Below are 282,727 nucleotides of genomic sequence, written 5' to 3' on the forward strand. Positions count from 1 at the left end.
ACCTGCCAGAGTTTGCCATGAGGCTTCACTTGCCAGAGAGAGGAGGGGGTTCATGTATGTGCCACCAGACCACTTCCCCTGCCCTGTGCCCACCCCCACCTCCTGTCCAGGGTCCCTTGAGCAGGAAAGGACCCTCCAGTGGCCTGCCTCGAGCCCTGGCCCCTCTCCCTGACAGCCACCCTGAGGCTCTTTGAGCTGCAGTGTCTTCTAGGACTCAACCAAATCCTTCAACTTTTAAAACATTGATTTTGGCTGTGCAGCATGTGGGATCTTAGTTTCCCAATCAGGAGTGGAATCCATACCCCCTGCCTTGTAAGCGTGGAATCTTAACCACTGGACCACGAGGGAAGTCCCCAAATCTTTCAACTTTGAGAAAACCAATGGGACAGAAGCTGGTCCTTGGAACAAAGCGAAGGTGAATTTTGAGGTTTCAGAGTCTACAGGAAGGCCAAAGTTAACCAGAAAGCTCCTAAACAGAAAGGGTGTCAGGACATGGACCCATGCCCACACAGGACCCCACACTCAGAGAGCCCCACTGTGCTCGGTTTAGTGTTCTGAGGTCAACGACTTGAAGTTCTTGGTACTTTTCTGAATCAGAGGCTCTGCAAATTCTGTCCCCAGTTTGGTGGAGGTTAGAAGCCCTTGGGGTCTCAGAGGGACACTGTTCCTGGAGCTCCAGGTGCAGAGGGGCTGGCTGTGTGCTCACAATATGGGAATTCCCTCCCTCAACTGTCTGGGGTGACTTGAAAGATCCCCAGGAGAGCTGGGGGTTGGGTCTAGGCCCCGGCATGTGCCCATGGGTACCTGAGCCCCTTCCTACCCCCGTGTGGTTACACAGGCAGAATGTCCCTCCTGCGGGAGGCCTTGTGTCCCCTCCGCATCCCCAACTTCCTGTCCTGGCTGAACCCCAAGACAGACAACCCAGATGCACAGAGGGAACGGGTGGTCTAAACCCAGGATGCTCCGTTATCAAACTGGTGGGGGAAAAAAGTTCACCAGCACTGAATGGTGTCCGTTTTCCCAATTGGCTGGGCTTCAGGGAATCACCTTTAAAGGACTACGGGGACAATACCAACAACTTCCTCATGGTGCCGTGAAGGACTCTAAGGTGAACAGCACACTAACAGCTAACAGGTAGCATGTCCACCAGCACCTCCTACCTCCCTGAGGTCCCCCTCACCCCAGCACTCAACACCGCCCACACACAGGATGGTGGGGGTCTTCGGTCTGTGCTTTTGGAGCCCTGGATGGGGAAAGCAAGGCATTCGCTGGGGAGGCGTGCTCCAGGGCCGGCTTGAATTCTACTGTGGGACTTGTGTGTGGCTTCCCAGAGCTCAGGGCTCGCAGCTCCACATCATCCCTACCTGTCCTACTCTGAGTGGGCTCCAGGCTGGGGGCAGAGGGCAAGGGGCCAGGGTTGCTGCCCCAGTGCCTCCCACTCTGCAGTGAAAACCACCCTCATGGCACAACTTGGTCCTTCCTATCACTAGACTCCAGGACACTAATCTCCAGTGATAGACTCCAATCACTAGGTTCTCCAGGACAACACTGTTGTCTATGGTTTTTTTTCTCTTCTGAAAATCCTTTCCAAATGAGCTAGGAAAGCATGGAGGTGAAACAAGACATAGAGATGAAGGGATGCAGGCATAGGCCCTCAGAGCCTTAACCTTGAACGGAACTGTGAAGACAGCCCCCACCCACTGGCCCCGGGCAGGAGGCCCCCACTTCAAACTCGGTCTCAACCTCTTAGCTCTGAATTCTGGAGTCAGGGAGGCTGTCCCGGGCACGACGTGGAGGTGGGGGCAGAGGGGCTGTGTTACAGCACACCCCCACTTACAGTGCCTCTCTGGCTTCTAAGTGGGCGTCAGAACTGCCGAAGCAGTCTGCCTTTCCCCCCACTTCTTTGGCTGCACCTCTAGGCATGTGGGATCTTAGTTCCCCCACCAGGGATCAAACCCATGGCCCCTGCAGTGGACTTGCAGCGTCCTAACCACTGACCAGCAGAGTGCCAGGAGTCCTCAAATCTGCTTTTTAAGACCCCTTGGGGAAGGGGATGCACACCAAGGTCTGCAATTGGCCAGGAAAGGCTGACACACAGACCCCTCCTCTTTGGGGCACAGTGATGCCGCAGGAGCTGCTGGAGGCCCCAGGACATCCCAGGGATACCCCTAGAGTCACCTCCAGCCAGAGCCCGGCCCCCTTCCCCAGGTGGTGCCGACCTGCCTCTACCATCCGGGAGGGACACGGGTTGGGTATTCCGAGGGAGCGCAATGCAGGACCATAAGACACACACACACACTCACAAAAGGAAACCCAATGACTTCAGAAGAGGCCCCGTAAGTGTTGGAGAAGTACATAAGGCTTTTAGCTGAGCCCACTGAGCGTGGGGGAGCCAGGGGTAGGGTCAGGTGGGGGCTGCTCTCTCTGCCCACCCCAGCGTTGCCCCTGGATTCAGAGCAGCTGTGGTGACTGCGGTACCTACTTGATTTGTTTTCCTTTCCACGAGGATCCTATGGACCCCATTTCACAGCTGGGGATGCTGAGGCTGGGGGAGGAGAGTCAAGGACTTGCCTACTGAGGACAGCGTGGAGTCAGGATGCGAACCTGAGACCCTGACCCTGAGACCCTGACACATCGTCCTGCCTCTAGGGGAGTCAGAACTCACCTGCCCTCCCCCGAGGGGATAAGTGTCAGAAGACATTCGGAATGGCCAGAGGCTCAGATGGATAGGCAATACTCAGGGACAAGACAGGGGGCTCACAAATCTTTGAGCCTGGAGAAGGGAGAGGTCTCTAGGTCTCCAAGGGGAGGGAGCTGATTCGTGTGGGGGGGGCGGGGGTGGGGGTGGGGGGGTGGCATCTAGGCAGAGTGGTGTGTGGCAAGGGAGCTGGGCACAGGATACATCCTAGAGTCATCCCTGGGGCTGGCTGTCCCGAGGGCTCCCTGCCTCCCCGAGCACAGAGCCTGGTGAGGGGCAGCCTCTGAACTAGGAAGCAGGGAGTCACCGGCAGCTATCACTGGCGCTTCACTCGGCGATGGCTGCTTTACAAGGCACACACCGTCACCCCACACCACCACGTCTCCACGATCCCACTTCATTTATTACCAAAATATCACAGAATTCCAGTCATAGTTAACATACAGAGATTAACACAAACCTGATACCTGCGGGAAGGACTATGTATTCGGACAATCGCGTTGTTTTGGAATCGTAAGGCCCCACACTGTGAGCACTCCGTACTCCAAAAATACACTCTGAGAGCTTTGAAAACTGAATTAAAATGTCTACACAGCTATGAACAATTGTTTAATAAAACTTTTTCATGTTTTCATTACATGTAAATATATCAATTTGGCATCTCTATAAAAACTCTGAAAATGGTGCAAAAGTTTCATTCTCTTTGAGAAAGCCATTGACAAAAAATATTCACACTTCACTAAAATTTTGAAAAATGGTCTTCTTTCAAAGTTTCTTTATTAATCTGAAGTCTTCTGGATTATCAAAATCTAGGTTTGCTTTTTCCTCCTAAAACACTAAAGAACATTTATTCACAAGGATAAAAAGGCAAACTGGGGGGATGGAAAACTGAGGAGGACATTTTTTTTCCCTGAAAATAAAAAAAAAGAAAGAAAAAAAAGAAAAAGAAAAGAAAAAAAAAAGCTAGTTACATAAGCAATCTCCAAAGAACACAATGGGATTCATTTTATTGTTGGCTTTTGGACAGCAGTGTCACACTTTATTGAAAACAAACCCATGTAAAAACAAAGTTAAAATGAAAAATGGTACCTGAAAAATAAATTATTTTATATAAAACAAACCAATAACTTAAAACATACTAATATACAAAAGGTCTACCCATCTACTGTACAACGTGGGAACCACTTGGGAAAGTGCCCCCCACCGGCCCAGAGCAAGTCACTATACACGGAACGTTACACAGTAAAGACGTGGCCCCGACCAACGGACAAGCCTTCTCTCCTGGCAGAAGTGAAACACAGTCCTCCCGGGTCGCTGCAGACCACCGGTCAGCCTAACTTCAGTCCTCACGGGGACTTACGAGGAGTTAAGTTATTTAACGACCAAGCAGAAAACTGACTCTTGTCACCAAAAGGTTGTGGGAAAATACAATCGTTAAGAAGTCAGAGGCAAACTCAAAAGGCGTGGAAATGTGACCCCTGCTGGGGGTCCTACCGCCGTTGCAAGAAAGCGTCAGTTCCCGCTGCCACTCAGCGGAGGGCTCTCAGGACTTGGGGTGAGGGCTGGGCCTGGGAATCTGATGAGCAGCAGGTGTTTCCTGAGGTGCTGCCTCAGGTCCCAGGAGGTACCGTGGGTCCTGGGAAGATGGGAGGGATTTCAGATGGAGGAGGGCTGGGGTGGGGGTCGTGGGGTGGGAAGAGGGGCCCTTGGTGGCTTGGTCTCATTCTCTGTGATCCAGCCCAGGACGGCTGTGGAAAGCACAGGGAAGTTGTGTCAGGCAGGGATGGATGCAAAATGGGACAGCCAGGGGGACATTAACTCTGATTTTCAAGGCCAACGGCAGACTGGGGTCAGTCCACGGCCCTAGTCTGGAGGCCAACTGGCTAAGTTATTGCCAATGGCTGTCTCAGGCTTCTCACGTCTGTCTGATCCAGCAGGGCTTCCCCACCACAGCTGCCAGCTCACAAGGACCGGCTCCCTACAGCAGCGAGGTTCAGAGCCTGGAAGGTGGGTTTCCAGCACTAACGCCAAGCGCAGACTCTCGGAGGTTAAGGCAGCTGCCCTTGGCGAGGGAAAGACTCACCTTGGGGGAACAAGGAAGGTGCCGCCGGCTGAGAAAGCCCAGCCTTTGGCTATTCTGGCAAGAGGGGGGGGGCAGTGGGGGAGGATGTCGCAGTCACGGGATGTGTGACCAGAGGCACAGCCAGCGCAGAAAACCACAGCTTGGCGTATGACATTGAAAAGCTGAAGAAAGGCAGAGCTGAGGGGTAAAGAGTGGATTATTTGACTGGAACCAGGTACACAGAGGTGCAGCTGCTGAGTGAACAACTAGGAGGGCCAGTCACACAGGCCAAGAGAATTCAGTCAGAGTCTCTTTGGTATTTATGTGCCAAACCAAAGTTTTCATAAATTAACATCATCTTATCCTCAATTCTTTTTCAGCAAAATTCTTAAAGAAAAGGAGAGCATTCGTTTCACAAGATACAAATATGACTGATCTAGGTTAAAAAAATTTTTTTTTAAACATGGTTTCTTTCAGATTGTGACTTGAAAAAAAAAAAATGAGGTCTTCCTTTTGCAAACAAGCTTAGCGATGTAATGAATTTTTCGGACACAGGGCCAGCATCTGGGACTTCCGTGGCAGTGACGATTACTTTTCGGAAGTAGAACGTGTCAAAGGCAGTATCCTCCTGCACGCTCGCAAATTAAAACTCCCAAAGAAACACATGAGGGTTTTTAGCCAGAAGGCTGTTCAGAGTGGGGACCGCGTAAAACGAGACATTTACTGAGATACTCTGGGCAACTCGCAGAGGTCCGTATGCGCTTCACGTTTCCATCTCATGTGTGCTACCATCAGGAAAACCAATGTGATCCCAATAAAACAGAGGGGACGAGGGGACGGGCTATGGTGCTGGCTGTGAGCCTGTCGCTCCGCAGTGCAGGCCTCTGACAGAGTTCTCGTAGGAGACTGCATGCCAGCGTGGGCTGGCAGGCTGTGTCAGCGAGGAGGCCTAAGGGCCACCCTGAGGACGGGGAGCCTCACCTGCTCTGAGAAGATGTTAGCCCGAGGCTGGCACCACCTGCATGGTATATTTTTCTAGGAGAGCATCCCAGGCCTGGGGTGTGGAGTGCTCTGGGGTACACACAGTGGGGACCCTCTTCATGTCAAGTCCGGGCAAATGGGCCTTGGATCCAGGAGGAGGCATGTAAGCTGGCTTGGACTTAGAATCTGGAAGATCCTACAGGAGGGAGGAGGCCCTCCGTGGCACTTGGCCAACTTGTGAGACAAGACCTCAAGGGATGAACTTGGCCCTTTGTGGGGTAAGAAGAGGGCTGCATGGTAAACTGGGGAGGCTCAGGTAAGCGGCTGGCAGTCCCTCAGTAAAGCATGAGGGAAGGGATGGGGGGACGGGCAGCCTCAAATGGTCGAGGGCGGGAGTGGGGTGGTGTTTCAGAACACTGACCCACTCTGCGGAAGGCTGTGCCTACAGCCCAGTGACTTCCACTTAAATAAATAAATAAATAAATAAAGCCGCAATTCCATGATATCGATAACTAAAAAACAGCCTATCGTTCACATGCTTTATTAGTCTCTCGTGTCAAGGTTAAAAACCGCTGGTACTAAATTATGGTGGTTTTGACTCTCTCATACACTGGTTATTTATAAAAAAAATCACATCACGCTCCTGAGGAGTTGCCCGGAGCCTGGGGCCCTGCCTGTTTACCTCTCAGGCCCTCTCTCGGACTCTCCCTGCCCACTCCCCGTTTGGGAAAAAACTCCACCTGTGCGGGCGCAATCCTAACATCACAGATCCGGAAATGCTTTGTCTTGAGGCAAGTATATTTGTTGCTTAAAATTTTACGAATCCTCCCTGAATGCTGGGCTGTCTGAACCTTACCTAGCCAAAAAGAAAGAAAAGGTAAAATAAAAAACAAAACAAAATTCGAGCAAAACAAAATCAAATTTAATGGTCTTAAATGCAAAAGTAAAAACAAACAAAAAACACAAAAAAGCAAAAGAAAATTAACAGAACAACCCAAAACGTCAAGGCAGTTATGAAGAGAACTTTGAGGGTTAATCTTTAAAACTACAAATCAAAGGGTGTTTTTTTGTTGTTGTTGTTTGTTTTTTTTGTTAATAGGTAACTGTCAGGAAGTAAGTACTTTTCTGTTGAGTGTTCACAGGAGAGCAAAGTTTCAAAACAAAACCCGACTAAAATAGAAAAAAGCCTAGCGCTCACGAGAAGGGATGCAAGAAATACAATGCTCAAATGTTTCTGTGTCGTTAAAAAATAGAGCTATCTGACGCATTGGAGCTGTGGTCAATGCGCTCGGAAACTGGAGCGAAGACAGGGGTCGACAGTATCCGCTGTTGTGGGGGCACTGTGCATGCAACGTGTGGACAGGAATTCGGGGTGTCGGAGGAGCAAGGCATCTTGAGGCGTGCCTGCAGCTGAGATCTGACTCTGGAATACACTGGAGTTCCCCTGAAACTCTTTGGTCCGTTCCCATTGGCGCCTGGGCGTAGGAGACCCCTCGTGTCCTCCGCAGGGCCTGGCCCGGCCCGGCGTGCGGTCCCCCTCCCGCCGGTGGCCCACGGCAGACTGGCCCGCTGCCACAGCCGGGGCCCCTCAGCTGAGTGAGCAGCAGGTGGCAATGGGACCTGCTTGGGAAAGCAATTTCCTGTCAACCGAAGCAGAAATCGCTTAAAATGTGGAAGCGGTTGAGAAAAACACGCACTCAGCATCTGTCTAACATCTTTAGGAACTAAAACTAAAACATCATTTCTGTTTGCTTGTTGGTTTCTATCCAGTTTGTGGAGACATTGAATGAAACGCGTGTTAGACAGTCTCGGAAGTTAAAGCATGCTTCAGTTTCACCACCATCCCGAGGGACTGGTTAGTCAATGCAGTCTATTTAGATTTCTGTTTAATATATATTTTAAAGGAAATAACTTAAGAAACTTAAAATTGGTCTAACATTGTGGGATTTCAAACATTTGAACATGTCGGCTGCATCCCAAGAGTATAAAAACCTTTTCACTTCTCATTTAGACTAAGACAAACACTTGTGAAAATTGGCGCAAAATGAGTTGTACACTAACAAAAAAGTTTCAACTTCTTCACTCTTAATTATCTATTCCGTACAAAAAAAAAAAAAGCGTAAGCGAGTTATTTGTGGGACTTGTTGGTTTTGAAGGAAACCTGTAAGATTTTGTCCCCCAGGCGGTAGCCGTTCAGACTTGCTATGGCCATGGCAGCTTCTTCATAGTTTGTCATGGTCACAAAGCCAAAGCCTTTGCACTTGTTGGTGTTGAAGTCGCGAATCACTTTCACATTGGTAACGGCGCCAAACGGGCCGAACATCTGCCAGAGGATCCCCTCATCGGCATCCTGGCCCAGGTTGTAGATGAAGATGCACCAGCCCGAAGAAGCGTTGCCCGGGACATTGACACCAGAAAGCCCACTCATGTGATCTACACCCATGGGGGAGAACCTAGCAAACAGAGAGCACAGCGTTCAGGTCAGGGTCAAGGTGGGCCCGCGCGTGGACACGTGGCCCATGGGGGCGCTTGGGCTGGCAGCCCCCCACCTCGGGCACCATCAGAGTTTTTCACTGAGCGGAAGTCAATACAGTGTCAGAGGGAGGGCACGGGCTCCTTGCTCCATAGGGAATGGGATCTGAGGAGACACTGGCTGCCCGGAGTGGGTCAGAGCCTCAACCCGCCTCCCCCATTGAGGGGGCCTGTAGTGGCCTCTGACCAGCTGTTCCCTCCACCCCTCCCACTCTGGGGAGGGGGGTCCTGTTTAGTCACACCTGTACTTCCCACATTTTAAAAGATGGGAACTTCTCTACATCCTCCTAGGTACTGTTACACTCCCAGCTCCCTCTAGGGAAACCCTTCCTTATCCTATACGTCTGTGTATGTATGTGTGTTTGCCTGGGGTGGGGGAGGGCTGAATCTTCTTGTTTCTCTGAATTTTGTACCCCCCACCTCGTCAGGACCCTCCCTCTCCAAGGGTTCACAGCCAAGCAGTGTCTGCATACAGCATACACCCATGAAGGCCACTGCAGCAGAGCACAGCTCTGGACAACCTTCCACTGCTGGCTCATAACACCCCAGAAGGGCCTGGGCTGTGGACTGCAAGTCCACCAAGCTTTACCAAAAATGTGAGACCACCCAGTTTCTAAAAAAAATTTTTGGCTGCACCCCATAGTATGTGGGACTTTAGTCCCCTGACCAGGGATCGAACCCATGGCCCCTGCCTTGGAAGGCAGTCTTAGCCACTGGACTTCCAGGGAAGCCCCTGGGGCCCCCTTTCTAAAGAAACACTTTTAGTCATATAAAAATAAGCCTACAAATCATGGCCGTGGCAGTAACGATGAAGGAAGATGACAAAATTGCTACTGAAGCCATGTGGCCCTTGAGATGTTTCAAAAACACAAAAGTTAACTGTCAGAGGACCAGTTGAGAAACCTTGAGCATGACACAGCATCTCTGAAGCCCCACAATGCAATTGGAAAAGTACTACCTGCTCCAAAACGCAATCAAGTTTGAGGTGTGGGTCTGACCCAGGGGTGAGCAGGGTGCCTTCGAGTGCCACTGAACAGATTCACTCCCTGGACAGACTCTGGAGAAGAGTGGCCAGCCCCCTGGGGTGCAGCCCACTGACAGAACGGTGACCACTGATGAAGAATCAAGGCGTGCCGTGGGCCGTGATTTTGAATTTGCGGGAATGACGTTAAACAGACACACCGGATGTCTGAGTTGGTTAAATGATTTGTTAGTGGTGAGACCACAGAATCACTGAAATGGGGGTGGGTAAGGGCCCCAGAGTGCCTGTGTAAGTTGCTTTTCAGTGAGAACTGGAAAGAGGTCTGAGTTTTAAACGAACCTCGTTTCCTCTAACTTTTGTAGGATGTGGACCCAAGTTATGATAGTGGTTCACTAAACCTTGACGTATCCGTTAAACTGAAAACGATCCAAGGCTGTTCAAAAAGACAGACTGCGCTGTCTTGTTGACAGTGTAGTTCATTCTCATTCACTCCCGAGTCTCCTGCTAGTGGTAGCTGACCATCTCAACTCTCGTGAACTGCCCCCGTTCTTACCTCTGATGGTACAGAGGTAGACTGACCCATCCGATCCTAGATCTGGGGGCCCTTCTGCAAACTCTCTCCTCTTCTGGGTCTTCCTCCCTCTTATTCTTACCTCCCCTCTTTGCTCTTTCCTTTTGTCTGTCCCTGGAGGTCATGGTCACTCTCCTGCCTGGCCCTTCCTGAATTCGTGTCTCCCTTTCTCTTCTCCCCCGAGCTCTCTGGTTTTCCAGAGTTCACAGGTAACTTCCTGAACTTGGCCATCTACACCCTCCACCAGATCCACAGTGACACTGATTGCGCTATCTGACTTTCAAACTGGATCAAGCTCACCTCTGTCCACTTCCCCAGCTGTGCCTTTAAACCTGAAAAGCCAACGAAGACAGGCCAGCTTGTGGGCCTCTCTGTTGTTCATGAGGTAGTAATACAGCTGATTTCAGAGTCCAAGTCACCAGCTCTACTCGTCTCTGCTCTACTACATCCTGGCGACTAGAACTGTTTTATGTGGAAAGGCTAAGGAAGGCGGGTAAACAGTCCACCTCTAGGACGGGGCTTTTCAACAGCAGAATTAGTAATATTTAGACACCAAATGACTCCACAAGGAGGTGGACAAGAAAGGTTTGCCCTTGGGCTGCTCATCAAAAGTCTAAAACCTGTTTAGAACTCTGGAAGGAGAGCAGCCTTCCAGTGAACTCAGGCTACACCTTCCTCCCCAGATACAGGATGCTCCTCCGTATTGCGGTCCGCTTGCCTGTCCTGAGGAACTGCAGGCTGCAGTGCCAGGCGCTGGGAGCTAGCTGGAGCTGTGCCACCTTTTTTACTCCCATTAGAGACATACTCAGATGGAAACACACGGCTCCACACAGATAGCCCTCTGAGGCGGGCAGGGGACACAGAGACAGGACACGATCAGCCCAGTGTGCAGCAGTTCCTGCAGCCCGGGAGTGCCTGCCCAGCAGGCTGCGAGCAGCTGGATGCGGCACGTGTGGCCGTGGCAGGAAGAGTGCACCCTCCTGACCCACCTGAATCTCTGCGCCTGGTGGTGGACGGGGCCTCCGAACCGTCTAGCTGGTGAGTGGTACAGCTGGGAGAGCAGCGCCACGTTTTTGTTCTGGTTGGGATTGGCTGCGAACTTCACTGTAATGGGCTCGGAGGAACCTGGGGGTTTATGACCATTGAAACTGGTAATTGCCTCTTCTGCCTCCGACCGTTTGTCAAACCGGATAAACGCAACCCCTCTGGACAAACCTTTTTAACAAACCAACAAAAATGGAGTTAGGGGGAAAAAAATGCAAGGAGCTTTAAAACTGAAAAGCAAAAGTCAAGTCAGTCAGCCTACTGTGGTTTAAACTGGATGCTTGGCTAATGAGAGAAACAAAAATTAAACCTAAATATGGAAACATGAACAAATTAAAACAAACAATGACTAATAAAAGATTAAGGTTTCAAACTTTCTTCTGAGTTGAAGAAACAATGAAGCCTCTGCGCAATAAGACACTTTGGCACAACATCCCGGAGAAATGCCCCAGACCTCTTTTTTAAAAGGAAGCCACGTTTTATCCTCTGTTACTGTGGAGGTCCGGGGCCCACCACAGTGCCGGTGCACGGCATGCTGAGGGGTGGGCGGACAGTTAGGAATTCTCCCTTGCCCCAGGGTGCTCCCTCCCGTGGCCTGCCGGCCATCCGGCCTCATACCCACGCCAGGCCTTCACAGGTCACCTTCCCAGCTTGGCCTGATCTAATCCATTTGCTCAGTGCCTGACTCAGCCTCCTGAGTCTCCGAAGGACGTGGAGTCTGAGTAACCCAGCTGCCCCCTGGTGGCTCTTTCCTGCCGCCAACACCTCACTCACCTCTTGGATATTCTAAGTTTTCTGGGAAAAGTCTGGCCTCACTTGACTCTGAGGGCCCTCAGCAGTGCTGACACCCACCCATAGGCTCCCTGCCTTGGGTATGTTCATCATTGCCTTCAGCTGCCTTGGGTCCCTGGACAGGGCCTCCTGAAGGCAAGCCCCCGATTCTGCTGCTGCCCCAGCCCTTGAAGGAACAAGAACATGGCTGCCTGAATCCCAGGCCCAACTGCTGAAGGCAGGGCCAGGTCAGCCTGGCATGAGGGTGAGACCTGAACAAACCAGGTGGGAGTGGGCTCAGTCACCTTCTACCCTCCTTCTGCCCACATTCTGGGCCTGGGAGGAATGACAGGGGCTGGTCCCTTGAAGAAATGGAGAAATGAGGTGGGGCTGGGGTGAAGCAATGTGGAGCCATGAAGAGAACCAGCTCTTTCTCCTGGGGTCAAGGGTGGAGGTCGCAGTGTGGAGGTGACAGCTGAGGGCGAGTGGGGGAGCACCCTGGAGAGGAGGTTGTGGCAGACAGCCCTACCCTGGACGTTCTCACTCTCCACGGCCAGTCACAGGCTGTCCTGAGGCCTTTACCAGGTGGTGAATGACAGTTATCAGAGCAGAAGAGCCCAGGGCCCTGGACTACCGGCTAAGTGAGTGTAAGGAACACCCCCAAGTTGGCTCCCATGTCCCACAGGGTCCCATCGATAGTCCCCAGGATGGGCCCAGGGTGGGGGCCAAGGAGGGGTGTGGGGGACTCAGGCATACCAGGCAGGGGCAGCAATGACAAGTTCTACTGCCAGAAGTGGTGTCCCCTTGGGGCCTACTAATAGAATCCCACGCTCTGTTCTGACTGGGAAGAGACATCGTGGGCCCCATGTAAACAAGCAGACGGAAGTCAGGGGCATTCAGGCAGGGGTTCTTCTGCCACAACTGTAACATACTGTGAATGCCAAGTCCTAAAGCACACACCCCAACTTTCCAACTGGGAAATGCTCCCTCCTGGGGGCGCCCCCAGCACAGCACCCTGGGAGGCCACACAGTGGCCCCTGGCAGTCTCAAGGCTGCCCCCACCATGGCTCCATGACTATGTAAGTATGAACTTTAAATGGACATAGCCAGAGATGCTCACTGAGTCAGTGAGACCAGATCCGGAGATTCACATGTGCCAGGCGCAGTCTAGAGACTGAGCCCATTTTAAAATTTTAGTTCAGAAGGAACACCTGAAAACAAGTACTTGGCATACACTCTTTATTTACTCTTTAACGACACGAACGATGGCTTAGACAGATGGGAACCCGAACGAGATCTAACTGCAGGCAAATCTCATTGGAAGCCGCGGCTGGCTGGCTCCCACAGAAAGCTGCCTGCAGGGGACAGTCTCACTCTATTTAGGAAGACCTTGCGATCAAGCAGAGAGAGTGTGTGTGTGCAAGTGTGGCTTCCTTGTCTGGTTTTGTAAAATGACTATCAAATGAAAACTGCCCAAGTGAAAGCAAGAAAACCCAAGTAAAAGAAAGTTACTTAAAGTGAGGGAATATAAACTCAATGCTTGGATGAATGTATACATTTTAAAGATGAGTTTTTATTTTTCCTCTAGAGTTTTTGGATTAAGAGCAGAGACCACTAAATGGCACCATCTCTAGATGAGCCAACTATAAAAGTCATTAATTACAATGTATAAAGAAGCAAAGAAAAAAAAAAACAACAAAAAAACACTTCTGTCAGCTCAGAAATTATGGTTTTTCTTTTTTTTTTTTCTTTTTTAATTAACCAGACCATCTGTTTTTTTCTTTTTAATTACTCAGGCCATTTTTTAAAAAAATTATGGGTTAAGGTTTTTTGAGCGCGTCTCTGTTTCTTTAAAACATACGTCACATGAAAGCAAACCTGACATGCAGACTTGCTCTGTGTCATTCGCGGCCTGGCTGCTGGGCTCCAGAGGGTCCCAACAGAGGAGCACTGAGCAGTGGCATCCTCCAGAGCAGAGAAGGGGAGCCCACAGGCCCACGGGCTTGCTTTCTACTCTCCAGCGTCACATTCCGGCCTAGGGGAGGGCTGTGGAGAGGAGGCCCTGGGGGCTCCTCACATCTCCTGCACCCTCTTCTTGCAAAGCTCCTAAAGACAGGCAGGGGTGTGGAGTGGGGGCCCACATATAAGTGGCAGAAGCTGGTGGGGAGGCCTGAGGGTCTCCCAAAATCTAGGAGACAGCAGCCTTGCAAAGGGAAAGAGGGCAGAATCTCCAGCAAACAGGTGAGTGAACTGCCTGTAGGAGTGACCGCCCTCAGGATGTTGGGGACAAAAGCTCCGTGGCCCAGGGGTGGGGGAGGTGCCCTCAAGGTGGGTGGACTCCAGAGTGGGAGCCGGGCCCTGCTCAGCAGTGCAGGGCTAGACCGAGATGAGCAGAGGCCAGCAGTCCACACAGGACTGGGGAAAGCAGGGCCACAGAAGTGGGATGCGGGCCACCATCACTGGCCGCTCCAGGTCCCCTGACACCCCACTCAGACGCTCCTGTGCAGGAGGGTAAACAGAGGCGCTGACCAGTCAGCAGGGTCACTTGATTGACTGGTACTTGAAGGTAAGGGAGGGGCCAAATGAGGGACCACAGGAACTAGCCTGGCGCAGGGGTTTATACCAAGCACATGGCATTGTCACCTCATGCCCATCCCCGGCCCAGAGCCAGGGGCAGAAAGGCCAGGTGGGTGGAGTCCATGTCCCTGTAGCAGAGCGGGTGTCAGTGCCAGACTGGGGGGTACCCAGATCTGCCAGCGACCTGCACCTGGGGACCACACTCCAGGAGCCTCTGCTCCTTCTCGGGGCCCTGGAGGACTCAAGCTGTCTGCCCCTCTCCAAGCTGGGCTCCAGCCCACACCCAGCTGAGACGGGACAAGGGAGAGTTGGGGACAAGGCTGCGGGCCCCAGAGCATGCAGCTCAGGGAGGATACGGGAAAACATGCACCCCCACTCTTGTCTGCCACGGGCTGGGACACCCCACCCACCTGCTCCGTGTCTGTTTTCAGCCTCCCAGGGGAGGTCACCTCGGAGCCACGGCTGCTGCAGCCCAACTACCAGTGTGCGCTGACTACCTCAGCTAAGGAGGTGGGGAATATGCTCAGTGCTGGAAGAACATGAAAAAACGACCAGTCAAGTCTATCAGTTTCACCGAGCTCTGGGAGCAGCGGTTTTACTTTCTAGCTGGTCAGCAAATTCCCACTCCTGCAGAAAACAGAGCCGAGGGGCCCAAACATCAGACGTCTCAAGCTCACTGCTTCCCTGACAGAGCCGAGTGTGTGGCTGGCCCGACCCAGGCCCAAGGCTGGTGGAGCAGATGGTCACCTTGAGGGGCGGCTTCTGGGCATGTGGTACTCAGTTCGGTGGGGCCTGAGTGCTGTGTGCAAAGCCCAGAGCCTGAGCTGCTTGTGTCCTGAGCTGAGCTGACCCAAGGGCGGGTAGTGAAGTGGCCAGGACAGCCTGAGAGAGGACATCATGCTGCATTCGAGCTCTGAATGTGCTACCGGGGTGGGGGTTATTGAGTGGTGGAGACTCAAGAATGACTCCTCAGAAACAGTCCCCTTGGAGCTCTGGGACAATGACAGGTGGGGACTCTGGACCTGGAAAAGAGACTGTACCACACCGCACCCTACTGCCTGCAGTAAGGAGGGCAATGTTTGAGTCCAGGCTGGGATGGGTGGTGCCTGTGGATAGTGCCAGGATCTCTTAGCGTTTTCACTGTAAAAGCCTGGCCGCCCCTCAACTTTCATGTTGGGGCAGCTTTTATGTCACGTAACACCCCGCCCCCCCCCTCCCCGCCCCCGCCAACCTTCCTGGCCTCATTAAACAAAAAAGCCAATGTCTTCTCACTGTGATTCTGTCCTCATGGCTGGAGTAACTAAAGACAGCCATCTGCCTTCCCAAGGAGACTCGAGCTCTACCCAGAGGAACGCACACTGCATCCCAGGCCAGGCACCGTACCTGTGGTCTGATCCACAAGGACTCGTGAGTTGATGATCCGCCCAAACCGAGAGAACATGTCCTCTACATCCTTCTGGGTCATGTTCCTCGGGAGCCCGCTGATGTACAAGTTGGCGTCTTTGATGACTTCAGAGCTTGGGCGCGCATATGACACCTTGAAAACAAAACCGCTTGCTAGCATTAGGGCAGGTGCATGGCCAAGGCATCCAGGGAGGGTGTTACACCTTCAGGTGAGGGAAAGTCAACCCTGTGGGAGGTCACCTGTGGCAGCCCGTGCTGGCAGCCCGCCTTGGGCCAGGCAGGGACCCTCATGTGCCATGATGATGCAGATGTCATTCCTATCTCATAGTCGAGAGTCTGGGGGTGCGTGGCTGGCATGGGGCAGGGCAGGGACCAAGCCCGGCTGCCCGTGCTCCTACCTTGGCCTCGGGCCTCTCTGGACAAGAAGCAGGGCTGGAAGGGGACTCTGTCCTACCTGGGAGGGGCCCAGAGGACGGCTGGGGAGAGAGCTGGGTGCTCTGGGAGTGTGACGCCCACCAGGCAGCAGGCCAGCTAGACATGGAGTCCAGATGGGGCCCCGTGGCTGGGGGAACACAGGTGAGTGCTCAACATTAAATGACCCTATGATTTTTGGGGCTTCTGTTTTGCAAAACTGAAGGAAGACTAATAGGAACTTTGCAGTAGTTTAGATAAAACGGTGTGTACGTCCGAGGCTGGGGGCAAGGAAATGTCTTTAGTGTTTCCCGTTTGGGGTGAGAGAAGGGTAGATCTTGTGGGCCACGGAGGGATGGGGCCAAGGCCAGACCTCTGTGGGCACGGAGTCCCTGGGACAAAGCCCTTCCACCTCTGGCTGAGCAGACAGGACTGTGTCACACCCCACACCTGAGGGAGTCAGGACCAAGTCAGGAGGCTGGGGGACAAAGGAGGTAGAAGCAGCAGAGAACCATGTGCTCTGGAAGGGGGAGCAGTTAGACCTGAGTAGAACTCCTCCCTGGGGGTCAAAAAACTGAGACCATACATAACACAGTAGCAGACACGACCTCTCAGGTGTCACTGGGCAGCACAAGGGCACAAACGATAGATGTGTTCCCACCACAACACTCAGGCCTGCCAGGAAGGGCAGGCGTGCAGGGCTACACACGGAGGCCACACCCCCACACACATCCCTTTGTTCACGCGCTCACTGACTCTCACACACTTGAGGCACATTTGGAATATTCCAGAAAAGGAGACGACAGGCACTGCCTTTGCCTGGAAAGCAAGACACAGGCCACAGGGAGAGAGAGAGGGTGAAAGGAGAAAATGGGGTGTGGTCAGAGCCCAGCTCCACCTGAGGGGAGAGTGGAACAGCAGTGACAACATCCCCTGGACGCGTCCCTGCGCTGCAGCCAGGCCTGAGGCACTTTGGGGACACTCTGGGGCAAGACCTGGGGCAGAAGCAGCACTGCCCTCAGAGAAAGAGGCCACCAGGTGGGCGTGGCCATGCGTCTCAACTTCAAGAAGAATATTGGCCACACTCTTATGTCTGCACCTTAACTTTCTGGGTCTACATCCCCCCACAGAACACCTCGCTCAAACTCCTGACAGAGGGAGTCACTCCAACTGTTTCGTGTCAGATTTCAGGCAGGATGGCTGAAGGCAGGAGCTGGGACTCAGGCTGTTCTGCGCTTTCCTGGGATTGGGCCAGGCGAGCAGGAAGTTGTCCCCCAGGATGTCCTGCCTGGCCCCTTGCAGATCCGCCTGGAACAGGCTGCATTTGGGGTCTGCCCTCGGCTTTTGGTGAAGGACGCTGTGGGAAAGAACATTCCCAGACCAGTGCCAGGGGAGTGCTGTGGTGGCCGGTGCTGGCCGTGGTTGCGATCACCTCTTAATAAAGCCCGGGGAGGAAATGCTTTCAGAGCCAAGTGCACTTCAGTCCCTTCCAGCCTTGGTGTCTCCAGGGACTCTGATGACTACTGCAGCTTCCTGTCCTCTCCAGCTACTGTCCAGATCAGAGTCAAATCAGAATCCAAGAAGACAGCAGCAGTGAGCCCGTCCACCCGTGGCAGACACGCCCGACTGGATCCGCGACACTGCCCAGAACCCTCTCTTAAGCTCCCGCACCACCTGCTCCCTTGCCTCTGGCAGGTCCACTGTCCTATTCTTGGGAAACCCTCCTGTGAGAGGTTTTTAAAGAACACAAGACTTCTGAATTACATCCTCCCACAAATTCCCGTTGGGAGTCCTGACCCCAGGACCTCGGAGTGTGACCTCATTAGAAACAGGATCGTGATAGATCCAATTCATGATGATGAGTTCAGAGCAGAGTAAGATGGCCCCAGATCAATGATGGGGGGTCCTTATAAAAAGGAGACATCTGGACACAGATATGCACACAGGGGGAACCCCGTGTGAAGACGAAGGCAGAGACTGGGGTGACACTTCTATAAGCTGAGAACCACTCAAGATCCAGTGACCACCAGGCACTGGGAGGGGCAGGGACCAGACCCTCTCACACAGCTCACGGCCCTCAGAGGGCACTCAGACTTCTGGCCCCTCGAGCTACCTGAGGATCTGGAAGATGCAGAGGTTCAACAAGGCAACCTTGTTCCAGGGGCTTCGGGTTGAGGGAGATGCTCTGGAGACTCTGGTGGGTGCCTGTCTCAGGCATGAGGGCCTCGCCAGGTCTGTGGGTGAGGGCTGGTGGGCACAGCACAGGAGGGGCTATTGCAGGAAGCCTGGCCAGGGTCCCTCGTGGAGTGGGAAGAGGGGGCATGTTCTACAGCAGGGCTGGGCACGGAGTGAAGATCAGGAAAACCCAAAGCTGGTCCAGGGGTGGATAGAGCCTGAAGACAGACACCTGGGGGTGGGGAGGGGTGAGACTGAGAAAAGGAAGGTGTGGTCAGCGATGGCAGGTTGAGAGGAAGGTGGGAGGGTCTGTCCGGGGAGGCCTGGAGGACTCGCCAACTTGTCCCAGGAACCCACCTCAGCCCCTGATTAGGGAATGACGCTTCTGACAGTCTGTCCAGGCTACCCCGTCGTGCTGCATGGCTCTCTCCCTTCCCTCAAGTCACCTCAAGTCATCAAGAAGACCCCCACAGGACACAGCACCCCCAACTGGTGACACCTACCTTGGCACACACCTGGTGTCATATTTATCATCTGTGTGCACCTGTGCACATGCAGATACTCAGCCTGCCCTACAAGGGCGTGGAAATGGTTTTGTTCACTGAGTGGCACACAGTGGGCAACTCCTAAATGTTGCCAGTGACTGCTGAGTGAGCTGGTAGGAGGACCGTAACTGCTGGGATGGGGCAGGAAGGGGAGCCTGAGGCCGGGGCAGATGGGCAGTGCTGCCACCGCTGCAACAATGACCAGGTCCAAGTGGGAAGGTGGCGCTGGCCCAATGCACACTCGGCAGGAGGACAGCAGTGCTGGGCCGGTAGAGGAGACTGGCAGGGAGGTCTTCATGTCAGGGGGCTGCTGTGAGCCAACACGCCAGGGACACCGGGGTCGGGGAGGGGCGGTCCCATGCAAGTCCTTTCCGGGGATCCTCCCTTTGCAGGTGGGGCTGAGGAGCCAGAGGAACAAGGGCTGGGACAGTCACCACCCGACACGGGTCTCACACAAGCCGACAGGAGATGCCCTGGAAGTGCCCAGGCTCTGAGGGGCAACTGTGCTAACGGTGCCAAGACAGTGATGGGGAGATAAAAGCTTGGGTCTTTCACTAAGGCCAGGGCTCAACACAAATCTCTGTGCAGCTCGGAACCAATGAGATGATGATTGCAGCTCTTTACCTTAATGGTTTTTGACTGGAGCCGCAGGCCATTCAGTGTGTTTATCGCTCTCTCTGCATCCTTGGCAGTCACGTAGTTCACAAAGCCGTATCCCAAGCTGTGTCCTGTGTGGAGAACATGTGCACATCAGTGAGCCACTGGGAGCCAGCCAGCCAGCGAGGGGTAGGGGAGAAAGGAGGGGAGAGAGAGACAGAGAGGATGGACAGGGCTGCACCTGGCTGGGCTCAAAAGGACAAGACCAGAGAGAAGGTGACCAAGGAAACACAAGAGCTAAAAGCCATGGCTTCTGGGAAGGAGGGGTTAGAGGTCAACAGTTAAGAGTCTGTACTGATGGTTTATTCGTGACACCACCTTGGCAAACTTGCACATTTTCTGCAAAGAACAAACCTATAAAATGTGACTTTTGTAATTGAGCATCCTGGGGAGCCCATCACCAAAGCAGGGCTGAGGATCTGTTCCACTGGTGCTGGCTGCTCTGTGCAGCCCCCAGTGGGGGGGACCTGGGATGGGGGGTATGGAGGACAGTCACGGCAGCAGACAGGACAGGCGGGTGGGGAGAACCCGCCGATGACCAGATGTCAGTGTCCAGGCTGTTTTCCGCCCCTGCTGTGCTGGAGTGGGAAGGTCTGCTGGGCTCTGGCGCCCCCCAGTGTCGGTTCCCTTCACTTTCCTGAACTGAAAGTCCAGCTGCAGGAGGAGGAAGTACAGGGGTAACCAGCGCTGAGGGCAGCCTGGCCACCAGAGTCCCCTTTGGCAGCACCTCCTACAGTGACAGCATCATCAGCCGATGCCCAGGGGCATCATAAGGCCAGTGCAAACCTCAGTTCTTCCCAAAGAAATCCAGGGTTACAGGCAGGGTATCCCACCCCTTCTCACGTAACCACTGGGAAGTGGTGGGGTGACCACCAACTGGATGCACAGGAGCGACCAGGCACGACAGGAGCTGTGGGCCTCTAGGAGACCCTGAGAGAAGCAATGGGTGACGGTCAGAGTGGGAGGAACCCGACGCCTTCCCTACAGAGGAGCAGGAGGAGGTCCCGGGAAGAGAACGGCCACCAAGCCCGCATCTTACCCCTCCCTGCGCCATGTCAGTGGGCACACCCCGTGCACCGGCCTCTGCTCTCAGCAGAGACAGTGGGTGAGCAGGAGAGACGACTGCTCTCCCCGAGTCCTGTACACACACACGTGCCCACTGGATGATTAAAACAGAAGGCGTGAGCCACCAGCAGGCAGAGATCTGCACAGCAGATGAGCTGGCTCTGCCCACTTCACCAGCTGAACCCAGGCTCATCTTGCCATTAATGAGACCTGCCATTAATGAGAGCCTAACCCACTGCCGTCACCTTGAAACAAACAACAATACTTTATGTTTTAGATTTAAAGAAAAATTACAAAGATGATGCAGCGTTCCCACATACTCCACACCCATGTTCCCTATTAGTAACATCTCATCCTAGGATGGTATATTTGTCACATTAGTGAATTGGTACCGATGTTCACATCTGAGCCAGACCGCCTGAATTTTCCCCTAATGTCCTTTTCTGTCCCAGGACACCATCCAGGGTTCCCCGTGACAATGAGCTGCCAATTATCCTTACACTCTTCTTGGCAGGGACAGTTTCTCACACCTTTCTTGTTTTTGATGACCTTGACAGCTGTGAGGACTGGTCCAGAAATTTTGTAGACTCTCCATCAGCTTGGGTTTGTCGGAAGATTTCCTGTGGTCAGACTGGGGTTATACTGGGCTTTTAGGAGGAAGGCCACAGAGTGAAGAGCCCTTCTCATGCCATCGTTCTGGGGTGTGTGCTGTCCACAGGGCTCATCCTGTTTGATGCTGGCCTTGACCCCGGTCTCACCAGTCTCTTTGTGTGCGGCCTGCACATTGTGAGTGCCCTGTGGAGTCACACCCTCCCCACTTCAGGGCAGAGAAGCTACACAAACTACTGGTGATTCTGCAAGGGCTACTTTCTCCTGCCCTGTCCGGGCCATCTTCTTCGCTGTTCTCTGTCATTTCATGTTCCTGCCCCTCCCACAAGGCCAATCCCAAGGCTGGGCCACCTGTGCCCATGGCTCCTGGCACTTCTGGTGCCAGGCCGTGTTCTCGTGCCTTCTGCTGCAACTGGTTCCTCCTGGCGTCTGGACAGGGCCCGCCCCCCACCCTCAGTTGCCGATTCCTCCCTGCCCTCCCACCTTGGCCGGCCGCACCAACACCAACTTGCCCTCAGGGTGTGCCCACAGAGTTTTAGGACACAGCTCCAGAAACCCTCAGTGGCCCTGGGCACTGCCAACCTGCCTGAGGTGCCACCTCCTCCAGAATGTGACTGCAACGCCAACTGACCCTCCCCAGGCTCCTCGTCCTCTGCTCACTCCATCAAGATGGTCCATAAGCCTCTACCTTTGCCCTTATCCCTATTATCCGAGCTTCCTGGGTGACCTCCTTGACCACCGTGTGGCCACAGCTAACAATGTCATCTAGGAAGTCACACACTTTTGACAATGGCCACTGGCTCCTTCCCCTGCTCCCCCTCCACTCTTCTCAACAAGCCAATGTGTACTCACTGAACACCCACTATGTGCTGGGCTGCGTGCCAGGCTGGCCAGGGGTTTAATGATCATCACCAAGGATAGCTCCTGCCATAATGAAATTCACATCCCACTGAGTAAGTCAGACAACAAATGAGCAAGAAACTAACAGACAAAGCTACACTCAGGTGCTACCAGGGTATCTCCATGGTGGAGTGAAAGGATGGACAGGACGGGTCCAGGGGAGACAGGTGGTCAGGAGTGTGTGTCCCTTGAGGAGGGGGTATGAGAAGCATACCCGCTCCCTGCGGTGGCTGGAGGCGAGTATTCTGGCAGAAGAGCAAGCACCAAGCTTCTGTGGCACAGACGACTCAGGAGTGCTCTAGGAAACAAAAGGCGGCCGGCGGCTAAACCCAATGAGTTAGGGGCCTGGCCTGGAGGCAGCTGCTGGGTGGAGCACGGCAGCAGCAGGGCTGAGGCCAGTGTAGAGACCACAGGAACCCATGAGCCACACCAGATGTGAGATGAGGACCCCAGCAGGCAGGGGTGAGCAGGAGGGAGAGCCACCAAGCGGACTTGCCAGTGGGCTGATGGGGAGGGAGCTCTGGCAGCAAAGGTCCCTAAAGCACCAGCACTCCCGGGCTGGGACTGGCTCTGTCCCCTAGTCTGCTCTCCTCTCTGTGGTGGGCACCTCTGTGCGCCGAGAGGGAGGTGGGTGAGGAATGAAGGGGAGCCTCTGGTTCTGCCCACTGGGTAAGGCTGGAGACTAAAGTGTCAACAGTGGTGAACGCCCACCTCCATGCATCCTTTCTTTCACCATAACCAACTGCTCTCAACTCCAGCCGCTTGTTAGAATCAGCAGGACGGCTGCTACAAACCATTACCGCCCAGGCCACATCCCGGACCAAGGAAATGACAGGGGGCTGGGGAGGCAGGAGCAGGGACAGCTTCAGCAGTTTGTAAAGCCCCTCAAGGACTCTACTGCCAAGCCCAGGTTGAGAACTCCCGCTGGCAGTGCCTGAAGGGAGTGGGCCAGTTATGCAGAAGAGCCAGACTGGAGGGGCTGTGCTCAGAGCAGGCAACTGGGGGAAGGCCCTCACTTCCCAAGTTACCATTTCTCTAACAGGGTCCGCCAGCCACCTGGGGAAACGATGCAGCTCCTTAGGGTGCTCCTCAGTCCAGAATCCAGGACGTGGGGTAGGGTGGGGATCCCCACTTCCAAGCTCCTTACAGATGACTTTCCGGTGACCTAGAGGTCACTGGAGTCAGTGCCATGAAGGCAGGTCAGTGGCTGCCCCTCACCCCCTTGAGGGGCGATGGGAGACCAACCCTGAACAAGGGGGCTGAGGTCTGGTGGGCGAGCAGGGGCACTCTGGGGTAAGCGTGGTCAGGGCGTGGATCCTGCACAGGTGCTGGGCTTCAGGCGGCTGAAGCCTGCCAGAGCCAGGGTGGAGTCTAGCGGAAAGGGGACAGGCAGGGGAGGAGGGCCAACAAACCCTGGGCCTGGTGGAGGCGCGTGGGAGGCCAGCTCCCCTCACTTGGGGTTCCAACTGCCCGGTACCAGCACTGCCCCCTCCGGAAAGGCTCAAACTCCCCAGCTGGCTGACTCGGTGGATCTGGGTGGGGCCTCGGACGTGTTTCTCCTGGTCCCCAGGCACCGCTAATGCTCAGGGGCTGGCCGAGAGCCACTGCCCTGGAGAAAGCAAGGCCGCCTCCATGCAGAGCGCTCAGATGCTGGGCTGGGCGACCCCTGGGCCAGGACCCTCCTGTTTCCAAATGTCTCCTCTCTTTTTAGACAAGGGTTAAGACTACAAGACGATTCCACGGCATCTCACCTTGCTTCTGCAGACCAGAGCAGCCAGACATCATGTTTTAACCCCTCAGTGTTCCTCATGCTGACCTGGGGTGCCCAGTTGAGGAAGGTGAGCACCCCATGGACAGGGCACTCCTTTGCAGCATGAGACTGGGGTGCAGTCGAGTCCTTTCTCTAAAGGCCCACGGGGGCTCAAGGGATGACATCACTGAGGGAGAGACTCTGTCTTGGGGGCGATGAGTGAATTAATTAGGCGATAAATAAGAAACAGCAAATGTCCCCAAAGGAAAGAAGATGGGCAAAGGACAAAAAGAGTTCTTACATAAAAGAGTATAAACAGCCAGAACGGATGAACTTCACAAGAAATGCAGACTGTCACCACACTCAGATGTCATTTTTCACTTAAGATGTGAGAAACCCTGCCCGGCATCAAGGATGCCAGGGCCAAGCAGAGGGCATGTGAACCGGAAAGCCCCTGGAGGGCCAGCTGGCAATACGGGTCAACAGCTTCTAGACAGTACCCGCTCTCCCCTCTGAGGGTTCACTTCTAGGAAGACTGCCTACAGAAATAACCGGTGAGCCAAGATTTGTGCCAGGGTATTAACCTCAGTGGGGCTTGTAGCTATAGAAAAGCAGTTACAACCTGTCATAAACTCAGAATAGCCTGTAACCACTGTGACCACAAGACAGCGTAAGTCCAGTGACAGGGAGAGATGTTCACAGATAGAGGAGGAAGAGACAGCTTGGGAGGTGCAAACCGATTTCTGTAAAAGCACATGACTGCTCACAACCATAAATATGTAAAGAAAAAGCTATGGACAGACACGAGCCAAAAAGCTAACAGTAGTGGGATTATGCGTAATTTAAACTTTTCTTCCTGCTTGTCTCATGTTAAACTCTTTTTCTGTAAGGACGGAGATGATTTCTATTGAGAAAAAAAGTGGTCAGCTGGACGGGTGTGGAAGTGTATCTTTGCGGAGGGAGCAGTACTGAAGTCACAGGAGTGTGGCAGGAGGGTGTGTCTGGGAGATGACAAGCAGTGGATCCCACTCAAGAGGAGGGTGAGTGTGGGCTGCAATGGCTAGGGGTGAGGGGTCTCAAGGAGGCTTGGAAACACAGGCTGGGGTGTGGGCTCTATCCTGACCAGAAGTGCAAGCCAATGAGACAGAAGCTGAGTCGGAAGGCTGAAGGCTGTGGACCAGTGACCAGTAACCAGTATGACACGGTCCAGGAGGGTGCAGACTGGTCATGGTGCCCCGCGGGCCACATGACATCTGCAGACGGGCTTAGATACCAGGACAGAGAGCAGGGCAGGCTGCACAGTAAGGCCAAGTAGTGACTGTGGATGGAACAAACAACAACAAAACAGGAGGGGCCCGGCTGGTCAGAAACACTCTGTATCTCGAGGCCAGCACACTGAACATCCCCACATCCAGCCACCATCTTGTCCCACCGCCTCCCACCCCCAGTGCCTGGCCCCCGGTTGGCACTCATAAGAGGCTTGCTGAATGAATGACTGCCCATGCCAATCTGCATTCTCCCCCAGCCCCAGGCCCGCTCAGTCATTCATTCACTCCACAAAAACTGATTATGTCACATCTGGGGATACCAGAGGGTCCATGCCTCTGAGAACCATAAGGACCTACTGGATGAGGAAGTTCCAACTTCAGTGCCTTGTGGAAACCCATGCTGGCTGATTGCCATGGGGACCCAGAGGAGCCTGTATCGTCAACTAGATCAGGCCAGGAAAGACATCCCAGAGCAAACGGGGCCCAGGTGAGTGACAGGACACGTTACTGTCACTGGGGTGCTAGAGATCCCACTGTCACAGTCAGGAGCATGGTCTGGAAGGAGCACGGAAGGCCAGCGGAGAGCCTAAAGCAGCAGGTCAGGCAGAAGATGATGTGGCCTGCTCTAAGGTGATGGCAGGAGGGACGGCGGAAAAGGGATGGAAACATTCAGGGACACAGGTCAAAGGTCATGCTTAGATTTCTGACTGGAGCCACTGAGTAGACAGTGGTGCCATCGGCTAAGATGGAAACCTGGGAAACAAGCGGTTGGCTTGTGGGAGACTCAAGGTCAGTCTGGGAAACACTGAGAGGCTGAAGGCCCTGGAGCTTGGAAGAATTTCTGGTTGCCAAGAGAGGTGGCACAGCTGCATGTCAGGCTAAGCTCAGGGGTGTATCCACTCACCCTAGTGTTGGCCTAGGAAGAAGAGGAGGCTAAGGAATAAGTCAAGGACTGCCTAGGTCAACGGCTGGGAAGAGCTGCAAGAGAGACAGAAAGTGGGATGGGTGCCTCAGAGGTAGGAGAAAGCCAAGCTCATGAATCTGAGGGAAGAGGAAGCTTCTTTCTGTAAGGAAGAGACAGAAGACATGGTTCCGTGAACAGCAGAGGGTGGATGTCAGCCAGAGGAGCTTCTCATCTGGGGGCTATTCTGCACTTCTGGGGACCTCTTTTGGTTTTCACGACTTAGAAGGCGCCCCCAGCACCTACAGGGCAGAGGCTAGGGAAGCAACCTACAGGATGGCCCTCCCTCAAGACTTACCCAGTTTCAAACGTCAAGTGGAGAAACCCTGAGCTACAGGGGGTCCGGGCATCGAGCAAGGACTCTTAAAGACAACAGAGACTGGAGCGTGTTTGAATGCTGGTGGCAGATCCTGGAAAGACCCAGAAAAGTAGGTACTTGCATAACTTGAGGTTCTTTGGATGCTGAGATGGGAAGGGATCTAGGACAGAGGTGAAATGGCTGTTACACGAGAGGAATCGGGGCCTGAGGGGAGAATATGTGCTGAAACGGCTCATGTAGGGCACGGAGATGTCCGTGTTGCAAGCTTGGCTGAGGTTTGACTGGACAAGGTGCCTGTCTGCCATGATGCAAGAGTCTTTTTGGGATGGGTACCTGAGCCAGGCTGGGAGAAAGCAGACTGAGAAAGGTAACCATGTCCAGGGCTTCACCAGAGGAATATAACAGAGGACAAGATGGAGTGAGAACCAGCCTTGAAGAAGTTATCACACACTGGTGCCAAGAGGAGAAAAGCGAATGAGGTAAGTTTTCCATAAAATTAAGTTCATTCAATTTAAAGAACTACTAGCAAGGACTGCGGTTTCCCAGGTGGCTTAGCAGTAAAGAATCTGCCAATGCAGGAGACTCAGATTCAGCCCCTGGGTCAGTAAGATCCCCTGAAGAAGGAAATGGCAACCCACTCAAGTTTTCTTGCCTGGAGAATCCCATGGACAGAGGGGCCTGGCGGGCTACAGTCCATGGGGTTACAGAGTCAACACGACTGAGAGACTAAACAACAGCAGCAGCAGGGACTTCCCTGGTCCAGGGGCTAAGACTCTGTGCTCCTAATGCAGTAAGCCCAGGTTCGATCCCTGGTCAGGGAACTAGATCCCACATGCTGCAACTAAGACCTGGAGCAACCAAATCATAAATAAATAAATATATATGCGTGTGTGTGTGTGTGTGTATATATATTTTTTAAATTTAAATAAAGAACTATAAGATGCGAGATGCAGAGCTGAAATGTCAACCCAGGCTCATCTACTCTACAACTCCCAATGCATTACACTCAAACTTGCCCAGAGAGCAGAAAATCTTTATTTCTGAACTGAAATAATTTCCAAATCATGCCTGTGCTGATTTCACTGGTTCTCAAAACCAGTTCTCTCTGGACTCATCTCACCAAATCTAGGTGTTCCTATTAACATAGCTCTAATGCCTTTGAAAAACGCCAACAAGCCAAGAGACAGAGGAGTCAGGAATATTGCCGGGACTGAAAATTTCCTTCTGCCAGAACACAAGAGGAGAAAGGCAAGACTCAGAAGCAGCGCAGAAGAACTTCAAAACCTCTCTGAACAAGGATTCTTATTAAGGATGGTCTTCTGGAACTGGAGACAGAGAGGAATTTCTGTCTGACATTCCAACACTGTTCAATTTTGTGTATTATCTAAAGCCCCTATTTTGAAGACATGTAATAAACTGCAGACTCTCAGAATTTGGAGGATCATTAAAGGACTCTGAGTTCAAAGTCCTCTCTCTGGGACTTCCCTACTGATCCAGTGGCTGAGACTCCGAGCTCCCAGTGCAGGGGCCCGGATTCAACCCCTGGTCAGGGAACTGAGAGCTCACATGCTGCAACTAAGACCCAGTGCAGCCAAATAAACAATCAAATAAAAACAAAACCTTGTTTTAAAAACAAAAAACCAAAATCCTCCCCTGACGAACTAACTCCCTGTACCGTGGTCAGCCAGCCTCTACGGGACTCGCCTTGGGGACAGGCATCTTAGAGTTACTGGCAAATGCTGAGAGTTGATGAAACAGGACAATGGGTACATGGGGTTCAATAGAATTACTCTAATGTAAACTTAAATCTTGGGTTGGCCAAAAAGTACAGGTTTTTCCATAAGATGCTACAGAGAAACCCGAATGAACTCTTTGGCCAACCCAATATAATATTTCCATAATAAATATGACTTTTGACTTGAAATTATTTTTCAGTGTAGGGAATCAAGATCTTACAAGCCAGGGTGGGAGCCAGAGCACTGCTGAGAGGACTGGCCATTCCTCAGAAGAGCTGGACAGAGATGAGGGGGAGGAGGGGGGAGGGGGAGGTAAAGGAGGGCTCCCCAAACGTACCTCCCTGGGAAGGAAAGAAAGCAAGTGCTTCACAGCCCCAGGTCTCTTCACATTTCTCTCTAGAACCCTTGCAACCTTGCTCTCAGAACAGAGGCCTCCTTACAGAGGGCCTTACCAGGTACTGGCCTTCTGCAAACCCTTAGGCAGTAGGTAGCATCGTGAGGAAGGCAGGTGCCACCACCCCACTTCGTGGATGGGGACACTGAGGCGCTGTGGGAGGGTGGAGCTTTGCGCCTGCCTGCCTGCCAAATCCACGGCCCACCCATGATCCTCTGCTCCCCTGCTCCAACCTCTGTGAGAGTTCAAGCTCAGTTTCAGATGTTCAAGTTGACAGCATGAGAACAGAGAGTCAGGGTGGCCCAAACCTAGCGAAGGGCTGCCCACAGGGGACTGACTCAGTGCTCTGCTGCAGGTCTGACCTTGAATGCACTGCCTGAGAAGATGGGCTGGGCCTGCCCCAGGCAGGACACTGGCTAGGGTCCCTCTGCAGCTGGAACCATGCCCCTTCCAGCTCTCACAGCATCCCTGTTTCTCCTTCCTGTCTCCTCATCTTCCCTCCCCTCCCACTGTCTTGTTTTGTACATATTCTCCATCTCAGGATGGATTTTTCCTCCTTTGGGAACCTACAGCCAATCTTACACCAGGAAGGGAGCAAAACAGAGTTGAGATAAAAATGAAACTTCCTGGCTAAGAAACAGGGCTTGGTGGGACTGCCCCAGATACCGCCCCCCCCCCCGCCCAACACACACAAAAATGGCTCTGTTTCTTTACCTGCCACTTTATCCCGAATAAGTTTTGCAGATTCCACTTCACCAATACTGCTGAACAGACTTCGTAGCTCATCCTGGGTCATGTTCTGAGGGAGGTAGTTGACGATCAGATTTGTTCTCCCGATGTCGTCCCTGCAGTCTTCGGCCATGTGGTCTTCATAACCATTAGACATTGTATTTTTTTAAAAAAATCTGCAGGGGGAGGAAAAAATGAAGTAAATTCCAAACGTTCCCACTGCAGGATATCAAAGCAATGCTCATGACTGTGTTTGCACTTAAGACATTTTTCTTTTCAATGCTACAAGTTCAACTTATGTCCACGCAAAAACCTGCATGTGGATGTTTATAGCAGCTTTATTCGTAACCGCCCCCAGACTGGAGGCAGCCAGGATGCCCTTCAGTGGGTGAATGGAGAAACACACGCCAGTCATCTGGTAACACACACACAGTGGAAAGTTCTTCAGTGCCAAGAAGACAGGAGCCAGGAAGCCACAGACATGGAGGAGCCTTACATGCACACTGCTGAATGAAAGCTTGAAAGGCTACATACTAGGGGGTCTCCAGTATGTGACATTGTGGCAAAGGCAAAACCAGAGAGACTGCAAGATCAGGAGTTTCAGGGAAAGGGGGACGAATAGGTAGGGCACAGGGGTTTTTAGGGTAGCGACGCTGTTCTCTGAGGGTATAATGGGGGATACACGTCATCATACATTTGACCAAACCCACAGAAGGTTTAAAGTGAAGAGTAAAGTCTAGGACTTCTCTGGTGGCACTGTGGATAAGAATCTGCCTGCTCATGCAGGGCACATGGGTTTGGTCCCTGGTCTAGGAAGATCCCACACGCCGTGGAGCAACTAAGTCTGTGCACCACAACTACTGAGCCCGTGCTCTGGAGCCCATGAGCTGCAACCACTGAAGCCCGTGGGCCCAGAGCCCATTCTCTGCAACAAGAGAAGACCCTGCAATGAGAAGCCCATGCACTGCAATGACGAGGAGCCCCTGCTCACTGCAACTAGAGAAAGTCCACATGTAGCGAGGAAGACCTAGCACAACCAAAAATAAACAAATAAAGAAGATTTTTTTTTTCTAAGAGAGAACTCTAAGGCAAACCCTGGGCTTTAGTTAGGTAACAACAAGGGTTCATCTATTACAACAAAATACCACACTAAGGCAAGATTTAGTAATAGGGGACTGAAACTGTGCCTGCGGAAGGGTATAGGGAAATTCACTCTGGACTCTCTTCACAATCTTTCTATGAACCTAAAACTGCTCTAAAAATAAAGTCTACTGAAACAAAACCAGAACTAGTCCAAGTTTAACCATTTGCACTTAATAAGAGGGCTTTAAAGAAGCAAGCCCACAAACAATTCCAGTACCACGATTGGAGCCTCTGGGAAAAGTGTTTGGGGCGTCTTGAGAACACTCTAAAGATCTTGGATTGCTTTGTCCGGTCTCCATGTGCACTACTGATGCAGCGGGACATGGAGGAGCCTGCAACGAGCGCCGGGGCAGTCTACCCAGACACCCTGTCTGTCCTCCGGCCAGCAGGCAGAGGGCCTCTGCACTGCTTTCCTCACAAGACAGAGTGACTGAGCTAGGAAAGAGGTTACGATTTCTCTACCAGTTAGGGGACCTTTGTCTCCAAAGCTGGCAGGCTCTGGAACACCTTAAGCTGCCTACAGAAATCCTGACTTTCAGCAACACCAGCAGGGCACAAAGATGGCTTCAGAGGAAAGTTGGCTCAAAACTGCTCTTCTGGAAGCACCACTCACTCGAGGTTTTGCTCACAGGCACTGCTGTGAAGTCCTGTGTCCTTGACTCTAAAGAAGCAGGCATCTCTATGGAGCTGAAAGTCATCACTGAGAAAAAGGCCCTGCTGCCCACTAGTCGGGAGGTCTCCAGGGCAGCCCAACCCTTTCTCCAGATTCTTACTGCCCAGTTCTGACTTTAGGCTTCAAAACCCAGTGCCCAGTGTCTAGAGCATTTCGCCTCCTCTAAAAATAGTCTTGCCAGCGGTTATATAAAAACCAGTACGCATCTCCTGCACAGGATTTCCCGCCTGCCCCATAACAACACGGAGAGAGGAATCAGGTCTGGTTCTGAATTTCCTGGGGGAGACATTCAGGTCTTCTCTACCTTCCAGCTCTCACTTGCTTCAGACTGTACACAACATGCAGAATCAGTCTTGTCTCCTAGTATTTCTTTTTTGAAAATGGTCTATGCTTCCTGCTCTTTAAAAAGCAGTTAGTTTAGCATCAAGAGTCATAAAAGAAAAGATTGGAAAGGGAGACTTCACAAGGTTAGAAACTCGTGGACGGCAAAGACATCACAGGCAAGCAGCAGGCTGACAGGGAGAAAGTGCCAGCTCCTTATTATCTCACTTAGAGCTGGGTTCTCACCCTGGGTGATTTTGCCCTGTCCTCCGTGGGACACTGGGCAGCATCTGGGGGCGCTGCTGGCCAACAGGATGGGAGAGCCTTGTGCCACTGGCACCCAGTGGTTAGAGGCCAGGGATGCTGCTAAACACTCCATAAGGCACAGGACAAGACAGCCCCCACAACCAGAAATTATCTAAAGTGTCAGTACTGCTGACACTGAGAAAAACTGATTCAAGGTATCTAGAAATCAATATGAAAAAAGCCAATGTATCACTAACAGAGAAATGGACCAAGGATATGAGCGGAAACTAATAGATGCTGGCAGTTAAACAGCCAATAAGGCAAGAAAAGAGGTTCAAGTTCACAAACAATGAAGAAAATGCAAAATAAAAGTAGATGCTACTTGGTGTCAGTCAGAGGGACTACAATCCAGGATGGATAAAACCCAGTGTAAGTAAGGAGAAGGCAATGGCACCCCACTCCAGTACTCTTGCCTGGAAAATCCCATGGACGGAGGAGCCTGGAAGACTGCAGTCCATGGGGTCGCTTAGGGTCAGACTCGACTGAGCAACTTCACTTTCACTTTTCACTTTCTTGCATTGCAGAAGGAAATGGCAACCCACTCCAGTGTTCTTGCCTGGAGAATCCCAGGGATGGGGGAGCCTGGTGGGCTGCCATCTCCGGGGTCGCACAGAGTCAGACACGACTGAAGTGACTTAGCAGTAAGTAAGGATAAGTGGAGAAAAAAACACACCCTTCCCCCACCTTTTTTTAAACACTCTTATATACCACCAATATGAGTGTGCAAAGTGCAACCTTTTGGAAAGACAACATGGCAGGCCTATCAAAATATTTAATGTGAACGCTACCCTCTGACTTAGAGCTGCAAGAAACTGCTCTACAGAAATAATCACACAAGTGCAGGGAAATATGTGCAAGGAACATGCTGACCCCAAGGCTGGTAAAACACTGGATATAATCTAAACATGTATTAGAGACTTCCCTGGAGGTCCAGTGGTTAAGACTCCGCAGGGGACCTAGGTTTGATCCCTGGTTAGGGAACTAAGATCCCACATGCCTCAAGGCCAAACAAAACATAAATATGTATTAATGGGAGATGGTTAAATAAATACCATTTTCAGTAAAAAGCATGGCATTAACAGGTTTGATCAGGAAAAACTCCACAAACCTGTTAAACTGTCTGTAGCCATGAGATTTTAAGATCACTGGAGAAGGAAATGGCAACCCACTCCAGTGTTCCTGCCTGAAGAATCCCAGGGATGGAGGGACCTGGTGGGCTGCTATCTACGGGGTCTCACAGTCGGACACGACTGAAGCAACTTAGCAGCAGCAGCAGCTCAGAAACAAACAAAAACACTGGCTGAAGCCTGAACCAAAGTACAAGCATTAACTAAAGAATTAAAATGCATGCTGAAGTTTGGTCAAAATGTGAGTCAAATCTTTTTCTTCCTCCTTCCCCCTTTTTCCCTCTATCTCCCTCTCCACTCTTGTTTTACTCTTCTGCCTTTTCTCTCACATGGATTTCACAGATAATAAACTGGGTAGTAATTACCAGAGTGGGCTGTCCTCAATGCCTGGCAAAAAATTTGCTTTCTAAATCAGTGGTTGGCAAACCATGGCCCATGGGCCAAATTTGTTCAGACCACAGCCTGTTTTTATAAATAAAGTTTTATTGGCACATAGCTACTCTCATTTGTTTATGTTCTGTCTATGGCTGTTTTTGCACTCCAGTGACAGAGCTGAGTAGCTGTGACAGGGACCATATGGTCCATAAAGCTGAAAATATTTACCATCTGGCTCTTTACAGAAAAAGTGTGCCGACCTCTGTTCTAAAATGTAAAAATAGAAAAATTTCTTGGAGAAAATCTTTGTGACACTGGGTGAAGCAAAGATTTCTTAGGTACCATGCACGAAGCCAGATCCATTTAAAAGAAAATTGATAAACTGGGTATCATCAAAATGGAAAACTTTTGCTCTTGCAAAAAAGACACTGCTAGGAAAATTATAATCCAGAAGATTATATTTGCAAATCATGTGTCTGAGAAAGGTCTTGTATCCAGAACTTTTTTTTTTTTTTTAAAGAAAAACCTCTGACACTTAACAGTAAGAAAACAACTCAATTTTTTAAATAGCAAACAATGTGAACAGATACCAAGCCAAAAAAGATATATGGATGGCAAACAAACACATGAAAAGATGCTCAACATTATCAGTTATCAGGAAAACACAAATTAAAACCACATCAAGGGAATTCCCTGGCAGTCCAGTGGTTAGGACTGCACACTTTCATTGCCAAGGGCCTAGGTTCAATCTTGGTCGGGAAACTAAGATCCCGCATGACCAAAAGACAGACAAACCACATCAAAACACTGTTACCCATCTAGGCCTATAGGAGGTCTAAAACAAAAATAAAAGCAAGAAAGCAAACAATGACAACAGACCATACTGAGCTCTGGTGAGGCAGTGGAGAAACTAGAACTCTCATGTATTGCTGGTAGCAATATAAAAATGTTAAAGCCGCTGTGGACAACAGCTTGGCAGCTTCTTATAATTAAACATAAACTTACCATATGACCCAGCAACCCTAGTCCTAGTACTCACACACAGAAAATAAAAACTTTTGTTTATATAAAACCTATGCAGTAATGTTAATAGCAGCTTTATTCATTTTTTTAAACATTCAGTTTTTATTTTTTATGTGTTTGTTTTTTCATAATCTTTTCCATTTTGGTTTATTATGGGATATGGAATATAGTTCCCTATGCTATACAGTAGGATTTTGTTGTTTACCCATCCTATATATATATGTTTGCATCTGCTATCCCTTCCCTCCCCCTTGGCAACCACAAGCATGTTCTCTGCGTCTGAGTCAGTTTCTATTTTGTTCACAGGTTAACTTGTGCCACACTTTAGATTCCACATATAAGTGACATCTCACATGGTATTTGTCTTTTTCTTTCTGAATTACTTCACTTAATGTGATAATCTCTAGGTCCATCCATGCTGCCACAAATGGCATTATTTCATTCTTTTTTATGCCTGAGTAGTATGCCATTGTGTATATGTACCACATCTTCTATGTCCATTCCCCTGTTTAAGGGCATTTAGGCTGTTTCCATGTCTTGCTATTGTGAATACTGCTGCTATGAACATAGGGGTGCATGTATCTTTTTGAGTTAGTTTTATTTGGATATATGCCCAGGAGGGGAATTGCTGGATCATACGGTAGCTCTATTTTTAGCTCTTCTGAGAAACTTTCATCCTGTTCCCCATAGTGACTGTGCCCATTTACATTCCCACCAGCAGTGGAAGAAGGTTCCTTTTTCTCCACACTTTCTCCAGCATTTATTATTTGTAGACTTTTTGATGATGGCTATTCTGACTGGTGTGAGGTGATACCTTGCTGTGGTTTTGTTTTGCATTTCTCTAATAGCAATGTTGAGCATCTTTTCATGTACTTATTGACCACCTGTCTTCTTTGGAGAAAAGTCTATTTAGGTCTCCTGCCCATTTTTTGATTGGGTTGTTTTTTTCCGAGTTGTATGAGCTATTTGTATATTTTGGAAAGTAAGCCCTTGTCAGTTGCATCATTTGCAAATTTTTTCTCCCGGGCTGTAGGCTGTCTTTTCATTTTGTTTATCGTTTCCTTTGCTGTGCAAAAGCTTGTAAGTCTGATTAGATTTCACTTGTTTATTTTTGCTTTTATTTCTATTGCCTGGGAGATTGACCTAAGAAAAAAATGGTATAATTTATGTCAAAGAATGCTTTATGTTTTCTTCTATGAGTTTTTATGGTGTCATGTCTTAATAAGTCTTTAATCCAGTATGAGTTTATTTCTGTGTAGGGTATGAAGGTGTGTAATAATGTCATTGATTTACATGCAGAGCACTCTTCTTCATAACTGCCAAAAACTGGAACAATCCAAAAGTCCCTTGAACCTCCAGTGGATAAACTACAGTACACCATACGATGGAACAGTATTCAGCAATTAAAAAGGTACTACTATTCACGCAATTCGTAAGACTCTCACATACATTTTGCTGAGTGACTGAAAACAGACTCAAAGGCTACTGCATGGTTCCATTCTGGAAAAGGCAAAAGCTTCTCCAGAGGTTACAGATAAATCAGTGGTTGCCAGGCGCAAGCAGTGGGGGAAGGGTTGACTTCACAAGGAGAACAATATTTTTGTTTCCCAGGTGATAAAATTTTCCAATATCATGATCATTCAGTTCAGTTCAGTTGCTCAGTTGTGTCCGACTCTTTGTGACCCCATGAATTGCAGCACGCCAGGCCTCCCTGTCCATCACCATCTCCTGGAGTTCACTCAAACTCAAGTCCATCGAGTTGGTGATGCCATCCAGCCATCTCATCCTCTGTCGTCCCCTTCTCCTCCTGCCTCCAATCCCTCCCAGCATCAGAGTCTTTTCCAATGAGTCAACTCTTTGCATGAGGTGGCCAAAGTACTGGAGTTTCAGCTTTAGCATCACTCCTTCCAAAGAACACCCAGGGCTGATCTCCTTTGGAATGGACTGGTTGGATCTCCTTGCAGTCCAGGGGACTCTCAAGAGTCTTCTCCAACACCACAGTTCAAAAGCATCAATTCTTCGGCACTCAGCTTTCTTCACAGTCCAACTCTCGCATCCATACATGACCACTGGAAAAACCATAGCCTTGACTAGACAGACCTTTGTTGGCAAAGTAATGTCTCTGCTTTTCAATATGCTATCTAGGTTGGTCATAACTTTTCTTTCAAGGAGTAAGCGTCTTTTAATTTCATGGCTGCAGTCACCACCTGCAGTGATTTTGGACTCCAAAAAAATAAAGTCTGACACTGTTTCCACTGTTTCCCCATCTATTTCCCGTGAAGTGATGGGACTAGATGCCATGATCTTTGTTTTCTGAATGTTGAGCTTTAAGCCAACGTTTTCACTCTCCTCTTTCACGGTGGTGGTCATATTCATTTGTAAAAATTCAACTCTACAACGAAAACTGAATTAAAAAATAAATTTTAGGGACTTTCCTGGTGGTCCAGTGGTTAAGATTCTGCCTGTTCACTGCAGGGGGCACTGGTTTAAGCCTTGGTCAGGGAATTCCCCATATGCCGTGCCATGGTGCGACCAAAAAAAAAAAAAAAAATTTTTTTTAAATTTTGTAAAGATTGAAAGCGTGAAGCTTCTGCATGACAGCCCTGTCCTTGGCATTGCTGCCTCCTCCTGACATACCCAGTCAAGGCTGAGCAGCCCCCTGTGGGCCCCATTCTTGGTCAACTGGCACCGCTGAAGAACTCAAACCCCAAGAGCAGTTTCTTGGTGCTTCGGTGCCACCCTGCAGTTCACGTCCCTTCCCCTGACCTTTCCAAATCTGCATAGCTGTCCCCGGAAGCACCAACCACAACCTGGTCTTGGTGTCTGCCTGACAATCGATGACTCCAGCCATCTCTCACTCGCCAGACCCTGCCTCCTGTTACTCAGCGTCCCTCCAAGTGGCAGTCCTGTAGACATCTCCAGGTTACCCCCCAGCCCCACCAAGCCAGCTCCCCCACTTCCCGCCCCCGCCGGTTCTCCCTGACAGTGGAGTCACCACCTGCTGAGGCTCAGAGGTTACACGACTTTGTCCAGGGGCAGTCATCACCCTGTTAATTAGTGGCAGGACCAACCCTCAAGTTGTTGCTGCAGAGCAGTCTTCCAAGGATAAAATGCCAGGCCTGCTACAACGGCCCCTGCTCGTCCCCCCTTCTCCCTTCACTTGACCGTCCCCAGCATGCTGCGGACCTTCATCTTTCTGTGCTTTTGTTTCAGCTGCTCTCTTGACAGGGACAGCCCTCCCTCTCCATCACCTCTTCATTTATCTTTAAAGAATCTCCCAGGATGCTCAGTTGCTCTTGTTCTCAGTGCCTGTACACTGCCGGTGTGAACCTTCATTGTTGCACAAATCACTCTGACTCATAATTATTTGCTTTTCACCCACATCAGTGAAAGTTTTGAGGGTCAAGTCTACATCACTGTTGCCAAGGGTCCCCAGGGGTATCTGGCAAACATACCAGGCACACACAGAAGAGGGGTACAGGCACACTGGGAATCATATGTATATGCATTATTTGATGTTAAAGAAGGGTGGCTAGAAATTGTATCGACAATCTATTTAATACATTTAGTATCTTACTTTATTATGGTCATCCTATCCCAGCCCAACCCATGCACCAAAGTCAGTTGCAGGGAGCAAAAGGAGAAACTTAGTGTAGCAAAGTGATCCCTGCTAATTTGGAAATGTTTCTGGTAACGGATCTGTGATGGAGAAGTCCCGTTGGGACGATCTCTGAGGGTTTTCAGCCCTACTGAGCTATTTTCAAAAGTTCTGGTCGTGTGACTTCAAAGATGTTGCTCACATCAGTAGTATACCTACTGTGTATATAAGGGAGAGATACCCTATGCATGTGAGTGTATGTGTGTGTGTATATAAATGATATAAAAGCATATGTAGGCGGTACATATGCAAAGCAGCAAGATCAGTTTCCACCAGGCACCTATGAGCATCTGTCTTGGTTTATAGTCACACAACAGGCTTTCTACTTGGGCTAGAACAAAACTAGAACAAGTCAAATATATCCTGGGGCTCAACCCTGACACCTCACACATCACACGACAGGGCCTGGACTCAATTATTTCTGCCGTCCTTTCCAGATGCAAAGTCCTGAGTTCTTCAAGGTGAAAGTCTTAGGAGTGTAAGGTCACCCAGGAAACGCTGTGGTGCCAGAGAAAAACACTGACAGCGCTACCTGACCCAATTACAACCACTACGCAAGGTAAGGGCTCACTGAGATCAACTCAGTTTCCTTCCTCGTCCCTTCCCACAGCCCACGGTGACGAAAGCTGTCCAATGGGGACAGCTAAGTCACAGCAAGGCCATGCCTGCCAGTCTGAGAAGCCCAGGAAAGAGGCAGAGTGGGTGCAGCTGGGTGTCCAGTCCAGCCAGAGCGCTCCATAGACCCCGAGGGCACTGGATCACACCCACAGCCCTGCTAGGAGTTCCAGTTGATCAAGGCCCCTCCAGGGCTCTCACATGAAACTGCAGAGCAACCTGGCCCAGGAGGAAAAACCCACGGGCTTTAACAGACCTGAGCTCCAACACTAACCTTACTGCTCATCAGCTGAACTGTCAGGGACGTCACTTCCTTTCCCGGAGCTTCCGTCTCCCTGTCTGCAAACTGAGGTGTCACCCCCTGCTTCAGCTCTCAGCACAGTTCCTGACACGTGGTGAGCGCCCACTAAGGACCACACTGACCCTTTCCACTTGGGGCCCTGGAAATGATCCGTACCTCTGAAGCCATTTCTAACGGGCCTGGGTTCCACGGAAGCCACGGTGCATTCCAGAGCCAGGGATCACAAGCACCCATGGGACACAGAAGAGATCCGTGGTAGTCCCTGGTCAGTCACGCATCAATTACACACATATCCTGAGACGAACTGGCGGGTCTCCTCATCTGTTCACCAGCAACATGAACCTCATTCAAGTCTCGTCCTCTCACTCTGACTTTACCAACAAAGTCAAGGTGAGCACGTGTCTCCCTGTGCTCCCCACCTCCAGGTGCAAGCATCCTCATGTCTCCTTCTGTTCTCACCCCCCTCTTCAAACCTTCCCCTCCCCCTGAATCACTTCATTTGGTGGCACCCATTTACACTTGTCCCCCAGGCCACCTCTCCCATCCCCCAAGCCTAAGTGAGCACCAGTTTCTGCTGGTTTTGCATCTGAGATGCCTCACTCTCCCTCCATCTCTCTGCCATTGTCCCTGTTCAGGTCACTGTCACCTTCTCGGCAGACTGACTCCTATCCAGTCTCCCTGCCACACGATTATTTCACACCAAGCATTGTTTGGCCTTCTCCCCCAGTTCACTCCCATTCCTCTGTCTCCTGATTTCTGTTTGTGGCGACATCAGTCTTGCCTTTGGGTTGCTCTGCGCTGTTTCCTCTCCTGTAAATCTTTCCTCTGGCATGACTGTCTCCCTGACAGGTGGCTGGATCCAGTCACCTCTGAGCTCCCTTCTTTCCCCCAGCACACACAGAGTGCAATCACATGCCAGCACAAGCAAGGCAGTGGGTGTAGAAGACAAAACAGCAGTCCCAGTCCTGACCCTCAGGCGAGTGCTGGGCCATCTCTGTCCTACCAAAGCCTCTTGACTGGTCTGTCTGTCCTTACTCTCAGGGCTTCCCCAGTGGCCCAGTGGCTGACTCCGCGCTTCCAATGCAGAAGGCGCAGGTTCAATCTCTGTCAGGGAACTAAATCCCAAATGCCACAACAAAAGAGTTCACAGGCCACAACTAAAGATCCTACATAACGCAAGTAAGACCTGGCACAGCCAAATAAACAAATAAATATCTGGGGGTAGGGGGGGAAAGGAATAAAAGAAAAGCGCTTTTCCAAACTCACTTCTTGACTGTGTCGAGAAGCCCTGTGCCACCTGATCCTGGCATACTTCTCTAGATTCATCTCCAAGCCCACCTTCTTGATCCTCTGCCTGCCCAAACCGGTCCCCTCAGCGTTCTGGACTTCTCTGCATTCACCTTTTCTCTTACTTAGGCTGCTGGCGGCACCTGGAAATTGCTGCCCAAGCCTCTCTGATGACAATGACCAGTTTGGATACCGCCTCCTTCATCAAGAACAAACCCCAAGTAACAAACAATAATTTCTTTCAAGGCTCTCCAGGCTGTCGCTACCCATGGCTTCCTCCTTTCATAACTTTAATTTCACACATCTATGTCTTTTTTCCCCAGCTCAGGTTGTCAATTCCTCGAGGAGGCAATTTCTTCCCCTCCTCCCTGTTTCCCACAATAATGAGCCAACAGTAAGGTTTTACATGTTCAGTCTATAAAACTGTGCTCACTGACTTGGCCAGTGCCCTCGAGTGAGGATGGACAGTGAACATATGAGCGAGTCCCATCGACACCTCCAGACAGGACGCTACCTTCTGCCACCTCCCCACTTTCGGTCTGTATATGCACAGAAGGTACACATATCCTACTCAAGTGATGTGCTATTTTGTCTATGTCTACATGCTAAACTGCTCCTTCTTTTGTCTTCTCTGTTTCTCTGAGTGACCGTTATCCACCTACTGGGCACTCAGGCAGGGCGCCGAATCATTTCCCAGTGTTTTCTCACATCCCACAGCTAAACACCCACTGAGCCCTGTGTCCTTTACCCCCTAACTGGGTCTCAAACCCACCCCCTACTTCCAGGCCACCATAGCCCTGGGTCATATTTTTGACCTTTCTGATTTACAGGAAAGTCATCACCTCCGAAGCAGTTTGCTGGCTTTCAGCAATATTCTCCTCCAGCTCTTTGTCTTGTGCGCAGACCTGACCCCTTCGCTTTGTGGAATGAAACTGTCAGACAGTTCCCCTCGGCCTGGTCTGCAGGACAACACCCTTTCCCTCTGCACACCAGCTATCAGAGTCCTCTTACCACCACTCACTTCACCTTTCTTGCCTCTGAACTACCAGATCCCGTGTGGGTCTCTGAACAAACCAAGACATCCCCACCTCCATGCCTTGGCTGGTGTGGTTCTTGCATCCTACCAAGCCCTTCCCCACAGTCTGGGCCTGGATAACCCCTCCCCTCCTGTTTCACCTCCTCCAGGACGGTGATTACCTTTGCCCACCAGGGCTAGGTTAACAGTTTCCTTTTCTGTGTTTCCACATCAGCAGGCACATAACCATAATTACCACGCTCAACAGAGTGGGCTGAAACAATCTGTGCATTCGCTGCAATCACCAGTGCCTCCCCAGAGCCTAGAACAGAGCCTGGGACTCAGAAGTCGAGGGCAGAGAGTCAGCTAAAGGAGGGAAGCAAAACTAACTTCCCTCCCACAGGCTGGTTTTCTCTTGCTCTTCCCCTGACTCAGTCTCAGGTCGGCCTTGCCGCTTAGCTACTGCCACCTAGGGGCGAAAGGAGGCGGCTGTACTTCTTTCACCATTCAGCACTGAACCTGATTCCATTGAATGAGATGCGGACAGGAGTGAGGAACTACTGGTGAGGGTAGAGAAAGAGCAGCAGTCTGGGGAGGCTTCATATAGTGAGTGAGCTTCAACCTGGGCCACACAGCATGAGGAGGAGATCTCCAGGTGGAGGAGACCGACATTCCAGAAAGTGGGGGCAACAGGCATGAGGGTCGGAGTTTGGGGCCTATGTGCAGGCGAAATCAGAAAGGAAGCGGGGGGGCGGGGAGGGGGGCAGTGGTTAGAATGTGCAAAGGATCCTCGACTTCAGCTTTTAAGCCACCTAAAAAGGTTTAAAAATTAATTTATTTTCCACCCAAACACTCTTGATTGGGAATAACATAATCAGACCTTGCTTGAGTGCGGAAAGGTGATAAGAGATGGGAGGCAGGGTGACACAAAAGCAGGGCCTTAGGAAGATGGTACTTTCATAAACCTCTCATTTTCCACTTGCTGCCCCATGACTTCACACTCAACACAGCCAATCCGAAACTCCGCCTCTTCAACATAAACCTTTTGAGATGTTCATATATCTTACTTTCTTCATGGGCCTTTAAGTCAAATATTTTTATAACAGATCGTAGCACAAAGCTCTGCACACAGAAAATGCTCAGTGATACATGAATGGAACGTCTCTCCAGGTCCCCCAAATGCTGGGATTATAAGAGTGGTAAAACTTGGCCGTTAAAGGTAAGAAATCTGAGTCAGAGTGCCTGAGTTCAAATCCTGCCATTAGCCACTTTCCCGTGTGAGACTGGTCTCACTAAGCGACCTACTGGGCTTCTTTGTTCCTAAAACGGAACTTACAACAGACAGTACCCACCTCAAGGGCTGGAGATCAATGTCCATCCGTGGATAGCACATAGTAAATCCTCACTAAATACGGTCAACTATTTATAACATTATATATTCAGTGTCTCCTCAGGCACAGGTCATGCAGAATGCTAAGGCTTCCCAAATCCTTAAATCTGCACAGCAACAGTCTCATCCATCCCATTCTACAGATAAGCAAACTAAGGCTCCCACAAGTAGAGTTTGTCCAACGTCTTGGGAACTCTGGATTTCAAGGAATCAGAAATAGGGCTAGGAGTGCTTCTAGTGGAAGATCATTCATTTAGTCCAGGAGTGGTTCTCACACATGTGAGTATATGTGTGGTACTTTCGGAAATCTCTAAAGATATTTTCGATCTTCACAAATGGGGGAAGAAGATGCTGCTGGCATCTAAGTGGGTAGATGCCAGGGACAGCCCCTCCTCCACCCAAACCCAGAATGATCAGACCCAAAATGTCAGTAGTGCCAAGGTTGAGAAACGCTTTTCGAGAGAATCCGCCTCCCCAACGTCCCACTTTTGGAGCCTTGGCTATTCAGATCGCTCATGAATACTCTGTGGGGGCTCTGTTCCTCCAGGGGCGGCACCTGCAGAAGTTCTTCTCCACCTGCCCTGCACACAGTGGGTATCAGAACCCATTTTTAATATGCCTAGCAGCAGAGGACGCCGGAAAAGGAAGAGCATCCATCCCCCATTGTTCAATTGCGTGCAGTTTGTGTTTTCAACACACACACATTTTACAAATCCAGACGTTCCACACCCCAGAAACTGTTTTGTGAGAAACGGTGTTCAAAAAATATTTTTCTTTCTTCCCCTAGGGCTCTCATACATACCGAAGGGTTTGTACACTTCTAAGAGGACCTCAGATCCACCGCGGTCCTCTGACAACCGCTACAAAAGATTGTGTAAGATTTCCCGGGGGAGCGAGCCCGCGGGCCGTGACCTCCGAGAGCTGAGGGCGCTCACTCCACTCCCTCGCCTCTGGCTCCGCTCTCTCGCCCCCGGATACCCGGCTTGCAAGGCTACCCGGGCCCGGCCGCGGAGCCCGGCCGCCAGGCGCGTGCCCACGCCGCGACCCCCTACCTCGGCCCTCGCGGCGGCCGAGGAATCCGGCCCGGGGCCTGTCGCTGGCGCCCACACCGGCCGGCCCCCGCCCGCTCGCCGAGGCCCGCGCGCGTCCCCTCCCGGCGCGGCGCGGCCTGGGCCTCGGCCGGTGCAGGCCCGCGAGCGCCCGCGGCCGGCCCAGGCGAGCTCAGGCCTGCCGCGGCCTACCCCGTCGGGCGCCGTCGAAGGCCCCCGCCTCACCTGGACGCGGGCGGGTGGGCCCGGGGCTGCTCCTGGGCAGGCGGGCGGCGGCGGCGCGGCGCTAACGGTTCCGCTCGGCCTCGGTAGCGCTGGCGGTAGCGGCGGCGACGGCGACGGCGGCGGCGGCTCCTCCTCAGCGCGCACGACCCGCTCCGGCCCGCGGCCCGGACACGCCCCCCCGGCGCGCGCGCCCATTGGCCGGCGTCCGCCACGGCGCGCTTCTCATTGGCCCGCGTTGCTGTCGCGGCGCCCCGGGGCGCGCGGCGGGGGCGGGACTTCCGGCTGGCGCCGCCTGCGAAGAGCTCGGCGGCAGGCAGAGACGCGCGGGTGGCCAGCGATGGCCGCGGAGAGGCCAGCTGTGGCCTGGCCCACGGAGGCCGACGGGAGGCGGCGGCCGAAGAGTCGCTCCCTTTGTCCTGGGCATGGTGTGTGTCTCGCGCCTGTTTATCCCGCCGCCTCCTCGGCCGCCGTCACCAATCTGCAAGGTAGGAACGGTCAGCGCGCCTGGGCTGCGGTGGCAATCGGGGTTCGAATCCCGGCCTCGACGTTTCCGCACTGCGTGCAGTTGGGTTGGGGTTACGTCACCTCGCCCGGACTCAGTTTCCTTATCTGCTGTAGTGAAGAGGCGGACCTAGGGACATGGTCAGTGTTCCATCTGTGTTGATTATTAGAGCTAACGGGTGCCCAGAGGCTCAGCCTAACGTCCGTTCATTAAAATTTAATTGACCGCCTACTATGTGCCGATCACTGTATCGGCAGCGAACAGGCGAAAATACCCGCCTCTATTTGGCTGACATTCTAGACTGATGCTGTCCATGAGAAATGTAGTGTTAGTCGCTCAGTCGTGTCTGACTCTGCGACCTCATGGGCTGTAACCCTCCAGTCTTTGCCCATGGGGATTCTCCAGGCAATAATCCTGGAGTGGGTTACCATTTCTTTCTTCAGGGGATCAAGCCTGTGTCTCCTGCACTGCACGCAGATTCTTTACCATCTGAGCCACTAGGGAAGCCCATGAGAAATGTAAGGCAACCACAAATGTTAGCCACATGCATAATTTAAAATTTCTAGTAGCCATGTTAAAAAAAAAAGAAAGAAACAGGTGATGTTAATTTTAATAACGTGTCTTCTTTAACCCAATTTATCTCCAAAATGCTGTTTCAGCCTGTAACTAATGTAAAAATGTATGAGATATTCTTACATTCTTTTTTTTTCCTTTTCTTTTCTCTACATGCCTTTGAAATTTTGTATGTCTTTTACACTCACAGCACATCTGAAGTTGGACTGGCTGTGTTTCAAGGGCTCAGGAGCCGTGGTTACCAACAGCTACAGCATTGAACCATGCAGTGCTAGATACGGAGTCAGGAAAGAAATTAAGTGGATTCCACAGCAAGTGGTAAGACCAAAAAGTAAATTGGGCATGGGGTATGTGGGGGTGGGGGTGGGGGTGGGGGTTGCAGTTTGAAAGAGGGCTGTTGGGAAGGTTGAGAAGGTAAGATTTGCAGAAGGACTCGAAGGAGTCAAGAATACTGAACAAACAATCGTGCTGTTTATTGTTTTGTGCTACTGCTAAGTCGCTTCAGTCGTGTCCGACTCTGTGCGACTGCAGAGACGGCAGTCCTCCAGGCTTCCCTGTCCCTGGGATTCTCCAGACAAGAATACTGAAGTGGGGTGCCATTGCCTTCTCCAATGCATGAAAGTGAAAAGTGAAAATGAAGTCGCTCAGTCATGTCCAACTCCTAGCGACCCCATGGACTGCAGCCTACCAGGCTCCTCTGTTCATGGGATTTTCCAGGCAAAAGTACAGGAGTGGGGTGCCATTGCCTTCTCCATTGTTTTATGCAGTGTTGTCCAATAGAACATTCTGTGCTCATGGGCATTTCTTTTTAATCAACACTGCCAAATTTAATAGCCACGAGCTCTATGTGGCTCTTGGGCACTTGACATGTAGCTGGTAGCACTAAAGAACCGAGCATTTAATGAACTTAATTTTTGTTGTTCAATTGCTAAGTCATGTCCGACTCTTTGCCACCCCCATGACTGCAGTATACCAGTCTCCCGTGTCCATCACTATCTCCTGGAGTTTGCTCAAACTCGTATCCATTGAGTCAGTGATGTTATCTAACCATCTCATCCTCTGCCACCCCCTTCTTCTTTTGCCTTTAATCTTTCCTAGCATCAGAGTCTTTTCCAGTGAAATCAGCTCTTTCCTAAAGTATTGGAGCTTCATGGATCATAGCTTTGTTGTGGTCAAGGGGCTTGTGTTAACGCAATAAAGCTTTGAGCTATGCTGTGCAGGGCCCCCGAAGATGGATGGGTCATCATGGAAATTTCTGACAAAACATGGTCCATTGGAGGAGGGAATGGCAAACCACCCCAGTTTCTTGCCACAAGAACTCCATTAAGTTAATTTTTACTTAATTTAAATTTTGTCATGTAGAGCTCATGGCTTCCATAGTGGATGGCATAGATTTCGTCGAATGGTGACAAGTGCAGTGCTCTGAATTAAGCTATACCTCATGCTGAATGCTTTATGTCGGTTCTACGGAGTGCTCACAATAGCAGTGTAAGAAGAGAGCTACAGTCATTGTCACCATGATGAATAGTGGAGTATTGTGATTGTTCACCTATGGTTTATCATTGCTGTCATTCGTGGACTTGACTTTTTAGAAGAATTTTAGATTCACGGAAATATTGCGCAGAAAGCAGAGTTACCATTTCACCCACACCCACTTTCCCGGACCCTACCGTCTTTCATTAGCAGGACACGTTTGTTACACTGAACGAACCAGGACCGATACATTCTTGTCAACCCTTCTTCATGTTTTGATTTCCTTTGTTTTTACCTAATGTCCTTTTTGTCATCCAGAATCTCATCTAGGATACCACGTTACACTGAGTTGTTTTCTCTCTCTAAAAAGAGATAATTGACATGACATTGCATTAGTTTTGGAGTATACAACATAATGATTTAATGCATGTGTATATTACATAATGACCACCACAATAAGGTGGTTAAAGATTAACATCCATCACCACACTTAGATTTCTTTTTTTCTCTTGTGATGAGAACTTTTAAGATCCAGTCTCTTAGTTGTCCTGTCTCTTTAGTCTCCAAAAAGCTTTGGCATGTTCTCCAACTTTCCTTGATTTGGATCATCTTAATTGTTCTGAGAGACCTGGTCAGATATTTGGTAGGATGCTCCTCTATTGGCATTTGTCTGGTATATTTCTTGTGGTAACCCTGGGATGATGGGTTTGAGGGAGGAAGACCAAAGAGTTAGTAAAGGCCATTTTCATCTTACCATGTCAAGGATACATACAACTGGGGACTTCCCTCGTGGTCCAGTGGTTAAGACACTGTGCCCCCAATTCAGGGGGCATGGGTTTGATCCCTGGTCAGGAAACTAAGATCCCACAGGCGGAGCAGTGAGGCCAAAATAAAAGAAAGTAAGAGAATTCTTTTTTTAAAAAAGGATATGTACTATCAACTTTATTTATGTGTGTTGATATTGGCCTTCATCACCTGGCTAACTTAGTATTTGTTAGGTTTTTCCACTGTAAAGTCACTTTTCCCTTTTTCCTTTGGAAGGAAGTCACTATATGCAGCCCACATAGAGAGTGGACATGTGTGTTCCCTTCCTTAAAGATGGATATCTACATAAATTACTTGGAATCCTTCTGCATGAAAGGCTTACCTCTTCTCCCCCCATTTATTAGTTTATCCAGTCATTTAATTAGATCAGTATAGCTTCCTGAATATTTATTTATACTCTGGATTATAAGCCAATACTACTTTATTTTGCTCAAATTGCTCCAGCATTGGCCACTGGTAGCCCTTTCAGTTGGCTCCTTTGTTTTGTTTTTAATTTATTTATTTTTGGCTGTATTGGGTCTTCATTGAGGGCTTTTCTCTAGTTACAGCGCACAGACTTCTCATTGCAGTGACTTCTCTTGTCCTGGAGCACAGGCTCTAGGGTGTGTGGGCTTCAGTACTTAGGGCTTAATAGTTGTGGCTCTAGAGGCTTAGCTGCTCCTTGGCATATGGGATCTTCCCAAACCAGGGATCCAACCCATGTCTCCTGCATTGGCAGCCAGATTATTTACCACTGGATCACCAGGGAAGCCCTCCTTTGGTTTTTGACACACTCCTATCAATGTGTTTTGTTTGGTGAGTTGTTTTTTTTTTTGCTTGTTTGTTTTTTCTGTAGGACTTCCTTACCTTCTAGCACTGCAAGATGCTGTAGGTTCTTCTCATGTGTATTTCCTGATCCCAGCCTTAGAAGCAGCCGTTTCTCCGAGTCTGGTTCCTCGGATTAGAGCATGGTATTAGAAACCAAGATCTGAACTCGAGGAGTGCTTGTTGCTACTGCAGTGCTGTTTCTTTTAGGTCATCAGTGCTTTGCAGTCGCCTGTAATTCAGCCGGTCTAGGCGCTCAGCCCTGGGGATACGTACAACAACGACCCGACATGCATCCGCCCTCACAGAGCTCAGAGTCAACCTGCGAGGACAGGCTTAGGAGGGGAGCTCTGACACTCCATCGCCGTGCAACCTTGGGCAAGTTGTTTAATTTCTCTGAACTTCAGCCTCCTATTCCACGAAGTGGGGGTGCTTTATGAGGGCACTGTGAGAATGAAATGAAATCACCCACTTTCAGAATCTGTGAAGTAGAACTTGGTAGCAAGTGCTTATTAATTGTAAGAAGAAATGACACAAATAATTTCAACCTGCAGAGGTCCAGAGTGCCAGCAAAGTGTGTAACAGGCAGACCTGACTTCGCCCAGGGGCAGCCAGGGGGGGCCTGCACAGTCATTAGGGTGAGTCACAGGCAAAGGGGAGCAGGACGGTTCAGGCAGCAGGAACAGCAAGCACAAAGGCCCTGAGGCCCATAGGAGCGTGGCACACTTAGGAAAGGCCAGTGACTCATGGGATTGAAAGGGGCATGACACACGGGGCTTGATTGGCCATGGCAAGTTGAGACCCTGTCCTAAGAGCAAGGGAGGTGACTTGTCCAGGTACACGTGTCTAGTAAGGACAGGGATTTGAGTCCAGCCTGCCTGATCTCAGAGATCTTTATTACCCTGATCTGATCTTGAGATAGAAATTCTTTGTTTTGTTTTTTAGTAAGAAGCATGGTTTTGGTTCTTAAGGGTCAGGGTTAGACTACACTCCAGCCACTAAAATTCCTGATTGTTCTTATTGTGCCTCGAAGCACATGCTCTCAGGGTCCATGTGATCAGGATGACTCCATTTGGGTTCCTGCTCGCAAGGACCTTGCTGCTGCAAGAAAGAAGAGGACATGCAGACACCAAGCCCAGGCAGTGTGACAAGGGCCAGGTCCAGAGCACCACCTTTCATGAGGGCAGCACTGGGCTGGAGGGCAGCAGGAGCCAGGGTCTGCCAGCCACAGGAGGGGGAGATGGGGCTTTCACACGTGGACCAGCCAGAGCACAGGTGCAGCTTTGCCTGTGAGGAGGGTTCACGGAGTAGTAGGTGTCTCAAGGAAAGAAGACGATAAGACGGGACTGGCAGGGTGTCTGTCTCTGGCTGTCAAGGACTCTAGAGAGTCAGGCAGAGAAGTTGGGATTTCATCCTGCGGACGAGAAGCCAGCTGACTGCAGCCTGATTCCACCCACACCTTTTTTTTTACACAGCCTGTGAGCTACAAATGATGTTTACATTTTTATTTTATTTATCTTATTTAATTTTTTGACTGCACCACAGGGCACATGGGATCTTAGTTCTCCAGTCAGGGAACCCGTGTCCCCTGCATTGGAAGCATGGGAGCATTTACATTTACAGCGTTTACATTTCTAAATGATTGGAAAAAAACCCAAAAGAATAGCATTTTGTGACATGGGAAAGTGCACCTTCAGCGTCCATCACGTTTACTGGTCCCACGCCCACTCCCGTCGTCTGTGTGTGGCCCACGGCCGCTTTCAGGTTGCAGGAGCAGACGCAGACTTGCTCAGATGGCGGGGGCCTGTACTTCTGCCGTCACTGGTCTGAAATTCTTAATCTTGTGAATGAAGGAGTCCCATATTTTTATCTTGCATTGAGCTCTGAAAATTGTGCAGTCTTAGCAACAGAGACCAGATGGCCCACAAAGCCTAAAAGATTTATTGCGGGGCCCTTTTCAGAAAAAGTAGGCTTGTCTTGCTGTGATGGGCAGAATAACAGCGGTCTCTGGGAACCTGTGAAGATGTCCCCTTACCTAGCAGAAGGGACTCTGCAGATGGGATTAAGTTGAGGATCTGGAGATGGGCAGGCAGTCGTGGATTATCTGTATGAGACCAACATCATCATAGATTCTTATCAGAGGGAGGCAGGAGGGGCAGAGAAGGAGATGTGAAAGTACAAAGAGAGGACAGTGATGCCATTGATGTCTTTGAGGTTGGAGGAGGTGGCCACGAGCCACGGAATGTGGACGGCCTCTAGTGGCCAGAAAATGGATTATCTCCTCCAACTTCCAGGACTGCAGCCCTGCCAGCACCTTGATCTAAGCCCAATAAGACTGAATTCAGACTTGTGACTGCCAGGACTGTCGAATAATAAATGTGCCTCGCTTTAAGCCACCAAGGTTGTAGTAACTCAATACAGCAGTCACAGGGCCCCAGTACTCCTGCCGTAGGCAATGGGCAGCTGAAAGAATCTTTCAGACAGAAAGATTTATTGTTTTTTTAAAATATATGTAGTTTTGATGTGGACCAGCTTTTTTAAAGTCTTTATTAAATTTGTTACAGTATTGCTTCTATTTTATGATTTGGTTTTCTGGCCACAAAGCATGTGGGATCTTAGCTCCCAGAGCAGGGATCAAACCTGTGCCTCCTGTAGTGGAAGTGTGGGGTTTTAACCACTGGACCACTGGAGAAGTCCCCAGCCAAAGAGCATTTTAAATGAGACACTTAATGTGATTCTTTGCTGATTTGTTAGAAGGAAGGGCCCCAGAGCCAGGCGTGGAATGCACACTTCAAAAGAGGGGGTGGGGACTGTGAAGACAGCCCCAGGGAGAGCTAACCAAGCAGGTGTATGACAGGATGTAGAGAGGAGGATTCCAAGTGTCTTAGAAGTGGGATCAGGACTTGGAGACAGTCAGGTGTGGGCAAGGCGGTAGCCCAGTTATTAGGCACAGCAGTGGGGAAGCCATGACACCTGGACCACTTTCAGGGCTCACAGTGTGGGTGGGGGCTATTTTGGGGACATAGAAGTGAGTTTAGGGACCTACCTGGTGGTCCAGTGGTTGAGATTCTGTGCTTCCAGTGCAGTGGGCACAGGTTTGATCCCCGGTTGTGGAACTAAGATCCCACTTGCCTCATAGCTCAGACAAAACAGAAGAGTAATAGGTTTTATTGTCAGGGGAGCCATTTACCAGTCAGCCCCCAAAGAGAGCTGAGGCATCGAAGCGGATCATCCATCCTGAGGATGGAAGTCGAGCAGCCTGGCTTCTGGAAGAAAGAATTTTCCAGCACTGGAGCTCTTTGGGGGCCAAACTTCAGTCTGATTTCATTATTAGTGCTGAGTCGGTGAGTGATGGAAAAAACCAGGAAGCTGTATCGACTTCTTTTTGGACGGTTGAGTTTGTTTTCAGTGGGCAACCCCATTGGAGTTCATGGCCCTGATTACTCCAGAGTTGGAGGAATGGGTAGCCAGGGGTTCCTTCTGGGCGTGGGTCCCCCATGCTTCCTGCTCGTATGCATTTCTGACCCAGGGAACCTGACCTGGAGCAGGCACAGAGCTTACACCCAGGAACTGCCGTGTGATAATCTCCCAAGCCTCTGTTTATTTGTAAAAGATGAGGGGCACCGCCACCTCGAGGACACACATTGAGCAGGGCAGCTGAGGCCCAGGACAACCACCCTGGCACAGGCCCACAAAGGAGATTCTATGCTCAATGCCTGGGAGAACAGGAAGGGAGGTGTCCCCTGCTCGTCCGAAAGGCAAGCTCCCCACACACCACGGCGCAAGATCACATGGGTCAGTGACCTGAGTGAGCTTGGCGAGTGCTGGTTCCCAGAATTCCCTTTCTAGATCTGACCATGCCCCTTCCACTGGGCATTCTTCCAGCAAGAGCAGTAGTGGCATTTTATCTCCCACTGTATCAAAGGTTAGAACAGGCCCTGTGACTCCAATTCCGAGGGTCACTATTGACAGTGATCACTTTCACTTTTCCTGTCACTTCACCCACCTCATTCCTGCCAGTGACCGGGAAGTAGCCACTGTGTCATTTTTTTTCATGTTTAAGATTTCTATTTTCCTTTAAATCCAGCTGTTATTTTTCATGCCATATGTGTTCTCCTTGACCTGTCTCTACGTGTTTTACATGTATGTGTTGGGCTTTTTCCAGTACTTCTTAAAAAAAAATTACACAGAAATTCAGTAGTTTCCAGTGTATCCACAAAGTTGCACAAACCTCACCGCCACCTCATTCCAGCACATTTTCATCACTCCAGAAAGGAACCCCAGGACATCCCTGGAGGTCCAGTGGCTAAGATGCCAAACTCCCAATGCAGTGGGCCTGGGGTTTGAGCCCTGGTCAGGTAACCAGATTTCCACATGCTGCAACTAAAGATCCTATATGCCACAACTAAGATCTGGTGCAGCCAAATAAATAAATAATTTTTTTAAAGGAACCCCCATGCCCTTTGGGGTTCCCTGGTGGCTCAGACGGTAAAGTATACCTGTAGTGTTTGGTCTCTGGGTCAGGAACATCCCCTGGAGTAGGAAATGGCAGCCCACTCCAGTATTCTTGCCTGGAGAATCCCATGGACAGAGAGTCTGGCGGGTGGGCTCCAGGCCGTGGGGTTGTAAAGAGTTGGACACAACTGAGCGACACAACTAACATCATTCATTCATGACCTTTTACAGTCCCTCCCCCAGCCCCTGGCAGCCACTAGTCCACTTTCTGACTCCATGAATTTGCCTGTTCTGATCACTTTATATGAATAGACTCATACAATATGTGGCCTTTTGTGTCTGAACATCATGTCTTCAAAGCTTGTTTCTGTTGTAGCATGATTTAGTACCTCATTCATTTTCAGGGCTGAATAATATTCCATGGTATGTAACTGGACCATGTGTTGATCCGTTCACCCATCGACGGACATTTTGGGGGCTGTTTCTTCACTAAAGCCTTGTGGCTTTAGTGAATCATGCTGCTGTGAACATTTATAGGCAAGTGTCTGATGGGATGTATGTTATTTCTCTTAGGTAGATATCTAGGACTAAAGTGGCTGGCTGACAAGGTAACTTTATGAGAAATCGCCAGACCATTTTCCTCAATCTTTGCTTTGTAAATGAGATGGAGACTTCATGCCTGTCAGTCATTGGCAGGTGCTCCGTTGGCTGTGACCATTCTCCAGCCCTGCTCCTCGTCCAGCATCCCATAGGAAGCAGCTAGGGCCCCTTGGGTTTGCCAAGGTGCCTCCCACCTGCCCCAATGTGCAGGGGCAAGGGTCCCAAGGGTGGGCCCATTATGGGCCTCTGCCCCACCGTGTAACTCCCACATTCCATATAGCAGGAAACCCTCAAACCATTCAGTTCCCCAGATGAAAAATTCAAAAGCACTGCCAGCGGCATCTCTGGGAGCCTTCCACATGGGCTAACCTCTGATCATGCAAGGTTAAGAGTGAGTTGTACCAGGGGAACAAGCCAGGTGTGTTATCAGCTATTAAAAGCTCATGCAAATCGACAAGAACTCAAGGAGCAAAGATCAGCAACAGTTCACCAGGGAAGAAAGAGTCGACAAACCTCAGAATGGCCCTTGGGTGAGAACTGGTTAAGGTGAAACCATTCCAGTGCTGCCAAGACCCGGACACTGGCTCCTCAGGGTGGTAGCTGGGGTTACCAGAAAATTACAAAACCTTCGGAAGCTACTTGCTTAGCATCTTACGAGTTTCATGGTCTGACCCTGTGGTTAAACCACCGACAAGTGTCCTGAGCCCCCAGTGGAAGGGCTGTTCTTACAGCCTTTAAAGAGTAAAAGGTTGGCAGTGATCTGAATGCCGAGTGTTGGCAGCTGGCTTGGGAACTGCTCTAGAAATGGACAGGAGGCCTGCGACCACGTGGAGTAAGAACGCCTCCTGAGCGTGGCCAAGCCTTGTGCGGAGGCAGTTTAATCCTCATCATAAGTCTCTGAGTTGGGTCCTGTTAGATGGACTGAGCAGAATGCAGATGAGAGCAGGGTGGGAGCTGGGGAGAAGGGAGGGGCTGGGGAGATGATTTGCATCGACCATTCTGGGGAAGGAGTACCCAGCTGGGGTGGGGGGTTGTGGGTTCACTGTGGCATCTTTGGGGTGTTACTTCTACTCTTCCAGGCAGGGTGCAGCGGCTTAAGATGCTTGAGCATGGAGAGGAGTGGGCATCCTCAGTGGTATGGTTAAAGTGAGGGCTTCAGGGACTTCCCTGGCGGTCCAGTGGTTAAGACTTTGTGCTTGCTATGCAGGGTACACGGGTTTGATCTTTGGTCCAGGAACTTGGATCCCACATGCCAAAAAAATTTTTTTTAATTAAAAAATAAAATTAAAAAATATTGGCACTTCTCTGGTGTCCAGTGGCTAAGACTCTGCTTACAATGCAGGGCCCAGGTTCAATCCTTAGTTAGGGAACTAGATTCCCACATGCCATGACCGAGTTCTCATGCTGCAACAAAGATCGGAGATCCCGCGTGCTGAAACTAAGGCCTGGTGTGGCCAAATAAATAAAACTAAATAAATACCGAAGTGATGGCTTCAGGCTCACACGGGAGAGGAAAGAAGCAGGGCCCATGCTCACCTTGCTCCAACCCCATCCCCAGGCACCCGGCGATGGGCTGCTGCCTCCCTTAAGGGCGCCCTGCGAGTATGAGTTCACTAGGGCTGCCACAACAAAGCACAGGCCAGGACTTAAGCAACAGACACTCACTTCCTCAGTCCTGCAGGCAGGAAGTCCAGGGTCAAGGTCGGCTTCACTCTGAGGCCTCTCTCCTTAGCTTGCAGATGGCCATCTTCTCCCCGCATCCTTAATGTGGCCTTCCCTCAGTGTCCCTGATTTCCCCACTATAAAAGGACACCAGTCAAACTGGGTTAGACTCATTTTTAACTCCAATTCCTCTTTAAAGGTCCTAAAGCCAAAGATTTAGGTAAAGGCTTCAACATACGGATTTTGGGGAGGATAGTTCAGCCTGGGGAGCATGTGATTCTGCCATACCCACCCTGGGTGTGGGCGGGAGCTCGGGTGGCCCTCATCACACACCGACACTGCCCAGTCTTCCACAGGTCATGGGAATTCTGGGGTCTGGGCTCCCCATTTTCTGGTGGATAGAGCAGACCTGGAACTCCAGTGGGAAGGTGGGGAGCTGGGCCTCAGGAGCTCAGCCTCAGAGGCTGGCCAGTGGGGCGGGGATGGGGAGGCTGGTCATCTCCCCAGACGAGCCCCCGCTTCCCCCCAGGAGTAGGGGTTTTCCTGGGCTCACCCCCAAGGAAGTCCCCCTGAACACATGTTTGCCTCCCCCTCCTCCACTTCTCCAAGCCGTTGTGCTGATGCACTGGGGCTTTCTTTACCCAGGTCCCCACAGCCCTCTCCCCCCACAACCCCTGGTCCTTTCCCGCAGAAGCGCAGTCACTAGGCCTGTTCCAGCACAGGGTCTGGTTAAGTGAAAGTGAGAGTCACTCAGCCATGTCCAGCTCTTTGCTACCCCATGGACTATACAGTCCATAGAATTCTCCAGGCCAGAATACTGGAGTGGGTAACCTTTCCCTTCTCCAAGGGATCTTCCCAACCCAGCGATCAAACCCAGGTCTCCCGCATTGCAGGTGGATTCTTTACCAGCTGAGCCACAAGCAGTCAGCAAACGCGAGCCCTGCCACCCCTCCCTCATCTCCAGCACCCAGTAGGTGTCAAAGTTCTGCTGACCTAGTGAACCAGCAGCCAACCTCTCTCTCGAGGGTCCACTGCAGTAAGACACCAGCCCAGGATTACCATATCTTGGCAGAGCCCACCGTGTCCCCATCCCCCCACCATTAGGCCACCCAAGCTGGGTCCTCTCCTCAGTGTGTGAGATGGGCACCCACTCCTGCCCTGACCCAAGGAGGACCTGTCAGACTCCAGGGGCCCGTAGTTGAGGGATGTCACCAACCTGAGCACAGTGGGGTGTGGGGGTGGCAATAAGGAGCTGGAGGGGACACCCCAGCCCCAACTCACCCCCCCTCCTGTCAAAAGCCCCATCACCTGTCCGCTGTCCCATGGGTGAACCGGCTCGTTCCCCACCCGGTGACCCATCCAGCGTCCTCAGCACACTGCCCACCTCCCTGCCCTTCCTGGTGTGGCAGGGACCAGAGGCCAGAGCAGATAGGGGCTGGGGTGGAGGGTGGGGAGTGAGGGGTGGGGAGGAAGCACTGCTCCCCAGCTGTGTGTCCCTCTCACCCCCAGGGCCTCACATTCCAGAGGTAGGAGTGTTCAACCCTCTCATGGGCTTCCAATCCAGGGCGGGCCAAGGGTCAGGAGGAACCAGAAACTGCTTTTTCCTAGAAAGGTGGGGCAGGGGTAGACAGGCCAAAGGTTACTGAATAGAAACCCTCCATCGGGAGAGAAGGGGAGAAGCTCTTCTGGGTCTGGATAGATAGGACCAGAAAGTGGCCACAGCAGGGCTCCTCCCTGACATTGGGGCCAGAGGATTCTTCCTGTTGGAGACAGGACCGGGCCTTGTAGGATCTGTAGCAGCATTTCTGCCTCCTCAGCTTCCCTCCCGCCGCCACAACTGTGACAATCTCTTCTCTCTCCAGACCTGGGCAGGTGGCCTCTCCACTGGCTTTCTATGCTCATGTTAAGAGCCCTCAGGTCACATCTGGGTCAGGTATTCAGGGAGCCTGCTGTTTTATGTGTCTGGTTCCCTCTGCCTGTTGTTCTCTCTTCCCCCACCCACCCTCCCTTCCTGCCACCTTCCAGAACTGAGCCTGATCTCGGGTGACCTCAGCCTGCAGCGGCTTGAAGCAGGATTTCAGTTCCCAGCCAGAGAATGAAGTCCGGCTGCAGCAGTGAGAGCACTGAATCCTAGCCACCAGACCACCAGGGACCAGGGGCCAGTGACCAAGCCCCTGGCCCGTCAGCTGTGCAGAAATGAGTTTTCACATAGAGACAGAAAGTAGTGAAACAAGTGAAGTGCTTATTAGGAGGAAAAAGGGATACGTGTGGATAGACACACGAGTGGGCTCGGAGAGACTCACGCCCTTGTGGTAATTTGAATCACTTTTATAGGGCATTCTCCTGGGTTTCCTCTGGCCAGCCATCTTGCTTTGTCTGGTTCTGAGCCCGTATTGGGTGATCTCAGTGTCCTCCCGTGTGTGCGTGCACATCTCTTAGCCAAGATGGATTCCAGCAAAGAGGCCTATGGGTAGGCTGACATCACTTACTACGAAGTGGTGCCCTCTCTCTTTTGACCATTTTGCGCATGCATAGTTGGGAAGGTCTCCTTGACTTTGAACAGAGGAATGTGTGGTCTTTTATTTGGACAGGGCCCACCTTCTCTCTTGCTTCTGCTATTCTGGAGTTTTAGTCCACAGAGGACAAACTCTGGCTGCTCAGCCTGGGGCCCATCCGTCTCTTGCCACAAGTCTGCACATCACTTCCCCTGAGGAGTGTTCCCTACCCTCCCTTAGGAGTTTGCCCCCCATGAGTGCTGTGGGAGGCAACAGAATTCCCTTCCCCCAGGATGTCATGTCCTGATGCCCAGAACCTAGGGATACATGGTACTGCACAGCAAGGGGACTCTGCAGGTTGATCAAGTTGAGGCTCTGGACATGAGAGGTGATCCTGGACTATCAGGATGGGCCAGCGTTAATCACAGGGATTCTTACGAAAGGGAGGCAGAAGGGTCCAGGTCAGAGAAGGAGATGTGATGACAGAAACAGAGGTCAGAGACAGGTTAAAAGAGGCCACACTGCTGGGTTTGAAGATGGAGGAAGGGTCCACAAGCCAAGGGATGCAGGTGACTGTGAGAAACTTGGAAAAGGTCTGGGAACTGATTCTCCATGAGAGCCTTCCAGAAGGAACTGCCCTGTCAACACCTTGATTCTAGGACTTCCACCCCGCTGTGACTTAGGAGAATACTGGGAGTCAAGGCTATGGTGGACCAGACCTTCTCAGGCTTAGAACACTGGGGTGGAGAAACAGACACAATGACCAGTTTTTCTCCACAAATTAAGAAAGGTATGCACATAAAGCCACCAAAGTCACAGTCTTTGCTTCTCGTAGCTGACTTTGACAGGCTTCCCATGTTCTCCAACATGTCCTTGGCCAATTCTTTTCCCTTTTCGCTAGGAGAAGACTTTTCTGATTTTTACAGCAAACCTCAAAGGGAAACGGTATGGACCTACCAGAAGCAGAAGATATTAAGAAGAGGTGGCAAGAATATACAGAAGAACTATACAAAAAAGATCTTAATGGCCCAGATAACCATGATGGTATGATCACACCTAGAGCCAGATATTCTGGAATGTGAAGTCAAGTGGGCCTTAGGAAGCATCACTATGAACAAAGCTAGTGGAGGTGATGGAATTCCAGTTGAGCTATTTCAAATCCTAAAAGATGATGCTACTAAAGTACTGCACTCAATATGTCAGCAAATTTGGAAAACTCAGCAGTGGCCACAGGACTGGAAAAGGTCAGTTTTCATTCCAATCCAAAGAAAGGCAATGCCAAAGAATGTTCAAACTACAGCACAATTGCACTCATCTCACATGCTAGCAAGTTCAGTTAGATCGCTCAGTTGTGTCTGACTCTTTGCAACCCCATGGACTGCAGTATGCCAGGCTTCCCTGTCCATCACCAACTCCAGGAGCTTACTCAAACTCATGTCCATTGAGTCTGTGATGCCATCCAACCATCTCATCCTCTGTTGTCCCCTTCTCCTCCTGCCTTCAATCTTATCCAGCATCAGGGTCTTTTCCAGTGAGTCAGTTCTTCGTATCAGGTGGCCAAAGGATTGGAGTTTCAGCTTCAGCATCAGTCCTTCCAATGACTATGCAGGGCTGATTTCCTTTAGGTTGGACTGGTTGGATCTCCTTGCTGTCCAAGGGACTTTCAAGAGTCTTCTCCAACACCACAGTTCAAAAGCATCAATTCTTCAGAGCTCAGCTTCCTTTATGGTCCAACTCTCACCTCCATACATGACTACTGGAGAAACTATATCTTTGACTAGATGGACCTTTGTTGGCAAAGTAATGTCTCTGCTTTTTAATGTGCTGTCTAGGTTGGTCATAACTTTTCTTCCAAGGAGCAAGCATCTTTTAATCTCATGGCTGCATTCACCATCTGCAGTGATTTTGGAGCCCAAAAAAATAAAGTCTGTCACTGTTTCCATTGTTTCCCCATCTATTTGCCATGAAGTGATGGGACCAGATGCCATGATCTTAGTTTTCTGAATGTTGAATTTTAAGCCGGCTTTTTCACTCTTTTCTTTCACTTTCATCAAGAAGCTCTTTAGTTCTTTTTTGATTTCTGCCTTAAGTGTGGTGTCATCTGCATATCTGAGATTATTGATATTTCTCCTGACAATCTTGATTACAGCTTGTGCCTCATCCAGTCCAGCATTTCTCATGATGTACTCTGCATATAAGTTAAATAAGCAGCGTGACAATATACAGCCTTGAGGTACTCCTTTCCTGAGTTGGAACCAATCTGTTGTTCCGTGTCCAGTTCTAACTGTTGCTTCTTGACCTGCATACAGATTTCTCAGGAGGCAGTTCAGGTGGTCTGGTCATCTCTTTAAGAATTTTCCACAGTTTGTTGTGATCCACACAGTCAAAGGCTTTGGCACAGTCAATAAAGCAGAAGTAGATACTTTTCTGGAACTTTCTCACTTTTTTGATGATCCATCAGATGTTGCTAGCAAAGTAATGTTCAAAATTCTCCAAGCCAGGCTTCAACAGTACATGAACCGAGAACTTCCAGATGTTCAAGCTGGATTTAGAAAAGGCAAAGGAAGTTGCCAACATCTGCTGGATCATAGAAAAAGCAAGAGTTCCAGAAAAACATCTACTTCTGCTTTATTGACTATGCCAAAGCCTTTGACTGTGTGGATCACAACAAACCGTGAAAAATTCTTAAAGAGATGGGAATACCAGACCACCTTACCTGCCTCCTGAGAAATCTGTATGCAGGTCAAGAAGCAATAGTTAGAACTGGACATGGAACAACAGACTGGTTCCAAATTGGGAAAGGAGTACTTCGAGGCTGTATATTGTCACACTGCTTATTTAACTTATATGCAGAGTACATCATGCAAAATGCTGGGCTGGATAAGGCACAAGCTGGAATCAAGATTGCCAGGAGAAATATCAATAACCTCACATATGCAGATGACACCACCCTTATGGCAGAAAGCAAAGAAGAACTAAAGAGCCTCTTGATGAAAGTGAAAGAGAGGAGTGAAAAAGCTGGCTTAAAACTCAACATTAAAAAAACGAAGATCATGGCATCTGATCCTATTACTTCATGGCAAATAGATGGGGAAAAAATGGAAACAGTGACAGACTATTTTCCTGGACTCCAAAATCACTGCAGATGGTAACTGCAGCCATGAAATTAAAAGACGCCCCTTGCAAGAAAAGCTATGACCAACCTAGGCAAGTATATTAACAAGCAGAGACAAAGGTCAAGGAGCCACTGTGTATTTTGCTGACAAAGGTCTGTCTAGTCAAAGCTATAGTTTTTTTCCAGTAGTCATGTATGGATATGAGAGTTGGACTATAAAGAAAGCTGAGCTCTGAAGAATTGATGCTTTTGAACTGAAGTGTTGGAGAAGACTCTTGAGAGTCCCTTGGACAGCAAGGAGGTCCAACCAGTCAATCTTAGAGGAAATCAGTCCTGAATAGTCACTGGAAGGACTGATGCTGAAGCTGAAACTCCAATCCTTTGGCCACCTGATTCGAAGAACTGACTCATTGGAAAAGACCCTGATGCTGGGAAAGATTGAAGGCAGGAGGAGAAGGGGAAAACGGGATGAGATGGTTGGATGGCATTAACTGTCTCAATGGACATGATTTTGAGTAAGCTCCAGGAGTTAGTGATGGACGGGAAGCCTGGTGTGCTGCAGTCTATGGGGTTGCAAAGAGTCTGAGATGACTGAGCGAGTGAACTTACTTACTTGAAAGGGAAAATGAGTCTTTAGTTGCAGAATTTCACAGCCAAACAGATATATGATCTTTAAGGCACCTGAAAGCCTTCTGTCAGCAGCTAGAATCCCAACATAGGGTTTGTGTGGCCTCAGCCCTCTCCAAGAGGGACCAGGGCCGAAAACTTGGGAAAACACTCTTGACACAGCAATGATGATCGACACAAAATGGGTTGTATCTCTGAAGCCAAAGGAGGTGACAGTCTTAGGGGAGGGGTGGCGAGGGGCCAAGGGTGAGGGGCCACTGTTAGGCTTCAGTGGGAGCCAGGGCAGGAGTCCAAGTGTGGGAGGTGATGGGGGACAGTGAGGCAGGAGAGTAGAGACACCAGAGAGACTTGAAGGCTGTCCTTGGCATTCCTCCACTGCCCAAAAGGAGTGGCTGTGAAGCAGGCAAGAGGGGATGACAGGTGATGAGAGGAGAGAGGTGATGAGCATACTCATCGTGGGTTTTATTTTCTGTGTTTTATAATGTTTTGACATCTGCCAGCCTTGCTGATCTGGGACAGACTGCCCTTACAGCAATCCTTAGAGATAGCAGGTAACGGAGCGAGCCTTTCCAATGCAGGGCAACCAATCCAGAGCTCAGACTCCAGGCAACTCTGTTGTCAGGCTCTCACACTCCTGGGACGCAAAATCCCCCTGCCCTAGTTCCCCCAGGGAGAGGTATTATACCAGCCAACCGGGGAGAGCCACTCCGCCCCTGGGGCCAGCCGAGAGTGTTCAAACTGGCCAGTCCCAAATCTCTTACCCTGCCTGGCCTGGCCTTCCCCAGGGAAGGCCCTGCTTTCTCCTTGCTCCTTCTGTTTCCCTACTGACTCTGGTGCTTCCCCAAGTTTCCCCGCATGGTGTGTTATGCCCCCTCCTCTTGGGATCTATGAGCAGCAAACTGTCTTCTCTATCACAATTTTTTTTATTTTAATTTTTTTCACTCACAATTTTTAAAAATATTAATCAGCTTTTGGTTGTGCTGGGTCTTTGATGCTATCACGGGCTTTCTTTGGTTGCAGCAAGCAGGGGCTTCTCATTGCTGTGGCTTCTCTTGTTGCACAGAGCATGGGCTCTAGGCACACGGGCTTCAGTAATTACCACTCACGGGCTCTAGAGCACAGGCTCAGTAGTTGTAGCACGTGGGCTTAGTTGCTTCTCAACATGTCAGATCTTCCCAGACTAGGGGTGGAACCTGTGTCCCCTACATTGGCAGGCAGATTCTTAACTACTGGACCACCAGGGAAGTCCCCATTATTGTGATTTCCGTGGGAAGGGTTGAGTGAGGCTGGGTAAGCAGGCTTAGGACTTGCTAGTGTGAATCATTTCAGCAGGCTCTGGGACTAGAGCCTGTCCCTAGTTGTCTATTGCCTGGCCCTGGGGCGACCCGGGCTGGAGAATAGTGACCCTGAGTGTGGGAGCCTGATAGAAGAGGGAGTTAGGGTATGGGCTCTGGACTGGCTGGTTTGCATATGAAAGGTGCCCTTGAAAGGAGGCCATTTACTATCTCTGGGAATCTGCTAGCCCTAGGAGGGGTAGTACCTTCAGAATCAGCAAGTCCCCAGCTGTCAAAACATCAGAATAAAAAAGACATGCTGGGAGCCTAGAGGTTTTTAAAGCAGTGAAATATTCAGTATAACACCATGATGATGGATAAACGTCCTTATACATTTTGTCCAGACATGTAGAATGTACAAGGGCTTCCCTGGTGGCGCTCATGGTAAAGAATCCACCTGCCAATGCAGGAGGTGCAGTTTTGTTCCCTTGGTCGGGAAGATCCCCTGGAGGAGGGCATGGCAACCCATTCTACTATTCTTGCCTGGGAAATCCCATGGGCAGAGGAGCCTGGTGGGCTGCAGTCATGAGACCGCAAAGAGTCGGGCACGACTGGAGTGACCGAGCACATGGAATGTACAACAGCAGGCGTGAACCCAAATGCAGACCCCGGACTTCGGATGATAGTGATTGGTCAGTGTAGGTTCATTGGCAGTAACGAACATGGCCCTGAGATGCAGGCTGTTGATAATGTGGGGCAGGGCATGGATGGGAAATCTCTGTACCTTCTCTCCAATTTTGCTGGGAAAATTAAACTGCCCTTAAAAAGTCAATAGAAAATGAAAGAAAAGAAACAGTGTAAAATTTTGAATTGACTGTGATCTGTGGCTGGAAATGCACTGTCCAGTAAGACAGACACCAGCCACATGTGGCTATTCAGCACTTACAGTGCACTGAAACTTTTCAATGAGCCATGTTTTGAACACTTCCTATGCAAAAAAGGGAAAATATCTCATAAATAATTTTTTTGATTGCATGTTGAAATGATATTATCTTGGCTTGTTGTTGTGTAGTCGCTGGTCATGTCTCTTTTGCAACCCCATGAACAGTAGCCCGCCCAGCTCCTTCCGTCCATGGGATTTCCCCAGGCAGGAATACTGCCATTTCCTCCTCCAGGGGATCTGTCCAACCCAGAGATCAAACCTGTGTCTCCTGCATTAGCAGGCAGATTGTTTACCACTGAGCCACCAGGGAAGCCCATTATCTTGGATGGATAGGGTTAAACAAAATACATTATTTAAAAAAAAGACATGCGTAATACAGTTCCCAAAAAGTACATGTGGAATGAAGGAGTCAGACCTCAACTTGGAATCTGGCTGCCACTTACTTGGCCAGGTAACAACCTCTCCAGACCTCAGATGATTGTTTTTTCCCCTGTCCAGTGGGGATAAATATTAATCCCATTGCATTTGCTGTCACCTCAAGTCATTCTCTTTAGAGGAGCCCAACCCATCCCCGGCATCTTCCTGCCACCTCCAGATTTGAAGTAGTGATGCTTGTCTCCAAGGATCTTGCTTCATAACTTGCTACCTGTCTGCTCTGCACTGCTTACCCAGGGCACCCAGCCTAGTGCCTGGCATACAGTAGGTGTTTGCCACCTGTTTGTTGAATGAATAACAAATGGCCTCAAACAGGTGCTTGATGAGGATCAGTGACATCGCCGTCCCCCTTCCTGGCTGGGAGACATCTGCTTGCTCACTCCAGTCACCCCTGGGAATGTGGCCGGTATGTAACAGGTACCCAGAGACCTATGTGGAAGGGCTGAGTGGAGCTCAGCATCCTCAAAGTAAAAATTGTTCGTTTGTGTCCAACTCTGCGACCCCATGGAATTCTCCAGGCCAGAATACTGGAGTGGGTAGCCTTTCCCTTCTCCTGGCGATCTTGATCGAACCCAGGTCCCCCACATTGCAGGCAGATTCTTTACCAGCTGAGCCACAAGGGAAGCCCAAGAGTACTGGAGTAGGTAGCCTATCCCTTCTCCAGCGGATCTTCCCTACCCAGGAATTGAACTGGGGTCTCCTGCATTGCAGGAAGTTTCTTTACCAACTGAGCTATCAGGGAAGCCCCAGCATCTTCAAAGAGGGACTCATACCCATATGGGACCCTCTCCTCAGGACCCACCGCCCTCCCTCCCCGCATCACCCTTGCCCCAGCTGCCCCAGCCCCCACATGTTCAGTAGGTGTAGGAGAAACACAAGGACTGAGGCCACAGCCAGTGGTGGTAGCCTGAGTACCCTGCCCAGGTCCCCTGGAACACAGAGGCAGCTGGTCGGTCTGGGGAGGGAAGCCCTTCAAATCTGACTTTTCAGGAGGCAGGCCAACCACATGGGGAACACAGTAAAATGGGTCACACAAGGAACTAAGTCCCTGAAAGTCAGGCCAGAGGCTTGCAAGCCATCCTTAAAAACAAAACAAACAAAAAAAAAATAGCACTTTTCCTTCCTTCCTCCAGTTGCCTGGCAACCACTGTACATCTGGACCAGAGTGAGAGGCAGCTGGGTACAACCGGAGCCCAGGCCTGGCAGACAGGATACCCGGGGTCTGGTGTGTGGAGTCAGGATGGTGGGGGGTGGGGTGGGGACGGCATCCCAGGGGCTTCTCTCAGAGGCCACCTGAACCAGGACCCGGAGGCACCAAAGGTTCAGGAGGCAGGCAGCATGGGGAGTTGGAGGTGGAGGTGTGGTGCAAAAGCAACTGCAGGAGGCCCTCCACCCAGGATCCTTCCTGATGAGCCCAGGCCTCTGCTCAGTGGCCTTCCCTCCATTAGGAGATGGCCCCCTTTCCTTCACAGTATTTAAGAAATAAAAGTTGGATTTTCCTGGCCAAAGAATAAAAAATAAAAAGGGTCTCTGAGACCCTCAGTCTCCTCTGTAAAATTGGTCAACTGTTAGGAGCACCTGGGAGGTCTTCCAGCAGAGAAATGAGTGAGCCGGGTACCCAGACCCCCGAGAGGAGCTCACTCCAAAGGCAGTGGTTGGTATTTCCCTTCACCCAGCCACCTGGCTGCCCCATTCTGCAGTCCGGCCATCCGAGAGGTGCACTGAGCTGTGCCCCTGCCCCCTACCGCTCACCCTGCACTGCATCCTGTCCTGCGGACCCTGGGGTGTGGTCAGTCCCTGAATTTGGCTCAGCTGCAGGCTGGCGGTGACTCACAACGGCCTCATGCTCAGAGCTGGGGACTGGGGAGCAGGAGGCGGCTTTGTCCTCTGCGCTGTGTTCACACATGCAGAGAAGAGGGTCCCCTCGCTGGGGACAGTTTACCCTAACCACCTCCGGGAGCTGCGGGAACATAGGCCTCCCCTTGCTCAGCTGAGCCCTGACCGTGGAGGTCTGGCCCCACAATCAGCAACTGCGATCCTCGAAACTCCAGGTCTCCACCCAGGGGCCTTAGTCCTGAAGCATCTTGTCCGCCGCTCAGACACTTGAGAGCAAAAACTCCTGCCTGCCCTGCGTGCTGGTTCCTCAGACCCCTTGCTCCCTTTTAAGGCTGCTGGTGGGACCAACTGTGAGCGGTGGGGAGGTGGGCTTGCTCACGGGGAACCTCCGCCCCTACTGAGTAACGCCACGTCTTGGCCGCTGCCCGCCGACCGGGCAGGCAGGGACGGTAGGCCTTAGCGGAGAGGCTGACCCCGGCCCGCCACGCCGCGTCCCCAAGCCCGCAGCCACGCGGAACCGCGTCCTGGACCAGCCTCACCTACTCCGGGAGAGGGAGCGGCCACGGCCACCGGCGCAGGACCGCTGGTCTCCGGGCCTCTGAGTCCGTAAGCACCGCCCTGGTCTCAGCCCCAGTCAGAAAGCCCCGCCTCGGCGCTCAGTGTGCAAATCAAGGCCCGGCACCTGCACCAAGCCCCACCCATTTAGCCACCCGACCGGGCCCAGGGAGTTGGTGAGGGGCCCCGCCAGGGTCTCCTGGTGGAGCTGGAGAGATGAGAAAGGGGTAGAGAGTGTCATAAATGCTCCGAACGGTCTATATAGTTAAGGAAGTCGACAATAAAAAGTTACAGACGATCAGCTGTGAGGTTTCTGCAGAGTCCCCTTCCCCACTACCTGCTCCTCCACCCCCACGGCCCCCACCCTCACCCCCCTGTTCCGGGTGGACCACGCTGACCCTGGAAAAAAAGAAACTCCTTCTAGGTGGGTGCCTGCTGGCGTGGTTTCCTGGAGTTCCCGCTTTTCTTCCAAAACCAGAACATTATTGTGGTCCTTATTCTCAAGATGATAATCGGGGAAATTCAAGTTGCATATATTGCACTGTTAAAGATTATAGAGAGAGAGAGAGAGAGAGAGGTCATTGTGGCTAATACATGAGTTAACCTCAATTTTATTATTATTTTTAGGCCATGGCACTCACCTTGAGGGGATCTGAGATTCCTCACCAAGGATCGAACCCCAGGTCCCCTGCATTGAGAGCTGGAGTCTTAACCACTGGACCACCAGGGAAGTCCCCCTGTTAACTTAAATTTGATGCTAACTAAAAAAGCCTGTTTGTGGCTTATCAACCTACATTGTACATCTGCTTTACTTAAAGAAGAGGATGCACTGACCAGAAGTCAAGGATGTCCATGTTCAAAATAAAGATTAAAGTCCTTGCTGGGATGCCAGTTCTGGTCCTCCTCTGATAATAAGACTTACTTCACAGGTGCCAAGGTCATACTGACTCGCCTCAAACGTGGTCTGTTCTGAGACCTTGAAGAAATGTCTCCCTGACTTGTTTGACATTCTTTGTTCTGACAAGACACAAAACTACGCTGAAAACCCTGCTTCTTTGGAGCAGTTTCACAGAGTAATCTGGAAAGCAGGCTTCTGGGCTAGCCCTCAGTCTGGCTCAAAACTCTTTTTTTGATTATCGTTTATTATTATTTTTTTGCATGAGACATTACCTATTGAAAGTGTACCATTCCATGCTGTTTACTATATTCACAGAGTCCCTCGACCACCACCACCATCTAATTTCAGAGCAAAAAGAAATCTGTACCATTCCTTTTAACCTCATCCCCATTCTCCCCTCCTCCCAGCCTATGGCGACAGCTGATTTTACTTTCTGTTTCTGTGGGTTTGCCTGTTCTCAAAAAACAGGGCTTTTCTGTGACACAATAAGTCACCCCACTGTATGGAAGAAGAGAAAAATGGGATAAAGTCAAGGCCCCACGGGCACAGGTGGCTGGGGAGTGGGGAGAAGAGATGAAGGCTCTCCCCTGCTCTAGGCAGCCTGAGTCCTGCCTGTGGGAAGCCAGGGTCCACCTTGAGATGCAGCAAGAAAGGAGCCAGGAGAATGAGGAGAAAAGGCCCTTCAGGGAGAAAGCCAGGGTGCTGGCTAAGGGGCCTGGAGGGGGAGAAGGTGAACCTTCAAGGGGGCTGGCTAAGGTCAAGGCTGGGTCTGTCCACCTGCATCCGTCCACCTCTCACCCTCATCCAAGCAAGTTAGTTGAAGGTATCATTTCCTGCCCAGTTCTTTGATTTGGATCCTTTTGCCCCTGGCCCCCAACTTCCGCCAAGTGCATCATGACATTGGAGAGAAGAGCTAGAAAAATGGAGAGAAGAGAGGAGGGTAAGGCTGGAGGGAGAAGCCAGGAGGTGAAGTGGGAGGGGAGGCAGGGAGGAGGAGGGAGGGCGGAGCGGCAGGGTGGGGTTCCATCTATAAAGGGTGAAGCCTGCTGGCCTGGCAGGCAGGAGAGCTCAGGTTCACTCCTGCAGGCGCCAGCCCCAGGGACACCATAGGCTTTGGTGAGTCCTCCCTGAGATCGGCAGCAGGTCCCTGCAGCACTTGTCCCCATCCCATGCCACCTGCCTCCCTTGCAGGGGGCCCTGGCTTGAGATGGGGGTGCTCCTGGTGCCTGCCGCTGTCCATGTTGGGTCCTCATCATCCACCCACCTGCTCTCCCCAGTTAATCCTCAAGGTAGGTGCCAGAAGGGGAGGACCAGCCTGCACTATGAATCCGTGGCTCCTGGTCTGCCTGGTGGCCTGCTTCGCAGTTGCCTGGGGTCCCACTGTCCACGCTCAAGGTACTGCCTCAGTTCATCCCTCCCTCCTCCTCTGGAGTCCCCTCTCCCCATCTTTCCTTTGCCTCCCACTATCAATGTGCTTCTCCCCTCCTCCAGAAACCTCCCCTGATCCCACCAGCACTGAATCCATTCTCTGATGGACAGCTCCCCCACCAGGCATGCAAAAACGCCCACCATTTGTGCAGCTCCTTGGAGGTGATGGTCCTCAGCCTCTCCTTCCAGAGCCCCTGGGTGCCTCCCCCACAGTCCATGACCCAAGGCATCCCTCCAAACTCCAGCCAGCCCAGGAACTATGGGGAACAGACGGCTCCATGGCTGCTTACCGCCTAGGACACATTGCAGTGACCTGAGCCTGCAAACGGAGTGTTGAGATCAGAGCCTGGGAGCCCAGTGAAAATGGGTCTCCATCTTGGCTTCCCCCACCCAGGCTACCTGTGTGGTCTGGCCTTTATGAACCCCATTTTTTTCATCTGCCAAGTGAGGTTCCAAATTCCCACTGCAGAGATGGGACATGAGGATCCAATTGGATACTCCTGGCCCAGTGCCTGGCAGCTACTATGATAACCATTACTGCTATTAACGGGGAATTCTTCTCCTCCTCTCCCGAGATTAGGCACTTGATATTGGGGACCAAAGTTCATTCCGGATGCCCCCCCCCACCCAGTGTCCCTCAGCTCTGCCACTGTTTTCTCCATCCCTGTGGGCCTGAGGAGGCAGCTGAGCCCCAGCAGGTAGCCAAGCAGAACCTCTGGCAAATGGAAGCCCCATGGCCCCACCCACCTGCCCCACCTGCCCCTCATTAGGTCTGAGAGGCCCTAGCCCTGCCCCAGCAGACCTTAGCCTTTGCCCAGGATGGGGCTGGGCCTCATTCTCATTGTCCTCTAATAAGAGGCCTTCAGGAGCCAGGCCCAACCTGGGCCCTTTGATCCTTCGGGTAGAGTTGCCCCCCAGCCCCAGGGAGCTTCCTGCCTGGCACTGCAATACCGTCCATCTGACTCCACTGCTCCTTGCTTTCTGGGTCAAGGTGGGGATAGAGGGAGCCTTCAAGTCCTCCCTGAGTCCCTCCCAGAAGTCAGATGTGGCCCCTGGAGGCAGGGATTGGCAGAGGGATGGATCCCAGAGGAACTTGAAGGTCCAGCACTGTCTCCATATTAATTCATCCTTTGCTCATCCCACCCTCTCATCCTCCTTGATACTTCTGGCACCAGGTTGGCACCTCCACCTCCAACCACGCCCCCTCCTTTTCTCAAGGCATTGCACCCACTCCTTGCCCTCTGCACCGGAGCAGGAGTGGAAATGGCCTTGGTCGATTTATTTTGCGGTCTTGGGCCCTTCCCAGCTGGGGCCTGTGGGGCCCTCTCCAACTCCTACCAGCTGTCCCTTTGTCAAGGGCCAAAGATGAGCCCAACGGCCACCTCACTGTCTATGCTGTCCCTGGGCCTTCACAGTGCCTAGAAGGGTTGCAGTGTGCGCGCGGATAACTACGTCTGTGGGCATCCCTGCAGAGCGCATGCGCGGCCGCACACCTCAGTTGGGGCATCCCTGCAGGGCACCTGTGAAACCGCAGGGCGCATACGTAGCCGCACATGCGCGTAGGTGCCATGTCTGTGGACGGCCCTGCAGAGTGCATGCGCCGCCGTACATGCACGTGCTCAGACTTGAGCCTATGGGCCGCTGTGTGGTCGCAGGTGCCTTTGAGGACTGCTGCTTGGCCTACCACCGCCGAGCCCGGCTATCCTTGCTGCGGCATGCCCAGAGTTACCATCGCCAGGACGTGAGTGGGAGCTGCAACCTGCCTGCTGTGATGTGAGTGGGACCGCGGGGGAGTCCGTGGGGGCTGTCACACAACTTTCCTCTCCACTTACATCCTCACCTGGGCATCCCCATCCCTGCAGATTCTTCTTACCCCAGAAAAACAAGATGGTGTGCGGGAGGCCAGGGGACAGGTGGGTTCGGGCTTGGATGAAGATTTTGGATGCCCGGAAAAACAGCCAGTACCACCACGGCACCAGGAGAAACTTCCAAGGTGGGTGAGACCCCAGGCCAGCATCTAAGAAGTCCATCCTCCCAGCTGCAGACCCTGAACTTCTCAACCCTCGAAGGAGGGGACAACAGCCAAGTCCCTGACAGCTGCCTCCACCCCAAAGAGAGCCAGGGGCGGGTGAGTGGGAGGCTGAAGGAATGTGCAGCATTTTAAGTCAAGACACTTTCAATAGCTAGAGATGGAAAAATTCAAGAAAATAGGAAACTCATTGGCTCAAATAACCAGCCAACATGAGGCTTCAGGTTTGGGTGGATCCAGGTGCTCAAAAGGTATAGGTGGACTCTTTTTCTATTTCTCTTGCCTTCTGACAGTCCCTCACTCTGGGGTGAGGAAATTGAGCTCTGGAACCTCAACACTTCCATTGTCAAGGTTTAGCGGCCCCACCAGAAACAACAAGAGGAAAACTTCTCTCCTGTCAACTGCTAATCCAGGTTGATTCTTGGTCACGTGATCACCCCTCCCCTCGCGCCTCCGTCCAGCCCCAACTCCACCCCATCACTGCTGTGAGGAATGAGGGGTCTCTGATCAGCCTCACAGGTTCACATGGGCAGGTCCTAGGGGGCTGATCATTACCCTGCCCTGTCCAGAGGGGCTTCGGCAGGGTAATGAAATGCCAGGCATGTGAACCAAAAGCTGCAGGGCCCCCCTCACTCCACTCCAGTCCTCCTCACCCGCCAACACCTCTGATCCCTCCAGCGGGACCGTGAGCCCACACTACTCCAGGATCTACCCACACAAGATGGGCTGGACCTCTCTCTGCCACAGTCATCACTCTGCGGCCTTGACTGCCCCAGCCCCTCTATCCTTCAGGACAAATCTCAACCCCCATCCCTGAGGCTGCGCCGGGTCCCTCCTTGTCACCCCTGCCACCTCCTGCTCCTCCAGCGACTGGAACCAGGGAGCCCTGTTACTTCAAGCCCCGCGCCTGCTCCAGACACGAGTCACACCTGCCTGGGTAACCATTCTCGGAAAGAACCATCACGATCGTTGCCTGCCTGCGGGGACACACCTACCCTCATCCCTCTGGGTCCTTGCAGAGCTTCAGGTTTCTCCCAGGACATGCTTCTAAAACTTTTAAATAAACTGTTGGTAGGACGCCATGCTTGTCTCTGTCACCTTTCATTATGGGGTGCGAACCTCCAGCCTGTGTTGAAACCCACACGATGCCCTCCGACCACAGGATTTGTGCTTTTAGGCTGGAAGGGCCAAGCACTGGTATGAGTGGCTCTGTGTGAGTCCAGCCTTGTGCTTCCCAGTGGCAGCCTTGAGCACATCACCCTTTCTTCCTTTCTCATCACTGGGGTCAGCATGCTAGCTCTACCCAGACCCCTGGGCTGTAGTGAGACTGGGTGATGGACAGAGTTCTCTGCACACTCTGATGCGACCCAGAGGTTCCTGATAAGTCAGGACTGGAATAAGTACAGAGCCCTGTAGCCAGGCACGAGTGACTGCTCTGCAGAAGGCAGAGCCACACACTGGGGTCCTGGGTCTCTCACCCAGACTCGAGCCACCCAACTGTGCAGCCTCCTTTTCCACCATGACTGAGGATGTTACAGATGAGACCCAAATGCACCATCCCTAGAGGACAATAAGTGGCCAGGGGCCAAGGTGCAGACTCAGCAGAATGTCCCAGTCCCACTACACTGTGTGGGTGCCCGGAGCAGGTTCCACAAACTCCCGAAGCTTCAGTTTCCCAAACAGAGGTGGTAACACTTCCTGCCTCATACATGTTCATGGGGACTAAATATGCTATTGTTTGTTACACATCAAAGCATCTGCACAAGCTTGACCTTAACACGATGAGTTCATTGAGCTTGGCCATCAAACTCAGGAGATCCAGCCCAACCTGGCATGGTTCCCTGACTTTGAACTCGGTTCTTCTATCTATACCTTGGTGTTGCCTTGGTAAGGTTGCTTAATCTCTCTTAGCCTCAGTTTTCCTATCTGTAAAATGGGGATGAGAGTAGCAGTATTTATTCCACGGGCGTATAAATGTAACAGGGAAGAACCTTTTGTATCCTATTTCAAGTTAATCAGTAAAGGGATGTTGCCTATAAGCTTAAATTATACATAATGGCCCATTTTGGGAACGTTGCTTCCCAGGTAATGAGCACAAACCTAAAATACCTTCGATTAGCTTACAGGAGGCATCCAGGCCAGGCCCATCTGTGAATGACTGCAGGAAGGAAGAAATTAACACCTCTCCTCCCCTCTGGAGGCTGACGGGAACCAGGAAATTGGTTTGACTTCACACCCTCCCCCTTTTAGTATAAAAGAAGCCTGGATTCAACTCAGGCAAGACAGTCCTTTGGGGCACAAGTCCACCATCTTCTCGGTTTGCTGGCTCTCCGAATAAAATCGCTATTCTTTGCCCCAGCAACTCATCTCCCGGTTTATCGGCCTGTTGTGCAGCGAGCAGTGCGTGAGCTTGGACTCAGTAAGAAGGACCGAATGGGTCAGTAATCGTAAAATACTTAGAATGGTGCCTAGTATAATATGTCATCTGAGCTCATGAGTCATTATTATCAGCGATGGTAAACCCACAGGAGAACCAGTGGTTAGCACTGCAGCCTGACTTTGTGCCAAAACTCCCGGGTCTGAAGTTGGCAGAACCTACCTGCACCCTGGGATGATGCCCCAAGATGCAGCGTTGGTCTTCACCCATCTCACCTACACCCTTCTTCCTCGGAACCCGGGGCAGAAGCTCATGCTTCCCAAAGCTGCTGCTGTCCTGGTCCCCTCCTCATAAGCCCCGCCTGGCCCTGCCAAAAACAGCCTCTACTGCCAGAACTTGCCAAGGGACGTACTTAACCCAAAATAACTTTATTGTTGTCTCTGCTTCTGATATGAAAGTATCCTCAGAACCTTAGCCCAGTCCCCGTGGGGATGATGAACATGGCTGCACATCAGTGACTGGGCTGGGGCCCCGCGGGCTCTTCTGCTGGAAGGAACGAGCCCTAGGCCCACCCCAACCACCCATTCCCATGTCCTCCCGACCCCCTGGGGCCAGCCCCCCCTGCAGTGCAGAAGTTTCAGCCTGAGATTGACCAGATACAGTGAAACCCAGGGCCCTCCTGGACCCTGGCTGTAGAAGTGGAGGGGGCACGCAGCTGCGGCTGCCAGCTGTCTCCAGGAAACAGTGTCGGGGTCCCTCGGGTAGAGGCTGGGCTCGCTTGAGGTCAGAGGATAGCACTTCACTCTTCCTGAGTTTTGGGGTTCCACCTGGTCGGCCATTGCTGCAGAGGATTGAACCCTCCCGCCTTCCAAATCTCCCACCTCTGGAGCGGAGGACCACATGGGGACCCTGGGGCCCATCGAGTCCAGGGCTTGTCACTAGGGTCTCCCGGGGCGGGGGTAGGTCATAGCAAACAGAGTGACATCAGTTTCCCCAAAACCCCGTGGAAGGAGGCAGGGGTGGGGCAGTGCCCAGGTGGTGAGTCTGAAAATCAGGCTGCAGGGGGTGCCTGGGGCCAGGTGGGAGGTGTGGGAACCCCTGGATTATAGCAGCTGCAACTGCACCTTCAGCCGCAAGGCTTGGCCCCCCAGCCGCCCCTCTGGCTGGGTGCCCCAAGGCTCGCCCACACTCACAACCTCCAGCTGGTATGTGCCAGGCCCTGGCTTCCGGTGCCCCAGCTGCAGGGAGCTGAGACCATGAAGGTGATGCATGCGGAAGAAGCCTCTTTCGTTGCCGCGGGCAATGACGTAGCGGACGCGGCCCCCCAGGCTCTCCAGCGCTGGCCTCAGCTCTAAGATATGCTGGGCCTGGCCCAGACAGGAGAGGTTCAGTCCCAAGGTCAGCGGAGCCTCCGTGTCAAGGCTGGCCAGGCTCGCCTGGGGAGAAAGACCAGGTGGATAACGGCAGGGGCTGGGAGAAATCAGAATGCAGGGGTATGGGGGGAGGCAAGGGGCCAAGAGGAGATTTTCAGCCAATCTCTAAAGTGGAGTAAAAAACGGACCACTCAATGCCCTTGACTTCTGTCTAGCCCTCCACCCACAAGGCCAATGGTCAGCTTGGGCTGTAGACAGAGGGTGAAGGTGGAGGCTGGTTCCCAGGTGGAAAGCAAAGAGGGGGAGGCAGGCTGACTTCAGACCCCTTGTTTCGACCGAGGGACCTTACTTGGATCCCTGCCAGTCTGGATAGAAGAAATAGAGGATTCCCCGTCAGATACCCAGACCAAAGAATTGATGCTTTCCAACTGTGGTGCTGGAAAAGACTCTTGAGAGTCCCTTGAACTGCAAGGCGATCAAACCAGTCAATCCTAAGGGAAATCAACCCATGAATACTCATTGGAAGAACTGATGCTGAAGCTGAAGCTCCAATACTTTGGCCACCTGATGTGAAGAGCCAACTCATTGGAAAAGACTGATGTTTTGGAACATCTGATGTTTCCAACTCATTGGAAAAGACTCTGTCTGGGGTGGCTGGAGTTATGACCATGGGCATTGCAGCAAGAGCCAGCCCCAGACACACAGTGACAGAGACACAGAGGAGCCAGACAGAGGCGCTGCCCAGCATCACTCCAGTTCCGGAGGCCCGCTGCACTTCCTGCATCTGGGCTCTCTGAGAGCCCCGCTGTGTACAGATGACAAAACCCTCTTTATCTAAGCTCCTCTGAATGCTTCCTGGCCCTGGCAGCCAGACAGGACCCCTGAATAAGCCAGCAAACCTCAATGGCAGGCTGACCCTGGATGGGTGATGTGTCCAATCCCACAGGAGGTTATCTGTGTTTTCATCTCCTTTGCTCTGGGCAGAGCTGTTTGTTCTGCCTAATTTACATGCTGATGGGGGTATTTTGCTGTTGCCTGAAAGTGAAAGCTATTCCTGTCCATCCCCCCCCCCCCCTTTCAGTTCCAGAGATTTAGCCCTTCACCAGGAGTGCTGCTAGACATGCACTCTTCGTGACACCTGCTGGCAGTCTGTGGGTATTGCAGGCAAAACCACAAGACCCAGCCTGCTTCTGCCTAGATCTGCTTGGGTCCATGCTAGAAGCCCTGACAACCACTCCAGTCACTCTTAGTTCCAAAGGCTGGTGAAACAGTGGCAAACCTGAGACACTGGGCCTTATCCCTATGAAGCTTACAAAAATAATGGCAACAAATGCCTTTGTTGCCTGTCACCTCCTGGCTGGGACAGCCCTCTCTCAGAGTCCCTCTGGGTTTAAGCACCAATAACCCTCAAAACAACCAGCCTAACCCCTTCTTCCCTCCGCCTCGTTCAGACCCTCTGCTTCTGCACCTCTTTCCAGTACCCATGATGCTCCTGGAACTATGCCCAGGCCTCCTGGGCATATACCCACATGGTTTTTCCCAGAAAGGGGAAAACAACAACTAGAAAGAAAAGCAAAGGAAGTGCTTGGAGCAGCACATGTATCCAGCAGCAAATGCTTAGCTTTCAGATGCCTTAGAGGGGATGGTGGCAAGACTGGCCAGAAGTGGCCTCAGAGACTGTTCAGCTGAAGGACAAGAAAGCTGAATCTGTGACAAAAACATCCTCCCTACAAAAGGCCCTGGTGGGGTCAGGGCCATGGCTGGAGTGGCCCCAGGGGACAGAGGGGCTAAACTGCAGAACTGCTCTGCTGTTCTTGAGAGTGTAGTGGGGAGGGGGGAGAGACCCTTGCAATTTCCAGAGACAAGAAGGGTTCAGGAGGCCTGGGCATAGTTCCAGGAGCATCATGGGTACTGGAAAGAGGTGCAGAGGCAGAGGGTCTGAACGAGGGGGAGGGAAGAAGGGGTTAAGCTGGCTATTATGAGGGTTACTGGTGCTTAAACCCAGAGGGACTCTGAGAGAGGGCTGTCCCTGCCAGGAGGTGACAGGTGACAAGTCCCAGGGCATAGGCAGGTTTGGGGGCTCAAGACATTTCTCCTGCATCCAAGTACCATGGAAAGGATCCCTGGGAGGCATCACACCCAGGGTCTGTGTGTGGGGGGGTCTGACTTGTCAGTGGGAGCAAGTTGGGGTGTTTGGGGGGCCTGTGTTCCCCAGAGAGCTCCCAAGGGGAATCCTCAGGCTGAGAAAGTACAGTAAGATGCAGGCAGGCACCATGACACAGGGGACAGCTGTGACCTGGAGTCTGTGCTCCTCATCTCTGCCCATCCCCTGGCTGCTCCCCATGCCCAGTGCACCCCCCGTGGCACCTGGTGGTCCCTACGAGTGCTGCGCCGTGGCCGGTCACGAGAAGGCTGGCCGTTGATCTTGCATTCGTAGCAGGCTTCAGGTGACAGTGGCTCCCCCTCATCTGGGGCATCCTGGGATCCGGGGCTGAAGCCCAGGCCAGAGACACAGTGCCTTGGCCAGGACAGAGGGCAGGTGAATCAGGCTGGTGGGACATCCCCAGCCACCCAACCCCCTACACTCCATTTGGAGTCACACTGCCCATGGGGACGAGGATGAGTGTGCCAGTGTGTCTTTGCATGCACCTACATGTGTGTGTGCACCCTTATGTGGGTGTGGGTGTGAACCTGCATGCACGCAGAGGTGTGGATATACACCCGAGTGTACCCGTGTGTGTGTGTGTGTGAGCCTGCGTGCACCCTGTCAAAATGGGCTTGCACACATGTGCACACTGGGATACAGGAATGCACAAGGGTACCCAGGCATGTTGGCATAGGTGTGAGCCCTGTGCACACTCGAGTATATTAGCACTGAGCACATGAAGGTGTATAGGACAATGACACACTACAGTGGGGTGTGAGCTTGTGTATGCACATCCACAGGTGTTGTTGGGCCTCTGCACCATTTCTCAGCGTACATGTATATACATGCCTGCATGTGGACCCGTGAGTGTGTGTGCACTCCCGGGGTATGGGGGGCTCTGGGTTCACTCCATTCAAGCCCCTCACCCTTGCCCAGCCCGGAAGTAGCCTCGAGGGCAGCCGCACAGGAAGCCACCGGGGGTATTGGCACAGCTGTAGCTGCAGGGGCCGCTCCGAGCCGCACACTCATCCACGTCCTGGCAGCCCCTAACGGCCTGGTCAAAGTCAAAGCCCGAGGGGCAGACACAGCGGAAGCCGCCCAGCGTGTTGTGGCAGGAGGCACTGCCACAGGCCGAGGGTGACAGGACACACTCGTTCTCATCTGTGGATGGGGAGGGGGAGAGAGGGTGGGAGGTGGGGGGCGGGGGGCCACCTTCGTATCTCCTGAGCCCTCCACCTGCATTGCTCCCGTCCCCATGAAGCAACTCCAGCTCCTTCTTCAAGCCCAAGACCAATGTCGAAACCTCCATAGGGGGCTTCCCTGGTGGGTCAGTGGTAAAGAATTTGCCTGCCAATGTAGGGGATACAGGTTCGATCTCGGATCCAGGAAGATCCCATATATGGCTGAGCAACTAAACCCGTGTGCCACAACTACTGAGCCTATGTGCTCTAGAGCCCCAGAACTGCAACTACTGAGCCCATGTGTTGCAACTACTGAAGCCTGCAGGCCTTAGAGCCCATGCTCTGCAGCAAGAGAAGCCACTGCAATGAGAACCCACTCACTGAAACTAGAGAAAAGCCTGCACAGCAATGAAGACCCATCATAGCCATAAATAAATAAATAAAGCTATTAAAAAAAAAAAAGCCTCCATCAAGCTTCCTGTAAGTCCTTGGACTAGGTCTATCGGCCCCTGTACTTCACCTCCCCACCCCGGATCCCGTGATTCTCCTTTGAAGCATTTCTCAAAACTTCCCAGGAATCCTAGGGACTTCCTGGTAGACTGGTGGCTAAGACTCTTTGCTTCCACTACAGGGGCATGGGTTTGATCTCTGGTTGGGGAACTAAGATCCCAATTGCTGGGCAGTGTGGCCAGAAAAAGAGAAAAAACAAAAACCAAAACCAAAACCAAAAAACTTCCCAGGAATTCCTAAATGGTGGGATGTTCTTAGAACAAGATTTCCCCCCTTGGCATTACTGTGGTTTGAGGCCATTTCATTCTCTGTGTTGGGTGGCTGTCCACCCACTAAATGCCAGGAGCACCCAGCACCCAGTTGTGATCATCAAAAGTATCTCCATGACACTTCGAAATGGCACCTGGTTGAGAACCACTGACATAATTGATCCCTGTCTCCCCCTCAAGACTGGACAATGAGTGGGCAGCAATGGAGTCTGATCTCAGCTCACTTCTGCATCCATAGGGCCTGAATAAGGCAGGTCCCGGGCATACCATTGCCAAAGGAATGAATGAGTAAGTATGCAGAGCAGGAGACAGGCTGAGAAACGGGGACTGGCCAACGAGGCAATTACCTGTGGGCTCCCAGGGGACAACAAACACGTGAGACAGGGCAAAAGATGGAGAATTTAGCTTAGGACCCACCAGGAGGGGCAGGAGGAGGAGCCAGAGAGAAGGCAGTGCTGGAGGTAGTGGCAGGACAGAGAAAGCTGAGTCACAGTGGGTGGAGAGTCTGGGAGGGGCAGACAGTGATACCCAGAGCAGAGGAGGTGGAAGGCAAAGGCCAAGGAAAGGTGATGGAGAGGTCGCAGGAGAGTGGTCCCCACGTGGGTAGAATGTAAAGGCTAGACTGCAGGGGAGAAGGAAGAGGAGAGCTGAGGATGACGCTGTTATTGGGAGCAGCAAAGAACAGTGTGCAGTGAGGAAGGCTGGAGGGAAGGCAGAAGACTAGTCCCTCAAACTCAGGGCATCTTGCAACAGGTACGACAAAAGATGTAGCATACACACACCCATTTCCATTGCCACATCCATGGCAGACATTACTAATCAATCCAAGCACACTTTCTCAGTGATCATAGGCACATCTCAAACTCTCCGCTGAGCTCTCCATACTATCACTCCCTGAGAAATGACTACCACTCTGCCACCCTGGCTCTGCAGACCCCTGACTCCCTAGCTTCTCCAGCAGCAGGGAACTCAACTAACTTCTAAACCAGCCCATCAGACCTTTAGGTAGTCTTGCTTATCACAGCATCCTGCCCTGGGAGTGGTTCCCAGTCACCAAGTTTGGACAGATTCTGGTTGGGGGTCAGCTTCCTCCCAGGCCCCCCACTCACCTACACACTGGCTCCACTGGGAATGTGGGGTGAAGCCCTGGGGGCAGCTGCAGCGATAGCCCCCCAGCTCGTTCTGACAGCCATGCTTGCAGCGATGAGGCCCATTGCATTCATCCACGTCTGTGAGATTGAGAAAGAGGACAAGAGGCTGGCCAGGCAGCCCCCAGGGGCACCCCCGAGGGCCTAGACCTCATCCAAGCCCAGTTCTACCTTTGCAGCCATGACCGGAGCTGTCCAGGGTGAAGCCTTGATAGCACTCACAGCTGAAGCTGCCTGGGGCATTGTGGCAGCGCCCACGGGTACCACATGGGCCAGGCTGGGCCAAGCACTCGTCATTGTCTGCAGAGGACAGAGAAGAGGGTGGTAAGGGCACCATGCTGCCGGGCCTACCACCTGATCAACTGTTCCAGACATACCTTAACCTCTCTGAGGCCTGAGTCTCCCCCACTGTGAAAGGAGATCCAGAACAGCGACCACTTCACAGAAACGTCACTAACATTTGAGATCACACACAAATAGGACTTCGTTTGACTCTCTACCACCTCAACGCTGTGTGACTTGGGGCAATTGACTTACCCTCTCCGTGCCTCAGCTTTACCAGCTGTAGTGTAGAGATGATAATATCTACCTCATTGTGTTTATAAGAATTAAATTAATCTAATCACATTAAGCACTGGGACAGTGCTCAACATAAAATTAACAAAGACCCTTTTCCTTCTCTGGGAAAATGACCTGGGGTAACCACTGCACCCTGTCCTCGTGGAAAGCTGAAAATTGTGGCGTATCAGCCAGAGTCATGGACTGAATGTGTGTGGGTCCCCACCCACCTCACCACCACCACCAAATCCCCATGTTGAAACCCTAACCCCCAGAGTGATGGTATTAGAAGGCGAGACATTTGGGTGGTGATTAGGGTTAGATAAGGTCATGAGGGTGGGGCCCTCATGATGGGATTGGTGCCCTTGTAAGAGACATCAGAGAGATTACTCCTGTTCTCCCTCCCCCATGTGAGGAAGGCAGCTGTCTGCAAGCCAGGAAGAGCCTCACCACAAGCGGATCTTAATCTCAGATTTCCAGCCTCCAGAGCCGGCAATAAATGTCTGTTTTTTAAGCCACCCGGTCTATGATACTTTCTAATGGCAGCCTGAGCCAAGACAACCTAGTTACCAGGCAACATTGGCATGGTGGTCATGACCCACAGTGGTAAATTGCACTGGGACTAGGATCATGCAGAATGAACCACACATTTCTTAAAAAAGTGAAGTGAAGTTGCTCAGTCATGTCCAACTCTTTGTGACCCTATAGACTGTAGCATACCAGGGTCCTCTGTCCATGGGATTTTCCAGGCAATAGTACTGGAGTGGATTGCCATTTCCTTCTCCAGGGGATCTTCCCAACCCAGGGCTCGAACCCAGGTCTCCCGCATCGTAGACAGACGCTTTACCGTCTGAGCCACCAGGGAAGTGCAATCCTAATTTGAGCTTCCTTGAGTTTGGCGATTCTTTTATCATTTAATATTTTTTTTAATTAAAAAATTATTTTTTTGGCCATGTGGCATGCGGAATCTTAAATCCCTCAATCAGGGATTGAACCCACACCTCCTGTGGTGGGAGCACAGAGTCTGAAGCACTGGATTGCCAAGAAAGTCCTTACTTTTTAATTTTTTAAAATTTACCTTATTCAAATGAAGTTAATTTACAATGTTGTGTTAGCTTCTTGTATATAGCAAAGTGACTCAGTTATATATATATATATATATTTTTTCACATTCTTTTCCATTATGGCTTATTATAGGATACCCTATGCTATAGAATAGGACCTTGATGTTTATCTATTCTCTGTACTAAATTTGCATTTGCTAATCCCAAACTCCCCATCAATCTCTCCCCCACCCCATCCTCCTTGGGTACCACAGATCTGTTCTCTATGTTTGAGAGCCTGTTTCTATGTTGTAGATAGGTTCACTTGTGCCTTATCTTAGTTTCTGCGTGTTAAGTGATGTGATATGGTATATGCCTTTCTCTGTCTGACTTCACTTAGCATGACAGTCTCTAGGTCCATCTATGTTGCTGCAAATGGCATTATTTCACTCTTTTTCGTGGCTGTGTAGTATTCCACTACGTATACATATACATATATATATACACACACGTAGCACATCTTCTTCATTGAGTATGAAGATTCTCGACACCAGGCACATCCCTGTGGGAACCTAGAAGCTGTCTTGGGTACAGGAGGAATTGGGTATTCTAAGCCTTTGTGTGCACACGTGTACAGCTGCACACACACAGTTGCCACGTTAAGCGTGCTCACCTCAGGAAGGAGGGAAAGTGACTGAACAACAACAACAGAAAAAGGGGAATGCCTGTCATTTCGTGGCTGGAAATGCTCACTCCTTTACCAGATATGCACATGGCTCACCTCCTTCAAACCTTTGCTCAAATTTCCTCTTTCAGTGAGGCTTGTCATTAATTCTGTTTTAAAATTGTAGGCCTCCTAGTGATTCCTCTTCTGGGTGTGTTTATCCAAAGAAAATGAAAACACTAATTCGAAAAGATATCCACAGCCCCATGATCATTGCAGCATTATTCAGAATAGCCAAGAGCTGAAACAACCTAAGTGTCCAAAGACAGATGAAAAAAGAAAAATGTGTTACATGTGTACAATGGACTATTAGTCAGCTATAAAAAAGGAGATCCTGCTGTTCATGATAACATGGTTGGTTGGACCTTGTGAGTATTTTGCTAAGATGAAATCAGTTGGACAGAGAAAGACAAATGCCATATGATCCCACTTATATATGGAATCTAAAAACAAAATAAGAAAGCCAAGCTCACAGATACAGAGAATAAACTCATGGTTGTTAGAGAAGGGTTTTGGGGGGGTGAGTGAAAGGCGTTAAGGGGATCATAGGTACAAATTTCCAGTTAAAAATAAATGAATCATGGGATGTAATGTACAGCATGGTGACTGTGGTTAGTAATACTACAATGAATGAAATAGTGCCGTTTGCAGCAACATGGATGGATCTAGAGATTGTCGTACTAAGTGAAGTAAGTCAGACTGAGAAACACAAATATCATATGATATCACTTACACACGGAATCTAAAAAGATGACGTAAATGAACTCATATATAAAACAGAAACAGACTCACAGACACAGTAAAAAAATTTATGGTTGCCAAAGGGGAAAAGGCGAGGGGGAGGGATGAATTAGTAGGAGTTTGGGATTAATATACACACCCTGCTGCTGCTGCTGCTAAGTCGCTTCAGTTGTGTCTGACTTTGTGCGACCCCAAAGACGGCAGCCCACCAGGCTCCCCTGTCCCTGGGGTTCTCCAGGCAAGAACACTGGAGTGGGTTGCCATTTCCTCCTCCAATGCATGAAAGTGAAAAGTGAAAGTGAAGTTGCTCAGTCGTGTCCGACTCTTAGCGACCCCATGGACTGCAGCCCACCAGGCTCCTCCGTCCATGGAATTCTCCAGGCAAGAGTACTGGAGTGGGGTGCCATTGCCTTCTCCGAATATACACACCCTACTATATATAAAATAGATAACCAACAAGGACCTACTAAATATTCACAAAGAACTCTACTAAATATTCTGTAATAACCTATATGGGAAAAGAATATGAAAAAGAATAGATAAGTATATATGTACACATGTGGTGTACATGTGGTGGCTCAGTGGTAAGGAAGCCACCTGCCAATGCAGGAGATGCAGGTTCAACCCCTGGGTTGGGACAGAAACAGCAGAAGGAAATGGCAACCTACCCTAGTACTCTTGCCTGGGAAATTCCATGGACAGAGGAGCTTGGTGGGCTATAATCCATGGGGTCACAAACGAGTCGGGCACAACTTAGCGACTTAATCACCCTGTGTATAACTGAATCATGTCCTATACCCTTGGGGTCTAGAACAGGATGAAGCAAACTGCTTCTGTAAAGGACCAGGTAGGAAATATCATTTACCCTATTGCAACTACTAGGTTCTGCTGTTGTAGCAAAAGCAGCCACAGACATGTAAATGAATGGGCATGGCTGTGTGCCAATAAAACTTTATTGACAAAAGCAAGCAGGGGGCTGGGCTTGACCTGGGGGCTGGAGTCTGCTGATTTCTGGTCTAGAGCACTGCCTAGTACACAGGTGTTCAGTATCTGTTAGCTGAGTTCATGGGAGCCCAAACAAAGCCACCTGTGACTGGGCTCAGCCCTTGGGGGAGATCTGGTCCTCCCAGGTCACAAGACACTAAGAAGTGATTGGTGTGGACTGTATAAGCCCCTTGGCTTTTAGGAGCAGCCTGGAGAAGCCCTAAAAGACAGACTCAGCACACCAGAGGTGAGGATAGGTGTCCTGGGCCAAGGTCAGAGAGACTCCTGAGGGTGGCCTCCTAGGTTCCTAGGGCAAGGAAGAAGACTGAGGTCCAAGACACCACTAGGATGTAAACAGCGACAGAACAAGCACTTTGATCACCCCTGTGTCCCTGACATCTGGCCCACACTGTGCCTTTGCTTCTTATCTGGTGAAAGCTGGGGTCATGCTGCCAGGGAGGGCTGAGGGGACTCACCAAAGCAGGCCTGGTGGCGCTGGGTGAAGCCAGGGGGACAGCGGCAGGTGAAGGCACCGATGGTGTTGACGCAGAAGAACTGGCAGTTGTGCTGCCTGGAGGAGCACTCATCCAGGTCTGTGACACAGAAGGTCCCGGAGGGCTCAGGGTAGGGCCTGCCGGGGCTGGGGGCTTCCCAGGGGAGATGCCCTGGAGACAGAAGCTCACCCCATGCAACGGGAGGGGGAGCCCCTGAGGAGGACAGGGACAGAGCCCCATGGGCCGTGGGTGTGGGAAGAGGGATGTCACCTCGGCAGATCCTGCCGTTCTCCTCCAGCAGGTAGCCACGGGGGCAGGCACACAGGAAGCTGCCCTCAGTGTTTTTGCAGAGGAAGGGACATGGCGTAGGGGCCTGGCTGCACTCATCCACATCTAGACGGGACACAGCACTCAGGAGGGTCAGACAGACATTCCTGGGGGCTCAGGGGTGGGGTTCTCCACCCAGGCCCAGTTGAGGCCTCTTTCCCAGACCCTAGACAACCAGAATCTGTAGGCTTAACCAAGGAACCAGCATTTTTTTCTGCAAAAAGCGAGAGAGTAAATATATTTGGCTTTGTGGTCTTAATTCCAACTACTCAACTCTTTGTAGCAGGAAAAACAGCCACTGTATGAGAAGACAAACAGGCATGGCCGTGTGACAATAAAACTTTATTAACAAAACAAGCAGAGGGCCGGATTCAGCCTTTGGGCAGGAGTTTGCTGACCCTGATTTAGATGAACCCCTGCTACACAATGTAATTGAAAATCTTAGGATGCACCAAATAACAGGAGAAAAGCGGCCCAAATAGAGTCGGGTGGAGGAAAGAAACGAAGCTGCTTTGCTTTCTGGACTTGGTTTTCTCATGGAAGTGTGTGCCAGGTGCTGTAAGGAGAGGCTCAGAGAAAGGGGCGGGGGGCTCACCTAGGCAGGCTGTGGCAGTGGTGTCAGGCGCGTACCCAGCCTGGCAGTGGCAACGGAAGGAGCCAAGGCTATTGATGCATTCACCATGAGGGCACAGGTGAGGGAGCACACGGCACTCATCCACATCTGAGGACAAGCAGGGCTTGGCTGGGGCTACCCACCTTGGTCACTGGGACATGCCACCTCCCTCGGGTCCACCAGCACTCCCCTGGGAGGTAAGGCCAGCCCTTGCTTCCCCGCCCTGCACCCCAGAGCTGGAGACCCAGCCCCTGTGATCCCCACACTCAGGCTTATGAAGCTCCTCCTACTGGACGCTGAGAGCCCTCAGGGTGGAGGACACATAGCCTCACCAGCAACACCTCATCAGGACACCCCAGACACATACATGGAAGCAAAGATGGACATGCCAGTCACCTGCTTAGATGCTTCTACAGAATCACAAGGGCACACACTCATGGGTTTCTCTGGGTCAGACACGCACACTCGCTCACACATGTGCCCATCCTCATAGATGCTTATCAGAATCCTGAACCAGCTCACTCCTTCTCATCCACTTTCTGGTGTGAACTCCCCACCCAGCCTCACCCTCAACAGCACACACACACACACATGCTAACAAGCTCGCACACATAACACACACCAGCTCACATGCTCAACTAGCTTGCACTCATAGGAGAGGCACACCAGCTCACACACTCTCACACACTAAGGAGCCCCCACACACCCAGAACAAAGGACACACACACACATACACACACACTTTGGTTCACACACCTGCTCACCCATCCACCCAAGTTCATGCACACACACTCACAGAGCGATGAAGGGGCTGTGGTTCACACTGGTCCACCCACCCGCCAGCACAGAGATGCATACACACTGGTTCACACACACGAACACTGGCCGCGGCACAGGCACACGACAGAGAACAGTACCCACCTCGGCCGTCGGCAGTGTAGCCCGAGCCGTGGGGGCACAACTTCCGGTGGGCAGACGTGCCAGGTAGCGGACAGGGCTCGCAGCCGGGGCCCCAGCCGCGGCCGCCCCCGCAGCAGCACTCGGCCCTGGTGACCGCCTCGCCCCTGCTGGACTGAGCCTGGCACGTGGCCTGCAGCACCTCAGAGAAGCAGGGCCCCTGCCGGATGTCTGGGGAGAACAGGTGGAGATGACGGGCGGGAGGAACAAGCCTTCCATCCAGGCTCCCCTTCCCCAAGGGCATCGGCGGTGCTGAGAATCTACATATAGGTTCCAGCATCTCCAACACGACTGCGCATGTCCACTGCGTGGCGGCTTCTAAACTGTGGTCGCCCAGCACTGTGGTTTTTTCCCCCTGCTTTGGGTGCATTACGCAGCATGGAAGATCTTAGTTCCCCAACCAGGGATCAAACCCTAGCTCCTTGCAGTGGAAGCGTGGAGTCTTAACCAGGGGACCACCAGGGAAGTCTGCCCGCCCCCTTCTCGCCCTGGCCTAGCTCTGTGAAACGCCCTCTGGCGGCTGGGCTGGACTGTGGCAGAACCTAGAGACCCCAAATCCGAGGCGTAGCCCCTGGGCTGCAGATGTGGGCGGCTTTCTGAGGTCAAACGGCAGCATCCCTCTGGCCGCAGGGAGAACGGATGGTCAAGGGGTAGCGTGGAGGCAAAAGGTTGTGGCCTCCAGGACAGACAGTGGGGCCAGAGCAGAGAGGTGATGTCCACGGAGGTGGGGAGAAGGTCATCAGATTACTTGGGGAGGCTGGCTTGGGGGTCCGGGTGGGAAGCAGGGCATCACTGAGATGGGGTTCAGGGAGCAGGTACTGAACTTGTTCTGGGGTGAGCTGCATCTGGGGGTCATGGAGGCTGGGGTGGTACGGGAGGCAGCTGGATACACCCCCTTGGCCTGAAGCTGAGGGGTGGAGACTGTGCTCCAGGAGCAGAGTGTGTAGAGAGAAGGCGACAAGGACACTGGGGACCAGGACAGATAAGTCGCCCGGACACCTGGTACCACTGGGTCGCGCTCTAGGTTTAGCCCCACGAAGTGGTGAACTTGGGGAGGGCCTCTTCCTGGGTGTAATGATAGGGTAGTGGGGACATGCCCTCATCTTTCGGGGGGGTGACCGAAGGGACGAAGGGAAGCTGGGGGCATGCGATGAACACATGTGTCTGGATTGGCTGGGTAACCCCCTCGGTGCCCCCAACCCTGTCCCCGCCTCAGGGAACTCCCGGGTGGTGGTGCCACACTGGGACTTTGTCACACTCACCCTGGCACTTGGTGAGGCTGGGGCTGGGCTGGTAGCCCTCGTCACAGTCACAGTGGAAGCTGCCCACGGTGTTGATGCAGTGGCCGTTGGCACAGGGGCTGGGCTGGGCACGGCATTCATCATCATCTGAGGCAGGAGGGATAAGGCAGGCCGGCAGGGAGGCAGGGAGGCCAGAGTCCTCTGAGCTGGCCTCCACCTCCAGGGTCCATGTCTGCCCTCCACCTCCAGGATCCATGTCTACCTCCTCGCATGCCCTCTGGCTTTGAACTCTCTTGTCTGTGGTGGGATAGGGTGGGGAAGCCCTCTGTACCTGTGCAGCCCTCCCTGGAGCCTGGCTGGGGCCTCATGCCTGGGGGGCAGATGCAGGCGAAAGTGCCAATGAGGTTCTTGCACAGCATTCCCCGGGCGTGGCAGTCTTGCTCACCGTCTGCACACTCGTCCACATCTGTGGGTGACCATGGGTCGATGGTGCTCATGGCTCAGCTCCAGGCTGTGAAAATCTGGACTCTCCCACCCTCCAATGGCCTCCCAGAGAGGTACCTGAAGCACTGCCCACTGTCCATTCCTCCCCCACCTATCCCAGACTTCCTGGGAAGTCAAGTGGGAGGGGATGGTCAGGACTGCCCCAAACACCTGCATCCCCTGCCCACATCAGGGTCTCTGAATCTGTATGACCTTCACCATGGTCCCTGGAACATTGACCCTGAAACAGCCCTTGAGGGACCAAGTCCCAGGCCAGGGTTTCTACCCTCTACACTATGGACATTTGGGACTCGAAAATTCTTTGTGGTGGGAGGCTCTTCTGTCCAGTGTAGGATACTGAACAGCAACCTTGGCCACCCGATGCCTGTAGCAACCCCCACCTCTATTCAACTGTGACAATAAAAAGTATCTCCAGACATTTCCACGTGTCCCCAGGGGGGAAGGGAACAGTCACTGTCCCCACTGTGCCAGCCCATTCAGGGCATGTCCAGTCACCACCAGAGAGGCCTCCGGAGCCACAGTCCTGTTCTGTTAGACTGAGGAGATGCTCCCCTTTCATAAAAATACAGAACCACCCCTCACAAAAGAGCACCCATTGCACCTCACTTGTCTCAGCTCTCCCGTCACTTTATCACTTAGTACTCATTCCCACTCTTGGAGGCACAGCTCTTATTTCTTCATTTTCTCTCGGGACCGAGGTATGGCGAGCCCCAGCGCCCTGTCTATCCGCCACCTGCCTGTGCGGGTCCTACCTCGGCACATGGCCCCATCCTCTCGTAACGCATAGCCGACTGGACAGGTGCACACGTAGGAGCCCTCGGTGTTGTGGCAGCGGAAGGCACAGAGCAGGGGGTTCAGGGAGCACTCATCAATGTCTGGAAAGGCCAGTGGAGGTGCCGGGTGGGTGGGGTCTGCCTGCAGGACCTCCTCTCCCTTTCTCAGGTCAGCCCCCATTAGCCTCCGTTTCACAGCCCCAGGTCTGGGCAGGCCAAGCCTTACCCTCGCAGGTCATCATGGGACCAGGTTCAAAGCCATCTGCACAGGCACATTCGAAGCCTCCTATGACATTGGTGCAGGTGCCTCCCCCACAGGGGTGCCCGATGGAGCACTCATCTGTGTCTGCGGTGGGGAGGTAAGGGGGTGGTCAGGGCCTTCAGGGAGCCCCCACCCTTGACATGATCCTGTCTGCCTCCTGCTGAGTGTCTACAGACTGGACAGGGCTAGATTTGCCGCATCAGGGCTGGACTCGGGGCAGAGGCATTCGGTAAGTGAATACGTGAATGAGGGACTTCCTGGTGACCCGGTGGCTAAGACTCTGTGCTCCCACTGCAGGACACCCGGGTTCCATGCCTGGTCAGGGAACTCGATCCCACATGCCGCAACTGAGTTCACATGCAACAAAGAGTTCACACACCATAACTAAGATCCTGCATGCCGCAACTAAGACCTGATGCAGCCAATTAAATAAATATTAAAAAAGAAATAGTAAAAGCTTTAAAAATAGGTGAATGTAAGCTAGTGAATGAATGAGCAAGAGAGTACGTAAATGAATGAATGAATAAGTGTGAGAATGTGTGAATAAGTGAATAGGTGAAAGAGTAAATAAATGAATAACTCTGCAAATGCATGAATGAATGAGTGAATGAGCAAGTAAACGTTGGTGAGATGGACAGGTGGGTGTGCAGAGTGATAGCGGCTGAGAGGCGGGATGCTCCCTTGGGTGGCATTTGCCCTCCCCAGCTCCTTCCTTTCCTGGGAAGCAAGCTGGGGTGGGCTAGTCCCTCACCCACGCAGCTGACACCCGTGAAGTCCAGGCTGTAACCAAAGGGACACTCGCAGCGGAATGAGCCATCGGTGTTGACGCAAAGGCCATTAGTGCAGACGCCAGGGGTCTCCGCACACTCGTTTACATCTGCAAGCGGCAGGGGTTGCAGGCCTCTGTCACACCCTGGCCACAATCAGGGTCTCTTCCTTCCCTTCAAGGAGGTGGGCCGGGGGCGGTGTCCAGGGCCACCCATGGGTCAAGGAGGGAACCTGAGACTGGGGAATCAGGACAGAGCTCAGACAGGGCTGGGAAGGAATGCAGGAGGCTGCTGTGGCCTCGGGGGCTCTCAGCACTTGGGTGAGAAGCTCACCTTCCCTGGAGTCATCTGGGCCTGGGACTGCCCCGTGGCCAAAGGGACACAGCTCCTGAAAGGCGACTGGACACCAAGGGGGAAGGGAGGTGAGGGTCTGTGGCCAGGTGCAGTCCCAGCATCCCCTGTGTGTGGGGAAGGCTGGAGAAGAATTGAAGGAGAGCAGACAGGGGAGGGGCAGGGGGCAGGCAGGAAGGACCAGGGAGACTGGGCAGGGGGGCCCTCACCACTGCCTTCCTGGGGACACAGCTCGCAGGGGTCGTTCCAGCCCTCGCCGGGCCTCTGGCTACAACAGCACCGGGCCTTGGTGGTGTTGAAAGCTTTGGGTACTGAGCACTTTCCGGCCTCGAAATGGGTAAAGCAGAAACTCTGCCGTGTGTCTGTGGGGGTGATTCCCCAGTGAAACTGCTAGAAGGGCCAGCCACCCCCAGTTCTTGTGAATGGGGTGGTCCTGACCCTACCAGCAGCCAATCAGAACAGTTCAGGATCACTCCGTGGTGATTGGTTCAGGGACGAACATGTGACCCACCCTGGGCCAATGAGGGTCGGTCCTGGGGCTTTTGCTGAGAATCTGAGAATCCTTTCCAGCAACACCCCACAGTCACAGAATCTGAGAATCCTTTCCAGTAACACCCCACATTCACAGCTGTGGGAGTCATCCCAAGTTAGCAGAATGGTCAAACCTAGCCATGTAATTCTTGGATCAGAATCCCCTTCTTGGAGAGGCAAAGCAACTCATTCCAAAGAACCAGAGGACCCCAGACTTCAGACCCCAAATTCTCATTACTGACGCCCATTCCCTAGCCTGAGCCTTCACTGACGTGATTCGGCTTTACGGACTGAGGAGTTTGGCTCACCACTGGTTCCCAGAATGACAAATACTGGTCGAGTTGCCCTAACCTGGGAGAGAAGAGACCAGCTCAACCCAGGTGAAGCTAGCCCACACTGGACAAGCCTCCTGGAGACCCACACAAGAAACTGCAAGCCCCCTTTATGGGTGATGTAGTTTTTCCCCCACCCCACCTCCCACCTCTTCCCTCAGCCTGAGTGCTCCCTGGCTCCAGACTCACCAAAGCAACGGTGCCCGTTGTCAGACAGGACAAAGTCAGGTGGGCAGAGGCAATCGAAGCTTCCGGCGCTGTTGGTACAGGTGCCAAAAAGGCACAGGTTGGGCTCTTCGGAGCACTCGTCGATGTCTGGAGGGGCAGGGACATGAAGTGAGGGGGGATGCATCAGGCCTTCCACGGGTGGGGCAGCATCAGCTGCTGGGAGGGGCAGAAGGAGTGGGGGCCCATCCCGGGAGGATCCAGGGACTGTTGCGGGGTGGGGTCCCCAGGGCTCAGGATAAGCCAGAGCTCCAGGTAGGCAGTGTGTGTGTGTGTCTCTCTCCTAGAAGGTGTCTTCAAGGTAGAGATCATGGTCAGGAAAAGTTCATCATTAGAGACTAAATTTGTACAGAGCTAACCAAGACTGGTCCCCTGAAGAAGGGAATGGTAACCTACTGCAGTATTCTTGCCTAGGAAATCCCATGGACAGGGGAACAACTGTAGTTCATGGGTTCGAAAAGAGTCAGACATGCCTGAGTGACTAAACCGCCACCAACCAAGACTGGGTAACATTAGCCTACGGTGGATGGAGTTAGCTCACATTATACTAGACTAGTCCATCTGCTAAGGCCAGACTGGCCCAGGTTATCCCAGGTTGCACAAGCCTAATCCAAGTGAATGAATGGTGGTCAGGCCAGACTGCTCCAGATTAGCATGGAATATACAAGTCACCCAGGTGTGGAATAATGCCGGAGCTCAGGTCAGACCAGTCCTCGACCATCACTCATCAAGTGATGGATTCCACGTTTGGGCCAGTGAGACCCACACCCATGCCCATTTCATGGGATTCATGAGGAAGCCTGAGGGCCCCAGAGACACCTGAGCTGAGAGACCATCTTAATAACAGTAAAAGTGTATGGAGCTGCATTGAGCACTGTGCTAAGAGCATCTTGTGTGTGTATGTGATTCGGTTTTATTTTTTAATTTTTGGCTGCATCACAGGCATGTGGGATCCTAGCTCCTTGACCAGGGTTCGAACCCACGTCCCCTGAGTTGGAAGCGAGGACTCTATACCACTGAACTACCAAGCTCAGTTCAGTTCAGTTCAGTTCAGTCGCTCAGTTGTGTCTGACTCTTTAAGGTAGTCCCCTAAGTGCATCTTTTCACTCACCACCAGTCCAGCTGGCATTCCCATTTTACACATGGAGGAACAGAGGCCGAGGGGTGCCCTCCCCTCCCGGCCCCAGAGCTGGGAGGTGAGGCCAGGTACTCACCGACACAATGGTCGCTCTGCACCTGGAAGCCTGGGGGACAAAGGCAGCGGAAGGAGCCCTCGAGGTTCTGGCAAGTGCCTGGCAGGCAGGTTCCCGGAAGGCTGAGACACTCGTTGGTGTCTGTGGAGAGGAGGAGGAGGGGTCTCAGCACTAGCTGGGGGGGCAGGGACTCGCCTGGGGCTGAGACCAGCAGCTATGGTCACAGCATAATGGCTGAGGGCCCCCAGACAAGCCTTCCTGGATCCAGAGGAAGGGCTGAGCCTTGGGAAAACAAAGACATCTGGAGAAGAATATTCTGGGTCCTGGTGGGGGTTATAAATGGAGCCAGGTGTTTTCCAGGGAAAGGGGGAGTGAAGTTCCTAATCTCAAGCCACTTGCAGACCCCTTTCATGCTTTCCTTGTCATCCACGCAGCTCCTCTATTATTTCATGCATCATAAAACTTGGATTTTTAAGACAGTCATTCTCTAAACCACAAACCTGGTGAAAACATGGGTGTGGTGTGCTGGTTCTGTCTCTTTTTATACCTTAAAATAAATGTATGGTTATGAAATGGAGTCATGCAGTCTCAAAAGTACCAGCTGCAGGTCAGCTTGGAGCAGGGGCTGGCTGAGATGGCTTCAGCACCATGGTGAAGGAATGGCAACCCACTCCAGTATTCTTGCCTGGAGAATTCCATCGACAGAGGAGCCTAGCGGGCTACCGTCTATGGGGCCGCAAAGAGTCAGACATGACTGAGTGGCTAACACACACACACACCATAGTGAGACTCACCTATGCAGTTCTTCCCATCACTTGTGAGCTCAAAGCCATCCTTGCAGAGGCAGTGGAAGGAGCCAGCCGTGTTGAGGCACTGGCCAAATCGGCACACCTGCCCCACCATGGTGGTGCACTCATCCATGTCTGCAGAGGGAAGATGGGCCAGCAGGGTTACCCACAGAGCCTAAGGCTCTGAGCCTCCCTTCCACTTCTATTCAAAAATTGACTTCACGGCTGTGACTTCAATTTACTGAGCACTTGGATGCCAGTTGTATATTAACTCTCCAACTATCCTATGAAGCAGACACCAGTATTTTCTAATATGAGCACTGTAATGCTATGAATTTGCCTATAGGTCCTACCTTAGCTGCATCCCACAAATTTTATGTTGTATTTTATTTTCATTTAATTCAAAATGTTTTCTAATTTTCCTTATGATTTCTTCTTTTATCTGTGGGTTCTTTAGGAGTACATTGCTTAATTTCCAAATATTTAGGGATTTTCTAGAGATCTTTTTGTGACTGACTACTACAATAGTTTAATTCCATTACATCTGAGACCCTACCTTGTGTAACCTCAATTAAAAAAAAAAAACTGTTTTATGGCCCAGAATATGATCTTTCCTGGTGAATGTTCATGTACACCTAAGAATAGTGTATATTCTGGAATGCTCCATAAATATCATTTGGGTCTAGGTGGTTCATAGTACTGTTGAGGTGTTTTATATTCTTTCTTACTGATCTACTTTTCCCTCTATTACTGAGGGAGGAGAGAGTTGAGGTCTCTAACCATAACTGTGAGTTTGTCTATTTCATTTTTAGTTCTGTCAATTTTTACTTCTTACCTTTTGAAACTCATTATTAGCTGCATAAGCATTTATGATTGTTATGTCTTCTAAGAGAACTGACTCCTTATAATACATACACTGACTCTATTTCTGGTAATATTCTTTGTCCAGAAGTCAATCTGATCTGATATTAAGATAGGTAGGTACTGCTGCTGCTGCTAAGTCGCTTCAGTCGTGTCCGATTCTGTGCAACCCCATAGACGGCAGCCCACCAGGCTCGCCCGTCCCTGGGATCCTCCAGGCAAGAATACTGGAGTGGGTTGCCATTGCCTTCTCCAAATATTCTTTGTCCAGAAGTCAATTTGATTGATATTAAGATAGGTAGGTACTACTATTCTATAAGTCTCCTTTTCACAGAGGAGGAAAGTAAAGCACAGACAGGTTAAGTGACTTGCCTAGGGTCACATAGCTGGCAGATGGCAAAGCTGGGATTTGAACTCATACCACTTGAACTTGTAATCTACACTTTGAACCACTGTACTAAATTACCAGCGTCTTGCTTTCACTGTTCACCTTCCTCTCTGTATCGGCCATCTCCTTCTTATCAACCTGAGTGTAAGCTCTAGGAAGGGGCCCCTGGCACCTAACAACTGTAGGGGTTTGGAGAACTTTGTGGTTAACTAGTTTTTAATCTCCTGAGGTTGTTTTACTGAAGGTGTCCCCAGGTCGAGATCCTTCATTTCAGAGAGGTGGTGCCTCTCAAGCCAAGGATCAGCTTTTCAGTGGGGGTGCACTGAGGCTGGGCAGCTCACCCACACAATCTCCGTTGTGTGTTGCCACAAAGCCGGGGAAGCAGAGGCAGTTGTAGGAGCCGACAATGTTCTTGCAGGTCCCATTTCCACACGGCTGCCGGTCACACTCGTCGACATCTGCCAGAGCAAAGGCCCCGACCCCTGGCCAGCTCACCCAGGGCAACAGGCAGCTTGGGGACTGAGGGCCTGACTGGACCCAGCCCCCTTCTCCAGTACCCAGCCCTGCCCACATGGATGGGAAATATATCCTTGGTACTATTTACTACCCCCATTTTACAGATGAGAAAACTGAGGTGCAGGGAGGTGAGTAAGTTATTCACCCCAGGTGTCAGGGGCCAGGACTCAAACTTGTGAGTCAATGAACCAGGATGGGCGGAAGCACCAGCCCCACCCCAGGGGAGGTATAGACCCATGGCCTCCTCATGGCCTGGCCATTGAGGCGGGAGCAGGTGGGCGCTCTCACCCATGCACAGGGTCTGGTCTGCTGAGGCCCGGAAGCCACGGTGACACAGACACATGTAGCTGTCCACTGTGTCCATGCAGTCGCCATGGCTACAGGCATTCGGGATCTCTCGACACTCGTTCCGTCCTGAGGGAGGGCAGGCAGCACAGTGTCCCCAGGGCTCCCACCCACAGCATGTCCTGAGCCGTCACATGCTGCAGTTGGGGGAGCCCGACCCTGCCAGGAAGCTCCCCATGTGAGCTGTTGCCCCAGGGGAGACACTTCACCTCCCATTTCATCCTCACGACTCCCCCATTAACAGATGCCCTCGGCACCCCCACCCCAAAGTACAGCCAAGGTGGCAACTCCAGCGATTAGGACTGTGCGCTTCCACTGCAGGGGGCACGGGTTTGATCACTGGTCCGAGAACTACGGGTCCCTCTTGTAAAGTGACATGGCCAAAAAAAAAAAAAAAAACCTGCAGCCAAGGAGCAAAGTCCGGACAGGACCATGCCCTACCCGAGTCCCAGCAGGAGACAGAGTCTGGCTTTGTCCTACTCCCTCACCTCCCGACTACGTCCCCACTTACCCACGCAAGCCCCGCCCGGCGACAGCTTGTACCCTTGGGCGCACTTGCAGCGGTAGCTGCCAGCGATGTTGACGCAGTCGGCGTTCTGCTGGCAGGGGTTCTCCCCGCTGGTGCACTCATCCACGTCTGGGGAGTACAGCCAGCCAGGTGGGGGCAGTGAAAGAAAATCTTTCCTGCAGAATCAAACCCTAAATCCAGCCCCCTCCCCCTGGTTTTTCCAGAAGCAGCTAGAACCACATGGAGGGGGGTGACACGGGATGGAGCCCCTTGGAAAGCTGTTAGCCCCATAGGCAGAGGGGGAAACTGAGATTCATGGAATTTAAATGACTTGCCCAGAGAGGACAGGGTGGGAGAAGGACCAGGATCCCACCTGGGGGTGGGGGTAGGGGGGTGGCAGCACCTTCGCAGACCAGCAGTAGACTGTTGTAGCTGAAGCCCGCAGGGCACTCGCAGCGGAAGCTCCCGATCTGGTTGATGCAGACGCCGCTGGCACAGATGGCGGGGATCTCCCCGCACTCGTCAATGTCTGGGGGAGGTCACCAGCCGTCAGGGGCAGTCCAGCCCCTGGCGTCGTCTAGGGACCCTGACCTAAGAGATCGTGCCACTGGGGAGGACTTGTGTGTCCACAAGCGAGCCTTCAATTGAAAAATTCTGCCGTGGCTAACCTAGAACTGCTGACAGCAGAAAGAAATCAGAACGTGAGAGGGAAGGCAGAAGGGGAGAGGGCATCTTTCTCAACAAAAGTGCACATTGGCTGTGACCCAGCACATTTGTGTGTGTGTGTGTGTGTGCGTGTGTGTGCAAGACTGCTATTCCGGGGTCTCTGGAATGAAGCAGCCCCATGTGTCAGCAGGAGGTTGCATGAGAGGACCTGCGATGACATTTAGCAAGAGACCAGAAACATCAAAGGAGGAATGGATGACAGAACGTGGTCTCTCCAGACCTCCCTGGTGGTCCAGTCATTAAGACTCTGTGCTCCCACTGCAGGGATCACAGGTTCGATCCCTGGTCAGGGAAGAGCCTGCATGCCACGTGGTCAAAAAAAAATGTTGCTATCTGTTTTACCACCACAATATTGTAAAGTAATTATCCTCTAATTTTTTAAAAAAGGATAAAAAATGTGGTCTTTTCATACAAGAGAATACGATTCAGCCTGAAAAAGGGGTGAAGCACTGACACTCACTACAATGTGGTTGAACCTTGAAAACATGAAGCTTAATGAGAGAAACCAGTCCCCACAGAACAAACACCGTATGATACCATTTATATGAAATGTCCAGAACAGACACATCCAAAGAGACAGAAAGCAGACTAGTGGTTGCTGGGGGCCTGGGGGAAGAGAGAATGAGGAATGATTGTTTATAGGGACGGAGTTTCTTTTTGTGTGCAATGGAACGCTCTAAACTTGAATTGAAGTGATGGAGCACAACTCTGAGAATATACGAAAACCCACTGAACTGTGCACTTTTTCTTTTTCCCTTTGACCACACCTCATAGCATGTGGAACTTTCTAGACTAGGGATCAAACCCATGCCCCCTTCAGTGGAAGGACAGAGCCTTAAACCCTGGACCACCAAGGAAGCCCCTGAACTGTGCACTTTTGATGGGTGAAGTGTATGGTGTGTGAATTATATCTCAGGAGAGCTGTTGTTTTATTTCTATGAGATCCTGGAATCTGCCTAAGTGTCCATCCACGGGGAACTGACTTATGACCTGGGATGTGTCCATACTTGGAATACTACAAAGTAGGATGTAGGAGGAAGCAGTCCTGTGTGTAGTAGCCTGGCTGGTTCTTCACGACTCTTTTCTGGGGGGAAAAAGAAAGGTTGTTGTTGTTTTTTTTTTTTTTTGTCCTACAGACAATATGTGGGAAAGCATAGGATTTATGTCCAACTCCCAGAAAATAATGCCTACATTTTCAATGGGGGGAACCTCAATATGTGTTTAAATGCATGAAGAAGGCACTAGAAAGAAGTACTCCAGGAATAAAGCACGAGTTGTATCTCAATAAAGCTGTTGTTTATAAAGAAGAACCTGGAATCAGCCTAAGAGTCCACTGGGGGACTGATTTACGACCTTGAACCCTTGAGAGAGGGGGAAAGAGACTGAGATTTGAAGGGGTGGCTGGAAGGGAATCAGATCTCATCTGCTCTGTTCCAATTGTCGAAAGTAAGGAGAGGGACTTCCCTGGTGGTCCAGGGACTAAGACTCCAAGCTCCCAACGCAGGGGCCAGGCTTCCATCCCTGGTCAGGGAGTGGATCTCGCATGCTGCAACAAAGAGCGAAGATCCTGTGTGCCACGACTAAGACCCAGTGCAGCCAAATTAATTACTTAATTAATTTTTTAAAAAAGGAAATAAGGAGAATACATCCATGGGATGAAGACAACTGAAAGTAGGTTCATCAATTAAATACCGCACAGCTGAAATTTGGCATTCAGGTACAAGATCTCATTTAACTTACACTGTACAAGACCTCATTTAACTTTGATCCATGCTGCAACATGGGTAAATCTTGGGAACATTATGCTGAGTGAAATAAGCCAGACATATAATAAAAGGACTCTTGAGAGTCCTGTGGATTGCAAGGAGATCAAACCAGTCAATCTTGAAGGAAGTTCAGTTCAGTTCAGTCGCTAAGTCGTGTCCGACTCTTTGCGACCCCATGGACTGCAGCATGCCAGGCTTCCCTGTCCATCATCAACTCCCAGAGACAACTCAAACTCATGTCCATCGAGTCAGTGATGCCATCCAACCATCTCATCCTCTGTCGTCCCCTTCTCCTCCAGCCTTCAATCTTTCTCAGCATCAGGGTCTTTTCCAATGAGTCAGTTCTTCGAATCAGGTGGCCAAAGTATTGGAGTTTCAGCTTCAGCATCAGTCCTTCTAATGAATACTCAGGACTGATTTTCATGGCAAATAGATGGGGAAACAATGGAAACAGTGAGAGACTTTATTTTCTTGGGCTCCAAAATCACTGCAGATGGTGACTGCAGCCATGAAATTAAGACACTTCCTCCTTGGAAGAAAAGCTATGAGACAGCATATTAAAAAGCGAGACATTACTTTGCCAATAAAGGTCCATCTAGTCAAAGCTATGGTTTTTCCAGTAGTCATGTACGGATGTGAGAGTTGGACTATAAAGAAAACTGAGCACCGAAGAATTGATGCTTTTGAACTGTGGTGTTGGAGAAGACTCTTGAGAGTCTCTTGGACTGCAAGGAGATCCAACCAGCCAATCCTAAAGGAAATCCTGAAGGAAATCAATCCTGAACATTCAATGGAAGGACTGATGCTGAAGCTGAAGCTGCAGTACTTTGGCCACCTGATGCAAAGAGCCGACTCATTGGAAAATACTCTGATGCTGGGAAAGATTGAAGGCAGGAGGAAATGGGGCAACAGAGTATGAGGTGGTTGGATAGTATCACCAACTCAATGGACATGAGTTTGAGCAAACTCCAGGAGATAGCAGAGGACAGGGAAGCCTGGTGTGCTGCAGTCCATGGGGTAGCAAAGAATCGGACACAAAACTTAGCGACTGAACAACAGCAGCAAACAAAAAGGACAAATACCGTATGATTCTGTTTCTGTGACATAAAATTTACGGAGACCACAGTTCTCCATAAATTGTGGACCTCCACCACAGACCTCCACCACAGTTTGAAAGTAGAATGGGGGTTCCCAGGAGCTGGGGGAAGGGGTGGGGAGTCAGTGTTTATGGGAACAGAGTTTCAGTAGGGGAAGATGACAAAGTTCTGGGGATGAATGGTGGGGATGGTTGCACGATGGTGTAAATCTGTTTATTGTTACGAATTGGACACTTAAAAATGGTTAAAATGGCCAATTTTCTGTTATGGGTATTTTAACAGAATGTTTAAAAATGAAGAACAATTTACTAAAAATACTCTCTGCTTTAATTTAAAAAAAAAGGAAAAAAAAGGAGCAGGATTGAGGGGCAGGATTCCTGGCCGAGGGAGATGGAAGAGCGAGGGTGTGGGGTAGAGGAGAATGGAAGGGAAAGAGTTGTGGGGGAGGGGAAAAGAGGGGGCAGGGCTCAGGGCACAGAGTGACCAGGGGCTCCAGGCAGTGGCAGGGGGGAGAAGGGGGCATGGAGGTCACTCACCAAGGGGCTTCCCTGTGTGGATGTCGATGACGAACCCGGGAACCTGGTTTCCACACAGGATCTGGTAATCCACTGTGCAAAGGAAAACAGGGGAGTGGGGGCTGGGGCTGCAGCCCTGCTAGGAGGACCCCTCCTCTTGTCTCTCTGATCACCTGGTCCATCCCTGCAGCCCGGTGCTCACCTGGCCTCTGATAACTCCCTCCACCCTGAACAGCACCAGGAGGGTTACAGGCCCCTGTGCAGTGTGATCTTCCAACATGTAGGCAACTCTCTTCTCTCTGTGAGTGCCACCAGCCACACCCCACCACCCTCACCATAAAATGCAGACTCTATAGTCTGGACCTCCAGACCTTCCTCTCTCCCTCAGTCTCACCTTTCTGCCAACAGGAACTCTTGCCCTCCTGTTACCCTGATTTCATTACACATCTGGATATTCCTGCTGTTACGCTACCACAACTTTGCACATACTGTTCCCTTTGCTGTTCTCTAGCACAGTCTGCTTCAGCCTTGAGGACTCAGGGCAGCTCATCACTCTGGCCATGGACAGAGGATGATACTATCCTTTGGCTCCCCCAGGCAATTCGTTGTTGCTGTTGTTGTTCAGTCACTAAGTCACGTCCAACTCTTTGTAGCCCCCTGAACTGCAGCCCACCAGGCTCCTCTGTCCATGGGGTTTCCCAGGAGAAAATACTGGAGTGGCTTGCCATTTCCTCCTCCAGGGGATCTTCCCAACCCAGGGATTGAACCCATGTCTCCTGCATTGGCAGGCAGATTCTTTACCACTGAGCCAGCTAGGAAGTCCCCTGGGCAATTCACTCTCTAATTATATCCCACTGCTGACACCAAAATTTTGCTTACCTGACCTCAGTCCCCAGGTGGGTGTGTGTCCCTGGACCCACGTGACAGACATTATCAGGCATTAGGTCGGTGCCCCCTTTCCCCAGGTCCCTGCCCTGCCCCTCACTCACTCTTCTGCCTGCATCATGATGGGACATGATGGCCATTGAGCCTAGTGTGGACCTCCGCCTCATCGGTATTCGACCTGCAGCTCAGATTCAGGTGCACACAATTCAGGCAGGTACCCGAGTCCCAGCACATAATCTGTGACTGACGTTTGATCTATTTTGATGATCTCATGACCAGACTTGGCCGTCTGCAGTTTCCTCCCAGACTGCACAGCTTGGGTCTACCATATTCTTATTTTCTAGAACTCAGAACAGGGTCTGGCACCCAGAGATACCCAATAATGACCCCCTCCCCACTCCATTGTGTTGGGTTGAACAATGACCCTCCCACCCCCAAAGTTCCTGTCCACCCAGACTTTCTGGGACCTTTTTTGGAAATAGGATCTTTGCAGAGTTAATCAAGTTGAGGTGATCCTAGATCAGGGTAGCCCTAATGCAATGACTGGGCTTCCCTGGTAGCTCAGATGGTAAGGAATCTGCCTGCAATGCAGGAGACGTGGGTTCAATCCCTGGGTCAGGAAGACCCCCTGGAGAAGGGAGTGGCTACCTATTCCAGTATTCTTGACTGGAGATTCCCATGGACAGAGGAGTCTGGTGGGCTACAGTCCATGGGGTCTCAAAGAGTCAGACATGACTGAGTGGCTAGGCCCACACACAGTGCAATGACTGGTGTCCTTATAAGAAAAGGAGAGATGGGTGGAGACATGAGGAGAGGTCATGTGAGCTGAAGGCAGAGACAGGGATGATGCAGGTACAAGCCAAGCAACACCAAAGAAGCCACCAGAGGATGGACAAGGCAAAAAGGAATTCTGCCCTCGAGCCTCTGGGGAAGAATAACGCTGCTCACACCTTCACTTCTGACTTCTAGCCTCCATGACTGTGAGAAAATACATTTCTGTTTGTTTGGTTGGTTGCTTTTGGCCACACTGGGCAGGATGTGGGATCTTAGTTCCCTGATCAGGGATTGAACCCACCACCCCTGCAATAGGAGCATGGAGTTTTAACCACTGGACTGCCAGGGAAGTCCCCCATATTTTTCTTTTTTTAAAGCCACCAAGTCTGTGGTATTTGTTGCCACAACCCTAGGGAACTCATTGTCTCAGTTCAGGCTGCTATAAGGAAATACCATGGACAGTGTGGCTTCAATAACAAACATTTACTTCTCATAATTCTGCAGGCTGCGAAGTTGAAGGTCAAGGCACCGGCAGATCTGGTGTCTGGTGAGAAGTCTTCCTGTCTGTCTTCCTGCTGTGTCTTCACATGGCAAACACAGAGCAACTCTTGTGTCTCTTCTTATAAGGGCACTACTCCCATTTAGAGGGCTCCATCCACATGACCTAATTAACTCCCAAAGGCACCACCTCCAAACACTATTATTACACTGAGGGTTAGGGCTTCAACATATGAAATCTGGGATGAGGGACACAAGCATTCATTCCATAGCACTAATACGCTTGTCAAACCAGTCAATCCTAAAGGAAATCAACCCTGAATATTCATTGGAATGACTGATGCTGAAGCTCCAATACTTTGGCCACCTGATGGGAAGAGCCAACTCACTGGAAAAGACCCAGATGCTGGGAAAGATTGAGGGCAGGAGGAGAAGGCAGCGACAGAGGATGAGATGGTTGGATGGCATCACTGACTCAATGGACGAGTTTGGGCAAACTCTGGGAGATAGTGGAGGACAGGGGAGGCTGGTGCGCTGCAGCTCATGGGGTTGCAGATTCAGACATGATTGAGAGACTGAACAATACACTTTAATCTTCGGCTGCTCTCTCTGGTGGGCACTCCATTCCTGCAGCTCTTTCTGATGCCCAGCTGGCTGATAAGTTTTTCTAATAGAGCTCACCCCTACTGCTCAGTCCTTCTTTTAGGGTTTTTCTCCTGCTGTCCCCTGCCTGGAACACCCTTCTTCATCCCAATCGACATTTCTGTAATCCTTTCCAGAGCTTCTGTGAGGTCGCTACTTTCCCAGTTCATGGGGCCCTGGTGTCTCTGACCACTTCTGTTTTTCGCTCTTGGCCCCACGCATTCACTGACACCCCTCCACCCCTAGATAATCTGTGAGTCTTCAAAGTTCTTTAACCCAGATGAAAGCCTTGCTGATCCACCCTGAATTCCACAAGTCTGCAAAATCAGGATGCATTGATTTTCCCCATACACTGATCAGGATGGAATTTCAACTCTTTGGCTCTAATCAAAACAACGACTCATCCAGGAGTCCTAAGTGCAGCAGGCTGCCTTAAACACTGCCCTGAAAAGGGCCAGACTGAAAGAAGGCGGGGGAGGGGCACTCACGACTGGCGGGGGTCGGGCAGGCCTCACAGGGTCTATTCCAGGCCTGGCCAATGTTGTAGGAACAGCAGCACATCTTCCGGGTCACGTTAAAGGCCAGCTCATTCTGACATGTGCTGTTGTAATGCCGGAAGCAGACGCTCTTCCTCATGTCTGCAGTTGGGTTGGGGAGAAGGATGTAGGTAAGAGACACCAGAGGAAGACAGCCAGAGAGGCAGAAGCTCATTCACAAATCCATTTGAAAACCACTGGCTTGACTTCTCTGAGGCAACACACAGAAGAGTGCCATTCACATGTTGACCTTTCTTGGGCAGTGCACAACCTGGACAACCATTCATGGCAGCCCTGAGCCTGCAGCCTTATTCACTGCTGCCTAGCAGCATTTCAAATACACTCACCCTTCATCTCTCCCCCAATAAACATGCCTCTCCACACTCTTTCAAGGGTTGGAGACTTCCAGAAGCCCCTCCCATAGACTAGTGCTTTTTTCACAACTACTGGTCTCTCTCATCATCATACTTCATACCCATGCAGTTATTGCCACCGTTGACTTGCAGGTATTCCACAGGGCAGACACAAGTGTAGTTCCCCAGAGTGTTATAGCAGGTTCCAGGGCCACAGATGCCTGAGTGTGCAGAGCATTCGTCGATGTCTGCAAGGGAGGGAGGAATTGTCTGTATCCAGGAATCATCTGGATAACTCCCCACCCCAGGTCTGCCAGAACCACTTTACTATGTGCTTGAGTCTAGTTTCAAGATCAGCTTCAAATGCACAGATATCTTAGTGATGTGGAAAGACACAGCATGGTGTTAGGTGGGGAAAACAGTTTACTATGATCCCTGCTCTATTAAGAAAAAAGAAAAAATATGACCTGCTGCTGCTGCTGCTAAGTCGCTTCAGTCATGTCTGACTCTATGCGACCCCATAGACGGCAGCCCACAAGGCTCCCCCGTCCCTGAGATTCTCCAGGCAAGAACACTGGAGTGGGTTGCCATTTCCTTCTCCAGTGCATGAAAGTAAAAAGTGAAAGTGAAGTTGCTCAGTCGTGTCCGACTCTTAGCGACCCCATGGACTGCAGCCCAGAGCTTACAAATGAATGATATTATCACCAAGAGTGGGGCAATCCCGTGCTTCCCAGTGTGATGCAATAGGAAGCAAGAGTCCTTCGAATAAAATATTATTGAAAGAAAAAAGTTGATTCTCAATCAGATCAATCCCCTAGTCCAGAGGCAGCAAATTTTTTCTGCAAAGCAAATTGCTGCTTAGTTGCTTAGTCGTGTCTAATCCTTTTGTGACCCCATGGAATGTAGCCCACCAGGCTCCTCTGTCCATGGGATTCTCCAGGCAAGAATACTAGAGTGGGTTGCCTTTCCTTTTCCAGGGGATCTTCTCAACCCAGGGATCAAACCCATGTCTCTTCCATCTCCTGAACTGCAGGCAGATTCTTTACCACTAAGCCACCAGGGCTTTTTTTTTTTCGCATTGTCAGGCAACAATGGTCTCTGATGAGCTTTTCACACTGCCAAGGAGCGTGTAGGCAGCCAAAGACAATGCGTAAACAAATTAGCATGCGATGCGCTAATAAAACTTGATTTATGGCCACTGACATGTGAGTTTCATGTCATTTTCATGTGGCTCAAAATATTATTCTTCTGATTTTTTCCCAATAATTTTTAAAAATGTAAAAAGCATTCCTAATGGCCTACACAAAAACAAGCAGTAGTTTATTTCACTAGGAGTGACATTTCCAAAGATGGCAGAGTAGGGAATGTTGAAGTTCTACTCCTCCACAAAAAGCAGCTACAGAGCTGGGCAAGACCGACAAAATCAACTTTTGATGGACTCTGGGACCCAGTCAAAACCTTACAAAACCAGGGAACCCGACATAGAGGACATACTAAAGAATCCACAGAATGAAAACTATTAAAACTATAAATGAGGTCAGCACAATTGCAGCATACAAGATCAACAAAACACTGACCAAGAAATTTCAGTTGTATTTCTGCACACTATCAAAAAGTAATTAAAAGTGAAATTAAGGAAATAATTCCACTTAGCATCCAAAAGATAAAATATTTAAGAGTAAGTGCAGCCCAAGAGGTGAAAGACTTGTACGCAGAAACCTATAAAACGCTCCTAAGAAAAATTAATAAGACCTAAGTAAATGGAAAAACATCCTGTAGACATGAATTAAAAGACTCATTATTGTTAAAATGTCAGTACTCCCCAAAGTGATTTATAGATTCAATGTATTCGAATCAAAATCCCAATGACTTCTCTTTTTTTGGCAGAAATGGAAAAGCTGATCCTAAAACTCATATGGAATTGTAGGAAACCCCAAATAGCCAAAACAATCTTGAGAAAAGAAAAAAAAGTTGGAGGAGTCAGGCTTCTCCATTTCTAAAACTACTTACAATGCTACAGTAATCAAAAGAGTGTGGTACTGGTATAAGGATAGACCTATAAATCAGTGGAATAGAATTTAGAGTACAGAAATAAACCCAGACATCTATAGTCAATTGATTTTCAACAACACTATTCAATGGAGAAAAAAGAGGCTTCTCAACAAATGGTGCTGGGACGATTAGATATCCACATGCAAAAGAATGAAGTTGGATCCTACCTCATACCATACACAAAAATTAACTCAAAATACAAAACTCAAATTAACTCAAAATACAAAAAAATTAATACAAAACTCAAATTAACTCAAAATACAAAAAATTAACTCAAAATACAAAGACCTAAACAGGGGAGGTAACACATAAAACCCTTGGAAGAAAACACAGAGGTAAATCTTAAAGACCTTGTATTTAGCAATAGATTCTTAGATACGACACCAAAAGCACAAACCAAAAAGCAAACAAAAAAACCCAGATAAGCTGGATTTCATAAAAATTTAAACCTATCGTGCATCAGTGACACTATCAAGAAAGTAAAACACAACCCACAGAATGGGAGAAACTCTTTGCAAATCACATAGGTGATGGGAGTCTTGTCCAGCATATATAAAGAACTCTTACAACTCAACAACAAAAAGACAAACAACCCAATTTCTAAATGGGCAAAAGGCCTGAAAGGACATTTTTTCCAAAGAAGATACACAAATGGCCAATAAGCACATGAAAAGGTACTCAACCTCATTAGTCATTAGGGGAACACAAATCAAAACCATGAGATACCACCTCACACGCACTAGGATAATATTACTTTAAATGATGGAAAATAGCAAGTGTTGATAACAAACATGGAGAAATTGGAACCCTCGTATGTTGCTGGTGAAAATGCAAAACGGTGCAGCTGCTGTGGAAAACGGTTTGGCAGTTCCTCAGAAAAGTCAAACACAGAATCACCATGTGACTTAGTGATTCTAGGAGTCAGATAAAATTTTCAACAAGGACTGGTTATAGAATTTGCCCAGCGCAAATGAAAACCCTTGTTTAAAGTATATGAAGAATTTCAAGATGGCAAGAGCAGAGCATTAAACTAAGTGGACAGGGCTGGGGAGTGGGGGCTTCGGAGTAGAGGGCCCTTGAGCCCGAAAGCTGGAAAGTACTGCAAGACTGCAGCCCTCAAGGGCACGAACTGACCCTGCAAGGCTCCACAGCCAAGGCCAACATTCAGGTTGAAATCTTTCTGCCCTGTGATAGTCAAAAAATGCAGCACACTGCCATATTTGATGACAGAAGTTTTCCCCTTTTCTTTTGATAGTCTATGGGATAGGAGAAGCAGGGAAGGATAAAATAATTTTCAAGCATTTTGGGTTCTGATTCTGGTTTGCCAGCTCCCACCTACACATACAAAGGAGCTTTCGAGCTTAGATCTCTCCCAGCCTTCACCATTTCCTTGAGTCTCTAAAGCATGAGAAAACTCTTAAGTGTCCCTTGGATAGCAAGGAGACCAAACCAATCAATCCTAAAGGAAATCAACCCTGAATATTCATTAGAAGGACTGATGCTGAAGCTGAAGCTCCAATACTTTGGCCACATGATGCAAAGAGCTGGCTCATTGGAAAAGACCCTAATGCTGGAAAAGACTGAGGGCAGGAAGACAAGGGGGCAACAGAGGATGAGATGGTTGGATGGCATCATTGACTCAACGGACATGAGTTTGAGCAAACTCTGGGAGATAGAGAAGGAGAGGAGAAGCCTGGCGTGCTGCAGTCCATGGGGTTGCAAAGAGTAGGACATGACTGAGTGACTGAACAACTAAAGCGTGCTGCTCAGAGTGGACAGTCTGCTGTCCTAGTGTGCTGATGCTGGTGTCTGGTTGCATGCAGGTGCTCAGTTAATATTGCTGAAAAGAAAAAAAGGAATGGGTTGGTGGACAGATGGATGGATGAAGGAAGGAATTTGATACATTGTATGAAAACAGCTCAGGCTCAAGGATCAGGATGGCTGGGCTGGGACCCAGTTTCTATCACTTACTGGCTGGTTTTGTGGCTCAGACAGTAAAGAACCCACCTACAATACAGGAGACTGGGTTTGATCCCTGGGTCAGGAAGATCCCCTGGAGAAGGGAATAGTAACCCATTCCAAGTATTATTGGCTGGAGAATCCCATGAACAGAGAGGAGCCTAATGGGCTATAGTTGCTGAGTCAGACATGACTGAATGACTAACACTTTCACTTTCACCACTCAAGTGACTTAACTCCCTTAGTTTCTGAATCCGAAAAATGGGGTCATAGTAGGAACATCTCCCCCATGAGGCTGTTTTGGTAAATGAATGAATGGCAAGTGCTCAGCTCCGTGGTGATACTCAATTACAGACACCAATTAACTGTTGGTTGTTACTAAGATGCAAGAGAGGACCGTAAGACAAATGAAGCGGATGCTTAAAGGAAAGGTGTGACTGCTCTTTAGGTGTCTGTTTCCTTCCTCTCTTAGCTCTGGGCCTTGGTCAGCTTTTGCCCTGAGGAAGGGCATGGCTGCTGAGATAAACCCAGATCAATTCTGAGTGGGAAGGAGGCTGGAGGTCAGGCAATGGGGAGATGGGGAAGAAGCAATGGAGCAGAGGGTAGATCGGGGCATTCCAAGGAAGCCTTCGCAGCCCTTCCAGTGGGCCCTGGGCAGCAAGGCAAGGGAGCAGACTCTGGAGTGGGGCATGTGAGCCCCCAGGCCCTGAAGAAGAGGTGAGGCTGGGCAGAAATGCAGGCAGGGAGGAGAGGGCTCAAGCTCACCCTCACAGATGCGGGTATCCTCATTGAGGTGGTAGCCAGGTGGGCACTCGCACTGGAAGCTGCCAAAGGTGTTGACACAGTTGCCCCCCTGGCACAGCCCTGGCAGCTCCTGGCATTCGTCAATGTCTGTCAGGAAGTGAGGAAGCTGTGCTTGGAAGCTATACCCAAGCAGAGTACTTGGGGGACACCCATGCTTTCCCCTGGGACCTCCTGCTTCTTTAAGGACACCCAAGAGCTGTTGGATATTTAGAGGCTGTACCCAGACTCTCCTGGGTCAATGTCACTGTGAATTCATCCTCTTTCCCTTCATTGGATCATCCATCCTCTCATCCATCCAACTATCCTTCACAAAGCTCCCTCTTGATGGAATTCCCAATCTCATTATCCACTTTGGATAGAAGAATAGATGGATGGGTGGGTGGGTAAGCAGATGGACAGAGATGAAAAGTAGTGGATGAGGGAATAAACAACAGTGTGAATGGACAAGAACATGAGTGTGAATAAATAGGTGGGTGAGTAGGCGGATGAATAAATGAAAGGAGGAATGAGTAGGTGGATGGATGGATGTGTGGATGGATGGATATGGGAGGATAGATGTATCAATGGGCAGATAGGTGGATATGAAAAGCAGAGAACGGGTCAAATAAGCAAACGGGTCAATGGATGAAAAGAATGACTGGATGGATGGGTGGGCGGGTAGGTGAGTAGATGAATGGATTGTAGGTAAGTGGATGGATAAACGTACTTATATGCATGTATATATGGATGAATGGATGGAAGGAAGGAAAGAAGAAAGGGTGGAAGGATGGATGGGGAATGGATATATGGATGGGTAGATGGGGACTGGATAGAAGGATGAATCAACAAACCAATAGGTGGAAAAGCTGAGAGGACCTGCCCCCCACCCCAAAGTTGCCCAACTCTGCTCCTTGGTGATGGGACATGAAAGGAAGGTCAATCAGTGGGTACACGGATGGATAGTCTACCAGGAACTCACCTTCCAGGATGACAGTGATGGAATTAGGCCGGAAGCCCTCACCCCCTGGGCACAGGGTTCTGTACTCAGCTGCAAGGCAAAGAAGCTCTTGTGAGGGGCTGTGGGGTGAGGCATTTGGGCAAAGCTTAGGGGAAGCACAGGAGGGGAGGTCCCCTAAAAAGGCCTCAAGAATGGGCCTGGCATCCTGTTACCATAGAAACTACATCCCTTTACCTCCTCAGCCTCTGGAGCCTAGAAACTGGTACAATCATGGAGGATCTGGTGTCTGTGTGTGTGTGTATAAACACTTGCTCACCTTCAACATGTAAGCAGATGGATTTTGTGGTGGTAGTTGGGGGTAGGGAGGAAGGATTCTTGTGATCCAAAACCAGACTCTAATGTGACCACAAGTTTACCCCATGAAAGGAAGATCTTGCATGTACATTCACACACACATATGCCCCGGAATAGGTATACACATGCCTCCCTGCTCCACACCTGAGGACTTTGCACATGCTGTTCCCATTGCACCACACATCCTTCCCCCTACACTGCCTAGAAAACTCCTACTCACTCTTCAAAACCTCATTCAAGTCCTCTCCTGGGAAGACTTCCCTTACCCACTTCCTCTCCATGGCTTCCTCTTTGGCCATCACTATGTCTCAAACAGACCCTTAGAATAGTTCTACTCTCAACAGTCCAGGGACTGTTGGTTTATGGGTGGGGGCAGGGTGCAGCGGCTGTATTTCATCCTTCTCTGGGTTCCTTGCCCTAGGACTTCTCAGTGTTTGTTGACTGACTGAGTGGGCAAGTAAATGTACACATACAAAGAATTTGCAGGAAGAGATGACAGAGGAGATTCTGGGGAGAGGTCGAGATGATGAACTGCTGAGAATATGCTGTGTGACCCAGGCCGAGTCCTTCTCCCTTTCTGGTTCCCAGTGTCCCTCCCTTAGCAGAGATGACCCCCTAAGCCCTAAGGGAGCCTGGACCAGGGCTAGGTCTCTGTCTTCTCCAGCCCCCACTCCACTCAGGGACTCACTGGTGTTGGCCAGCGGGCACAGCTCACAAGGGTTGCCCCAAGCCCGACCCAGGGAGCAACAGCAGGACGCCCGGGTGACGCCAACCCCGATCTCCGCACTGCAGGAAATGCCACCGTCCCCTCGATCCTGTGTGTCCAGGAAACAGTTCCCGACCCGGGTATCTAAACAGGCAGAAAGGGGTGGTTAGCAAGTGGTGGGGGAGAAATAGGGTGGGTGTGTCTGTGTGTGTGTTTGCACCTCTTGTATGTGTAACTGTGTATTACTCTATGTATGTCTGTGTGTGCATGTGTCTGTGTGCATATGTGACTCTGACCATCTGTCAGTCTAGAGCCCAAAGGCTGTATCGCAAAAGACAGGGATGATTGCTCTGGCCAAGGGCCTGTCTATCGGGAGCAGGTGGCCTCATCCAGCGCGTGGACCCCAGAACCCCACCTGCAGCAGAGTGCATACTTACCCACGCAGCCCACGCCGCTGGGATTCAGCTCAAAATCCTGCGGGCAGTTGCAGAGGTAGCTGCCGGGGGTGTTGACACACAGGCCGTTGATGCAGTTCACAGGGTCTGCACACTCATTCACATCTGTGGGGTGGGGGCAGCATCAGCAGAGATCCTCCCCCTCTCAACTCACTTCCCTCCTGCCTTTTTCCTGGGGAGTCGAATACCTGGCTGCTGGGGGCTGGTCTTAAGGACAAGGCCCCTGGGAAGAAAGCCTGATGGGACAGTAGCCTGTCCCAGGCAACCCCCTGCTTTCCTCTGCTCTTTTCTGCTTGGCCTGGAGGTTTGCCTTTGCCAGCAGAGTCCACGAGCTAACATACAAAAACCAATATTGAGGACATGTTTCAAGCTAGGGGCTGGCAGACTACAACTTGTGGGTCAAATCCGGCCCCCTATCTGTTTGTGTAAATAAAATTTTACTGGTACACAAGCACAACCATTCATTCACTTATCACCTATGTCTGTTTCTAAGCTACAGGGCAAAGACTGTATGGCTGAAAACTGAAAATATTTACTGGCTGGCCCTTCATTGAAAAAGTCTGCTGACTCCCATTTGGGATAGACAGGTGGGAGACCATTTTGATGGTTGCGGTGGAGGGAGCTCGACTTCATTGATTTACAGCATCCTTTTTTTCTTTTGGCTGCATGGCATGCAGGATGCGAGACCTTAGTTCCCCAACCAGGGATCGAACTTGTGTCCCCTGCAGTGGAAGCATGGAATCTTAACCACTGGACTGCCAGAGAAGTCTCCCTGATTCACTGGATTTATTTGGGGGATGATAAATGATGATGATGATGAAGGTTAATGGAGAGGGGCACTATTGGAGGTGGGGTCAGACAAGGACTCCCCCCACTCTGTAGAGGACATGTGAGAAGAGATCTATGGGAATTGATGGAACAAGCCTGCCACCCTGAACCCTGCGGACCCCACACCTGTGCAGTTGCCACCACCGCGGTCCAGCTCATAGCCCTCGTCGCAGATACAGCGGAACATCCCCGGCAGGTTCTCACAGCTCCCGAACACACAGATGTTCCCGAGCACACACTCATCCACATCTGAGGAGGAGTGGAGCCCAGGTGAGCACAGCCTGGTCAGCATCCCGCTCCTGCTGCCCCCAGCGCCAGCGACTCCAGGGACCCCCTGCTCTGCCCGCACCCCGGCCGCCCCAGACCTCACCCTGGCAGGCATGCTGGTCCTTGGTGGGGCTGAAGCCCATCTCGCACTCGCAGCGGTACCCGCCGGGGACATTGAGACACTGCCCATTCTCGCAAAGGGCCACATTCTCTGCACACTCGTCCCTGTCTAAAGGGACTCAAAGGAGGGGGGCTGGTGGTCAGCAGGTGAGGACCCACATGGTGGGGGCAGGCGGCCCTGATCACTCGAACCCTTCACTGTCACCTGGAGTTCTAGGGAGCTGGCAAGTAGCCTGGGGGGACTCAGACCCCGACTCAGTGGGCAGGTGATTGAGTCAGAGCCAGGGAGAGGACAGGGGTCATGGTCGCTCACAATCTGGGGTGGAGGGCCAACAGAAAGCAAGTATTCCTGTCCCCACACCCAGAAAACTCTACACATTTGGAGTCCAGGGGAGAAGACTGCCCCTAAGGGACTCTGGGACTTCCCTGGTGGCTCAGATGGTAAAGTGTCTGCCTACAATGTGGGAGACCCAGGTTTAATCCCTGGGTTCGGAAGATCTCCTGGAGAAGGAAATGGCAACCCACTCCAGTATTCTTGCCTGGAAAATCCCATGGACAGAGGAGCCTGGTAGACTACAGTCCATGGGGTCGCAGAGTCGGGCATGACTGAGAGACTTCACTTTCACTTGCACTTTCAAGGGACTCAGGGCCTGGCCTCTGGCCCCAAGGGCTGAAGGTACATCCTTTCTGGCATCCACAGAGCAGTGAGTGGATCAGTGTGAGTCGTGGGCACCTCGGAATCCAGCCCCCTTGGCCATCCTTTCTGGACCCCTCCAGCCCTCCCATCCCACGCCCCGACCTCACCTTCACAAGAGAAGCCATCCCCAGAGAAGCCCAGGCGACAGGCACAGCGGTAGGAGCCGGGGGCGTTGAGGCAGTCAGCTCTCGGGCTGCACCCATGCTCCTTGGAGGCGCATTCATCCAGGTCTGCAGGAGACGGAACCCAGGGTCCCCCAGGTGTGTGCGCTGGGGGGCTGTGGGGAGGCAGACCCTCCAAATCCCAACCCTGACCCTCCCCCATGGACATGCCTGAACCCAGACACCTCTGCTCGGCTGTAGCCTGCCCACTCACCCCACCCACCTCTGCTTCTCTGTCCAGACCTCTGGCCCCCAGACACTTACCACGGCATTTGAAGCCGTCCCCAACCCAGCCTGGCTGGCAACTGCAGCTGAAACTCCCAGGGGTGTTGAGGCAGGAGGCATGACTGTCACAGCTGTGTCCCCCAAGCTGACATTCATCTACATCTGAGAGAAGAGGGACCCAGGCATAGAAGGGCAGGACCAGGAGATGGGGTGGAGGACAGAGGACCCCCCAAGAGGCCTGGGCCTAGTAGAAACAGGGCTTCAGGTACAGAGTGGGGAGACTCAGGGCAGGAGCAGGAGAAAAGACCTTCCCTAGGGTAGGACTGGGCCCAGAAATGCCCCTCACCACTGCAGGAGCTTCCACCCTCACCCAGAGCCCAAAAGGAAAACCCCCAAACTCAACAGGGCATGACTCCCAGCATGCCCCAGAAATGGTCTGAAATGGCAGCATGAGAGACTCAGGGTAGACAATAAGAGGAACTGTCCTTGGTTAGGATTCCTGGCTTTCACTAAAGGGCTTGGGTTCAATCCCTGGTTGGGGAACTAACATGGCACAGCCAAAAAAAGTCACTGTCTTAATGAAGACACTCTCCCTCTAAAGCAGGATTTCCTTCTAAACCACAGTGTCTAACCCTCAGCCAGTTTTGCATCAGCCTTATCATCTCTGCGATGTTCATCAACCACCTAAGTGAGCTACCGTTCCCTGAAAGTTTTTCCTTTGTGAGAATTTTATTTGGCTGCACCAGGTCTTAGCTGTGGCATGCGAACTCTTAGTTGCAGCACGTGGGATCTAGTGCCCTGACCAGGGATCGAATCTGGGTCCCCTGCACTGGGAGCAAGGACATGGTCTTAGCCACTAGACCACCAGGGAAGTCCTCGCTAAAAGTTTCTTTACGCTGTCTCCCATTTTTACTTACGTGAATGTACTTTAGAAGAAAAACGTATAACAACGATCTCTAAGAAATCATGGTTTGGATGCTCTGTTTTCTAATGTTTGCTTCTACTATGCATTGAAATAACTACATAATGATGGCAAATAGAATTATGTTCTCCCTGCCAAGAAAGCATGTTTCAATCCTGACTCTAAGAACCTCTGAACGTGGCCTTTTTGGGAAACCAAGTCTTTGTAAATGTAACCAAATTAAAATGAGGTCCTCCTGGATTACAGGGGGTCCTAAATGCAATGACCAGTGATCTCACAAGAAGAGGAAAATTTGGACGCAGAGGGAAGAACATCCCGTGATGACAGACATGGAGACTGGAGTGATGTGTTCAAGCACTGTGGCTACCACCAGAGATGAGGAGAGAGGAATGGGCCAGTTCTCCCTCTGGGCCCCTGAGAAGGAACCAACCCTTCTGACACCCTGATCTCAGACTCTGCCCTCCAGAACCATTCTATAGAGAGGAGACATCTGTGGTTCTGAGGCACCAGGTCTGTGGTCATGAACGACTGACATGTTTGAATGTTCATCGCTGTGACACTTAAAAGCATCAGGCTTACACGCCTTAGGAACTGCTGTGGATCTAAGGGATCCAGAGTTGCCCCTGCAGAGCCATCAAGGGAGCCCCACGGGCATGTGATCAGATCCTATTTTTGCTTCAGCACGAGGGCCCACCAGTGGAAATGTGTAAGAATGAGGTCTGGCCTTGCTCTGCCCCAAGGGATGGGGTGGACCCCAAAGACCCTGAGCTGGTCCCTCAGGGGCGCCCCTCTGCGTCTGCTCCACTGACCACCAGCTCACCGGAGCAGCCCATGGCCCCCTTCCTGACGATGTAACCCAGCTGGCAGTGGCAGACAAAGGAGCCCCTGGTGTTCTCGCAGACCCCATGGAGGCAGATGTGGGGGTTCAGGTCACACTCGTCCACGTCTATGGGGTGACAGGAGAAGAAGCAGGTGAGGGTGGGGTATAGCAGCATGGCTGCGTGCCCTGCCACGTGGGTCCCGTGTCCAGGTTCTTTTTGCCCATCTTCAAGGGCAGGGAGCTCCCCTGATTCCACTACTGGTTATAGCTCCCCCATTCCACCCCTGGGCAGCTGCGAGAATTCAGTCAACATTCTATAGTTCATATTCCATGGAACACATCGGACAAACATTTCCAAAAAGATTTTACACCAATACATTAAGAAGATGCTAAGCTAAAGCTAAGGCCTGAAGGCCTTTTCAGAGCCTTTATTGCCGATGTGGATCTGCAAGAAGGGATGGAGGAGGCAGCATTTCCTACTTAACTTGGTCCCAAGCCCCTTTTGTTCAGTGTTTCCTAAGATTGCTGTGATCTGGAATGCTTAAGCTGCACTGAGCTGGACACCTCTCCCTGGGAGGGTTCCCTTTTTCATATCCTTGTACTCTGGCCCCAGCTCTGCCCTGATGGAGTCACCAGTTCACATCTGCTCCCCAGGGCCTGTGCCAACCAGCCCCCACCAGAAGATGGCAGTGACCCTGGCAGAGACGACAGAGACAAGGTCCCAAAGCAGGGCTCAGAGAACACAGCGTCCTTCTATCTCATACACCTTCCTCTGCATAAACCCCTTGGTCTCTGATGATCTTATAAGGTGACTCTCAAAGCCGGGCACGCACCTGGCTGTATGTGCTGGGTACACAGTGGGTGTTTAATAAGCGTATTCAAAAGAACAAGGTTTGGGGGGGTCTCTGCTGCTGTGAACAAGATCCCGCAGGTCTCGGTGCAGGGCCTCGGGGTGCAGGTGGCCAGGAGCAGACCACCAAGAACAAACCTGCCTCTCCCCTGCCCACGTGTCCCGGGAACGGGCCTGGCGTCTGCGTTGCCCACCTGTCTCCTTGTGGAAGGCCTGGTGAGTGAAGTGAAGCTGCCTCCTCCACCTGTATATAGTCCCAACTCCTCACCTACACACATCCTCATGTCCAACGTGGCCACAAAGCCGTCATAGCAGAGGCAGCGGTGACCCCCTGGCATGTTGGTGCACTGGCCCCCGTCACAGATGTCCGGATTCTGCTCACATTCGTCCACATCTGGGGGACCAGGGTAGGGGTCGGGTTGCAGGTGGGAAGGGACAGAGGGGGAACCCCAGGGACACTTCTGCGGGGTCAGTGGCCTGGCTAGGGTGTGGCTGGCTTCATTTGGGCCGGGCCAGGTGGGTTCCCACATCCCAGGCCGGAGGGAGGGTGCCGCACCCACCCACCTTCACACGCCCTCCCATCGGGCATCAGAGAGTAGCCAGGTCCGCATCCGCACTGGTAGCTGCCCTTAGTGTTAACACAGTGGACGTGGCAACCACCGTTCCTGGTGCGGCATTCGTCCACATCTGCAGGAGGCAGGAAGAGGTAGGGGGCACCGCCGGAGGTAGGGCAAGGCGAGGTGGGGGGCGTGACGGAGGCGTGACAAGGCAGGAGGCGGGGCATGGCGAGGGCGTGGCAGGAGGCCGGGTGAGGTAGGCCGAGCTGGGGGCGTGGCAGGGGCGTGGCAAGGCGGGAGGCGGGGCATAGTGAGGGTGTGGTAAGAGGTAGGACGTGATGGGAGGCGGGGCAAGGTGGAAGTGGGAGGCTGGGCGAGGTGAGGGCCTGGCGGAGGCACATCAAGCAGGGGGCTGACTGTCGGGGCGGAGGTGGTCAAGGGTAGAGGCAGGGGCTCGGACTGAGGCCAGGAGAGACTGAAGCGGCGGCGGGGGCCGCGGCTGGGGCTGGGCGGGCGCGGTCTCACCCACGCAGCCTTGGCCGTCAGGTGTGCTCTGGAAGCCGGCATAGCAGGAGCACTGGAAGGCACCGATGACGTTGACACACTGGCCGTGCGGACACAGGCCGTCACTCAGGGAACACTCGTCCACGTCTACGGGGGAAACGGATGGCTGGTAAGGGCAGCAGGTGGCGGAGGGGCCCCAGGAAAGGATGGGCCTGTGCCCAGCCGCCTTCTGCACAGGGACACACGCATGCACGATGATGCACTCACACTCTTGCATCTATGCCCGCCCCCCCCACCCCCCCACCCCCCCGCCATGGGTGTGAGTCTACATCTCACCCTGGTACAAACACATGCGTGAAGTCGTTTCAGTCATATTCAACTCTTTTCCACCCCATGGACTGCAGCCCTCCAGGCTCCTCTGTCCATGGGATTCTCCAGGCAAAAATACTGGAGTGGGCTGCCATGCCCTCCTCCAGGGGGTCTTCCTGACCCAGAGATTGAACCTGTGTCTCTTCTGTCTCTTGCATTGCAGGTGGATTCTACCGCTGAGCCACTGGGGAAGCCCAGTACAAAAGGGCACCTCACCCTGATTCACACATCCACCCAGGTGCACACTAACAAGACACCCGAAACCCACCCTTGATACACTCTCACCCTCAGCAGACAGACCCACAACCTGATCCACACAGCCACATGCACACAGCTCACACAGCAGCACACCCTCACACTTATTCGCAAACAAACACAATCACCCTCAGTAGACACACATCTGCATAGCCAGATGCACACTCAGACTCACAAACACACCTCACGCCCACTCATAAACATATTTGCACACCTTGCATTGCATTGGATTTGCCCTTGTGTCACATTTTCATATCCACCCAGGTAGACTCACAAAGAACCCTTGTGTGCGTGTGTGCTAAGTCACTTCAGTTGTGTCCGACTCTGAAACCCCATGGACTGTAGCCCCCCAGGCTCCTCTGTCCATGGGATTCTCCAGGCAAGAATACTGGAGTGGGTTGCAATGCCCTCCTCCAGGGGATCTTCACGACCCAGGGATCAAACCTGCATCTCCTATGTCTCCCGTAGTGCAGGCAGATTCTTAATCGCTGAGCCACCGGGGAAGCCCCACCCCCTGTGTACACACATACAAACACACGCTCAACAGACACACCTACATGCACACAGCCCCCTCCACAAACACACCCGTGTGCAAACACATCCCCACACTTAGACACACACTCTCTCACAACCTTATGTAGACACACAAATAACCACTTCCATCGCCTTACATAAGAACAATCATTCTTGTGTAAACACTTACACACTCACAGACTCACACAAACACCAATACACACTTACTCTTGGACAGATGCATTCCCAGAAAGACACCTGCATGCTCAGACACACAAATACACACTCCTTCCATCTCACAACCACACAAGTGACACTTCACATGGGTGCACACTGACCCACACTCACACACTCGATTTTCTGTTTTCACACAGAAACACACACAAATGTGCTCTCCCAATACCTGATGCATGCGACCACTCATGCACACAAATACACAAGTATGTACTCAGGGAGATGCACAAACACACATACTCGTATCCTCTCCCTCTTGCAAGCTGCACTCACCTTCGCAGGCAGTGCCCTCAGCTGCCAGCGCATGTCCAGGGGGACACTGGCACTCATAACTCCCATCTGTGTTGGTACAGGTGCCTCCCCGGCACAGCAGCGGGTCCCGGGCACACTCATCCACATCTGGGCATGTGGAGAGAGAGAAGAGGTGTGAGATGCTGATCCAGGTTGGTGTGATGGGGCTCATGGAAGCTCCCCCCTGTTGCCCCCATCCCCCAACCCTGTTGCCCTGGCTGAGGCCAAGAGAGTCTGGAGCCCTGGGGTGTGGATGACCCAGGGGAGTCAGAATGGGAGGGAAGCTGGAATTCTCAGAGTTTTCAGGGACACAGGCTGACATTCCTGGAGCTAAAGGAGGCCCTGAGGAACCCCTTCCCCACCCCAGAAGTGACAGGGGGAAGGCAAGGACCAGCCCCACTGGGCATTAGTACATGGAACCAGGGGCCTCACCACTCATCTCACAACTCTCCTCCCACTCCAGCCTCAGGGGCTTCCTCCCATCTCTCATGTCAACCTCAGGGCCTTTGCACACACGGTCCCCCCTTCCACCTTCCCTCCTCCCCACAGCAGCTCCTTCCATCCCTCACATCCACCCCAGGGCCTTTGCACACACTGTTCTTTCTCCATACAACTCTTCAGCCCTTCTTCACCACAATTACTCCCACTCTCTTGGCCCCACAGAATGGGATACATCCCTGGGGTTCTCAGCTCACACTGCACCACACAGCCCTTTCAAGTGCTTCTGACAGTGGCTCTTTATTTTCTGTTTGTCTAGGGATTTATTTTATCCTCCCTATTAGGTCCTGAACTCCAAGGAAATGGCCTCCTGTATCCGAGCTCTCCATAGTTCCCCCGAGTAGATGCATGTGAAACGTTCACTGAATGAATGAGAAAAATGAAAAGGGAAGAGGCTCCTCTCTCCAGGGCCCTCTCCTCTTTTCATGCTACCCCGACCCTGGGAGAACCTGCCCAAATCTTGGTCCCCATGCTTCTCCTCCGAATGCCAGACCCAGTGTCCGGCAGTCTTCAGGGACGACACTCACACCTGCTGTCCCAGCTGGATCATGGCTTCTCTCTACTTCTGCCCCCTCCACCCACATCCAGCACAGCAATGTCCTCCCACCCCATTCCTCGGCTCGGCCCCAAGACCCACGGGCACCACCCTGCCCTGGGGTGGCTGCCTACCCATGCAGTTCTTCATCAGCATGAAGCCACTCTCATAGCCATGGAGACACTCGCACTCAAAGCTGCCCGGGGTGTTGACACAGGTGCCCTGGCCACAGAGGTCAGGGGAGATGCGGCACTCGTCGATGTCTGTGGAGACAGTGGGCATGGGCCAGGCCTCCATGTCTGCAGACACCCAGGGCCACAGGGGAGACCCAAGGCATTGAACAGAGCCAGGGAAATGGAGGTGCTGTGACTGCACCCCCAGATGAGAGGAGGGAATTTCTTTCCAGCCCGCAGGCCCCTAGAGATCAGTTTTAAATTAATCAATTTATTTACTTGCTGCATTGGGTCTTAGTTGAGGCATGCAGGGTTTTCAGCTGAGGTATGTGGGATCTAGTTCCCTGACCAGGGATTGAACCCAGGACCCCTGCATTGGAAGCACGGAGTCTTAGCAAAGGATTACCAGGGAAGTTGCCGGAGGTTACTTTGCCATGCCAAGTTGCTTCATTCATGCCTGACTCTTTGCAATCCTATGGACCGCAGCCCGCCAGACTCCTCTGTCCATGGGATTCTCCAGATGAGAATAATGGAGTAGGTAGCCATGCCCTTCTCCAGGGGATCTTCCTGACTCAGGGATCAAACCTGTGTCTCTTATGTCTCCTGCATTAGCAGGAGGGTTCTTTACCACTAGTGCCACCTTTTGCTAGCCCCTCCTTTTATAGCCGGGATCCTGGAGGCCCAGAAAGGGTATTGAGCTGCCCTGGGTCACACAGCAGACAGGCAGGAGGAACAAGGCCAGTTCTTGCCTTTTAGGCGCCTCTAGTTTGTGGTCCCCCATCCCTGCAGGCACCTGCCAAGGAGGCAGAGGCAGGTACATACCTGTGCAGTTCCTTTCCTGGGCATCCAGGGCGAAGCCCCCCGCACAGGAGCAACGGAAGCTGCCCACAGTGTTGCGGCATGTGCCATGGGCGCACAGCCCAGGGAAGGCTTTGCACTCATTCACATCTGCAGCACGGGAGTACAAAACGTCACACTACTCCATGTCCCTGAGTCCCCTGCCTCCTGAGCGTTCACCCCTCTGATCACAGATATTTGGTCTCTCCCAAACCTGCTTCCCACTCCAGGCCTCTGCCCATGCTCTGCCCTCTTCCCATCCTCCATCCAGGCTCCCCAAGCCCAAACGCACCTTTATAGAAGGGACGGCCTGACAGGAAGTCCCGGCTGGCAAAGCCCAGCCCCCGGGGACACAGGCTGGTAAAAGCCGGGGACTCGGGCTCAGGGCACGCCTCGCATGCGGTGCCCCATGCGGCCCCCACAGTACAGCAGCAGACATCCATCCGGTACTTGCCCAGCAGGGCAGCCCCACACTCGTCCTCCTCCCAACGCAGGAAACAAAGCTCCAGGCGCATGTCTGCAAGGAGGGGTGGTCACCAGTCCCACCCCTGCCACACTCTGGCTGCCAGGACAGGCAGTGTCGTCCAAAACGTCCTCCCCAGTGGGGAGACTGAATTTCTCAGCTGACACTCCATGTCCTCCAAGTGACCTTTTTTTTTTGGCCACACTGTGGGGCTTGTGGGATCTTAGTTCCCTGACCAGGGATCAAACCCAGGGCATTGGCAATAAAAACAGCTGAGTCTTAACCACTGGACCACAAGGAATTCCCAACAGTTAAACTGGAATAGGGTATAACCCAACAGTTACATTTTTTTAAAACAAAAATTTTTTAAAGATTTTTTTTTTATGTGGGCCATTTTTAAGATCATTATTGAATTTGTTACAATATTGCTTCTATTCCATGTTTTGGCTTTTTGGCCGAGAGGCATGTGGGGTCTTAACTCCGGGACCAGGAAAGGAACCTGTACCCCCTGGATTGGAAGGCAAAGTCTTAACCACTAGACCACCAGGGCAATCCCCCAAAGTTACATTTTAATAATAACTTGCACTGCTAGGTGTTTGCTATGTGCTGCTGCTAAGCTGCTGCTGCTGCTAAGTCGCTTCAGTCGTGTCCGACTCTGTGCGACCCCATAGACGGCAGCCCACCAGGCTCCGCCATCCCTGGGATTCTCCAGGCAAGAACACTGGAGTGGGTTGCCATTTCCTTCTCCAATGCATGAAAGTGAAAGGTGAAAGTGAAGTCATTCAGTTGTGTCCGACTCTTAGCGACCCCGTGGACTGCAGCCTACCAGGCTCCTCCATCCAAGGGATTTTCCAAGCAAGAGTACTGGAGTGGGGTGCCATTGTGCTGGGCACTGTTCTAAGCTCATCAACCCATTTAGTCTTTAAAATAACACCAAGAGGAAAATGGTTATCATCATGCTTATTTTACATGCAAGAAAACTGAGGCAGAGACGGGTTAGGTAGCTGGCCTGAGGCCACACAGTAAGAGGTAGAGATAGATTCAAACTACGCCACGTGGTTCCAGAGTGTGTGTGTTTAATTTTTAAAATCTCCTCAGAATAATCTGGCAATGGATAAGGCTTCTTTCAATACCAGACATGATGGTCTAAGACTGGGGCTGGTTAACTATGGCCCACGGTGCCAACTGCCTGCTGTTTTTGTAAATAAAGTTTTATTGACATAGTCATATTCATTTATGTCTGTCCTACACGTAGAGCTGAGTAACTGCAACAGATTCTGAGGCTCCTAAAGCTGAAAATATTTACTCTCTGGCCCTTTGCAGAAACAACTGGCTGATCCCTAGACTAGGACAATTTTTCACCTCTTGCAAAAGGAACATATGTTTAAGTGGATCCATTTGAAAATGAGACCCTGTTACAGAACCTTTAGAAAAAAATAAAGATAAACAGAAGTGCCACGACACACAGGGCTCCGTCTTAAGTTCTTGGGTACCCGATGCCTTGGTCCAGGGCTGCTCAGACAGCATTTCACCTGGCTGTGAATTCAGTAATATTTTTATTTTTTCTTTACTTGGCTACTTTCTTTCCTTGCTCACATTCTGGGATCAGCAAGAAAACCTGATGCACACCTGAAGCTCAGTTTAGAAGAAAATCAAAGCTGAAAAGAGTCATCAGGGCCCATCTGCCTTCTGTTGACCAGGCTCCATGGTGCCACCGAGGAGGCCACTAATGGGTCAATGTTACTATGGGAGGAAAAACTGATAGAATGCAGAGCCCTACCTGCTGGCTGGCAGATGCTCTTGGCCAAGAAATGTCCTGTTCAAGATGTTGATGGTGTAAAGCAAGAAGCCCTCCTTGAGGGGGAAAATATCTCAGAGCCTTTGAGCCTAAGAGCAAGCCATTCAGGGTGAGGGTTTGAGCCCTGGATGCTGAGGAAGGGCTGCAGGCATGAATTACCACTCATGACAGAGGCAGGTGCCTCGTGCTCAAATCCACCTCCTGTAAACCTTGTTTGGTAGCAAGAAAGAATATACCAAGGTGGCAGATAACATTCCAAGAGACCGTACCATTTGCAATGAGCTTCATTAGAAGGGCAGTTGATTAAGGGGATCCAACCCCTCCAAAAAAACAAATGTCTTTGGAGACACATTAGCAAGGGGGTGGGCAGAGTACAAGAGGACCCCCAAGACTCCACCTGTCCCTAGGAAGGGCCTCCAGCTGCTGGGAGTGGAGGCAGTGAAGGAAGGGCTGGAGGCCCTGCACCGGACCCTGCAGGCCCACACTCACCTATGCACAGCCGGCCGGAGGTGTCCAGGATCAGGCCCTCTGGACACTCGCAGCGGAAGGAGCCTGCAGTGTTGATGCATCGCCCATTGGGACAGACTCCAGGGAAGACCTCACACTCATTCACATCTAGGCAGCAGCAAGCAAGGAGAAGCTAGAGCTGGAGGCTCCCAGGGAGCTGGCTCCCTATGGGCTCAGGACACCACGTGGTTCTTGGGGAGGTGGGAAGAGGCAGTGCCAGCCTCCTGGGCTGGGGGATTGTGGGGAAGACCCGGATACCAAGGAGGGAGCTCTCCAATGACTTTAGAGAGGGCCTTAGGCAGCCACCATGACACTTGCCTGCTCCTGGTGGTGGTGGTGGGGGAGTGGTGGTGAAGTGCACAGGGTGGGGAGTTACCTTCGCAGCTGAGCCCCTTCACGGGGGCGAAGCCTCGGGCACAGGCGCGGTCTGTGATTGGGGAGAGGAGTCATTCTCTCCACCCGGATCCAGGGGACCTTTCCCCCGCATGGTTCTCAATGGCCAGGGAGCCCCCAGAGCCGCCCCTCCTAGGGCATTACCCATGTCACAGCGTTCGCAGGGGCTCCCCCAGGCAGTGCCGAGCGTGGCGCAGCACTCGGAGCGCAGGGTGGCTCCGTGCAGGTTCGCCTCGCAGCGGCCATCCTGGATCTTCAGCCAGCAGGTGCCTTTGGTGCTGTCTGCAGGAAGGGGCCGGCTGTGTCATTTGACAGGCCCACACCTGCACACTAACCCGCAGAGACCCAGACTTCCCCGGGGCGGGCGTCGGGGTCCCCGCTGCTCCGTGGGGCCTCTCACCTAGGCACATGGTGCCTGAAGGTCCCAGGCGGCTGCCGGGGGCGCACTCGCAGGCGTAGGAGCCGGCCAGGTTGCGGCACACGCCATTCACACACGGGTTGGACAGGCACTCGTCGATGTCTACAAAGACAACCAGCCACCGACCCCCGTCAGATCCCTGAGCTGCAGGAACTGGAGCCTCACGCGACCTGAGGCCCCTCCCCTCCGCCGCTGCCAAAGTCCAACAGCAGGGGGCGCATGCGGTCAGAAGGCGAGGGAACGGACTGGGCAGGCGCAGAGGCGCGTGTTTGCATTAAATTGTGCAGTGCACCTGCGCGTGCACGCCGACACGCAGGATCCTGGGAGCCCGCACGGGTGAAAGTGTACAGGGACAGGCACGGTGGGGAACGGTGGCCCTGCAAGGGTCACTCATGGCACAAGAGAGGCCGAGAGTGAGAGGCAGGAGGAAAACCCAGACGGGGAGACTTCGTTGTGGTGGGAGAGGAGGCAGTCTGCCGGAGGCTTGCGCTTAACTCTGTGTGTGTGTGTGTGTGTGTGTGTGTGTGTGTGTGTGCACGCGCTTGCTCGTGCAGGTATCTGTGAGTGCCCAGGGGTCTGTAATGGACAAGGTCATTGCAAGAAAGTGTGTGTGAGGGCGGGTGGGCACATATTCCTGTGTGTGAGTATATTTAAGTGTGTGAATGCACAACTGTGTGGGTATGTGGTATCTGCACATATTAGTGTGTGTGGCTGTGAGCCTAAGTGTGCGAAAGGGTAAAAATGTGGACACACACGTGTCTTTGAGAGTGTGCACATGAGAGTGTATGATGTGTGGGACTGTGACTATGAGTGTGAATATGGGTGTGTAAGTCTGTTTTGTGTGACTACTGGTGTGTGTAATCAAGTGATCATCAAGTGTGTGAATGTCAGAGTGTCTGTATAAGGGTGTGCCTTTGAGGGTGTAACTCTGGTTATGAGTATATGTGTAAAGAGTGAGAATTGTTCAGTCACTTAGTCATGTCTGACTCTTTGTGGCCCATGGACGGCAGCACGCAGGCTTCCCTGTCCTTCACCATCTCCTGGAGTTTGCTCAGATTTATGTCCATTGAGTCAGTGATGCCATCCAATCGTCTCATCTTGTGTTGCCCCCTCCTCTTCAGGCCCTCAATCTTTCCCAACATTAGGGTATTTTCCAATGAGTTGGCTCTTCGCATCAGTGAGAGTAAGTGTGAATGTGGGTACTGTGTGAGTGTGTACCGAAGAGTGTAACTGTGAGACTATGAATACATGTATGGCTTTGAGCGTGTCTGTGTGGGTAAATGCAGGTATACATGCATCTGGCAGCATGTGTGTACCCAGAGCATGCAGTGTGCATAAGTACTTGTGTGTGTGTGCGTGTCTGTGTGCCCCCCAGGACCCTGTACCTTCGCAGGTCTCCGTGTCTGGCCGGAAGCTGAAGCCCTGAGGGCAGGAGCAGCTATAGCTGCCTGGGCTGTTCCTGCACCGCCCATTGTCACACAGGAGGCTGTTGAGGGCGCACTCATCCACATCTGCAAGGCGGGCATGGGGCCAGAGAGTGGGGTGAGGGGTGTGCAGTGGGGGCGGCACCCCTCCGCCCGTCCACTCGCCCGGCATGCTCACCAGTGCACTCCCTGCCATCCGCGACTGCCTCGTAGCCCAGGTTGCAGATGCAGCGGTAGCTGCCCCGCAGGTTCTCACACATGCCGTTGGCACAGACGTCGGGGTCGAGGGCACATTCGTTGATGTCTGCAGCAGGAAGATGGCATCAGCAGCTGCCCTGGTTCCCTGGAGGCTCCAGAAGCCAGGTCCTCCAGGGCCAGAGCTCCAACCTAGACCCTGCCTCCTTTCCCTGGAAACCAGGGTTTCTCAACATCATGGATAACTGGAGCCGGATCATTCTTTGCTTTGTGCAGGGGGAAGGGGGAACCTGTGCAATGTAAGATGTTGAGCAACATTTCCAGCGTCTACCCATGAAATGCCAAGAGCGCCCTCCCCAATATTTGTCCAGACATTGCCAAATGGCACCTGGGAGGTGGCAAACTGTCCCCAGTGTGGAACTCATGGAACAGACGTTATTACATCAGCAACAATTTCTTTTAAAGCACAATCATAATCACTAATGTTATAAAATGCTTACTGTTTTGTGCCGAGTATATTAACTTATTTGGTCCTCACAACGTCCCTGAAATGGGACCTACGAGTATATCCACTTTACAGAAAAGGAGGTGCAGAGATGGGGAGTAACTTGGTCAGTATTCAATCAGTAAACAGTAGGGCCTGGAGAGTTCCCTGGTGGTCTAGCGGTTAGGAATCAGTACTTTCACTGCCATGGCGTGGGTTCAATTCCTGGTCAGGGAACTGAGATCCCCTAAGCCTCATGGCACAGCCAAAGAGGGGGGAGGAATAGGCAGCCCTATATATCAAAAAAAAAAAAAAAAAAAAAGAATGCTGGCTGGGATTTAAACCCAGGCATTTGGATCCAGAATCTGTCCCTTTAACTGAGGGAGGGGCGCTGGACATCTGCCCTGCCCCCATGACCCAGTGGTGGATGGGAAACCTGGCTGTATCCTAAATCCTTTTATTTGTTGCTCAGGCAGGAAGGCTGTAACAGGAAAGGATGGTGTCATAGGTTGGAGTCCTCATCCCCAGGATCACCTCAGCACGTGACTTTATTTGGAGATGGACATACAGTGCATTCTAATATGATTGTATCCTTATAAAAGTGGAGGTCTGGGCACAGACACACAGGGCGAACCCTGTGTCGAGAGGAAAGCAGAGGAGTTTGGGATTAACATATATATGTGCCTACATGTGTGCTCAGTCACTTCAGTAGTGTCTGACTCTGCAACCCCACGGACTATAGCCCTCCAGACTCCTCTGTCCATGAGATTCTCCAGGCAAGAATACTGGAGTGGGTTGCCATGCCCTGCTCCAGGGGATCTTCCCAACACAGGGATCAAACCCACATTTCCTATGACTCCTGCACTGATTCCTTACCACTGAGCCACCAGGGAAGAAGTCCTTAACATATATACATTACCCTATATAAAACAGAAAACAGACAAGGGCCTACTGTATAGCATGAGAATTAAATTCAATATTTTATAATAACCTATAAGGGCAAAAATCTAAAAACTGTATGTATGTATATATATACTAAAATATATATATATACTGAAAATTATACATATCATACGTATATATAGTGCCTGAATCACTTTGCTGTACACCAGAAACATTGTAAATTAAAAAAAAAAAAAAAAAAAAAAAAGGATGAAGGCAGAGATCAGGGAGATGCTTCGACCAAGCAAGGATTAACAGCTAAGTGCCAGACACTGAGAGAGGTGTGAGACAGACTCTTCCTCACAGCCTCTGAAGAGGCCACCCCTGCTCACACCTTGATCTGGGACACTTAGCCTCCACAGCTATGGGAGAATGCCCTCCCAGCCTGTAATACTTTGTGAAACCCGGTGACCTGACCGGGTTCCCAACCACGTCCCTGGCCCTCAGTCCCAGCCCCAACCCGCTCACCTCTGCCATCCGTGGTGATGCCAAGACCGCTGCTGCATAGGGCCTGGAACTCAGCTGTGGTGGCAGGAACAGGGAGAGGGGGGCGGTCATTGGCCATTGCTGAAGCCAAGCCACGCCCAAGACGTGGCCCCTTGGGGCTGGGCAAGGGTCTAGGACTAAGACGCCTGCTCCAGTGGGAAGAACAGTTTTCCTTCTGTCTCTTCTTGGGGGAGAGACATCCACCCCACCCCATGGGAGCCAAGCCCCCCACCACCACTGTCCCCTCCTGCCCCCCGCAGTTATAAACCACAAGCAAGGACTAAAGGAAAGCGGGGCCGTGGAAAGTTCATGGGGGTGGGGCAGCTGAGGCTCTCACCAGAGTCCTTGGGGGGACACAGCTGGCAGGGCTCCCCAAACCCATGGGCCGGGCTTGCACAGCAGCACTCAGATTTGGTGACAGCACCAGGGAAGGGGCGGGCGCAGGAGCCCTGGTCAAGGGTCCCATAGCATGTGCTGCGCACGTGGGTGTCCACGCACACTCGACCATCGGCGGCCACCGCGAGCCCCCCAAGGCAGCGGCAGTGGAAGGAGCCTTCGGTGTTGGTGCAGTGACCATTCATGCAGATGCCTGGCGTCTGGCACTCATCAATGTCTGCAGGGGTCGTGCAGGGGGCACTGCAATGGGTCCCAGCCACTGCATCCCCACCCCCCACCCGCCCTTGCTACCTCCCCTCTCCTCTTCTTCCCCATCCCCATGGGTTCCCCTATGGTCCAGCCTGCAGTTTCTCACCCACACAGTGGCGGCCACCAGGTGCCAGCAGGAAGCCGGGTTTGCAGAGACACGTGAAGCTGCCGTCCTCGTTCAGGCACACTCCATTGGCACACATGGTGGTGGTTGCACACTCGTTGTGGTCTGGGGATACCAGGAGAGGCTGGGTCCCTGCAGGGTCCTGGCACCCACCCTTTCATTGGGCCAGTCCTGCCAGGTAGACCAGCCCGGCCCTCATGTTTCCAGGAACTGCTCCCGGGGCTGTGGGAGCCTGATAGGATGAGACATGGCTGTCAGAGACTAGTTTGGCATGGGTATTAGGTTGCAGGACTGTGAACTCCCCTGGGGCCAACTGGCACCACTAGCTCATATCTGCATCTTCCCTCCTGGCACACATAGGTGCTCCATGAATAGGTGTTCAAAGTCCTTTAAATAAGTCAGGTGGTGGCTGCACAACATCTCACTAAATGCCTCCAAACTATTCATTTAAAAATGGTTAAGACGATAAACATGTTATGTAGGGACTTCCCTGGTGGCTCAGTGGTAAAGAACCCGCCTGCCGATGCAGGGAACTCAGGTTCTATCCCTGGTCCAGGAAGATCCCACGTGCCAAGGGGCAACCAAGCACATGTGCCATAACTACTGAAGCCCGAGTGCCTACAGCCTATACTCTGCAATGAGAAGCTCATGCGCCACAGCTAGAGAAAGCCTGTGAGCAGCAATGAAAAGCTAGAGCATCCAAAACAATTAAAAAGTTGTGTATATTTCGCCACGATAAAAAATGCAAAAAAATTGAAAAAATTAGGTAGTGGTTGCATGACATTACAAATGTACAAAAATGCCACCGAATTGTTCCCTTACAAAGGGTAAGATACAAACTACTCTATATGAAATAGATACACAAGGTCCTACGCTATAGCACGGGGAACATATTCAATATTTTACAATAAACTGTAATGGAAAAAAAGAGTTAAAATGGTCAATTTTACACTGTGTAATTGTCCCATAATTCTTAAAAATGAAAAAAAGAATTGCATAAATGAGATGGTGGTTGCGTGACATTGGAAATATCCTAAATGCCACCAAATTGTTCACTTAAAAATGCTGTTTCACACATCATGATATTCATTATTAATATATAACTGTATGATCTTTAATACATAAACATGGATGCTTAGTTGTGTAAATACACAAATGAGACCTGGAAGGACACAGCAAACAGTAAACTGCTTGTACTGATGGATGACTTTAGCTTTTTGCTTGTGTTTTTTGGTTTCCTATTGTGCAAGTGTTAACTTTTAAGAAATACATGTTATTTTTAAAAACCTTTAAAAATGCTATTTAAAAAACAAAGAAAGGTGGTTGCACAACATTGGGAATTATTGAGATTTTCACTTTTAAATGATTAAATTTATCTTGTGTGAATCGTACCTGCATTTAAAAAGGAAAGGGCAAAACCCATCAGCTAACAAGAAAATAGTCTAGGGACTTCCCTGGTGGTCCAGTGGTTAAGAATCCACCTTCCAATGCCAGGGACTCTGGTTAGACCCCGATCAGGGAACTTGGATCCCACTTGTGGTGGGGCAGCCAAGCTGGAGTGCCACAGCTACGGAGCCTGCGTGCTCTGGAGCCCACATCCCACAACTAGAGAGAAGCCCATTAACCAGAGCCAAGAGGCTGTCTGCGGCATCGAAAGATCCTGCATGACACAACTTAGACCTGATGCAGCCAAATAAATAAACATTTTTTTCCAAAAACCCCCTCTTGAAAAATAGTTTAATTTAAAAGGCGGCAGTCGGTGCAGTGCAGAAATGATTTGTTTACCAAAGTACAGTGTTAAATAAAAAAGGATTGAAGCAGGAAGAAGGAAGAAAGGGAGGGAGGGAGAAATGGAGATAGGGAGGGAAAAAACATAATGAATACATAAAAGGTCCACACCTAACTGTGCAGGTGAGCTTCCACAGCGGTACTATCCATAACAGCAAAAGCGGAAACAACCCGAACAGCCACCAGCTGAAGCCGGTAGAGACAAGATGTTGTCTGCTCATATAATGGAATGGCATTTGACAATAAAAAGGAATGGCATTCTGACACGTGCTACCACATGGACGGATCCTGAAAATGTGATGCATCAGTGAAAGAAGCCAGTCACAAAAGGCCACAGAGTGTGCGATTCCATTTATACAGAATGCCCAGAACAGGCAAATCCATGGGGACACAAAGTAGACTAGTCTGCTGAGGGGTGGGGGTGGGGGCAGGGAAGGAGGATAGATGATTCTGGAATGACTGCCAATGCAGAGGAGGTGATGAAGAGGTTCTAAACTTAGACTGTGGTCATGCTTGTACTAAAAGCCACTGAAATGTACACTTTAAGAGGCTACTTTTATGGTATGAGAGTTACATAGCTATACAGAAGCTAAAAGGGTCTTTAAAAATGAATGAATGCACAAGCAACTTTGCTTAGTATTTTATAACCTATAAAGAAAAAGAATCTGAAACTTTGCTATACATCTGAAACTAACACAACACTGTAAATCACCTATACTTTAAAAAATTAATGAAAAAGTTTATATGTATCAAAAGAAAATAAAAAGACCAAACTAATGATTTCATCAACTCTTACTGGTTACAGACTATGCAGAGATCTGAAGGCAACATTAAAGATCTGATGGTAAAATGTGAAACAATGAATTAATCATTAGAATTAATCAAAATTAATTTCAGTACAGGGTTTCCCTGGTGGCTCAGTGGTGAAGAATCTGCCTGCCAATGCAGGAGACACAGGTTCAATTCCTGGTCCAGGAAGATCCTACATGCCGTGGAGCAACTAAGCCCATGCACCCCAACTACTGAGCCTGTGCTCTGGAGCCTGGGAGCCACGACCACTGAGCCAATGTGCTGCAACTACAGAAGGCTGTGCACCCTAGAGCGCGTGCTCCACAGAGAGAGCACAGGAGAAGCCACTGAAATGAGAAGTGCATGCAGAGCAACTAGAGCAGCCCCTGCTCATTGCAACTAGAGAAAGCCTGTGCCCAGTGATGAAGACTCAGCACAGCCAAAAATAAATAAAAATTAATTTCAGTAGGTGATATCTAACTAATAAAAAACAATGTAAATAAAAATAATGATTTATGCGTGGAAATAAATTACTGTACTTCACATTAATGCTAAGAAAACAGCTCATTTGATAATCAACTTTCTAAATCTATCTAATAATAAAAAGTAAACACTCTGCAAAAAAATAACACAATTCTGTAAAGCAATTATCCTTCAATAAAAAAATAAATTAAAAAAAAAAAGAATGAATACAGAAAGGAAAAAAATCCTTCCCAGTGAGGGAAGATTAAGGCAGGTCTCAGACAGGGTGACAGAAGAGGACAAAGGGGATCCCTAGTGGCCCCCACAAGCTATGGGGAGTTTAGTTGGCACCCCCCATACCCCACAGGGAATCTGAGACCAAGGAGCTCTCCATGGTCCTGACCCACCTCTCTTGGAGGCAGATGAGGGGCTTGTCAGGGGCAGAAGCAGACAGCACAGTCTTACCCCAGAGGCCTCTTCCTGGGAGTCACTTGACTCCAAGGAAGAGGAGAATGAAGGCATGGGTAGAGAGTGGACAGACCACAGGAAGGCTCTCAGATGGGCTGGCTGGGCTCAGGAAGGGAAGCAGAGGCTCCATCCAAAGACAGGATGGAGTAATGGAGCAGGAGTGGCAAGATGCGAGAAGCAAGGTAGGGACTCCCTCGGTGGTCCCATGGCTAAGACTCCAAGCTCCCTCCCAATGCAGGGGTCCTGGGTTCGATCCTTGGTCAGAGAACTGATCCCACACGTCTCAACTAAGAGTTCGAATGTCACAGCCAAAGATCCTGCATGTCACAACTAAGACCTGCTGCAGCCAAATAAATTAATAAATATTTTTTTTTCTTAAAAAGAGGTAAGGAGACACTAAAAGGCAGCTACTGAGGCCCAGAAGCCCCCTCCCCACCTGCCCACCCTCAACTCACCCACACAGTTCTTGCTGTCAGTGCTGAGCTCAAAGCCTGCATTGCAGACACACTGGAAGCTGCCCTCCGTGTTGACACAGCGGCCGTGATGGCAGAGGCCACTGCTGGCGATGCATTCATCTATGTCTGGGGGGTGGGGGGTAAGGCAGGCGGGTGGTCAGCAGGCGTCCTCCCAGCACCCCCAAGACTCCAGTTCGGGCCAGAGATGCAGGCTCCACCAGCCAGGCCCCCTGGCACCCCCACTTCCAAGGGACGGCCATACCCAGGCACGCCTGCTTGGTGAGCATCGCCTGAAAACCCTCGTGACACCGACAGCGGTAGGAGCCGGGGGTGTTGATGCAGTCTCCGTGGTGGCAGGGGCTGCTGGCACATTCATCCACATCTGCGGGCAGAGGACTCTGAGCCCGAGTCTGGCAGGGCGCGCCCCCACCCCCGCCCAGCCACCGCTCACCAATGCACTCCCCCCGGACGTCCTGCGTGTAGCCCACGTTACACTCGCAGCGGTAGCTGGAAGGGGTGGGCAGGCAGCGGCCGTTGAGACACAGGTTGGTGAAGTGCCGGCAGATGTCGATGGTCTGGTTCAGTGTGGCTGTGCCTGCGGGTGGAGCCGACGGAGGGGGGCGGGTGCCTGACTGAGGGCTGGGCCCCTGGGTGTGGGCCTCACCTCTGGGTTCAGACACATACTCAGAGCCCTTATGGCCAGGCTCTCCCATTATAGCCCAGCGTCCTGCCCTAAATTCAGACGCTCCACTTGCCTGAGACCCCGGACCCCCATTCCAGCCCTAGTGTGCATGCCAAGTCATTTCAATCGTCTCTGACTCTGTGCGGCTCCCTGGACCGTAGCCCGCCAAGTTCCTCTGTCCAAGGGATTCTCCAGACGAGAATACTGGAGTGGGTTGTCATTTCCTTCTCCAGTTCCAGCCCTAGACCCTCACCCAAAGCTCAAACTTGGCCTTGAAGGCTGGGATCTCCAATCTGCCCCCACCCCCAGACCACTGTCAGTACTCCCATCCCCACTGCCCAGGCCACGACCCCCACTCCAAAGCCCAGTCCAGACCCTGAGGCCTGGATCCCCTTTTCCACTGGAGGGGTCTTGGACCCCTCCTCCCAAGTCCTCACCAATGCTGCCATCTCCAAGGCCCAGGCTGGGAACCTGACGACCACTGGAGCCGTGGGGGCTGTGCCGTGCCAGCCCTGGGCCAGGACCCACACCACCACTGGATCCGAAGCCAGGGAGGCTGGGGAAGGGGCCTGGATAGGAAGGCAGGAGCGGGAGCCCCAGGGCACACAGTCGCTGGAACTCATCTGCAAGGGAGTGGGGTTGGAAGTTAAGCCTCGGTTGTACCCCTGGGTCCCCACCCTGCAGGCTGAGCTCTGGGGTAGAGGAAGGTGGGAGGCACCCCCAGCCACTCACCAGAGCCTCGTGGAGGACACAGCTCAGGGGCTGGGCCAGCCGCCCAGCACCTGCCCTTGTCACAGCAGCACTGCCTGTGGGTGTAGTGGCCTGAGAGGTCTCCAGTACAGCGGCCTGCAATCAGCACCGAGAAGCAAGTGCCAGCACGGTGGTCTGCAGCAGGGGGCGGGGTGGGAGGGGTAGGGAGGACCGTTCATGTGTGCTCAGTCGCTGCTCAGTCGTGTCTGACTCTTTGCGACCCCATGGACTGTAGCCTACCAGGCTCCTCTATTCTTGGGATTCTCCAGGCTACAATACTGGAGTGCTAGCCATTCCCTCCTCCAGGGGATCTTCCCAGACAGGGATCGAACCTGCATCTCCTGCATTGGCAGGCAGGCAGATTCTTTACTGCTGAGTCACCTGGGAAACCCTGAGGACCAGTTACCAGGCTGCACATCCCAGCTCCACCAGCACCATCTGCAGGACAGACCTCCTTGCCTCTCTGCACCTCAGTTTCACCATCCACGGACCAGAGATGCTCAGGGCACTCATATCAGAAAAATGTTGCAGAGTGCACTCTATCTGGCACATGGGCGATCCTCACTGACAGGATTAAACCAAGTTTAAACCAAGAGGTAATAAACCAAGATTTCCAAATTACCCCAGAGAAGGAGGGCTCATGCCAAGCAATAGTGTCCCATACTGAACACTGGCATTGTTAGTAAGCTCCCTGGGATATTCAACCACACTGAGGAAGACCCCAGGTTCAGGGGGGTTGCCTCAATGGGAAATCAAGCTGGATGCTCAAACAGAGATGCTGGAATCTGTAGCTGGGTGGTCTCGCTTGCCAGCCCTGGGCATTCTGCAGAAACCCAAGAGGCTTTTAATTTGAAGAGGGACCAGGGGACCAAAAGCTAATGATGAACCTAGACAGCATTGGATCATAGAAAAGGCAAGAGAGTTCCAGAAAAACATCTACTTCTGCTTCATTGACTACACCAAAGCCTTTGTGTGGATCACAACAAACTGTGGAAAATTCTTCAAGAGATGGGAATACCAGACCACCTGATCTGCCTCCAAAGAAACCTGTATGCAAGTCAAATAGCAACAGTTAGAACCGGACATGGAACAACAGACTGGTTCCAAACTGAGAAAGGAGTATGTCAAGGCTGTATATTGTCACTGTTTATTTAAATTATATGCAGAGTACATAATGCGAAATGCAGGGCTGGATGAAGCACAAGCTGGAATCAAGATTGCCAGGAGAAATATCAATAACCTCAGATATGCAGATGACACCACCCTTATGGCAAAAAGTGAAGAGGAACTAAAGAGCCTCTTGACGAAAGTGAAAGAGGACAGTAAAAAGCTGGCTTAAAACTCAACATTCAGAAAACTAAGATCATGGCATCTGGTCCCATCACTTCCTGGCAAATAGATGGGGAAACAATGGAAACAGTGAGAGATTTTATTTTCTTGGGCTCCAAAATCACTGCAGATGGTGATTGCAGCCATGAAATTAAAAGATGCTTGCTCCTTGGAAGAAAAGCTATGACCAACCTAGACAGTATATTAAAAAGCAGAGACATTACTTTGCCCACAAAGGTCCATCTAGTCAAGGCTATGGTTTTTCCAGTAGTCATATATAGATGTGAGAGCTGGACCACAAAGAAGGCTGAATGCCAAAGAATTGATGGTTTTGAACTGTGGTGTTGGAGAAGACTCTTGAGGGTCCCTTGGACTGCAAGAAGATCAAACCACTCAATCCTAAAGGAAATCAGCCCTGAATATTCATTGAAAGGACTGATGCTGGAGCTGAAGCTCCAACACTTTGGCTACCTGATGAGAAGAACTGACTCAACTGGAAAAGACCTTGATGCTGGGAAAGATTGAGAGCAGGAGCAGAAGGGGGCAACAGAGGATGAGATGATTGACTCATCAACCATCTCAATGGACATGAGTTTGAGCAAACTCTGGGAGAGAGTGAAGGACAGGGAAGCCTGGCATGCTGCAGCCCACCAGGTCTCAAAGAACCAGACACAACTGAGCAACTGAACAACAGGGGAGCAGACTGGCAGACTCATAGCTGCAGCCCCTGGGGAAACTGAGGCAGAAGCTCTCCAGCTACAAAAACCACGGACACACTTCCACTGTGATGTCTTGACGGCTTTATTCGGTGATCAGATTTCTTGGGTTCTGACTCTAAAAGAGCATATTTTTAGGTTTGAAAATCCACAAATGTTAGCCAGTGGCCCACAGTGGAAAAACCCCTCCAACCGGCATGGAGGGCCCTTGTAGCCACCCCTGAGCTGCCCAAGGCTGAGAAAACGGCTAGCATTTCTACCTCCCCAGACACACCCCCATGCACCTGGCAGCGGGGGCGGGAGGGTCCCCCAGGTGCATGAATAGGAGTCAGGGTTCTGCAATTCCAGCATCATCCCTGGCACTCTACCACGGCTGTGCCTGCCCAGGCAAGAAGAGGTCATCAGACTTGTTCAAGGTCACACAGCTGCTGGAGAGTGAGGAGGGATAGGAAGCCAGGTTCCTGAACCCCAGGGTATTTGACCAAGCAGCTGCCTTTCTAGTAGGGAGGACAAGACAAAATCCAAGTATTAAGCACCTACTGTGATCAGGCTCTGCGAAGTGGTCACAAACCCAACTTCTCTGCTCCCCTGTGTTTCTGAATGTGTACTTAGTACCCCTACTTCCACCCCTGGGTGAATCACTCCATAAATATATAACCCTCTCCATATGCTTTTGAGCTGTGCTGCTGGAGAAGACTCTTGAGAGTCCCTTGGACTGCAAGAAGATCAAACCACTCAATCCTAAAGGAAATCAGCCCTGAATATTCATTGGAAGGACTGATGCTGAAGCTCCAATCCTTTGGCCACCTGAGGTGAAGAACTGACTCATTGGAAAAGACCCTGATGCTGGGAAAGATTGAGGGCAGGAGGAGAAGGGGGTGACAGGGGATGAGATGGTTGGATGGCATCCTTAACTCAAGGGACACGAATCTAAGCAAACTCCAGGAGATAGCGAAGGTCAGGGAAGCCTGGTGTGCTGCAGTCCGTGGGGCCACAGAGAGTCAGACATGACTGAGTTAGTGAACAGTAAAATGGGTAAGTACTGCCAGTACTTCACACATAAGGCAGCTGAGGCTAAGCAGAGAGGTTAAGGAACTTGCCCTGGGTCACTTGGAACACAGGACTGAATTGCAAGCTCATTTTCAGAGAACACTTGACCTTGATTCAAATCTAGGCTCCTCTATTTAGTAGCTGGGGAAGGCCCCCACAGTCCAGGGGACGTGCCCAGAGCTAGTCACCATGCCAACCAAGATGGTCCCAAGAGGTGGAGGAATAAATAGGTCTGGCACTGGCCACGGCACACTGGCAGAACACCAAACACAACATTCTCGGTCCTGCCTAGTAGAGATCCAGCCTGAGGGGCCCAGGTGGTGCTGGAGACCTGCCAAGCCCACCTTGTCTCACCAAACCTAGGCTCTGCCCATACCGCATCACAAGTGTTTCTGGCTAGCCCTGTCAGCCGCCTCTAAAGTCTAACCAGCAGCTCATCAAGACAACAGGATGGAGAGAGAGAGCCCAAGGATCCCCCTGCCCCAGCCAGGTGGGGTGTGGGGGATTACAGGAGGGTGGGTATCCAGGGAGAGGCACAGACCAGAGGCCTCCACTTTGGTGGCAGCAGGGTGAGGGGTCTGGGGAGCTGTGTGTGGGTAACTATCTCTTCTACATGTGGATTTGGCTCAAGCAAACCTCCCCTCTCAGGGCCTCAGTTATCTCAAAGACAGGGTGTAGGGGAAGATGGGTACTTTTTTAAAAGTCTTCAGGAGAGGAAAGAGGGATACAGAGACTGGGGCCAGTGAGTCCAGTGGGCAGAAGGACATACAGATGGAGGATGGAGAACAGAGAACCAGAGGGGCATAGAGATGGGGGCTAGAGGGGCAGAGGGGCATAGAGATGGGGGCTAGAGGGGCAGAGGGCCAGAGGGGCATAGAAACAGAGGCCAGGAAGGCAAGAATGACAACCACCCAGTAAGCCAGAAGGACATAGAGTCCTAGGGGTAGAGGGGCATGGGGGAGGGGGAATGCACTGAAGCCAGGAGACCAAGATAAGAGACCAGAGAGCTAAAGGCCTTAGAGATGGGGGCTAGAGGGGCTTGCAGACTGGGGTCAAGAGAGCATAAAGACCAAAGTGTAAGGAGCCAGAATTTCTGAGGGGATGGAAACCAGGGTCCAAAAACACAGAAGGACATAGAAATTGAAGGGCTGGAGAAGCCCTAGGGCCAGAAGGTTGCAGAGATAGATGAGCAAGGGGTCTGTCTCCTACCTGGCATCTGCCCATTCAGCCCCCTACCCTACCCCGAGCCCTGGCTCACCTAGGCAGCGAGTGCCGTCCAGGCTGCTGGCATAACCATGGGGACAGGTGCACACGTAGCTCCCAACTGTGTTGGTGCAGTCACCCCCGGAGCAGAGGCCTGGCACACTGAGACATTCATCCACATCTATACAGATCAATGCTGGGTCAGAGCCAGGCAGGGTCCCCACCAGCCCTATCCCACCTCCTCCTCCTCCCTTCAGGGGGAGACTGAGCCACTCAGAGCAGAGCAGAGAGGAGGTCCCAACCTCTCCTCATCACCCACCTTCACACTTGGCACTGTTCTCACTGAGCTGGTGTCCAGTGGGACAGCGGCACTCAAAGGAACCCACAGTGTTGACACAGCTGCCCCCCTGGCACAGGCCTGGCACAGCCTGGCACTCATCCACATCTGCAAGGGGATGAGAGGCCCGTCAGAGGAGGAAACCAAAGCTGCCAAGGGCTCCCACTCAGCCCTGGTTCCCAGGACCTCTGTCCTCACATATTGGCCCCCTCTACTTACCTTGGCAGGCCCCCGTGTTAATATTGGGGATGAAGCCCCGGCGGCAGGGATGTGGCTGAGCTGGGCAGAGCTCACATGGGAAGCCCCAGGCCCGGCCCACAGTGGCACAGCAGAGCGCCTTGGTGCAGATGAGGCCTGTCAGCTGGTGCTGGCACCCCTCAGGGCCCACTCGACCAAAGCAGGGCCCCGTCCGGTAGTCTGCAGGGCAGATGGATGTGGCAGCTGGCCTCAACCTGCCCCACCACCCCCATTACCTTCTGCACTTCCATCCCATCAGGCCCAGCACAGGCCTCCACCTCTCTGGCCTGGACTACTGCTGTGGCCACCTTCCCAGCCTCCCTATACCAACACACCAGGTTGTTTTTTTTTTTTCCTGACCCCAAGCCTCTACTCATACTGTTCCCTTCCCTTACCTGATGAACTCCTATTCATCTTTCAAAACCCTTTCTCTCCAAAGCAATGTGCAACCAACCTCCAACAGAAGCCAGGACCTCCAAGCCTACAGAGCTCAGAGCATGTCTGGAGAACCCCCCCGCCTCCCCCAGGCCCACCCTCCCTGCAGGCTTGGGCAGGGACCCACGGACGCTTTGCTAGAGAGCTGGTCCCATCCCTGAGCAACCTCCGGCTCTGCCGAATCTCCCAGACTCCGGGAGGGACCCAGCATCCACCAAATGCTCTGAACCTACAATTCTTCATCGCTGAATCCCCGCCAGCCGAAGGTGGTCTCATCAGTCCCCCCACCACCGGGCATGGGCCCAGATGTGACTTCCTGGCTCCATGCTCCAGATGGCTCCAATCAAGGGGCTGGCATTGGACCAAGGGAAGCCCCTCCCAGAAGGAGAAGCCAAAGCCAGCCCCCAGGCCCGTATGGAGAGGAGCTCTGACACAGGCCTGACTTCCCTAAGCAAAACAGAGTTTCCAGACTCTCACCTCAGCCTCCCAGGACCCTGGAATCCCCACTCATTCTTGCCTAGCACCCAGCCCTGCCTCTGTCTAGGGCCCCCACCTCCCAGCCCCCACACCAGGCCCCTCCTCTCTCACCCTCCCCACTAATCTTCACTTTCCCTCAGCCACCCTGACTGCTCCCCTCTGTCAGCCCAAATTCCAGCTCTGTTTTCTTGCCAAATCCAGTTTCCCAAAGCCCACCCTGGAACCCAGGCAACCCATAGCCCCTCCAGCTTCTGATTTGTGGCTATACCCTCCCCAAACTGGCTCCAGTCACAGATGGGCCTCAGCAGCAGCCCCCGTGCTGGGATCAGTCCCAGGGCTCTTCCCGTCTTTGCCTTTCTGGGCTCCTTGGCCAAGCAAGGCACTCTGGTGGTTCACTGGCCTGGGCATCCCCATCGCCACACACTCCTTTTCACCTTCTCCTTCCCAGATGCTGGTGGCTGGGCTCCATTTCTTTGGTGGACCCTTAAATCACGCCCCCCTTTTCTTCCCCAAGAACCTCAAACATCCATGGGGCTTCAGATCCCATAGATGTGGCAGCCCCAGACCTGGGTATCCAGCTGCCCCCTTGGTGACCCACAGGTTCCTCAGCCAACACAACCTGAGTGTCTTGCCTTTCCCTGCACCCACCTGCCCCTCAGTTTTCAGAGCACACCTGAGGTTCATCACTGTCTCCTTCCCTTGCCGCCCTGCATCCAACTTCTCATTGCAACCACTGTCTTTGCCTGGGTGACAGTCTCGCAACAGGTGACTCCTCCCACCTCAGCCTGTGGGGTCACTTTGACAGTAGGGGTGCAGCATAAGGGGCCTTGTCCATCTCATGAACTCCAACTTACCCCTTCCTACAGGAAGCCCTCCCTGATTTCCTTCCTGGGAGTAGACAGTTTCTCTGTCCTTCTGAGCAGCAAGGACAGTAGAGAGGAGGTCTACTGGACCCTCCAGGGGTCCAACCACATCTCAGGAAGTGCCCCTTCCCTGCTGACCCCTTCCCCATGCTCAGCTTGGTACCTCTCTCACACTGAGGCCCCATGAAGCCGTACACACAGGCACAGTGGTTTGGCCCAATGCAGCGGCCCCCGTTGTGGCAGCCGTGGTCACAGACAGCTGTGGAGGAAGGGAAGGGGGTGGCCTGAGGTTCCCCAACAGTAGAGGGAGCTGAGGCCCGAGTGAGCATTTCTTCACACAGGAATCCCCGCAACCCAGCCCAGACCGAGGGATAAGATTGTAACAATGAGTGTGTCCCCTCCAATCCTGGTCCCAGAAGAGGGACCGGTGGGCAGTAGGCAGACGATAGCAGAGACCTGGCCTCCGGGGTCCCAAGCCCAGGTGTGCATGGGGGGTACTTACGTTGCCCACACACGGTGCCTGTGTAGCCCCTCTGGCACAGACAAGACTCCCCTCGACAGCTGCCCCCATTCATACAGCTCACACTGCACCCTGACCCTGTGAGCAGGGAGCAGGGCACACACAGGAAAGCCCTGAGATACCTGCTCAAGGCTCTGGGATTAGAAGTGTCCAGCCTGGCTCTGGTCCTTCAGCAAAACCAGCCTGGAAACTTCCAGAGGCTTCCAGAAGCCATTCACCTCCTCTTCCCGCCCCTGGGGTGGGGGATCACTTCCTGCTCACCTCGGCTCACCCCGCAGCTGGGGGCCAGCTTCCCATCAGCGCAGGCACAGAGGTTGGGTCGGGAACAGAAGCCCTGGCCACAGGCGTGCCTACAGATGGCTGGAGGGCAGCAGGCGGCGGTCAAGGCCAGGATTCAAATCTTCTACCATCCCCACCCCCTGTGGGCCCGGAGGACCGAAGCTCTGCTGGAGCCGCGGGGAGACAGAGGTGTTCTTTGGGCCCGAATCACTGAGCAGTAAGGACAGAAGTTGGAGGGTACTGGTATGCTGGCTGTTGTGCTGGGGTAGGGGGGCGGTGAGAGGGAAGGTCTCTTGCGAACAGAGTCAGATTCCAGACCCACTAGAATGGGGTGTGGGTGGAGAAACAAAAAGAGACAGAGAAAAAGACAGACAGAGATAGACACAGAGACAGGGACTTAGAGAAAGACCAAGACAGAAAGACAGACAGACTGACAAGCAGACAGACACAGGGAAGCTGTAAGGCAAAGAAACATGATTGGGTGGCTTGGGAGCCTGAGGACACAGGCAAGGCCAATTCCATGGCTTAACTCCATACACCCCCGCCCCCAGCCCCCCAGAAGGCAGCGGCACTCACGCACAACACACTGGTTCCCACCGGGCAGCGTCCTCCAGCCAGGACAGCAGTAGGCGTGAAAGCGGGAGCCGCACACGTTAGGCCTTCAGGAGAGCAGGAGAGGCAGGTGAGCCCCTACCTGGCTGGACGTCCCCTGGGCCTCGTTCTCCCACCCAGCAGGATGGCCCAGCCCAGGCCCAGCCCAGATCCCAGGGGCCTCTCAGCATCCCGGGTACCACACACCCTTGCAAGAAGCCAGGGCTGCCACGCCTGCGCACACTTCCGAGACTGGCAGGCTGCACAGCCCCATCCCAACGGCCCTGGACACCCCCCACGCACAACAGGGCTGTCCAGGCCAGCAGGAGCCGAGCCAGAGGGCCCCAGGCCACGGTGAGGGGGCTGGCTCCTCTCCTTGTCAAGCACGGACCCTCCAGAATCATGATACGTCCCTCGGAGGCTGCGGAGAGGAGGCGGAGTCAACCCCAAGAAGCCCTTGGGCACCCAGGAGAACCAGGAGCGGTGGGAAGGCTGCCCGGATGGAGAAACTGGGTGCTAATGGGGGCCCAAGGAGGCATCCAACCCCAACCCGCAAGCAGGTGAACCGTCAGGGGAGGCTTCCCGGAGGAGGTGTGATGTCTCAGTGATGGCGTCAACTGAGAGGAGGGTGTCAAGGCAGAGACAGCACCCTGGGAGCAAAGGCAAGAAGACCTTGGACCTTTGAGTGGAGAGGAGGGGAGGGTGGCGGCTGCGGTGTTTCAGGAGGGCATACCTGTGTACTGGAGCTCCCACTTGTAGGTCAGGGCAGTGGAGAGCCCTTGTAGGACTCTAAGTGGGAGAAACAAGGACAGAAGTGGACGTATGCCAGCGTGCAGGAGGGCATATAAGGGCCCCAGAGGAAGTACGCAGTTGAGGAGGCTGGGCCAGGCATCTAAGGAGGATTGCAGGAGCTCTGGGGCACAGACTGGAACTTCCCACTGGCAAGAACACCCCTCTGTCCAGCAGGGAAGGGACAGCTATTGCGCCCACTTCAAAGAGGAGCAAACTGAGGTCAACACACATTTAGTAAGGGGCTGAGTGGGAGCTGAAGTCCAGGCAGAGGAGATGAGGGGAAAGAAAATCAAGGGGACCCTACGCTCCAGGAGGTGCCTGGTTCTCTCTGGAACCTGGAAGGACGGGAGGGAGGGGATGGGGACACAGTCACTCCTGGCAGGGAGAGGACTGGACAAAGGCTAGGAGGATGGGAGCTGGGCCCTTGGGGAAGAGAAGGTAGACCAAGTGGCCATCACGGGGCCCCTTTCAAGTCCAGCTTTCTGCACTAGGGAGGAAAGGAATTGGGTCTGGAGGCAGAATGGATGGGGAGTGTGCTGTGTGCCCTTGGGCTGGTGGCTGCCCCTCTCTGGGCCATGAGAGTTTGACCAGGTGGTCTTCAGGTCCTCGGAAAAGGAAAAGACCTTTGTCACCTCTGGCGGGGAGGCGAGAAAGTTGGCCCCACTAGTCAAGGGTACTCTCTTCTGGCTTCCAAGCCGTCCAGGCTGTTTTGCGCTCGGAGGACGCCTTCTCTACGCAGCCTCGGGGCCCGGGGGACCTCCGTCTCCGGCGTGGCCTGACCCAGCTCCCTCCTTCACCCCTCAACTTTGCTTCTGAGAACCGCGCCCAGGAGCTTATGGAATGAATGGGACAGCGCGCTCTCCACGAGGCGGCAGAGGGGTGGGGGTAACCGGAGGGGCGGAAAGCGAGGAATCCCAGGATCCGCGAACGAGGTGTAGGGGCTAGTGGGGAGGGCGCGCGCGCCCCCCGAGCCCGCGGGCCGCGTTCTCCACCGGGCAGGGCCCGGGACAGAGGCCCGGGAGCCGCCACCAGGCTCGGTCCCGCCCTCACCTGCGGGTGTGGGTCTGGCCGCGCTCGCACCCTGGACCGAGCCCCTCCGGTGCCTCCGGGTCCCCGCGCCCCAACGCCGGCGCCGAGAGGAGCGCGGGGAGGGGAGGGGGCTGGGGCCGGGGCCGCCGGCTGCAAACAAAGGAATCCCCTCCCCCTCCGTCGCCCCGGCCCCCTCCTCCTGCCTCGGCCTCCCCCCACCCGCTGCTCTCCGGTTCCTCCGCCTGCCCCTGGCCCCGCGCGTCCCTTACCTGCCAGCCGGCGCGCGTGGAGGCAGGCGAGACAAGCGGACGCGCGGGGCTCGGCGTCGGAGGGCCCGCTCGGCGCGGCGCCGGGGGGCCCGGGGCGGGATCGCGAAACCGAGAGGCCGACCCCGCTGAGTTCCCAGCCCAGAGCTGCCACTCTGGGTGGGGGGGCGGGGGGGGGGTGGTCGGAGGGCGGGAGGAGCTGGGGGAGGGCGCGTTTGCACCTCAGAAGCTCCCGGGGCGGGGGGCCGGAGGCTCAGATCCCGGGCCTCGGGGAGGGGCTGGAGCTGGAGGAGGGCTTGGGGCTCTGGGTGAAACTCCGAGGGGCTGAAGAAATGGGATGGGGCGGGAGTACAGACCCGAGGCGCTGCCTGAGACGGGGCGCGGGGAGGCTGTGGGGACCGCGTTTTGGGGTAGAAATTGAGCTGGTGGTGGCCCTAAGATGGGGCTGTGATTTGGTGTGGCCTGGAAGAGATCCAGCCTGAAAGGTCCCAGGACTCACCTGGAGGCTCTTTCCTGTGTTCTCCCCGAGCCTCCGCCTTCTCCCTCGAACCCGGAGAATTCCAAGGGTGACTGGGGAATCTTACCTGGCTACCTGGAGCCTGGATTCTTAACTAGACTAAGCTCCGGAAGCCCCTAACAATGTAGGCAAAAAGCTGACCAGAGATGCGTTTTCTGGGAAGGAGGTCCGCATTTTTTTTTTTAATCTGATTCTCAAAACGAAGAGTTTAAAGAGTCCAAAGGTCTAGCCCTTCTGAGCCTCAGCTTCTCCAGCTGTCACAGAAGTTGAATTTCAGAATTTTTGCTCTCTAGCTGGAACTCAGATCCCAAACAAAAATTTCTAGCTTTCCCCACTGCTTTCCCACCTCTGAGAACAGACACCACCTGCCATCCTTGATATGGAGATTAGTCAGAAGCTGTTGGACCTGAGGCTGTTAGTCCCCTCAGCAAACTCCTATGCATCGGGCAAAGTCCAGTTCAAAAATCCCCTGCCCATGCCAAAATAATTAGTTTACCCTGTTGAATTCCCTAAACTGATTACGCTGATGGTGCCTCCATCATAGCACTTCTGGAATGTAAAAAATAAATAGCAAATAACCATTTGAGGTAATATTTAGCAGGTGCTTATGGGCTAGGCATGTTGTTAAGAGTTTCATACACATTATCTTATTTATTTGGCTACATCAGGTCTTAGTTGGGGCACTCAGGATCTTTGTTGCCTCGTGTAGAATCTTCTTTTGCAATGCATAGACTCTAGTTGCTGGCCATGAGGGCTTAGTTTTTCCAAAGCATGTGGGATCTTAGTTCCCTGACCAGGGATGGAACCCAAGTCCCCTGCATTCAAAGGCAAATTCTTAATCACTGGACCACCAGAGAAGTCCCACATATAATCTCATTTCATCACCAAAAAACTCTAGGAGAGAGAGAACTCTTATAATCTCCCAATACAGGTCCCAAGAGACAGACCTGACTCTATGATAGTCTTGGACCAGAGAGAAGGACTCTAGGAGGGCAAGAAAGAAAGAAGCATTCTGCCTGGGAATGGGAGTCTTGAAGGCTCAATTGTTGCTGTTGTTGATGAGTCGCTAAGTCATGTCTGACTCTTTGCGACCCCATGTACTGCAGCACTCCAATCTTCCCTGTCCTTCACCATCTCCCAGAGTTTGCTCAAAATCATGTCCATTGAGTTGGTGATGCCATCCAACCATCTCATCTTCTGTCTCCCCCTTCTGCTCTTGCCTTCAATCTTTCCCAGTATCGGGGCCTTTTCAAATGAGTCAGTTATTCACATCAGATGGCCAAAATATTGGAGTTTCAGCTTCAGCATCAGTCCTTCCAACGAATATTCAGGGCTGATTTTCTTTAGGATGGACTAGTTGGATCTCCTTGCAGTCCAAGGGACTCTCAAGAGTCTCCTCCAACACCACAGTTTGAAAGCATTAATTCTTTGGCACTCAGAGCTTTCTTTATAGTCCAACTCTCACATCCATGCATGACTGCTGGAAAAACCATAACTTTGACTAGACAGACCTTTGTTGGCAAAGTAATGTCGACTCACTGTCCTCCATTATCTCCTGGAGTTTGCTCAAATTCATGTCCATTGAGTCAGTGATGCTATCCAACCATCTCATCCTCGGTCACCCTCTCCTCCTCCTGCCTTCAATCTTTTCCAGCATCAGGGTCTTTTCCAATGAGTCGGCTCTTCATATCAGGTGGCCAAAGTATTGGAGCTTCAGCATCAGTCTTCAGTGGAAAGGAACACCCATGAAAAGCAGAGGGTAGGACAGGCAAATGCCCAAAAACAGGAGTGTGTGGAACATGTGGGAACTGAGTAAGACTGGAGCTTTCAGGGAGGGGAGAAAGGGAAAGAGGACAAATAGAGGCTGGAGGGGTGAATAGGGGCCAGGAGCCTGCGCAGCAGATCATGGACAAGAGGGGCTATGCCCCACCCCTGAGGTGAGCCCTAATGGGCTCCCAGGAAGAGGAGTCACTCTAGAAGGTTCTCCATGGGGAGAACTAGAACTGGTCTGGAGAGCAGTGAGAGCTCCGGGGCTGGGCTGGAGGAGCATGAGGCAGAGGGAAACTTTAGGGACAAGATTGAGGACATCCTGGCTGAAACAGAGTTCCTGGGGCCCGTGAGGAGGGTCAGGAGGGGTGGTAGGATGTGGGGAGAGTGGCTAGGGAAGGAACCCCAAGATCAAGTTGACAGAGGTATGGGATTCCAGTGTGGGAAGGGTCAGGGGCTGCCGAGGATGAGTCAGCTTTCCTAGAACGCCTTTGTCTCTCTTAGGCTCCTTTGCCAAGGTCCACCCTGGTCTGTTCTTCAGCCACCAAATATGTCTTACACGGGCACTGGGCTAGGCTCCTGCTGCCCCAGAAACAGCCCAGCCTACATGTGGAAGGTGGGGAGGGACGGTCCCACATTGGGGACACGCACGACCAATACCTCCATGGCTAAGCCCCATGGAAGGCTGGTGCATCAGGCAGCCATTCCTTCTAGAATTCTCCCTACCTGGACTTCCCTCGTAGTGCAGTAGATAAGAATCTGCCTGCCACTGCAGGGGACACAGGTTCGACCCCTGATCTAGGAAGATCCCACATGCTGCGGAGAAACTAAGCCTGTGCACCACAAGTCCTGAAGCCCACGTGCCTAGAGCTCCACCATGTGAGAAAGTCACAGCAATAAGAAGCCCAAGCCCCACAACTGAAGCGTAGCCCCCGCTCGCCACAACTAGAGAAAGCCTGCTTGTAGCAACAAAGACTCAGTGCAATCAAAAATAAATAAGTAATAAAAACAAAAAATTCCCCCCACCTGCTCTCTGGAAACCAGGGGAGGAGCAACTGGTCAGGTGTGGTGAGACAGAGGCAGTGTGGGGCCGTTGGAAGTCTTAGTGACACACAAAAGGGACCGTGACAGCAGGGGCTGTTGCTGCCATTGGATCCTCCTCACTGCTGGTGTGCCCTCTTGCCTTCCACTGCACGAGTCTGTTGCATGCCTGCCCCTTACCGACAGGGTCACTCACTACATTACACCATCGTGAAGCCATGTGGGCGCTCTTACCCTCCTCCCAAGCTTGCCAATGCCACCCCCAACACTGCCACAAGGGCAGAGCAAGTCACGGTTTCCCCGTCAACACCAACTGACTGCCAGATTCCTATTACACGGTGACCCGTCAGCGTCCCCCTCTGCCGTCACCTCCTTGTCTCCCATCCAGCCGACACCTTGCTGTTTTCTGGTTTGCTCCCCTGCCTGGGACATTCGTGTGGCCTCCTGTTACCATTACACCTTTCCCTTATTGCCGTGACATTGTCACCCACAAACACCATCACCCAGAGTGTCAGGATTCTTAAAGAGCAAGCCACAGAAATCAGTCTTGGCAGAAAGGGTGCTTGGTGGAGTACAGGATCTCTGGGGTCCTGCAGCCAGCAGAGGCACCCCCAAACCACCCAGAGATCTGGTCCTACTGAAACACCATCCATTCCTTCTCTGCTCCAGTTCAAATGGTGCTTGGCAATCCTGGACTCTGGAAACCAAACTGAAGCCAACCTCAGCAAAACAGAACCCAGGGGAGTCCACTTAATTTAAAAAAAAAATTTTTTTTACTTTATTTGGAGTATAGCCTATGAACAGTGTCGTGATAGTTTCAGGCGGACAGCAAAGGGACTCAGCCACACATATACGTGTATCCATTCTCCCGTCCCACCCAGGCTGCTGCATGATATTGAGCAGAGTTCCCTGTGCATGCATGCTAAGTTGGTTCAGCGTGTCCGACTCTTTGCAACCCTGTGGACCGTAGTCCACCAGACTCTGTCTAAGGGATTCTCCAGGCAAGAATACTGGAGTGGGTTGTCATTTCCTTCTCCAGGGGATCTTCCTGACCCTGGTTATCCATTTTGAATATGGCAGTGTGCACATGCCTATCTCAAACTCCCTAATTATCCTTTCCCTCATCCTTCAAAGGGGTCCCACTCTTGATGCCACCATCCATCAAAGTTGGGGCCAAAGTCACTTGGCTGGAGGACTGTGGCGGGGGGTGCTTATGCCCCCACCTTGCAGCAAGGTGCCTGGGAGAATGGAGATCCAGTGTCTTGAAATTTTGTCATTCGATCTGCCCTGTGAAGGGGGCATGTCCGAGACCCAGGGAAAGGTCATCTTAGTCCTCTGACTAAGGAGGCAGCAAAAGTCCCATATGCTGTGTTGGCTCTGTCTCGTCACCAGTCGCTGGTCCTGCCCCACCGTCTCCCTTGATGCTGTCACCGTCATCACCGAGGCAGTCTTTTTCTTTGGCCACGCCGCACCGCATGTGGGGTCTTAGTTCCCCGACCTGGGATTGAACCCGTGCACCCAGCACTGGAAGTGTGGTCTTAACCACCGGACCACCACTGAAGTCCCCACCATGGCTGTATCTGAGTGTTGTCATCTCTCACTGCCTCGCTCTCTGCTGTCCCTTATCACTGTAAAACGACCGCCCAACCAACATCACACCAATCCCTCGGGTATTGTCCTCTTACACTGTCACCTGTTGCTGTCACACTGCCTCCTCAGGGGCACCTGCTGCTGTCACACTGTCTACATCACCCCCTGTTCCTGTTCATTGTCTCCTGTCCCTGTCACATGGTCACAGCATTCATCCTCCGCTGAGTGCCCCACACTGTTGTCATCCTGGAGGGTCACTGTGCAATGTCTGAGTCATTCTAGCTCTATTCTTTCTCCCCACATCACCCCCCAGCCCCATGACTTTCGGTACTGTCCTGGACTGCCCTCTTGCAGACAGAACTCAGCTGTATGTGTCCAGGCCTAGAAGACTCGTAGATGCCAGTAACGTGAGTCTAAGGGAAGGAGGGACACATGGCTGGCAGCGTGTGCCCAGGAGCATAGGGCCAGGGCTGGGGACAGACACATGGCGGGACGGGGGGGGCTGCAGTCTGTGCCGCGGGGGGTGGCCTGGTAGTCTGGGGACAGAGCTCTCTTTGTCTGAGTACAGGAAGCAGCTGGGCTTAGGGAGGATGGAGCACATGGCCAGGGAATTTGGCTGGATGCCTGGGAATGAGGCAGGGTTGGGGCGGGGTGGCAGGGTGCGGGGGGAGTGGTGCGTTCTGGAGTTCCCTGGGAAGGCCCCGAGAAGGTCAGGCGCAGGCTAGGAGGAGCGGAGAGAACAGCTGGACCCAGACGGCCTCCCCATCTGGTTCTGCAGGAATGACAGCCCCCTCTACACATTCTCACAATAGACCCCTGAGGCAGGCTCTTCTGTCCCCATTATACAGATGGGTAAAGGAGATCAGTCCTGGGTGTTCATTGGAAGGACTGATGCTAAAGCTGAAACTCCAGTACTTTGGCCACCTCATGCGAAGAGTTAACTCATTGGAAAAGACCCTGATGCTGGGAGGGATTGGGGCAGAAGGAGAAGGGGACGACAGAGGATGAGATGGCTGGATGGCATCACCGACTCGACGGACATGAGTTTGAGTGAACTCCGGGAGTTGGTGATGGACAGGGAGGCCTGGCGTGCTGCAATTCATGGTGTCACAAAGAGTCAGACATGACTGAGCGACTGAACTGAGCTGAACTGAACTGAAATGGAGGCACAGAATCCCCAAGTCACTCATCCCGTCCCCAGAGCCCTAAAGAACACAGGCAGATTTGACTCACAAAGCAGCAAACCTCAGTCTGCTGAGCAGAGGGAGACAGCAGAAACCCCTGTCTTTGATATGTACACATATATTCTTTATTCTTCAACCATGAACACAAATGCTGGCCCCCATATGCATTGTTCGTCCTTGCTTTTTTCCTCTTTGGAAACATTTGTTTTACTTGTAAACCAAGAAGTACCTCTTAATGATTATCATTTTTATTACTTTTTATTTATTTGGGGGACTGGGATAAAATTTATTTTTTCTTTTTTTAAACTTACCTAGAACTTATTTTTACTTTATTTGTTTGGCTTCACTGAGCCTTAATTGCAGCACATGGAATCTTTAGTTGCAACATGTGGAATCTAGTTCCCTGACCAGGGATTGAACCTGGGCCCCCTGAATTAGGAGTTCAGAGTCTTAGCCACTGGACCACCAGGAAACACTCTTGAATTTATTTATTTACTTCTGAAAAAATTTTTTTATTTTGTATTGGGGTGTAGCTGATTAACAATGTTGTGACTGTTTAGCTGAACAGGGAAGGGACTAGACATAAGTATACATGTACCCATTCTTCCCAAACTCCCCTCCCATCCCAGCTGCCACATACCACTGAATTGAAGTATAGTTTTTTTACATTATTGTGTTAGTTTCAAGTGTACAGTGCAGTGGTTCTATTATATGTATATATATATATCATCTTTCAAAAGTTTTATTGAAACGTAGTTAATGTACAATGTCGTGCTCGTTTTGTGAATAGCACAATGATTCAGTTATACATACATATATACACAAATGTACATTCTTTCCTACATTCTCTTCCATTACAGGTTATTCCTTGAGTGTAGTTCCTTGTGCTATGCAGTAGGTTCCTACTGGTTATCTATTTTATATGTAGCAGTGTGTATATGTTAATCCCAAACTCCTAATTTATATCCTTCTCCTGCTTTCCCCTTCGGTTAGCCATAAGTCTATTTTCTGTGTCTGCGAATCTATCTCTAGGTTGTAAGTAAGTTCATTTGTATCTTATTTTTTGGATTCTGCATATAAGTAATGTCACACAACGTTTCTCTTACTGTCTGGCTTACTTCACTTAGGTCCATGCATGTTGCTCCTGATGGCTTTATTTCATTCTTTTTACGGCTGAGTAGTATTCTGTTGTCTATATGTACCACATCTTATTAATCCAATCATCTGTCAGAGGACATTTAGGTTGCTTCCATGTCTTGGCTGTTATAAATAGTGCTACAATGAACACTGGGGTGCATGTATCATTTTGAATTAGGGTTTTGTCAGAATATGTGCCCAGGAGTGGGATTGCTGGATCATATGGTAGGTCTAGCTTTAATTTTTTAACTGAAACTCCATACTGTTCTCCACAGTGGCTGTTCCAATGTACATTCTCACCCACAGTGTAGGAGGGCTCCTTTTTCTCCCACCCTCTTTAGCTCCATTTGATGGAACATTATTCAGCCTTTAAAAGGGAGGAGATTCTGACACCCGCTACAACATGGTGAACCTTGAGGACATGATGCTCAGTAAAAAGAGCCAGATACAAAAGACAAATACTGTCTGATCCCACTCATAGGAGGTCCCTCGAGGAGTCAGATCCACAGAGACAGGAAGTAAACGGTGGGTCCAGGAGCTGGGGGAGGGGATGGGGAGTCAGTGTTTCATGGGGACAGAGCTTCAGTTTGGGGAGATGAAAAAGTACCGGAGATGGATGATGGGATGGTTGCCCAACAATGTGAATGTGCTTAATAGCATGTAAATGCACACTTAAAATGCTTAAGCAGTAATTGCACAATGTATATTTACATCACATCATTACGCTGTCCACTTAAAATTTTTTTTCATTGCTGTCCATTTTTCTACATATAGTTTTATTTTAAAGTTTATTTTATTCTTGGCTGTGCTGGGTCTTCATTGCTGTGCAGTCTTTTTTCTCTAGCTGTGGACAGTGGAGTCTATTCTCCAGCTGTGGCGCTTAGGCTTCTCTTTGCGGTGGCTCCTCTTATTGCAGAGCACAGGCTGTGCAGGCTGTGCTCAGTAGCTGCAGTACGTGGGCTCAGTAGCTGCAGCTCCAGAGCACAGGCTTGGTAGTTGTGGCGTACGGGCTTGGTTGTTCCGCAGCGTGTGGGATCCTCCAGGGTCAGGAATTAAACCTATGTCTCCCATACCGGCAGGCAGATCCTTTACCACTGAACCACCAGGGAAGCCCCACACTGTACACTTTAAACCAATGCAATTCTACCTATCAATTATTCCTCGAAAAAGTGGGAAAAAATTTTAAGAATTTAAATAATCATTAGGATGGTAATTTTTAAAGTATTTTATTGAAATATAGTTGATTTACAATGTTGTGTTAATTTCTGCTGTACATCAAAGTGATTCAATTACACATATGTATACATTCTTTTTCATATTCTTCTCCGTGATGGTTTATCACAGGGCACTGAATATGGTTCCCTGTGCTATGCAGGAGGACCTTGTTGTTTATCCCTTCTCTATATGATCATCTGCATCTCCTAATAGGATGGTAAATCTTACGTTATCTGCATTTTACTTTTTTTTTTTTTAACATGGAGGCCGCAGTCTCATCGCTGAGCTCACCCAAGCAGAATTCCTTCCCTACCTTCAGCCTCTGTCTTTGGATGGGTGGGGCTGGGTGAGTCTGATTCCACAACCATCACTGTTCCCCAGGGCAGCTCCAGAAACATGACATCATGTTCGTTTTGTTTTCTCGGTTTTCGTTTTCCCTCTTGAAGGAGAGAAGTCTGGATGTTGAAGCAGCTATAGGACGAATGATCACTGGCTGCAATCTCACTTCACAAGTCTTGCATTTCCTGTACTTCTGAGGTTGCTGAAGGTGACGGTCCTCTGTCTGTCATGGGGGAGGGCAGACCCGGCCACTGGGAGACAGACAGCTGGACCAACAGGGCTGGTTGTGTCCGAAACACAGAGCTTTGGACTTGAGGCAACAGTCTTGCTGCAGCCATCAGATGCCTTCTGCCTGCTGATCTGCTGGAAACTTTCCGTCAGGAAAAGCTTCATATGAGCTTCCTATGGCCACAGTGACAAGTTATCACAAACTTTGTGGCTTGTAAAAAACACCAGTTTTCTATCTTTCCATTCTGGAGGTCAGAACCCAAAATGGCTTTCACTGGGCTGACATCAAGTCACCCTCAGGACTGCAATCCTTCCAGAGACTATGGAGAGAGTCCATTTCCTGGCCTTTTCCATCTTCTGGAAGCTACCTGCATCCCCTGGACTGTGGCCCCTTCCTCCATCTTCAAAGCCAGTCGTGTAGCATCCTCTAATCCCTCTCTCTCTGACCCTCCTGCCTCCCTCTTTTAAGGACCCTTGTGATTCCCCTAGTAATGCAGGAGCATCCTCCCATCTCCATATCCTCAACTTAACCCCATCTGCAAAGGTGTCCCCATCTTTCACAGGCCCTGGCAATTAGAATGTGAGCATCTTTGGGACACTCTATGTAGCCTGCCATCGTGAGTTTTTCTGATGGAGAAGAAACATCAGCTCCAGAGGCATGAACAACATATGGAGCCCAACCTCTCAACCTCTGGACTTTGCTTCCCTCATCTTCAAAATGGGAAGGAAAATCTCTCTGTTGGTCATTTTCCTGGGAAAATCAAGTAGGATCCAGCTAATAGTAATGTACAGTGGCCATGTGGTGGTCCAAGACACAGGTGCCTGGTGACCCAGGCCTGAGGGCATCCTCCATTTCTTGTGTACTAAGTCGCTTCAGTCGTGTCCAACTCTCTGTGACCCTATGGACTGTAAGCCCACCAGGCTGCTCTGTCCATGGAATTTCCCAGACAAGAATACCAGAGTGGGTTGCCATGCCCTCCTCCAAAGGATCTTCCCAAATCAGGGATGGAACCTGCATCTCTTACATCTCCTGCTTTGGCAGGCGGGTTCTTTACTACTAGTGTCACCCATTTATTGACTGCCTACTGTATACTAGGCATGGGGAACAGGAAGGAAGCAGAAACAGCCCTAGACCCTGCCCTCCTGCTGTTTGTATCAGAGTCTGGGGGATATTATTCACTCTAGCGTTTATTGAGTGCCTGCGATATATATATCAGGCATTGTTCCAGGTGAGGGGGCAGCACAGTGGCAAGCAAAGCAAAGATCCATGGGACTCACATTCTGGTGGTGGTTAGTCTTGGGGCAAGGAGGTATTGATGCCCCAGGGGCCTGACTTAGGCTGGAGGTCAGGGGAGGCTTCTCCAAGACAGAGATTGGCCAGATAAGGAATTAAAACTGAGGGAAGGGGAGAGAGGAGCATCCCAGATGGTAGGGAACAGTATGTGCAAAGGCCCTTGTGAGTTGCATGATGGAGCACAGGGAACAAAGGGAACCACGAGTGAGACGTGAGGCAATGGCAATCTATGGGGATTTTCTTGCTATTTAAAATCATCTGGGAGGGACTCCCCTGGTGGTCCAGTGGCTAAGACTCCATACTCCCAACACAGGGGGCCCAGGTTCAATCTCTGGTCAGGGAACCAGATCTCACATGCCTCAACCAAAGATCCTACATTTTGCAACAAAGATCCTGAATCCTGCAACTAAGACCTGGTGCAGCCAAATAAATAATTAAATGATTTTTTAAATTTTAATTTATTTATCTGTTTGTTTATTTTCTTTTTGGCCGTGCTTGGTTGTTGTTTCTGGGAGAGAGAGCTTTCTCTAGCTGCAGCAAGCAGGAGCCACTCTCCAGTTGTGGTGCTTGGGCTTAGTTGCCTCTTGGCATGTGGAATCGTTCCAGGACGAGGGATCAAACCCATGTCCCCTGCATTGGCAGGTGGGTTTTTAATCACTAGACCACGAGGGAAGCCCCAAAACAATTTTTAAAATATTTTAGGGACTTCCTTGGTAGCCCAGTGGCTAGGACTCCATGCTCCCAATGTGGGAGCCCTGGGATCGATACCTGGTTGGGGAACTAGATCCTACATGCCTCAACTAAGACCTGATGCAGCCAAATAAATAAATAATAAAAATAAAAGATAATCAAATTTTTAATTAAAAATAAATTTTAAATTTTTAAAAATATCTTTAAAAAATCAACAGGGAGCCATTGGCAGCTTTTATGCAAGGGGTGATTGTAAGTGGGTTCTGCAAAGACTGGGGCCACTGGGCCAGGTATGGGTTAGTCCTGTGGGATCAGGTTACCCACTCCCAGCCCTGACATCTGCACCCACCTCTCTGGGGCTCTGGTGTTTGCCTCACCTGTTTCCCAGTGGTCCCATCCACCCCAACCCCAGCTGCTGTTGGAATCTCTGCTTACAGTTTCTTGCCCTGCCCCCAAGCCTGGAGGATGGCACTAGTTCAGTCAACATCTATTAAGCAGCCATTGTGTGCAAGGACCTTTACATTTGTTATCACACTGAGTTCCCCCAATAATCCTACCCAGGCTTCCCAGGTGGCACTACTGGTAAAGAATCCACCTGCCAGTGCAGGAGATGAAAGAGACATGGATTCAATCCCTGGATGAGGAAGATCCCCTGGAGGATGAAATGGCAACCCACTCCCATATTCTTGCCTGAAAAATTCCATGGACAGAGGAGCCTGGCAGACATGACTGAGTGATTGAGCAGCCATGCAATCAATCAATAATCCTACTAGGAAGGTGTGAAGCCCAAGATGAAACTCGAAAACTGATGCCCAAGGAGGCAAATGGTTAAGTGAAGACTGTTGGTTCTGGAAGCTCAAACACCACTGACTCTCAGAAGATACCCATGAGCCAGGGTAACCTCTGGGTCTTCGGTGAACCTTCAGTGAATCAATCAATGGATGAGTGAATGGTGGGCAAGTCCAGTGAGGCTAGCGGGAAAGAGTGGAAATTGCCTGTGGAGAGCGGTAAGCTGGACCCAGATTGAGAGGGGCCTCGAAAGCTCAACCTGGCGGGTATGGATATGATGTGGTGGCCGTAGGGAGACATCAAGGGTTCTAGGCAGGGATCTGTTTTTGAGTTTGGACCACATTGCCAGGAAGGGTGGAGTTCAGTGGGCCTGCCACTAGGCGGCACTCAAGTCTTCCCAGAGATTGTCTTCAGCACGGCATTGTGGAGATGGTGGCCACTGGCCACAGGAAACTGTGGAGTTCTTGGAATGTGACCAGTGTGAACAGAGATTTAAGTGTGAAATACACACTGGATTCGGAAGACTTCATAAGGCAGAAAGAATGTCACTTGCCTCACTGATGCTTTTTAAAATATCAATGACATGGAAATTTCCTGGCAGTCCTGTGCTTAGAACTCGGTGCTTTCACTGCCAGATGTGGGTTCAGTCCCTGGTCAAGGAACGAAGATCCTGCTAGCCGAGTGGTGTAGCCAAATTAAAACTTGTGTGTGTGTGTGTGTGTGCAGTATCTAAGTCGTGTCCGACTCTGCAACCCCACGGACTGTAGTCTGCCAGGCTCCTCTGTCCATGGAGTTTCCCAGGCAAGAATACCGGAGCAGGTTGCCATTTCCTACTCCAGAGGATCCCTCAGACCCAGGAATCAAACCCGTGTCTCTGGCGTCTCCTGCATTGGCAGGCGGATTCTTTACCAGTGCGCCACCTGGGAAGCCCTATATATATTAAATATGTATGTGCACTTTTGCGAAGAAGGCAATGGCACCCCACTCCGGTACTCTTGCCTGGAAAATCCCATGGACGGAGAGGCCTGGTGGGCTGCCGTCCATGGGGTCGCTAGGAGTCGGACACGACTGAGCGACTTCACTTTCACTTTTCACTTTCATGCATTGGAGAAGGAAATGGCAACCCACTCCAGTGTTCTTGCCTGGAGAATCCCAGGGACGGCGGAGCCTGGTGGGCTGTCGTCTATGGGGTCACACAGAGTTGGACACAACCAAAGTGACTTAGCAGTGCACTTTGTGCCAAGTCGCTTGACTTGTGTCCGACTCTTTGCGACCCCATGGACTGTAGCCCACCAGGCCACTCCTCTGTCCATGGGATTCTCCAGGGAAGAATACTGGGGTGGGTTGCCATGCCCTCCTCCAGATCTTCCCCACCCAGGGATCGAACTCATGTCTCTTGTCTCCTGCGTTCGCAGCTGGGTTCTTTACCCCTAGCGCCACCTGGGAAGTCCTATATATTAAACACATACACATACATATGTGTATCAGTGACATGTTGAGAGATATATATATATATATCAGTGACGTGTTGATGATATCTGGGGCACATGGGCTAAATAAATTATTAAATTTTGTCTGTTTTCTGTTCCACTTTTTTGCAATGTGGTTAAGATGGCATACATAGGTCATATTTATATTTCTCTTGGACGAAATTGGCTTAGAGAGAAGACTTAGTGTTTTCAACAGTTGCCGGGGGCAAACTACCCTCTCTTTTTTTCTTATTTTCTCTTATACTGGTCATCCTTCAAGGTAACCATCTTGCAGTGTGTCTCACCAGGTTATTCTTACTCATTGACTAAGAGTACATAATACATAATAGACCAAAAGTAGAGAGTAAAGGTTACTGTTTCATAAATATAGAATCATATTAGATACACCTTTGTATTCAAGGTATCCTAAGGGAACTGCCCAGACTACCTGCTGAGGTCCTAATTTACTCTTCTGACTTGCTTGATAACCTCCCATGGTGTGGATGAACCATAATTTATTCAAATAAATATTTTTATACCTGTGCCCATAAGTGAAAGTCATTCAGTCGTTTCTGACTTTTTGCAACCCCATGGAGTATAGACTGCCAGGCTCTTCTATCCATGAAATTTTCCAGGCCAGAATACTGGAGTGGGTAGCCATTCCCTTCTCCAGGGGATCTTCCCAACCCAGGGGTCAAACCCAGGTCTCTCGCATTGCGGGAGAGTTCTTTACTGACTGAGCCATCAGGAAAGCCCAAGAATACTGGAGTGGGGAAAAGTGTTCTCAGGCATGACTGACAGAAATGTGCTATTTTGCTCTGGCAATTGAAGTTAAAATAGTTAAATAGATGAGTAAGAAAAAATCATAAAAATCCAGAAAGATATCCCAGAATACATGAAAAGTTGGCATTTTATCTCTTTTCTTTTCAAATATTCCTTTATTGATGTAAAAATTCACAAAATATTTCAAAGTATACAATTCAGTGACCATTTGCTACACTGACCATGTTACGCAACCACCACCTTTCTCTAGTTTCAAAACATTTTCATCCTTCTAAAAGAAAACTCTGTACCCATTAATCATTCAGGCTTTATTCCCCTTTCCCCTCAGGTTTGGGTAACCACCGATTTCCTTCATGTCTATGTTATTGTTAGTCCATAAGTTGCAACCAACTCTTTTGCAACCCCATGGACTGTAGCCCACCAGGCTCCTCTGTCCATGGGATTTCTCACGCAAGAATACTGGAGTGGGTTGCCATATCCTCCTCCAGGGGATCTTCCTACCCAGGGACCAAATCCACATCTCTTACGTCCCCTGCATTGGAGAGAGGTTCTTTACCAATAGCATCACCCTGGAAGCCCAGTAAGTACTACACAGAAAAGTAAATTCAAGTCCCCAGATCAGATGAAAAGATGTTCAGATGGGCTGTGGGTAAGAACACGCAAATTGACATAATGGTGAGATGCCACTTCCTCAAACTGACACAAATTTTAAAAAGTGGTAACACGCATTGCTGGTGAAGTGATGGGATCAGATGCCATGATCTTAGTTTTCTGAATGTTGAGCCAACTTTTTCACTCTCCACTTTCACTTTCATCAAGAGGCTCTTTAGTTCTTCTTTACTTTCTGCATAACGGTGGTGTCATCTGCATATCTGAGGTTGTTGATATTTCTCCTGGCAATCTTGATTCCAGCTTGCGCTTCATCCAGCCCAGTGTTTCTCATGATGTACTCTGCATATAAGTTAAAAAAGCAGGGTGGCAATATACAGCCTTGATGTACTCCTTTTCCTATTTGGAACCAGACTGTTCTTCCATGCCCAGTTCTAACTGTTGCTTCCTGACCTGCATACAGATTTCTCAAGAGGCAGCTCAGGTGGTCTGGTATTCCCATCTCTTTCTAGCTTGTGGGTGTGCAAAGCCGATGCTTTTTCTGATCTCTGGGGACCATGCTCCAGCCCCTGCCATGCCCACCAGTGCCTGTGGTTAGGAGTTTGGGGTTGGTTTCCCAGCAAGAGTGCTCTGTCATCTGCCTGGGAAATGATGAGGGGAGAGCAGGAATGAGCAAGGGGCCCTTGCAGGCAAAACCTCTTCTCTCTTTCCAGTCTGAGCCTCTGCCCCCGGGTCTACCCTGTGACCAGGTAATCTGATACTCTTCTATCTGCCTTCTTTTTACTCTGTTCCCATCTGACAGACACTGAGGCTTCTCTGGAGTGGCAAGCCTCTGTGTTCTGGGTGCCAGCAAGTTGCATAAACCCAGGTATCTTGAGAATCTACCCTAGCTGTGGCCAGACCTGGGCAGCTTCAGGCAACGACACCTCCACTAAAGCTTTGCTGTATGTTGACACTGGTAAACACTGACCAATTACCAGAGACAGAGTTGGCCCTAAAGCGTGGAAGAGGGCATTGTTTTAAAGTATAAACATTTCAGCAGCATTAAGTACATTTACTTTGTTGTGTAATCGTCACCATCTATCTCCAATTGGACAGGAAAACTGGTCTTGAGTTGAATTTTTTTTTTTTTACTTTAACATCAAACATTTATTTAATTTAAAGTGACTGGATATACATGAAAACATGCTAGGCACTAAACAAAATGATCAAGACGTAGTCCCTGACTTCAAACATACACAGTCAAGCAAATTAATTCCGCTGAGTGGGCACAAACACCAAACCTCTAACTTCAAGCATTTTCTGAACCAGATGCACCCACGATGTTCATTTAATTCCTCTCTGTTTGTGGTGTGATAATGGTAAATATAGGTAGAGAAAGAAGCTTCAAAATAAACAATAACCCTGACAAATTAAGTGTAGAATGATAGAGATTCAGGAAGAAATGAGCGGTCTTGCCACCCTCTTAGCTTCTCAAAAAATGTTTTCTTTGCTGTTTTGGTATGAATCATATGTTAATTAACCAGAAGAGAAAAAATAAAAAAGGAAAGATAAGAGCTAGAAGGTCAGAATCGAGATCAAGGAAAACGAGTGCAGAAACAAATTATAAGAGAGAGGAGGAGAGAATTTGGAAAGTTAGAAAAGCCAAAATAATTGCTTGTTGTTGTTTAGCTAAGTCGTGTCCAACTCTTGGTGACCCCGTGGACAAATGGACTGTAGCCCACCAGGCTCCTGTGTCCATGGGATTTCCCAGACAAGAATGTTGGAGCGGGTTGCCATTTCCTTCTCCATTAAACCGCATTTTACAGATGGCAAAACATGGAAGAAATTTGGTCCAAGCGTACATAGATGGGAAGCAAAAGAATCACCAACGGCTCTCTTTCTCTCTTTAACACAGCATTGGGCTGCATCATCCAGGCTGGAACAAAGTTCTGCAGCCCCGTCCTGGGCATTCCAGTCTCCGATGACAAATTCCATAGCTACTTCTTACTGTGCTACAACGTGAACTTCCTTTTTGTAAGTCACGTGGTTGAAATGGATGGAGAGAGGGTGGATGCTGGGGTAACCCAGAAGCATTTGTTCACACATGTTTTTTTTCCCTAGCACCCTTTATAATTAAAAAAGAAGATCTTAATAATGTAAATAAGAAAAACCTTATTTATTTTTAATTTTTGTATTTTTTAAGCACCAAAAACATTTTGTATTGGGTTATAGCTGACAGGAAAAACCTTATTTAAAAAGGAAAAATGGAAGCTACAAAAATGACTCTCTTCAGGGTAGGCAGTGCTAGGTTCCATGCCTGAGTTTTGTCCCTGGGTTCCATGTTGGTTTCTGTGATTGGGTTTTATGGCTGGGTTCTGTGGCTTCATGCTATAGTGGGGTTTGTGGCTGGGTTCCATGGTTGAATTCTGTGGCTGGGTTTTGTGTTGGGTTCTTGGCACCCCACTCCAGTACTCTTGCCTGGAAAATCCCATGGACAAAGGAGCCTAGTAGGCTCCAGCCCATGGGGTCACTCAGAGTCAGACACGACTGAGCGACTTCCCTTTCACTTTTCACTTTCATGCACTGGAGAAGGAAATGGCAACCCACTCCAGTGTTCTTGCCTGGAGAATCCCAGGGACAGGGGAGCCTGGTGGGCTGCTGTCTATGGGGTCGCACAGAGTTGGACACGACGGAAGCGACGCAGCAGCAGCAGCAGCTATAGCTAGGTTTTACGACTGGCTTTTATGTTGAGTTCCATGATGGCATTTCATGGTTGTTGTCGTTGTTTTAACCCTACAATTCTTTCCTTCTTTTCACTTTAAAATTTTTATTCATGGTTGCCTTTTGTTCCTGGGCTCTGTGGATGGTTTGGGGCTTCAAAATCTCTACAGCTTTTGCTCTTTTGCCTGGGAAGTTTCAAGTTCAGGTGAAGATACCGCAAAGACATTTTACAGTATGAAGTATTAAATTAATGAAGACATCCACAGGCTGGATCAGATTTCAATTAGGTTAAAAGTGACCTCTCAGGAGCAAATGCTTTCATCTCAAAGGAAGAGGCGGTGCCCAGAGTTTGAGGCCAGAGACTGGGCACAGAAGGCAGGAGAGGTTTATCTGAGGTAGAGATTAAATCGGGATGACTGCTGGCTGTATTAGTGCTCTGGGGACTAAGTGCCGTGTGGCGGGGTCCAGCCCCGGCTGATCCAGGGTATTCGAAGGGGAGACGGCTTAGGCGACTATTTAAATATTCATCAAAGATATAAAGAGTAATAGAATGAGGATAGCTCAGTAGGAAAATTCAGTGGAGAAAAGAGGCTGAGTAGCTTGGTTTACGCGGGAGACCAATAAAACTTCAAGACAAGAAGCTTGCACCACTTACGTAGGCCGCAGGCGTCCTTCCGTTCTCCCGAAGGAGAGGAGACACTGAGGCCTCCCCGGTCGGATCTTAGAAGCCCAGGCATAATTAGTAAGCATGGTGGGTTCCGCGCTCCAGATGGAGACTCAGCCAGAGTGAGAGAGAGAGAGACATGGGGAGACCAGTCTTTCGAGGAACTGATCCCAATTCTTTATTTTCCAGAGTCTGTTTTTATACACTGAGATGTTATATAAAAGTCAACGCGGGGACAGCAGTCCTGACTTTTATTAAAGTCAGGTGCTTCATACAAATGTATACAGAGGTCTTAGGGGTGTTACATCATCTTCTGGCCAGGGGGGCCTGCTGACAATTTATGACCCTCTCCTTGTGACAGTGGTCAGTCAACCAGAACACTTTTTTCTCCAAGGGTGATTATTCTTAAAACAGACGCCACCCAAATAAAGTTACATTCCTATAGGGTGAGGGTGTAGTGGGTTTTAGTTAAGGAAAGAATTTACTTAGCCTAAGGTCTAACGTGATTAATATCAAAGGTTAATAGTTATTTCTTCTACATATTCATTAATGTGTGTAAGGGCAGGGGATATGGAGACTTAGCAACAAACATTGGCTCAACAAATGAAAAACCCTTCACCAATACAATTTCTAATCAGCCCATTATACTTATACTAATAGTTTTCTAACTTTTCTAAGGAACCTGTTTTTAGAAGGTTTAAAGCATCTCGTGCCTCTCACGGTTGGGAGGCTGTGAGCAATCACATGTGGCCGGACAAGCCTGTCAGGCAGGCTAGAGAACCTTCAGAGGAGTTTGTAGGTTAAAACACTCTTATCACGCCCAGGAATTATTATTAACTGGAGCTCTAAGTTAACTCCTTTTCCGAAAGAGGTGGTGGGGGACAGCCCCCCGTAAAGTCAGAGGTGTAGGTGAGAGCACAAAGTAGTAAAGTAGGCAGGCTCTGGTTAATGGGGGTAGATGCTCAAGGATTTCCAGGGGGACTCCTGAGGCTCGATCCCGCCTTTGCGTATGTCGAGCCTCCTTCCTCATGACCTTTGCCATGGGCGGAGTACCTCACTCTGGCCCCCAACAGCCGTGGGTTTTGGTGCTCTGCCCTCAACCTTATTTTTCCTCAAGTATTTTTTTTGTTATTGGGGCTTCCCATGTGGCACTAGCGGTAAAGAACCTGCCTGCCAATGCAGAAGACATAAGAGACACAGGTTTGATTCCTTGGTTCAGGAAGATTTCCCTGGAGGAGGGCATGGCAACCCACTCCAGTATTCTTGCCTGGAGAATCCCACAGAGGAGCCTGGTGGGCTACAGTCCACGAGGTCTTGCAGAGTTGGACATGATTTAAGCGACTTAGCAAAACATTTGAATACGTTTAATATGTTATTATAATTAATAGCCTATTATAATGTAAATCATACATTATTTATTAATATATTATATATTCTCCAGCCAAGAATACTGGAGTAGGTAGCCATTCCCTTCTCCAGGAGACCTTCCCGACCCAGAGATCAAACCCAGGTCTCCTGCTTTGCAGGCAGATTCTTTACCATCTGAGCCACCAGGGAAGCCCCTATTATATACATAAATACATAAATAATATCCTGTTATTTGAGGAGTGGGATTTTTTTTTTCAGGAAAACATTGGAATGTTCTGGTATACGTTCCTGATATGTGGTCACCTACTCTGTGCCAGGCACTTTTTTTTTTTTAATTGGGCTGCACCTGGTCTTAATGGTGGCACTCAGAATCTTAGTCGCAGCAGGCACTCTTAGTTGCAGCATATGGGATCTATTTCCCTGACCAGGCAGATTCCTTACCATCTGAGACACGAGGGAAACCCTCTGTGAGGTGTATTTCTCTCTAAATAAATCCACTTCTTACCCATCACTTTGTCTCTCACTGAATTCTTTCCGTGATGAGACATAAAGAACCTGAGCTTTATTAAGTCCTGGTGTGTGATCTCAGTTAAAAGACCAAGGCTTCAAGTCCTAATCTGAGTTACACGGTTTCAAAGGGGTTTGCCGCTTCCTGTTCAGGGGCTTGGGCAAAGCTGTCATGAGGATAAAAGGGGCAGAAAAATGAGGCCCCTGTGGAAGATTAGCAGGTAGAGGTCACGGGAAGTGGGAGCCTGGACTTGAGTGAATCCATCTGACACCAGGGTCTCTGCAGGGGTGAGTGCTTTGGCAATTGCCCTCTTCATCACAGGTGCTTGGGCTTCTCTAGTGGCTCAGTAAGTAAAGAATTTGCCAGGAGTTCAGGAGACCTGGGTTCAATCTCTGAGTCGGGAAGAATCCCTGAAGGAGGAAATGGCAACTCATTTCAGTGTTCTTACCTGGGGCATCCCATGGACAGAGGAGCTTGGCAGACTATCGACCACGGGATCACAAAGAGTCGGACACGACTCGGACCTGTTCGTGACGAACTCGGACCTGTTTGTGACTAACACGAACAGGTGCTTGCCCTGTGAAATCTGATATTTCCCTCTGCCCAGGAAAGTTCTGGATTCCTTTCAGAAGCTGTCTGGGAGCATTGACCACTACCCAATCTGCCTCAGTTTCCCTGGAAAGCCTCCGTTTGCAGTAAGGGTGGCGAGAAGGGGGAGCAGGGCTCGTGGGCATCCTCCTGCGACTGCCTAATGCTCTTTGCCACACCTCGAGTTGAATCTAGGTAAGAATGCTACCTTTCCAGGATGCTGACATGCTGAAGAGGAGGCAGGACCATGGAAGAGTTAAAACAGGGAATTCCCCGGTGGTCCAGTGGTAAGGACTCTGTGCATTCACTTCGAGAACCTGGGTCAATCCCTGGTTGGGGAATTAAGATTCTGAAAGCTGCGTGGCACAGCTGAAATAAAACAAAATTTAAAAACTGTGACTTTTTAAAAGAATTACAGAATGTTGCTCCAACTTGCAGCTTTCAGTATTAATAGCCTTAGGAGAAGGAAATGGCAACCCACTCCAATGTTCTTGCCTGGAGAATCCCAGGGACGGGGGAGCCTGGTGGGCTGCCGTCTATGGGGTCACAAAGAGTTGAATGCTGACTGAGCACACACACACACACACACACACACACACACACACACCAAGAATCATAAATTTGTCTTTTTCTAGCCAGTATTTCCACTTCTAAGAATTCATCCTGAATAAATACAAGAACTAGGCAAGCCAGTCAGAATGGCTGCGACCCTAAAGTCTACAAGCAATAAATGCTGGAGAGGGTGTGGAGAAAAGGGAACCCTCTTACACTGTTGGTGGGAATGCAAACTAGTACAGCCACTATGGAGAACAGTGTGGAGATTTCTTAAAAAACTGGAAATAGAACTGCCTTATGATCCAGCAATCCCACTGCTGGGCATACACACTGAGGAAACCAGAATTGAAAGAGACACGTGTAACCCAATGTTCATCGCAGCACTGTTTATAATAGCCAGGACATGGAAGCAACCTAGATGTCCATCAGCAGATGAATGGATAAGAAAGCTGTGGTACATATACACAATGGAGTATTACTCAGCCATTAAAAATAATACATTTGAATCAGTTCTAATGAGGTGGATGAAACTGGAGCCTATTATACAGAGTGAAGTAAGCCAGAAAGAAAAACACCAATACAGTATACTAACACATATATATGGAATTTAGAAAGATGGTAACAATAACCCCGTGTACGAGACAGCAAAAGGGACACTGATGTATAGATCAGTCTTATGGACTCTGTGGGAGAGGGAGAGGGTGGGAAGATTTGGGAGAATGGCATTGAAACATGTATAATATCATGTAGGAAATGAGTCGCCAGTCCAGGTTCAATGCACGATACTGGATGCTTGGGGCTGGTGCCCTGGGACAACCCAGAGGGATGGTATGGGGAGGGAGGAGGGAGGAGGGTTCAGGATGGGGAACACATGTATACCTGTGGCGGATTCATTTCGATATTTAGTAAACTAATACAATATTGTGAAGTTTAAAAATAAAATAAAATAAAATAAATAAATAAAAATAAATTTTAAAAAAAGTTAAATACAAAAAAAAAAAAAAAAGAACTAGGCAAACATTTGCACATACCCAAAGATCCCCTGGAGAAGGAAATGGCAACCCACTCCAATACTCTTGCCTGGAAAATTCCATGGACGGAGGAGCCTGGTAGGTATAGTCCATGGGGTCTCGAAGAATGGGACATGACTGAGCGACTTCACTTTGACTTTTCAAACACATGGTAGTGTTTTTTTAAAAAACATTTATTTTATTGAAGTATAATCGATTTACAGTGTTGTGTTAACTTCTGCTGTATAGCAGAGTGGTTCAAATATATGTAAATACATATTCTTTTTCATTTACTTTCCCATTGTGGTTTATCACAGGATTTTGAATGTGGTTTCCTGTGCTATACAGTAGGACCTTGTTGTTTATTCATTCTGTGTATAATAGTTTGCATCTGCTAAGCCCAAACTCTGAATCCATCCCGCCCCCACCCACTGGCAGCATTATTCCAATATTCACTTAGCCAAAGCTTATAGTGCCCAGTTAAGTCAACTGTGATATTATAACATGATCACATTGGCTGCTGCTGCTGCTGCTAAGTCGATTCAGTCGTGTCGGACTCTGTGCAACCCCATAGATGGCAGCCCACCAGACTCCCCCGTCCCTGGGATTCCCCAAGCAAGAACACTGGAGTGGGTTGCCATTTCCTTCTCCAATACGTGAAAGTGAAAAGTGACGGCTAGACAGTCATTAAAAATGCTTTTAATGCTTTTTAAGTGCATGAAATGATTTTCTAATGACACAGAAAGATTTTTTTTTTAACAATATGACAAGTGTATGTGTTAGCTGCTCAGTTGTGTCCAGCTCTTTGCGATCCCCTGGACTATAGCCCACCAGGCTCCCCTGTCCATGGGGTTCTCCAGGCAAGAATACTAGAGTGGGTTGTCATTTCCTCCTCCAAAAGATCTTCCTGACCCAGGGACTGAACCTGGGTCTCCTGCATTTCAGGCAGATTCTTTACTGTCTGAGCCACCAAGTAAGTGTTTTTATAAATAATATTCTAAGGAAAACATGCATGCAGGTAGAAGCCAATATTTTTTTCTAGATTTTTCTGTGATTAAAGATCCCAACGGGGCTTCCCTGGTGGCTCAGTGGTGAAGAATCAACCTGCCAATGCAGGAGGCAAGGGTTCGATCCCTGGTCTAGGAAGATCCCACATGCCACAGAGCAACTAAGCCCATGTGCCACAACTGTGGATCCTGTGCCCTAGACTCCAAGAACTGCAATTAATGAAGCCCGTGTGCCCTACAGCCCAAGCTCCACCAAAGAGAAGCCACCGAAATAGGACGCCTGTGCACCGCAACGAAGAGCAGCCCCTGCTCACCACAACTAGAGAAAAGCCCTCACAGGAACGAAGACCCAGCTCAGCCAAAAAAATAAATTAATTAATTTAATTATTTTTTAAAAATCCCACTGCCAGGAGTCCCCTGGTGGTTCAGTGGTTAAAACTCTGCACTTCCACTGCAGAAGGCATGGGTTTGATCCCTGGTTGGGGGACTAAGATCCCACATGAGGCACAGCATGGTCAAACAGAAGAAGAAAAAAAAATCCCACAGCCTATGAAGCAATAGGAATTTTCATTCAGTGCTGGTGGGAAGGCAAAATGGTCTAATCACTTTGGGAGACTGTTTGGCGGGTTTTTATAAAACTAAACATATTCTTTTTAAAAATAATTTATTTATTTTGGCTGTGCTGGGTCTTCATTGTTGCGTGGGCTTTTCTCTAGTGGGGTGAGCAGCGGCTACTCTCTGGTTGCGGTGCTCGAGCTTCTCACCCTGGTGGCTTCTCTTGTTGCAGAGCACAGCCTCTAGGCCGTGCGGGGTTCATTAGCTGCAGCTCACAGGCTCAATGGTTGTGGTGCCCAGCTTAGTTGCTCCATGGCGCGTGGGATCTTCCTGGACCAGGGATCAAACCCATGTCTCCTGGGTTGGCAGGCAAATTCTTTACCACTGAGCCACCGGGGAAGCCCCAAACTTATTCTCATCATACGATCCAACAGTCACCATCCTTGATATTCACCCAAGTGAGTTGAAAGTTCTTTCTACACAAAACCTGTGCAAAGATGTTTGCAGGCTTATTCCTAACTGTCAAAACATAGAAGTGACCTGGGTGTCCTTCAGTAATTGAGTGAATAAATAAACCGTGGTACATCCAGACAAGGAAATAATATTCTTCATGGAAAAAAAAAAAAGAACTGCATCTTCTCTGTCCGTTCATCTGTTGTTGTGCATTTGGGTTGATTCCATGTCATGGCTATCGTGAATACTGCTGCAAAGAACACTGGGGTAGTGGTGGTGGTGGTTTAGTTGCTGTCATAATTCATTTTGAATTATGGTTTTCTCAGGGTACGTGACCAATAGTGGGACTACTGACGCATATGGTAGTTCTTCCCAGACGGCGCTAGTGGTAAAGAACCCGCCTGCCAATGCAGGAGACATAAGAGATGTGGGTTTGATCCCTGGGTTGAGAAGATCCCCTGGAGAAGGATGTGGCAACCCACTCTAGTATTCTTGCCCAGAGAAACCCATGGAGGGAGCCTAGCGGGCTAGAGTCCATAGCATCGCGAGGAGTCGGACAAGGCTGAGTTGACTTAGCGCAGCACATGGCAGTTCTATTTTTAGTTTTTCAAGGAATTGCCATACTGTGTAAAGCAATTATAGTCCAATAAAAAAATAAAAATTTTAAAATTCACATCTTAAAAAAAAGAAAGAAATGAATTACCAAACCATGAAAAGACATGGAAGAACCTTTAGAGTGAAAGAAGCTGATCTAAAAAGGCTCTTCCAACTCTATGACATGCAAAAGGCAAAACTATAGAAAGAGTGAAGAGGTAGGTGGTTACGAGAGGTTGAGGGGTAAGGAAGGATGAATAAAAGGAATGCAGGGGATTTTAAGGTAGCAGAACTATTCTGTATGATACGGTGATGGTGAATACACGTCTTCACACACTGGTACCCATAGAGCGAACGACCCCAAGAGTGAACTGTGACGTCAGCAACAGACTGTGGTGGTTGTGATGTATCAGTGTATGGATGCCATGCTAATAGCAGGGCAGGCTGTGTGTGTTGGGGGGCAGGAAGTATTTGGGAACTGCAGGTGGTAAGGAACTAGTGGTAAGAAACCTGCCTGCCAATGCAGGAGACACAAGAGATGTGGGTTCCATCCCTGGGTTGAGAAGATCCCCTAGAGAAGGAAAAGGCAACCCACTCCAGTATTCTTTTCTGGGAAATCCATGGACAGCGGGGCCTGGTGGGCTACAGTCCATAGCATCAAAAAGAGTCGGACACGACTGAGGCAACTTAATATAGCACTTGTATTTTTTTTTTTTTGGCTGCTTGTGGGATCTTAATTCCCCAACCAGGAATTGAACCTGGGCTCCCTGCATTGGGAGCATGGAGTCTTAACCACCGGACGACGAGGGAATTCCCAACTACCTGTACTTTCGGCTCAGTTTTTTAATATCATCATTAGCAAATTTTTTGGCTGTGCTGGGTCTTCGTTGCTGCTCAGGTGTTTCTCAAGTTGTGGCGAGCAGAGAATATTCTCTAGTTTTGGTGCACAGACGTCTTGTTGTGAAATACAGGCTCTAGGGCACTTGGGCTTCAGCAGTTGTGGTACCAGGCTCTAGAGTACAGGCTTAGTGTTGTTCTACAAGGGATTAGTTGCTCCATGGCATGTGGGATTTTCCCACATCACGGATGGAACCCACATCTCCTTCATTGGCAGGTGGATTCTTTACTACTGAGCCACCAGGGACGCCCTCTACTCAGTTTTGTTGTGAGGCTACAACTGCTGTAATAAATAAAGCCTATTTTAAAAAATAAAATCCTGGAAACTATATTCAATATCTTATAATAATCTATAAGGGAAAAGAATCTGAAAAAGAATATCAGTTCAGTTCAGTCGCTCAGTCGTGTCCGACTCTTTGCCACCCCATGCAGCACGCCAGGCCTCCCTGTCCATCACCAACTCCCAGAATTCACTCAAACTCAGATCCATCGAGTCAGTGATGCCATCCAGCCATCTCATCCTCTGTCGTCCCCTTCTCCTCCTGCCCTCAATCCCTCCCAGCATCAGAGTCTTTTCCAATGAGTCAACTCTTCGCATGAGGTGGCCAAAGTATTGGAGTTTCAGCTTTAGTATCATTCCTTCCAAAGAAATCCCAGGGCTGATCTCTTCTAGAATGGACTGGTTGGATCTCCTTGCAGTCCAAGGGACTCTCAAGAGTCTTCTCCAACACCACAGTTCAAAAGCATCAATTCTTCGGCGCTCAGCTTTCTTCACAGTCCAACTCTCACATCCATACATGACCACTGGAAAAACCATACCCTTGACTAGACGAACCTTTGTTGGCAAAGTAATGTCTCTGCTTTTGAATATGCTATCTAGGTTGGTCATAACTTTCCTTCCAAAGAGTAGGCGTTTTTATTTCATGGCTGCAGTCACCATCTGCAGTGATTTTGGAGCCCAAAAAAATAAAGTTTGACACTGTTTCCACTGTTTCCCCATCTATTTGCCATGACTTGATGGGACCAGATGGCATGATCTTCGTTTTCTGAATGTTGAGCTTTGAGCCAACTTTTTCACTCTCCACTTTCACTTTCATCAAGAGGCTTTTTAGTTCCTCTTCACTTTCTGCCATAAGGGTGGTGTCATCTGCATATCTGAGGTTATTGATATTTCTCCTGGCAATCTTGATTCCAGCTTGTGCTTCTTCCAGCCCAGCGTTTCTCATGATGTACTCTGCATATAAGTTAAATAAGCAGGGTGACAATATACAGCCTTGACGTACTCCTTTTCCTCTTTGGAACCAGTCTGTTGTTCCATGTCCAGTTCTAACTGTTGCTTCCTGACCTGCATAGAGGTTTCTCAAGAGGCAGGTCAGGTGGTCTGGTATTTCCATCTCTTTCAGAATTTTCCACAGTTGATTGTGATCCACACAGTCAAAGGCTTTGGCATAATCAATAAAGCAGAAATCGATGTTTTTCTGGAACTCTCTTGCTTTTTCCATGATCCAGCGGATGCTGGCAATTTGATCTCTGATTCCTCTGCCTTTTCTAAAACCAGCTTACTGAGCCACTTTGCTGTGCACCTGAAACTAACATGACATTGTAAATCAATTACACTTCAATAAAATATATATATAAATTAAATTAAATTCTGTTGCCCTTATGCTAAATGAAAGAAGCCAGTCTCAAAAGGCTGCACACTGTGTGATTTCATTTGTATGACAGTCTCAGGAAGACTAAACTCTGGTGCCAGAGAACAAATCAGCAGTTGCCTGGGGAGCAGAGAGGAGGACAAGGTTGAGGTTACAAAGGCACACTGCAAGGCAATTTTGTTGAGTGATGGAACATTCTGTATCTTGACCACTGTGTGATTTTTTACGAGCATATTCAAATGCGCAGAGCTACATAACAAAGGGAAAAAGTCAATTCTACTTTAAAATACTTTTAAAAGATTTTAATATGCTGAAGAAGCTGAAGTTGAACGGTTCTATGAAGACCTACAAGACCTTTTAGAACTAACACCCAAAAAAGATGTCCTTTTCATTATAGGGGACTGGAATGCAAAAGTAGGAAGTCAAGAAACACCTGGCTGCTGCTGCTGCTAAGTCGCTTCAGTCGTGTCGGACTCTGTACGACCCCATAGACGGCAGCCCACCAGGTTCCCCCGTCCCTGGGATTCTCCAGGCAAGAACACTGGAGTGGGTTGCCATTTCCTTCTCTAATGCATGAAAGTGAAAAGTGAAAGGGAAGTCGCTCAGTCGTGTCCAACTCAGCGACCCCATGGACTACAGCCTACCAGCCTCCTCCATCCATGGGATTTTCCAGGCAAGAATACTGGGGTGGGGTGCCATTGCCTTCTCTAAGAAACACCTGGAGTAACAGGCAAATTTGGCCTTGGAATACGGAATGAAGCAGGGCAAAGGCTAATAGAGTTTTGCCAAGAAAACGCACTGGTCATAGCAAACACCCTCTTCCAACAACACAAGAGAAGACTCTACACATGGGCATCACCAGATGGTCAACACCGAAATCAGATTGATTATATTCTTTGCAGCCAAAGATGGAGATGCTCTATACAGTCAGCAAAACAAGACCGGGAGCGGACTGTGGCTCAGATCATGAACTCCTTATTGCCAAATTCAGACTTAAATTGAAGAAAGTAGGGAAAACCACTAGACCATTCAGGTATGACCTAAATCAAATCCCGTATGATTATACAGTAGAAGTGAGAAATAGATTTAAGAGACGATATCTGATTGATAGAGTGTCTGATGAACTATGGACGGAGGTTTGTGACATTGTACAGGAGACAGGGATCAAGACCATCCCCATGGAAAAGAAATGCAAAAAAGCAAAATGGTTGTCTGGGGAGGCCTTACAAATAGCTGTGAAAAGAAGAGAAGTGAAAAGCAAAGCAAAGGAGAAAAGGAAAGATATAAACATCTGAATGCAGAGTTCCAAAGAAGAGCAAGGAGAGATAAGAAAGCCTTCCTCAGCGATCAATGCAAAGAAATAGAGGAAAACAATAGAATGGGAAAGACTAGAGATCTCTTCAAGAAAGTTAGAGATACCAAGGGAACATTTCATGCAAAGATGGGCTCGATAAAGGACAGAAATGATAGGGACCTAACAGAAGCAGAAGATATTAAGAAGAGGTGGCAAGAATACACAGAAGAACCGTACAAAAAAGATCTTCATGACTCAGATAATCACGATGGTGTGATCACTCACCTAGAGCCAGACATCCTGGAATGCTAAGTCAAATGAGCCTTAGAAAGCATCACTACGAACAAAGCTAGTGGAGGTGATGGAATTCTAGTTGAGCTCTTTCAAATCCTGAAAGACGATGCTGTGAGAGTGCTGCAGTCAATATGCCAGAAAATTTGGAAAGCTCAGCAGTGGCCACAGGACTGGAAAAGGTCAGTTTTCATTCCAATCCCAAAGAAAGGCAGTGCCAAAGAATGCTCAAACTGTCACACAATTGCACTCATCTCACACGCTAGTAAAGTGATGCTCAAAATTCTCCAAGCCAGGCTTCAGCAATACATGAACCGTGAACTTCCAGATGTTCAAGCTGGTTTTAGAAAAGGCAGAGGAACCAGAGATCAAATTGCCAGCATCCCCTGGATCATTGAAAAAGCAAGAGAATTCCAGAAAAACGTTGATTTCTGCTTTATTGACTATGCCAAAGCCTTTGACTGTGTGGATCACAATAAACTGGAAAATTCTAAAAGCGATGGGAATACCAGACCACCTGACCTGCTTCTTGAAAAACCTCTATGCAGGTCAGGAAGCAACAGTTAGAACTGGACATGGAACAACAGACTGGTTCCAAAGAGGAAAAGGAGTACGTCAAGGCTGTATATTGTCACTCTGCTTATTTAACTTATATGCAGAGTACATCATGAGAAACGCTGGGCTGGAAGAAGCACAAGCTGGAATCAAGATTGCCAGGAGAAATATCAATAACCTCAGATATGCAGATGACACCACCCTTATGGCAGAAAGTGAAGAGGAACTAAAAAGCCTCTTGATGAAAGTGAAAGTGGAGAGTGAAAAAGTTGGCTCAAAGCTCAACATTCAGAAAACGAAGATCATGCCATCTGGTCCCATCAAGTCATGGCAAATAGATGGGGAAACAGTGGAAACAGTGTCAAACTTTATTTTTTTGGGCTCCAAAATCACTGCAGATGGTGACTGCAGCCATGAAATAAAAAAACGCCTACTCTTTGGAAGGAAAGTTATGACCAACCTGGATAGCATATTCAAAAGCAGAGACATTACTTTGCCAACAAAGGTTCGTCTAGTCAAGGGTATGGTTTTTCCAGTGGTCATGTATGGATGTGAGAGTTGGACTGTGAAGAAAGCTGAGCGCCGAAGAATTGATGCTTTTGAACTGTGGTGTTGGAGAAGACTCTTGAGAGTCCCTTGGACTGCAAGGAGATCCAACCAGTCCATTCTAGAAGAGATCAGCCCTGGGATTTCTTTGGAAGGAATGATGCTAAAGCTGAAACTCCAATACTTTGGCCACCTCATGCGAAGAGTTGACTCATTGAAAAAGACTCTGATGCTGGGAGGGATTGAGGGCAGGAGGAGAAGGGGACGACAGAGGATGAGATGGCTGGATGGCATCACTGACTTGATGGATTTGAGTTTGAGTGAATTCTGGGAGTTGGTGATGGACAGCGAGACCTGGCATGCTGCAATTCATGGGGTTGCAAAGAGTCAGACACAACTGAGCAACTGAACTGAACTGAACTGAATGCAAGAAAAGGAAAATCTTGTTGCCAGATATTCAGCTGTCCTCAGTTGACCCAAAAACTCTGCTGTGTTTGGGACTCTGAATCAAGGTGTTACATCTGAACCTGCTCCAAGCTAGAGATTCTCAGAAAAATGCACAAGGCAGCATATCTTACAAATAATTCCTGAGGTCCTCAGCCCACCCAGGCATCCCTCTTTGTGGAGCCCCACTTTGTCCATGGGACCCTAGGCCAAAATCTAATGACTCTTCAGATCCAGCAGCACCTTCTTCATCTGTGGCTCCTCCCACGATCCCACCCCACCGAAGTTCCCCTCAGTCACCATGATGACACTTAGCCAGAAATTGGCACATCTTTTTCCATTCCTTCCTTTCCCTGCTCCAGTCAGTTGCTTACATCTGTTGACCTTACCTCCTGAATGCCTCCCAAAACTTTTTCCAAAATATCTGCCCCAGAAATATAGCTGACAAAGAACCTGTGGTCCAGCATATACAAAGAGCTCCTACAAATCAACAAGAAAAAAAAGCAGGAACCCCAAGGGGAAAATGGGCCCCTCCCAAAGGATTATCTCCAAATGGCCACTGAATGGAACCATTTCTTGTGGAGGCAGCAAGAAAAGTGAAGAGTGGGTTTTAAAAGAAAATAACTTTCTGACAAGTACTAAGGAGACAGTTATAAGGACTTTGTTGCAGTGATGTTCATAAGAGTCAAAAGCTAGAAGTCACTGCAGTGTTCATCAGTGGGGTAGTAGAGAAATGGAAAAGAGGATGGTCCTGTGATGGAATATTATACGGGTGTGAAAAGGGAACAAATAACTTCATCCATCTCTGTCTCTACATACATGGATCTCAAAAAGATACTGCTGAGTGAAAAATGAAGAACCTGTTTGTGATAATAGTGTGATACTGTTTATATAAATTAAACACTGAGCTGTGTTGCTTCCACATATATCTCTGCCTGCTTAAGTAAATACAGATCATGAAAGTGGTTGTCCTTGCTGGCAGTGTAGTGATTTTGCTCTGGGTGCTTTCATCATTCAAGCATGTCTCCCCACACTTGTCTCCCCACTGTAGCTCAGTTCAGTTCAGTTGCTCTGTCGTGTCCAACTCTTTGTGACACCATGAATTGCAGCACGCCAGGCCTCCCTGTCCATCACCAACTCCCAGAGTTCAGTCAGACTCACATCCATCGAGTTGGTGATGCCACCCAGCCATCTCATCCTCTGTCATCCCCTTCTCCTCCTGCCCCCAATCCCTCCCAGCATCAGGGTCTTTTCCAATGAGTCAACTCTTCGCATGAGGTGGTCAAAGTATTGGAGTTTCAGCTTCAGCATCAGTCCTTCCAATGAACACCCAGGACTGAGGAGAGGGGCAGGGCACAACCTTTAAAAGAATGACAGAGACATAGGACATGACGAAAACTGGTTAGAACCAACTAGGTCTGAGATAGCAGAAGATCTGACTTCCAGTATTCCTTGAACCTCATCATATACTCATTGTAACATGTTAGCATCTAAATGACACACCCACCAGCACCATGATGGTTCTGAGGTCAAAAAGTGAGTGGTGGCCCAATTCCTGGAAATCACTGACCCTTCCCCAAAATAATTGGAATAATCCTCCCACTCATCAGCCTATGAAATTATCCAGCTCATAAAAAAACTAACCACATAATATTTTGAAGCTGTCTTTCTTGGTTTCTGAGATGGCTCACACTCTATCTGTGAAATGTGCTTCTTTCTAAAAAAAACATCCACTTCTTACCTATCACTTCATCTCTGAACTATTTCATGATGAAGCAAGAACTTTAAATTCACTGGCAACAACTGTAGTTCAATGGCCAGAGTGGAATGCTACCTGATAGTCAAGGCAGCCAGGCACATCAGTGTGATGGAGGTGGCCACTGGGGCCAGAGGGACTACAGATGGCCCCAGTACCACCATATGTCCATCATATATAAAGAGCTCTTACCAATCAACAAGAAAAAGGCAGAAACAGCATAGGGGAAAATAAGCTTTTCACAAAAGGGAATCTCCAAATGGCCATTAAATTAAAAGATGCTTGTTATCATGAGTCGTCAGGGAAATGCAAGCTAAATCAAAATGCCATGTCACCTACAAGAACAGCTAACATGAGAAAGACCATACCAAGTGACGCTTCTGTGCTGCTGAAGGAGAGTAGAATAACACAGCCACTTTGGGACACTGGCAGGATCCACAAAGCCTAATCAACACCTACACTAGGAATAAACTGAAAGGAAATGTGGGACTTTCACTCTTGGAAAAACCTACAAGAATGTTCCTAACACCTCTGCTTGTAAGAACCCAAAACTTGAAACCATCTAAATGTCAAAAAAAAAAAAAAAAATCAATAAATTGTGGTAATTTCACAAAATGGAATACTATACTGTAGTGATTTTAAACTGGGGGTGATGTTTACCCCTGAGGGAACATTTGGCCATGTTTAGGGACATTTTTTGGAGAAGACAATAGCACCCCACTCCAGTACTCTTGCCTGGAAAATCCCATGGACGGAGGAGCCTGGTGGGTTGCAGTCCATGGGGTCGCGAAGAGTCAGACACAACTGAGCGATGTCACTTTCACTTTTCACTTTTATGCACTGGAGATGGAAATGGCAACCCACTCCAGTGTTCTTGCCTGGAGAACCCCAGGGACGGGGGAGCCTGGTGGACTGCCGTCTATGGGGTCACACAGAGTCGGACACAACTGAAGTGACTTAGCAGCAGGGACATTTTTTAGCTTCCCGGTGACTCAGACAGTAAAGAATCCAACTGCAATGCGGGAGACCTGGGTTCTGTCCCTGGGTCGGGAAGATCCCCCGGAGAAGAGAACAGCTACCCACTCCAGTATTCTGGCCTGGAGAATTCCATGGACAGAGGAGCCTGGTGGGCTATAGTCCATAGGGTCACAAAGAGTTGGACATGACTGAGCGACTAACACTTTCACTTTCAGGGACACTTTTGGCTGTCAGAGCTTGGGACATGTGCTACCACCATTTCATGGGTAGAAGCCAGAGATGCTGTTCAGCATCCTACTTCTTGGACACCCCAAGAAGTATTCAGCCACAAATGTTAGCAGTCAGTTAGAAACTCTACAACCATGACAACGAACGAGGATTATGACCCAGAACAACGGGGAGAAAACTTGCCAATCCAATGCTGCCTGAAAGAAGGCAGAACAACCTATCTGCTTTCATTTATAAAAAGTCTGAATGACAGGCAAAGTAGTTCTATACTAGTCAAACTCAGGTTAGGGGTTACCCTGAAGGGGAGCGGTGTGTGCAGCATGGGGACTGACAGAAGAAGGTACAGAGAAGACATCTGAGGATTGGTGACGTTCTGTCCTCCATCCATCAGGGTGCTACACAAGCTTGTTCACGGTGTGAAAACTTTATAACGTACATTTGTGACCTGTGCATTTTTTTTTTTTTTTTTTTGGCATGTGTGCTATATTGAAATAAAAGATTCTAAAAGTTGAATATTTTCCCTCTTCCTTCCACTCCTCTGCCCTTTGCAGGCCTTAACAACTGTGCCCTGGGTGATTGCCCCACTTCTCCCCAGCCCGTCCTCCAGACAGCAGCCAGGAAAGTTCCTCCCTGCTTTGAACTCCACCATGGCTCCCTATTGCCCTCCCCCAAGGTTAGATCCAAGACTTTAAGGACTTCCTTGGCACCAGTGCTGCTTCTTTGGCAGTCTCCTATCCACCTCGTCTCTCTGCTGCTTGCACCATTAAGTTAATGAGCAACGCAGAACATACGGTTCAGACCTCTGGGTCTTTGTACCTACTGTCCTCTGCCTGACTGCCCTGACACACTCTTGCCTTCCAATATTCCTTTGCTTCAGAAGCCTCCCCCAGCTCTCATAACTGGGGCCAGCTGGCTTTTGGACCAGAGAAGATTTTTTTTTTTGGCCTTGGCTTGCAGGATTCTACTTTCCTGCCCAGGAGTCTCACCTGTGCCCACTGAAGTGGAAGCGTGGACTACCAGGGAATTCCCCCTGAGATTATTTTTCTTCTAGTCAAAGCACACACACACACACACACACACACACACACACACACACACAGAGTCTGTAAAATACAACAGAAGGCATTGAGTACTATGTGAAAGCCTTGACCCAATCCTCAGAATCTTTGTCTCCAGGGAAGCCCCACCCCTCTGGGACGCTCCAGGGTAGGGGTGGAGGGTCTGAGAAACTCCCCGGCTTTGCACAAAGACCACCCCTCCCCCAGTGGTAGCAAAAGGGGAAGTGGGGTGAGGTGGGGAAGTTTCCAGGGAGGTAAATTTAGGTCAGTCCCCCACCCATCAGCTCACGTCCCCAGTCTGGCTCCCGGGCAGACCCCTGGGAGACTCAGCCAAGCCTGTCTCCTGCTATCTGCTGCCTCTCAGCCTATATACCAGGCAGGCTCCACTCAGAGCCACTAGCTTTGCACAGACAGAGTCACTGGCTCACTGCCGGCTGAGCAGGAACACACTGCCCAGGTTCCAGCCTCAGCTCAGCCATTCACAGGCTGTGTGACTTTGGGCCAGTGCCCTAACCTCTCTGTTTCTCAGCTGCCTCACTTGCAAAAGCATAAGAGTACCCGCCTCACAGGGCTGTTGAGGGATCTGATAAGTTCGTTTAAAATAGTGTCTGTCGCTTAATGTCCCATAAGGGTTTCTGGTTGATGTTATTTTTAATAGATGAGAAATGGAGGGCAGGCCCTGCCTTTGAGAAATGGTCAGTAAAGGCCACTTCCCCCTCCCCACTCCTCGCTTTCCTCCTGCCCCAGGAAGATGTGAAGGTCAAGCTCAAGGTCTAAATTGATCTTTCAACTCTTGACCTTCAGCCTCAACTGTCCAGCAAAGCTGCTCAGTGAGCCTCCCCCGCCTGGGTGCTGAGATGGCCCCTAGCAGTTTTGGTGGGGTTGGGGGGGAAGGAATCCTCCTCCTCTTTCCCACTCCCCCTACAGAGGCTGGCCACCATGGGGCCTCCTACCACCCCATGCCTCTCCCCTGGGCTGACACCAGGGACCCTGCACCTCCAGCTCAGACACACTGAATCTCCAGCGCATGCCTGGATTCTCCGGGCCAATCTGGCCTCTTCCCTCCCAACCTGCCCTGGCCCTGAGCCTACCACCACCACCGCCCCTCACCCACTCAGGGACACCCACATGGCCACCTGGCCAGAGAGGGATACCAAGCTAGTTGCACAGTCAAGGCCTGCCCTGTGACCTCCCTCCCACCCCCATCTCCTTCCTCCAGCCTCCAGACACCCTCATCTCAGGAAACAAGCCTCTTTCACTCTGTTCTCCCCGTGCACCGCCCACGCTGAGCCCCGTGACCCTCCAGATTGCTAATCAGAGCTTGATGCTCTCCTATAAAAACTGGCTGTGGCTCCACTGAGTCTGAGCCCCAGGGCTCCCAGGCCTGAGAGGACAAGGCCCCCTCCAGCAGCCCCCTTGGGTCACACTGGGCTTTTGTTTCAGTGGAACCCCCGTGGCCCAGCCCCCTGCATCCCTACCCACTGTCCTCCTCGGCTGAGGGACATTCACTCCTTGGGAAGGTTGTCCTTACCTCCTACCCACGTCCTGGACATCCCATTCTCACCCCCACACCCAACCGCTGCACTGACCTGGAATTACCAGGGGGCCTTCTTATTAGCTTCGGCTCACAGGTCCCAGAGAAAAGCCCCTCCAATTAACAGTGGCCCCAAAACCCCAGGGGGCAGAAATAAAAGGGCTGATTGGAAGGAACCGTAACTTTCTGAAAAAGTGTCCAAATTGTGACAAGGAATTCATTTGAACAAGATGTGGGTTATAATTGAAACTACAGCTAATTCTTGAAACACATTCATTGGACTTTTGGCAAGGAGCATTCCCTTCATAAGCATCCTCCCTTGGACAGCAAGGAGATCAAACCAGTCAGTCCTAAAGGAAATCAACCCTGAATGTTCATTGGAAGGACTGATGCTGAAGCTGAAGTTGGCGCTCCAATCCTTTGGCCCCTGATTCAAAGAGCCGACTCATCGGAAAAGACCCTGATGCTGGAAAGATTGAGGGCAAGAAGAGAAGGGGACGACAGAGGATGAGACAGTTGGATGGCATCACCGACTCAATGGACATAAGTTTGAGCAAACTCTGGGAGATAGTAAAGGATAAGGAAGCCTGGTATGCTACAGTTCATGGGGTCTCAAAGAGTCAGACGTGACTGAGTGACTGAACAACAACAAATTTCCCTCACAAATTTGTATTTAATAGTTTAGTAATATTCCTGGTGGCTCAGATGGCAAAGAATCTGCCCATACTGCAGGAAACTCAGGTTCAATCCCTGGGTCAGAAAGATCCCCTGGAGAAAGGATAGGCTACCCTCTCCAGTATTCTTGCCTGGAGAATTCCACAGACAGAGGACCCTGGGCCAAAGCCAATAGGGTCGCAAAGAGTCAGACACAACTGAGCAACTAACACACATACTGTGTAATATTCCAGAAGTCATGTAAGAATGTGAGAGTTGGACCATAAAGAAGGCTGAGCTTGGAAGAGTTGATGTTTTTGAATTGTGGTGCTGGAGAAGACTCTTGAGAGTCCCTTGGACCGCAAACGAGATCAAACCAGTCAATCCTAAAGGAAATCAGCCTTGAATATTCATTGGAAGAACTGATGCTGAAGCTGAAGCTCCAATACTTTGGCCACCTGACTCGAAGAGCCAATTCATTGGAAAAGACCCTGATGCTATAAAAAATTGAAGACAAAAGAAGGGGGAGGCAGAGGATGAGATGGTTAGATAACATCACCAACTCACTGAATCTGAGCAAACTCCAGGAGATAGTAGAAGACAGAGGAGCCTGGTGTGCTGTAGCCCATGGGGTCTCAAAGAGTCGGACACGACTTAGTGGCTGAACGACAACAACAGTGTAATATTTTAATAGCATTCTGGAAAAAGTCATTTTGGGGGGAAATAGACACACACAAGGAAAACAAAACAAAACAAAAATACCTGGGGGGCTATTGTGAGTTGAATTGTGTCCCCAGCAAAAGATAGGCTGAAACCCTAACTTCCATTACTGTCAGTGTAACCTGATTCAGAAATAGTGTTTGCAGATGTCATCAAGGCAAGAGGAGGTCACCCTGGAGTAGTGTATGTTTAGTTGCTCAGTCATATCTGACTCTTTGCAACCCTGTGGACTGTAGCCCGCCTGGCTCCTCTGTCCATGGGATTTCCCAGACAAGAATTGAGTGGGCCCTAAATCCAATGACCAGTGTCCTTACAAGGGAAATTTATGGACTTCTCTGGTGGTCCAGTGGTTAAGAATCTGCCTTGCAATGCAAGGGATTTGCAGGATTGATCCCTGGTTGGGGAACTAAGATTCCACGCGACACAGCACAACTCAGCCCAAGAGCCACAGCTAGAGAGCCTACGTGCTGCAACAAAGATCTGATGCAGCCAAGTAAAGAAATAAACAAGAGAAATCTGGACACAGAGAAATAAACACACAGAGAAGTGAGGACAGGCAGAAACTGGAGGGATGCTCCTGCAAGCCTAGGTCTGTCGGCAGCCACCGGAAGCTATAAAGAGGCAGGAAAAACATTCTTTCCTAGGGCCCTTGGAGGTAGCATGGCCCTGCCAACATCTTGATTCCAGACTTTGAACTTTCAGAACTGGAAGAGAACAAGTTTCTGTCTTTAAGCCATCTGGTTAGTGATACTTTGTTACTGCATCCTCAGAAAAACTACACACAGGTCTTTGGGTCTGATTGTTCTGGTGTTTTGAGTCATCTCTCCCTGGAGCAGCCAATCCTTCCTTTGCCCGTGGCCCGCTTCTCCACTCTTTCTTGGATTGACCAGCAAGTCTTTCTTTGGCAATGACTTATCAGCGTTTTTGATCCCCATCCCACAGTCTCTTCCTTCTCACCAGGCTGCAGGGCTTTTCATATCATTTTGCAGTGGAATTGCATTGTGCTAGCACTGTTTTGCAGAGAAGGCAATGGCACCCCACTCCAGTACTCTTGCCTGGCAAATCCCACGGACGGAGGAGCCTGGTGGGCTGCAGTCCATGGGGTCGCTAAGAGTCGGACATGGCTGAGCGACTTCCCTTTCACTTTTCACTTTCATGCACTGGAGAAGGAAATGGCAACCCACTCCAGTGTTCTTGCCTGGAGAATCCCAGGGACGATGGAACCTGGTGGGCTGCTGTCTATGGGGTCGCACAGAGTCGGACACGACTGAAGCAACTTAGCAGCAGCAGCATTGCTTTGTGGATTGTTTATAATATCCTGCAACCAGAGGACTGATTCCTCTGCCCTCCCCACTCTCCCCAGAGAAAGTCATGTTCCATGGGTGTAGCTCATTTCTGGGGAAAAAAAACAAACAAACAAAAATCCTGGAGGTTTGGGTATGAGATTATTTCCTCTATCATCAATTTAGTAGTAAACAGCCTTCATATTGTGACAATTCTAATGTTTCTCCACATTTCAAAACTACCCTCCTGGCAGACGTGACAGCTCTAGGGATCTTCCCAAAACTGCATCCAGAAAGGTGGATGAGGGACTTCCCCGGGGGTCAGGTGGCTAAGACTCTGCACAACGAAGATCCGGCATGCCACAGCTAAGAGCTGACGTGGACAAATCAGTGCTGTTGTTGAGTCACCAAGTCTTTGTGACCCCAACCCAGGGATTCAACCCGTATCTCTTGGGTCTCCTGCGTTGGCAGGTGGATTCTTTACCACTGAGCCACCCGGGAAGCCCAACAGATACCATATGATTTCACTTATGTTTATGGAATCTAAAATATGACATGAACGTATCTGTGAAACAAAAAACAGATTCACAGACACAGAGAACAGACTTGTGGTTGCTAGGGCGGGTGGGGTAGAAGAGGAACTGAGTGGGAATGCGGGATTTGCAGATGCAAACTAGTAAATATAGGCTGGCTGAACAACAAAGTCCTATTGTGTAGCACAGGAACCTGTATTCAATATCCTGTTGTTCAGTCCCTCAGTCGTGTCCGAATCTTTGCAACCCCATGGAGTGCAGCACCCAGGCTTCTCTGTCCTCCACTATCTCCTAGAGTTTGCTCAAACTCATGTCCATTGAGTCGGTGATGCCATCCAACCATCTCATCCTCTGTCACCCCCTTCTCCTCCTCCTGCCCTCAATCTTTCCCAGCATCAGGGTCTTTTTCAATGAGTCAGCTCTTCATATCAGGTGACCGAAGTACTGGAGCTTCAGCTTCAGCATCAGATCTTCCAATGAATATTCAGGGTTGATATCATTATCCTATGATAAACTATATTGGAAAAGAATATATATATATATATATATATATATGAATGAATCACTGCCGTACAGCTGAAATTAACACAACATTATAAATCAACTATACTTCGATAAAATGAATTTTAAAAAATACGATGGGGTGTGGACATGGCAGCTCTTATCAAAGAATAGTTAATCTCCTTAATACTTAAAAAAGAGTTTCTAGGTGTATCTTACCATAAATTTTTAAAGCCTCTATAACTATAAAACAAACAAACAAACAAAAACTAAAACAAGAACATTTTCCCAGGAAAAGAATATAGAAATCTACCTTTTTTATTGGGAGGTGGTGGTCCTCTCAGTGGGGCTGGTGGGACTTTAGTTCCCCTGACCAGGGAGTAAACTAGGCCCTTGGTGGTGACAGTGGGTTGCAGAACCGCCAGGACGTTCCCTTTCTTTGTGGGGGAGGGGCAAGAGCCACCTTTTAAAAACGGAGAAGATGCTCAGCCTCACCCTTTTAACCTCTCAGATTAGCAAAGTCTGATAGTGCTGCCATGGTGGAGGTCAGGGAGCCTTGTGGCAATGGCTATCAAATTTCTATCCTCACACATGCCCTGACCAGCAATTTTACTTCTACGAATTTGTGGTGATCTATTTAACCCTGACTCAACCTCACCCCTGCACCAGGTTACTCGTTATACCATTGCTCAGATTAGAAGCATCCTTCTTGCCCATGGATAGGGGACTGGTTCCCTCAAAAAGAACACTGTGGAAGGGACTTCCCCGGTGGTCCAGTAGCTGGGATTCCAAGCTCCCGATGCACGGAGTGGGGGATGGGGGTGCTGAGTTCAATCCCTGGCCCGGGAACTAGATCCCACATGCCTTAACTAAAATTCAGTGCAGCCAAGTAGATATATAGATAGATAGATAGACACATACATATATATATATATATATTTTTTTTTAAAACACAGTGGCAAAAGCTGCCCAACTCTGTGGCTTTATTAAAAACCCTTGACTTGACACTGTAAATTGAGGAATTGGATAGTGCGTAAATTATCTCTCTAAAGCTATTACCAAAATAATAATAATAATAAACCAAAACACTCTTTTCCAAAAAACAAAAAAGAACAAGAGATTTCTTTTTGTACTGTTATCAAAGCACTCTTAAAAGTATTACATTAAAAAAAAAAAAACAAGATTCAGGGACTTCTGTGGCAGACCAAATGATTAAGACTCTGAGCTTCTATTGCAGGTGGCATGGGTTCTGTCTCTGCAACAAGAAATTGAAGTCAAGAGGCAGAATACAGAGGGAGAGGCAGAGAGGAAGTAAAGTCAAAAGAGTCTTCAGTCCTGCAAAACATCTTTTGGGACCTGGAAGGATTCCCCCTTGCTGCAACAAAATGGGGATTTTCAATGCACTTCCTTCACAGACAGGACTGCACAGGCTCATCTCTGGCACCAACCTGGTTGTGCAACTCAAACCAGTGAACGTGGGGCCCTGGGAGCTGAAAGGGCCAGACTGGTGCTGGAGAGAAGCCAGGTACTCTGAGCAGCTGGGGCTTTCCTGGTGGCTCAGACAGTATATTTATCTTGCCTGCCTGCAATATGGAAGACCTGGGTTCCATCCTTGGGTTGTGAAGATCCCCTGGAGAAGGAAATGGAAATCCACTCCAGTATTCTTGCCTGGAAAATCACATGGACAGAGAAGCCTGGCAGGCTACAGTCCATGGGGTCGCAAAGAGTTGAACACAACTGAGCAATTAACACTCTCTGAGTACCTACCTTGCCCTCAGGTGAGGACACAGGCACCGAGCCAGGAGGGTGCTGGGGTGGGGGAAGGGGGAGGGGAAGCAGCAGGATAAGAGAGGAGCTGGACACTGCTCTGGTGGATGGGGACAGGGGAGAACATGAGATCCAGAGCCCCTGAGCAGGGGAAAGCAAGGCTGTCCATGCTCAGACACACACACGCAGATACCTTCACAGACAGACTGACACCAGATGGACACACACACACCTAGAGACACACCCAGACCAATAACCAGAGATACACACAGACAGACAGACAGACTTCCAGACACACAGAGAAACACACAGAAACTCAGATGGACATAGAGACACACAGACACACCCAGCAAGCCCTCTTTCTAAGTCTTTCCTGGACAAAATCTATATCTTGTCTGGCCTCTCCTCATCCCCTCTGCCCTTAATGAATGTTTATGAAGCACTGCTGTATGCCAGGATCTGTTCTAGGTGGCAGAAGGTGGGTTTGATTAAAGAATCAAGTGGTAGGGGGCTTCCCTGGTGGCTCAGTGGTAAAGAATCCACCTGCCAATGCAGGGGACATGAGTTCGATCCCCGGTTCAGGGGAGGATCCCACATGCAACTGAGCCCGTGTGCCACAACTATTGAGCCTATGCTCCAGAGCCAGGAGAACTGCAACTACTGAGCCCCTTGCACAGCAACTACTGAAGCCCTCACTCCCCTCAACTAGAAAAGACCCAGCACAGCTGAAATTTTGTTGTTCAGTCTCTCAGTCGTGTCCGACTCTCTGCAACCCCATGGACTGCAGCACGCCAGGCTTCCCTGTCCTTCACAATCTCCTGGAATTTGCTCAAACTCACGTCCATTGAGTCGATGGTGCCATCCAACCATCTCATCCTCTGTCACCCGCTTCTCCTCCTGCCCTCAACAGCCAAAAAAAAGTAAATACATAAATAAAATCATCAATAACGTAAAAAGAAAAAAAGGAATCAAGGGGACCCCATGGACAAGCAGGAAAAGTATTTCAGCAGAGGAATAGCCAGTGCAAAGTCCTCTCCTCTCCCCAATCCTCCCCACCCTATCTCCTCCCCCAGCCCTGACTCAAGCCATTTGGAATGGGGTAGAGGGCTCCCTCTAGGATCCCCCCACCCCACCTAGCCTGATTATCTTCCATCCTATAGAAGAGGATCCACGGGACTCAGAGAGGCTGTGTCACACACCCAAGGTCACACAGCATGAACGTGGGCTCAGATCTGTCAGAACCGAGGGCCTCTGTCATCAGGAAGAGAAGCCCCTCACTGAGGGCAAGAACCCTGATGGGCAAAGGCTGGGCCAAGGAGGTCAGTCAGCCAAGGGCTTGGGACACCTATCCAGTGTGAGGAACTGGAGTGAGAGTCATGAACTGGATTCTCCAGGGCACGGAGAGGCAGTGACAGACACCTGTGACTCCAGTCCTTGCCCCACCAGGCCAGGGAGCAGCAGCCCCTGAGACCACCAGAGTGGGCACAGAGTCCAAAAAATGGGTGATGGGGACACGTAGCAGGGGGTGTGGGTCTGACCTGGGTGGGTCCTCAGACCCTGGCTGGGTTGTGGGTGCTGATTTTGAAATCGTGTCAGGATCAGAGGGAGACGGGGTCTGACAGCGCAAGCAGGACTCTGGACGGGAGGTTGGGGCTCTGTCTGGGTCTTCTATTGCTACAGTGACAAACCATCAGAAATTTGGTGGCTTAAAACAATTCACATTTACTATCTGACAGTTCTGGAAGTAGGAACCAAAATGGGTCTCACGGGGCTAAAATCAAGAGGTCAGTAGGGCTGGATTCCTTTTGGAAGTTCTAGGGGAGAATGTGTTTCCTGGCCTTTTCCAATTTCTAGAGGCTGCCTGCCTTCTTCCTCCACCTTCAAAATCAACAGGTCAGCATCTTCCTATCTCTTTCCCTCTGACTCTCCTCTCTCTCTCTTATAAGGTCCCTTGTGGGCATTCCCTGTTGGTTCTTCAGTGTTAGGGACTCTGAGATTCCACTGTGGGTGGTGCAGGTTTAATCCCTGGTCAGGGAAACAAGATCCAATATGCCGCACAGTGAGAAGGGCATGGAAACCCACTCCAGTATTGTTGCCTGGAGAATCCCCATGCTATCCTGGCGGGCTACAGACCTTGGGGTTGCAGAGTCGGACACGACTGAGCAACTAACCACAACCACCACATACCATACAGTGATGATGTTGGATAATCCCCCCATCTCCAGATCCTTAACTTAATCAGCCATGCAAAGTCCCTTTTGCCTTGTAAGGTCACATATTCACAGGTTCCAGGGGTTAGGATGTGTGGACATCTTTTTATTCCGTCTAGCACAGGGCTCATTGTCCAGGGTCTAGAGTCCAGCCTCCAGGCCTGGCCATGATGACCCCCAGGGTCTGGAAAAGGCTACTGGGACCAGCCATCTGATGGCGGGGTGGGGGCACAAAAGGGACAAAGAAGCCCTCAGTTTATTACCTGGATCAGGTTTATGAGCCTCCCCAATCCTACCTTCCTGTCCCACCCTCAAGTACAGAGGGTGTGAAAGTGTGGAATGAAGGAGGCAAGGAGCTCCCCAAGTCTCCCTTCCCACAACCCAGACACCCTACATTGGACCCACCAACTTAGAAATGACTCCTTCCCCCTACTCTCACCACCCAGGACCTGGCCTCCTCTGATTCCCCCATATCCTGGCAATTTTACTGCTAAATCCCTCTGGAGTTCCTCTCTTCACTCCTGTCTACAATTTCCGGACCAGACCCCAGCTGCTCCTGCTGCTGTCCCATTTTAAATCTGATTGTGTCTAACTTCAAATCTGACTATGCCTTTCCCCAGAGAACCCTGGAGGGCCTTTAGTGACTGGTCCAGCCCTGTCCTCTCCTCACTCACCATTGGGCCTTAATTCAGCTGAATCCCCCTGGTTACAGATGTCACCTCTTCCAGGAAGCCTGCCCTGAACACTGCATGCTCACAGCTGGAGTGGGGAGTGGGTGGTCACAGAAGGGCAGGGAGTAATGGAGAAGTGGCCCATGTATAGAAGGTCCAGCTTGCATCTCTTTTTGCCAGGCAGAGCCCTTCCTCCAGCCTCCCCACTTCTGCCCAGAAAGTACCTCCCACCTGAAATCTCTCCCTGACCCCAGCCCACCCAAATCCTCTTTGGAGGACCTCCCCTCTACATCTCCAGGAACCTGCTCCTCCTCCTCTGGGGCCTGGACTGCCCCCATTCTACCAGGTCTCTGGTGTCATTATTAATCCAAATGGCTCTCATGTTCTGCACACCCCCAGGTGCAAGGTACCGTGGACATGACTAAGCGACTGAACAACAAAATTTTCACAATGCTGAGAAAAAGAGTATTGTTTGACTTTTCCTCATGTGCAAAGGAGCTCTTGGGCTTTCCCGGAAGCTCAGCAGTAAAGAATCTGCCTGCCAATGCAGGAGACAAGGGTTTGAACCCTGGGTGGGGAAGATCCCTTGGAGAAGGAAATGGGAACCCACTTCAGTTTTCTTGCCTGGGAAATCCCATGGACAGAGGAGCCTGGTGGGCTACATACAGTTCATGGGGTCACAAAGAGTTGGACAAGATTGAGTGGCTAAACAACAAAAGAGCTCTTGGAGGAAGGGGAGAGAATAGAAGGGTGAATATGGATGCTGGGGCAGAGGGGAAAGGGGGGCTCTGAGGACCAGACTGAGAGCTGAAGGAGAAGGATGCACACATTTGGGACAAGAAGGGACAGCCCAGCAGAGGGAACAGAAGGTGCAAATGCGGTGAAGCTGGATAGAGTGGGACAGCTTCAACCACGCTTGCAACAGATATCTGGCTCTGCTGTCCTCCCCCTTTGTGTGTGTGGAAATCAATCTCAGAAGATGTGAAGCAACTTGCCACTGTCAAAATAACCTGGGGTTCACCCATCTCACCCCGGGTCTGCTACAGGGAGCGATTTATTGTTCAAAGGTGAGCCACTTGCCTAGATGTCGTGGGGTTGGCCGGTGGTTCTGGAACCCTCTTCCCTTCAAACTGGCTACAGCTGGACTGCAAGTCTCTTAGATGCTGCCCAGGTGCTCACAGACTACCTCTGCGCGATGCAGGATTGCCCAGCATTCATGGCTTGCCCTGGTTCCCTGCCCCTGTGAGCCGGGGGCCACCTTGTGTTCCTCCCTACAAGAGGGAGCCTGGGGTTTTTCTGCCACCAACACTGTCCTACCTCCCCGCCTTTATCTTCCCAGCTCTGCCGCCTATCTCTGCACCCCACTGAACCACAGACTCACCCACCTGCCCTATAGGCCTCCCAGCTCGCAGGGGGGTTCCTTGGCTTCCCAACTCCGCAGTCGGTCCCATGAACCAAAAATTGGACCAGCTCGGCCTGAGAGCTGGAACAGGTCACCAGACCTTGGAGGCACTGGGGGTGGCCTCCGAGGTCTGAGGTGGTGAGTCGGGGGGCCTTCTGCACAACACCCAGCGGTGCACTCAGGCGGGTCCAGGAGCGCATGGTGTGTCGGCAGATACACGGATGGATCAGAGCCGGGCCAGCAAAGAGGACCCCGGAGGGTGCTGGAGAGGACTTGCAGAGAACGGAAGAGAAAGGGGGGCCGGACTGAGCGCGCAGCAGATGGGGGTAGGTTCAAAGGAAAGAGCTACAGCACAGCGAAGAAACCTGTGGTGGGTTCAGGCTAAACAGCGCCGCAGGGCGGGGCGGGGCGGGTTGGGACTGGAGGCCCGGCCCCTTATGCGGGGCGGGGGTCTAGGAAGCGGCCTTGTCGCACAGAGGGGCCAGAGCGCTTCTAGGACCCCGAGCCTCGAAGGACTCAGCCCGGCCCCGCCCCGGCCCCGCCCCCGATCCCGCCCAGCGCTGCCCCCAAAGCCTGCTTCCCGGCCCCCCGCAGAGGCGGTGCCTGGAGCAGAGTCCGGGTGCCTGGTGCCGGCTGCGCGCGTCTCCTCCTCCGTATCTGCGCCAGGCTAGCTGTCCGCCACCCACCCTACCGCCGGCCCCTGGTGCTCCGGGCCGCCTGCGCCCCCCAGGTAAGTGAGACCCCAGCGCTCCGAACGCGGCCCGGAAAGCCACCCTAGCAGCGAGCTCCGGCCCCGCCTCCACGGCTATGGCGTCCACGGGGGTCCCCAGACACAGCCGCTGTCCCCCATCACCTCGTCCGGGACGGCCTCCCGGGGCTTACCGTCTGGTCCTAGGCCCCGGCCGCCTCCCTGAGAGAGCCCCGCTCCCCGAGGGCCGGGACGCAGCGAGCGCAGGAGGACGAGGCGGCTGCGTAACGGGCGGGCGGGAGTGGGGACGACCCTAGCGTGGCGGGGGCGGGGGTCGTGGGGAGTCCGGAATGTGTGAACGAGAGGAGCGCGATGCGGGGGTCTGTCGGTCGGTCACCAGAGAATCTATACCTGCTGGGGATGCAGCCGGGGCCCTAGCCTCAGAGCCCGTAGCCCAGCCGCGTAGACTGCTAGGACCCGCGTAAACAGACACGGATTATGCCAGTCCATGCACAGTGCGGAGAAGACCACACCTCTAGGAGATGGGCTAGGGTCACGGAGGAATTCTCGGAAAAGGTGTCAGCCGGGCCTGAGAGAACCAGACAGCGAGGGGTTTTTAGGCCCAGAAAACAGCAGAAGATTATGAGGCAGGGCCCAAATTGGCGTGTCTGCAGAGCGGAAAAGAGGCGAGCGTGGCTCAAGTTCAGTGAGCCGGGTATCTGAGGTGCGAAGACTTTGGCCTCGGGCCACGAAGATAACGAGCAGTGTGTGGATTCCGTTCTCAGGTCTGTGGGGACCACGGAGGCTTAGGACAAAGTGAGTGACCGGGTCCAGCTGTGTCTTAAAAAGATCCCAGCAGCTACTCTGCCCCCAAAAAAGAGATGGGAGGAGGAGACTGTTGGTTTGGACCCGACAGGAAGGGGGAGATGGAAAGTGGGCGGTTTGGGGTTCTTCTTTGGCAGAGGGACTTCGCCTGCATTCCCTGCCTGCTCAGAAGAGGGGCAGAAGAAAGGGGCATGGAAGAGATTTCTGGTGTGGGCAGCTGGGAGTGTGGAAGGATGGGGAAACCGAGGGAGAAGCAGGTCAGCGGGTGTGAGGCTGTTATGACTCAGACTGATTTGAAAAACCTGAGATGCCACCCGAGGGGGGACGTCCTGAAGACACCACTGGGAACCCAGGCCAGGTCCAAGGCGACTGAGTGCAAGGGGGCAGCCTGGATCTGTCGTGTGGGGCCACTTGAAATAGAAATTCTGGAGTGCAGAGGTGTCTTTGAAGCCCCCAGAGTTCCCAGCCTCAACTCAGCCCCCTTCCAGGAGCATGTGTATGTGCTCAGTTGTGTCTGACTCTGCCACCCCATGGACCATAGCTCGCCAGGCTCCTCTGTTCATGGAATTTTCCAGGCAATAATACTGGAGTGGGTTGCCATTCCCTTCTCCATGGAATCTTCCCGACCCAGGAATTGAACCCATGTGTCCTGCATTGGCAGGTGGATTCTTTACCACTGAGCCACATGGGAAGCCCCTTCCAGGAGCAGCTGCTATGAATAAACTTGGCAGTGATGGGAGTTCCTGGAACCTCACTCAGCATACCTGGGTCCCTGAGGCCCCAGCCAGGCTGCAGGGAGGAGGCAGTCGGAACCTTCCTAGCCTGGCCTTCTCGCTCACCTATTTCCAGCTGGGAGGGAGCCTTGGTCATTGCATTGGCCTTGGGGCCCTAGAGAAAGTTTTCCGGGCTTCAGTTTGTCCATCTATAAAATGGGTCCATAGTACCCGTATCTGGGAATGATGTTCCAATCAAAGGCAGCCTCAGCTAAGAAATAAAAAGGGGTTTGGCTAATCCCAGGGGCAGCCTTATGCCTCGGCTGCAGCCCTGGTGGGAGTTCAGGGCCCAGTGAGCCTCCATTTCTTGCTCTGAGAAATGGGAAGAACTCATAAGTGCGTCCACCTCTAGAACCCACAGGCGTCAACAGATCAAGTGAGTCAGGCATGCAAAGTGTTTGGTTGGCCCAGCGCGAAGTGCTCACTGGGCACAGGAACTGCTGTCATGATTGTAGTTGGCCGTGGGGAGCAGGCCAGTCCTCCCACCGCCCCTGGGACTCCCACAGGAAGGCAGGCACTGGGGGGCACACTCCTGTCTTATCTGGGCACTGCAGGCTGTCCCCTCTCTGGCTGCTGGAAGCTGCCTCCGAGCTCATCCTGCCAGTTTGAATGCAGTGCTCCCAGGCTAGTGACTTCGCCTCAGGTTCAATTTCCTCACCTGTAAAATTGAGAATAATAGCAGTCATCACCTCAGAGGTGAGCGCAATGCCCGTCTGGTAATAATAACCACCTGGTAAAGCAGAGTGGATGCCTTGGGGGGTGGGGGAGGCAGAAGGAGGAGCCCAGAGAAGTGACCTGACTCAGCCTCGGGAGGGGTCAGGAGTCAGGCTTCTTGTTGGAGGTGACCATTGGCCTGGTTACTAAAGATGGTTAAGAGTTCATGGGCAGGACTTCCTTGCAGGTCCAGTTGTTAAGAGTCTGCCTGCCAATGCAGGGGATGTGGGCTCGATCTCTCTTCAGGGAGGAGTCCATGTGCTGTGGGGCAACTAGGCCCATGCACCACAGCAGAGGAGCCCATACTCTAGAGCTGTGACTACTGAAGCCTGCATGCCATAAAGTCCGCAGCAAGAGGAGCCACTGCAATGAGAAGCCCACGTGCCACAACTAGAGAAAGCCTGTGCACAGCAACAGAGACCCAGCACAGCCAAAAATAAGTAAATAAATTAAAACTTTTAGTTAAAACAGTAGAGTTCACAGGCAGAGAGACCAGTGAACAGAGATGTGGAGGAGAGTCACCTTGGGTAAATGGGAGAAGCTGGGGGCATGGAGCCAGAAAATCAGCATGAGAGAGACTGCACTGGTCCGGACCATGATGAGGCTGGACCAGGTGGAGGTGTGGTTGAGTGAGAAGTGAGTAGATCCTGGATAGACTTGAAGTTGGACTTCCCCAGTGGCTCAGCAGTAAAGAATCCGCCTGCAAAGCAAGAGACACAGGAGATGCGGGTTTGATCCCTAGGTCGGGAAGATCCCCTAGAGAAGGGAATGGCAACCCACTCCAGTATTCTTGCTTGGGGAATCCCCATGGACAGAGGAGCCTGGCAGGCTACAGCCCATAGTGTCGAAAAGAGTTGGATGTGACTGAAGCAATGCATGCACACCTTTGTCAGTATGATTCTGTCACACCAGGTCTCCACCCTGAAACAGCAGGAGTGCAGCCCTCTCCCCACATCCTCCTAGGCTTCCCAAATCATATGTGGCTTCAGGGCCCCGTGAGTATGTCTGGGGAGGGGGTCAAGCCCCTGCCAGCCAGCCCCTGGGGATCCCCTTCTACCTTGTGCTGGTCCCCAGTTCCCACCCGCCCCGTCTGTCATTGATTCATTCAGTACGTGCTGATGAAGTGTGCGTGCTGGGAAGCAGTGGGGCCTAACAGGGAACAAAATGAAGCTTCTTTGCCACCCCCTCCCCAACCACCAGCTCATGGGTGGAGCAGATGTTCTGGGAAGGGGGCAAGAGAAACCTGAAGGATGAGAAGGAGCCGGCCAGGCGGACATCTGGAGGAAGGGCATTTCAGGCAGAGGGAGCAGCATGTGCAAAGATCCTGAGGCAGGACCCAGCCCGGCATGTTAGAGGTTTAGCAAAGAGGCCCGTGTGGCTGGAACAGCATGAGCTAGGGGGAGAGTGTCAGATGAAAAGACTGAGGGTCCTAGGGCCTCAACCCAACAGCTGCAGACCCTGGGTGGGTCCCTGCTCAAGGGGGAGTGAGGTTGCTGGGCCCACTGCTGTGCAATCTGCTTTGGTGTGTTGTTCCCTGTGTGGAGTGGACAGTGTGCCCCAAAGGCAGAGGAGGCTGGCAGGAAGAAGGAAGAGAAGGCCAGCCCTTTCCTGGTGGGCAATGCTGATGCTGGGAAGGATTGAAGGCAAGAGGAGAAGGGGGTGACAGAGGATGAGATGGTTGGATGGCATCACCAACTAGATGGACATGAGTTTGAGCAAACTCTGGGAGATAGTGAGGCACAGGAAAGCCTGGCGTGCTGCAGTCCATGGGGTCGCAGAGTCAGATACAGCTGAGCGACTGAACAACAACAAAGCTTCTCCCCTTCCTTCTGCACATGCTGGGGCCTCTGATGACCTGGGAGGCTTCCTGGAAAGGCTGGAGGGAGTGGAAGGAAGGAACAAGGGGGAGGGCGCTAATGGAGGCAGAGAAGGGGGCCAGGGAGGAAGAGAAGGACGCAGAGCCCAGAGCTGGGTGTTGGGGCAGCATGTTCACAGGGAGGTGACAGGAGATGGCAGGCAGGGGCCTGCTGAGCCTTGAGGACGAGCAGCAAAAACCCACGCAGGTGGCCCCCCCACCAGCCCACAGTCACTCCCTTTCCAGGTGTAGGAGAAAGGGTTTGGCGTCCCGCCCCAAACCCCCTGTGAACCTGGTCAGCTGCGCCTGTTCACCTTTCCCACCCTCACCATTCACCCGGGTGTGCACCAACCCCTCCAGTTTCAGACGCTCAGTGGTTGTGGTGCGTGGGCTTAGTTGCCCTCTGCCAGTGGGCCCTTAGTTCCCTGACCAGGGATCGAACCCTGAGGTCACAAAGAGTTGGACACGACTAAGCAGGTATGCATGCATGAACACAGGCCTGCAGACCTGTCAGGGGGCCAGAGGAGCCAAGGGTTGAGACAGAGGCAAACTGTGAGCTTTGGAGAAAAAAAGCCAGCCTGGACAGATCTAATGTTGCATTGCAAGGCAAATTTTTAACCACTGGTCCACCAGGGAAGTCCCTGAAGACAGGCTTAGGTTTCAATGAATCCCAACTCTCCACTTCGTACCCGTCCCCTCCCCTGTGCCTCAGTTTCTCCAGCTGCAAAATGGAGATGACAGAAACACCAGGCACCAGACACCAGCCACAGCTTCCTGGGGGCCTGACCAGGGAGTGGAAGGAGTTGGGGGCAAATTAGACCCTGGGGCGGGACACTTAGGACTTTCCTGTGTATTCCTAGAATTTTTCAGAAACGTGTGAAGAATGAGGAGAGGGGGCTACTTTACTTCTGGTAGCTCAAGTCTCTCTTAAAGGTAATGTGTGTGTGTGTGTGTGTGTATCTATCTATATATATACATATTTTTTTCCTCTCTTTGTAGGTTTCAAATCTTTCATTTTAGGATAAAAAAAATTTTTGGAACCCATTCTTCAGGACAAATGCCACAACCCTTTAGGATATATGTGATCAGTATGTTACCTTCCAAATGGCTAATTTCTGGCGTCCAAGTCCAGTTTCCCCTCTTCTGCTGAGTGTCAAGTTTTCTCTTGTCCTAGAGGCCTCTCTGGGCTGCAGTTTTTGTTTTTAGAGTTTTATTTTATTTTGAGGTGGACCATTTTAAAAAATCTTCATTGAATTTATTACAATATTGTTTCTGTTTTATATTTTGGTTTTTTTGACCTTGAGGCATGTGGGATCTTAGTTTCCTGACCCAGGGTGAAACGCACAACCCCTGCGTTGGAAGGCAAAGTCTTAACCACTGGACTATCAGGGAAGTCCCTGGGCTATAGATTTTAAGGCTATTCTTAAAGGAGGTATCAGGCTGTACTCCGGTACCTGCTTCCTCTGATGTAGTTCTCACTGGCAAAGTAGTAACTCTGAATGTTGAAACTGTCACCTTTTCTACACAACCAAATTCACATGACTCCACACACGTGTTGAGGTTTTATAGAATAAGATGCATTTATTTGATCTAAGAACCTGGCTTCCCAGGTGGCACTAGTGGGAAAAAACCCACCTGCCAATGCAGGAGACATAAGTAACACCGGCTCGATCCCTGGGTCAGGAAGATTCCCCTGAACGAGGGCAGGCAACTCACTCCAGTATTCTTGCCTGGAGAATCCTGTGGACAGGAGAGCTTGGTGAGCTACAGTCCATGGGGTCACATAAAGTCAGACACGACTGAAGCGACTTGGCACGCACACACACGAAGAGCCCTCAGAGCAAGCCTGAGTTGTGGGTCCTGGGTATGCCAAGGTTGACTCCGAGGTTAAGGATTTTCAGAAGCTTTTCCAGGGGTACAGCTATGGACTATAGTCTTTGTGCTTGAGTTGATAAAATCAGGAAGATGCTTGCAATGATGTCTACAAACCAAATAGCTGCAGACACTTGCCTGTTTCAACCCGTTTCAACCAGTGACACTATTCAGTCAAGGCTCTGAGTGAAATTAACCGACTGAAATTTTAAAACTCGATGAAAAGGTCATGCCTTCGGACCTTGGGAAGTCCAAAAAGCACACAAGGCATCTGCATACCTTGCTCAAACATTACCGAGAAATAGGTCAAAAAATAGTGAGAAACCATCACTGTATGGACATTTGCAGCCACAGCTTTCTTCAGAGCAGTCCTTTTTTGTTATTTTATTCATTTCTGGCTGCGCTGAGTCTTCGTTGCTGCACAGGCTTTTCTCTAGTTGCAGCGAGCGGAGACTACCCTTCTTGCAGTGCGCAGCCTTCTTATTGAGGTGGCTTCTCTTTGATGGGAAAGGTGGGCTCAAGGTCCCTCGGGCTTCAGTAGCTGTGGCTCAGGGGCTCTAAATCACAGGCTCTGTAGTTGTGGTGCACGGGCTTCATTGTTCTGCGGCATGTGGTATCTTTCTGGACCAGGGATCGAACCTGTGTCTCCTGCATTGGCAGGCGAACTTTTTAGGAGGACATGGCAACCCACTCCAGTATTCTTGCCTGGAAAATCCCATGGACAGAGGAGCCTGGTGGGCTACAGTCCATGGGGTTGCAAAGAGTCAGACACGACTGAGCAACTTAGCACAAACGCCATGTTTCTGAGATTTGAACAGACCTCAGGAATCGTGGCCATGGACTCCAGGCTGAGAAGCATGGAGTCTCGTGGCTGAAGGAGGTTGGCGGGGTAGCGGGGGCCAGGCCAGAGCCAGATCATATAGACCTTGGTGATAACCCCAGGCACAAAGGGAAGATTGACTTCCCACCCCCAGCAGCCCAGTCTCCAGTGTGGGGGAAGGCTTTTAGAGTGAGACTCTGGGACTGCTGTGGGGAAGGAGGAAGTACTCTTGTTACAGAAACACCCCTGGGTCTTAAAGGGCCCATACACAGACTCCCCCTGGGGACTCTTCCCTTGGCTTTGGAACCTCCACCTACCCAGAGGGTGAGCCTTCTCACACAAGCCCAGCTTGGCTCCCCACCCTTACCTGGGAGGGCGGGTAGGTAGGCAGTGGGGTGATGACTATATCACTGAAGGCACTGCTAGCCTGGGGCCACCTGGCAAAAGTGGATCTGCCCAGGCTGGTTTTTTCCTCCGAACTCACAGTTTGCCTCTGTCTCAACCCTTGGTTCCCCTGGGACCCTGACAGCGCTGCAGGCCTGTGTTCATGCATGCGTGCTCAGTTGTGTCCAACTCTTTGTGACCCTGTGGACTGTAGCCCTCCAGGCTCTTCTGTCCATGGGATTTTCCAGGCAAGAATACTGGAGTGGGTATCCATGTCCTCCTGCAGGGGATCTTCCTGACCCAGGGATCGAACCTGGGTTGCCTGCATTGGCAGATGGATTCTTTACCACTGAGCTACCTGGGAAGCCCTCCTTTAGGTTACTCACTTTAATGCTGTTACCAGAAAAGCAGCATTCCATTTCACTTCTCCTTGCTTCTGTTCCCTGTTGTTGAATACTTTAGAAACAACATGTACTAATTGAGAAGGGTTCAATTCAAATACACTGCCAGGGTCCTCTGTCCTTAGGATTCTCCAGACCAGAATATTGGAGTGGGTTGGCCATGTCCTTCTCCAGGGGATCTTCCCAACCCAGGGATTGAACCTGGGTCTCCCGCATTGCAGGCGGATTTCTTTACTGTCTGAACTACCAAACTACCAGGGAAGCCCATACACCATCTAATTTCTGTAATGTTTTAATCTCTGGGGCACTTCGCCTGATGCAGGTCATCTGAGGTCCCAAGGACAGCCCACGTGACAGGACTATTCACAGGAGAATCACCCCGCTTCTGGGAACATCAAGGCCCAAGGCTCCTGTTGCTGCTGCTGTGTCTTTAAGGCCCAGGTGACAACATTTGCCAACTTCCGCTTGAATGCTTAAACCAGGAGGGCTCAGACCTGGGCTGGCAGGCTCCCTAGAGTTCAGTACCTGCCAGGACCAAATGTCATCCTACTTACATTGTGTTTGTTTTATGCCCACTGTCTGCTTATGATGCTGACACTGGCTCTCTTTTTTCCTTTCCCATTAAAATTTATTACATGATATTGAATACAGTTCCCTGTGCTATCCAGTAGGTCCTTGTCGTTTATCTGTATATAGTAGTTTGAATCTGCTAATCTCAAACTCCTCATTGATTCCTCCCCTCACCCTTATCCCCTTTGGGAACTGTAAATTTGTTTTCTATGCCTGGGAGTCTGTTTCTGTTTTGTAAATAAGTTCATTTGTATCCTTGTTTTAGAGTCCACATGTAAGTGATATATGGTATTTGTCTTTGACTGACTTCATTTAATATGATATCTAAGGTCCCTCCATGTGACTGCAAATGGCATTATTTCATTCTCTTTATGGCTGAGTAATATTCCATTGTTAATATGCACCACATCATCTTTATCCATTCCTCTACTGATGGACTTCTAGGTTGCTTCCATGTCTTGTTTGCAAATGGTGCTGCTGTGAACACTGGGGTGTGTGTATCTTTTCAAATTAAAGTTTTCATATTTTCTGGGTACATGCCCAGAAGTGGGATTGCTGGGTCATATGGGAGCTCTATTTTTAGTTTTTTCAGGAACCTCCCTACTATTCTCCACAGTGGCTGCACCAATTTACATTCCTATCAACAGTGTACAAGGGTTCCATTTTCTCCACACCCTCTCCAGTGCTGGCTTTTCTCTTTCAGGGAAGGAAATGTGGATGGAGGGAGGCAGCCTGGGGAAAACCAGAGGCAGGGGACTTCCCTGGTGGTCCAGTGACTAAGATTCTGAACTCGCAATGAAGGGGGATCAGGGTTCGATCCCTGGTCAGGGAACTAGAGCCCTCATGTGGAAACTAAGACCTGGTGCAACCAAATAAATAAATAAAAATAAATATTGATAACATTTTTAAAAAGAAAAGTAATACCAGAGGCAGAGAGATCAAGGTGGAGGTAACCACGAGAATTGAGATCAGAGACGGGTCCTTGGTAGTGGGAATTGAGCGGAGAAGAACTCGCTTGATTATTACGGGAGAGACAGATGCAATTGCAGGACCTGGAGAGTAGCTGAGTGTCTGGGGTGGTGGGGGGCGGGGGTGATGAGGAAGGGTCTGAGATGACTCTCAGATTCTTGTCCCCAAAGACTGGGTACATGGTGGGATGTTGGCCAAGAAGCACACTTACGGTGGAGGATGAGTTGAGTGAGATATATCTGGGCAAGGCATAGCCAGGCGCTGTTGGGTTAACCATTTTGACATTGGGAGAGAAACCTGGAAACTGCAGGAATCTGGAAAACCAAAGCACAGGCTCACTGATAGTGGGGGTGAGATTTCCCAGGGAGAAAAGCTGGTGTGAGAGGGTTCAGGACTGGCCTCATTTAGGGTCATAGGGGAAGAAAAACGGCTTGGATTAGATTAGCCAGGATGCCATGGTTCTTGGAAGGAGAGACAGACAAAAGGGGCAGATAGACCACTAGGAGGAATTGATGCTTTTGAATTGTGGTGCTGCAGAAGACTCTTGAGAGTCCCTTGGACAGCAAGGAGATCAAACCAGTTAATCCTAAAGGAAATCAGTCCAGAATATTCATTGGAAGGACTGAAGCTGAAGCTCCAATACTTTGGCCACCTGATGCAAAGAGCCAACTCATTGGAAAGGACCCTGATACTGGGAAGAATTGAGGGCAGCAGGAGAAAGGGACGACAGAGGATGAGATGGGTGGATAACATCACTGACTCAATGGACATGAATTTGAGCAAACTCCAGGAGATAGTGGAGGACAGATAAGCCTGGTGTGCTGCAGTCCATGGGGTCTCAGAGGGCCGGACATGACTTAATAACAAGAACACACACCACTAGGAGGTCAGGAATCCACAGACAGAACTGACCACTGGGGTTGGCGTGGGCCAGGGGTAGTCACTGAGGATCCAGGCAAAGCCCAGAGTAGATGGGGTGAAGTGTGGGCATAAAGGCAGCAGGTCCTGTTTTCCAAGAATGCAGGGGCTGATGTTCCGTGAGCCCATGTCCATCTAGAACACCGGGTGGTACGGGGCTGAGCTCACATGCAGCCTGGTCAGTTATCAGCTATGTGGCCCTGGGTAGATAAGTCAGTTCGTCTGTGACAGGAGAACAGTAACTGCCTTTAGGATGGTACATTTTATGTTAGGTGAATTGTGCAATTAAAAAAAAAAAAGATTAAGTCACCTTGAAATACACCTCTTGTAAAAATCAGTGACTCACAAAATAGGTGGACCAGCTCCCCATCCCCCAGCTTCCTGATAGAATACCTCTCCGGAGTGTGGACGATATCCTTTAGAGCACTGCAATTGCACATGTGTTGGATCTTTTGATGTTGTCCCAAGGTCACTGAGACTATATATTTTTTAAGTTGTGGTAAAATGCATGCAAGCTAAACATTTTACCATTTTAACCATTTTTAATTGCATGACTAGGTAGCATTAAGTATATTCACAGTATTGTCCAGCCACCGCTGTCCATTTCTAGATACACATTTTTATTCAATCTTTAGTTTTTTCTTTTCTCTTCTTCTGTTCAGTATTTGTTATTATCAGTCTCCAAATTAGTTAGCTGTCTTTTTTACCATCTCCGATCTGCTATCAAGCCCACAGTGGGAGGGAAAAACACCAAAAAACTTTTTTTGGCTTTTTTTCTGGATACATAATGCTTTCTTTTTCTTCTTGTACAATGTATATTGTATTTTATCTATTTTTTAAGATATAGTTGATGTACAGTATTATATGTTTCAATATTATATGAATCACAGTATAGTGATTCACAATTTATAAAGGTTGTATTCCATTTGTTGTTATCATAAAATATTTACTATGTTCCCTGTGTTGTACAATATGTCCTTGTAGCTTATTTATTTTATATATAATAGCTTGTACCTCTTAATTTCCTACCCTTCTCTTGCCCCTCCCTCTTCTCTCTTCCTACCAGTAACCTGTAGTTTGTGGATCTGTTTCTTTTGTGGTATATTCACCCGCTTATTTTATTTTTTAGATTTCACATATAAGTGATATCATACAGTATTTGTCTTTCTCTGTCTGACTTATTTCACTAAGCATAATACCCTCCAAGTCCATCCCTGTTGTTGCAAATTGCAAAATTTCATTCTTTTTATGGCTGAGTCCACAGTCAATTTTTCTATTTCAAATATTGTATTTTTCAGTTTTAGAATCTCCATTTGGTGCATTTTTTTAATAATTTCTGCTTCCCTACTGAGGTTTTTGTTGTTGTTCATTCATTAGGAGGTACTTTTCCTTCACATCCTTGAATATATTTATAATAGCCACTTCAAAGTCCTTATCTGCTCATTCCAACATCTGGGTCATCTCAAGGTTGGTCCTCAGTAATTTCCTTCTTTCTTGGGCATAGGTCATGTGTTCCTGTTTCTTCACATGTCAAGTAATTTTGGATTGTATTCTGGACATTATGAAAGATACCTTGTAGACACTCTGGATTCTGTTGTGTTCCTCTGAAGAACATTGATTCTTCCCCACATCCCTTTTTTAAATTTTCACAGGCAATTAAACTGTCTGAACTCAAGTTCCAAAGTCTCTTTCCCCTGGGGTGGGAGGAGGGTGATATCTTACTTTTCTTTAGCTTTACCCAGGCTGGTTGAAGTCTGCCCTGCACATGGTTCAAGGGTTAGCAAGAGACTTGCACAGCAATTTTGGATAGAATTTGAACCTGATTTTTGGTTGTTGCTTTTTGGCTTTTTCCTTTCCTGTGTGTTCTGCCCCATTGTTGAACTGTTATAGTCCCTTTGGATTCTGTCTTATCATTTTTCAATCCAGTTTCTATTTCCAGTGAGAAATGGGAAGCTCACCCCATACCATTCCCTTAGAACAGGTAGAGACTCCCCTCCAACTTTTGCCTATTTTTGGTAACTCTCTAGAGCTGTACTGCCCAGTAGAATTTTCTGCATTGATGGGAATGTTCCATACCTTCACTACCCAATATGGTAGCCACAAGCCACATGTGGCTATTAAGTGTAGAAATGTTCGTAATACAACTGAGGAACTGAATTTTAGATTTTAATTTTAATTAATTGGAAGTTAAATGAGCACATGTGGCTAATGGATACCATATAGGATGTTGGAACACCAAAACTTCAAGGTATAAGAGTTTTTTAGCATTTAGTCCAGAGTTTATCATTATCATCTCTGAGAGGGCTGGTCTGATGCAGCTAACTCCACTGTTATAAACTGCCAAGGACAGAACTCTTTTGGTGGTTTTCCATTACATGAATTACATATCAGTTCATTAGTGTCTCTGGATTTTGCTTTCATTTTTTCAACTCAGTGATACTACCAAGTCCATGAGCATAGCTTTCCCTCCTCTCTTCATCCCAATTTGATAATTTTCTTAATTAAAAATTATTTTAATTGTGGTAAACCACATATAGCAAAAAAATTATCATCTGGACCATTTTATACAATATTCACATTGTCATGTAACCCATCTCCATGACTTATTCATTTTCCAAACAGAAACTGTCTTCATTGAACACTTAACTCCCCATCCAGCTACTCTAGCCCCTGGCACCCATCATTCTACTTTCTGTCTCTATAAATCTGACTCCTCTAACTAAGGACCCCCTGTAAGTGGAATCAGATAATATCTGTCTTTCTGAGATTGGTTTATTTCACTGGGCATCATGACCTCCAGGTTGGTCTTCCTCCTCCTTTTAAATGCTTATGTAATATTTCATAGTATGGAATCCTGAATTTCTGATGGAATTTCTGATCCCCAGCATTGGACATCCAGGTTGCTTCCAGTTCTCACTGGAAGGGAGAGAGGGAGGAACTCCAAGGGAAGCAAGAAAATTTGGGGAGTGATGGATATGTGTGTGCTCTTTGCTATCTCGTGGACTGTAGCCTACCAGGCTCCTCTGGCTATGAATATTTTCAGGCAAGTGTACTAGAGTGGGTTGCCATTTCCTCCTCCAGGAGATCTTCCCGACCCAGGGATCGGGCCCACAGCTTCTGCATTGACAGGCGGATTTTTTCCCACTAAGCTACCTGGGAAGCCTATAGTGATGGATATCTTGATCCAGGTGATGAGTTCCATCAGTCCATACATATGTCAAATGCATTGAATCACACACTTTAAACATGCATAGTTTTTGTGTGTCACTCAATAAAGTTATGTTTTTGGTTTTTTAAAAAAAATTTTGGCTGCATCACATAGCATGTGGATCTATGTGGATCCCGACCAGGGATCAAACCCATGCTCTCTGCAATGGAAGCACAGAGTCTGGACCTCCAAGGAAGTCCCAGAGTTGTGTGTTTTTGTTTTTAACTAATTGCCTGAGCAGGAGACATAGGAGATGCAGGTTCGATTCCTGGGTCAGGAAGATCCCCTGGAAAAGGAAATAGCAACCTGCTCCAGTATTCTTGCCTGGGAAATCCCATGGACAGAGGAACCTGGAGGGCTACAGTCTATGGGGTCACAAAGAGTCAGACACGACTGAGCACACACTCAGCAAGCACTCTCCTTACAAGCCCATCAGTTTGCTTGACCTCTCTGAGTCCTGTGCAGGTAACAATCAGATCCTGCTGCCCCACCCCCCTTGCCTCTGGGGCTGGATCTGCTCACTTGCCCACAAAAACTTCCAGAGACCTGATCTCTCTTCCCTCCGTCCTTCTTGAAACTACCCTAACCAACTCCCAACACACCCCTACACTGGGTGATGCTGGGGACCCCACAGGTCTCTTCCTGGTCTGACCCTCACTCTCTGGTAGGAAGGCTCAGCTCTCTAAGCTCCCTGGGGCCAGCCAGGGCTGAACAGAAGCTTTGAAGAAAGGCCCTGGTGGGGTGGGCGGGACTAGGGAGGGAGCTCTGCTTCCTTAGGGTAGGAAGGATAGAGAAGGCCTCTTAAGTAGGGAATTTAATCTGACCCAGGTCTTAAAGACTAGTACAAATGAGCCCAGTGAAGGGGGTGCCTAGTGAAGGGGTGAGGGCACTTAAGGAAAAAGGCACCACCTGTGTAAAGACTTTGCCGCCACTGGGTGGCGCCCTTGGGGGCTCTAGCACCTGGGATATTCCAGGGGATGTAGGAGGGAGGGAACAGATTCCAGGAGGATGGTGGATGTCCCAAGTCAGCCCTCAGGCATCTGCAGATCAACCCTCACAGCCCTCCCTGACGGTTACTTTATTAGGGGGAGGGGGCAGTGGTAGGGGGTTGCATTGCCAAGGGGTGATTCTGAGAAGGTGCAGCCAGGGAACCTGGAGAAACAGGCTGTAGTGATGAGGGGTGGCCAATGGGCTGGGGATTCCAGGGAACATGGGCTAAGACTCTATGCTTCCAATGCAAGGGACCAGGGTTCCATACCTGGTCCAGGAAAATCCCACGTGCCATGGGGCAACTAAGCCCATGTGCTGCAACTACTGAAGCCTGCACACTGCAACAGAGACTCAGCACGGCCAAAAGTAAGTAAAGAAATAAATAATTGTAAGCATTAAAAAAAAAAAAAAAAGAAAACAGTTCAAGTGGGATGACAGGACTGAAGCAACAAAATTGGGTAAGGAGATGGAATAATATGATGGCTTCTTTGGTAGTGATCTGAGAAGAATTCTCCAAGGAGGTAACAGTGAAGCAAGATGTGAATGATGAGACAGAGATAGACAGGGGTTGCCTGGGAGAACAGCATGTGCAAAGGTCCTGAGGCAGGAATGAACTTGGTGAGTTGGTCATAGCACATGTAAAGGTCCTGAGATGGGAGTGAGCTTGGTGAGTTTTGGACACAGCACATGCAGACCCTGGAGGAGGAATCTGATTGGTGAATTGGAAGCCCACCAAGCAGCCATTGCAGTGAATTGAGTTGGGGGAGGGGGTGTACCAGCAGGGCCAGAGCATGAAGGGGAGAGGCAGAGCCCTGGACTTGGGACACCCCCCCCGCTTAGGATCCTTGAAGGTGGTATCTCCTGGCCTGGCTACATCTCTGGTCGTGAGCACCCCGCAGGGACCCTGCTCAGAGAGGCCAAAGTGGAGGAGCCGGGGCTGGGTGCAGGAGTGGCTGTGGTTATCTACAAATAACCCCCTCTTAGCCCATCACGTGCTCCCTGCCTGGGCCTCTAGCCGAAGGAGTCAGGTGACCCCAAGCAGGCCAGGCTGTGGGGGCAGTGAGTGAGTATGTGTGTATGTGTCTGTTCGTCCCTGCACAGCCCAGACAAGCCCTGCACTTTCAGCCAGATTTAAAATAAAACGTGTGTGCACAGCTCTGCTCTGCTGGGTGTTGCCAGGGCAGGGGGGTGGGGGGCGGAGTTCAGGGGTGCTCTGCTCATCCTCCCCCTCCCCGTGTCAGCACAAAGCCCTGATCGCTGTCTTCTACTTGCCCCTCCAATCTGGGGATATTTTTAGGCACTAAGAAGGATTATCAGAGTCTGGCTCCCAGGTGGCAGAGGCAGGGCTGGGAGTGGGGCCAAAGTGCCTTTGAGAAGCAGTCCAGGCTGGGAGACCAGCTTGGGGAGGAGGGGGAGGAACTCGAGGGTGGGAGGGGAGATGAGGATAAAACCACAGGCTGGTTAGGCCTGACCAGCTGCCCGCTTGGTGATTCTCCAGATGACCCCTCAGCAGCCATCCTGAGCTCATTCATTGGCTACAGCTTTAAAGAAAGGCTGCAGAGGGAGGCGGGGGAGGAGCATGGATGGGAGGATGTCCCTGGGAGAACCACTCAGAACCTGCAGGGATCAATGCCCTCATTCCCAGACTGCTTCCCCCACCCAGCTGCTAACAGTAACTACATTTTTACTCAGAGCTCACTCCACCCCAGGCATCATTCCCAACCCCTCCCGACATGGCGGGCAGCAGCAGGGGTGGGGCGGGTTGGGGGGTGGGGGTGGCATTGTTCCCATTTTACAAATGAGGAAACTGAAACAGTGGTGAGGTCAATGGCAGGTAAATTGGAGGAATCAAATCCATTGCAAGACCAGCGTGGAGCATACAAGCCACCCAGCTTCCTGAACCTGTACAGGGTGCAGCAAAGCAGAAGATCTAGCTGTACACATTTTTCAGATGGGGCACCTTGAGGCCCAGAGAGGCAGAGGGTCCACAGGGAACAAGCAGAGGAGTTGGAGTCCAAAGGAGAAACAAATGAAAGTTATCCCTCACCACCCTGAGCCTTGCTCCCGCCTGCCCCTTCGGAGGAAGGCATCTGTTAGAGGAGGGAGTGGAAAAGAAGTTTGAGGCTTGCGGGCCATTGATGCCTAGTTACAGCCATACCTGAGCCCCTTCTGCATGTCAGACACTGCCCATGTTTTCCACATGCAGGCTCACTGGCCTGCTTGACCACAAAGAAAGGAGGTGGGTGAATTCTCAGAGTTCAGTGTCTCTTCTTTATCAAGAGAGTGAAGGGGGTGAGTGAATAGACAGACACAGTTTAGAGAAAGGGTTTTTCCAGTAGTCATGTGTGGATGTGAGACTTGAACCATAAAGAAAGCTGAGCACCAAATAATTGGTACTTTTGAACTGTGGTATTCAAGCAGACTCTTGAGAGTCCCATGGACTGCAAGGAGATCAAACTAGTCAATCCTAAAGGAAATCAATCCTGAATATTCATTGGAAGGACTGATGCTGAAGCTGAAGCTCCAATACTTTGGCCACCTGATGTGAAGAACTGACTCATTGGAAGAGACTCTGACGCTGGAAAAGATTGAAGGCAGGAGGAGAAGGGGATGACAGAGGATGAGATGATCGGATGGTATCACTGACTCAATGGACATGTTTGAGCAAGCTCTGGGAGTTGGTAATGAACAGGGAAGCCTAGCATGCTGCAGTCCATGGGGTCATGAAGAGTTGGACATGACTGAGCAACTGAACTGACTGAGGAGGCCCAAGGCTGAGTCTTCTGCAGTCTGCAGCCCCCTTTGGAAGGCTCTGAGATTTGGAAAGTGCATTTCTGTTTTCCCTTCTGACTTGATGACCAGACAAGGCTATGCCTGCTTCAGCTGAGAGGACTAGGCATTGAGGTTGGTCATGCTCCCTTCCTTCTCCAACCCCCCTCTAAAGAAGGGCTGTCTGGCCAGCTTCCAACATCACAGTGAATGAGGCAGGGCTGGCAGAGGGTGCTTTAACTGGATCTGAGGTGGGAACAATTGAGAGGTGCCTCCAGGAGGAAGTGGCAACTGAACCGGGTTTTGAAGGATGTGTAGGAGTTTGCCAGACAGACAGGAGAGGTACGTTAGCCCTGTGAGGGCTGAGACCTTACCAGTTTTCGTCACCATTTTGTGTTCTCACTACTCAGCATGGGGCAAAAAATATTAGATGGTCATTCTAGGCAGAGGACGGCATTCGTAAAAGCTGGGGTGTGTGCTAGGAGCGGAATGTCTCAAGCAGTGGAAGTGGGCTTTGAGCTGGGGACATGGGCAGAGGCCTGGGATTATGGGATGCCACTGCTTGCGTGCATTTTCACTTGTCCCCAAAGCTCATCGTGACATGCCAGCACCATGGGTGCAGGGGACTCAGATCTTGGGAAGAACATGCGGCTGGGGGCCTGGACTTCTGAGTTCTGGCTCCAGCTCTAGCTGGCTGTGGGCCTTCCCAGGCTGCCCAGCCCGCTTACATCTGTACTGAGGGGTGTTCAGATAGGTGTGAGGGCCCTTGAGAAGGCTATAGATACCCTGTCGTGAATGTAGCTCTTGCTGGGAAGTTGTGTGAGGGTGAGGCCAGAAATTCTGGGCAGGGCATGTGCACTCATGCCCCTGTGGGTGCATGGGATCAGGCCAAATTTTCCTGTTAGTGAATTTTTTATGTGTTTTTTTTTAACCATTTTTAAAAATTGAAGTTTTGTTAATTTATGTGTTAGTTTCAGGTGTATAGGACAGTGATTCAGTTTATATATATATATGGTTAGTTGTGGAGAAGGAAATGGCAACCCACTCCAGTACTCTTGCCTGGAAAATCCCATGGATAGAAGAGCCTGATAGGCTACAGTCCATGGGGTCGCAAAGGGTCGGACGCAACTGAGCGATTTCACTCACTCATGGTTAGTTGCTCAGTCATGTCCAACTCTTTGTGACTCTATGGACTATAACCCTCCAGGCTCCTCTGTCCATGGGATTCTCCAGGCAAGAATACTGGAGTGGGTTGCCATGCCCTCCTCCAGGGGATCTTCCAACCCAGGGATCAAACCCAGTCTCCCACATGCAGGCAGATCCTTTACCATCTGAGCTACCAAGGAAGCCCAAGAATACTGGAGTGGGTAGCCTATCCCTTCTCCAGGGCAATCTTTCAGACCCAAGAATCGAACTGGGGTCTCCTGCATTGTAGACAGATTCTTTACCAGCTGGGCTACCCAGGAACTATATATATATACTTTTTCAGAATTCCTTAAGTTCTTTTATATATATATATTCTTCTTTAGATTCTTTTCCATTCTAGTTATTACAAGATATTAAATACAATTCCTTGTGGTATACAACTGGTCAATTTCATATTTGTGTGTTTAGTTGCTCAGTCATGTCCGACTCTTTGCGACCTCATGGACTATAGCCCACTAGGCTCCTCTGCCCATGGGATTCTCCAGCAAGAATGCTGGAAGGAAAAAAAAAAAAAAGAATGCTGGAAGGGGTAGCCGTTACCTTCTCCAGGGCATCTTTCTGATTCAGGGATCAAACCCGGTCTCCTGCATTGCAGGTGGATTCTTTACTGTCTGAGCCACCAGGGAAGTAGTGTTATCTGTTATATGTTAATCACAGACTCCTAATTTATCTTTTTTTAAAGACATCAACCACTTGGGCAGAAGTCCCTCCATCCTCCTATCCATCTGTCTGTTCTGTCTGGGTCTCCTGAACCTTGTGGGTCTAAACTAACCACTGTCACACACCTGTCTTAAGGAAAATTGCACAAGAGGAGAGCTGTGAGTTTACTTTTTATTCAGAGTCTTTATATGTGCACTCAGTCGTGTCTGACTCTTTGCAACCCCATGGACTGTAGCCCGCCAGGCTCCTCTGTCCAAGGGATTTTCCAGGAATAGAGGTGTAGGTTGCCATGGCCTCCTCGAGGGGATCGTCCCAACCCAGGGATCAAACCTGTGTCTCTTGTGTCTCCTGCATTGCCAAGGGGGTTCTTTACCACCGTGCCACCTCAGGGTCTTCTAGAGACAGCCACTTGGTAGCTCTGAGTAAACAGCTCCAAAGATGAAGGGGAGGAACCAGAATATACATGAATTTTGCGGGGTAGGAAATACATGCAGTCCAGCACACACCTTGGGAAAATATGATTGCCTGTCATGAAGAATAGATAAGATAATCATTTTCGTGCTTTTCTGTGTTTGGGAAGATGCGAGAATCTGAGGTCATTGAAATTCTTCTGGCTACGAGTCTAACTATCCAGGGACCCTTTTTGTCCAAAGCACAGAATGCCTCATCCTGTTTTTCTTCTATCCTGAATTCCCCTGTGGGCTCACTGCCTGTAGGTTGCAATTTAACCCTTCATGTAACTGGATGGTGAGCAGCACTCTTTGTTCCCTGTTTTGTTTTTTTTTTTTTTTGACACTTTTACCATCTGTCAGGCTGGGGCCTCTTGGTGTCCCTCCCACGCCAGCGTGTCCAGTGGTGGTGGCTACTCTTCATCACTTCACTGATGCCTGAACTCGAACGCCCTCTGCCATGGTCTTTGGGCTGATTCCTCATGTACACTTCCTTCCTGGGGGATTTCATCCATTACCTGCCCCAACCCCGGAGGAGCTCCAGCCGAATCCGTGGCCTCAGGGACATCCAAGGCACGGCCCTCCAAATCCACCCAACTCCTGCCCCCCAAATCCACTGTCCACTGAAAAAAAAAAAAAGCACAACCTAAAACCTGAGAATTATATTTTACTCTGTGGACATTCTGAGGACTTCAAGCCCAGAGACAGCCTCTCAGATAGCTCTGAGGAAGTGCTCTGAAGAGATGAGGGAGGAATCAGGATATATAGGAATGTTTGTAACAAAGACCAGGTAGTCGGAACTTCAAAAGATTACTGCTAGTTAAAACCAGGGCTTCCCTGCTGGTCTGGCGCTTTAAGAATCCACCTGCCGATGCAGGGGACACGAGTTCAATCCCTGACCCGAGGAGATTGCATGTGGCAGAGGGCAACTGGCCCGGTGCCCCACAATGACTGAAGCCCATGCTCCGTAACAAGAGAAGCCAAAACATTGGGTCCTAGATTTTTTTCAAGGCAGATGTTTTAATCTGCACAGAGGAGGGCGCACAGCGTGGAAGCACAGCTCAGCGTGTTTTCTCAACCAGAATACCACATGCATCAGGAGACAGGACATTCCATCCCCCAGCAACCTTTCCTGGCCCCTCTGATCCCTGCCTGCTCCTAACAGTAACCCCCCTTACCTGGCAATGTGCGTGGGGAGAAATAACGCCCCCCTTAATGACGTCTGCATCCTAATCCAGAACCTGGGGGTACATGCTACCCCATGTGGCAAAGGGAAACTGAGCTTTCAGGTGGACCTAAGGTTGCTAGTTGGCAGATCTTGGTGGGGAGGCGGGGAATGTAGTAGCTTCTCCGGGTTTATCTGGGTGGGCCCCTATTCTGGCCTCCAAAGCCACTTCCTGTCTGGGAATCCACCCCCGCCCTTGCCATCTCACCTAAAATAAAACTGAGGGCCATAAAACTCCCAGACTTCACAAGATCAAGTGTAAAATGGTGCAGCCACTCCAGAATACAATTTGGTAGTTGCTCATCAAGGAAGATATGCAGTGAAAGTAAAAAAGTGAAAGTGTTAGTCACTCTGTCATGTCTGATACTTTGCGACCTCATGGATTCGGGCAAGAACACTGGAGTGGGTTGCCGTTCACTTTTCCAGGGGATCCTCCTGACCCAGGGATCAAACCAGGGTCTCCTGCATTGCAGGCAGATTCTTTGCTGTCTGAACCACCAAGGAAGCCCAAGTATGACCCAGTAATTCCACTCCTCCGGACAGACCCAGGAAACAGAAAGACATCTATTCACACAAGACTGGGGACGTGAATGTTCTGAACAGTTTTGCTCATAACTACCCCAAACTGAATGCATCTCGGATGTCCATCAAGTGAATGATAAGACTTTCTTGGTGGTCCAGTGGTTGATTGGATCCCTGGTCTGGGAGGATCCCGCAGACTTCGGAGCAACTAAGTCCATGGGCCACAACTACTGAAGCCCACGTGCCCTAGAGCCCGTGCTCCTCAACGAGAAGCCACTGCAACAAAGCCTGCTCACTGCAATTAGAGAGTAGCCCCTGGTCACCACAACTAGAGAAAAGCCTGCATGCAGCAACAAAGACCCAGTGCCGCCAAAAAAATAAATAAAACAAATACATTTAATAATAATAAGTAAAAGTTAAAAAAACAAGTGAATGCCAACCAACTGTGGTATATTCATTTAGTGGGGCTTCCCTGGTAGCTCAGATGGTAAAGAATCTGCCTGCAATGTGGGAGACCTGGGTTTGGTCCCTGGGTTGGGAAGATCCCCTGGAGAAGGGAACGGCAACCCACTCCACTATTCTTGCCTGGAGAATTCCATGGATTGAAGAGCCTGACAGGCTAACAGTCCATGGGGTCGCAAAGAGTCGGACACCAGTGAGCAACTTTCACTGTTCATTTAGTACCAACAATTTGAGAATTAAAGCTACTGAACTTGCAACAACAGAGGTGAATCTTGAAAATATCATACAAGTGAAAGAAGCTAGACACAAAGATGGGGTTTGTGATTCCATTTATATGAAGCTCTGGAACAGACAAAAGTAACCCCCAATGGAAAAAAAAAACTGGAGCAGAGGTTACCTTTGGACGGTGGAGATGGAGGTTGACTGAGAAGGGACTGAGAGAGAGAGAGAAGGTGATGGAGGGAGGAGAATGTTTGTGGCTGGAGGTTGGTTTACATAGGTGCGTGTATTGGTCAAAACTCAGCAATTGCGCACTTAATGTTGATGCATTGTGCTCTAGTAAATTTTACCTTCAAAGAAAAAAAAACACGTAAGTCAATATTGAACTCTAGTTAATGATCTGCATGCTGAAATATTTAAGGGTGATGTGACTTGATGTCAGCTACTTTTTTAAAAGAATTTATTGAAGTATGGCCCTAGTGGCAGTGGCAAAGAATCCGCCTGCCAGTGCAGAAGATGCAAGAAACTCGGGTTCAGTCCCTCAGCGGGGAAGATCCCCTGGAGGAGGAAATGGCAACCCACTCCAGTATTCTTGACTGGAAAATTCCATGGGCAGGGGAGCCTGGTAGGCTACAGACCATGTGGTCGCAAAGACTTGGACACACCAGTGTGCATACATGCACCAGTGTGCATGTACATGGACACACCAGTGCACACACGGTTGATTTCCACTGTTGTGTTAGCTTCAGGTATACCGCACGGTGAACCAGTTATACACGATATATATTCTTTTTTAGATTCTTTTCCATTACAGGTTATTACAAGAAATTGAGTAGAGTTCCATGTGCTATTCAGTAGGTCCTTGTTGGTTATCAGTTTTATATATAGTAGTATATTGGCACCCCACTCCAGTACTCTTGCCTGGAAAATTCCATGGACAGAGGAGCCTGGTAGGCTACAGTCCATAGGGTTGCAAAGAGTCAGACACGACTGAGCAACTTCACTTTCATATGTATTTTAACCCCAAACTCCTAATTTATTCCTCCCCCTAAGCTGCTTATTTTGTGGGTTTCTGTTTGCTTTTAATGCAAATTCAGATCAGATCAGTCACTCAGTCGTGTCCAACTCTTTGCAACCCCATGAATCGCAGCACACCAGGCCTCCCTGTCCATCACCAACTCCTGGAGTTCACTGAGACTCACGTCCATCGAGTCAGTGATGCCATCCAGCCATCTCATCCTCTGTCGTCCCCTTCTCCTCTTGCCCCCAATCCCTCCCAGCATCAGAGTCTTTTCCAATGAGTCAACTCTTCGCATGAGGTGGCCAAAGTACTGGAGTTTCAGCTTTAGCATCATTCCTTCCAAAGAAATCCCAGGGCTGATCTCCTTCAGAATGGACTGGTTGGGTCTCCTTGCAGTCCAAGGGACTCTCAAGAGTCTTCTCCAACACCACAGTTCAAAAGCATCAATTCTTCGGCGCTCAGCCTTCTTCACAGTCCAACTCTCACATCCATACATGAGCACTGGAAAAACCATAGCCTTGACTAGACGAACCTTTGTTGGCAAAGTAATGTCTCTGCTTTTGAATATGCTATCTAGGTTGGTCATAACTTTCCTTCCAAGGAGTAAGCATCTTTTAATTTCATGGCTGCACTCACCATCTGTAGTGATTTTGGAGCCCAGAAAAATAAAGTCTGACACTGTTTCCACTGTTTCCCCATCTATTTGCCATGAAGTGGTGGGACCGGATGCCATGATCTTCGTTTTCTGAATGTTGAGCTTTAAGCCAACTTTTTCACTCTCCACTTTCACTTTCATCAAGAGGCTTTTGAGTTCCTCTTCACTTTCTGCAATAAGGGTGGTGTCACCTGCATATCTGAGGTTATTGATATTTCTCCCAGCAATCTTGATTCCAGCTTGTGTTTCTTCCAGTCCAGCATTTCTCATGATGTACTCTGCATATTTATTATTAATAGTATACCAAATTTATGCTAATATCACAGGATTTTACAACTTAACAAATAGTTATTAAAGTACATTTAGAAAAGAAATGTCAAAGAATTAAAAGGTAAGATAAAAAGACAGCAAATCAAGACGTGGTAATGGTGTAAAGATGGAAATATAGATAAGTGCAACAGAAGAGAAAATTCCATAAATAGATTTTGAAATATAATAACTTTTTAAAAGCTAAAATACTTACTAAAACAAGATAGGAAAGGTGAGCTACTAAGTGGTACTTAAAGAACAAATTGAGAAAAAAGTTCTGATTCCCAGCTTAGTTGTCCCAGCCAAATAAATTCTAAGTAAAGTCTTAAATACACATGTATATGTATGTGCATATATAAAATCACATTGTAGAAACTGTAGTAATAAAAATAGAATATGTATTAAATTGGAGGGTAAATCGCAATCTCTGAAGCAGCAGATAAAATCTTGAGAATAAGTCTTTTTTAAAAAACCATATTATTTAATCTTGAAAGAAGTAAGGTGTTAGTCGCTCAGTCGTGTCCAACTCTCTGCAACCCCATGGACCCCATAGCCCGCCAGGTTCCTCTGTTCATGGGATTTCCCAGGCAAGAATATGGAGTGGGTTGCCATTTCCTCCTCCAGAGGATCTTCCCAGCTCAGGGATGGAACCCAAGTTTCTTGCATCTTCTGTATTGGTAGGTGGATTCTTTACAGCGCCAACAGTCTGAACCTGGGTCTCCCGCATTGCAGGCAGATTCTTTAACATCTGAGCCACCAGGGAATGATGTCTTAAGATTAAAACAGCATTAAGAGGAGCTGATTCTTTTGTTGGTTCTCTGCTGTCATAGACTTTGGGGTGATAAAAGTTCTCCTGGGCTGAGCAAGAAGCAACGTTGTGGTCCCCCAGCTGTTTTTTTGAAGTCCACCCAAAAACGCACTGGTGGGTGGATAGAGGGATGGATGGATGCATGGGCAGATGTGTTATAAAGCAGCAGAGCAAAACGCGAATGGTAGCCTAGTGGTGGGTATATAAACACTCACTGTAAATTTGGCTTCTCTGTAAGATGTTGGAGGAAATCATCTGATTCCGCCTCACAGTCCACAGAGCATGACCTGCCCCCACCCCCTTCCTGCACTCACCTCCTCCCACTCTCTCCCCTTGCTCACTCTGCTCCAGCCACAAAGGCATCTTACTGGTCCTCCCCTGCTCATTGTTGCTCAGTCCTGCCTCAGGGCCTTTGCACCTGCCACTCTGGAAAGTCCCTCCCAGCCCCTCTCTCACCACCACTACCCACTTCTGCACATACCCAAGCCTTCCTCATCTCTAGGTCTCAGCTCAGATTGTGTTTCCTTAGAGACCTTCCATGATAAATCATGTCACCCTGTTTCTACCAGGCCCCATCAAGAAGTGTTGTCTCATTTATATATGAATCTGTTTACTTGTGGGCTGGCTGCCTCCCCCTGCAGGGCTGTGAGCTTCATGGGAACAGGAATGTGTCTGCTTTGTTCCCTGCTGTGTCTCCAACATCCAGCCTCAGGCTCTGGCATGTATAAGCCACTCAGAGAACATCTCATGGATGGATGGGTGGATAGATAGGTAGACAGATGGGTGGATGAACGGATGGATGAGTGGATGGATGGGTGGGTGGATGAACAGATGATAGATGAATTGATGGATGGGTAGATGGCTGGATGCATAGATGTAAAGGTGGGCAGGCATGTGGCTGGCTGGCTGAACAGATGAATAGGTGTGTGGAGGGATGGACGGATGAATAGATGGACAGTGGGTGGGTGGATGGATGAACAGACAGGTAGACAGGTGGGTATGGATGTGTGGACAGGTGGATGGATGGATGGGATGATGGACAGGTAAATGGGTGGATGGATAGGTGAATGGATGGATGGATGGATGGATGAACTCGTACATGTACAGGTGGGCAAGCAAATGATATGGCTGGATGGATGAATAGTTGAATAGGCGGACTGAACGGATGGGTGGGTGGGCTGATGGGTGGATGGATGGATGGACGGACAGACAAATGAATGAATAGACTTTGCAAGTGAGGACCAGTATAGGGGTTGGGGCACTTGTTTTAAATCTTGGGAACCAGAGAAGCTATTTGGGCTCCTCAGGACAGCGGGGCCCCAAGCAGCTCCCCAGCAGCTCTTGGTGGAAAGCTGGCCCACCTTGACCATTGCTCCATTATCTGGCAGCAAGCTCGGTTAGACTGTAGGTACTCTTGCCCAGCCGTGGCCAGGAGAAAGTGAGACAGCTGACATTCACACCTCAAGGAGAGTCCATGCGTGGAAGGATGGCCAGGGAGGGAATTGTGGATTCCTTAAATCCTTCATCTTTGGGCTGTTTCAGAGGAACCTCCCCTCAATGACAGAAAAGCTTCCCGGCTGCTTGAGAACTCAAGGTCATCACCCTAATCAGCCTCTCCCTTCTGCCTGCCTTTCTCATGTCTGTAAAGTACAGTATAATAACTACCATCATGAGCTACATTTAAGGGTCAGTAGTCACCAGGCTAAGCACTTTGTGCACCTTATGAAGCTGGGCTGTGAGGTGGATATTGCCATTCCAGTTTTACAAATGAACTTGAGATTCAGAGAGGCCAGGTCATTGGCCTGAGGACACACAGCCCCAGTCTGTCCTTCACACTGGCTCTAATAAGCTCCAGGTTGCCAGGGGCTGGGGGGAAGAGGGCAGGTTGCCCGGTCCTCCCACTCAACGTGTCCTGTGTGCCGAGCTGTCCATTCACTGGACCCTGTGTCCACAGGATGTGGTCCAGCCTGAACGACTGGCTGTGGAACGAGAGGTTGTGGCTCCCCGCCAACATCTCATGGGCTCAACTGGAGGACCATGATGGCCTGGTCTTCCCCCACCCCCAGGACACATTGATGGCTGTGCCCCTGGCGCTGGCCCTGGTGGTCGTTCGCTTCACCTTCGAGAGGTAAGTGACTGCGCCACCCACCCTGCGCTCTCCCATCTGCAGGATCGCATCCTCATGTGTCCCTGGAGGGAGCCTGGCTTTGAGTCACAGTGCTCTTCTGGCTCCATCCTGCCCCCTACCCCAGCTGCCGCCGCCCATATTCTGAGGGTCTCCGAGGCCTGGGACATTGGCTGCAGGTTTCTGGAAGTGCCAGCATCTCGGAAAACAAGTGGGGGCCTTGGGGGGGCAGGGGATGCTCTTGCTTTGCTGACCTGGGATGGGTCTGCAGAGGCCAGTCAGTAAGTGAAGAACTCCCACCCACTCCCTCGTCCTTCCTTCCTGTATGAGTGCCTCTCCTCCCTCCCTGGGCCCCACTCTTCCTTCCTGGTTCCTTCCAATGCCTCCCCTTTGATCTCCTTTGTAGCCAAAGGAAGGGCTAGGGCACTCCAGCCCCCACTTTGGGACCCCCTGTCACTCAGCTCCTGTAGCCGGGCCCCTGGCCCTGAGTGGATGCTGAACGCACCCATGGGTTTTCAGTTATTTCTCATGCGATCCAGACACTGCCCCAGACTGCAGTTCTTCTTTCCCTGGCCGTCCGTCTCCTGGGTCCCTTCCCTCTGTCCCACGCTCTTCTACCTGACTTACACTGTGGTCACAGCTCCCACATCTGCCTGGCCCCCACGGCCCACCCCCCACAAGGTTTGCCCCCCTCAAAGCTTCCCACTCGGTGCTAGGGGCCCCTCCCGCTCCCCTTCCTGCACAGCTCACATGTGATTTCAGATTCCACCTTTTTCTAAAAAATATGTATGATCTTCGCTGCAGGATGTGGTATCTTTAGTTCCAGCATGCAGCAGCTGTGGCATGTGGGATCTAGTCCCCTGACCAGGGGTTGAACCTGGGCCCCCTGCATTGGGAGCATGGAGTTTCAGCCACTGGACTGCCAGGGCCGTCCCAGGTCCCCAACCTTCTTTGCAACCCCCTGGCGTTTCTACACCGTGCTTGTCCCACTCGCAAGGAGCTTCCTGGAGTCAAGGTTCCCGGGACACAGGCTGGACATGGGGAATCCAGGGCCCATTCATTGACATTATATTTACCAGATACTCTTTGAGCTTTTACTCTGCCAACCCCTGCTCTGAGCAGTTTGCCTGTCTTAACTCAGCCCTCATGGCCACCCGGTGAAGTGGTACTGTTATTATCCCCATTTTACAGAAGAGGAAATGGAGGCACAGAGAGGTCAAGTGACCTGCCTGGGGTCACACAGCAAGTAGGTCATCTAGGACCAAGGCTTTGCCTGAGGGATTCTGGGAGGCCCAATTCAGCCAGGCCTTGAAGGCTGGGTCTGTTTTCTCACCTATTTAGCCAATGGCTCCAGCTGAGATGGGCATGTTAACTCCTCCCAAAGATATCCCTTGCTTTTCTAAAGGGCAATGAGGTTGTAAGTAGCTTTTCTGGGGTCAAACACAGGCAGAGGTTTTCCCCATTAAGGGAAAGTGACTCCTGGGCCTGCCTTTCGCTTGCTGTGTCGCCTGGGGTGGATCTCTGGCCTTCCTGAGCCTCAGTTTGCCTATCAGGACAATAATAATAGGGTTAAGTGAGCGGCACACAAGGTGGACTTAGACACGTGCTTGGCAGATCCTACGTTTCAATAAATGGCAGTCGTGGGGCCTCCTAAGCTGCAGAGGGCCAGGGTTCCATCCCTTGTTGGGGAACTAGGATCCAGAATGACCTGAAGCATAGCCAAAAGAAAAAAACAAAACATGGCAGTCATGTCCCATTCCTGCCTCCTCCCTCCCTGCCCCCCAGCATGAGTGAGTCTGGAATGAGTCCCTTGCTGTGCTGCCCTGAACCTCAGTTTCCCCCAATGTAAGGTGATATTGACACGGTGGACATGCAGCTTGGTCCTGACCCTGGTCTTGGACACCCCCTTGTGAGCACTGTGGTGATTGCCTCACCAGGGTCCCAGCTCCTCCAAATGTCCACAAGGGAGGAGGGGATGCCGGGAGGGAGGAGCCCTGAGAAGGAGCAGATGTGCTCCTGCCTATGGGAGGCCCCCACCCAGGTTGGGGGGCGCAGATCAGAACTCAGGCAGTGAAGGGATGCTCATCCCTGCTTTGGGATGGAGTGAAGGTGCCTGCTGTTTAGTCACTAAGTCATATCCAACTTTGCCACCCCATGGACTGCAGCACGCCAGGCTTACCTGTCCTTCACTACGTCCCGGAGTTTGCTCAAACTCATGTCCATTGAGTCTATGATGCCATCCATCCATCTCATCCTCTGCATCCCCCTTCTTCTGCCTTCAATCTTTCCCAGCATCAGGGTCTTTTCCATTGATTCAGCTCTTCACATCAGGTGGCCAAACTATTGGAGCTTCAGCTTCAGCATCAGTCCTTCCAGTGAATATTCAGGATTGAATTCCTTTAGGATTGACTGGTTGGATCTCCTTGCAGTCCAAGGGACTCTCAAGAGTCTTCTCCAGCACCACTATTCCAAAGCATCAATTCTTCAGCGCTCAGCCTTTTTTATAGTCCAACTCTCACATCCAGAGCTACCTGAGTACCACCAAAGTTGATCATCTCACATCCTGAAGACCAATCCAACTACCTTTTTTTTTTTTTTTTTCAATTTTTGGCCGTACTCCGAGGCATGTAAGAGATTCAACCTGTGCCCCCACCATTGGAAGGTGGCGTCATAACCACAGGACCACCAAGGAAGCCCCCCGAGCTGTCTTTCTTAGGTCGTGCCCATTGCAACAGGCTACCCCCTGCAGGCTCCCAAACTATGGCCTCGCCCCAGTGACCCCTGTTTCCCCACTTGGACTGACAGGCTTTGTCTCCCCTGCACCCAGATTCGTCGCCCTGCCCCTGAGCCGGTGGCTGGGCGTGCGGAACCAGATCAGGAGGCCAGCGGACCCCAATGCCACACTGGAGAAGCATTACCTAATGAAAGGGCGGGAGCCCACAGAGGTGAGATCCCCGACCCTCTCCTCCGTCCCCGTTGGCCTGCTTGGGTGCCCTGGGGGTAGCTCTGGAAGGGGTGCAAGAAAACCCCACCGCCAACCCCTTGAATCCCAAGGCCCATCAGCCTGTGAGCAGGACTGGGTTTTGGTTTTTATCCTTATTTTCGGCTGTGCTGGTTCTCTTGTTGCTCTGCACAGGCTTTCTCTGCTTGTGGTGAGTGGAGGGAGGGCTGCTCTCTAGATCGGCATGCAGGCCTCTCATTTTGACTTCTCTTATTGCACGGAGCATGGGCTTCAGGGCGCTCGGGCTTTTGGCACACGGGTCTGGTGGCCCTGAGGCATGTGCAGTCTTCCTGGACCAGGGATTGAACCTGTGTTGGCAGACAGATTTTTAACTGTTAGACCATCAGGAAAGTCCCAGGGCTGGGTTTTTATAAGGCCTGCTTTGGGGGGCTCCACCCTATGGACTTCCCCATGGCTCAGCAGTAACAAATCCACCTGCCAATGCGGGAGACTTGGGTTCAATCCCTGGGTTTGGGAAGATTCCCCTGGAGGAGGAAATGGCAACCCACTCCAGTATTCCTGCCTAGAGAATCCCAAAAGAGTTAGACATGACTGAAGCGACTGAGTACACACACATCACCCTGTGAAACCCCCTATTCCCCTATCAACATAGGTAGACCACCCCACAGGTGAGGTTTAGGACCACGGCGCGGGGAGGGGGTATGCAGAGCTGGGTCTTGGCTGTCCTGGGACAGTGGCGGGAGGCCACCTCTGTGACCCTGGCCCCCATCACCCGCTCTCCAGTCCCAGATGAACCTCCTGGCCTCGCAGTGCGGCCTCACGCTGCGGCAGACTCAGTGCTGGTTCCGGAGACGCCGGAACCAGGACCGGCCCTGCCTGACCAAGAAGTTCTGTGAGTCCAGGTAAGCCCAGGGTGGGGCTGGTGAGGGGGTGTCTGGGGGTGCTGTGAGGGGGGCAGTCTGCTCCTTTGGCAGCTTGCTTCATGGGCTCCCTCCCCACCTGCAGCTGGAAGTTTGTCTTCTATCTGTGCTGCTTCGTCTGTGGAACCATGGTTCTTTATCACGTGAGTGTACCTGATGTGTACCTGCCGTACCCCACAAGCGCCTACTATGTGCTGGGCCCAGACTGGATTGGGGAGGGGTGTGTGGGGCTCAGGCAGAGGGGGAAACGTGCAAAGGCACAGAGAGGGCGGAAGGAATGTGGCAAGGTTACAGTGAATGTCCACTTGATGGGTGGCCTGTTGAGGACCTACTGTGTGTCAGGGCTGGGGATTCTGAATAATAAGCCTCTGGTGTACAGTGAGAGGGCCTTCCAGGTGGCACTAGTGGTAAAGAACCTACTTGCCAACGCAGGAGACATAAGAGATGAGGGTTCAATCCCTGGGTCGGGAAGATCCCCTGGAGGAGGGCATGGCAACCCACTCCAGTATTACAGTCCATAGGGTTACAGTCCATGGGGTCACAAAGGGTTGGACACAACTGAAGGGCCTTAGCACACACACACTCATGCCCACACCCTACAGTGAGAGCAGGGCTGTAGTTGGCGGGAAACAGCCAGCCTGAGTGAGAGCAGCACGTTGAGAGCCAGGAGCCCGGGAGGAGGACCCAGGCCGGGGTGGGAGTTCTGGGTGCTAACCTTTGGATATCCTCAGACTCCCCCCGTCCCTGCAGGAGTCATGGCTGTGGACGCCGGTCAAGTGCTGGGAAAACTACCCACATCAGGTGAGTGCCAGGGCGGGTGTTTGGAGGCTGGTGGGAAGATCAGCATGGTCAGAGTTCCTATGGTCACAGGCAGGAGAGCCAAAGCGGGACATCCTACCATCATTCCCCTGAGTCCCACTCTATTTTTTGGCTCCCTTGTGGAATGGAGAGGGGCCAGGAGTCAGGACACTCAGAGCAGGAAACCACAAAACCACCACTCTGGTTACCTTTACGGACAAGGAGCTCATGCCTTCCTCACTCATTGGGATTCATGTGTGGTGGGTTTGAGCAAATGGGGAGGGCCTTGCCCCATACCCCATGCCCTGTGGGCGCCTCCACTCCCCACAGCTAACCTTGCACCCCTGCCACAGCCCCTGAAGCCAGGCCTGTACCACTGGTACCTCTTGGAGCTGAGTTTCTACATCTCTCTGCTGATGACACTGCCCTTTGACACCAAGCGCAAGGTGAGGCCAGGCCAAGACTCTGGCTGAGGAAGTGATGCCCTGGGATGATTATGACCCAGTTCCAGGTGGGGAGGGGTGGCCTTATCCCACACCCCAAGAACCTTGGCACCTCAGGGAGGTGGCAGGGTATCCATCCTCCAAGCAACCTCCCTGGGAGGGCCTGCTCCAGCCACCCAGCGTCATCCCAGCTGTAACCCTCCCTCTCACACAGGACTTCAAGGAGCAGGTGATTCATCACTTCGTGACCATCATCCTGATCAGCTTCTCCTACAGCTTGAACCTGCTGCGCATCGGCTCTCTGGTGCTGCTGCTGCACGACTCCGCCGATTACCTGCTAGAGGTGGGCGGGGCCCAGCCTGACTCCTTCCGGCTTCCACCCCACCCCCCCGCCCCGCCCCACCCTCCCTGGTGCCCCTGGGGTTGAGGCCCCACCCCCTGTCACCCCCTATCTGCAGGGAGCTGAGGCCCCACCCTATGTCTATCTTCAGGGAGCTGAGGCCCCACTCCCTGTCAGTCTTGAGAGGTGAGGCCCCCACCCCTGTCACCCCTGCAGATCACACTTTACCTGTCTAGGCAGTTCCTAGAGATAAGACCCTGCCCCAACTCACCTGGCCCAGCCCCGTGGCCCTTTTTCCCTGGAAGGAGGCCCTGCCATTTCTTGGCCCTGCCCCTCCCACGTCTATTTCTCTCTGCTGCCCTCCCCAGGCCAGTAAATTGTTCAACTACATGCACTGGCGGCGCATGTGCGACACTCTGTTCATCATCTTCTCGCTGGTTTTCTTCTACACTCGCCTTGTGCTCTTCCCCACCCGGTGAGTCAGCCCTTCCGCTGTGGGGCGTGGGGGTTCGGGGGGAGAGGTGGCTGAGATACGGGTCTGCCTCGCCATCGGTTCTTGGGTTCCCCAATCCAGGGAACTGGGGCCGTTGGCTGGGAAAGGGGTTTCCAACACAGGGCACAGCCTGTGCAAAGGCCCAGAGGTAGGCAAACAGAGCACTGGGCTTAGCCATCATCGGCCCCGGGTGCCTGGAACACGGACTGGGAGACCTGGTTGGGTCACCGTTTGGTCAAGTCTTTGGGACTTTGCTGAGCCTCCCGCCTCCCTCCTCTTTCACGCCAGCAGAGGGAACAGCGGGAAGGTCCTGTGGAGCTGACACTGGTGGATGGAGAAGTATAATAGGCAAACAAGTGGGTTTCAGAATATGTGCAGCTGTGATTGTGCTAAAGAGAAGAAAAGTCAGGAAGGGCACAGGAACTGTGTGGAGAGTTGGAATTAAGGTGGTTGGAGAAGGCCTCACTGACAGCATTCTAGAGGCAGGATAGTGTCCAGCATGTTGGAAGAACAGAGTAGAAGATCCCTGTGGGGGAAGCAGAGGGAGAGAGGGAGGAAGTGAAAGTGGAGAACGATGGGACAGAGTATGCAGGGCTTTGGGGAGAAGCGGGCCCTTATCCCAAGTCACTTGGGAGCCCTGAGAAGAGGACTGGAGGGACCCGATGTGGGTGCTCACAGGCTCTCTCTGGTGGCTGCTGGGGGAATAGCTGGTAGGAGGCTGGGGCTGAAGCTGGGGGCCAGGGCCCAGATGACAGCACTGGCCCAGGTAGCCAATGATGGGGCAGGACCAGGGCAGGTGAGAGAAGTGTGTGGGCTCAAGGAGATGACTCAAGGGTTATGAGATGGGAATGGGGTCAGAGTTGCTGCTTGAGGAACAGGAGCTTCGCTGTGACCGTTCTGGGTTTAAGGGGCTGGCAACACCCCCAGTCACCACCACAGCCACCGAAAAGTGGAGGAAGCGGTGGACACTAGCCTGGGGTCCTGGGGAGAGGGGCAAATGTTCAGTGTTTTCATCCACGAGACTGGATGGGGTCACCGGAGACCAGGTGTTGACAGAGAGGCCCAATTCTGGGGTTGTGGGTCAGGGGAGCCTGCAGAGGAGATGGAGAGGGAGCAGCCATGAAGTGGGGACCTGGGAGTGTGGGTCCCTGAAGGTTCAAGGGGAAAGAGGAGGTGGGCAGGCCAGCCAGGTGCCTGCTCTCTGATCAAGGCAGGTCACTGATGACCCTACAGCTGATCTGGGTGGAAAATGACGGGGACCTGAGAAGGTGTGAAAGGACCACCCAGGAGAGCTACTGGGACACTAAGCTCCCCCTAGGGGTTCAGGGTTATGGCTGCCAGTTGGCCAGCTTGTGCATTCTATGAATTTAATATAATCAGGTGAGGGGATTACTAAACTGCCCAACTGAAGAGCACAGGCATTACTCTTTGGTGGGAGGAGAGTAATGGGGAGCCATAGAAGGTTCTAGAGCAGGGAAGGTCATGCAAGTTAGAGATTCCCAGGACTGGGGGCTACAGCAGCCAGTAAAGCCCTGCCTCTCCCTCCCGCCCACCCACCATAGGATCCTCTATACCACTTTCTTCGAGTCCATTGGCAACTTCAGCCCCTTCTTCGGCTACTACTTCTTGAACATACTTCTGGTGATTCTACAGCTGCTGCATGTGTTCTGGTCTTGGCTCATCCTTTGCATGATCTACAGCTTCATAAAGAAAGGCCAGGTAGGGAGTCTGGTGGTTAAGACTCCATGCTGCCAATGCAGGGGGCGCAGGTTCAATCTCTGGTTGGGGGAACCAAGATCCCCTGTGCGCGGTGCTCGGGGCCAAAAAAAAAAAAAGTTAATTAATTAACAAATAAATTTATAAAGGAAAGAAAGACCAGATAGGGCCGGGGTAGTGTTGGCTAGCGGCATGCCTCTCTGGGGCCCCAGCCAAGCCAGTCCCCTGCCTCCTCCTCTTCCCCAGATGGAGAAGGATGTTCGCAGTGACGTGGAGGAGTTAGACTCCAGCGATGGGGAGGCAGCCGAGGAGTGTCCTCAGATGAAGAATGGGGCGGCACAGCGGCCCGGAGCAGCCCCCACTGACGGCCCTCGGAGCCGGGCAGCCGGTCGCATGGTTAACCGGCATACACCAGCCACGTAGCCGGCCAGAGGACTGGCCGCGAGGGGGGCTGCCCCAGCGTCGGGGGCAGCTCTGATATGTGGGGCGGCTGGACTGCGGGATCTCGGGCAGACTTTGTGGAGACAAGGGAGGGCCCCAGGTGGCGCTGATGATCGGTCTCCAGCCCCTTCCTTCAACCCACCCTCCCACCTTCTCTGAGCAACCAACAGAGCTGGGGGAAGAGGGGCGGCGGGCAGCTACAACGACACGCCAGCCCGCTAGCGCCACCTGCAGGCTGCAGCTGGCAACTGTGAAGAGCGCCGGGCGGAAAGGGGTCCAATAAACCTTGACCGGAGCCAGATTCTCTGCCTGAGAGCTTGTGTCCCCCTTACAGCTCCTCATCCATCCCCAGAGGCCCCAAGGCAGCCAGGACTTGGGTACCCCACCAACGGGACCCTCAGTGCCACCCCAAGATACATGCTCACCCCTTGGAGACCCAGAGAGCAGGCAGTGCATAGAGACCCCCTTGAATGAGTCCCCATCTCCCAGCCAGCGCCTGAGCCAAGCCATCTCCTCCCACAGCAGGGCAGCCCTGCATTAGCTACTCACAGACCCTGAGTACAGATGAGCAGGTACTGAGCTCAGACAGGTGGAGTCCTTTGCCCAAGGCCACACAGGTCCAAGCAGATGGGCAAAGGGGAGACTCACGCCTGTCCTGCAGTTCCCTCTCAAGGCCATCCCCAAGGTCCCCAGGACCCCCCTGAAGACAGTGAAATAGTGGTGGGGGTGGGAGAACGTACTTCAGGCTCCTTCTCAAGGGTCCACCTGGGAGAATTCAGCATCTCCTTATGAGCTGTGCAGAAGGGTACCCCCACCCCAGTGCTCCAGAATCCACAGCCTCAAGGTTCCACACAAGACCAGAAAGGGGTGCCTTCTGGAAACACCAGAGACGGGGTTGGAGAAGAGAAAGGGTAGGGACACCAATCTTGCCTTCTGTGCTTCTCAGCAAAGAGGAGAGGGTGGGAGTAGGGAGAGATGGCAAAGAGGAGAAAGGTTCCTGTTCTGTGTCCACTGAGAGACAAGGACAGAGGGAGAGGAAGGCAGAGAAAAGAGATTCATGTGATCCAGCAACCCCAATCCCGGGCATATATCCAGGCAAAACTAATTCAAAAAGATCCATGCACCCCTGTTAATAGCAGCACTGTTTACAACAGCCAAGACATGGAAGCAACCTAAGTGTCCTTCCACAGATAAATGGATAGAAAAGATGCATATACACACAATGGAATATCACCCATAAAAAAGAATGAGATAATGCCATTTGTGGCAACATGAATAGACCTAGAGGTTATCTAGATAGACCTAAAGTACAAAAGTGAAAGTGTTGGTCACTCAGTCATGTCTGACTCTTTGCAACCCCATGGACTATAGCCCACCAGGCTCCCCTGTCCTTGGAATTCTCCAGGCAAGAATACTGGAGTGGGTAGCCATTCCTTTCTCTAGGGATCTTCCTGACCCAGGGATCTGCTTGGGGCTCTTGCATTGCAGGCAGATTCTTTACTGTCTGAGTCATTTATATATGAAATCTAAAATATGACACGAACTTATATTTATGAAACAAATAGACTCAAGGGGGCAGGGGAGGGACACATTGGGAGTTTGGGATTGGTAGATGTAAACTAGTATGTAGAGGATGGATCAACAGTAAGGTCTTACTGTATAGCACAGGGAACTATATTTAATGTCCTGTGCTAAACCATGATGGAAAAGAATATGGAAAAAAATATACATATCTGAATTACCTTACTATACAACAGAAATTAACACAACTTTGTAAATCAATTATACATCAATAAAGTAAAAAAAAAAATAAAAAGAGGCAGATGTTAAAGATGCCAGAAAGAGGGACTGAAAAGATGAGAAGGGAAAACAGTAAGAACAGCTGAAATGGCATGGGAAGGAACAAACAGGAAAACAGAAGGGACGGTGTGGGAGGCAGAAAAGAGGAGGCGTTGGAGAGAACAGAGAGAAGAGGGAGAGCAGACTAGGAGCTTGGTGGATGCCATCTCTGAAGATGGAGTGACCTAGAGGGAAGAACAGGAGAGGAGAGGAGAAACGGGGGGCAAGGAACAGAAGAACGAGCTGTGAAGGGTTGTCACGCAGAAATGTGAAACAGGAAATGTGACGAGAAAGAATCAGATCCTGAGGGGAGAGAGGGATGAAAAGGTGCGCAGTGGTCCACACAGGACAGAGGTGACAGACAAAAAGATGTTCAGGCTCCCTTGATCTACTACTGCTACTGCTAAGTCACTTCAGTCGTGTCTGACTCTCTGCAACCCCAGAGACGGCAGCCCACCAGGCTCCCCCGTCCCTGGGATTCTCCAGGCAAGAGTACTGGAGTGGGCTGCCATTTCCTTCTCCAGTGCATGAAAGTGAAAAGTGAAAGGGAAGTCGCTCAGTCGTGTCCGACTCTTAGCGACCCCATGGACTGCAGCCCACCAGGCTCCTCCGTCCATGGGATTTTCCAGGCAAGAGTTCTGGAGTGGGCTGCCATTGCCTTCTCCGCCCTTGATCTGAGTAAAGCGCAAATTAAACCGAAGATGAATGCCGGTTCTCCTTGCTGTCCCAGCAAAAACAGAGTGACAGCACCCTCTGTGGGTGAGATTTGCAGGGGAAAAGGATAGACCCGGACCACGCCCCACCCCACCCCACCCCGGCGTGTGAGCACACGCACACACACACACACACACACACACACACACACACACCCACACACCCCTGGGGGTTTCGGCAGTAAACACAAGGGTAAATGTCTTACCTCTTTATCCCTAAAGATACATCCAGTTTTTCCTAGTACATCTGCAGCTCAGTCAGAAAAGGACAACTGACCTAAAAACAAAACAGAAGCAAAAACCACAATGGGCATTTACAGAAGAGATGTTGCTGTTGCTAGTTGTTAAGTCGTGCCTAACTCTTTGCAACCCCATGGACTGTAGCCCGAGACGCTCATCTGTCCATGGGATTTTCCAGGCAAGAATATTGGAGTGGGATGCGATCCTTAAAGCCAATGAGCATATGAAGACATACTCAAATCCCAATATCAATCAAGGAAACACAAAGCAAGACGGTGAGATACAATTTCAGACCCATTCAGTTGTCAAAAATAAATTGGCCAAAGCAAGTGTTGGAGAAGATGGGAATCAATAACCTCACATATAGGGCTTTCTCTGGTGGTCTAGTGGTTAAGAATCTTCCTGCCAATGCCAGGGGCATGGGTTTGATCCCTGGTCCAGGAAAGATCACATATGCTGCAGGGCAACTAAGCCCACGCACCACAGTTACTGAGCTGGAGCGCCTAGAGCCTGTGCTCTGCAACAAGAGAAGCCATGGCAATGAGAAGCCTGGGCCCCTCAGTAAAGAGTAGCCCCTGCTCAATACAACTAGAGAAAGTCCACATGTAGCAACAAAGACCCAGCACAGCCAAAAATAAAAATTAATTAATTTTTTAAAATTAAAAAAAAATTTAAATAACCTCACATGGGGGGTTATAAATTGGTGCAACCACTCAGGATCTATAAAGTTCAGAAACAACTCAAACAAAATGATGTATGGTTTAGACGTGAACATCTATTAGTAGAATTATTTCTGTAATAAACAGAAAACAAACACAAAATTCAGAAAATTCATGTCACTTTTGATCTTGGGAGGCAGGGGGATGGGATTCAGGTAGATTTAAATTACTAGCACTGTTGTAGCTTTTGAAGTTGTGGGGTGTACAGACACCCCTTCTATTATTAATAAATACAACTTAAACGGGACATGCAAAAAGACAACCAGCAGGGTGGGAGAAAATATTCACAAATCTTATATCTGAAAAGAGTCTCAGTTCAGTTCAGTTCAGTTGCTCAGTTGTGTCTGACTCTTTGTGACCCCATGAACCGAAGCACACCAGGCCTCCCTGTCCATCACCAACTCCTGGAGTCTACCCAAACGCATGTCCATTGAGTTGGTGATGCCATCCAACCATCTCATCCTCTGTCATCCCCTTCTCCTCCTGCCTTCAATCTTTCCCGCATCAGGGTCTTTTCCAATGAGTCAGCTCTTTGCATCAGGTGGCCAAAGTATTGGAGTTTCAGCTTCAACATCAGTCCTCACAATGAACACCCAGGACTGAGCTCCTTTCGGATGGACTGGTTGGATCTCCTACAGTCCAAGGGACTCTCAAGAGTCTTCTCCAACACCACAGTTCAAAAGCATCAATTCTTCTGCGCTCAGCTTTCTTTATAGTCCAACTCTCACATCCATACATGACCAGTGGAAAAACCATACCCTTGACTAGACAGACCTTTGTTGGCAAAGTAATGTCTCTGCTTTTGAATATGCTATCTAGGTTGGTCATAACTTTCCTTCCAAGGAGTAAGCGTCTTTTAATTTCATGGCTGCAATCACCATCTGCAGTGATTTTGGAGCCCCCCAAAATAAAGTCTGTCACTGTTTTCACTGTTTCCCCATCTATTTGCCATAAAGTAATGGGACCAGATGGCATGATCTTCGTTTTCTGAATGTTGAGCTTTTAAGCCCACTTTTTCACTCTCCACTTTCACCTTTATCAAGAGGCTTTTTAGTTCCTCTTCACTTTCTGCCATAAGGGTGGTGTCATCTGCATATCTGAGGCTATTGATATTTCTCCTGGCGATCTTGATTCCAGCTTGTGCTTCTTCCAGCCCAGCGTTTCTCATGATGTACTCTGCATAGAAGTTAAATAAGCAGGGTGACAATATACAGCCTTGACATACTCCTTTTCCTGTTTGGAATCAGTCTGTTGTTCCATGTCCAGTACTAACTCTTGCTTCCTGACCTGCATACAGATTTCTCAAGAGGCGGGTAAGGTGGTCTGGTATTCCCATCTCTTTAAGAATTTTCCACAGTTTATTGTGATCCATACAGTCAAAGGCTTTGGCATAGTCAATAAAGCAGAAATAGATGTTTTTCTGGAATTCTCTTGCTTTTTCCATGATCCAGCGGATGTTGGCAATTTGATCTCTGGTTCCTCTGCCTTTCCTAAAACCAGCTTGAACATCTGGAAGTTCACGGTTCACATATTGCTGAAGCCTGGCTTGGAGAATTTTGAGCATTACTTCACTAGCGTGTGAGATGAGTGCAATTATGCGGTAGTTTGAGCATTCTTTGGCATTGCCTTTCTTTGGGATTGGAATGAAAACTGACCTTTTCCAGACCTGTGGCCACTGCTGAGTTTTCCAAATTTGCTGGCATATTGAGTGCAGCACTTTCACAGCATCATCTTTCAGTATTTGAAATAGCTCAACTGGAATTCCATCACCTCCACTAGCTTTGTTCATAGTGATGCTTCCTAAGGCCCAACTGACTTCACATTCCAGGATGTCTGCCTGGAGATGTGATCACCATTGTGATCATCTGGGTTGTGAAGATCTTTTTTGTACAGTTCTTCTGTGTATTCTTGCCACAGAGTCTAGTAAATAGCATACGTAAGGAACACTTACAACTCAACAACAAGAAAATATTTTAGAGATGAGCAAAGGACTTCAGTTGACTTTGCTTTTGGAGTCGATTGCCATTTCCTGCTCCAGGGGATCTTCCCAACCCAGGGACCAAACCCGCCTCTCCTGCGTCTTCTGTATTGGCAGGAGGATTCTTTACTGCTGAGCCACCAGGGAAGTCCAACTGACACAATGGTATTATCCAAACTACAGACCATCAGAGTTTTCCAACTGTCCCCCTTGTATGCTATATAGGATGCAACCCAGGGTCACATGATGCATTTAGTTATCCTTTGTCTCGTCAATTATCTTTTTCATCTAACCTGGGAGAATTCCTCAGGCTCTGTGTCTTGAGTAACTTTGCCTCCTGATCAGCAGAAGTCTGCTGTCTTTGGACACACACTCTTATCATGTCCTAGGTGAATACATGATGTCCCAAACAGGGGACTCGATCAGGCCTCCTGTGTCCCAGGAGAGGTTGTGGCTCATCGGTGGAAGGCAAGGCTGTGTGGAGCCTGCTGGGTGGACCTGAGGTCTCTGAGAGCCTCTGATGAAACCTCAGAGCCCGTAGACCACTAAGAGGAATTCGAGGACATCCAAGGGGAAACTGAGGAACGGGAGCAGAGTTGCAGCTGCAGGAACAAAGGGGAAGGACCAGCCTGGACTCCCCCAGGGCCAGCTGGCAAACAGGGATCCAGGGCTTCTCACAGACCCAGACACCCCCTGTCCCCTAACAAGGAATCCTGCTTCTAGTGCTGGCCCCTGCCTCCAGCCAGTTCTCCTTCCTGTGCTTGTAGGCTTCCCCTTTCTCTTGGACATGCAGACACCACCAGTACCTTCAGCCTGACCCACCTCAACCAAGGCAGTGAGCACCTCTGCTTCCTGAAAGGGGATGGTAGAACTCCAGCCTCCCTCCCAGAGAAAAACAAGATTAGGGCGTCAGGCCTTTTCTCTGTTCACCGACCTCTGATATGATACAGTACTCCTGGATCTTGCCTGACCTGAAGGTGTCCTGTCCATCTAGTGCCCCATGCCCTTGGCCCACTAGCCCCTCAGGATGAATTAGGAATTCTGGTGATTTTCATTCACTGCTGCTTACATCCTGCAGCTGCTCATGTTTGTTCCTCCATGTGTATTCTCATGGGTCCTGTGGGCTTGTGCATATTATCATGTGTGTGTTGTGTGCTTTCCCCACAGAGGATGTTTTATTCTACAGAGAATGTTTGTGTGCATCTTTATAGGAGGGCCCAAAAGTCTTCTCCAAGGTGCTGAAAGTTCACCATTCAAGACCCACATCCACTCAGCTTCCCAACTGAGTTACTCCTCCAAGAAGACTTCTCGGATTGCCCCCACCTCCTCTTCAACTAGGGGGGATGCGACATCCACTGCCTATGCCTTCAAGCCCCCCAGCCTCCCTCCCCTGCACTTGGCCCTGCAAAGCCTGGCATCACCTGTGCAGACCCTAGATTCACAAGTCAGGACTGAGAGCCCATCAGCTTGACCAGGACCTCCTGACTGGACAACAAGCACCTTGCCAGGGAGGGAGGCTGCACTCAGCCAGAGAGGTGACCTGGCACCAGATTAGGACACGCACAATAGAGAAAACCCAATGACACAGGAAAATAAGGAACTAACACAGATTAAAGAAATCAACAAAACAGAGGGCAAAGGAACAAAACATGGCAAGGATAAAAATTCTGACTCTGGGAACATTAATAAGAGAACCGCCTGAAGAGAATGAACAAGAAGGAAATGAGGAGAGTTTTTAAAATACATATGGGAAGACTAAGAATAATTATGTATCAAAAAGACAAGAGATAACAAATGTTGGAGAGGATGTAGAGAAAAAGGGAACCACAGTGCACTGGCGGTGGGAATGTAATCGATGCAGCCACAGTGGAAAACACTACAGAGATCTCCCCCAAATTAAAAATACAATGCCATTTGTTGTTGGGGTTCAGTCGCTCAGTTGTGTCTGACTCTTTGTGACCCCATGGACCTCAGCACCCCAGGCCTCCCTGTCCATCACCACCTCCCGAAGTTTGCCCAAGTTCGTGTTCATTGCATTGGGGATCCAGCCATCTCATCCTCTGACACCCTCTTCTTCTTCCCTCAATCTTTTCCAGCATCAGGGACTTTTCTGATGAATCAGCTGTTCGTATCAGGTGACCAAAACACAATTACCATCTGATCTAGCAACTCCACTTATGGGTTTTTATCTGAAGGAAACAAAATCACTGTCTTAAAAAGATAAATGCACTGTCCCCCATTTCCACAGCAACAGTATTTACAATAGCCAAGATACGGAAACAATCTTAAGTGTCCACTGACAGATGAATAGATAAAGAAGATGTGATGTATATACAATGGAATATTATTCAGGCACAAAAAGGAAATCCTGCCGTTTGCAACCACATGGATGGATCTTAGAGGCATTATGCTAAATGAAATAAGTCAGAGAGACAAAGACAAATATTGTATGATCTCACTTACATGTGGAATCTTAAAAAGAAAACAAAAACCAAGCTCATAGATACAAAGAACAGATTGGTAGGTACCAGAGGCAGGGGAGGGAATGGGACAGACAAAATGGTTGAAGGCAATTTTTAAAAACTATATAAACTATATGCTAATAAATTTGACAATCAAGATGAAATGAATTTATTTATGGGGAAATATAAAATGCAAAAATTGTATCATGAACAATCAGAACACTTGACTAGACCCATAAATGTCAATAAACTTGGAATAATAGTAGAAAACAGAAACCTACCTCTCCTTAAAGCACAAAACCTAGAGGATTTTACAGTCAAGTTTTATCGCCATTACAAGTAGCACATAATTCCCATCGTATTCAAATTGATACCAAGATTAAAAAAAAAAAAAGTAGGGTGCAGGACTTCCCTGGTGGTCCAGTGGATAAGAATCTGCCTGGCAAGTCAGGGGAGATGGGTTCGATCCCTGGTCCAGGAAGTTCCCACATGCCATGGAGCAGCAAAGCCCAGGCACCACAACCACTGAGCCAGTGCTCCAGAGCCAGTGTTCTGCAACGAGAAGACACCGCCAACAGAAGCCCGTGAACCGCAACTAGAGAGTACCCCTCGCTCGACACAAGGGAAGGCTTGTGCGGCAACAAAGACCCTGCCCAGCCTAAATAAATAAATAAATCCTTTAAAGTAGAGGTAGGGTAGAATACCCAACTTCTTTTAAGAGGATGATAAAGACTACAAACCATAACCAAATAGGGCTTCAACATGGCCAAACCTCGAAAACCCAGTATGCCAAGTGAAAGAAGCCAGATTTAAAAGGTTACATATTGCATAATTCTGTTTATATGAGATATCCAGAACAGGTAAATCTACAGAGACAGAAAGCAAATTGGTGGTTACTAGGGGGAGGGGAGGAGAAGGAATGGCACATCAGTTTAATGAGTACAGGGTTTCCTTTTGGGACAATGGAAATGTTTTGGAACTAGACAGAGGTGATGGTTGCTCAACATTGAGAGTGGCCTAAATTAGTCCCTGGATTGTTGCTTTCAAAAGGTTGATTTTGTTCATGTAAATTTCACCTCAATGAAGAGAGATAAGAATATGGAGCAAGGTAGGAAAATTCATAACAGTTTTCAATGATGTCCACAGAAGCAAAAATCTTAGATAAAATACTACCCACAGATATGGAAGCAACCTAAATGTCCATTGACAGATAAATCGGTAAAAAAGATGTGATAGATATAAATTATAAATACAATGGAATATTACTGAGTTATTTTTTTAAAAGAATGAAATAATGCCATTTGCAGCAATGTGGATAGACCTAGGGATTATCACACTAAGCAAAGTAAATCAGAAAGAGAAAGCCAAATATCACATAATATCATTTATATGTGGAATCTAAAAAAAAAAATGATACAAATGAACTTACTTACAAAACAGAAATAGACTTCACAGACACAGAAAACAAATTTATGGTTACCAAAGAAGAAAGGGAGGGAGAAAGGATAAATTAGGAATTTGGGATTAACATATACACATATGTAAAATAGGTAACCAACAAGGACCTGCTGTATAGCAAAGGGAAATATACCCAATATCTTGTAATTGCGTGCACGCATGCTCAGTGACTCAGTCTTGTCCAACTCTTTGCAACTGTAGCCCACCAGGCTCCTCTGTCCCTGCGATTCCCTAGGCAAGAATACTGGAGTGGGTTGCCATTTCCCCCTCCAGGGGTATCTTCCCTACCCAGGGATTAAACCAGCATTTCCTGCAGCTCCTGCGTTGGCAGGAAGGTTTTTTTACCACTCAGCCAAAAGAATCTGAAAAAAAAAAAAGCAAAAAGAATCACTTTGCTATACCCCTGAAACCAACACAAAACTGTAAAGCAACTATACTTCAATAAAAACGTTTGTAAAATACTGCTACTCACATTTCACAGTGTGGGGAGGAAAATCACATCATGGCCAAGGACAACTTGGCCAGAAGAGCATGGAGGAGTCAGCCTCAGAAATCCAAAGCTAATTGATCTCTGTCAGCAAATGGACTTGCTTCTAACATAGATGCTTATTTTTGCCTCCGCACCACGTGTGTGTTCCAGGATCTGGGGACCTGAGAGGGTTAGGACTGGTGCAGGAAGGGGGTGAGGGGGGGGGGTGGGGGTGGGGGCAGGGCCAGGTCAACATCCTGGCAAACCTGAAGACAGAGCCTTAACAAGAGCAGAAAGGCGCTTAAGAAGAACACCAGTAGAGTTTAAACGTTGAATTTTTAACTGTTACATTTCAAATAGGCATCAAAAAATATAGGAACTCTTCTTTTTAAAAAATTCAGAGGGCTTCTCTGGCGGTCCTGTGGTTAAGATTCTGTGCTTCCACTGTAGGGGGCAGATAAAATAAATAAATATGAATAAAAATTAAATAAATTTAAAAGAAAGTGATTCAGAAATTCTGACATATGCTACAACAGGGATGAACCCTGAGGACATCATGCTGAATGAAAGAACCAGTCACAAAAGGATAAACACGGTATGAGTCCATTAATGTGAGGTCCCCAGAGTAGTCAAATTCATAGAGACAGAAAGTTAGAACAATGGTTACCAGGGGCTGGGGAAAGGGAAATGGGGAGTTAGTGTTTAATGAGCACAGAGTTTCAGTTTTGCAAGATGAAAGGAATTCTGGAGCTGGATGGTGGTGATGCTTGCAGAAGATGAATGTACTCAATGCCACTGAACTGTGCCCTTAAACTGGTTAAAACGGTAAATTTAGTGTTACATATAATTCACCATGAAAAAATACAAAGGTGGAAAACCAAAACAACAAAGAAAAACAATTTTTAATAAAGATAAAATAAAAACCCAAAGGTGAAGGTCGCTTGATGGAAAACAGAGTGAGGAAGGATGCAGGCAAAGGCGAGTGAATAAACGCCCCGCGGGGAAGAAGCGGAAAATAAGCACGTGGGCAAAAGGAAACCCATGGCTGGATGTACGTCAATCGCACGCAGAGAGCGCCACCTTCTGGTGACTTCCTGTGTTCGTCAGTTCAGTTCAGTCGCTCAGTCGTGTCGGACTCTGCGACAAGGGGCTGAAAAAGCAAGCTTAGAATTCACTGCCATTTCCTCCTTATACCAACATCATTCCCCACCCCCACCCCCACCCCCGTTTACCAACCATTGTGGCAGAACAGACAGCATCACTGAGAAAACAAAAAGCAGTAGGAAAAAATAACTTCTATCGCCGCCACCCCCCGCACCGCCGCCACCTCCCGCCCCACCAACCTGCGACCTGCATCCAGAACCATGCACCAGCCCATCCCCCCTTCCTGCTTCTATGAGGAAACAATTTGCCCTGATCCAGCAAATCCAGGCCACCTCCACCAGCTCCCACCGGACTGTTTAACGAGTCACCCCAACTGTCCTCCTTCTCCATTAGATTATTCCCACCAGCAAACAAGTATGCTGATTCATTTTTCACCTTTTTGTTTTATTATTGAGATGAAATTGTCATAACATAAAATTAACCATTTAAAATAAACGTCAGGGGCTTCCTTTGTGGCTCAGTGGTAAAGAGTTCACCTGCCAATGCAGGAGACACAGGTTCGATCCCTGGTCCCGGAAGATCCCATATGCCTCGGAGCAGCTAAGCCCGAGCACCACAACTACTGAGCTTGTGCCCTAGAGCCCAGGAGCCACAACTATCGAGCCCACATGCTGCAACTACTGAAGCCCGCACACCTTAGAGCCGGTGCTCTGCAACATGAGAAGCCAGTGCTCCGCAAATAGAAAGTAGCCCCTGCCGCACCACAACTAGAGAAAAGCCACGCAGCAATGAAGACCCAGCACGTCCAAAAAATATAATTATTAAAAATAAGATAAACTTCAGTGCATTTAGTGTATTCATAAAACTGTGCAGCTGTCACCAACATAGAGTTCCAAACATGTTCATAGTGCAAATGAGCACATGAAAAGATGCTGCACATATATCACCAGGGAATTGCAAGTTAAGACAACAAGAAACCAGTACACACCTTTGAGAATGGCCAAAATCCAGAAAACAGACAACACCAATTGCTGGTGAGGGATTGCAGCAACAGGAACTCTGGCTCATTGCTGGTGGAATGCAAAATGGTCCAGTCACTCTGGAAGGCAATTTGGCAATTTCTTACAAAACTAAACATACTCTTACCATATGATCCAGCAATAGCACTCCTTGGTACTTACCCAGAGCAGCTGAAAACTTACGGGCACACAAAAACCTGCACACAGCTGTTTATAGACGCCTAATTCATAATTACCAAGAGTTGGACACAACCAAGACATCTTTCAGCAGGTGAGTGGATAAATTGTAGCACATCCAAACAATAAAATGTTATTCAGAGCTGAAAAGAAATGAGCTATGAGGCCATGAAAAGACATGGAGGAGACTTAAATGCATATGACTAAGTGAAAGACGCCAACCTGAAAAGGCTGCTGCTGCTGCTAAGTCGCTTCAGTTGTGTCCGACTCTGTGCGACCCCATAGACGGCAGCCCACCAGGCTCCCCCGTCCCTGGGATCCTCCAGGCAAGAACACTGAAGTAGGTTGCCATTTCCTTCTCCAATGCATGAAAGTGAAAAGTGAAAGTGAAGTCGCTCAGTCGTGCCCGACTCTTAGGGACCCCATGGACTGTAGCCCACCAGGCTCCTCTGTCCATGGGATTTTCCAGGCAAGAGCACTGGAGTGGGGTGCCATTGCCTTCTCCGCTGAAAAGGCTACATACTGCATGATTTGATCTCTATGGCATTTTGAGGAAAGGCAAAACTATGGAGACAGTAACAAGATCAATGGTTTCCAGGAATCAGAGGGCAGGGAGAGATGAATAGGTGGAGCACAGAGGATTTTTAGGGCAGTGAAAATATTCTGTATGATGCTATAACGGTGGATACACATCATTATTGTTGTTGTTGTTTAGTCACTAAGTTGTGTTTTTGCCACCCACGGACTGCAGCACACCAGGCTTCCCTGTCCTTCACCATTTCCCAGAGTTTGCTCAAAATCATGCCCATTGAGTTGGTGATGCCATCCAACCATCTCATCCTCTGTCACCTCCTTCTCCTCCTGCCCTCAGTCTTTCCCAGTATCAGTGTCTTTTCCAATGAGTCGGCTCTTCACATCAGGTGGCCAAAGTATTGGAGCTTCAGCTTCAGCATCAGACCTTCCAGTGAATATTCAGGGTTGATTTCCTTTAGGATTGATTGCTTTGATCTCCTTGCAGTCCAAGGGACTCACAAGAGTCTTCTCCAGCACCACAGTTTGAAAGTGTCAATCCTTTGGTGCTCAGCCTTCTTTATGGTTCAACTCTTACACCCATACATGACTACTGGAAATACCATAGCTTTGACTATATGGATCTATATGTCGTTACACATTTGTCCAAACCCATAGAATGTACAGAACCAAGAATGAACTAGAAGGCAAACTACAGATTTAGGGTGATAATGACATGTCACTGTAGGTTTATGAAAGATTGTAAGAAAGGTACCACTCTGGTACTCATAATGGGGGAGGCCATGCATGTATGGGGCCATGGAATATAGGGGAAGTATCTATAGCTACCTTCCTCATTTTCCTGTGAACCTAAAACTGATCTAAATACAAAGGTTTTCAAATAGTTTTTATCACCACTTATTTCTTTTAAAGTTTTATTTATTTTCTGGTTGTGGTGGGTCTTCTTTGCTGCACGAGGGTTTTCTCTAGTTATCTCAAGCAGGGGCTACTCTTGGTTGTGGGGCAAGGGCTTCTCACTGAGGCGGCTTGCTGCTGTGAGGCACAGGCTGCAGGCTCACGGGCTTCAGTAGCTGCAGCAACCGGGCTCAGGAGTTGGGGCACACAGGCTTAGTTGCCCCGTCACATGTGGGATCTTCCCAGACCAGTGACTGAACCCGTGTCCTTTGCATTGTGAAGCAGATTCTTAACCCACTGAACCACCAGGGAATCCCACCACCTATTTAGTAAGCAGTTGTTTCCCCTTACCTGCTCCCCACCAGCCCCTGGCAACCACTGATCTACTTTCAGTCTCTGTATCTATTCTGGACATTTCACAGGCTAAATGAACTCATACACCCTGACTTTTTGCCTCTAGTTTCTTTTGCTCTGTGTACGTATTCAAGGTTCAGGCACATTGTAGCGTGTGTCAGAACTTCCTCTGTTGTCATGACTGGATAGCACTCCATTCTGGTCAGACCACATTCTATATGTCCATTCATCCACGGCGGGATACATGGATTGTTCCTGTCTTTTAAGTAATGTGAATAACGTTGCTAGGAACAAGCAGGTACACGTATTTTCCTGAACACCTGTTTTCAGTTACTTGGGATACATTCCTAGGAGTGGAATTTCTGGTGATGTGGTAATTCTACGTTTAACTTTTGAGAAAGCGCCAACTCTCTTCCCCAGTGGCTGCATCCCTTTACACTGCCACCAGCAACTTACTGGGGTTCCAATTTTGCGGTAACCCCCACCTTCACTTATCTTCTGTTTTTGCTCCCTTCCCCCAATTAGAGCCGGTCTCCTGGGCATCTTCCACTTTAAGGCAAAAAAAAAAAAGAAAGACTGAGCGCCCTCCCTGTCTAGCCTCTGCCCTAGTCTCAGCCTCCACTCTGCCCCACCCCAAGAAAAACTGTAGAAAAAGACGCCCACACACCCTTTCTCCTTCTTACTTTATCTTCAACCTGTGGCACTGCTTTCGCCTCCATCACCCCCACGGTGTTAAAGCGCGGGTCTCGCTCTCGGGTTTTACGGGAAGCCTCGTGGCCTGGGCCCCGATGGTGCTCTTTTATTTGATTCACTCCTTCCTGAACTCTCCGGGTTTCCTTCTCATCCCTATGGTCGCTCCTTCCTTCCTAATTCTTCCTCACCCCCAGAAACCGCTAGTTATGGGGACACTCCCTCCTCCTCTCCAATCCAGGGACACCCACTGAGACAACTAAACTTCTCTCTCCAACCCACAGTCCGAGCGCCTTCCTGATCTCTCCATGTGGGGGCCCCGCAGGTCCAGAGCTCTACTCCCAGTGGTACCCCCTCCGTCCTCCCCGCCTTCCCCATCTTCCTCCCCAGAATGGCGGGCTCCATCCTTCCGCAGTTCACCCCAGGTACCTCAGAGGCGCTCTTGCTTCCTCTTTCTCACGGCCACAGGAGATCGACTTTCCCCTCGAAACAAATAGAGAATCCGACCACTTCTCACCCCCTGCACGGCCCCACCCTGCACCAGCGCCTTGATGCCCTTCCTGGACCAACATGATCGCCTCCAGGCTCCCACTTTAGTGCCCATCCACCGTAACAGTGTCCCCCCTCCACTATCATCAGAAACACCCTTCCCACTTTAGGGGGCTTTTTCCTTTATTGCTGCATCCTGTGCACCTAGAAAAGTGCCTAATACCTAGTATAATACCATTCAGCTATCTTTTTTTTTTTTTTGGACTTGGCTTTTGGGATCTTAGTTCCCCAACCAAGGATCCTACCCCAGTGCCCTGCAGTGGAAGCATGGAGTCCTCACCAGTGGACCACCAGGAAGTCCCCAACAAATATCTTTTTTTTTTTTTTTTTTTAATTGCATCAGTCTTAGTTGCAGCAAGAAGGCTCTTAATTCTGGAGCAGGGGCTCTAGAGTGCCTAGGCTTAGGGGATGGGGGAAGGAATGACCCCAAATGGGGAGGGAGTTTCCCTTTGGGGAGATAAAAATGCTTTGCAGCTAGATAGAGTTGAGGATCACACAACACTGCAAGTGTACTAAATGCATGGTAGACTTTAAAATTGTTTAGTCATTAAGCTGTGTCTGACTTTGTGACCCTATGGACTGTAGCCCGCCAGGTTCCTCTGTCCATGGAATTTCCCAGGCAATAACAGTGGAGTGGGTTGCCATTTCCTTCTCCAGGGGATCTTCCCTGCCCAGGGGTCAAACCTGGGTCTCCTGAATTGACAGATGTATTCTTTTATCGCTGAGCCACCAGAGAAGCCCAGACTTTAAAATAGCTAATGGCTAATTTAACACTATGTGAGTTTCCCTCAAGGTAAAAAGAGAGAAATGGTGAGAGCTGGAGAGATATATACAGACGCACACACACACCCTGGACCCCCTCTCTATCTTCACCACTGCAGCCCCCACCCCACTCCATCCCTTAGCTTCTCAGGCCCATCAGAATTCCCCAAGTGCCAGGACCCAGGCGCACCGACCATGTTCCCCTCCTTGTGGGCCCCCCTCCCTTTTCAACCTGGACCCTCCCTGGAGTATCCTGAAAGTGACTCACTGGGCTTGTTGCCCACAGGACAGGATGGGTAACTGGCAGCACACGGTGACCCTGCTCAAGAGAACAAAGGCCGCTAAAATCCAGGCCTGCTCATGCGAGACAGGTGTTTGTAACCATGGCTGCCCCAGTGTGCCAATGACAAAGCTGGCCCTCGGACAGCAAAGCCACTTGCCCACGGTCACTCAGCAGGCTCCAGTGGCCAGGAGTCACCCACCACAGCCTGCCCGTTCCCGGCCCTCTGTCCCCTTGGTGGCCCTGATGAATCAGGCCTCCCTGGCGTTCATGCCCTTGTGGGGTCACCACCTCTGCCCCTGACACACATCTGGGCTGACCTGAAACTCCACTGAATCAGCAGAGCACGGAGGAACTGGTGGCCCAGTTCTACGTCTGAGTGTTAGAAGCTCTGGGGGCTTTGGCTCTCTACTTTTGGGGAAGCCCGAGTTGTCAGAAAAGGACTTCGGTCATCCCCCTCAGGTCATCACATAGAAGGGCCAACTGGAGAAGCCACGCAGAGGGAGAGGTCCAGCTGTCCCAGGCACCCCCACCCACCTGTGCACCAGACATGACCCTGGTGCCGTCCAGTGACACAGTGACATCCAGCCAGTCCAGCCCGAGATGCCAGCAGCCACCATTCATGGGAAAATAAAGAGACACCAGCCAGGTGAGAGAATATACCAGTGGGAGTTTGGGGCCGGTGGGTACAGAGTGGTTTGTGCCACTGATCACTGGAAACCCAGCTGACACCGGAGGAAGATCCAGACCTTAGACCTCATCAGCTCAGGTGGAGTCTGACACCAGCCTCGCACCCCCTGACCTGCCTCCATGGCCCACTCTGGCTGGCCACACCTGAACAAAAATGAAGGTGGAAAAAAAAAATCTTAAAAAAAAAAAAAAGAAAATTCTACCCTCTGGCATAACTCCTTCCTGACAACCAGAAGCCCATCAGTGTTCCAGTTCTGCAGCATGAAACGTGGGCCCAGCTTGGGGGCTGGGGGTGCCCAGCGGGCACCAAGGGAAGGCCTTGTACCCCAGGAGGCTGGGCACCCTCTGCTCCACTGTTGATCAAGATCCCCTATCCTGGCTGCAGCCCACCTACCAAGCCCCCACAGCTGTCTGACAGAACTCGAGCCCCCAGCACGCTGCCTGAGGCCCAGACTTCAAATCCCGTGGGCAACTGCCCAGTGGTCTAGTGGTTAAGACTCCACTTTCACTGCCAAGGGCGCAGGTTCAATCCCTGGTCAGGGAACGAAGATCCCTCAACCCTCGTTGTACAGACAAAACAAAACAAAAACAACCCATCTCCTATGGGAGCAGGGTCCCAAAGCTGAACTTTCATACCCCCAGGAAACTCTGTCCTCTCCCAGCATCTTGTCATCAGGGGCCAGCTCTCCGCCTGCTGGATATCTGAGCCTCAAGACACTGTGTGGGTACCTGGGTGCTTCCCCAGGCTACCAGAGCCCCGGCCACCCCATTAGGACATGAAAGAAACGAGAGTCAGGGAAGTCTGTCCTCATCACTCCACAGCTAGAGTATATTAAGCACACTTCCTGTATTCTTTGTTTTTTTGGCTGCACCACATAGCCTGAGGGATTAGCTCCCTGACTAGGGTTTGAACCCACAGCCCGGGCAATGAAAGCTCAGAGTTGTAACCACTGGACTGCCAGGGAATTTCCCCTTTCTACAGTCTCAACACCCTGGCAGCTGGGGCCTCACTGCCCAGGAACGGACTGTCCCTCAAGGAGTAAGCGAGTTACTGGAGATAATTAACAAGTCACCAGTGACTTGTGCCTCTCGTGTGCATACCAACCAACCCAGAGCCACCATCCCCCTGTGCTGCTCATCCTTGGGGCCAGTGCAGTGTGACTGCCTGACGGTAAACTTTTCTCCTTTTTTGGCCACGCCACTCAGCATGCAGGATCTCAGTTCCCTAATCAGGGATCGAACCCATGCCCCTGCATTGGAAGCCTGGAGCCTTAACCACTGGAAGTCCCTGACACTAAGCTTTCGATTGCTGACGTCCATCGTGAATGTTGTGAACAAACGCATCACCAGCTGCACAACACAGCTACTAGCCAAAGCATGTGGAATCTTCCCAGAGCCTGGATTGAACCCATGTCCCCTATACTGGCAGGCAGATTCTGGACCACCATGGAAGTCCTCCCCACTCTGATCTGTCGGGGGCCTGCCGTGTACCCTCCAGGACCTTCAGGACAAATCTTGTCCCTCAAAGTTCCTTGATGGCCAGGACTTCCCCAGCGGTCCAGTAGTTAAGATTCTGCGCTTCCAGTCCAGGGGTCATGCATTTGATTCCTTGTCGGGGAAGTTCTGCATCACGCAGAGTGCAGCCAAGTGGTTTTTCGGGAAGTATATCCCGCACTGGTCCAGCTGCCACACTGGCTCTGGTTGGGGAGCATCTGTCGGGTCTCGCTGTAACAGGGCCCCAGCGGGTGCCCTAGGTGGTGCTCTCTGATAGCCTCGCTGTTGACAGGCTGAGACATTTATAACAGTCCGTGCCGACACCCCAGCTGCTGCTGCTGTTCAGTCACTCAGTCGTGTCCAACTCTTTGCGACCCCATGGACTGCAGCACACCAGGCTTCCCTGTCCTCCACTATCTCCCAGAGCTTGCTCAGATTCATGTCCAGAGTCAGTGATGTTATCTAACCATCTCATCCTCTGCTGCCTCCTTCTCCTTTTGCCCTCAACCTTTCCCAGCATCAGTCTTTTCCAATGAGTCGGCTCTTTGCATCAGGTGGCCAAAAGATTGAAGCTTTAGCTTCAGTATCAGTCTTTTCAGGCCTCAGCATGCCTGAATAATAATAAAACCTACATTTTGAAACAAGGTGGAGACCAACCGGGAGATCCAGCTTCTGTCTCAAAGACAGGAAGCCGAAACGGATGGAGGCCCCCCAGCCAGCACTCCAGGAGGCACCGCCCAAGATCTGCTCCTCTCTGGGAATGCAAACTGTTCCCAGCCCCACCGTCCCCTGTCCTGATTCCAGGAGGCAGAGTGGCCAAGAGGGTGCCCAGGGCTGGGTCCCTGATTCCCACCCTCTATAGGCAGGCATTCCCCCACAGAGAAGGGGCTACACAGAGCCCCCAGACCACCCAGGCAGAGGGAGACAGAGGCCCAAAGGCAGACAAAGGATGTGAACTAGCTTTAATCACTACTCTCAAACAGAGGTAGCAATAGTATCTGAGTAAGGGGGCTGCCCCAAGAGTGATCCAGGGCCAGCCCCTCAGTTCCAGCTATGGCATGTTCCCCATCCAGGCTCCTCGTGTCCAGGGGAGGATCCAGGCAACCCCAGCCTCCAGGGTCACCTATCCAGGAGCGCAGGTGCTTGGCACTGTGAGGACAGAAGAAGCCAGGTCTGGGGGCTGATGTGGTAGCAGCCACATGTGGGTCCCCTCTACCTGCCATACTTGGAGGACGTATGATGTGGGGGTGAGAGCACATGCTCAGAGCACCGAGGTCTTCTTCTCTGGCTGCAGTGACCCCTTCATGGACACCAGCAGTCCCAGCGGGGCCAGGCATCCCTGGGCACAAAGCCGGGACAACGCAAACAGGATGCCAGCAGCCAGACTGATGCTGAGCACCGCTGTGGGGAAAGAGAGAGGGGAGTGGGTAAGGGGGTACCGGGAGTCCCCCACATCCACCAAGCTCCTAACACACCAGAAAGGGGAGTATGTAGCTTGTCCATTCTCCAGGGCAGCTTCTAGGTGTGGGAATGGGGGCAGGAGCTGTTCATATTACCTACAGCTGCAATAATCCCATAAACATTTCGGTTTCCGGACTGAACGGAGTCCCGGTCCTCGATGGTGGTGACTGTGGCATTACTGAGGTAAGTGACATTCTCCAGGGTCACAGGAGTCCCCGTGGACATGGTCCTCCCCTCCTCGTGGGTCTTGGTTCCTGCAACAAGTCCAGGCATTCAGCAGCTGGGCAGGGAGCTCTGGGGCTGGAAGGATGAATGGGTGTCCTGGTGCCCCGGGATGAGGGAACCTGGGACTCACCCTCCAGCCCCAGACTGAGTGAGCAAGGCTGGTAAGCACTTGCTGCCCGAGTGCCCTCCTGCATTCCCATGGATATGCGGGCTCAGGCAGACACACATGTGCACCCTCCCAGCCTCGTCACACACTGGAATGTGTCATGCGTCCTGCTCTACTGACCAAGCCTCCCTGCCCCCATAGCCACACACCGCAGCCAAGCTCGTCGCTGTAGTCGGAACAGTCCCGGTGGCCATCGCAGAGCCACGTGCTTGGGATACACACACCATCCAGCGGGCAGCACAGCTCGCCTTCTGGGCAGGGCTGGGGCCCGCAGTTGAGAAGATTCTTATTGTGGTCAGGGCAGTCATCCATGATGTCACAAGGGGAGGGGCTTCCATTGGGTACCTCAGTACCTGGGGGTACATGGTGAGTCAGGCCAAATACCCACCCAAGAGAGCACGGTTACTCCCCACCCCTCACCCCGCTGCGAGCCCCACCTTCCGGAGAACGACTGACCCTATAAGGTCTGCCCATCCCAAGGGCTCTGCCCTTCTATTAGCACCACCTTCCAACCAAGACCCCACTAACTTGCTGCCCTGCAAACCCATCTTTTAACCCAAAGATCCAGCCGGCCCTCCTTGAGGCCCCGCCCACCTCAGAGTTCCTTGCCTGAAACCCACACCTGTTCCACAAGCACCTCCTCTCATGGCCCCGAAAAGCCCCACCCCAGGGCATGGCCACTCACCACACTCTTCTTCATCACTGCCATCAGGGCAGTCCTGGTCAACGTCACAACGCCAGATGAGGGGCAAGCAGCGGCCATCGCTCCGGCACTGGAAGTTGGTGGGCGGGCACGAGCCTGCACTGGGGCCTGAGGAACGCACACAAGTGGGAGGTCTGGACCCTCAGCTAGGAGGACAGTGTCTCAAGCTGCGACCACCAGGAGAAAGCCAGGTCCCAGGAACTACACTGGTGGTCACCACCTTTGCTAAGGATGCACTGTGTGAGGGGCCTGGAGCCCAGCAGTTCACAGCCTCACCAAGAGCCCTACTGGTCAGATTCTACAGCCATGCCCATTCTACAGAAGACACACAGGAGAGGAAAGGCCTGAGGCTACAAGCTAGTGGCAGAGTCAGGGTTCAAACCCAGGTCTCACTGATCCTGGGGTCTTTACCAGGCTCCAAATGGCCAGATGGTCTCCCCAAGGGTCTCTCCAAGCTTGTGGTTAAACAGACTAGGGGAGGGGCCATCTCTGAACCTGGCCTGGCTCAGGCCCACCGTCAGGGTCAACAAGGCCTGTTATGTCTCAGCTATCCTTAGCAAAGGAAAAGATTCTTGAGAGTCCCCTGGACAGCATGGAGATCAAACCAGTCAATCCTAAAGGATTATCTGATTATCTCAACCCTGAATATTCATTGGAAGGACTGATGCTGAAGCTGAAGCTTCAATACTTTGGCCACCTGAGTTGAAGAGCCAACTCATTGGAAAAGACCCTGATACTAGGAAAGATTGAGGGCAGGAGGAGAAGGAGATGACAGAGGATGAGATGGTTGAATGGCATCATCGACTCAACGGACACGAGTTTGAGCAAACTCCAGGAGATGATGAAGGATAGGGAAGCCTGGCGTGCTGCAGTCCATGGGGCTGCAAAGAGTCAGACAAGACTGAGTGACTGAACAACAGCAACTTAGAAAGTGAGGCCTTGCGTAAAGGACCTACTTGGTCACCATGGCTTGTTGACCCACCCACTGAATTCCTCCCAGAACTCTGACCACTTTCCCCATCCTGATTGTGCCACCTCTTCCCCAGGTTCCCCACCCCCATCTCCCTCAGACACCAGAGACCTGTCAGAGTCACACCATTAGGCCACCCACCCTTGCCTGCCCTTTGCTCAACCTCTCACAGCCTACATCCTATATGTGGCCGGTAAGTCCTGACCAGCCCTGAACCGTTCCTGGACCTTGCTTCCTCCTACATTCCTCCTCTTCATCAAGCTCCCTCTGGCCTAGCCACCATGCTGCTGTGGCAAGAGGCCTGGCCCATTTCCACCTTTTGCCCTTGCCGTTCCCAGGCCCAGTACTCCCTCTCCTCCCTCCTCTCTGCATTTCCATGATTTCCTCTTCAGACTTCACGTCTCCAGCTTATTTCCTGGGAGGGGTCTCAGGTCCCTCTCAGAGACCCCTGAAGCCCAGTGTCTTAGAACAATGGCCCTTGAACTGGTACCTGTGTAAAGTGGACACTTAGTGATGGTCAGGGCTGTGACCTTTTGACTGTAAACCCAGGGTACTGCCTGATGATAAATGGACACAGCTCACACAACGGTCTGGGCTGTATCCAGCTGAGATATGAGCCTTCCGGGACCCTGAGCAGGAGGGACATAGAAGGGCCTGGAAGCTGGGCCAGCAGACTGGAGTCTGAGGGACCGAGGAAGGGAGTGGCCTTTATAGCTTCCTCCTGGATGCAGCAGGGTGGGTGGCAAATACCTGGCTTGGCCCCAGCCTAGCTCTGTTCCATTTGATTCTGGTCCTCTTGCCCCTTCCACCTCTGCTCACAGGGGCAAAGTTGAGTAAAGCCCCACTCCAAGCTCCCACCCTCCACAGCCAGCCGGTCTGCAAGCTGGCCTCCAGGCCCAAATAACCTGTAGGCCCCACCGTCCCTGAGTTCTGTGGAATGGCCTGGAGCCGACTTCCTTCCCTTCCATGGGGATCCGAAAGCCTACAGCTCCCTCCCCAAGTCTTGCCCCTCTCCGTAGCAATCTCTGACCTCCCTCCCTGGAGTCAGGCAGTGTGTGTGTGTCCTATAAAGTGGGCATCAGAGCAGAGCCAACCGGGCCTTACAGGGCCGTGGTTTGGCGAGATTAGTGACTGCCCCTCCCAACCTCAGTTTCCCGACCTGGGAAAGGGGCCACGCTAGGAGTCCCTACCTCAGGGTGCTGAAGGAAAGAGACTGCTTGGGTGTAAAGAGCCTGAGCTTGGTTAATGTCTTGATCCTTGAAGGCAGGAGGAACACTTAGCTTGAAAAGGCAGGAGTAAGAAGGGGAACCAGATAAGACAGGACCCGCGGGTGTGTGAATCTGAGTCTACAGCTGAAAGTCGGGGGCACCAGTGTGCACAGGGAGGTCATTCTAACCTGTCCCACTGCCTCTAGGAACCTCTGAGAGAGCCACCTCACTGAGGCCAGGGCAAACGTGTCCTAGGGCCTGGGGTGCCAGGGAAGATCCTTCTTTCTCTCATAAGTCCAGAGAAGGAAGGTGCAGAGGTTGAGAGGGCGGGAGATGGTCGCCGAGGAAACTCAGACAAATCGCCCCGGGAAGCAGGCGCCAGATAACCAGCCGCGTTAAGGTTGGAGGTCGGACAACCAGAGTCTGTAAAGAACTTTCCTGCTTGTGCTGGGGTGAAGGGCAGCTTGGAGGTGACAATGAGGCACGACAAAGCAGAGCAGGTGCCGGGTGTGAGAGGGCCGAAGCAGGGCAGTTAAAGGCAGGCACAGCAACCCGGGCAAAGAGTCCACCACTGGGGAAGGCTCTTTGAAGGGCTAGGCTCCCCTAGACCCAAGTGCGGAGGGAGTGTCCTGGACAGACTTGCGGCGTAGCCAATGGTGAAGCGCTGCTGGCGGGCGAGGGCGGAGCTAGACTGCAGTGGGAGAGGGCTCGCGGGCTGCAAGTTCACTCACCTGGGGCCTGGGTCGGGGACCAGGTCTGGATCGGAGTCGGGGCGATCTCCAGGCACAACCCGAAGCAGAGAAGTACCCGCAGCCCCAGGCCTAGGGCCGCAGCACGCCGCGCTAGACCCCGAGCCACCCAACCGTTCATCGTACCACCCCAGCTCAGCGCCGGCTGGGTCCACGCGCACTCCCGGCCTCTCTCTTATCCTCGTGCACGCCTGCGCACATACCCGGGGGGCGGGGCCCACACCCGGGCGGGGCCTACGGCCAGAGTTCCCGCTGCAGCCCCGGGGTTTGAGTACCGTAAGTGTCCGAATACCAGGGAACCCCCGATTTGAGAGTCTTCCCCTGTTTTCCCAGAGACACATATCGAAAGGTATGGGGCCTATTTGAAATTAGAAACCTCTGGAGATGCAAATGAACTCGTACTGACAAGTATTGTCATCTTACGATAACGTTCCACATGCACCAAATGTTCTGCCTAATTATCTTAGGAATGCCTCATCCCCTCCCTGCTCCTGCTTCTTTCGAGCGCCCGAGCTTATTATATATTTTATTTACTAATAGTACTTTGATTTATTGATTCCCCACTAGATGTCAGACCCAGGAGAGCAGGAATGCTGTGTTGCTCCTTGTATCCCCAACGCCTGGAACAGAGCCTGATAAATCAACGAAACGTCAATTCTTGGCTTTCATTCTGGGTGCTCTGTCCCTAGCCCCAGGATGTTCTCACTACCTCCTAATCCTCACAGACTTCACAGGGCGGGTCTTACACTTTATTTCGGAAGCAAAACAAGCGAAAGTAGCCTCGGCTTTCTCTTCTCACGCACACCCCTTAGGCACACAAAATTCAAACTTACAGGTTTTCTACCCAGCTGCTGTGTTTTCTTCTTGACTATAAAAGCTTTTACCCGCAGCTCTGTCCTCAGCAGAAGCAGCGCTACTGCACAGCAGGCCCCCAGGCAAGTCGCCATCCTTAGCTGTGCGTGTTTCCTGTGAAGCAACACTAACGTGTCCAGATTTTCACAGCAGGGGCTCTACTTGCAGGTTGACGACATGCTTACTATTGAAAACGTTGGCGATGGGCTTTCCTGGTGGCTTAGTGGTAAAGTATCCACCCACCAATTCAGGAGACACTTATTCCATCCCTGATCTGAGAAGATACCATGTGCCCTCAGGCAACTAAGCCTGTGCACCGCAACTGCTGAGCCTGTGCTCTAGAGCCCAAGAGCCCCAACTACTGAAGCTCTAGAGCCCTTGCTCCACAACAGGAGCAACTACCCCAGTGAGAAGCCTATGCACCCCCAACTGGAGAAAAGCCCTCCTAGCAACAAAGACCCAGGACAGCCAAAAATAAAAATTAAAAATAATGTGTCATATAAAATGGTGACTTAAAAAAAAAGTTGGAGATTATAGCCATGTGAGTGTGTGTGTGTGCTCAGAATAATCTCCAATTCCCAGGAGAAATTGGGTAAGAGACAAAGAGGCAGTGGTGCAAATGCAGATGGGAAGGGCAGCAAGCACGACTGCCTGAGGGAGGGGAGAGGAAGGAAGTGTCCCGCAGCACCACCTGTGGGGCTTGGCATCTTGGTGAGGTTGGCCTCTGGGATCCAGGGAGAAGCATTGAAGAAGCTGTGGGTTACCCAGCTGGCAATGTGTAGTCGTTGAACACAGATTCCTCAGCAGCTAGGTTCAGGGTCAGCTCTCAGGGAGCCTGAGAGAGTTCTTGGTCTCGCCACACCTGTTCTTCTTTCACTATGACCTCACAGGGACTCCCCAGGTGGCTCTAGTGGTAAAGAACCCACCTGCCAATACAGGAGACTGAAGACGTTGAGTTTGATCCCTGGGTTGGGAAGATCCCCTGGAAACGAGAACGGCAACCCACTCCAGTATTCTTGCCTGGAAAAAAACCCATAGCCTTGACTAGATGGACCTTTGTTGGCAAAGTAATGTCTCTGCTTTTTGAAATGCTGTCTAGGTTGGTCATAATTTTCCTTCCAAGGAGTAAGCATCTTTTAATTTCATGGCTGCAATCACCATCTGCAGTGATTTTGGAGCCCCCCAAAATAAAGCCTGCTTCCACTGTTTCTCCATCTGTTTGCCATGAAGTGATGGGACCAGATGCCGCAATCTTAGTTTTCTGAACGTTGAGCTTAAAGCCAACGTTTTCATTCTCCTCTTTCACTTTCATCAAGAGGCTCTTTAGTTCTGCACTTTCTGCCGTAAGGGTGGTATCACCTACATATCTGAGGTTGTTGATATTTCTCCCAGCAATCTTGATTCCAGCTTGTGCTTCATCCAGCCCAGTATTTCTCATGATGTACTCTGCTGCTGCAGACTAAGTCACTTCAGTCATGTCTGACTCTGTGCGACCCCATAGACGGCAGCCCACCAGGCTCCCCTGTCCCTGGGCTTCTCCAGGCACACTCTGCATATAGGTTAAATAAGCATGGTGACAATATACAGCCTTGACGTACTCCTTTTCTTATTTGGAACCAGTCTGTTGTTCCATGTCCAGTTCTGTTGCTTCCTGACCTGCATACACAGCACGTATCTGGCACACAGGATGAGCTCAAGACGTCAGACCTCTTCCCTACTGCATTCCCTTGCCAAATTTCAAGTCTAGGTTATAACACGTTTCTTTTTTCTTATTGGCTTACAATTTATTTTCTCAAAATTCTGATAAGTTCAAGATCATGGTGCCAGGAGAATAGTCATCCTCATTGATAACCATCTTTTCACTGCAACCTCACTTGGCAGACTGGGTCATTAACTTTATTCAGAAACCTTCAATGGCACATCTCATCCAGGGTTATTAAGTTCTTTGGTGTTACCTCCTTATTACCTCTGCACACTTTGCCCAGTCTTCTCCCTCCTGATCTTTCTAAATTCGATTTCATCCTTTGCTCAAACCAGAATCCCACCTCTTCCAGGAAGCCTTCCCAGGGGTTTTTTCCTCCTGATAATCATTTAGCATTTGTACTACCCACTCTTGGAGCATTTATACCTTCCCCTATGACTGTGACCTTTTCCCTCCTTGCTCCAAGCTTCCAGAGGGTGAGGCAGCCTCAACACTATCCTGGCACACAGCTGGACGTCACCCACTGACAGGTTTTGGGGGTTCTTCCATGGGCACTCACAACCCTGCCACACTGGAGGGCACTGTGTGGCCCCCCCTTCGCACCTGTGACCAGATGAAGGCCACTGCCTTTTCGGCTTTCACCCCCTAATCATTCCTCTGTGGGAAGAAGCCCTTTCCTCTCCTAAGCTAACTCCGCCCCACACCCCCAGGCCTGCGCAGTAAAGTTTCTGGTTCAGGGAGGCCTTTCTGCAAGGGCCCTGGGTGAAACTTCCTTGTGAGCCACTTCACCATCCCCTGGGGCCCCTGCTGGTCAAGAAAAGGTGGGGGCCCTGGTGGGAGGTTCTGGTGAACATCCACAGTAGAGTGGCTGGGGCGGGAATGGGGGTGGGGGAGGCATCTCTTAGGAGAGGGAAGTGAGCAGGTTTTGTTCCCCCACCACCATCCTTTACAGTGAATGCCCCCTAAACACCCTGGAACCCACTCCACCGCTCTGAAGGGTGGAGCCAGGCCCTCAAGGAAGGGATGGTGACATCTCCGTGCCCAGTGAGAGCATGTCACCCTAGAACTCCAGAGCCATTCTCCTGCCCTGTTCCGGCGCACTCACGGGGTTCAGAGATTCAGGATACAGCAACAAGAATGCCCTGGCAGTCCAGTGGTTAGAACCTGGCGTTTTCACCGCTGGGGTCTGGGTGCAACCCCTAGTCAGGGAAACTAAGATTCCACAAGATGTGTGGTGTGGCTAGAAAAGAAAAGAAGAAGAGATGTGGCACCAACTTCACCCTGAAGTCCAAGTAAGCCCATATGTCCTTTCAAAAGTAAAAACAAGCGATTCTTGGGAGCACAATATATAATTTTTATAAATAAGGTCACATTCTGCCCAGAGGGAATCAAGGAGTCCAAGGAGGAAGAAGCACTCTGGTGGCCCTGAGGGCTCAGCCTGGCGCCCCCAGCCAAAGTCACAGGTAAGGCTCATCCTGGGACAGCTCCCACCTCTTTATGGGAGGAGCCGGTGACACAGCCTTCTTCTCAGAGGCTGCTACAGCTGAGCTGGAAAATGAAGAGAGACTTGAGTCAGCAGTGGGGAGCAACCTGAGGGAGCACCCCCTTGAGGTAGCAACATATCTGCTGAAACCAGAGATGTGGAGGCCAGATTGCAGGGTGTTTCAGAATGCACAGGCTTCTCTAGTGGGGTTCCCCAAAGGGTCAGCTGACCACTTTCTGCCCCCAAGCAGTAAGACTGTCCTGGTTCCTGGTCTCAGAAATAGTGTGAAATGCTGGACTCTTCTTCCAGCACCCCTTCCCACTGGCCCCCGCCTCCCGCTGCCCCAGGGTAGGACACTGGCTCCAGAAGGGCCAAGCAATCAGATGACCCATGTCCCCAGCAACTCCTCCCCTCGGATTCTGAGCACCTACTACATGGCAGGCACTGTATGCAGGAAGCGCTAATGACATGAGGGCCAGCCAGTCTACTGGGGCTGAGTTAATACGTAGTCAAAAATGACCTTTTGGTCCAGGGTAAGGCCTAAGGAGACACTGTGCAGCAGATCTAAGGCAGGGACCCACCCGGCCCCCGGGGTTCCAGGGCCTCCCCTCCTCCCTTCCCCCACCTGAAGGAAGTTGAAGAGGTAGAAGGCAGCCTCCCTGGGAAATGCAGACACCCTGGGGGCAGATGAAGCGGTGAGGGGGAGTGGGGCAGCCTGCCAGTCTGGGGATGGGCTCTGGTGAATCTGAAGACCGCAACACGGGCCATTCATTCACTGAGTTCTAAGCCACTTGGCAGGCCCAGCCGCATCACCTTACCAATCTCATCACACTGCAAGCCCACCAACCCCATCTTACAAAGCAGCAGCTGAGGCTCAAGAAGGCCAAAAGACTGGTCCAAAAGACTGGTCCAGGACCACAAGGTGAATCAGCTGCAGAGCCCAGATACCACTGGGAGGGACGGGACAAAATGCTGTGAAATTGCACTTCTGCCACCCACGATCTGTGTGACCTACGCAGAGCACCTGGCCTCAATTTCTTTTTCTCCAACAGAGGTCATCACTGCCTAACTTGTAGAATTATTAAGAGGTAGACGTGCCACTGACTCCATTCTAAGAGCTTACAAATAGTTCATTATGTGAATTAAGCCTCATAATGACTCTGCTATAGACAATGTTTGTTTCCACACAAAACCCATACGTTAAAATCCTATGCCTCAGTGTGACAGCGTTAGGAGGTGGAGCCTTTGGGAGATGACTAAGGTGGAGCCCTTATAAGAGACCCTTCAGACCCCTGACCCCTTCCCCCATGTGAGGACATGGCAAAAAGATACCACCTAGAACCCAGGAAAGCACCCTCACCAGACACTGAAGCTGCAGGGGTCTTTTACTTGGACTTTCTAGCTTCCAGAACCATGAGAAGCAGTTTTCTCTTGTTTATAAGCCACCTGGTCTGTGGGATCCTGTCCCAGCAGAACTCTTAAGTAAATACCACTACTCCTCCTATTTAACTAAGAGACACTGCCTAAGGCCAGGGACCAAAGTGGGTTTTGAGAGGTCTGAGGTTTACACAATTCTCTCTCAAGAGGGACATAAAATTACAAAAACAACAATGCCTGGGCTTCTTCCAAAGCCCTTGAAGGCCCCATGAAGCTTCCTCTGCTTTGCAGGAAACCCACCCCAGGCTGGGTGGGGATTTATTTGCCCCTCAGATGAAAAGCCCCCGGCAGGACATTTCCTGCCACAGCTGATGCTAGACAGACTTGCGAACTTCAAAAGCACAAGCAGGATAGAGGGGTGGTCTCAGAAGGGGCACTGAGGCGTCCTCACCTCTCTGCGGGCTTGCCTGCCACCAGCACCTTCTGCGAAGACATGACAATAGAGGGCGGCATGGCTTCCCGGCGGCCATCGCGAGTACAGTAGTAATTGTTGGAGAGTTTGTGGCTGGGGCCCACGGGGAGCTTGGGAGGAGGCTGAGTTCTGAGAAGAAAAAACATGGGCACTAAAGCAAAGTGACAGTTGTTCTCTCTGCACGGCTGGGCTGCAGCATGGGCCCATCACCTCAGTCACAAGGCCTGGTGTAGGCAGCCACTGGAATGTGCTGGCGGCCAGGGGTATCCCTTGATACACTGCTGGTGGCACAGGCCTGGGGAAGGGCCAGGGCCCAGAAGCTGGTGGAAGCCCCAGCACTGGATGTGACGGTGCTGGGAAGCGAGTTGTGGGTCTGCCCTAGAAGTGGAAGGCATGGAGGAGCCTTTTGTGAGGGAGGCCTGTTCCCACCCCAGAGCTTGGCCAGAGCTTGGCAGCAGGCTTCATTTCCACCCGCAGGTTCTCAGGAAATGAAAAGGCTCTGTCCACTACCTGTCAAGCAGGCGTGGTCAGCAAACCAACCCTGGGGGAACAGCCGCAGACTCCGCTCATTCTTAGGGGCCTTGTCCCCAGGGGCCAGCCTGCAGAACCTCTGGGCTTGCAGTTCTTTCAGAAGCTCTCTGAAGAACTCTACAGAAGTGAAAGGAATTCTCCAGGCAAGATAGTGAAGTGGGTAGAACCAAACCTGGGTCTCCTGAATGGCAGGCAGATTCTTTAACATCTGAGCCACCAGGGAAGCCCAGGGGATCAGTGCTTATTACTCAGAGCAATTTATCCTCTGAGGTTTCTGCTGCCACCTCGTGGCCACTGCCCCCAGAAGAAGGGTAAACAGAGCTCATTCCTCACTTGGGTTAAAGAAATATACAAAGTTTGAGGCCTGAAAAGGAATCGCTCATCTCCCTAACCCCATGGAAAAGAAATGCAAAAAAGCAAAATGGCTGTCTGAGGAGGCCTTACAAATAGCTGTGAAAAGAAGAGAAGTGAAAAGCAAAGGAGAAAAGGAAAGATATAAGCATCTGAATGCAGAGTTCCAAAGAAGAGCAAGAGGAGATAAGAAAGCCTTCCTCAGCGATCAATGCAAAGAAATAGAGGAAAACAACAGAATGGGAAAGACTAGAGATCTCTTCAAGAAAATTAGAGATACCAAGGGAACATTTCATGCAAAGACAGGCTCAATAAAGGACAGAAATGGTATGGACCTAACAAAAGCAGAAGATATTAAGAAGAGGTGGCAAGAATACACAGAAGAACTGTACAAAAAAGATCTTCACGACCAAGATAATCACGATGGTGTGATCAGTCATCTAGCCAGACATCCTGGAATGTGAAGTCAAGTGGGCCTTAGAAAGCATCACTACGAACAAAGCTAGTGAAGGTGATGGAATTCCAGTTGAGCTATTTCAAATCCTGAAAGATGATGCTATGAAAGTGCTGCACTCAATATTCCAGCAAATTTGGAAAACTCAGCAGTGGGCACAGGACTAGAAAATTGTCAGTTTTCATTCCAATCCCAAAGAAAGGCAATGTCAAAGAATGCTCAAACTACTGCACAATTGCACTCATCTCACACACTAGTAAAGTAATGCTCAAAATTCTCCAAGCCAGGCTTTAGCAATACGTGAACCGTGAACTTCCAGACGTCCAAGCTGGTTTTAGAAAAGGCAGAGGAACCAGAGGTCAAATTGCCAACACCTTTGTGTGGATCACAATAAACTGTGGAAAATTCTGAAAAAGATGGGAATACCAGACCACCTTACCTGTCTCTTGAGAAACCTATATGCAAGTCAGGAAGCAACAGTTAGAACTGGACATGGAACAACAGACTGGTTCCAAATTGGGAAAGGAGTATGTCAAGGCTGTATATTGTCGCCCTGCTTATTTAACTTCTATGCAGAGTACATCATGAGAAACGCTGGGCTAGAAGAAGCACAAGCTGGAATCAAGATTGCCAGGAGAAATATCAATAACCTCAGATATGCAGATGACACCACCCTTATGGCAGAAAGCGAAGAGGAGCTAAAAAGCCTCTTGATGAAAGTGAAAAAGCAGTGGAAAAGTTGGCTTAAAGCTCAACATTCAGAAAACTAAGATCATGCCATCTGGTCCCATCACTTCATGGGAAATAGATGGGGAAACAGTGGAAACAGTGACAGACTTTATTTTGGGGGGCTCCAAAATCACTGCAGATGGTGACTGCAGCCATGAAATTAAAAGACGCTTACTCCTTGGAAGGAAAGTTATGACCAACCTAGATAGCATATTCAAAAGCAGAGACATTACTTTGCCAACAAAGGTCTGTCTAGTCAAGGGTATGGTTTTTCCACTGGTCATGTATGGATGTGAGAGTTGGACTGTGAAGAAAGCTGAGCACTGAAGAATTGATGCTTTTGAACTGTGGTGTTGGAGAAGACTCTTGAGTCCCTTGGACTGCAAGGAGATCCAACCGGTCCATTCTAAAGGAGATCAGTCCTGGGTGTTCATTGGAAGGACTGACGCTTAAGCTGAAACTCCAATACTTTGGCCACCTGATGCAGAGCTGACTCATTGGAAAAGACTCTGATGCTGGGAAGGATTGGGGGCAGGAGGAGAAGGGGACGACAGAGGATGAGATGGCTGGATGGCATCACCGACTGAATGGACATGAGTTTGAGTGAACTCTGGGAGTTGGTGATGGACAGGGAGGCCTGGAGTGCTGCGATTCATGGGGTCGTAAAGAGTCGGACACGAATGAGCTACTTAACTGAACTGAACTGAATCTCGCTAGCAAAAGATGTTAACAACAACAAAAAAAATCACTAACAAAAGATGAGCTTTCCTAGAAACTGTTGCAGAGAGGGAGGGCAGAAAAGAAAGAAAAATCATAAAAGGATCAGGTTTTCATTCACTGGGGTTTTACCAACTTTTTCCTGATAACCCCAGTATTTAAATTTTTCTTAAAACAAGTGATAGTTATGTATCGAGTGGGGAAAAAAATACAGAAAAAACAAAGTTTAAAAACTTAATATTAAAGGACTTCCTTGGTGGTCCTGTGGCTAAGCTCCTTGCTCCCAATACATGGGCCCGGATTCAATCCCTGATCGAGGAACTAGATCCCACAGACTGCAACCAAAGATCCTGCACGCCAAAACAAAGACCCGGTACAGCCAAATGATAAATATTTAAAAGAAAAAAAAAAGAAGCAACATCCTGTGTTGAAGTTAGAGTCTGCCTAATCCCTAGAATGCAAAGAAGACCCTCTGCTGGGTATGGATCTATAGAAAACAAGCACGAGCAGTGTGCTCAGTCATGTCTGACTCTTCAGGACCCCATGGACTGCAGCCCACCAGGCTCCTCTGTCCACAGAATTTTCCAGATAAGAATATTAGAGCAGGTTACCATTTCCTTCTCTGGGGATCTTCCTGACCCAAGAATTGAACCCGAGTCTCCTACATCTCCTGCACTGGCAGGCAGATTCTTTACTACTGAGCCACCTGGGAAGCCCCAGAAAACAAGCACAGAAAGGGTAAAAAGAACCGTGACCAACTGAAAAGGCCCAAAGGAAGCACCAGGGGGCACCATTATCCTTTAAAAAAAAAAAATTGAAAATTTTACAAAACTGTTTCCTCAACTGGGCTACCAGTTTTCCTAGGACGGAAAAATACTTTAAAACTTGATATCTGGAATCAGTCACAACATAGAGATATTCACATAGATTTGGTTATTTTAAGGCTATTGTTTTTCCTTTCCTGCTAGTCCTCCCTGGCTGCCTTACCTCTGCCTGTGACATACACACACACACATATAATACACACACACACACATATGCCACTATTCCCCATTCTTCAAAGTTTTTCAGCCACACTAGTCTTCTTCCTATGTCTGGCTCTGTCGGGCTGCACAGCCTTGGCACTTACTGCTCCCTCTGTCTGGAATGTTGTTTTAATCATTATCCTTTGGCATTTCAGCTGACTCCAAATCCAATCCCTGAGACCTTTCCTGATCACTTAACCTGAGGTAGCCACTCTCCATCTGGTCCGTTTTGTTTCCTCTTCAGAGCATTCTAAAACGGTGTTTTTTACTTGCTGTGTTTATTTCCCTACTATGCTATGTCTCTGCCTCCTCCCTGGGATATAAGCTCCAAGAAAGGAATGAGAACTTTTCTAGTTCCCCTAGGACTCCCAACGGCTGAGGACAGAGCCCGGCCTTGTAAATGTCAACTAATTTTTGGACTCGAGTTAGAAATCAAAGACACTTCTGGGTTCAAATTCCGGCTGTCAATTTCTGGCTTCTGAGTGATTTTAAGCAAATGATTTCGTTTCTCTGAGTCTCAAATATTTTCATACGTAGCTTGGGGATGATAATACTGTCAGGACCACACTGGAGGCTGCAAATCACAGAAAATTCCCACTCAGAATTCACGCCCCATCTGGTTGTGCAGAAGCACCACAATGTCTGAAACAGCGCAGCAAGATGAAAGGCAAACCTCTGCCTTCACAGCCAGCTAAGGGACTGGAGCCAGGATCTCGGCCCAGCGTTTCAGGGGTCTAAAAGAACAGGGGTTTGGGGTTTTGATAGACGGAGGGCAGGATTGCGGTCTGGGCAGCGAGCGGGGTTTGCTCACCGTTTGGAGATCTCCTGGTAGCGCAGCTGCAGTTTCGCCTGCAAGTCTCGCTGTGGGAGAAAGGATGGAGATCAGTCCCCAGCGCACCCCAGAAGAGAAAACCAGCTAACGGGCATTCCCGCACAGGACAAATTAAGAGAAAGGTGGGACATGTGTCTTTGAGGACAGGATACGGGCCCTGGAGTGAACAGGGGAGCTGGGGCCCGGAACAAGATCCCGAAGCTAAGAAGGTACGGGCCTAGGGAGACCCCAGGCCTGAGGGGTACCACAGCCAACGGCTGGGGAGGGTGTCCTGGGTTGAAGGGGTCACGAGTTCGGGGTTCCAGGCTGAGGAGAATTCCCTGCTTAGGGGAATCTCGGCACTAATGGCCTCAGCCCCAGAGATGCAAAAAGGAGGTGAGTAGTGGGAGCGGGTCAGGGCGCGCAGAGCTTGCAGCATCCACAGCCCCTTCCCGCCCCGCCCCGCGCACCCCGGATGCCCAGTTCCGAAGCCACTGGATGAAACGGGTAGCGGACGCCATCTTTCACCGGCGCTGAAGGGCGCCGGTGACGTCTCTACTGCAGGGACTGCTGGGAACATGGCGTACGGTCTCGCGAGAGCGGGAATGGGCGGAGCTAGGGAGTCGTATAAATACCCTCTCCGAAACACGTGACTCCTCTCCGCCCGACCGCCGCCGCGCCGCCATCATGGACACGAGCCGTGTGCAGCCCATCAAGCTTGCCAGGGTGAGGCGGAGGCCCCGTTTTGAGGGCCCAGATGAGGGAGGAGGGAGTAAGGGAACCGGGTGGGCTAGATCTGATTCCAGTTTCTTCCCCCAAGGTCACCAAGGTGTTGGGCAGGACCGGTTCTCAGGGACAGTGCACGCAGGTGAGCGGGGGAGGCGGGGAGCGGGGGGATGTTTGCGGGGTGGGGCTTCTAAAGTTTGAATCTCGAGGATAATTTCTGTGCCCCGGGTTTTGTTCCCTGGTATCTGGGAACCGATACGTTCCCTATTTCCCGGAGCTTACAGAAGGTCGAGGGTCGGAACTTAGGCAAGGCCCTGCCCACTGGATCTGGGCTCTGGCGATCTCATTCCCCGTGTTCTGACATAGTTCGTTGTCCTGGTTCAGCCTGTGCCAACGACCACAGTGGCTCCATGCTCTCACGACAACCCCCAGTTGTCTCCCCTGGTGGCATCTTCTGGCGCTCGGGAGCTTTGTTCTCCACGCCTTGGCCCCTCTCCGGCTTGTCTCCTATCCCAGTCCTGCCTTCCCAGCCTCAGCCCCTTTTAAGTGTCTCTAAGCAGAAACGTTCTCTGGATCGACATCAGCCGCTTATCCCACGGATCCTATTCTCAACCGACTCTGACTTCTTCCCGTCCTTCCTGTGGGCCCCGTAGGTGCGCGTAGAATTCATGGACGACACGAGCCGCTCCATCATCCGAAACGTGAAAGGCCCCGTGCGCGAGGGCGACGTGCTCACCCTGTTGGAGTCAGAGCGAGAGGCTCGGAGGCTGCGCTGAACTTGTGACTGGTGAGTGCACAAGTGGAGTGGGAAATTGAGCAGCTCCTTGTTAGACCCTTGCCTGGGGGTGGGGAGATTTCGTCAGGGCTCAAGGATCAAGGGCTGTTGGTCGGGGTCTGCTGAAGTTAGCAAGATGGGGGAGGGAGTTTCCCTGTTTGGGATGGGGGCACCTTGTCAGCATTTCAACGCTTTGGTTTGTTTACAGGGTGCTGGATGTCTGGGTTGTCGCCTTGGCCCACCAGGATGATCTGCTGTTAATAAAGTGTTTGTATCGTATGAAAACCTGAGGTTTTGTCTGGGTTGTCATTGGATTTCCAAAATCCTTCTGTGGGGCCCCCAGGTGGTCACTGACCCAGTGTACTCTGAAAATGGGGGGTGTTCGCCAACAAGGCATTTTCTTTGTGAGGCGGGAGAACCATGTGTCTATGTACACCTCCAAAACAGGACAAGATGAGTTAGGAAGGTTTTATTAGGTAAGAAGCCTGGAGGAATGGGTAGACTAGGGGCTGTGTCACTCCCTCAGCTGCCTCCTCACCCTGTGTGGTTCAAGCTGAGCCTCTGACCACAGACCTCTGCCCAGAGATCAAGACCTGACTCCGCCTCCCCGACCCAGATGTGTTAGGCCAGTCACTGGGGCAGGGGGTCCTCTCCACTGTCACTGCAGCCTCCTTCACCAGGCGTGGCCGTGGATGAATCAGGGGACAGCTGGTGAGAGAGGTGGGGGGGGGTTCCTGTCAGTCTCCGGCAGACAGGACACTGGGTTTCAGCCCCCCTTAACACTCAGAGATGCTTAAGCTACTGGAGGTCACTTGTTTTCACCGACCCTAAGTGGAACCCCACCTTGCACAGTAGAGCCAGGCTGCCAGGATTTGAATCCAGCCTCTGTCCCATCTGACCTGGAAGAGGCACTTGATCTCTGTGGTTCTTTTTCCACACATGTACAGGAGAGTGCAGGAAGGGGAGACTGGTAGGGCAAGTTTAACTAGGAAAATGCTGGCACTTTTGCTTATAAGCACCTCCCTTTTGGGGACAGACTGAATCCTCTTGCCCTGCTCCCTAACTCTAAAGCGAAAGTGTTAGTGACTCGCTTGCTCAGTCATCTCCAGCTCCCTGCAACCCCACTGATTGTGCCTGCCAGGCTTTTTTATCTATGGGATCTCCAGGCAAGAGGACTAACTCCAAAGGATGCTTTTATTCCTTTGCTCTGGGCCTGTAATGGGAGTCCACAGACATGATGGTCTGAGCTAGGTCTAACAGCTCTTGTCTGACCTTAGGGCAAGCCCCCCTGGAGGCCTCAGGCTCATGACCTTCACTTTACATGTGAAAGTGTGTCTAACCCTTGGGGTGTTCTGAAGATTGAACATCAGACCCAGGTTCCTGCCACCCAGTGCTCCCTCTGTGGGTGCACAAAGAAAAGCCCCTTTTCTGGGAGCACACTTGGTATCCTTGAGCTGTGCAGCTGGTAAACTCCATTTCTGCAGGATGGGGTCGCACTCACCTGGGAGCCAGGCTGGCCTGAGCTCAGGTGGGCATGCAGCAGAGCGGCCACCTCGTCCTGCTCAGCCTCCAAGGCAATGGCCAGGGCACTGGTGCCCTCCTGAGGGATCATGGAGACAGTCAGGTCCCTGAATCAAGGCACCACTACCCCACACCAGCCCCATGGTGGCTCACGTTGTCCAGGAGGGCAGGGTCACAGCCTGGCTGGGCCAGCAGCAACCGCACAGTGTCTAGGCGCCCATACTCGCTGGCGCACATCAGTGCCGTGGCCCCGTCTGCATCTTGCACGTTCACGTCTGCCCCGCATTCCAGCAGGGCAGCTACCATGTCCTGGCGGCCGTGGCTGATGGCCAGCATGAGGGCTGTCTGTCCTGTCTGGGGAGAGGGAAAGAAGGGGACAGGGCTGGTGTGGGCTCTGCAGGAAAGGGAGGGGGGTCTCAGAGACTTGGCTCCGGAAGTGAAAGTGCCACCTGGACTCAACCAGGGAGGAGGCATCTATGCACCTGGCTGGCCTTGGCGTTAACGTTGCCCATTTGAAAGAGTCTCTGGACCACAGCCATGTCGTCCTCTCGCCCCACAGAAGTAAGTGCCGCCAACATGAGGGCAGAGTAGCCAGCTCGATTCTGGTGGTCAATCTTGCAGACCCCTAGGAAAGCGAAGAGGCATCAGTTCAAGAAGCCGACACCTAAATTTGTCCACTCACTTCCCTCCAAGCATCAAGTTCACCATCTGTTTAGCCAGCTTGGTCACTGAGGGTCATGCATGATTTTACTTGTTCCTCTACCTTACAAGGCTCTTCCCTCTCCAGGAGCCATGTGGCCCTTCTCACCTTTAGAGTTCTGTTTCCATCTCACTGAAAGGTTTCCTCACCTCCCTATTACAAACAGGTTTGGAGACTTGGTTCTGTCCAAACCATCGTATCCCCCAGTACCTAGAGCAATACCTCCCACTAATTGTTCAGTCACTCAGTCGTGTCTGACTGCAACCCCATGGACTGCAGCACACCATGCCTCCCTGTCCTTCACTGTTTTCTGGAGTTTGCTCAAGTTCATGTCCATTGAATTGGTGATGCCATCCAACCATCTCATCCTCTGTTGCCCTCTTCCACCTTCAATGTTTCCCAGCATCAGGGTCTTTTCCAATGAGCTGGCTCTTCGCATCAGGTGGCCAGAATACTGGAGCTTCAGCATCAGTCCTTCCAATGAATAGTCAAGGTTGATTTCCTATAGGATTGACTGGTTTGATCTCCTTGCAGTCCAAGGGACTCTTTGAGTCTTCAACACCACAGTTGGAAAGCATCAATAAAAGGACTACTGTCCACAAAGCCACCATTGTTGGTTCCCCAGAGAACTGTCAGCTGGGCCCCCCTGGTGTCCCAACTCCATTCCAGTTTCCACACAGCAGCCAGAACAGATCAAAAGAAATTTGGCCCCATCACATGAATTTGAGCAAACCTCCAGGGCAAAAGAGCCTGGCATGCTGCTGTCCATGAGGTCACAAAGAATCAGATACGACTGAGCAACTGAACAATTCCATATGACTAGTATCCTCAGAAGAAACAGATCGCCATGTGATGCTGAAGGCAGAGATGAGCTGCCATCAGTAGAAACTTGGGAGAAAGGCATGGAATAATTTCACTCTGACCCCTAATAATGAACCAGTCCTGTGAACTTAATGGCGTCCTGAACTGCAACACAATTTGTTCTAAACAAATTGTGGCACTTTGTGGTACTTTTTACAGCAGCCCTGGGAAACAGCTTGGTTGTTGCTGCCTGTCCTTTACAGATGAACACAAATGTCAGCTCCATTTCCTCTAGGGTCAGTTCTGTTGCCATCTTGGCCCCCTCCCACACATCATAGCACCTACCTCTGGATCTCATTCCCCAGGGTGTTCAATGCTTGGGTACCCCCACCATTCTGAAAGCTCAAGACTAGGTGCAGTTTGGGGAGATGAATGGTGGGAGAGGTTTGGGGAAAGGAGATCTGAGACAGTGGGCTGAGAAGTAAACAGTTTTAAGTCACAGCGCTTCCCTGGTGGTACAGTGGTTAAGACTGTGCTGCCAATGCAGGGGGCCCGAGGTTCCATCCCTGTTCAGGGAGCTAGATCCCACATGCTACAACTAAGATTTTGCATTCCACAACAAAGATCCTGCATGAGACAAGACCTGGTACAACCAAGTAAATTTTTTAAAAAGGTGGGATAGTTAAGTCAGGACTAAGGGCATCCCCCAGTTGTGTGGCCTATTGTCTAGGTGTCCATTCCTCTCACAAGCCTCTGTGACCCTGGTGGAGGATGTTAGGTGCAGAAGGGGCTCAAAGTAACCACAGTGGGGTGTCTGCAGCTCGCCAGGCACCCCATCTATCTTCCCCCGCCTGCTTTTCCCTTCTGAGGCCTTGCTAAGGAAGGATCCTAAACTAAAGGATTACCCTGTTTCTTGATTCCCTTCCCTGATTTTATCTTGTCATGGCCTTTACCTCTGTTGGAAATTATGTTTGATACTTATCAAGTAAAACTGATCCTTCTCTCCACTCCCTACACGCACCCGCCCAGAGCTCCCATTCATGAAAGCTCATTCATTCAACAAACACCAGAGGGTCTACTGTGTGCCTCAATGAAGTCTGATAAGCAAGCAGGATGAAGTGAGGGAAGGGCAGCAGGAGGACTTTGAGAGAGTACATAAAGGAGAAGTTAATAACAGGCCAGAGGGGGAGCAAGGAGACAGTGCAGTGAAACTGGGTGGGAGCAATGGCTACTGGTCCCACGAGCCCCAAGGATTGTGGGAGTGGGACAACAGGAGACAGTGACCTGAGATGATGGGAGGTGAGAGTTTAGGTGAGAATGCCAGTCCTCCTCTGCATCCTTGGCAGGTGTAGGATGGCAGTGCCAGCCCAGCACTACCCAGATTCCCCCTTCCGTGGGTCCCTATTCTCTAGTGCCCTCCCCACCCCTCCTCAATGCTGACCCGTATCCAGCAGCAAGCTCGCGATGGCCAGGTTCCCATGGGACACGCTGTAGTGCAGGGCTGTGTTTCCGTTGCCATCCGCCAGGTTCACCACGTGCTCCAGCAGCTCTCGCCCCAGGCGCGCCACCGCGCCCAGGACCCCGGCCACGGTCTCCGCTTGAGAGCGCCGCTGGCTCGACACCCGAAACCACTCCTGGGCCACCAGGCGCGCCGCGCCCTGCCAGGACAGGAGAGAGACATCAGCGAGGGCCCAGGGCAGGTGTGGGGGCGGGTCTGGGAACCCAGGCAGGGGGGGTTGGTCCCTCCGTATTTGAAGAGGGGCGTGGACTCGTGGGCCGCACCCCTTTGGAGGAGGGAGCAGTGTCAGTGTGGGTACGCGGCCCCAGAGGGCAAGGATGCTCTCCTTCCCGAGGAGAGCCTCCGAGAGAACCAGGAGTGGAGGAAGACTGTGAGCGCTTGTCTTTGGGGAGTCCGGGATGGGGTTGGGGCCGGGGTGGACCCTTCTGGGGAAATCAGAGAAAAATCAGCCCTGTTCTGGGGCGGAGATCCCTTTGGAGACCTTGGTATCCATGGAGGGCCCTGGCGCGAGGTGACGGAACTTGGGGCCCCCTTAACTCTAAAGAAGGCGATGCTCTTCCCTAGGCGGGCATCAGACTCCTGTGACGGGCTCTCTATGCACTCACACTGTCGCGGGGGACCCCGCGGGGCCGGCTCAGCTGCCGCTGCAGGGCTGCACACGCCTCCCTCAAACGCGGGCTCAGTTCGCACCTAGGAGACGGAGAGGCTCCAGGAGAGGTCGGGATGGAGAGTGGGAAGGCGGGGGAAAGAGCAGCCGTCCCCATTCCGTGTCCCTCGCGCGGCTCACCTCCCCTGCGCACCCGGCTGAGGTTCCTGCTCTGCCTCCGGCTCAGCGTCCCGGTCCTCCTTGCCGCTGGGAGCGCCAGGGGTCTCGGAGTCGGATGCCGCGCCGCTGTCGTCGCCTGAGCCCGAGGAACTGCTCCTCGGGGGCTCGGCAGCACCATCCTCGCTGTCGCCCTCGCTGGACGAGCTCTCGTACCTGGGGGCAGGGTGGGAGGTATATGCTGAGCCTCCCCCGTGGGCTCAGTCTGGTGTCCTGCGAGGTGGAAAGTGGCTGTCCCCATTTTACAGATGTGGACACTGAGGCCTGCCTAGACCACGCTGCGAGCAGAGCTGGGATTCAAAACTCCAGTCTATGTCCCAGCAGATGCTGCCATGGGGAGGGGAAAAGTGCTCACTCTCCATTGAGGACCCCAACAAACTGCAGGCTCTTTGGTCCGGGGCTGGTTTGGCCACCAGGTTTACCGTCTTTCCTCTTCATGATGGATTTGAGGGTGCCTGGCGGAGATCAGATGAGACACTGAGTTCGAATTCAGCGGCCAACAAGCCAGGGCTCAGCGAGAGACGGGGACTCACCCGCGGGTGCCACGGCCCTGTCCCCATCCGTGGATCCGGGGGGGTTCTCCGGCATCGGGGCTGGGGCCTCCTCTGGAGCATCGGTCTGCGTGGTCTTCTCCACATAATCCCACGAGGTCTGGGTGGTAGCCACGCACGGCTGGGGCCGGGACGCCTCGGCCTCGGCCTTGGCCTCCTCAGCAGCCTCGCGGGCTTCCTCCAGCTCGCACAGCCGGCCCCGCAGGAGCTCGCTCACCCCGCGCTGATGCTCCAGGCTGGCGCGAAGTAGTTCCAGCTCGCGCTCGGCGGCCGCGGGCAGCCCCAGCAGAGCTTCCGTCACCCACGCCTCCGCCTCGAGAGTCTCAGGAGCTGCCCCCACGCCGGCCTCCTGGGTCTCCGGCACCGCCTGGACTCCCGCCTTTTGGGTCTCCGGCACGATCTGGGTGCCTGCCTCCCGTGTCTGGGGCGCCCGGTCGAGACCCGGCGGCGCACCCTCGCTGTAGCTAGAAGCTGACCCGTCCGGGCCGTCAGCCCCGGGGCTGGCCCTGGCGCGAACGCCGCGCTCAGAGGTGGCCAGGCGCTCGGTTAGCCGCCGCAGCTGAGCAAGCTTGTCCGGGCGCCCCTCGGCCTCCCCGTCGGACTCCGGCTGCCGGCGCGCAGCCAGCAACCGCGCCTTCTCGGCGCGCAGCGCGCGCACCTGCTCCTGCAGCTCGGGCAGCGCGTGCGCTTGTTCCTCGAGCTCGCGCAGGCGCCGCAGGGCCGCGGCCATCTGTTCGCGCACCAGCTGCAGCTGCCCTGGGCCCGGCGAGGCCAGGGCCGGATTGGGGGCAGGGCTGCTGTGGCCAGACCCGCGCGGGCTGCGCGGGGCAGCGCGGGCCGGGCTGGGCGCACCCTCTTGCGCCTGCGCTAGCTCCAACCGCCGGCTGGTCTCCAGGAGCGTGCGCTCGACGCGCGGGTTGCGCACCGGTGCGCGCGGGGACAGCGGCGGCAGCATCAGCGTGGACGGCGCACCCGGGGAGAGTGCGCCCGGCGCTGCGCCATCGTCACTAGCCAGGGACTCGCTGGAGGTCCAGGCGCCTGGGCTGCGCGCACCTGCGAGGCCGGCCCGGGGCGCGCGGGGACGGCGCGCGGGCAGGGGCCCCGCAGAGCGGCGGGCAGCGGGGCCGCGCTCCAGCTCCTCCACATACTTGAGGAAGTCCAAGTCCAGGTGGAAGCCGTAGGGGGTCTCCACCGAATAGGGCGAGCTCGGGCTGCGGGCGCCCCCAGTCGCGCTGGGGCACAGGCGAGGGCCGCCCAGGTCTGCGAACATGACAGGGGCGTGGAGGAACGTCAGGCCGGGGAGACGCAGAGAGACTAACAAAAGGAGCGCCTCCCCACCGCCCCACGACATGCTTTCACGACGCCACCTGCTCCAAACCCTGCACACCTGCGGTTGCACACCGAAGTTTATACACCTATCTGCACCCCAAAAGTTGTGCATTCACGTGTTGAGCACCTACTGTGTACCAAACGCTGAGGACATAGCAATGAACAAGACAAGCATCCTTGCCCACTTGTAGGAGACAGATAAACACAAACGTTCAAAAAAGGTCCTTAGGGCAATAATAAAAATTTCAAGATGAAACAGAGAGCAACTGACAGGCTTTGGCTCTGGCTGTCCCAGCAGATTTCTGGGGAGGGAACTTAGAAGTTGAGCCCTGAATGAGAAGGAGAAAGCAGCTGGGACGGGAGGTTCCTAAAAGAAAACAGCGCGTGCAAAGGCTCTGGGGTGGAATGAGCAGGGTGGACCTGAGTAAAAGCGGGATGGAGGTGAGAATGTGCAGAACAGAGTGAAAGAAGGGAGGAGGGAGAAGACTAGAAGAGGGGGACTTGGGCCAGACTGTGAGGAACCTTCTGGGCCACTGTGAGGAGCTGGAGTTTTATTCCACCTGTAATAGGGCACCAGAGGCAGATTTTAAGCAGGGCCAGGACATTATCCACCTTTATAAAGGGCCCTCTGACCACTCTGCAGAGGAGGGAACTGCAGGGCTGTGTGGGCACCTGGGCGCCGGGTGTGGATCTGTACACACACAAACACCATTTTGCACACTTACCCGGCAGGTTCTGATTCAGGGCAAACTTGGCCATGTTTCCCGGAATAGCAGCCACCTTTTTCACACCCTGAAAAAGGCCCCCAGAGGGGTGAGGGTGGGTAGGGCTGGACCCTACCTCTCTGGCTGTGCCTCTGGGGTCTGTCTGGACTCTGCATGAGTAAACAGACCCAGCGCTCCTCTCCACCCCCCAACACCCCCACTACACACACACAGGTCCTCTCCTCCCTCCTCCCTCAAGTGGCCTTGAAAGTTTGGAATGAATGACTGTGGGGGCCCTCCTGTGCCAGGCCTCCTCAGCCTGCTGGGCGGGAAGGGCATCAAAAGAAGAAGGGATGGTGATAAGAGAACCAGAGCAGCTGGGGGCGGGGCAGGGGGCGGTGCTTTCCAGACCTGCGGAGATTTCTGTCAGTCCCTGAGGGAAATTAGAAACTGACGCTCAAAGGGGTGGAGTGTGATCATTCAGAGGAGGAAGGCGAGAGTTGGAAGCCTTTCGTGGGCTCATTAAAAACTCATCTGGTCAGATTCTGCATACTGAAAAGAAACAAACAGAAAACAGAATTCTTACATTTTTTTTTCCTTAGAGTGCAAACAAAATATAATTGTACATCCAAATTTATATCAGTGTAACTTGTGAGATCCTTTAGGAATGATGAAGAGTTCTCCAACAGAGGCACCAAGGATGCAAAGTCTCCTTGTGATGTCTCTACTGGAGTGCCACAGGGCTCTGCCCTTAGTTCGTGAGAAATTGTAGTGGAACCACAAGCACCCAGATTGTGAGAGCTGTGGCTATGTTTGGGGCTAAAGGGAGAGAGACTCTTCAGGTGATGTGATGGAGGCTCTAAGAAACTGAGGGAGGGGCTTCCCTGGTGATCCAGTGGTTAAAAATCCACCTGCCAATGCAGGGGACATGAGTTCAATCCCTGGTCCAGAAAGATCCCACAAGCAGTGGAGCAACTAAGCCCCATCTGCCACAACTACTGAAGCCCACATGCCTACAGCCCACGCTCCACAGTAAGAGAAGCGACCACAATGGGAAGCCCGTGCACTGCTGCAATGCAATGAAGAGTAGCCTGGGTTTGCCGCAACTAGAGAAAGCCGCAACAACAGAGACGCAGTGCAGCCAAAAACAAACAAATAAAAATAAATAAATCTAAAAAGGAAACTGAAGATTGGGTCACATCTAATAATGTGATATTTAACAGGGATTTTTCCAGAACTTTGTTATTGAGTCCACCACAATCAAAGTTACTGTGCTTTGTTTCAGAAAGCACAGAGCAGGAAAGATGGAGCTTTGAAGAGCCCACATGAAAAACCCTCAGAGAACTGCAAGCAGCTTGTATCGAGTGCCTACTCTGTGCCTGCTCTCATTTAATGTACCTCCCCCAGTATAAACCTGCAAGGAAGGATGGTTCCCCCTTTTCCAGATGGGGAAGCTAAGGCATAAAGCAATTAAGTCGATTACCTATAGGAAATGTCCTCAGACTGGGTTCCACTCATCTTCTGGGAACCCTTGTCTGCCCAGCCCTCCACCAGCAGGTGCCCACCAGCCCCAATCTGTACGCTTCCTGACCTACTGCCATCTGCACTAACCACCTGGCAAATTTCCCCATCACCTCTTCAGGTCTCTTGCACTCCTGATGACCACCTGCATACCTAACACCCACCAACCACCTGTTGGCCCACCTGACTCATTTTGCTCCACGGCTGGGTATATGGGCCCACTCGCCACCTCTGTCCAGCCTGGGTCCCTGACATCCCCCCCACCCCCACTCCCCAAGGGAGGAGGGAGTGGCGGGGAACTTGCCGTCCTGAAGCAGCTGTTTCCGTCCCTCACACTGGCTATAAGGGGCCGGCCAGCAGGGCAGCACAGAGGACAGTCAGTGCCTCTCAGGACTTGTTTTCAGGAAGCTCTCTGGGAAGAGCTGGGTCATGGAGAAAACCTGGACTGGGGCTTAGGGGTCTGGGCTGGCCTCACACACAGCTGGCCAACTGCCTCAGTGGGATCAGCCCCTTGCTTCAGGGACCTGGCCACACCCAAATCCAAGACCCTGGGAATTCAAACAAACAAAAAAACAGCTCTGGGCCATTCCCAAGACCCAAACAAGCTGGAGCAGCCAGACCCAGAAGTTGGCCTGAAAAATGGGTGGATGCCCCCAAAAAGATGCTTTTCTGGTGGCTAGAAGGTAAAGAATCTACCTGCAATGAGGAAGACTTGGGTTCAATCCCTGGGTCGGGAATATCCCCTGGAGAAGGGCATGGCAACCCTTTCCAGTATTCTTGCCTGGAGAATACCCATGGACAGAGGAGCCTGCCAGGTTACAGTCCATGGGCTCGCACAGAGTCGGACACGACTGAAATGACTAAGCAACAGCAGCAGCCCCAGGAAGAGTAAATAGCAATATAATAAAAACGTTTGCATTTGCTATGGGGGTAGCCTCGATTCTAAGCAATTTATGGGTATTAACTTAGTAAAAAAAAAACAACAACAACAAAAAACTCCTAGGCCCTTTGAAGTAGATTTTCTTAGCATTATTCTTTTCCCCCCTTCCCCATTGTGCAGATGGAGAAACTGAGACTCAGAGATGAAGTGACCCAGCCAAGGTTGTACATGGGCAGAAGCAGGTTTTTGAACCCAGCAGCTTTGCCAGTATTTCATTCTTGCCTGGAGAATCCCATTGCTAGAGGAGCCTGGCGGGCTACAGTCCATAGGGTGGCAAAGAGTCGGACACGACTGAAGCCACTTAACACACACACCCACTGCATTGCCCACTCCACTTGATAGCTTTCTATAAACAGCCCTCCACTCACCATGAGGGGCAAAGAGCTAGAGGGGGTCGGCCCTCCCAGCCTGCGCTCCTGCCTGTCTCCTGCGTGTGTCCCTGATGGGAAGAGCAGGGCCAAAGTCTGGTGACTCCAGGGGTTGTACCCTCGCCAGAGCGGGGGCGGGGGGCGTGCAACCGCTCTCTCTTGTCCTCCGCTCCCTGCCCGAGGAGCTGTCACGGCTAGATCCACATCCTCTGCCTGAGACCCTTCATTAGGCCGTCAGAGTCGACGCCACACGCCCCCACTCCAGCCCCAGGGATTATTTTGGGACTCAGAGCTGTGATCGCAAAACCTGAGGGGTAGGGGAATACGGAAGGCAGTTCAGATCCCGGTCTTGGGGAGGGGGCGTCTTCCCAGATTGAGGCTCTGGGTGGAGGCACCCCCTCTAATGTGGGGAGGGACTTTCAGACCCCTGAAGTGGGGTGGAGGCTGATGATGGTGCCAGGGGAGAGGTACTGAGGTCAGCACCCCGTCACCCCCATGTCCCCTTAGGACAGCCTCACAGAGACAGAGCAGTTTCCTGCAGGAAACGCTGCCGGGCGGTTCCATCCGCTGCCCATTGTCTGCCGGCCCCGGGGGCCATCCGTCCCTCCTCCCAACGCGGTTTCCGAATCACCCTACACACACACACACTCAGGTCCAGAGCGAGGGGATGGACTCGGGTCCCCCAGCTGTCCCGGAGCGACTCCGGGAAAGGATCCCGAAGTTGTGGAAGCACAGGGGGCGAACGACCCCTCCCCCACCACACTTCGCTCCTGAAGGGCGGGAGAAATGAGACCTCACGAATCCACAGGGCCCCAACTCTGCTCGCTCCCCACCTGGGGCTCCCAGTGTGGGAATGGGGGGGGTTCCAGGCAGAGAACACTGTGCCCTCCCCATCGCTACGCGCTGAGCCAGCAGAGGGGCTGGAAGCGCAGCGCCCCGTCCCGGTGCGTACCCCTGATCCCTGCCCCCCAGATTCCCCATCGGTGCCCAGAAAGCTGGTGCTTTACCTGAAGCCGCAGCCCCAGCCGCGCCCGCACCCGAGCCCGCCCCCTCGAAGTTCGGGGACGGGTTATCAAGGCCTGGACCCTAACTGACAACCACGTCAGCCAACCAGGGCCCTTTGCTCTCCGAACTGTCCAATGGTGAGGCGGGGTGGGCCGCACTGGCCCGCGCCCAGGGTTTGGGGGCGGGGATAGGGGCGGGGCCTGGAGTGACGGTCTTTGAGGGCTTTCTGTCCAGGGTGGGGAGCTGAGTGCTGACCGGCTCAGGGCGAAAGGGCTTGGATCTCATCCACCGGGGACAGGGAGCCATGGGAAGACTCTAAGTAGGAAAGTTACCCGGTGGGACTTGTATATATGGAAGATCCCTTAGGTGGAAGCTGGAAGGACTGATGCTCCTTTTCCAGTGTCTGGGTGAGGGATCCGGACCCTGGATCTTTTCGACCTCAGGGTCTTCGTGCATGCTCTTCCATCTTCCTGAAGTGTTCTTCCCTGCACCTGTTCACTTGGCCACCTTCTCCTATCTTTGAGGGCTCAACTTATGTGTTTCTGTCCTCTAAAGACCTAACGTGGACCTTCAGTTACGAACCTGATAGCTACTTTCACTATCTGGAAAAAAAAAAATATATATATATATATATATAATTTATTTGTATACTTATTTGCCATCTGTCTCCCAGTAAGGACAGGGAATTGATTTATTTTGGTCACTGCTTTATCCAGTGCCCCGAGCACACAGTAGGCACTTAATAAATGTTTATTGAAGACTCACAGACATAGAGAACAGATGTTGGTTGCTAAGGAGGGGTTGGGAGAAATAGGAAAAACTATTATATAGAGAATAAGATAAACAACAACATCCTATTGTATAGCACAAGGAGCTATATTCAATATGCTAAGTCACTTCAGTTTGACTGAGTGTCCGACTCTTTTGCGACTCCATGGACTATAGCCCTCCAGGTTTCTCTGTCCATGGGATTCTCCAGGCAAGAATAGTGGAGTGGGTTGCCATGTCCTCTTCCAGGGGATCTTCCCGACTCAAGGATTGAACCCGTGTCTCCTGCATTAGCAGGCAGGGTCTTTACCTCTAGAGCCACCTGGGAAGCCCGTGCTATATTCAATACCCTGTGATCATCCATAATGGAAAAGACTATGAAAAAGAATACATATATATATATGTGTATATATATGTATAACTGAGTCATTTTGCTGTAGAGCAGAAATTAACACAAAATTGTAAATCAACTACACTTCAAAAAAAAGTTTTTAAATGTTTGTTCAGAGAATGATTTGACATTACATTGAACTCTGTAACCCAGTTGGAATGTAGTATGATCTAAAGTGACCCTCCAGATCTTTTTCTCAATTAATTTAGCATTTATTGAGCACATACAGTGTTCCAGGCACTGTGCAAGTCCTTGAGGGGAACATAGTCCTTGCCACCCTGGGCCTCAAACCTGAGAGGAGGAGATAGACTTTCAAGTTATGGTTTATGCTAAAGGGGTGAGAGGGGTGGGAGCTGGAATCTATGGGAACAGAAAGGGGGGCACATCATTGACCTAGAGTGTCTGGGTAGGCAGCCTGCAAGGATGACACTTAGGAAAGGTGCTCCAGATAGTAGAAATTGCACATGCAACAGGTGATATGGTGAAATTTGACTAAGTCGTGATGTTGGTGGGAGGCGAGCTGGAGGGACAGGCAGAAGGGTATGTCTGAAGCAGCTCAGACTTAATCTGCTAAAATGGGGCCCACTGGAGGTAGGTTACTTTATTTCAGAGATTCATCCATTTGTCCCAGTGCCACTCTGTTTTAACCACAGTATCTTTAGAATATATTTTAACATCTAATACTCCACTTTTTGCAAAATTCCTGGGTTATTTCCATTGTCTTTTTTTTTCTTCCAGATAAGCCATAGAATACTGTTGTTTCCCCCATAAAAACTGTACTGGAATAGATAGATAGATATTACAAAACAGAAACATACTGACAGACTTCAAAAACAAATTTATGACTACCAAATGGGAAAGGTTATGGGGGAGGGGTAAGGGGGGAGGGATAGATTAGGATTTTAGGATTAACATACACATACTACTATATATAAAATGGGGCTTCCCAGGTGAGGCTAGTGGTAAAGAATCCACCTGCCAATGCAGGAGACGCGAGGGACTCGGGTTCAATTCCTGGGACAGGAAGAGCCTCTGGAGTAGGATATGGCAACCTGCTCTAATATTCTTGCCTGGAAAAATTCCATGGACAGAGGAGCCTGGTGGGCTACAGTAATAGATAAACAAGGACTTACTATATAGCACAGGGAACTCTACTCAGTATTCTTTAATGACCTGTATGGGAAAAGAATCTGAAAAAGAATAAATACATGTATAACTGAATCATTCTGCTGTACACCTGAAACTAACACAACATTATAAATCAACTGTAGCAGGCTCTCTGGAAGTCACTCAGTGGTGTCTGACTCTTTGTAACCTGCCAGGCTCCTCTGTCCATGGAGTCCTCCTGGCAAGAATACTGGAGTGGGTAACCACTCCATTCTCCAAGGGATCTTCCCGACCCAGGGATTGAACCTGAGTCTCCTGCATTGCAGATGCAGACGAAGTCTTTACCATCTGAGCCACCAGGGAAGCCCTAAATCGACTATCAGTTCAGTTCAGTTCAGTTCAGTCGCTCAGTCCTGTCCGACTCTTTGCGACCCCATGAATCGCAGCATGCCAGGCCTCCCTGTCCTGTCCATCACCAACTCCCGGAGTTCACTCAGAATCACGTCCATCGAGTCGGTGATGCCATCCAGCCATCTCATCCTCTGGCGTCCCCTTCTCCTCCTGCCCCCAGTCCTTCCCAGCATCAGAGTCTTTTCCAATGAGTCAACTCTTCGCATGAGGTGGCCAAAGTACTGGAGTTTCAGCTTTAGCATCATTCCTTCCAAAGAAATCCCAGGGCTGATCTCCTTCAGGATGGACTGGTTGGATCTCCTTGCAGTCCAAGGGACTCTCAAAAGTCTTCTCCAACACCACAGTTCAAAAGCATCAATTCTTCAGCATTCAGCCTTCTTCACAGTCCAACTCTCACATCCATACATGACCACAGGAAAAACCATAGCCTTGACTAGATGGACCTTTGTTGGCAAAGTAATGACTCTGCTTTTGAATATGCTATCTAGGTTGGTCATAACTTTCCTTCCAAGGAGTAAGCGTCTTTTAATTTCATGGCTGCAGTCACTCCAATATAAAAATTAAAAAGTAAATAAAGTGCATGCACACACAGAGTCAGATCCAAGAAAGCACACAAAATAGATGCATAACTTAAGACACTCCTGAGCGACAGTTCTCAACCAGGAGTGATTATGCCCCCTGGGGAACATTCAGCAATAACTGGAGCCCTTGCTGACTGTCAGGATGGAGTGGGGGAGGGCTGTTCTTGACCTCTACTGGGTGGAGCAGGGATGCTGCTAAACATCTCGTGATGCATATGACAGTTCCACACAACTAACTGTTATCTGACCTGAATGTTGATAGTGCTGAATCTGGGAAACTCAGCTGGAAGACAGACATCGTTCTAACCTCCACCCAGGTCCACAAAGAGCAAATCACCAGCAACCCCAGACGCCCTTCCGACAGGCTGTGTCTCAATCACGGTGCTTCCTCACTCTGAAAAGCAACCACTGTTGTGACTTGTGTAATAATCACTGCCTGGTATTTCTGAGTAGTTTATCATGCAAGTTTGAATCTCTAGATACTGTGGTTTAGTCTTGCCCATGCAAAAAAAAAAAGAAAATGATATGTCTTTTAAGTCTCTTTTAATTCATGGGTTCCCCCTCCATCCCTTTTCTCCATTACAAATGAATCAGTTGCACAATTCAGGCTGTTTCCCACGGTCCGGGTGGTGTTGATCCCATCCTCATGGTGCACGCCGGCATGGTCCTCTGCCCTTCATCTTTCATGCAAATTGGCAGTTGTTTCCAGAACCAGGATTAGACTAGGGTTTAATGCCTTTGACCCGATGGTGAGTGTTGTTGGTTCCTTCAGATCAGGCTCACTCTCCTTGTCTCTCCTTGCATGAGGTTAGCAGCCATTGATGACGAACTTGTCGGAGGTTGCAAAGTAGTGATGTGTTCTTCTTCGCATTTTGTCCTCCTTTATTAGCTAAACTTCTTCCCTTGCAGATGCTTCCTCTTAAATTCCATTTGGTTACACTTTTCATGTAAAAGTGCTTGATTTTTTCCCTTTAGAGACTACTTTTCTAAATAGTGAATTAATTCCCCATAAACCTCTGAAAGTGACAGTCTTTTTTTTTTTTTTTTTTTTGAAGTTGGTTTAAAAATGGCCACCCAATCCAGTATTCTTGCCTGGAAAACCCCATGGACAGAGGAGCCTTGCAGGCTACAGTCCTTGGGTTGCAAAGAGTTGGACATGACTGAGTGACTGAGCATGGATGCATTAGTTTAAGATGTACAGAAAAGTGATTCTTTTCCATTACAGGTTATTACAAGATATTCAGTATAGTTCCATGTATTATATAGTAAGTCCTTCTTATTTATCTATTTTGTATGTAGTGTGTGTGTGTGGTGTATGTCTTTTAAACTCAAACTCCTAATTCATTCACCCCTATTTCCCTTTGGTAACCATAAATTTGTTTCTCTCCCCCTTTTTTTTTGGCTGCACCATATGGCTTGTGGAATCTCATTTCCCCAACCCAGGATTGAATCTGGGGCACAGCAGTAAAAGCACTGAGTCTTAAGCACTGGACCTCCAGAAAACTCCCTCCATAAGTTTGTTTCTATGTCTATGAGTCTGTTTCTTATATTTTCCTAACTAGCTGCTTTTAACATGTTAGGGTGCTATTGGGATTGTGTATTTGTGTTCCTTTGTTGTGTCTTGCCTTTTCTTAGACAGAAAGGAGAACAAACCAATCAATCCTAAAGGAAATCAACCCTGAACATTCATTAGAAGGACTGATGCTGAAGCTGAAGCTCCAGTACTTTGGTCACCTGATGAAAAGAGCGGACTTATTGGAAAAGACCCTGATGCTGGCAAAGACTGAAGGCAGGAGGATAAGAGGGTGACAGAGGATGAGATGGTTGGAGAGCACCACTGACTCGATGGACATGAGTTTGAGCAAACTCTGGGAGATGGTGAAAGACAGGGAATCCTGGCGTGCTGCAGTTCATGGTGTCACAAAGAGTCAGACACAACTGAGCAACTGAACAACAACAACCTTTTTTAGAAACACCAAATGAGATAAAGGTGGGGAGGTGAAAAAGAGATGGAGCTGGCAGTGGAAGGGGAGGCAGATGGAAGTGAGACTCGGGAGGTGATAAAGACAGGACTTCAGGCTGGGTGGAACTATAACCAGGTTGAAAGGTGAAAGAGGGACCAGTTGAGGGGCAAAGTCATTATCCTTCCTCTCATGGCTCCCATCTCACTTAATATAAGGACTAAAATCAACTTCCCTGGTGGTCCAGTTGTTAAGAATCTGCCTGCCAATGCAGGGGACTGGTCAATCCCTGGTCCAGGAAAATCCCACATGGCACGGAGCAACTAAGCCCCTGTGCCACAACTACTGAGCCCTGGGGTGCAATTATTGCAGCCTGCATACCTAGAACCTGTGCTCTGGAGCAAGAGAAGCCAGCACATGGCAACTAGAAAGTAGCCTCCACTCACTACAACTGGAGAAAGCCGTGAAGACCCAGAGCATCCAAAAATGAATAAACTAAAATCCTTAGAGTAGTCCACAAGATCATGCCCTTAGATCATGCCCTTCATGATCTGCTCCTGTCACCTCTTTTTAAAATTTTATTTTTATTTATTATTATTATTCATCTTTTGTCCACACTGCATGGCATGTAGGATTCTAGTTCCCTGACCAAGGATCAAACCCATGCCCCTTGTGTTGGCAGCATGGAGTCCCAATCATGGACAGCCAGGGAAGTCCCTCCTGCCACCTGCTGACTTCTTCTCTCCTCTCTCTCACTCTCTCCCTTGCTCCTTCTGCTCCACTAGGCACAGTTCTGCCTCAGGGCATTTGCACCTGCTGCTCCATCTATGGGAATGCTCTTCCCATAGATGTCCACACAGCTTCTGCCTCACACCTTCTGATCTTTGCTCAAACGTCCCTGTGAGGCTCCCTTGGCTGCCTTCCCTGAATTCTCCACTCAACACACCTCCTTAGCCTGCATTAATTTTTTTCCCCTAGCACTTATAACATTCTTATACTGTGTCTGTTCCTCACTGGAATGTCAACCCCACGTGAGCAGGAAATTTTTTGTCTGTCTTCCACATTGCCTGGTCCCTAGAGCCTCAAACAATGCTTGGCACACAGAGGGGCTCTATAAATACTTGTTCACTGAATGAAAGGAACAGAAGGTGAGCTTGAACACCACGTGGACCAAGGATTTCCGATAGGGGCTGGATAAGCATCCTAGCCTTGCCAGCCAGCATGGAGATATGTAACAGCAAGAAAGCACTTTGATTGGGTGGGTGAGGGATAAAGATGCAATTAGTTTTTTGTTTTTTGATTGCACAGCAGGTTTGTAGGATCTTAGCTTCCCCACCAGGAATCAAACCTGGGCCCCCCTAGCAGTGAAACCACTGAGTCCTAACTACTGGACTGCCAGGGAATTTCCCTTAGATTTCTCAAATAACTCCCCCACCTATCAGATTCCTGACACCATTCAAGGTAGAACATGTGACGTTTCTCTGCCACAGGCTGAAGCTGGAACCGGAGACAAGGAGAGCCAGGCTCCTGGCCACTCCGGCACACACATGAGCTTCTTGGAAGCCACCGTCAGCCCCTTTGCCAGGTCAAGGGCCTCGGAAATGCCAGAGCAGTCCCTGCCCAGGTCTGGAATGCCTGGCTGCCCCAGAGAGGCTCAGTCTGTCCCTCAACACTCACATCCCCAGCCCTGAGGGCTCATCAGCCCCAGGTAAGGGTCGCAGAGGACAGTATCCCCGGATTGCCCTCCATCCTCTTCCCGGGGTTCAAAATCTAAGCGGTCCACATCCTGTAAGTTTCACCACCTGAGTAGTTCTGGAATTCATCCCCATTTCCCCATCTAGTGAATCAAAGACCCTACCATCCCAGGCCTGTCTTTTGCCCTCCTGCCCTCATCTCCCAACGCATATTTGCAACTTTGAATAATTTGTATTTATCTCCAGGGGAGAATGTTTTGGGGTTTCACATGTCCTGATACAGGGTTTACCAAGTGGTCCAGTGGTAAAGAAACTGCCTGCAATGCAAGAGACACAGGAGATGCGGGTTCAATCCCTGGGTTGGGAAGATCCCTTGGAGGAGGGCATGGCAACCCACTCCAGTATTCTTGCTTGGGAAATCCCATGGACAGAAGAGCCTGGTGGGCTATGGTCCATAGGGTCACAAAGAATTGGACATGACTGAAGCTACTGAGCAGGCACTCATATCCTGATGAATCTGTTTCTGATCCTGATTGAAAGTTACATGGATGTGCATTTCAACCCTTTGGGGGGCTTTTTGTTCGTTTGTTTTTCCTTTTTGTGTTTATCTCTTTGGCTGCATCAGGCCTTAGTTGCAGCATGTGGGATCTAGTTCCCTGACCAGGGATCAAACCCGGGGCCTCTGCATCAGGAGTGCAGAGTCTTAATCACTGGACTACCAGGGAAGTCCCTGTATTTCCTTTTCTTTTCAGCCACGCAGCATGGAGGATCTTAGTTCCCTGATGACCAGGGATCAAGCCTGCACCCCTGTCTTGGAAGCACAGAGTCTTAATCACTGGACTTCCAGGGAAGTCCCATTTCATTGCTACTCTTTCCATTTCACACACAGGTTAAAAGCAGCCTTTTGAGTGTATTCAGTGTTTATGTAGAACAATTATTAAAAGCAACCAATCAGGACAATTGATTCAGGCAAGAACCATCAATGGATGCTGAAACTGGTGAGTTAAAGTTTCATGAGAAAACAAGGTACTTACGTAGCTTCTCTGTATCTGCCCATAAAATACATATTTATGACAATGGAAAAGATTGTCATTTCACAGAGGAGAAACAGACAGACAATGTCTTAATCAAGGGATCATAGTTTAAATGACCAGTAATGTAGCAAAGGGACAAATCGAATCTTGATACACTGCATAGAAAGGGACACACGATCACTTCTGTGGTATTTCTTCCAAAGATGCTTAACCTGAATCTAATCACAAGGAAAATCAGACAAATGCAATGTCTCCAGACAAGAACATTCTACAAAACAACTGGCCTATGACCTTCAAAAATGTCAGTGTCAAGAAGTCTACAAATAACAAATGTTGGACAGGGGGTAAAGAAAAGAGAACTCTTCCATACTGTTGGTGGGAATGTAAACTGGTACAGCCACTATGGAAAACAGTATGGAGGTTCCTCAAAAAACTAGAGTTGCCATATTATCCAGCAATCCCACTCCTGGGCATATATATCCAAACAAAACCACATTTCGTAAAGATGCATTCACGTCAATGTTCATTGCAGGACTATTTATAATAGCCAAGACATGGAAACAATCTAAACGTCCATCGACAGAGAAATGGATCAAGAATATGTGGTACATAAACACAGTGGGATACTCAGTCAGTTCAGTCCCTCAGTCGTGTCCGACTCTTTGCGACCCGTGAATCGCAGCACGCCAGGTCTCCCTGTCCATCACCAACTCCGGGAGTTCACTGAGACTCACGTCCATTGAGTCAGTGATGCCGTCCAGCCATCTCATCCTCTGTCGTCCCCTTCTCCTCCTGCCCCCAATCCCTCCCAGCATCAGGGTCTTTCCAATGAGTCAACCCTTCGCATGAGGTGGCCAAAGTATTGGAGTTTCAGCTTCAGCATCAGTCCTTCCAATGAACACCCAGGATTGGTCTCCTTTAGGATGGACTGGTTGGATCTCCTTGCAGTCCAGCAGACTCTCAAGAGTCTTCTCCAACACCACAGTTCAAAAGCATCAATTCTTCGATGCTCAGTTATAGAAGCAGTGGTTCTCAACTAGGGGAGAGGGTGGAGATGGGGCACTCTTCTGTCATCCAGGGGACATTAACTAACTTGTGAAGGCATTTTTGGCTGTCTCAACCAGGGATGTAGGGACATGTGCGCTACTGACATCTAGTGGGTGGAAGCTGGGGATGTTAAAAATCTTACAGTGCACAGGACAGCCCTCCACAGCAAAGAATTATCTGCCATCAGGGTCAATAAGGCAGAGAAACCCTCTGTAAGAGAAGGTCGTTTTTCTCAGGAAATATAAATTGAAGTATTTAGGAATAAGGAGGAGTCATGTCTATGGCTGGTTTGCAAAAGGTTCCGAAAAACATGTGTATCTATGTCTATACCTGTCTATATGAAACAGAGCAGGACGACTCTATGGTCCTTGCCCCCCCAGCCCCACCACCTCATGTCCTCTGCCTGCCTTTTTAGTCTGTGGAAAACTTTAGTCAAAGAATAAGTTTAATCAGTGAAATGCAGAAACAAAAGAAAACAGTCAAAGGAGGTAAAATAATAATAATGTGAAACAGAGTCAAGGACCTTTAGTTCTTTCACAAGGGCTGTAGATAATCTTCTGAGCCACACCCACTGAGCTGTCTTACAGATGCTAAAACCCCAGGTGGAGAAGTTAGCTACATGATGACCAGACTGTACTCATGCCATAAGCTGCCACAAGCTTGATAACTGGCCTCAAAGAAATGGGCACAAACAGACCCTGGAACTGAAGATTAACTGTACCCAAAACAACCAAGATGACACAGGTCAGACCACCGATGATCAATTTGAAGATGACTGTCAGGAATGACTGTTCTGTTTCTGCATGTGGCCTCCTCCTTCTGTCTATAAAAGCCCTTGCCCCACCAGTTGCTGGTGTTGGGGAAGTGGGCCTTTGGACAGACATCTGCGTGTCCCCCACCCCCAGTTGCTAGCATCTGAAATAAAGCAAACTTTCCTTTCCACCAGCCTGGCCTGGTAATTGGCTTTTGGGCAGCGAGCAGTCAGACCCCACACACACTCTTTTGGTAACATATATACTCACCTGTGTGTATGTGTTCCTTAACCAGATTCCTCAAATGGTAATCTGTTGCCATGTTTGGGTATTATTCTTTTCTCAGTCTGTCTCTCTCCCCTCCCCCCCCACCCCTGTTTCGCCCTGCAGGAACTTCTTGTTGCTGCGGCTGCTGCTAAGTCACTTCAGTCTTGTCCGACTCTGTGCGACCCCATAGACAGCAGCCCACCAGGCTCCTCTGTCCATGGGATTCTCCAGGCAAGAACACTGGAGTGGGTTGCCATTTCCTCCTCCAATGCATGAATAGTGTTCCTCAAACACATCAGAAACCTCAGGCTCTTTGCACTGGCTATTCCTTCTTCCTAGAATGTCCTTCCCCCAGATATCTGCCTGACTTACTTCTTCACCTCCTTTGCCTCACTACTCACACAGCCTCTTCTCCATGATTCGGGTCCAGACTTGTTGTTGTGGCTCAGTCACACCAGTTTTTTTGGCGCTCAGCCTTCTTTATGGTCCAAATCTCACATCCATATAAGACCACTGGGAAAACTATAGCTTTGACTATATGC

The 282,727-nt window shown here is 50.7% G+C and overlaps 8 protein-coding genes and 2 non-coding genes across 14 annotated transcripts; 3 read left to right on the forward strand and 7 right to left on the reverse strand.

Annotated features, from left to right (window-relative positions):
• Window positions 1-6,641: 6,641 nt before the first annotated feature.
• On the reverse strand, window positions 6,642-43,808 carry ELAVL1 (ELAV like RNA binding protein 1). The gene is made up of 6 exons (XM_070373773.1): window positions 43,650-43,808; window positions 29,127-29,317; window positions 19,378-19,481; window positions 15,602-15,755; window positions 10,816-11,041; window positions 6,642-8,194 (listed from the first exon to the last, which is right to left on the reverse strand). The coding sequence occupies exons 2-6, from the start codon at window positions 29,296-29,298 to the stop codon at window positions 7,870-7,872; spliced, it is 981 nt and encodes a 326-aa protein (XP_070229874.1). The 5' UTR covers window positions 29,299-29,317; window positions 43,650-43,808; the 3' UTR covers window positions 6,642-7,869.
• A 116-nt stretch (window positions 43,809-43,924) lies between these two features.
• CCL25 (C-C motif chemokine ligand 25) lies at window positions 43,925-71,253 on the forward strand. 2 transcript variants are annotated; one of them, XM_070373774.1, is made up of 7 exons: window positions 43,925-44,134; window positions 44,915-45,042; window positions 67,999-68,116; window positions 69,805-69,922; window positions 70,012-70,142; window positions 70,472-70,591; window positions 70,971-71,253. In XM_070373774.1, the coding sequence occupies exons 1-7, from the start codon at window positions 43,987-43,989 to the stop codon at window positions 71,117-71,119; spliced, it is 912 nt and encodes a 303-aa protein (XP_070229875.1). In that variant the 5' UTR covers window positions 43,925-43,986; the 3' UTR covers window positions 71,120-71,253. The 2 variants fall into 2 exon arrangements, with proteins under 2 accessions (XP_070229875.1, XP_070229876.1); XM_070373775.1 differs by having other exon boundaries at window positions 70,857-71,113.
• Window positions 71,254-72,999: 1,746 nt separating this feature from the next.
• Window positions 73,000-143,410, reverse strand: FBN3 (fibrillin 3). Its single transcript, XM_070373776.1, has 66 exons — window positions 143,324-143,410; window positions 141,967-142,022; window positions 141,441-141,654; window positions 141,219-141,301; window positions 140,625-140,723; window positions 140,346-140,441; window positions 140,007-140,102; window positions 138,051-138,248; window positions 137,814-137,939; window positions 137,550-137,675; window positions 133,179-133,331; window positions 132,884-133,069; window positions 132,216-132,359; window positions 132,027-132,146; window positions 131,765-131,890; window positions 127,785-127,907; window positions 127,371-127,646; window positions 127,016-127,069; window positions 125,105-125,230; window positions 124,888-125,013; window positions 123,485-123,604; window positions 123,229-123,366; window positions 123,068-123,118; window positions 122,674-122,799; window positions 120,216-120,440; window positions 119,909-120,034; window positions 119,048-119,176; window positions 117,863-117,988; window positions 116,240-116,365; window positions 115,722-115,844; window positions 115,426-115,551; window positions 114,308-114,433; window positions 112,605-112,727; window positions 112,287-112,409; window positions 111,466-111,591; window positions 111,222-111,344; window positions 110,250-110,372; window positions 109,795-109,956; window positions 108,774-108,842; window positions 107,777-107,902; window positions 103,123-103,248; window positions 102,600-102,749; window positions 99,334-99,405; window positions 95,612-95,737; window positions 95,212-95,337; window positions 94,644-94,769; window positions 94,181-94,297; window positions 92,597-92,725; window positions 91,824-91,943; window positions 90,574-90,699; window positions 89,731-89,883; window positions 89,504-89,569; window positions 89,155-89,280; window positions 88,368-88,487; window positions 88,121-88,243; window positions 87,196-87,330; window positions 86,886-87,011; window positions 85,588-85,794; window positions 84,649-84,774; window positions 83,997-84,119; window positions 83,709-83,825; window positions 79,354-79,482; window positions 79,144-79,263; window positions 77,001-77,235; window positions 76,296-76,446; window positions 73,000-73,991 (listed from the first exon to the last, which is right to left on the reverse strand). The coding sequence occupies exons 3-66, from the start codon at window positions 141,635-141,637 to the stop codon at window positions 73,659-73,661; spliced, it is 8,580 nt and encodes a 2,859-aa protein (XP_070229877.1). The 5' UTR covers window positions 141,638-141,654; window positions 141,967-142,022; window positions 143,324-143,410; the 3' UTR covers window positions 73,000-73,658.
• Window positions 143,411-149,818: 6,408 nt separating this feature from the next.
• TRNAR-CCU (transfer RNA arginine (anticodon CCU)) lies at window positions 149,819-149,891 on the reverse strand. The gene has a single exon. It is a non-coding gene; the product is annotated as a tRNA-Arg (tRNA).
• Window positions 149,892-189,522: 39,631 nt separating this feature from the next.
• On the forward strand, window positions 189,523-224,795 carry CERS4 (ceramide synthase 4). Of its 3 annotated transcripts, XM_070373778.1 has the most exons (13): window positions 189,523-189,681; window positions 194,667-194,739; window positions 197,606-197,724; window positions 216,198-216,371; window positions 219,196-219,313; window positions 220,114-220,232; window positions 220,336-220,393; window positions 221,001-221,051; window positions 221,402-221,494; window positions 221,706-221,834; window positions 222,200-222,306; window positions 223,887-224,043; window positions 224,287-224,795. In XM_070373778.1, the coding sequence occupies exons 4-13, from the start codon at window positions 216,199-216,201 to the stop codon at window positions 224,461-224,463; spliced, it is 1,182 nt and encodes a 393-aa protein (XP_070229879.1). In that variant the 5' UTR covers window positions 189,523-189,681; window positions 194,667-194,739; window positions 197,606-197,724; window position 216,198; the 3' UTR covers window positions 224,464-224,795. The 3 variants fall into 3 exon arrangements, with proteins under 3 accessions (XP_070229879.1, XP_070229878.1, XP_005890787.1); XM_070373777.1 differs by lacking the exon at window positions 194,667-194,739; XM_005890725.2 differs by lacking the exons at window positions 194,667-194,739; window positions 197,606-197,724.
• A 19,043-nt stretch (window positions 224,796-243,838) lies between these two features.
• Window positions 243,839-248,581, reverse strand: CD320 (CD320 molecule). Its single transcript, XM_005890724.3, has 5 exons — window positions 248,368-248,581; window positions 245,441-245,566; window positions 244,905-245,108; window positions 244,460-244,618; window positions 243,839-244,304 (listed from the first exon to the last, which is right to left on the reverse strand). The coding sequence occupies exons 1-5, from the start codon at window positions 248,504-248,506 to the stop codon at window positions 244,165-244,167; spliced, it is 768 nt and encodes a 255-aa protein (XP_005890786.1). The 5' UTR covers window positions 248,507-248,581; the 3' UTR covers window positions 243,839-244,164.
• Window positions 248,582-252,269: 3,688 nt separating this feature from the next.
• NDUFA7 (NADH:ubiquinone oxidoreductase subunit A7) lies at window positions 252,270-259,468 on the reverse strand. Its single transcript, XM_005890723.3, has 4 exons — window positions 259,360-259,468; window positions 258,890-258,939; window positions 254,251-254,400; window positions 252,270-252,487 (listed from the first exon to the last, which is right to left on the reverse strand). Exons 1-4 carry the CDS (start codon window positions 259,408-259,410, stop codon window positions 252,397-252,399), a joined length of 342 nt encoding a protein of 113 aa, XP_005890785.1. The 5' UTR covers window positions 259,411-259,468; the 3' UTR covers window positions 252,270-252,396.
• A 66-nt stretch (window positions 259,469-259,534) lies between these two features.
• On the forward strand, window positions 259,535-260,680 carry RPS28 (ribosomal protein S28). The gene is made up of 4 exons (XM_005890722.3): window positions 259,535-259,615; window positions 259,710-259,757; window positions 260,269-260,402; window positions 260,599-260,680. The coding sequence occupies exons 1-3, from the start codon at window positions 259,577-259,579 to the stop codon at window positions 260,389-260,391; spliced, it is 210 nt and encodes a 69-aa protein (XP_005890784.1). The 5' UTR covers window positions 259,535-259,576; the 3' UTR covers window positions 260,392-260,402; window positions 260,599-260,680.
• A 164-nt stretch (window positions 260,681-260,844) lies between these two features.
• KANK3 (KN motif and ankyrin repeat domains 3) lies at window positions 260,845-272,247 on the reverse strand. 2 transcript variants are annotated; one of them, XM_070373779.1, is made up of 13 exons: window positions 272,175-272,197; window positions 271,168-271,474; window positions 268,750-268,890; window positions 268,360-268,426; window positions 266,288-267,565; window positions 266,110-266,209; window positions 265,719-265,910; window positions 265,537-265,621; window positions 264,854-265,070; window positions 262,394-262,536; window positions 262,065-262,265; window positions 261,892-261,990; window positions 260,845-261,098 (listed from the first exon to the last, which is right to left on the reverse strand). In XM_070373779.1, the coding sequence occupies exons 4-13, from the start codon at window positions 268,391-268,393 to the stop codon at window positions 261,021-261,023; spliced, it is 2,427 nt and encodes an 808-aa protein (XP_070229880.1). In that variant the 5' UTR covers window positions 268,394-268,426; window positions 268,750-268,890; window positions 271,168-271,474; window positions 272,175-272,197; the 3' UTR covers window positions 260,845-261,020. The 2 variants fall into 2 exon arrangements, with proteins under 2 accessions (XP_070229880.1, XP_070229881.1); XM_070373780.1 differs by lacking the exon at window positions 271,168-271,474 and having other exon boundaries at window positions 272,175-272,247.
• Window positions 272,248-279,737: 7,490 nt separating this feature from the next.
• Window positions 279,738-279,810, reverse strand: TRNAR-CCU (transfer RNA arginine (anticodon CCU)). Its single transcript has one exon. It is a non-coding gene; the product is annotated as a tRNA-Arg (tRNA).
• Between the last annotated feature and the right edge of the window lie 2,917 nt (window positions 279,811-282,727).

Source organism: Bos mutus, chromosome 7 (assembly GCF_027580195.1).
Source record: "Bos mutus isolate GX-2022 chromosome 7, NWIPB_WYAK_1.1, whole genome shotgun sequence".
In the NCBI taxonomy this organism is placed as follows: Eukaryota; Metazoa; Chordata; class Mammalia; order Artiodactyla; family Bovidae; genus Bos; species Bos mutus.

What these genes read in the sequence shown, in the direction of transcription:
- ELAVL1 (XM_070373773.1), bottom strand. Translation starts at nt 29,298, where the DNA reads ATGTCTAATGGTTATGAAGACCACATGGCCGAAGACTGCAGGGACGAC. An exon ending in TCCAGTCAAAAACCATTAAG is followed by an intron (nt 15,756 to 19,377) that starts GTAAAGAGCTGC and finishes TTTGTTTTCAAG; the next exon opens with GTGTCATATGCGCGCCCAAG. An exon ending in CCTTGTGGATCAGACCACAG is followed by an intron (nt 11,042 to 15,601) that starts GTACGGTGCCTG and finishes TTTGTTAAAAAG; the next exon opens with GTTTGTCCAGAGGGGTTGCG.
- CCL25 (XM_070373774.1), top strand. Translation starts at nt 43,987, where the DNA reads ATGGCCGCGGAGAGGCCAGCTGTGGCCTGGCCCACGGAGGCCGACGGG. An exon ending in CGCCGTCACCAATCTGCAAG is followed by an intron (nt 44,135 to 44,914) that starts GTAGGAACGGTC and finishes TTACACTCACAG; the next exon opens with CACATCTGAAGTTGGACTGG. An exon ending in TCCCACTGTCCACGCTCAAG is followed by an intron (nt 68,117 to 69,804) that starts GTACTGCCTCAG and finishes GTGTGGTCGCAG; the next exon opens with GTGCCTTTGAGGACTGCTGC.
- FBN3 (XM_070373776.1), bottom strand. Translation starts at nt 141,637, where the DNA reads ATGATTCTGGAGGGTCCGTGCTTGACAAGGAGAGGAGCCAGCCCCCTC. An exon ending in AGCCCTGGCTTCTTGCAAGG is followed by an intron (nt 141,302 to 141,440) that starts GTGTGTGGTACC and finishes GCTCTCCTGAAG; the next exon opens with GCCTAACGTGTGCGGCTCCC. An exon ending in TTCAGGCACCATGTGCCTAG is followed by an intron (nt 123,367 to 123,484) that starts GTGAGAGGCCCC and finishes CCCTTCCTGCAG; the next exon opens with ACAGCACCAAAGGCACCTGC.
- CERS4 (XM_070373778.1), top strand. Translation starts at nt 216,199, where the DNA reads ATGTGGTCCAGCCTGAACGACTGGCTGTGGAACGAGAGGTTGTGGCTC. An exon ending in GGGAAAACTACCCACATCAG is followed by an intron (nt 221,052 to 221,401) that starts GTGAGTGCCAGG and finishes CCCCTGCCACAG; the next exon opens with CCCCTGAAGCCAGGCCTGTA. An exon ending in CCTTTGACACCAAGCGCAAG is followed by an intron (nt 221,495 to 221,705) that starts GTGAGGCCAGGC and finishes CCTCTCACACAG; the next exon opens with GACTTCAAGGAGCAGGTGAT.
- CD320 (XM_005890724.3), bottom strand. Translation starts at nt 248,506, where the DNA reads ATGAACGGTTGGGTGGCTCGGGGTCTAGCGCGGCGTGCTGCGGCCCTA. An exon ending in GTCCCCGACCCAGGCCCCAG is followed by an intron (nt 245,567 to 248,367) that starts GTGAGTGAACTT and finishes TGCGTTCCTCAG; the next exon opens with GCCCCAGTGCAGGCTCGTGC. An exon ending in CAGCGACGAGCTTGGCTGCG is followed by an intron (nt 244,619 to 244,904) that starts GTGTGTGGCTAT and finishes GACTTGTTGCAG; the next exon opens with GAACCAAGACCCACGAGGAG.
- NDUFA7 (XM_005890723.3), bottom strand. Translation starts at nt 259,410, where the DNA reads ATGGCGTCCGCTACCCGTTTCATCCAGTGGCTTCGGAACTGGGCATCC. An exon ending in TTCGGAACTGGGCATCCGGG is followed by an intron (nt 258,940 to 259,359) that starts GTGCGCGGGGCG and finishes TTTCTCCCACAG; the next exon opens with CGAGACTTGCAGGCGAAACT. An exon ending in TACCAGGAGATCTCCAAACG is followed by an intron (nt 254,401 to 258,889) that starts GTGAGCAAACCC and finishes TTTTCTTCTCAG; the next exon opens with AACTCAGCCTCCTCCCAAGC.
- RPS28 (XM_005890722.3), top strand. Translation starts at nt 259,577, where the DNA reads ATGGACACGAGCCGTGTGCAGCCCATCAAGCTTGCCAGG. An exon ending in AGCCCATCAAGCTTGCCAGG is followed by an intron (nt 259,616 to 259,709) that starts GTGAGGCGGAGG and finishes TCTTCCCCCAAG; the next exon opens with GTCACCAAGGTGTTGGGCAG. An exon ending in CTCAGGGACAGTGCACGCAG is followed by an intron (nt 259,758 to 260,268) that starts GTGAGCGGGGGA and finishes TGGGCCCCGTAG; the next exon opens with GTGCGCGTAGAATTCATGGA.
- KANK3 (XM_070373780.1), bottom strand. Translation starts at nt 268,393, where the DNA reads ATGGCCAAGTTTGCCCTGAATCAGAACCTGCCGG. An exon ending in GTTGGGGTCCTCAATGGAGA is followed by an intron (nt 265,911 to 266,109) that starts GTGAGCACTTTT and finishes CCCTGCCCCCAG; the next exon opens with GTACGAGAGCTCGTCCAGCG. An exon ending in GCGGGGTCCCCCGCGACAGT is followed by an intron (nt 265,071 to 265,536) that starts GTGAGTGCATAG and finishes CTGTCCTGGCAG; the next exon opens with GGCGCGGCGCGCCTGGTGGC.